Consider the following 229,725-nt stretch of genomic DNA (forward strand, 5'->3'; position numbering starts at 1 on the left):
ATTTATAAGGAGAAAATTCAGGATGGATCAGACTGGATACTAACATTCATCTATGCAAAAAATTTGTCCCTTTGTCATCTTATATGTTTCAAATGGGGAATATCTATTTTTTTGTTTTTGGATTGTTATGTTGGCTTTCCAGGGACCACTCTCACTGGTATCAAAGCTGAGAAACCATAATTAGAAATTTTCTTGGTGGGTGAGTGCCGAATCAGGTCACAGGGATTGGGCCATTTAGAGGAATGATTCCTCCATGTTTTGGTAAAGTCTAATGAACTGTCCTTGCCTCCCAACAGAGCACACTTCTCCTGGAGTAGTGATTCTAGATTCAGTATTTCTCCTTCATACATATCATGGTGAATGGCAAAGAATCATTGCCAAATTTTATATTTCTGACTTCTGTTTTTACTCTCTTCAATCTGCCTCATCATTTTTAGACAGGTGTCCTTCAAGTGTATTAATACCGTTAATGAAGTTCCATTCAAACCCTGCTATTTCTGTTTTTGAGGTTTTTATTGCAGTTTATTGAGATATCACTGATAAATAAAATTGTAATATGTTTAAAGTATACAATGTTATAATTTAATATATACACACATTTTATATGTATAATATACGTATATATTATATATATTATAATAGAAAGAAAGAATTCCCACTATCGAGTTAATTAAAGCATCCATCACCTAATATATTTACTGTTTTATTTTTTGGTGAGAACACTTAAGTTCTACTCTTTTAGCAAATTTCACTTATACAATACAGTGTTATCAATTATAGTCACTATGTTATTTATACACTAAATCCTCAGACCTTATTCCTGTTATAACTGAAAGTTTGTACTTTACTAATCTCTTCATACTGCCACACCCCTGAAATGACTATTCTACTTTACTCTGTTTCTATGCATTTGACTATTTTTGTTTTTCTAGATTGCACATATGTGATACCATGCAATATTAGTATTTTTTTCTTTGGCATATTTCACTTAGTACTACCTTCTAGGTTCATCCATGTTGTAAATGGTAAGATTTCCTTCTTTCTTAAGGCTGAATAATATTCCTCTGTGTGTGTGTCTCACAATTTTTTTTATCCATTCATCTGTTGACAGAGACTTAGGTTGTTTTTATACCTTGGCTATTGTGAATAATACTGCAGTGATTATAGGAGTCTAGAATCTCTTTGAGATAACGATTGAATTTTATTTGGATATATACCCAGAAGTGGGATTGCTAGCTCCTATGATAGTTCTATTTTTAATTTCTTGAGGAACCTCCATACTATTTTTTATAGTGGCTATGCCAGTTTACAACCCCCAAGAGTGTACAGGGGTTCCTTTTTTTCCGCATCCTTGCCAGCGTATGTTATCATTTGTCTTTTTGATAATTGACATCCTAAAAGTTGTGAGGTTATTTCTTATTGTGGTTGTAATTTACATTTCCCTAATGATTGGTAAGGTTGAGCACCTTTTCATGTATCTGTTGGCCATTTGTATGTTTTCCTTAGAAAAATGTCTATTCCTATTTTTTACCCATTTAAAAATTGTGTTATTTGGGTTTTTTTTTTGCTATTGAGTTGTACGAGTTCCTTTTGTATTTTGGATATTAAGCTCTTATCACATATGTGATTTGCAAATATTTTCTTCCATTCTGTAGGTTGCCTTTTCATTTTGTTGATGGTTTCCTTTGCTGAACAGAAGCTATTTAGTCTGATGTAGTTCCACTTGTTTATTTTAGCTTTTGTTGCCTTTGCTTTTGGTGTCAAATCATAAAAAACCTCATTGCTAAGACCAATGTCAAGAGCTTATCCCTTTCTGCTCTTGTGTTTTAATTGTTAGTTGTTTTGTTTTAACCAAGGTGTATTTTACTTTAACGTTGGCTCCTGCATATGTCTGATCTCATTCTTCATGTTCGGCTTAACTAGTTTTATTTTGGGGTTGGAAAGTTTCTACTTGAGAGAAATGGAAACATTAAATAGATTTTTAAAAATCTCACATACTGGATCTGTTTGCTAGGTTATGGGTACTGAAAACATTTGGTTGAAGAGGATTCTTTGGTCTGATCTGGGTTCAGTGGGGAAGAATAGTGAGATAGATTAGTGATGAGGCCACACATTCAAAAGGGAGTGATGACTGTACATAAGCCTCAAATTTGCCATGGTAGGCTAAAGCGGTACTGTCGACAAATCCGCAGTGTGCCGACATCATGCCTCCAGATAATGATGGTATTATTAATTACCATAAATGTCAACCCAGGAGGAGGAGAGATAGTATAATTTTAGAGCTGGAAGGGCCTATTGTCATCACTCAGAATTATTATGAAGAGTTTTATATTCATGACTATGATCAATAAAGGCCAAAAGATATACTGATTAAATATATTTTATTTTGAAAAACAAATCATATTTAACTTACTACATTTAATGATACGCTGTTGAAGAAATGTAGAATGTTCTTTCTTTTATAACTCCAGAGATGAAATCAGATCCAAAAAGGAACTCAGTACTTACAAGTCAGTATTAATTGATATGTTTCCAAAAAAGTTTTCAACATTAGTGTACAAGAACAGTGTTTCAACATTTCATTGAGCAAAAATATACAAACTGTTCTCTTGGGAGTTGATCGTCCTTGACTAGGGCAAAAAACTTCCCGGATGGAATGATCTGTACTCAGCTTTCCTGCTAGTTCTACGTCTTGCGATATGGGCTATGACGGGATATTGCCAGCGGAAATACCTTTCTTGACGCCCTGGCTGAACCACCTTATATAGGGCAAGCTTCTACTTCTGCCAGAAACATCATGGAGTAGGTGGTCAGAATGTTTGACTCACTCTCTACAAAAATCGTCAGGAGGGCGGTTATAAGAAAAGTTACTGCGTGGTAAAAACCAAAACAGTGTCAGTACTAGTTCTTATGTTTCTAAAAACATTTGCAATACCAATGTACAAGAAGGAAGCTTCACTATATCATTGAGCAAAATATATATATATTTTGCGATATATATATGTATGTTGCTTCTTTAGGGATATGACTGTCCTTGACTAGGGAAAAAATTTCTGGGGAAGAATTGTTTATTTACTCTAAGAGTCTCTTGTTTACAATAGTTCTAGAGACAACTTAATGTGAGGCTGAGCAGATACTGGATCAATTAATCATTGACTGCAGTTTCCACTTCTAGGCATTCAAGTTCATTATCCCGCCATGTGCTACGAAGTGAGCATGAACAGCAGCCTCTCCGATTTCCCTGCGATTGCTTACAGGTTAATAGCAAATCACATTTCTAGAACTGGCCTCCTGATGAGTCTGCCTACAGAGAGGAAGTCTAAAGTTTTAAACCAAATGGCAAAAGCCTCAGGTATGTTATCTTTCCAGCTCTCTTTGTTCATAATGTCTGAGTCCAGTGTAGTGTTGGGTCTGGAATTATTCTCGGATGTAGTGAGCTTCACTTTCATTAATTCTACTCTAAAACTGATACCTCCCAGATCTATCTTTGGGAATAGTCATTCAACCTGCTTTTATTTAACACATACTTTGCACCAAGCCCTGCCCGGAACATAGTGTAGACATTTTTAAAAAGAAAAAGACACAAGACTACAATGGTTTGTTGAGGGGGAGGGACAGACATATAAGGAAACAATTATAATAAAACTATTTATATAGCTAGGTTCAGAATTCCGAGGAAACCCTGAGTAAATGGGATGTTGGGCAAGTTTCCACAGGAGAGGTGATGAAATTGCTGAAACTTGAAGATGAGCAAGTGTTTGTCAGCCGGAAAAGGTAAGAAGCAAATTATATCAAAGAGCCTAGAGCACTACATGAAGAAAAAGTAGGAGAGAGGTCAGTGCCCATTGGAAGTAAGACCTGTGGGTCGGGAGGGGGCATAATTGTTGAGGAACAGGAGTAAGAAAGGGAGATTCAGATCATGTCATCAAGGCTCTGAATTCCATGGTGAGGGTTTCTCTGGTCAGCAAGGGAGCCACTGAAGTTCTAGAGCAGAAAAATGCCCAAACAGACCTCTTGTTCAGAAACAACCCTCAGATCTACACGATGCTGGACTGAAGACGAGGCGGAGCCTGAGCAAGGACGATGGGTCAAGAGGCCATTGCAGTATTTGTGCGAGAGTTGATGGAAATTTGGTAACTGGCTGCTTACAATGCTGAATTATCAGGACCAGGTGACTAAGGAAGAAGAAGATACATTCTTGCATTCATTCAATAATTATTTGTAGAGCTCTTATTCCGTGCCAGACAATGTTGTAGATGATGGGGATACTGAATGAAGTAAAAAGATCAAGTCCCTGCTCTCACAAAGTTGCATTCTAGTGAGACAGACAGAAATAAGTCCACTAATGTACATCATCACATCACATCATGTGATATTTAGTGCGATGAAGAAAACTAACACTCTTGGCAGGAATGATGTTATGTGACTTCTGAGCCTGACGCTTCTGCTGCTGGTCTATGGAACACTGTCTGAGGTGGCCATTTAAGGAAGCCAGTCTAGCAGATGGGAGGCTGTAGGGGTGTAAAGCAGGGCTGCCTGATAAAAACAGGATACCCAGTGAAATTTGAGTTTCAGAAAAACAATGAATAAGTATGCTGAGCATAATTATGTTCCATTTAAAGAAAAAATGTTGGTTGTTTATCTGAAATTCAAATTTCACTGGGTGTCTTGTATTTTTATTTGTTAAAGCTGGCAACCCTAGTGTAAAACCATTTCCTGTGTAAGACTAGGCAGGCTCTGTCTGTCCTGCAAGGTTATCTCTGAGTTCAGGGCCCCGGCCCTGCTGAGGGGTTCTGCTCCTTCCACCCAGGGTTATGTGCAGAGCAAAACCATGGAGCAGGAGGCGTCGGCCCTCAGAGCCTCCACGTTTCCTTCCTCCCTGGCTTCTTTTCTTGGACGAGCCATGCAGACACCTTACTTGCATGGCTTTTCCTTCTTGGACATACTTGGCCCCATAAAATATTACCTCTTCAGTTCATTTCTACTGAGAGATAAATGACTGACAAAGTCAAAGTGTTATTCTCATCAGGGGCACTTATACTGTAAATAAGAACCATCAAAATAATTGATACCACATTAATTTTGAATTGGAGAATTTTAGAATTTCTTTGAGTTGTTATTAGAGGTGGTCTTAGAGGTAAAAATTGTTTTGTTCTCTTTAAGTATTTGGTGTTTGATTATTATAGCCTCTCAGGCATGTACATGTAAATCTGGGGTTCAGTCTCCAGAGTCCTGGGGAATTGTTAGGGGAAAGGAGTAACTCTAAATTATTCAAGGCTCTTTATCCCATGACCAGAGAGGAAAAACAGACTGTGTCTAACTAAAAATAAACACACTTATGGAGTGCCTTCCCTTTGTTAGTGTTCCTTTTGCTAAGTGTTCTCACATGTCATTCTTGGAAAAAATCCTGTGAAGTGGATTATATTATGTCCAGGTTTTAGATGAAGCATTTGAAGTTCAGAGAGGTGGTAAATGGCAGAGCTGTGATTCAGTCTTAGGGTTTTTTGACTTTGAGGCCAGTGATCTGTCTGTTACACCATGGTAGCCACCCACCTCTACAGCCCCATCTTGGGAAGCCCCAGGATCACCCTGAAGCAGTTCAGGGTGTGGGCCTAGGGTGTGGTTGTTGGTTAGTAAATGCCCTGTAGTTACATGACTTGATTGCAAACTTTTGAGAAAAGCAGTGAGGCCAGATTACTTCAGTGTCAGAGATGGTGAAATGATTCAGAATCATATGTTGTTGGGTAACCAAATTTGGTTGCGAGTTTTTCTTTTCAAGAAGTTGGATTGTTCTTTATCTGTGAATAAAGCCATGGTATAGGGTAAATGTGACACCACCATTGAGATCCATTTGCAAAGGTATTGGGCAGTTAAAGAGGAAGTGAAGCAGAATTGTGATGTAAAGGAACTTCGTCTGTGGTGTCCTTTCACTGACCCTTTAAGGCAGCTTCTTCTTCCTTAGCCCGTAGAGCCTGGCTAGTAGTTTAGAAAGAATCTGAAAGATTGCTCTACTGTTGTGTTAACTTATGAGTGCTCAAGACGGAACCTCTTCTCAGGATATGAGAACTTTAATAGGGGGTACATTAAAAAGGAATAAAGAGTTAAATTTCTAAATGGAGGCATCCTAGTGGGTCAATGAGAGAGGTCTTTTTTCGGGTGGAAAAACACTGGAACCATGCTCACAAGGCAGTAACAGAGAAAAGTGACCATGAATTAGATACTTTATATTAAGTGTTGGTTAGTATTATTCAATTAGTAAGTCAAAGGCAAGACCCTCTGACTTAAAAGTTATGGAAATATGGTGAAAATGAACAGAAAAATTTTAAATAGGAACTTAAATGCTATAAAGAGTTGACAAATGTTAGGATCAACCTTTAGTTTGTGGGAAAGAAAAGCAAGACGTAATTTCCCATGTAAAGTAGGAATTTGGGGGTTTGGCTTGGTATCTTTCATCTTTATGAAAATAAACAACTGAGAAAATACAAAAATGAATAGGATTTGGTACAGAAAGAATTAATGTTGGGTTTTTTGATGGCAAATTGTCTAGAGATACTGGAATTTGCTACTATATACTTATCACTTAGACTAGGAAGTGGTGTGATATAGTAAAAATAGCCAAATTTTGGAGTCAGACAGTCCTGGCTTTTGTTCTGACCTTATGTCAATTACCTAATCTCTTTGAACCTCAATTTCCTTTTCTATAAAATGAGAACAGTAATATGCAATGAGTTATTCTAAGAATAGTTTAAGAACAAAATGAGATGCTATTCATAAAATACCTAGTAAATGTATATATAGGACTTCAGTGATATTTTTATATTTCTCTTTCCCTTTTATTTTAGTAAACAATTTGTAAATAATTCTGCCTAAGTATAATGAACTGATTAGTTATAGTTCCCAGATCAAAGCTATGCTGTCTAGCAGTACAATAACAGTAAAAAACCTTGGAAATAAGAACAATGTACACATAGATTTAAAAAGACAATTATGCTTCCAGTTGGAAGAGTTTTTACCTTAATTTGGTCACACTATGCTTTTACATTGAGTTAGGAAATAAGCATATCAGTAGGCATATCTCTCCTAAATACTTGGCAGGAATAAATCCCATGGATCTTAAATCAATAACCAATATACCACACTGTTTTACTCCCAAATTTGAACTCCCTACATAAAATTTAATTCCCCAAGGTCTGCAAATATATATAACATATGTACTGTATTATGTTATATATTATATATACTGTTATATATACATATATATATACACACTATTACATAACAGTATATATAGCTATATAGAAATATAGGTCTATATAGTTAGCTGATATATAAAGCAAATAAACCTCACTAAGTACGATCTTATTAGCAGCAGGGATTCATGAAATATTAATTCCAATAATGATAACCTATTTCCTGAATGGAAGAAACTCTTTAGGAATTGTAAACTTTGCCAAACTCTACAAAGGCTATTGCACTGAGATGAGGAAGTCTGTGGAGGAGTAGGCTTTTGTAGGAAGGGTTTGAGGAATAAGGAGTTTTGTTTTAGTCACGTTAAGTTTGAGATGGTTATTAAAATATCAAGTGGGAAGTCAAGAGGCAGATGGTTAAATAAATCTGAGGTTTAAGAACTAAAGGGACGAATTTAAAACTGTAAGTGACACAAGCAGTGAAACTGAATGAGATTACTCAAAGAATGAGAAACGCTGTTAGGACTGGGCTTTTGGACCCTCCAAAATTTAGAAGATGGGAAGATCAAGAGGGGCCCTCAAAGGAAATTGGGAAGAAGTGGCCAGTGAGGATGGAGAAGAATCAAGGAAGACTTTTATCCTAAAACCAAGTGAAAAAGTATCTCAGAAAGCAGTGAGAGATCAACTATGTCAGATTTTGCTGGTCAGATGAAATGAGGACTCTAAATTATTCGATCCAGCAATGTGGAAATCATTGCTTGCCTTGATGAGTTGTTGCAGTGGGAGGGATAGAGACAAATAGACTCAGCCTTAACTTTTGCAGACTCCTCAATAAGACTACAATTTGAGGTCCATTCACCATATATCTACATTTTAAAAATTACTAATCAAGGTAGCAAATAGATGTCTTATGACCAGAGGGCAATAAGCATGAGAAAAAGGCCAAGAAAATAGCAGAAACGTTGGTCCTGATGTAGTCTAGCCCCAGAACTAATGTCAGCAGCCACTCCCGCGCACTTAAGCTTGGCAAGAGAAGGACCAATTACCATCTTCCCATTTTACACTGGGAAATAGGCAGGGACCTGGCAATCTCCGGAACATGCGGTGTGAAGTCTACATGCTTCCTTTCCTTCGAGTGCAAGCACTGAGAGCTGCCTTGTCAGTGGGATAATAAACAGGGTGCTTAGCTTTGGCTGTGCCAGATGTCACAAGAGTCTTCTGGGAGCAGAGCTGCTTTGAGGTCCAGGAGATGGAGGAAACTGTAAGTCCTGTGGGAGGCCATGCTGAGATGCAGCCCCTACTGATGAGAGATAGAGGAGTTCCAGTCTCAGATACTTTATTGTCCAGAGTGAGCTCCCAGTGGCCTTTGAGCTTTCCTGATCTTACACTGTGAGATTTTCTATTACTCCCAGCTGAGTAAATTCTAGCTGATTTATAGACATTTAATAATTATTCATTAGATGGCTGAATGAATAAGAAAACGTTACTATGACAATATGCAGCCATAATAATGGTGAATCAGAGCTATAAAAGTGACATGTTTTGTGAGATTTCATTTATGTATGTGTATTTGTATATATGTGTATGTGTGTATATATATTTAGTACATGTTTAGAATATGTACATATGCACATATGTCTTTATCCCTTTTCACCCAGTACACTGCTTTGCTGTTAGCAACACTTGAATGCTTAGTGAATGATTGAATACTAAACTACTAATTCAGCTTCTTAATCTAAGAAGCAGAATAGTTTTGGGTCCTCATATCATCTACTGGGTTCACTCCAAATATCAACTTTTCCAGCCAGCCAAAGATACCTTTCCCTTTATTTAAAAGGTCCCCAATATTTATTCCAAGGCTTCTTTCCAAATTCCTACTCAAAACTCTCATCTCATTTTGCATTCTATCTACTAGTGCTTCAGGAAGTACTTGTTCCCCAAATCCACTGAGATTTGTGCTGGCCAGGGCCATTCCTGATGATGGCTCTGGACACTTTTGCTCTCTGCATCTTGCTGCCTCCTAATAGCCCTTCCGTGCTGCTGTAGCTCCCCATTCTCAGATCTGAATTCTCAATGCCTAACTGACATAGAATTGTGGTTTTTAACAAAGCTTTCATTAAGGCTAAGGACAGCCCAGGAAGTACAATGCAGATAAGAACTTAACACTTCCTGGGTAGTTACTGCCCTAGGTCAGGCTTTTTCAAAGAGCGCTGCCTACTGGCTCTTCTCCTGAGGCCCTGCAGGTTGCGGGGGCGGCAGCTTCTTTTACCCAAACCAGACAGTCTCCTTTAGATTGCCCCTTCTTTTCCTTCCTCTCTGGGCCATATCAGATCTCCAGAGTTTTCTGCCTGTAGGCAAATCGACACAAATAGCCAAACAAACAAATAAATTAGGACAAACAACCCCATAATTTTCCGGGGTCATTAGACCTCAAATGAAGGCTGCTTTTTATATCATGGCAAGATTGAGTCTGAAACATTTGTATATCGATATTTCATTGCTGCGGGTTTTCGTCTGCATTCCTTCTCCTTTGTTCATTGAGCAAATATTTATTGAGTGTATTCTATGTGCCAGACACTCTACCAGGTATTTGGGATAGTGTGGTAAATAACAGATACATCACCTGTACTCACAGAACTTAAAATCTTACAATTAAAAGGCGCAGCACAGTAATTCCTTCTAGACAAGTTAGAGAGTTGGCCTAAGAACCAGGACCAGTTTTTACTCTAAAATGCAGAAACTACTTACCATCTTAGTAGCAATTTCCCAGCTCCCTTGCTCAGGTCCAGACATCTCCAGCAAAGAAAATGGTGTCTTGCTACATTAGTAATGAAGAATGCTTGTGTAGTCATTCTCTGAATTGTGTCAGTAATAAATAATATAGTCTAAGTGAAGTATTTTTCTAGTCCGAAGTCCAAGGACATAATGCATCAGAACCACTTGGGAGCTTATGCACACACATACACACACACACACCACACATATACAACACATGCACACATACAACACCACATATACAAACCATCCCTCCCCCATACTGCTAAAGCTTCAAAAAGGAATATTAGGCATGGTGGTGGGGGGTGGAAGCATGGAATCTGTTATATTAAAAAAGTGACTGGAAATCTTAATCATCTATCAGATTTGGACACTAATCTAATAGAAAGATTGAGAATCTGGAGAACTTGGTTAGAAGGATAGTGACTGTTCTCTGTGGTAATCTGTAGGGCACGGTTAACCAATGCCCTTTGACATCCCACCTCTCCACAATTGTAATGCTGTCTCCACCCTGAACCATAATTCAGATATAATTACCACTGCTTTCCCAAGTATGGAACCTTGCTTGTCTTCCCCAGACCATATGCACATGGACCATGGGGGAGGTAAGTGTCCTTTCACAGAAGGCCCAGGAAAATCTATATATAATGTAGCATAGGAATCCCAGAAGTTGTGATTTTATGTAAGTTTCATATTCATGTATTTGCTAGAATGCAAGCTCTATAGATCTCTTCTTCAAATTTTCAGTTGGTATTTCTTACCCATCTTTGGGAAAAACCAGCTCTGGACACAAGAAGAAAAGTTTCCATCCCTTGATACTTTCTTTTCGTCAAGCAACCTCCAGGGCCTGGAGATTTGTCTGGATTCTAATAAGGCTCCCTCTGCCCAGGCTCTAGTCCTGAAAGCAGGAGAGAGAGAGAGATTGATTCTCCAACAAGAGCCTAAAAAGCAAGCACACCTTGCCAAAACTGAGCTTTATTTTTACCCCAGGGACAGCATATTAAGAAAGTGCAGTCCTGTTGGATACACATCTTGGATCAAATTCTTGGCCTAAAACTAACCCAGGCACGCCTGGGTTGTGGAACATCTGATTCCTTTCTGGGCCTGGCTTATTTCAGGAATCACCTCATTAGCTATGCATGGTTCTATCTTAGCAATTCTGATGATGGCACCAGCTGTAATAAAATTACTTTTTATTTTTCAAATTAAAAGTATTTTAATTACAAAATATTTCAACATATAGAAGATAATATATTTGATGGTTATCGTTCCATCACCCAGATCTAACAGTTCTTTGTTTGCCCTCTTTTTCTTATGAAAAAATTATAGATATAGCAAAAGAAACCTCCATCCCCAAACCTTTTCATTTCCTTAGTCGCAGCAAGAGCCACTATCCCACATGTGAATCCAGTTTATTTCACTATGTGTGCTATGTATTCATAAACAATATCTCAATTTGTTTTGTGTCTTTAAGTTTATATAAATAATAATAAACAAGGTTAGATTTCACTTGATCTCCATGAATTTTGATTAATATATTTTTAAAGCATAATGTTTAATTTTTAAAAATCTCTTATTAAAAGAAGCAGGGAGAGAATGGTCTTTTTTTCCCATCACACAGAGTACTGTACATTCAGTTTAATGGGACCAGATTATATTAAGGATGCCTATTTTATAAGATAAAAGAAATCACATACAATATCATATTTCTGTGTTTTTAAAGAAAATTCTGTCTTTAAAAAACAGTAAAGAAATGCACTTTTTCTTGCTGTCAAAGAACTGATGACATGGCTAAGACATAACGACAGCTTTAAACAGTTGGCAAAGTGCTTCACCAGAAAGTGCCTCATAGGTCAGCAAGTAGGGATTTGAGTTTGGGAAATCCAAAATGCATATTTGGAAAAACCTATTATGATGGAGCAGTTACAGATGCTTCATGATCTTATTAGATTGTGAAACATAAAGCAAAATAGATTTGTACATAAAGTCTTCTCTTTGCCACTGGGAAAATTTTATTACTGTTAGACATAAGAGCATGTTGGTAACATAAAAAGTAGATAAAATAATGCTACAATAATTTTGAAATACTTGCATGAAGAATTAGAACGACTTGACCAATGGTTTGACTTTATTCTGTTTCCTCTTCATTGTTTTTCTTTTCTGATTTCAAAATCTGTATTTCTCATACAAAATGTAGGCAATACAGAAAATTATGAAGAGGAAATAAATTGCTCACAATTCTTTATCCTGAAATAACCACCTTTAATATTTTTTTAAATTGACATATTATGAATGTTCACTTATAGAATTATTCTTCTGTAACTTCATTTTCTTCCATAGTTTTAAAATTATAAAATAAATGATTACTGTGAAAAATTCATGCAACACACATATACATGCATTAAAAATTATGTTCTTGACTAGCACTTTCCATGAAAATTTTACTTCACTGTATCAAACACTGGTAACTCTTCTTCCAGACAGAGTCTATGCAAACAGTTTTAAAACAATGGTTATCCTAGTCATCTGCTTTTTCATCTGTTCACTTAATAATTGTGGTTGATTGTTACATTGGTGACCCCAGTGAATCATGCTTCCTGGAATTCACACCCTTGTGAATTCCTTTTGCATTGTGTCTGCTTTGGCCAAAGGGACATTGTCTTGCTTTCACCAAAGGGACATTAAGAGGTTGATGAAAAGTATAGGCTTGATAAGAACTTGCACAATGGGGCTTGTCTTTTTGGGTTACTCCATCTTAGAACCCAGCTACCATGTTCTAAGGTAGCTGATCAAGACTTCTGGATGAAGAGAAGCTTCATGGAAGGGAACTAAAGTGTTCCTTCCACGTGACAGCACCAAATGACAGATGTGTGAATGAGGTATTTTTGGATGTTCCAGTCCCAGTTTACCCTTCAGCTGTATGCAGCACTCTGAGTGGCCCCAGCCAACACCAGAAGGAGGAAAAGAATACCTTCAGTCAGTGCACAGTATCCTGAGAAATAATAAATAATTGCTTTATATTTGAATGGTTTCTTATGTATCAATCAATAACTGAAACAATAATATATTAGTTCATCAGCCACCTCTTCTTTTTAATTTCCACTTAGTGTGCAAATTATGTGAATATACAGTCATTTGTTTAATTCTTACCTTATATGTTGCTTGTTTGCACTAACAATATTGCAAGTGATATCATATTTAACACTAAGGCAAATATCTTAATGTACAAATTTTTATGTATTGATATACCTCTGAATATGTCCTTAGAGTAAATTTCAGATACTCCTGAATCAAAGACTAGTCAGTTTTTAAGGCTTTTGATAGATTTTGCCAAATTGTTCTCAAGAAGAGGTGAAAGCTCTTTATTTTGCTGAATGGGCACAGTGAAGATAAGAAAGGCCACATTTAATCAGTGATAATCAGCTTGGACTTGCGCCTCATTACCTTAGCTAATTACTTGGGTTGAGGAAATGGAACATAATCATGACTAAAAACCAAAGTTTTGTTAATATCTACTGGAATGAAGATCCACCTAAAATCAAGCATTGTTGGAGTTGAAATTTATATTTGGTAATGTCTGTTAAAAAAGTTGAGAGAGAGGTTGTAAATTTGTCAAATCTCTTTCAAAACAGTTTTTTGATATCTAGTTTAATTAAAGGTGCACGTACCTTTTGATCCAGAAATTTTACTTCTAAGCATAGCCCAGGGAAACTCTCATGTAAACACAGGTATAAAAACATTTAGAACAGTGTTATTTGTAATGGCAAAGCAATCCCATTTGTCAGTAGGAAAATGGTTTTATGTTGATAAAGTAGTCATGCAGTGGAAATGTTATTACAAATCCTTCTATATCAAGATGGGTGAGTCTCACAGACATAATGATCATCAAAAAGAAAAAGGAAAGAAAAAGAAAGTTGCAGAAGTGTTCATACTGTATAAAATCATTGACATTTAGTTTTGGAAACATGAAAATATATATGTTGTTTAGGAATGCATACAGATGGAGTAAAAGTATAAAAATATATGGAAATAAGCATCATATTCAGAATAGTAGTTATGCTGTGAGGGAGTGAGCGGCATGTGATTAGGGACCAGTTCTCAGCGGCTTCCAAAGTTTTGGTAATGTGCTATTTTCTTTTTCATTAATATGATATTAATTAATATCTTGTAACAGCATGGCAAATCTAGACTTGGGATAAATGCAAATCTTTACACATCTCAGTGTCCTCAGCATATTTTATACAAATAGTTGTTAAGAATTAAAGTTCTAATCTCAAATGAAGAAAATTCATGACATGCATCTTGGGTTGCAGTTTAATCACTGTATACCCAGGAAGGTATCGACAGTTGTCCCGTGGAAGCTATTAAAGTTGCTGTCCAAGGTTAAATGAAATTGCAGTTTATCAGAGCAGCATTGAGAAAATAAGAGAATCTGTTCCTGGCTCTTGATTAATGCCAAGCGTGATCAACACAAGGGGGTTCATTAAGCTATACATCATGTGGGTAATTTAACATGTCATCGTGCCTGCTGTCTGCTTTGACTGCACAGCCCTGAGCTTCAAAGCTGTAGCTCTGACAGAGGTCTACACAGAAGCATCCCTCTTCTTTTGCTGTACATTTTCTATTATGCATACTTATTGTTTATACATGTTAAGCATCTCCCATAATTTTTAATGTGCTTCGGGACAAAAATGTATCTTGGCCTTTAAATGGGTTTTCCCCATTTTATGTAATAAAACTTATAAGGAAACCCTTCTTTTGAATTTTCATTTTTCCCTAATCATATTTGTGTCTTCAAATCTGATGTGATTAATATGCTATTTCTTAAGTTGGGAGATGAGTATCTGGCTATATATTATTTTACACACATTTCATATGTCTTAAACATTCTCTCTATATATTTTTAAAGACTGTGTTGGGGGCTGGGTAATAGGGGAGGAGGTGGATGTTTCTTCTGTGGTGTAATATTTCTTTGTGCTGAAATGGGAAAAATAAAGGTGATGGATGGGGAATCCCCTGTCATATGTACAATGAATGCTTTTGTGTCTAGTCCCTGCTGACTGGTAGAGGAATCCCCAGTATTTTGGAAATATTTAGAATATTAAGAAAGTTTTCCAGTCGATAGGGCTGTTTTTTCACTTCCTTGAAAGTACTTCCTAATGTGTCTGTAACATGACAATGCATTTTTTGCCTCAACTGGGAAAATAATCCGTGGTTCATGTCTATCTGTTGGATCATTCCTTTACCTTCTTATATAAAGAAGAGATAGAAGGTAATATGGTGTAACAGATAGAGCGTGTACCATGAAGCCAGACTATCTTAAAATCAGATCCTGGCTTCTTCCCCTGCAAGCTATATCTACTTGGGCAAGTGGTAAATTGCTCAACTTTTCTGATTTGTTCTGGGAATCAAATGAGATACCCTTTATAAAATGCCTGACACATAGCGACTCGGTCATATCCTATTTTTTTCTTGGGGAGCTTTCAATTTCTGCATCATTTTAATAATACCTGTAATGATACAGCTGAGTGATTGTATTAAAAAAAAAAAGATTGAAAGTCATACATTGAAATCAAACCAGGGATTCTTAGGGTACTTGTTTTTTCCTGGCTAAACATTAAAATAGTATGCTGAAAGAGTCAATTCGGCTTCTCTGACCTCTGTTGAGTGAGCTGTTTCTTGTCAAAGCTAAGGACTTTCCCCTCAGATGTAACTGTACATTATAGGGTTCTTTATTTGTATTAGAACCAATAAGAGCGCATGTCTTGGTATTTGAACCTTCTATTTGCAAATTGGTATTTATGATGAATATTTTCTTTTAACTAGAAAAATTAGAGCATTTAAATCCATCAGAATTTTAGATTTTTGTGGTTTGTAGAGGCCATTTTAAGCCTCTCACTGCTACTGTTTCTTGGTTCCCCTCCAGTTTGTCAGGACTTGCCACGGAGAGGGTGATCCCCGGGGCCTGCTCACAAAAAAAACTTGATCGATTCACCCCCAACCACATCTTTTGTGCTTTCCCTGTGGGGTCCGTAGAGACTTCCTTCTCTAGCCACCATACTCACTGTCTGTGTTCTTTCTCATCTTGGTATGGTTGGAAGGCTTTGCAAAAAGAAAGTTACTCTTCTTTGGGAGGCATTTAGACTCTCCTCACCTCTTCTGAGCCCTTTCAGCTTCTGGTCACTGTGTCTCTTCCTTCACAGTTGCTTTTCTGCTTTGATCCCCATTACAAACTTGTTCGATTTTAATTGCCTCTTACAGGAAGAACTAGATAAACAGAAGTTTAATAGAACCAAAGCAAGGTTAAGCTTCTTTTGTCTTAACAAATCTGAATGGCAATAAAGTTAAATTAACTGGCTTTTTGCATTAGCAGGGAACTTAGGCCAACAGAACTGTTGTAGCACTAAAGCATTAAAACAAACTTAGATAAGGCAGAAGAGAAAGTACTAAAAAAAACAAGACACCAATCAGATAAACAAAATTCCATTATTTTGATTTTCTTTCCAAAAATTCTGGAAGGCTAGCTTAATCCTATTTGGCTTATAAACAAAGAAAATATATGTTCACATCTCATAGCACACACTTTTTCCCATTTCTGTATCCTCCGGTTAGAATATCGTTTGTGATCTATGTTTTCTTTCTTCCTTGTTATTCTCTACATTTTATTTGATTAGCTAATATTATACCTTCCATTATGGTAAATTCCAGAGAAGGAAAAATCATCAGATGAAATGAAAGCAAAGTGAAAAGCAGGAATGATACAGGTGGCCCCTTCAGCAAAGTAATGATAAAGTTCTACATATTTGATACCAAAGATTAATTGGTTTTACATAAACACATTTTTTTCAAAAAATTGAAGATAACTGTTTTTAGCACATTAGTGGCAATATTTGTTAAATATATCTTGAATGAATGCATCTTTTTCATATTATAAACTTCAATGAAATTTTTTTTTCATAACTTGAGGGAATATTTATGAATCTTTTTAGGTGTTTTTTTTACTGTTCGTATAGAGCAGCCACTACACTAAATGGGCTAAGATGGTTATGTTTTTAGAACTCAGACCTCCTTTTCATAAATCTTCTCTTTCTCCTTAGTTTTCTCTCCAATACTAATACATGTTTCCCTGTTTGCAGAGTCTAAAATGAGACATGTAACATGTCTAACAAATGTGCCTGGTATGTTAAGGGATTCAATAAATGTTAATTTCTGAGATAGAAGTTGTTTACAATTAGATGTAGAGTGAAAGTTAGGTTGCTCTTGAGGGTTCTTGTATGGGTAAAATACGTCAGTTTTATGTGTGGATTTTTTTTTTTTTATATCTATTTTCCTTTTTTTAAAAATTGCTTACTTTTTCAGTTAGTAAATGGGTGAAAGATGGGATATATTTCCATAGGGAATCAACAAAATGTTGATTTTGAGTAGGTTTTCCTAAATTATGTAAGCGTCTATGACAACGCTAAATTAGTACTCTGCCCTGGCCAAAACTCACTGCCACAGTGGTCCTCTATTAATGCAAAAAGTGTAGAGTTCATATGAGGGAACTTGGGATAAATTAGATATTGTTTCATGTGGTTCAAAGAAAAAAACAACTAACTCAATGCCAATTAAGGAACTATTTACAGTTCAAAGTCCAGGAATTAGATTTATGGAACTATGTTTTAGGTTATTTTTAATTGGAATTCCACTTATAAGTAGTTAATCATTTGTGGTAGGATTTAAGCATCTAGCAGAAAATGAGAAACAGCTAAACTATCTAATAGTAAGGGAATGAGTAAATAATTTATGATACATATGATGACATATTATTAAAATTAATTAATTTTAGACTACTATTTACTAAATGGAAAATGCTCATGGTGAGATAAAAAATGGAAAATATAAAAATGGTAAATGGACTTGGATATCAATTTAGGCAAATAAAAATATGTTTATGCATAGAAAAACAAAAAATAAAATAGTGGATAAGAATTAATAGTGGTATTACTAGAGATTTTAATAATTTCTTTATTTGAATTTCTCGAATTTTCTAATATATATTATGTCTATTATATCTAATATATCTATTCTAATACATATGTACCAAATATTTAATATATGTATATTACATATATACAGAGGGTACCAAAAAAATTTATACACATTTTAAGAAAGGAAAAAAGTATTAAAATTGTAATACTCAATATAGTACACCAATAGCAAAAGATGAATACAAGTCATGTGTATACGTTTTCTTGGCACCCCTGGTATATAGAACTGAGGGCCTATTTTAAAGAAATAGGCAGCAAACATCCATGTACTACTACCACTACTAATACTGCTGCTACTGCTACTAATAATAACTAGCACTTATACAGAGTTATTCCTTTTCTTAGCACCTTGCATGTGTTGACTCACTCAACCTTTCCAACAACCTGTTAGAGACAGTCCTCCATGGGTCTCTTGTACTGCTACCTATCTTGCTGGCAATGCCAAGAACGCAAGGCCCTGGCAGCTCTTTACCCAGGTCTCTTTTCAGGGTTGTGTTTGCAATGACAACCTTGGGAGATGAGGTACTATCTCACTCTGGGACAAAGCCTAGACTATAAAGCAGCAACTTCCCCAGGCCCACCATGCCTCTTCTGTAACACAGTACACTGTGTGCAGGCATTCATCCTGGCAAACCTGCAGTGCCACTAGGAACCTGGTTTCAGGGAATAGACACAGCAGTGCTCATACTGTGGCTACTGTTTCTGGTGTGAGTAATAAAGTATTGTTGTCTCTGGTCCAGGAGTCTTCTGTCTTCTGTCAGTATACATGAAACTGTGGCAAGTTCATTTGTGAGCTTGAAAGTAAGGTGAAATCTAAGACTCTTTACAGTCTTCACGAAGTCCCATTATTATCCCCATTATATAGATGAGAAAAGAGAGACACAAAGATGTTAAGGAATTGGCTTGAGTTTATATAACTAGTAAGTGGTGGAGTCAGATATGAATCTGGTAGACGGGCTCCAGTGTCTAGACTCTTAATTAACTAAGACTGTTACTTTATAGCAGCTGAAACTAGATACCTTGAGAGGTCAGATGTCTACCAACTGCCCCACGCAGTTGACAGTCCTGCTAAATAAGGCCGAGGGGTCCTAAGAGTTGCCGTGTGATGATGCTTCCTTCATCTACAAATGTATGAATGTGGCAAAGTGTCATTATAAGAACCGGGGAAAGCAAATCATCGGTCCCTCTATACCTGTAAAATAAACAAAATGTAAAAACAAGTGGGTGGGATTAAATCAGGAACTATTTTATCACTTCATATTTTGCATTTTGTTATTGTATATTTGCTATTTTGTCATATCTCTCTGTTAATGACGTAGAAGAAACCTTCTGCAAAGAGACAGGGCATCCTTATATTTGGACATCGTCACTTTCAATTACTTTGGTTATCATGACCGATGGTGGGTCTCCTTATCACCTCCAAGCAGTTACTAGGTTCAATTTTCAGAATTTGACTCTGAGTGTATCTCTAGTTGTGGTTGAACCCAGGGCTGCTACTTTATGCAGTTCCTGATGGTGCCATTCATAGACACACAAAATGGACAGTCCCTTCTAGAGTTGTGAGATACAGGAGTGTTATTTAACCTTTGATACAGTTCACACAGAGCAACATCACAGGCAATGGACTTAGAAACACAGTGCAGGTAATATCTAATTTTTAGTTAATGTCATCTTGACTTTGAAGTGAAAGGATTTTGTTGGAAAGCACTTCTGAGCTCTCTCAGATTTCTTTCTCCTTGTCTCTGATTTTCACATTAAACATTTTCATATAATACAAACTTTTCATGTTAAAATATTATAGGAATATTATAGGAAGATCTTGATTCACTGGGTCTGGGAATGGGTTGAGATGCTCCGTTTTTAACAAGTGTCAGGTAATTTCATTGCCACTGACCCAAGGAACCACACTGAATAGTAAGATTAGCATTTCACAGACTTCTCTCTGGTACGAGTCACCTGGTCAGGTAATGTTTAAACATGCTTTAGAGATTCTAATTAGATGGCTCTAGTGGGTGGCCTACACATTTTGTTTTTTTTTAGGAAAATTTGTACATGCTGTTCTAGATCAGTGGTATGGATGTGCTTTATTATCGCAGTAGGACTTATTTAAAAAATACAACAAAAAACAGATGCCTATAAATGGGAATGAGGCCCAGCCAGCTATCTATTAGTGACCTAAGACATTGTTACCTCCATGAAGGCAGGGACCAAAGTTGCTTTGTTCATTGCAATATCTGAAGGATTTACAATAGTTTCTGACAAAGTGAATACTCATAAAATATTTTGAATTGCCTTATTCTGGGCTCCCCATGATCTATCCCTGGATTAGTCAGTGCTCTTGTGATTTCAAGTGACAAAAACTCATCTTAACCAGCTCATGCCAAAGAAGGGAATTTTTGGGTTAACAAAACAGGACAGTCTAGGGTTTTTCTGATTCAAGGCGTAGGTGGATTCAAATGTTCAAACAATATTGTCAGCTATGAAGTTTTCCTCCCTCCCTCCCTCCTTCACTATTTCCCTCCCTCTCTTCCTCCCCCCTACTCTATGTCTTAATTTATTTAAAAATATTTTTTTTTTTTTAAATTTCAACTCTGATTTCTCTATATATTTTCAGTAGAATTCTCTACGTGGGAGAAGATATCCAGGGGCATCTCCAGGTCTCCATGGTCCTTAAATCTTAAATATAAATGGAAGAGAGTCTCTTTCTCTGGTAGTGCCAATAGAATCCTAGAGAGCGATCTAAATGGCCCATTCCTATATGTGTATTGTTTCGGGGGAAGGGATACTTTGATTATTGAAACCTGGGATTAATTCTACCCGAACCATATGAATTGAGGAAGATTAAATGGAAAAGTGGGGGGGCCAAGTCATTTAAAGCTGGGAGGTGGTATTGTGCAGGCAAATATATGTCCACCATAGTCTCAGAGTTTCACTCAATGGAGTATGTCCCACCCTGAACTAGTTGCTGAGGTGTGACTATTCTGTACCTTTCCAATTCTATCTCTTTTCCTAAGGTATTCTCTTGGTTTAGGATTCCTAGAATTGTTCCCTACTCCTGTGAACTTACTGTAATCATTCATGTTATTGTTCAATTCAAATGATCTTTTCTGAAGCCTTCTGTTTTGAAAGTTGTGGTAAAAAAACATGTAACATGAAAGTTACCATTTTAATTGTTTCTAAGCATACAGTTCATTAATGATAAATGTATTCATATTTCTGTGAAACACCAATCTCCAGAAGTTTTTCATCTTGCAAAACAAACGCTGTACACATTAAACAACTGCCCATTTCTCCCTATTCCTAGCCCCTGGCAGCCACCATTCTACTTTCTATGTCTATGAATTTGATTATTTTAGATACCTCATATAAGTGGAATCATAATGTATTTGTGTTTTTGTAAATGGCTTATTTTACTTAGCATAACGATTTTGAAGTTGATCCATAATGTAGCATGTAGCAGAATTTCCTTCATTTTTAGGGCTGAATACTCTTCCATTGTGTGTGTATGCACCACATTCTCTTTATCTGTTCATCTGTCGGGCATTTGGGTTACTTCCCCCTTTGGGTTATTATGAATAGTGCTGCCATCACATGGGTGTACATGAAGATTGCGTTAATCCCTCCTCCTCTCTCCTCCGAGGAATGGATTTCACCCAGTCTTAGAAGAATGCTGGTTCTTTATGCCATCCTACCCATGCCATTCTGTACTCCATTGTACTTTGGTAACTTTTACGGTGAGGCATATAAGGGATTTGAACACCATCTGCATTGCTCTCGTCATAGTCATTGATACCTATTCTTATGAATGGCTAACTAATTGTAAATGATTCCAGAAAAGAACACTGCCCCACTATGGAAAAGCCAGTCTCTATTTTTCCCAGCTCATTGCAAATTTAGACACCAGTTTACTTTTGAAAAATAGAAATGAGCAATTGAAAATTATGAGGTAAATGTTTAAGCCAGATGGTCCTCTAAGAAAGACAAATGTTTAGGACCATTTGCCACAATTACTTCTCCATGATTCATGTTAAACTAAAACATCTGATGTGTGTGTGTGTGTGTGTGTGTGTGTGTGTGTGTGTGTGTGTGTGTGTTTAAAAGGTTTGATGAACGGATTTCACATTTTTGTTTGGATTAATTCCCATAAATGATTTTCTGAAGGAAAAAAACGTAGTTTTCCTACGTAGCTATATCATTTATAGCTAACAAACAAATTCCTAGAAATACATTGCCAGAGAACTACAAACTTCATGCAGGAAAAGGCATGGGAGTTAATGGTTATGTATAATTTTAGTCCTAATGACTCTATTGGAAAGTTTTGGCAACTATCTAAAACTGCATATGGGCGTGAACTTTTAAGATGTAGGAGTTGCCTCTCCAGTCTTTCTTGCTTTCAGAAGCTGATGTCAGTTGTGATATTTTTCGATAAATGTTTTTCAAAAAGGAGAGAAGCAAAAATAATACTGCTTAAATTAGAGGTTAGGTTAGATATTTTTAGTTTATAAAGCTTGATAAATGCAAGTATGCAACCTGCTGTTAAGTATTTCTTAATTTATAACAGGATTATGTAATTAAATGCAAAAGGATTAGTGATATGTACGAAGCTAATCCCACATCTGCTTTAATAGCTAAGGACTGAATCATGCAGTATAGAATACAAGCTTAGATAAGCTAGAAGACATTCAGTACTGTAGAAAACCTTTCATTTAGTGCAGTTTCACCCTTTTCAACCAGGTAACTACTTTCTAGTCAAAGATAATTTCTATTTGCTCTTACTCTCAAAATCTATAAGGGGAATTTCTTATTTAAAAAAGACTATGAAAGTAAACCAGTCCTACAAGGTATAAAATATTTCCACTACAATAAAAAATCTGAGAATTCTGGTATAATGTGGTACTCCTTAGTCTGAATATCAAAAGACATCTTTTAGTTTTCCTAAAACCTTCATATGCCATGTGACAATCAGAATTAAGAAGCAAGTTTGTAGCAAATTTCCATATCTCTTAGAAAGATGAAGAATTCAACTCTGGCAAATTGAGGACAATATTTGCTTAAACCGCACAATTTCCTGTTTTAACATACAGGTATACACAAATATCAAAACTGTAATTAAAATTCAAGTAGCCTGTGTCTGCAGCCGACAAAGAACACAGGGTAAGGTGTGAATCATATCTGTATCAGAAGGAAGTATCTCTCTATTTAGCACCCATCAAATGTCTGCCTGAGGAAAAGGATATTTATAGATAATTCTTGATCTAAGCGGCTCATCTTGAAAGTAAGCTCCATGAAGGCAGGGCCTTTTATGAATTGCTCAGTGCTCTATCCCCAGAAACTAGAACAGTATCTGTTCACCTAGTATCTGAACACAAAGAAATATGGAATGAATGAGGACATTCAGGTGTCCTATATTGTTCCTTGTATAGATCTCATTCCTAGGACAGTCATGATCTAGTCATCTTAGTTTTTGTTTCTAAGTGACTTTCAAATCTGTCCACAGCTCTCCATATTGACCACTACCAACTCCGATAGCCTCTCCACCTGCCTTCACTTTGGTCCCCGCAATGGCAGTTCCCAAAGATGTCTATGTTCTTGTCTCTGGGGTGACTATATTAGGTTGTAAAGCAAAGGGGAATTCAGGCTGCAGATGGAATTAAGGTTGGCCTGAGATGGGGAGATTATCCTGGATGGACGATCTGGGTGGACCCAGTATAATCAAAGGGTCCGTAAGTATAGAAAAGGGATGCTCAAGAGTCAGTAACAGAGGGATGTAATGTGACAAAGACTTGACCAGCCATTACTATCTTTGAAGATGGTAAGGAGACCTGAACCAAGGAATGTAGGTAGCCTCTAGAAGCTGAAAAAGGCAAGGAAGCAGATCCTACCCTAGAGCCTCCAGAGAGAAATTCACCCCTGTCGGAAAATTGATTTTAGCCCAATGAGACCCATTATAAACTTTGGAGCAATAGAACTTTAAGCTAATACATTTGCATGGTTTAAGTCACTAAGTTTGTGCTAATTTTTTATAGCAGCCATAGAAAACTAATACATCTTCCCAATGAATCTCATCAGCAGTACCTCCCCACGCAGTCCTTTTGTGTTAAACATTTGAGTGATTTTCCTATTCTATTTAAGATGAAGACCACATTCCTTAATGTAATCTTTAAGGCTGTGCCTGGACTGCCTTTTCCTAACTCTATGGTCTCATCTTCTTCCAAGTTCTCCCTCAGCATCTGTCTGTCCTCGAGCCATACCAGGGCAGGCAGATGGGCCTTTCTAACACCAGGTTGCTTGTCCCTTTCTGTTTCTGTTGGCTAGCTCCTACTCTCCCATCAACCTTTGGAAAAATGATCACTTCCTCAAGGAAGCATCTCTGACCTCTATAACCAGGTCATTTTCTACTATTAGAATCTTTGATACCACTGGAGAGTGAGCCTCTCTTGGTGTGCAGTTAACAAAGGTGTGATTTCACATTTGTCCATGTGATTCTTTTGATTAAAATCTGTAATCTCTGTGCTGTCTTTCGCATATCATAATATTTCTTATGCCTACCCTAATGCCTGGCACATAGTAGGCACTCAGTAAACACTTGTTGAATAAAGGAACAAATGAATGAAGCTGGACCACCAGAGAAGACTGGGTCCCAGGGTTGTTTCTGGTTAGCCCCTTACACAGTCATTTTCATGGAGAGGCATTTTAATGTTATTCTCTTATCAAAAATACAATAGAAAACAGCCCCATGAAATCTGTTAACTGTGTTTCCTGGAGGACTGTTGATGAGAATTTTTTCCATCATATTACTCAGTTTTCTATATACCAAATAATGAAAACTAACATATTTTTCATCCTGTTTTGGAATAACTTTACTTTCCCAGAGAGAGTAATCTTGTTTTCTTTCTTTTGTAAGTTAGGGGTGCAGCCCAAATCCACAGTCTTCTTCAGTATGAAACATGCACAACAAAGCTCCTGGGAGAATTGACAGCTGATGACGTGCAGCTAAGACCTTTTCCACCCACCCCTGATTTCTCTCTGCTGAAGAGAGCCACCTGGCCCAACATAAGTCTACTTTTCGGAAACAGCCTGTGTCAATGACCGCCCAATCTGGGGAGAGGGTTGGATGAGAGGTATAAAGGCTTGTGTTATCCAAGTGAAACAACTCTGCAGAGCCACCCAGCTTCAGTCCTCCCTGTAAGGGAGCCTTTGTTTGTTGACTTGATAGCCCAACTCCTCTCTCTGCCCATCGCTCCCCCACAGGAGGTAATCCCAAGAGCCCTCAATAGTAAGCTTCCTGAATGCAAATCTCTGCCTAGAAGTCTCCTTTCTAAAGAACCTGACTAATGACCTCTTTCTGCAGAAGCAGAATTGAGTGATTATATTCCCCTTTTACTTCACCTAGAAACTCAGAAAACCAACTGAAGAAGCTAGGGTGATCTACAAATTAATAAATTTGGTCTAGGTTGTCTGTTTACATTGCTGTCTGTCCAGATTCTCTCTTTTTATGCATATTATGTAATTACTATTGTTGAGCACACTCTGATTTTAAAGTGTCCCCACTTCTTTGGTGAACAAAGAAGGATTTCAATGAGCAAACAAACCAAATAGGAATATAGCCTGGGAGACACAATAAACACTAAGCACAGAGATTGAGGTTTACCTTGGGCATATTGAAATTTCTTTCACTAAAGGGAGATAAATATGCTCAAATATTTGGCCTTTTGATTGTATTTCCCTAGAGTGTCCTGCCAGTAGGATACAGTTATGACCAAAGTAAAAGTCAGCTGGGCAGAAAAAGGAGGTTTGAGTGTATTTGTATTTTCCTTAAAACTTATTGCCTGAGAAGGAAGCTGGGAGAAAAGAAAAGCTAGCCATAAAATGGGAAAGTCAGGTGGTCCACGGTTCAGTCAGCCTTCCACATTTTCCTCCTCTTAGACCGTTGTCCTTAAATAACCTTCATCATAATGTCTCAGTTATGTACTACTTCAAGTCAATTATCACCTGAGAAATGAAGCATTGTGCAATGTTAAATTGTTTTTATAAAGTGGGTATGTGTTGGCTTCTCAGTTCCTTATTTTTTAAACCCTTGTTGTTACCAAAGTTAGCAGACACAAAACTAGCATGAGAATAACAGAAACATTAACTAATACAGTCATTCAGTTCATGTACACGAATCTCATAGTTTCATCATTCTTAGCTTGTAGAAAGCGAAGCTTTCGACACTGTATTTTGGACTGGGTAAGTGAACTCTGTGCTCTGCTAACATTCCTGATAGACTGATCTTTGTGCCCATATCAAAGACATTTGCATGTTCTGATCCTATTTCCTCATTTGAAATTTCATCTCAATAAATGGAATAAGACGCATGAACTTCTTTGATAATAGTGGGGGAAATGCCAGGATCTCTTTTTTTTCTTACAATTACGGTCTTCCTTAAGAAGACTTCTCTTTAGCACTACATCCCTTGGTAAAGGAACCCTTTATGTAACTAAGGAACATTGAATCAAAGGTGCATTTCCCATCAACAGGAAATTACTTCTTGCAGCTATGAGTTCACATATGATGTTTAATGTAGACTTCAGAGACCATTATAACTTGAATACTCACCTTGGTAAAATCTGAGTGCCCTAACAGAGAAAAGAGATGGAGTAATTTTAGAGCGTCAGACTATTTGTTAACTTGATTATTACTCTATAGAATGAATACAAATTAAAATCTGTTTATAAAAATAATAGAAAATATAGTTAAAAATTTATTTTAAAAGGCAGAAGAATTTCTCCTTCAAAATAGAGCTGATCTAATAAGTAACAAAATGCTAACTCATTGAAAAAAATTTGTTTTTTTAAATAAGTGTATTCTGATAATCATCTTAAAGAATGTGGCCTCTTTTAGAAGTAAAGGTTATTAAAAAAAAATCTTTGGGAGGTTAAGTTAGTTACTTAGCAGAACTAAGATGGTGCAGAAACATGGCTTGGAGAAATTAATCCTGATGTAAGAACATCACCCTATCCCCTAAGAAGATAACAGGAAAAAAGTGACAGTAAAAGTTGTGACCTCCTTCACCCAATTATACTTTTAAAAAATTGTGCCTCAGGCTTACAGTTTGGCTGTAACATTGTAGGTGGACTCACTAATAGAGAATGGAAAGCAAAAAAGGAAAGACTTAGAAGCTCTTAGAAGAATGTCATCTGAATGTGACATGATTTCAATGAAGAAAGGCCTGCAGTGGCTTCTGACACTAACTATGTCTAACTTCCCAGATCATGAGTACCATCCTCCACAAGACTGCCCTCATTTCAGACACCAGCTGCAAGGGGACTCTGGGCCACCCTCACTTCCAACAAGCTAGCAACACTTTTGGGGTTCCTGTTATCCCCTCAGGAATGACAGTTTGCTAGAAAGACTCACAGAACTAAGGAAAGAGATATGATTATTGTTGTATCATAGCAAAAGATAAAAATCACTTCTAGCCAAAGGGAGAGATGCATGGAGGAAGACACAGGGAGGAGTGTCTTCTCCCTGTGGAGTCAGGACATGTGACCTTCCCAGCACATCAGTGTATAACAATATATGTATTGCCAACCAGGATTCACCCCAACTTTGGTGTCCAGAGTTTTCATTGGGGTTTCATCACATCCGCAGGATTGATAGAATCATTGGCCATGTGATTGAACTGTCTCCAGTCCCTCTCTCCTCCTCAGAGGTTGAGCAGATACCACTTGGCTCAAAGCCCTAACCCTCTGATCACATAGTTAGTCTTTTCTGGCATGGCCAGCCCCCATCGTGAGTCTTCTCTTTGGCATAAACTATCAAAGGGACAACCATTTGCCACCTTGTTAGCATAAACTCAAGTGTGGTTCCAAAGGTCCAACATGAATAGCAAAGACACTCCTATCAACTCCCAGGAACCAGGGACAAAGGCCAGACAAATTCATTATTAAACAAAGGGGAACCAAAATATTGTAGGAGAGTGGCCTTGTAAAGAACAGAAGATGAAAATGTGATATTGCACTTGAATTTCTAGAGTATTTGTGTAATATATAAGTTATTCTGGGGCATAAATGGTGTTTGTGTGTAATGAATCCAGCTACAAGGAGAAGGCATTGCTAGGCATCTCGTGCACTGACTGGTAGCAAAATGCATTTTTTAAGATCTCTTTTATTTCTGAGCGTTCCAAGTATCCAACATCTATTTTCATTATACAAAGAGTGACATAAATTACCAGGACAGCACAAAATACTGACAGTGTTAGATAACTTTATGTGATACAGAATATGGCAATTTTTTTGGAAAAATATTAAAAAACTTTCATTTTGATTTAAAATCCATTGTGTAAGTTAATTTGATTTTTCAAAAGCAAATCAAGATTAAAATTCTGACTTATTTTGTGTTAATCGACATTTTGCACAAGAAGTGGTCCATTAAAAGTTACTCAAAAACTAATATATTCCAACTTCAATTAAGACTTACTGATATTTATTCATTGAGATTTGTATTTAAATGCTTATAATTAAATACTTATATAATAATAATATTATTATTATTTTATAGTGACCTAACCTACATTACAGTGTATGAGATTTTAAGGGTTTGATTTTGCGAGATAAGAAAATAACAGATGGTGTTCACTTCTTAGCTCCAATTAAGAAATATGTGCTTCTAGCTTTACATTTTAGGATATTTCATTTTCTACCTAATGATTTCCAGAACATTAAACTGTGTTAATCTTATTTCATTTACCAAAAAAGATAATAATGAAAGTTATTCCCAAATGATTTTGTACAGTCTTAGCTGACTGGATCTGAAAACAAGTTTTGAACTTCAGTCTTTTCACACCCAAAGGCTTTATATTTCCTAAAGGTAATAATTTTCTCAGAATTTTCTAGTTTTCAGAAAGGTATTTCCATCTGGAGAAGCCTCACAATCATTTTTCCTCAAAGATATTCTGGCAGATAGTTTGCAGAAAGGCATACTGATTAAAGAAAAAGAAATTAAAATATAGAGTTAGATCTGAGTCTTTCATTGGAAAAATCACTTGAGTTACTAGCCATGTAAGACTTTCTTCCACTTTTATTTTCCCTCCTTCCCTTCTTTCCTTTCTTTCTTATTTTTAATCATGCAATGCTTGGTGAGAGAAAAGTTTTGAATTTATAAATAGAGACTTGCTTCCTGGTAGTTATTTACAGTTATTTAAAATGTTGCTAATATTCTACATGAGATTGTCTCTTTATCATGTTAAATTTCAGCACTTTTGGAAAAAATAATATCTTAGGGTCCTAGAATAGAGTAATGGAGCTCTTTATTTTTGTGTATGCTAACATACTTCCAGAAACTTACCAAAATGCTTCATAATCCAGCTATGCAATAATCAAGTCCAGAATATTCTACTATTCATATCCCAAGCATGCAGCCCTAGGTAATTCAGAAAATGTGTGGATATTGAGCCAAGCTTCTTGTGAAAGCATTTCTCACTCTGTTCTTTCTTGTCATCGAGTAGAATGGAAGCAGTAGCTTGATGGAGACCTGGAAAAGGGCCAGGGTGATAAGTGGAAAGGCCACTGGAGAGCAGGGCATTTCTTAATCATGACTGCAGAAGAGAGGGCAGTTTTTGGTATTTCCCCAGTCAAGATTAATAGTTTTGTTCATATATCCTACCTCCAGAGGCCTAGAAACAACCCCCAGCTATTTCTTTCTACCAGTACATTCTCTCACTTCCCTGTTAATTATCTCAATTAAATGTCCTCTTATAGAGGATCTGATTAGTGAATTCACACTGATAACTTAATAATGATTGATAAGAGCCAAATATGTTTTTAGTCTCTCAGAACGATATTGTGCCTTAGAGATGATACTTAGATTCAAAGGAATAAATGTTTAATGAAAGAATTTTATGAAGGCGGAAGAGATGATATTTTTTGCAAATGATTTGGTTATAAACTAGCTAGCACAAGAAAATAATAAATGGTTAGAATTTCAAAAGTAGATTGAATATAATTGAAATTTTTAAAAAAATCAATAACTTTCTTATATTCAATGTATATCTACTTAAACGATATAATGAAGGGAGTGGGTGGGGTATATTTTATTGAATAGCAAAAAAGAAAACCTTATAACATATACAGGAATAATCCTTCAAAACATTTGTGCGGCCTGTGACTAGAGCTACAGCAACGTATTGAGAGATATGAAAAAAAGAATTGAACTTGCAGATTTGTACAAACATTTGTTTCTAAAGAGGTCAGTTCTTACTAAATTAATTTTTGAAATTCAAATGTAATTACTAATAGGATTTCTTTCTTGGGTGGGTATGGGAATTGATGCAAAATTCTAAATTTCATTTGGAAGAATTAAATTAGCTAAAAACATTCTGAAGTAAATTATAAAATGGAGGTATTTGCCCTAAAGTGCATAACTATCTTGATTAAAATATTGCAGTAGTGCAAGAGTAGATTGACAATGTAATAGGTCAGATAATCACCGTAGACTAGATAGAGTAGATGATAGATCATCACTTCATTCATGGCAATCATAAGGAACTCATTGCTGAAGACTTCCCATTAATTCAGCAACTCATTCAAGATGAATCCTGACTTATGGCATTTCCATTTACTGAGTGAGCAGAAAATGTCAATTCCCTAGGCCTCACTATTGAAGCATATTTCCCTCAGTCCTCCGTTGAAGCCAAGTCCACCTCCAGAGTGGCTGGGAGTGCTGGAGAATTAGCAGTGAGGACAGCAACTTTCAGTGATAAACTGATGGGAGTTGCTGCATAAGATCTCCAGCTACTTTATCCCTAGGGTGGACACCTCCGAGGAAAGATGTCTGTACTTACTCAGGCTTAAACTGACTCAAGAATGTACTTCAACATACAAACAGCCATATATGACAAGCTCACAGCAAACATCATATTCAGTGCTGAAAAGCTGACAGCCTTTCCTCTGAGATCAGGAATAAGACAAGGATACCCACTCCTACCACTTCTATTCAACATAGTATTGAATGTCTTATCCAGAGCATTTAGGCAAGAAAAAGAAATAAAAGGCATCCAAATTGGAAAGGAAGATGTAAAACTGGCACTATTTGCATATGACATAATATATATAAAAAATCCTAACTGCTCCATCAAAAGTGTGTTAGAATAAACAAATTCAATAAAGTTTCAGGACATACATACAATATATAAAAATCTGTTGTGTTTCTATACACTTATATAGAACTGTCAGAAAAAGATCTAAAGAAAACAATCTCATTTACAATTGCGTCAAAAAGGATAAAATACTTAGGACTAAATTTAACCAAGGAGGTGAAAAATCTGTATATTAAAAACTATAAGACATTAATGAAGAAATTGAAGAAGACAAAAATAAGTGGAAAGATATTTCTTGCTCATGGATTGAAAGAATCAATATTGTTAAAATGCCTCTTCTACCCAAAGCAATCTACAGATTCAGTACAATCCCTATCAAAATTCTAATGGCATTCTTCAAAGAAATAGAACAGATAATCCTAAAATTTCTACGATACCAAAAAAAGCCCCTGAATAGCCAAAACAATCTTGAGAAAGATGTACAAAGCTGGAGGCATCACGCTTCCTGATTTGAAACTGTATAACAAAGTTATAGTAATTACAATAGTATGTAATTGTCCTAAAACCAAACACATAGATCAATGGAACAGAACACATAACCCAGTAATAAACCCACACATATATGGACAATAAATTTATGATAAATGAACCAAGAATGTATAAGGGGGAAAGACAGTCTCATCAACAACTGGCATTTGGGAAACTGCACAGCCACATGCAAAAGAATAAAACTCAACCACTGTCTTACAACATACACAAAAATTAACTTAAAATGGATTAAAAACTTGAATATAACATCTGAAACTATAAAACTCCTAGAAGAAAACATAGGTGGTAAGCTCCTTCCCATAAGTCTTGGTGATGATTTTTTGAATCTGACACCAAAAGTAAAAGCAACTGAACAGAAGCAAAAATAAATAAGTGGGACTACATCATACTAAAAAGCTTCTGCACAGTAAAGGAAATCATCAACAAAATGAAAGACAACCTACTGAATGGGAGAAAAATATTTGCGAATTATATATCTGATAAGGGGTTAATATCCAAAATATATAAAGAACTCATACAACTCAATAGCAAAAAGTAAACAACCTGATTAAAAAATGAGAAGAAGATCTGAATAGACATTTTTCCAGAAAAGAAATAGAGATGGACAACAAGTACATGAAAAGATGCTCAACGTCTGTAATCATCAAGGAAATGCAAATCAAAACCACAGTGAGCTAGCACCTCACACCTGTTAGAATGGCCGTCATCAAAAAGACAAAAAATAAGAAGTGGAGGTGAGCATGTGGAGAAAGGGAACCCTTGGACACGGTTTGTGGGAATGTAAATTGGTGCAGCCACTATGGAAAACAGCGTGGAGGTTTCTAAAAAAATTTGAAATAGAACTACTATATACTCCATCAGTTTAGTTTCACTTTGGGGTATTTATTTGAACAAAATGAAAACACTAACTCAAAAAGATATTCACCCCCGTGTTAGTGGATCAACACCCCATGTTCACCTTCATGTTCAGCCAAGATATGGAAACAACTTAAGTGTCTACTGATGGGTGAATGGGTAAAAGATGTGTGTGTGTGTGTGTGTGTGTGTGTGTGTGTGTGTGTGTGTCTGCAATGGAATATTAGTAAACCATAAAGAAGAATGAAATCTTGCCATTTGCAACAACATGAATGGACCTTGAGGGCATTACGCTAGAGTGAAATAAGTCAGAATAATAGAGAAAGACAAATACCCATGATCTCTCTTATATTGGAGTCTTAAAACAAGCGAAAAATACAAGCTCATAGATACAGAGAACAGATTGGTGTTTGCAAAACAAGGCTTGGGGGTGGGAGGAATGGATGAAAGGGGTCAAAGGTAAAAAGAAAAAAATGCAATTGATAAAAAAAGGCAGTTATATTCAAAATATTACTACTACTACTACACACACACACACACACACACACACTTTAAAAAAAAAGTCTCCAGCTTCCTCATCCCTAGCTTAGACATCTCCTAGGACTGAGGTCTACACCCACTCAGACTTGAAATCCAGTTGCCCACAGTGGTAGACTTCGATAGGCCACTCTTTTTTGGTCGTTTTTCCTTTGTCTTTCAATTCCCCATTCCCCTATCAGTGTTTCCGCAGATAATCTCCCAAATAAAGTACCTCCACTTAGATCTTTGGGGGTGGAGGAAGTGTCTTCTGGGGGAGCCCAAACTAACCCACCTGTCTGAGGTACCATTGCTGCTTCACAGATCAGGCTGCACAGACCAGATTCATCATTTACTAGAATACACAATGCTGTGCTACAGGTGCCACCATCAGATTATGCAACACGGGGTCACAGATGGTCTGTCATTTTTTCTACTTCTGTTTTTGGAATTAGCATATTCTCGAGAGAATTTTAATTTAGAGTGCAGACATTAAATTTCCTATACAAAGTGATGCTTTACTAACATCATAGTAGTGTATGTTTTCCAATTCCCATAATTGAAATTTGTAAGCAAGAATGCAATTTCAGTTTGTGTGATTGCAGTAAATTCTCATATTAGTAAAAGAAAGAATTATGCAATAAATCGTGCTGGAAAAATTAGCTAATTATTTGGGGCAAAAATAAAGTTATGCCTAACCTCATATTCAAAACAAAAGTGAATACTAAAATACTAAATTGATCAATGAATTAAATGCAAATAAAAGAAAAGTACTCTAAAGCAACTAGAAAATATTGCAGAATATCTTATTTTGGTCTGGGAAATGACTTTTTAACTATGAAAGTAATAAAAGAAAATTCAAAACAGTTTTAGTTATTAATATGTAAAAATGAAATGTTTCTGTGTTATAATTAACATAAACAAAGCTAAAAGGCTAATTATACAGTGGGGAAATATTTTAAGAAGTTTTGACAAAGGACACTAAAACACAATATTAACATTATGGACTTTAGAGACAAATGAATAAATTCATTAGTTTAAGATTTAACTATATTTTATAGCTGTGTGACCTAATGAATCATAATAAATCTCCACTTTCTTGTTTTTTAAAGAGCAATAATAACATATCTATTCATAAAATTGTTTTGAGTAAATGCGATTACCTAGATACAGTACTTTGCAGAATGCCTGGAACATGGCAAGAGTTCAGTAAAGTCTAATTCTAAGTATTATCTTTACAACTGGTTTACAGGTTTTATAAATAATGAATCCTTGCAACATTAAAAAAAAGATGAACGTGTCATAGAGAAATCGAAAAAGGACATGAACAATTTACAAAAGAAGTTATTAAAATGATTAAGTGCTAGGCATTTACTGTAAGCACTTTACATGCATTTGTAATTTTAATACTTATAACAGCCTTATAAGTACTAGTTTTATTTGTATTTTAATGGGATGAGGAAACTGAAGCACAGAGAGGTTAAGCAACTTGCCTATGATCACACATCTAGTATTATTATACTTATTTCTCAAGGTGTTTCAGTGATTATCAAAAATATAATTTGAAAATTCCTTTACATAATGCAAAGTACCAAAAAACTTTTAACTATTTTTATAATTATTTTCTTATTAATAATACAATTATTAAAATATTTTCTTCGTGGATATTGGTTACATTATTTCCTCTCATCCTCATGAGAATTGCAAATAGTATAAAAATTTCGAGTGACTTGTATCATTCTATTTTATCTCCTTTCTCCTATTCAAAAACTGAAAATATTTGGTGTTTATGGAGAAGGAAACGGCGACTGAGGACAGGAGTGGGAGGGATACTGACTAACTTAAAAAAATTTCCAATAATGGTCTAAAATAGAAAGATTATGATATAACTAATACAGTGGAAAACTGGCAACCTAATGGTCAGAAAAAATGGGAGGTTATGTAAGGAAAATTAACTTATATAAAAAAATCTCAAGTATAGGGAGGCACTTCACTGTTTAGACTTAGGTGCCAGCAAGAAGTTCTAACAGCATCATCTCGAGCTTTCGGTCATTCTACACCAACCAGGACTGCAAGGCTGAGAGTCAGCATTGGTGGTGGCGGGGATGGGCGTTCATGTGGGCAATTGCCTTGTTGCAATGAAACCTGCAAGTACACAGTAAGAGAAGCTTTCCCACAGGCCACAGAACAGAAAGACTCAGAAACTAAAATCATCAAAGCTTGTGGTTTATCGAATCAACGTAAAACAGAGTGAGGAGTAAGGAAAAGACATGGGGTAGCTTAACATACTTAGAAAAGGGAAGAAGGTTAGAAGGACCGCACTATGTGAATTTTACGTTACACAGTGTCATTCCTATGTCTTGTCTTTCTTTCAGCCTTATCGGCCAGCCCCACCATCAGTGAGTGTAATTACAAGGACTAGAACTGAGAGTGAGCAAGGCACTCAGCCAGTGGAAGGTGCCTGAGTCAATAAATGTTTGTGCTGTAGAAGAGACACAGGCAAGCATGTCTGGCCATAGCTGTAGGTTGCCGAGTGAGCAGTTGTAGATTTTATCTGCATGTCTCAGACCAGAACGGGTGTCACCAATGGGTGGGACAAATTAAAGTTTCATGAATATTGAGTATCATGAATATTTGACCTCTCTTTTGCCTCATAAATGTTTAGTAGAACATAAAGTTTTGGTGTCTCATGTGCTGTATGATTATTTGATGCCTTTGGTCTTTCCATCCCCACATAATGTTTATCACTTATGCTCTGTTTATTTTATCGATGTCTAACCTCAGAGGTTATAAACTTACTATCTGTGCTTAACACATATTATGAGATTCTCCTGCCTCACAAGCTACTTGAATACTTACTATCACTATTTAATGTTTTTTATGAGTTTCATTGACTCCATTTCCTTCACTTCTATAGGAGAACTGAATATTCTCAAATAATAACTGCAAACACACCTTACAAAGGGGAGGGTGTGAAGAGGGACAAAGGGATCAGGGGATATACAGAGGGAAGACTTCTGTGAGTTTGTGGAGATTAGTTCCTCAGAGTGGTATGGCTCTGCAGGAGCTGCCCAAAGGTGAACAAGGTATCATACGCCTCTTCCCTCTGGATACTTCCTACATTCCCTCTCAGCTCAAATACTCTGGATGGGCTAGACTGGTTTTCATGAGTGATTTATAGAAATCTTCTTCGAGAAGACTTCACATAGCTGTAGGCTTTATAAACATTCCTTTTATAAACTGTTTCATGATGTTTATTCTTCTACCATCACGTCTAAACTAAAAACAATAAATTATTTACTTTAAGTTGACCAGCCTTAGCTAGAAAAACATACCAAAATCAGAGTATCAGAGAATATAACAAAGGGGAATACACAGACTTTCTTAAGCAGATGGCTTCTGTTATAAATTATTCAAGGTAGAATTAAGACTTGCACACAGAATGAATGTGATGGTGGGTAACACGTAAAACTGGGATTATTCTAATCTATAATTCCTGTTGCAATTGACTATTGTTTGTAGTTCAAGTTATACATTTGATTTTGACCATTGAGTGCTATAAATTCCAGCTGAACTTTAATTAGCTGAGTTCTAATATAAGGGAGAAAAATCCCCACTATCATTTACAGTATAAGACTTTCTTCTTTGTTTTTCATCTTGGATCATGGAAATCACCAAAGTTTTACTATTGTGTTTTAAGATTATGATCGAGTGTGTATGTGTGGGGGATAGTGTGAATCCAACATTTGGCAATTTCTGTTTACCCAGACAGTTACTTTGTGCTGGTTGCCACACTAAGACAAATTTCAAAAAGGAATATTTAGCACTTTTCAGTTTCTTACCCAGGTAATTTAATAATCATCTGGAGACTGTTATTAAGGCCCAAACTAAAAATGTCCAAAAGCCTAGGTGGCAAAATACTTCCATGAAAACAAGTGCCAGTTTCATCACAGTTCATCCTGACAGTGCCAAAAGCTGCATTGTTTAGAGATCCCATACAGTTTTAATTCTAAAAGCTGGCTTTAACCAAGATGTTTTTATTTTTAATTTTTAATGAAAACCAGTTTTCTATATGTTAATGGGTTTTCTATTCAAAGATAAGGAAATATTCAAAATGATTTTTACATATTAAGGATTATATTCCGTAATTGTTTGATAATGAAACTGGTCGTGTAAAACTATGCAAAATAGTGCTAAATTGAAGTTAATTGTATGTTTATGTAATCTTGTGTTTTAGTATTTGTCTATTGAATAGCAGCTGAGTGTGTGTGTCTGGGGTAGCGGACTACAAAGAAATAGGGATTTCAACACAAGAAAGAATAATATACAGCATGTTATGGGTAATATAAATTTAGAGATGTCAAATAGGTTTTATTTTTGTATCTCCTACAAAGCTTAACAATGGGTAGCATTTATTGAATAAATAAATGTAACATTTTATCTTATTCTTTTATCCAAATTTTTACAAAGGATTTTCAGAGAAACAGGAGGTTCTCTTTATCTTTGCAGTTCTATCAGAAAGAAATGAGCACAGTCTTCCAGAATTGTTCCAAGAGCAGTAAGGGTGGGAGGAGGATTATCTATGAGCATAACATTACTGGAATCTCCCCAGAACTAGAACAAGAAATTCCCTGTGTTATTGTACTAGGAGAAAAATGCCAATTGTGATACTCAGATATTATGCTACCCTGTCTTCCCAGTATTCTCCCCCGTTGACTATTATCTCCATCCACTGACCCCAGCAATTTCTCCCTCTCCTTGACATGGCTTCTTGCTAATAAAAAATGGATTGGAAGAGTGCTCATGTCCAAATGATTGGCCTATGAAGAGGGAATTTAGATAACTCGAGAAAGGTTCATGGAGGAATTAGAATTAGACCTTGAAGGCAGACAGTGTTCCAGATAGGTGAAGGGAAAAGAGCACTGTGGGTCAAAGGATGAGCATCAGTCAAGCAAGACAACGAGGTACCACGGCTTAGGGTTTGTGATTGCACCTTGTGCAAATATGGTTGACTATATGGAGTGAGATTGTATGGTGGAGGGTCTTTAAAAGCAGCTAGGTTAGTCCAACATTAAAAAAATATCAGTGAATGTAAATCACCATATCAGTAAGCTAAAAAAGAAAACAAAATGATCATGTGAATAGATACAGTAAATACACTTCATATTCTATCATAAAATAACTCTCAGAAAATGAGGAACAGAAAGGAATTTCCTCAATTTGATAAAGGGTATAAATATAAAAGCCTACAACTAATAACTTAATGGTGAAAGACTGAATGCCTTTACCCAAGAGTCGGAGACAATGCAAAGTGTCTGCTCTTATCATTCCTATTTAACATTGTACTGGAGGCCCTAGCCAGTGTGGTCAGGCAGGATAAAGAAACAAAAGTAGATTGGAAAGGAAGAAATAATATTTTTATTTACCGGTGACATGATTGTCTAAATAGGAAATCCTCCTAAAGTCTATGAAAAAGATACTAAAACTAATAAGTGAGTTTAACAAGGTCAAAAGATATAAGGTCAAATGTACAAAAATTAATTGCATTTCTCTATACTGACAATGGAAAATTAAAAATTGAAATTAATAAAACAGTACCATTAAAATTTCATTAAAATATAAAATACATAGGGATCAAGCTAACAAAATATATATAAGATTTATATGATGAAAACTGTAAATCATTAATGGGAGAAATCAAAGAACATCTAACTAAATGGAAATATATCTTATTCATGGACCAGAGGAATCAAAATTATTCAGATGTTGATTCTCCCCAAATTGACCTATATTCAGCAGAGTCCTAATCAAAAACTCAACAAGCTTTTTTATAGAAACTGAAAAATGTATATAGAAAGCAAAGTACCCAGAATAGCCAAAAAAATTTTGACAATGTAAAACAAAGCTGGAGAATTCATACTACATGGTCTAAAGATTTATACTATAAATATGAGTAACAAAGCCAATTTAATATTGGCATAGAATCGACAAATAAGTCAATGGAGTAAAAAAAGTCTGGAAATAGAACCATACACATATAGTCAATTGTTTTTTTTTTTTTAAACAAAGGTGCCAAGTTTATTTAATGGAAAAAGAACAGTCTTTCTAAGAAATGATGCTGAAACAATTAGACTTTCAGACAATGAACTTAGAGTATAATTTTGAAAACCTCAAAAGTGTACCATATATCTAAAAGTAAAACCTGAATTTATAAAACTTCTAGAAGGAAACATAGGGAAAAAAATCCTTTGACCTTTCATTAGGCCAAGATTTTCTTAGATATGACCAAAAGCATGAACCACAACAGAAAAAAAGAGAGACAAATTGAACTTCATAAAAATATAAAATTTCTTCTCTAGAAGGATTTCTGTTTAAATGGAAAACAAACCAAAAGCTGGGAGAAAACAATTAGAAAAACACCTATCTTATAATATAAAGGACGTATACCCAAAGTATATAAAGAACTCTTTTAACTTGACAAGAAGAAAAATAACCCATTTTTAAAAAATAGACTGATGGTTTGAATAAAGAAAATATATGAATTATGTGTTAGCTATCTATTATTGCATAACAATTCACTAAACGACTTGCTGGCTTAAAATAATGATAATCACTTATCTCACAGGTTTGGTAGGTTACGAAAGCAGGAGTAGTGTGTCTGGGGTTGTTCTGGTTTTCGCTGAAGTTGTAGCCAAGATGTGGGCTGGGGTTGCAGTCATTGGAGGCCTTAACTGGGGCTTGAGTATCTGCCTTCAAAATGGCTCACTCACATGGCTGGCAAGTTGGTGCTGGTTATTGTCAGGAAGCCTGAGTTCTTTACCATGTGGCTCTCTCCATAGGGTTTTTTGAATGTCCTCATTACGTGGCAGTTGGCTTGCCTCAAAGTGAATGACACAAGAGAGGTTAAAGAGGAAGCAGCAATGGCTTTTATGACTTAGCTGTAGGAGTCACATCATCATTTCCACAATACCATCTGTTACTCAGTCCTATTAAATGTAGAAGGGAGCTACACAGAGGTGTGAATACCAGTGTCTAGGGATTATTCTGGGGACCATCGTGAATGCTGACCACTACAGATAGTGATAAAGCACGTGAATAGCTTCACCTCTGTAGTCATTAGGGAAGTGCAGATTGAAACCACAAAGACACAGCAGTACACATCTCCTAAAATTGGTCTTAAAAACCCAACACTACAAAGTCCTAATAAGGACGCGGTACAACTGGATCCCTCACACTGCAGCTGGGAATGTGAAATGGCACAGCCACTTTGCAGAGCACTTTGGTGATTTCTGATAAATTTAGTCATACACTTACCATTTAACCTAGCAATTCTACTCTTACATATTTAAACATGATGAATAAAAACATAGGTCTGCACAAAGGCCTTTATGAGAATGCTTATTACAGTTTTACTCAAAATCACCAAAAACTGGAAATAGTCTGGATGCCCTTCAACCAGTGAGTGGATCATCATATTGTGGGACATCCATACAATAGACTTACAGTTCAGTAATAAAAAAGAATTTTTATACATGCCAACATGGTTGAATTTCAAAAGCATTATGCTAAGTGAAAGAAGCCATGCACGAAAGGCTATATATGGTATAATTCCATTTTTATGACACTCTGGAGAAAGAAGACTATAGGGACAGAAATCAGATTAGTGGTTGTCGGGGCTGAGGATAGTGTGAGAGAATTGACTATAATGGCGCATTGGAAACTTGGGGGCATGAGGGAAATGTTCTATATCTTGATTGTAGTAGTGGTTATACAACTATATGTATACATTTGTCAAGATCGACTTGAAAAGAGTGTATTTTTCTATAGGGTAAATACAATAAGCCTGACTTTAAAAAAAGCAAATGTAATTTATGTAAGTACTATGCTAACTTCCATATTTTAGTATCGCTATGAGAAGATTGGATTTGGGTAAATGTCAGGTTAATGCTATTAATTCCGAGAGAAATTCCAAGTAAGAAAGCTGTTTGGTTACGATAAGAGAAGTCAGTGATTGCATTGAAGGGGAGGTGTATTAGGTTCACCAGAGGAACAGAACCCATAGGGTGTGTGTGTGTGTGTGTGTGTGTGTGTGTGTGTGTGTGTGTGTGTGTGAAGAGATTTATTTTCAGAAACTGGCTCAAGTAATCCTGGAGGTTTGGTAAGTACAAAATCTGATGGGGGAAACTAGAGAGTCAGGAAGGAGTTGCAGTTGGAGTTCAGCAGCAGTCTGCCGGAGAAGTGGGAAGAGCTGTGGTTGCAGATGAAGTCAAAAGAGCTAATGTTGCTCCAAAAGCAGTCTTCTGGAGAATTCTTTCTTGCTTGAGGGAAGTCAGCCTTTTGTTCTACTCAGTAATAGAACAAACAGACATTTGTTTGGTTCAACTTCCATTTTGACTGACTGGATAAGGCCCATTGTGGAGGGCAATCCGCTTTACTCAAAGTCCGCTTCTTTAAATGTAAACCTGACCCTAAACACCCTCACAGAAACATCAAGGATAATGTTTGACCAAATATATGGGCACTGTGTGTCAGTGAAGTTGACACATAAAATTAACCATCTCAGGAGAGGATTTTGATTAACTGGAAAGGGGCATAAAGGACCTTCTGAAGTGACAAAAATGATGTGTCTTAATTGGGGTGGTGGTAACATAGGTGTATACATTTATCAAAATTCATCAAGTTATAAACATAAGATCTGTGTATTATATTGTATGTAAATTATATGTAAGAAAAAAGTCCTAAAGGGGCCCTGGGCAGCTGTGTCATGCATGACTGATGTAATATCTCATACTGGGTATATGTATGTGAGTGTGTGTGTGTGTGTGTGTGTGTGTGTGTGTGTGTGAGAGAGAGAGAGAGAGAGAGAGAGAGAGAAAAGAGACAGACATGGTAGATAAGTGATGGAGATTTTTCCTGCTCTAACATTTTCCTCCCCATTTGTCTTTCCTTTATTCTTGAACCACCCACACCCATTATAAAGACTGGCTGACTTCTTCACTCATCATCATTTTAAAGACTGCATTATTTTCTCCCTAATTCTTTGTAAGTATATGGGTTTCTTCTATTCTGCTCTCTTTTTCAAATGATTACTGACTAATTAGGCCATTATATACCCATTGCTAGACTTGAGAGTTAAATATGCTTATTCTTACTAAATGACTAAGGATCTAGGAAGAAACTTTAATTGCATATTTATCTTTTATTAATAAAGGCACTTTAAAAGATGATGTATATGGTTACCATTCTAGTCCTCCGATTTTGACTCAAAGAGATCTACATATTTTTTATCCCGATAGACTCAATGCCATCAGAGGACAAGGTAATGAAATCTTGAAGCCTAATAACTTGTCCTTTACAATTTGTCCAAGAGCAAAGGAGAGCAGTTTTTAAATGTTAATTTGGTCATTTGAAATGTTGGATAATAGCCTGTATGTTTTTTTTTTTTTTTAAAATAAAAGTCCTTAGTCAAACAAAAGGAAGCTATGACATTGCCAAGTGAAAAGTAAATCTATGTTTGCAAAATCAATTTGTAGATTAAGGTGAATATTTTTCATGCAAAGTAGTCTTATATTCTAAATTCATTAAAATATAAACTCCAATTAATTTAAAAATATAATAAACAGTATTATTGAACATGTTTTCAATACATGCATTTAGTTCTTTTCAGAGGAGAGGGAGTTGTTATATCCAAAATCATTCTTAAGCATAGTCTGATATTATTGTTTTGATATTTGAAAGGAAAAAATGGTATTTATTTATTCTGTTTCAAATTATACTCTAACCTATAGAATAAGAATAGGCACTTAGAATTAGGAGAGACACACCTAGTCTTAGCCATTTATCCCCTCTAGGTTTCCTGGGAGGAGATAGGACCATAGCCTTATTTGTTATCAGCACTAACCTGTGATGAAGACTCTTTCTCTAGCATGAGCCAGGCATCAGACTTCTCTGTCCCCCAGATATAGGGAATATATTTCAAGGCTCCGAGTGGTGTCCTTGAAGCCCCACTAGGCTGGAGGTTAGAGGGAATATCCCCTACCCTATACACAAAGAGAAGAGGAGTAGAGACCTAAAAGCAAGACTCTCTCAAAAAATTATATTTTTCATCTCCTTTCCTTCCCATCTCTGCTTCCTCTTTATATCCTCCAAGGCCCGAGGGATCTGGAGTCCAAGAACAGGTTCTCAGTTTCTTATGTTTTTGGTCTACCTGATCCTTAAATACACATACTCATATGTATGTATTTTCTTTTTTTTCCTTTTCTAATCTCACATTAAAGCAGAAATACTACCAAAATAAACGCTAAATTTAGTGGACTAGAGGCAGATTTAGCTACATGCCTGTAGAGCTACTTTTTTTCTTTTTTTCCCCCACAAGATGAGATAAAACTGGATCGAGGGTAAGGGAGAAAGGGGTGTTTTAGACCTGAGCGAAAAGGAGTACACGAATGTGATTCCTGAAAGTGAGAGGGAGCTTTTCTACTTTTCTACCGGAAAGCTTTTCTACTCCAGTAACCAGGGAGTGGAAGTGTGGCTGTCTCCCTTGTATTCCCTGAAGACAACAAAAAGATCTGGACACCAGGTAAGTGCTCTGAACTCAGAGGCAGGAAAGAAATTGTATACTTGGGTGGAGATGAGTGTGTGAAGAGAAGCTTTAGTCCTCTGACTAAGCTGGAATTCCACAGACTGTGTTACGAATTTCCCTGGTATTCAGGATAGTGGAGAAGCTCCTCCGACTGTTTCATGCAGGCACAAATCTACACACATTTAGCTTTTGGGAAGAATAGAGAGTTTCAGTGACAGAAAAAAATGAGAATTGGCTGTGGATAATACAAGTATTTAATGTGGGCCTCCATAGGCATTGGCGATGTTAGGCTCGTTATAAAAAATAATTGAAGTTAACCTTATTTTTTTAAACAACATGCCAGACAATCGTTTTATTACTTTGATTTTAACTACAACAAAGAACAGACAGATTTTGAGCACAGTGTTTTCTCAAGGACGTGTCTGAAGGGCTCAGTAAAAGCAACATCATTGACTCACACGACACCTAATTGAGTACCTGCACTGAGTACTGAGTATTAGGTACTGGCCTAGGTGCACTGGAAGCATAGTCTTTAACTGTGGTCTTCTGATGCTAGTTTTCACTCTTCATGGAAATGGTTCTCAGACTTTGGCAGCCATCAGAATTGCTTAGCTTGTTAAAACACAGATCACTGGGCTCCATTCCCAGAGTTTCTGCTTGAGAAGATTTGTGGTGGAGACCAAAAATCTGCATTTCTAACAAGTTTTCATGTGACACTGATGCTCTGGGTCTGGAGACTCCTTTTTGAAAACTATGGATTTATAGATTATCCTGAATTTAATAGGGGAAAATGTAGAGAAAAATTGTTGTTAATGGCAAATTAAGGTTTTCTTAAGTGGATAAGTATCTCTCATGACTTTTAAGGATGATTAGAGTGTATTTGGTGGTCATAACAATGGAAAAACAACGCAGAGAATGACAAAGCCCAATAAAGAAAGTTTCCCTCTCATATAGTGTCCTAAATATAGAGGACACTATAGTCTGAGAAATTTTTTAGACCTTAAAGCAATTCATTGGAAGAAGTCTAAACAACGCTGGGCCCTAAGTACTAAATGATGCAGCAGTCCAAATAAATGCTAAAGGATTGCCAAGCTGAAAGCCAAGGTGCCATTTGTTTTTCGCCTGCAGCCCACCACTGCTTCTAATTAGGATCAAAATATTCGTATATAAAGAACGAGATAAAACTGGATACTGTGTGTGTTGAAGATAGGTTTATTTTGATAATATCGAAAGCATGATCATTGGCATGGTTTAAAAATTCACAGCTTTAGTTTTGTCTGGCCAAATCTTTTGATGCAGTTAGAATTTAGTCTAAATGTCATGGATTGGCAAGAACATGTGTGAGACCATATTGGGAGTTTTATCCAATTTTGATAAAAGTCTGTAGTGTCTTTTGGAGTTGGCATCAGAATTTTCTTTGACCTGCTTTTTTTCTTATCACCTATATCTCGGCAGTCCCTAAGTTCTCTCAAATATTCCTTGTACTAGTAGCCTATATTCCCTCCCTTTCCTTCCTCATGAAAATTTTTCAGGCTTATTTGACTGACTCCTCTTTGTCACAATTTGAAACGCTCCCCTGTTGCACCTTAGACCAATCCAAACCTTCCCAACATAAACATTTCTTTCTACATTGGCTCCTTTTCCTATGCCATTATAAAATGCAACTCTCTCTCATTCAAAAAAATTTATTTAGACAATCTCCTCTTTTTGAATACAAAAGTTGTTAACCAGTGTTTTATATTTGGAATTATATCCTGTGCATTCTTTTTCTCAATGATCTTACGAGCTATGATTATGGCACATTCATGGATGGGATGTATTCACCTATTAAAACAGTTGTTTAAATCTTGACATGGACGATGTTTAAAATGTTTTTGAAAATCTTTATACCGAACTATTGATAGCACATCTTTCCTAGTTACAAATATCTATCTTTCTATCTGTCTGTCTATCTATCTATCTATCTATCTATCTATCTATCTATCTATCTATCTATCTATCTGTCACAATGGTCAACTCTGGGTGGTTGGATTGGAGTAACATGCATTTTAGGATATTTTACAATAAATATGCATCATCAGCACAATAAAAGTTGTAAAGGGCATAATAAAATAAAATGAACATATGCTCTCATGTAAAAGTGATTGCTAGTAGGATGTGGGACTTTGAATTTTTTTTTCTGCTTGTATACTTCCATTTTTTTACACTAGTACTGAATAGTAATTAAATTTAGTATTAAGTATCATTTAATAGCATTAAATATTTAATAGTATTAGATAGTATTTACATTTAGTATCAGAGGGTATAAAATTAATCTTTAATTAAAAATTATATTTAGTTTATGTAAATATATGCTAAATCATATATAATTCTAATATCACTTTTCTGTGCAGAAACTTCAGGGGTTGCTTTTCCTAGTAACCAAAGTTCAAATCTCTTAGTCTGGAAATCAAGCTCTCCATAACCTAGGACCTGTATGTTATTGCCTTTCATTATCCAATGCTGCATCTCAACAATATGTCAGTGTTCTTGGATGGAATCCCCATTCTTTTCTGCTTCACCATTCCCCTAGCTTTCCTTGACCTCACCTTTCTGCATGTTCACACTCACCTTTCCTCCAAGGCTTAGGCCAAATGCCATCCTCCATGGACCTGATCTAGTCTAACTCTAGCATCTGAGTGCACGTACCATTTTGTTTTTCATTTTCAAGATCTATTTACTTCTTCCTGTTTAGTATTTGTACACATATATTATTAGCTCCTTAACTTTATTTATTGTATATGTTTTGTGGGAAATGGGGACATAGTTAAACTATGTAAAATCTATCTTCATATATGATCAGTCATTTATGAGGAGAAAAGCAGATCTGGGTATGAATCCTGCCTTGGCCACTTACTGGCTGCATTTATACAAGGTCCTTAACCTCTGTGCCTTGTATTCCTTATTTGAAAATTTGAGGGAAATGGTATTTAGTATTGCTAAGGATTCAGTGAGGCAATTATGTAAAGAATGCATCATTACAGATTATCTGATATAACATCAAATGTAGTGGTTTAGCTAAAAAGAGATTGTTTCCCTACCAGGGATGTCTTGAGGTGAGCATTTGATGGCTGAAAGGGAAGCTCTGACAATTCCTTTGCTAAGACAGCTGCTTCAATTGTCCCAGACAACGAAAAGAGGGAAAAAGAAAGTGAGACCTGGGGTTGCACATATCATTTCTTCTCCCATTCCACTGACCAACATTAGTCCTATAACTACATTGAGCTGCAAAGGAGTACGGGTAGTTAAGTCTCAGTTGTGTGCTCTACTGAAACTCAGGAGATGATGGGTCGTATTACTAAATGGGGAAGGGAAGAAAGGGGCCAAACAACAGTCACAACAAAATCAAGATTCTGAGTCTCAAAGACTAGCTCACACCCAGCTGGGATGAATTCTCAACATGAAAGACCTTGTGAGACCTTCTGATAGCTTTCCTCTGATCTCTCCAGCACACCCTTCTTTCTATAGATTTGCTACACATACCTTTTCCTTCAAACTCTTAAAACTCGTAAAGGTCAGGGAATCTGCCTACATGTCTTATTTAACTTTTAATGTGTTCCCTCATCTGTTTTACTCTCTTAGGTTAAATTAAGAAAAATCACAACATGGGTATTCCATAAATTTCAGTAGTTTAATTAAATAAGGCTTTGGAGAATGTGCTGTTGAGTTTATGAACACGCTATATTTGTATCAAGATGATGGTAGAAATCTCTGGCTGGTAGAAAAAAACCTGATTTATCTTTTAGCTAATTTTTCAGTTCTTTGTAATTAGGATATTCCTTCTGCTTCCATTATTGAGCAGCTATCAAAAGGGAAATAGAGCAATTAGGATGGCCCCACACTTTTATCATTGGCCCTGCAGTTTTCTAAAAGTAGTTTTTGGGATTATGTAACAACCTCTACCAGTGACAATATATCAATGTTATTACATTTCACCATGTGACAGTGTGCTGTTGTCTGGCAGCTCTGAGGGTCATTTGCACACAATGTTAAATAAAAGAGAATTCTTCGATCTTTACATTTTTATTTTAAAACAAAACTTTATATTGATTAACATCTACTTTTAAACAGAATGATGCATTAATTAAATGCCTTGTCATAACTGTTATAAGCTCTGTCAGAAAAATAGACATCTCACAACTACAGTGTCAGCTTTTTAATAAATACAGAAAACAACTTAGTAGTCAGTCAGAATTATATAGACAGCTTCATAGTATATTATGTGAAATTATCATATACCCCAATCGTCTGTGTTAAGGCAATTTAATTTTATATATAATTCAAAGCCAGAAATAATAAGAAACTTGTTTAATGAGAATTTGTTTCTTAGAGCTATTTTATAATCAAATATTTTAATGTAAAAATACACTCTACTTAATTTTTTTTAACAAAGGCAAGACTTGTTAAATGAAACAAATAAGGTTATATTACTGATAATTTAAAAACATTTCTAAATTTCTTTGCAGAGGTTTAAATAACTTTAATGAAGTAGCTGGTAAATGTAAAATAGTTTTAAAGGTATGTTAAATATACACAAAATGAATTTCTATATTAATATGTGCAAATTTGTATTTTCTTATAATTTAGAATTAAAATATTTTATTTCAATATTCTTAATAAGATTTATGTACCATACTTGTCATTGTGTGAAATTAATATCAAAATCACATTTATCTGTGGTACAGTGTAAAGTTAGTAAAAGTTCTTTATAGTATAAATCACATTTTCCATTCTTGGTGACTGCAGTGTTTTCTTTTTTCGTTTTTTTTTTTATTGTTGGTTTAAGTAATTTTAACTGAAGTAGGTTGTAGAGGTTAGAAACCTGATTAATAGAGTTAGCTTACAAAGATAAATTTTATGCAGGAAAATATTACAGGTAGATAAAAGAGTAGTGTTGTTACTCTCAGGTATTTCATTAACAGCTGCCCAGATAGCTGAACAATTGTTTAATATAAATCTAATAATTTAAATACATGGTTTCATGACAGTCATTACATGGGCCTGAAGGCAAATTTATCAGAGGCAAAGAAAACAATAAAAAGAACAAGAATGTTAAAGAAGAATAAAAAAATAGGACTCAAAGGGAAAGGTTTTTTTCCTACAGCACTGATTGGTTGTATTATATATTTCTCCTGTTGTTGACATAAGACATACAAAATTCTGCAAAATCTAATTATAATGGTTTCTTGTAATATCCTTCCAGTTAATTCTGTTTAAAAACGAGATGATATTGTAAAAGTATTATTTTCAAAGGAATAGAAAGAATAAAAATTTGTTAACAAAACTGGGAAAAACCAAATCATTCTTGTCAGCTAAGTTAGGGTTTGCAGAAATCATAGACACTAGTATAAAGTGTAAACAGGAGGCTAAAAGAGCTTTAGTAACGTACAGGTGTGCAGGATCTGAGCTCATAATCAGAGTCAGGTTCCAGGTTGAACCGTATGTGATTCAATTGTCCTGAAAACTGGCTCATATGTTATCAAATGAATTCTCAAATATTTTTAAGAAAGGAATGTGCCTATACCCATGAACATTTAATTAAAAATGAATTAGTGTAATATTTATTCAAGCACAACTTTCAACACGGCTTTTAACATGCCAATGATTTCAAGATACATCACAATTTCAGAGATGTCACATGAAAAAGTGGATGGCTCATAATCAATGAAATATAAATATGTATAACCAGTTATCCATAATAAATTTTTCATAAAGAAAGTAGAAAAGGGAAGTGATCTGAAAGAATGCTAGTAGTTCTATATTTCTTTGAAAATACATTTTGGTTTGCATTGTATGAAATGGAATTCTTAAGGTCAATATTGATAAGGGTAGTCATAAATTAAATGTTAAAAGTAAATAATACTAAATACAATATGCATATGCTTGAACTCCCACATAGCTATGTTTCACTTGAAACTTTTATTAAAATATATAGCTCTCAAATGCTTTCAAACTGAAAGAATCTCTAAGAGTTGTGAAAATTTTAAATTCTTAGTTTTTAAAGGGTCTGTCTTTGTTCTCGGTGCATAGATTCAAATGAGTTTTAAAATCATTAAGGATGTTTGGAAACGAAGAACATAATACCATTACATTTGGTTATTTTTTCACAATTAGGCTTATTGAGTTTGAAGTTTTAGGGCAGTCCCTTAAGAAAACTGAGCGGAAAAAAACAGGAGTAAGGAAAGGAAGTAAAAGCCATTAAGTCTAATTTGCTATACTAGGTACCTGGAGGAATATAATTCTATGAAGAAAAATTTTCATAGTCTGTCATAAAAATATTTCATTGTCTCATGGATACCTGTTGTCATACATAAGAATATCTTCAATGAAGATTAAGTATATATTTAAAATATTTGGAATTTATTCTTCAGTGAAGTGTTGCATCTGATGCATGCACTATTTTTAATTATGAGTTTTGAAAAATTCGCCTCTAGAGAAATCTATTCTGTTTAACTTTAGATTTCTTTAATCGTTACTAACCAACGCTACATTGAACATTTAGGACATAATCAGATTTTTGGTGAACTTTTGAGTCCTATGGAGAATATCTATGAGTTTATAAATATTCATAAATTTAAAAAAGATATCAAATGCTTATAAATCCATGTACACTGCAGTGTAAAGATATCCCCAGAGAAATAACATGCATACAGTTATATTGTAGTGTGTGTATGGCACATTTCTAAATCATTATATACTTTAGGTCACAGAAATGCTGTCGTACCAAAAGTGGTCAAGTTCTTTGTTAACCATTTAAAATTTCATTATTTGTGTTTAACGTCAGTGAATCTCAAAAGGCTCCTGTGGTCATATTAGTTGAAAATAGGCTCTATTTACAAATATTATTTACTTTAAGAATACCCTGTTTTCCCTTACCTTTTATTAATTCTAACTTGACAAATATTAATTCTCTTCTCACAAGCCATTATACAAGAAAATATCAATTATTCAAGTAAAATATAAGCTCTAAAATCCTTAAGAATTAGATTTTTAAGTAAAAAAAGAAAGCACAAGACATCACAAGCATAATGACAGTCATCATTTAGCATTGGACTGCCTATCAGGAAGTTTGTTCCTTCCTGTGATAACAGCCTCGGTCCATTATAAATTAGTGCAAACTAATGAGAGTGTAAAAATAGAAAACCCTGAATTTTTAGGGGTTTCATTTTATTATGCTTTTTCAGGTAATTCATTCCACATGAAAATTAGTTTATGAACATCGTAATGTTCTTTTTTTAAATTGTCAGCATTTGAATAAATGGATAATTTCTTCTTTTTCCTCTTGGGAGTCTGTCAAGTATCCACTTATTTTCCTGTTAAGGAAGGATGCTCTGTGACAGGCAGGCTGCGATACGATTTTTACATTATCCTTGGTGATCGAGGGCATCTTACACAAGTGAGTCACAGTACTGAATTCTATCTATGTCCCCAGTCTCATCTAGGGAAGGAAATACAGTTCAACTTAGAGTCCTAATTGCTTGGCTTTAGGGGCCGGCTAATGGAGCTGCTCTGTCTGTTGGCTCCAGAACAACCTGTTTTAAAATGCTCCTTAGGGTAGAATATGGGGTGAGGGTTTGTCTTCATTGAAATGCAAATATCTATGCTTAACTCAAGTGCTGGAAGACAGCAAATCTGGGAAGTTAATTATAAGAAGACATTGTTGTCATAGGCAAAGCTTTGTACTGCACACAGAACTGTTGGACTTCTAGCCAGTAAAACCAGACTAAGTCTGTAGGGATATGGTAACTGTGAAGAATTTTCCATTGGGGAAGGTAAAAAGCTCATGGTCTCTGTATCAATCTCTGGGGCTGAGCTCTGCACAACTCTAGGGAGTGCTGTTCACACAGGCTAAGGTGCGAATGGGTTTCCCTGTAGTTAGCTCCTCGAAGTTGATTAGCAGGAAAGATTGGAAGCCAGTCACGGCCAGTTCAGTTTGAATTACTCTTTTCTGCTTTGCTTTGAAATTTTCTCATGCCCATATACTTAAGATTTCAGTAAATCCCATTTCACAATACTTGCCAATTGGATATTTCAAAGACTCAAGAGGTAGAATGATATTATACAATGAACACTAGTCTGTCAATAAGAAGGTAGGAGTTCTCGTTGAATGCTGCCACCTAATCACTGGGAAGGTTTCTGAGAAATCATTTAAACTTGCTGAGTCTTGTTTCCCTGACTAACTAAAAGGGTGAGTTAATTAGCTTATTGCTCAGATACTGTCTGTCCTCCTTCAGTTGCAGACTTTTAGAATTCTGGCAAGTGGTGTCGAAGTGATACAGGGAAATAATATCCTTAGGATTCATGGAAGGACAAAAGTAATATAGCTTTTAATTTGAAAAATGCTAAGAGCTACTTGGAGTAAATATCTGAGAAAATGTAGTCAAAAGTGTGGCAGTTTGTTTGAGGCAGAGTTTCTAAATATCTTGTGAATTTTAACGTGACGATTAGCTAAATGAAATGGTGAAACATCCATCCAGTTTACCAGGTAAGAAGATATAAAACTCCACATCTGCAAACAAGGAAGCTGCTCAAATTTTGATGTGAAATAAAAGTGTCCCTTATTAAACATTCAGCTTTTAAAACCAGTATTCTAATAAAGTGACATTGTATTAGGTTTTTATGGCAGTAGTAACTTAGCACTTATTTAATCCAGTCATCTGTGACATAAACTTATCCTATAAGAAAGAAAACCAAAATATAAAAGCAAAGAGGAGAGAACATTGGATTTAGTATCCATCTTGTCAAAAGAAGAAAACAAACCACACGCATAAAACAACTCAGTTTCAAAAGCAATATCCCTCAAGATTTAAGGTTTCATCTCTTCACCTCTTGCATGAGTGAAACACTAACCATTTATTTATCTGGCTATTCTTGTCTATTCACTGCCAATTATTGAAGTGTTTGGCAACATTAGTATAACTGCCTTAATTATTGTTATCCTTTGCATGTTCCATGCGGGGATTACTGTACCCTTGTAGTGATACAATGCCCAAACTGTCTCAGCATTGCGTCTCTCTGGGAAGCATCGGAATGGCAGGTACCTGTAAAGTGTAATCAGTGCTCTTCAGATGATCTACATTCTATGCTGACCTAAATAAGTTATATATTACAGTAAAGTGCTACAATGACACTAGTCTCAAACAGTAGTAAGACACATTTTTTCTCTGAAAAATTCAGCAGCGATGTGAGTCACATGGTGATGAGGACGCTTGTCAGTCTTCATTCAAGTCGACAACCAGCAGCTGGCACGATCTGGAACAATCTGTCTCCTCCTGTGACTTCTAAAATTATAATTTTTAGGAGCAATTATTAAAAATCCAGTTTCCCATAAAGTACTTTTTATCTTTTTAGAAGTTGCACCTGAAAGTTTCATGAGCATTTAATTTGCTGATATCCATTTTTATTTCTTCAGGTTTCTCACGTCGGTAGGTTACTGCTCTTGTGCAAACACTTTGCAGGATCAACTTGTCCTTGATGGAGAAGAAATATTATCATTAATTAAGGACCTAAATATTGGAAGTAGACAATGACATACTGATAGTAATTCTTTTTTAGAATTCACTGACCTTTTTTGAGGCTGACACCCTGTAATCTGCTGAGGACTTTATTTTATTACTATTCCATTGTAATATCACCTGTCTAATAATAAGGACTTTAAGCAACCCAATCAAGAATGTAACTATGAAAATGATGAAAAATATCCTCAAGTAGCTTGGGCTAGAGAAACATTCTGTAATGAAGCAAAAAAAAAAAAAAAAAAAAAAAAAAAGGATTAAAAAGTAGGATGAGTAAATCAAAGGATTCCAACAAGTAAACAGTGTTCACCATCTCAATTAATAGGACCAGAGATATTTGCATATCTACATTTTTAAAACAGAGGACTGCCATTGCTGTTGATTCAAAGAGTGAGCTCTCTAATTTTTATTAAACATTTATTATTAAAACATTTTCAACATAAAACTCTCTTTTGGAGAATAGCCACATTAAGGTATTTTATAAGAGCATTTGTTTGCAGCTTGATTCTTTCATTGTACTAACAGGCCTATGTTCAAACCCCTTAACCAAATATAATTTTATCCATGACGAAGAGAGATAGTCTTTGTAGTTTGTACCCTTGATCACTAGTGGAAAATAGGATTTAAAAAATTATTTAACAGCTCTACTCATTAGTTTATATTTCTCTTGTTATGCTTGCTCTTCATTTGTTGCACACCAGTAATGGGAAATAAAGTAAACATCTGCAGAATCTAACTCAGTACTACTGTAATAGATGAATAAATATTTCCTTTGAAGTTTCAGTGTAACTTTTCATGATTATTATACATAGCTTCTCCAGGAAATGGGAGCGTCCAATTCAGGACAATAAGCAATTCTCTTCCTTCAGTTTTTATGAATTTATTTTTTGCTTGTCTGTTAATCCAACCTACCCTATTTTGCGTCTAAAAATTCCACTGTGTATTTTTTCAGGAATAAATAATTACTAGCTGGAAAAGGATATGCTGCCTTAAGAGGGGGGCATTCTAGGTCTCTGTTTTAGCACTATGCCTTTGGTAAACTCTAGCTGGAAAGTCTACAGACTCTGTGGCTGCCAGAGGTATTACCCAGATCCAAGAGGATCATGGTTGCACAATACGGAAGTATTCCACAGAACTCACCAGCTGCCCCAGACTCACAAAATTACCTCCTGGCCTAAAGAGGCACGTGTTTTCTGTGTATTCTCCCTACTTTGGCGACTTCACGTAAATGTCTGAAGGTCTCCCTGAGAGGGCCTTTCAGGAGGGGACCTGCCAACGCTGAGAAAAGCAATCACCCAGTCATGGGTGATTTGGGTGTAAATCCCAGGGATGACCAAGCATGCTCTTGAATAAGCCGAGAACTCAGTAACAGAGGCAAGAGCTCCTCCCCAAGTGGGAAGACTTAGAGTCCTGGTTTTTTTTTGGTCAATGGTAAGATTCCTTGAAAGAAAGCTTAAAGGGAGGCTGGAGGATACTGATTGGTACAGAAGCACCAAACGCAAATACAAGTTCCCCTTTGTCACAGATCTCCCACACACAGAGAATCCAAGATGCACTATCCAAAGGGGATGCCCTTGGAGCCTTCCACGGCGACCCTAACGTTGTGACATGCACACCTTTCATCCTGACAGACTGTCATTTCCTTGGCTGACTTAAAACTACTCAATCAGCTAAGCAGATCCTTATAGGGGGCACGTGGCTTGATCCCACTTACTGGCTTCTCGCCTAGTAGGAGCTTAGCCAGAAAGACCAAAGAACACACTTTAAGTGTGATTGAGTGGATAGATAATAGAGGTGGCTAACAAATGCCCTTTCCCTGTCCTTGCACAATAGTTGTGAAGGAGAAGGGAGTCCCCTAGCTACCAGTACATTTCACAAATATTTCTAATGTGTTAAGACAGAGGACATTTTCAGGGCCAAAAGGTGTGTGCATTTTTAAATGTCATTTTGGATAGCTAAACATTAAGCCCTGGCCATAACTATCTTCATAGTTTAGGTCAAACAAGGGCTTTTCCTAAGGAGCTTTAACGGAATACTTTCTGTAACCACACTTAGGTCACAGTAGGTTTGTTTACTTAACATAATAAATGACATGTTGACAGTAAGGGCTCTATTTATTAGAAAAGGCACTTGGCTTTTTGGAGTGATTGCTACAGCCCCAGCTGGCAGCACATGGGCTGTTTTCAGAGCCAAATTCATTATGGGCTAATATCACTGTAGATGTGAAGGAAGAAGGAAACAAAACTGTGGAGAAAGTTTATTTTTCTGTGCACTCTCTCTAAGAGCTGGAATTATTCTTACAGGTTGGAAGAGACACTAGAAATAATAGTAGCAGTATGAATGTTTTTGGTGAAAGCAGAATTTCAAGTTTATTTCTAATTCATGTGTAGCTTAACTCCTAACATCCGACAAAGCAGGGTGCTACCTTTCGGGTTCTGATGAACTTTTGTTTAAAAATGGTCTTTGGACACAGCTCTCACATGTTTCTGTTGTTTATGTGTCATCTTTTAATGTACGTACCTCTTCCACGTTCATTGGCTCATTTAATCTTACACAACTCTGAGGTTGTATGATGGTCATTTTATAGATAAAGAAACTGAGGCGGAGGGCCATAGTGTAAGAGGGCTGAAATTTCTTAGATACTAGTGTCAGGGACATGTCTTAAGCCAAGTTCCATGCCCTTTTTGTTGAGCCACCTTTATAATCACTCACCCTGTATTTTATTTATATTAGAATGAAAAATACCAAGAAGGAATAGCTCTTTTGAAGCTATGCATCTTGCAAAAGCAAATTCTTAATTTTTTGGCTTCACCTGAAACATGTAAGTAAATGTTGATTTGATACGAGGAAGGTTAGAGGTGGAAGCAAGTTTGGGTTATGAAGGATAATTATGGCTCCATAGATCTTGTGTCTCAGGGTGAAACGGACTTCACATAGGAACCTCCTACTCCTGGCTCAATGAGGCCTCTCTAGAAAATCTGTTTGTGTACTTCCGTGGAAAGGCACAGCATGGAAATTTAGCCCAGATGGGAGGTGTAATGATTCAGCCAAACCAGGCAAACATACTCGGCTGGTTTTGTAGGGTACCACCGCTGGGAGATGGAAAACATTGAAGCAGCCGGTCCGTTCTTTAGGAAGTTGATTCTGGGCCCTTTGGGGGAACGTGATTCACTACAGATACTTTTCCAGTGATTTGATTATTAAGCTTTGGCTCACCTGACGCCTGGTCCACATAATGCTGTTCCATGAAAGCACATGAGGTTTTACATCGATCAAGTATAACTTGAGACAGATTGTGAGGGTGAAGACATTGCACACAATTCCTGTAAGGGGCAACAAGTGAAAATACACACTATTTAATAAGGTTGTAGCCTGTCGTATTTTCAACAAGAAATAAGATAGAGTCCTGCTTTAGGACAGCAGCTTTGTAAAACTGGGAAAGAAAACTATGACACTTATTCGTAATCTTGGCTGAATTTAGTGCCATGGCAAAGTTACTTTCTAACCATTTAAAATAGTTTGATAATCAAAATAATGATTTTTCTATCTTAAGAAAATCTCAAGGAGATGAATAAGATAGTCACCACACACAACACTAGCCTATATAGATGTTTTAGAAGATAGATATTAAGACACTACTAGAAAAGTTTAGCAATGAATAAACAGTTCAAATTTATGTTGAGTTCATTAGTAATAACTACATCATTATGTTTACTGCATTTCCAAGGGAACATAAATTGCTATATATAATTTTAAAAAATCAATCCAAGAAAGTGAAGGTCTTAAAAATTTGAATAAAACAAATTGGAAGGCACAGTGAGGTTTAGAGAGTGGTCTTTGAGCAGGACTCAAACTGTTATTGGACAATTAATTCTTGGCACAAAACAATAATGCTACCTTCACTTAACATATATCACCTTTCATTTATCCATCATGTATTTCTACAGTGCTTCATAACCACCATTATTCTTTATCTTTAATAAAAATACAACTATAATAATAGCTAACATTTTTTTCTATGATTATGCACCAAGTACAAACTTTTTAAAAATTTTTTAAAAATTTTTTACATGAATCATCTAATTTAATTCTTTCACAGAACTATGGCAAGTCATTATTATTAATTTCTTCACTTTCAATATCAGGAAACTGAGGGACAGAGAAGTTCAACAACTTGCCCTAAGTCTAACAGCTAATTAATATCAAGCTGAGGAGCAGGCAGCCCCAAATCATCCCACTGTACACCTTAAACTTGCATAAGGTTATATGTCAATTATATCTCAATAAAGCTGGGGAAAAAAATCCCCAGTGAACTTTTACAAACACTGAATATTATTCTTTTTATGAAAAAAACCTAACTTAAAAAAGCTAAGGCAGTGACTGCCTACATAAATTCTGATACTTCCACAGCTATCTGGTGGCCAGACACTGGAATCTAAGTCTTCTAATCCCCAAATCCCCCATTCAGTTAGTTTTTAGCATGATGGTAACAATTTGTTATGACAAGATCCAGTAACTTCTAAGATTAAGGAAGGCAGAATAAAAAAAGGATAAGCAAAGCTACAATGAAGGACTGCGTATGTATGTTTGGATCAGAAAACACATACCAGTTTTCGTTGCAGGTTGTGTGACACGTGGGGCAGTGTTCACAGAAGCGGCCAATGCTCCTGGGATCGGTGCACTCACACCTGCCGCAGACACATGTGCCTCTTCCACTGCACACTTGGCCCTTGGGGTTGACACAGTGCTGGGCGGATGTGGATGGGCACTGGCACCGATCCCCTTCCCAGCCACTGAAGCACCGGCATCTGCCCGCTTCACACTCTCCATGCCCTGCAACAAAGACCCCCCAAACCTGTTACCGGGGCCATGGACTTTGTAAGCGTTTTCAAACGTGAATTCCCCTCCCAGCTCCATGGAAACACACTGCCAGTCAAGGGAATGGAAACAGCCTCATTGTCTATTTGTCTGAGAGAAACAATGCCAGGACGCAGGGGTGTCTGTTTTCGAAGCCGTCCTATTGTAGAGACTCTCCTGAGACTGCTGTGTGGTGCGGACAATCGTGAAGTCTGGCCTGCTGCAGTGGCTGCCCGACGACTTGAAGGTCAGCGCACATTCGGTTTTAAATGAAAAACACAAACATAAAGAAGCTACGAAGGCTGAAGTAATGGCAATTGTCTGACTTGAAATCCAAAAAAATGGGTATTGGATTAATAGCTTCTATAATTTATTCTCCTAGTCTCGTGATTGCCAAGGGCCTCGGATAACTTCAAAGGTCCATGAGACAAACCCTTCTAGTGCTTCAGTTCTGCTACTGCCATGTTTAAAGATAAAATCTCCGGGGAAGTTGAACTAATCCTTTCACATCTTCAGGACATTATTTTGAAGATTGTGGGGCATGTCAAATGTGTGCTGTGCACTATCAGGTGGTAATGAGAAAGTGCAGAGAGAAAGCGAGGCAGTAGATAAATGTGTGTTGGCATTGGGAACAAATAAGTTGAGGAAAAACTGGTTATATATAGTTAAATGGATTTCAGACTGCAGCAGTATCCAAAACTTAACATGCTAAGGTGAACTACAAATCTTCAACAGGGGGTACATTTTACAGGGTTATATAGTGTTTCTCCAGCTTAATTAGCCACATTCATTTTCCCTTCCCTGTCTTTTCTCCTCCCTCCTTTTATTGCGGAGCACCTCATAGGGTAACTGTTCCATAGAGTCTACTGTTGGATGAGCTCAATTTGCTAACTGTAAAACTAATGAGGTCCAGGCCAGACAGACGCCTGCCAGACCCTGTTCCCCGTAAGCAGGCTGCACGACTAATCCTAGCCAGCCGACCTGTGAACATGTGTTTTTATTCTCAAAGGAGACTAGTGAAGAAAATGCTTGTCAGCCTACAGTTTGCGCTTATAATTTATACACAAATAATTCAAAGCAGATTCTCAGCTACCCGTGTGTCAGTAGTATCACAGTCATATAGAAGAGCTAGTACATTGCTTTTTGATATTTTACTATAAACAGAGACTGGGATTCTCAATGTATTTCATGCTTCTTTGAGAGATTGACAGCTGTGGGAAATGATCTCAGAATTCTTTCTCTTCCCTATTCCAAGCAAGGTTAGCTCTAAAACATTAGCTGATAATTACTGATTTGTTCTAAAGTCATCTATAATCTATTCTGCCCATGATACCAGGTAGAGCTGAATAAACGTTTGAAATATAAAAATTTTGTGTATACGATAGAATAAAAAGACAATTTCTATCATGTATTCATGATATAGAGCAAATTTTTAGCTTACACAAGAACAGAAAATTTGTATAGATTTTTTTTTACTTTCCATCTGCTTATGACAATGAGATAATTTCAGTTCATCAGTAATTTAATTAATATTTGCTTACCAAAAGGCACACACTAAAATGACATTTTAACAGTAAGTGGATTTAGCACACTGTCACAGAAAAATCAATTCATTTAAAAATAATAATTTGTATTAATTTTTAAATGCTGCATAGATTTTTCTGGGTGGCAGTAACCTCTAGGTGGCAGTAGACTGAATTAGCCAAAAAGTACTTTTGATATTTTCATTTTAAATGATTTTATTTTAAAATTTGGTCTGTGTGTGGCCTCTGGGATTAATCTTCTAGATTACTTATAAAACCAGTATTTTCTTGACGAATACTCTCTCGACAATTCTGTTACTGGCATTGTTCCAAAAATAAACTGGAGAGGTTTAAATTACTATAAACTTGCTATATCATCTATAATAATGCATTAAGAATTTTCCAGTGAATGAAAAGTATATTTTTATAGCTCACTATCTTCTGAGTAAATTGGAGCGAGTGGCCACTTTTGAGAATGAATCAGATCCTTCTAGAAGAATACCCTGATTTATAAAAAACCTGTCAGACAGCATCAGTAATTTCCTTTTCTGGTATATATTTTTACAAGGTCAAGGCATACTTGATAATAAGAATTAATTTTTGGTTTGTATTATTTTTCAGTATTTACAAAATGATTTAAAATATAAGTATCAGAATCATGTGGTACAAATCTCTTGCCATGCTGTAATTTCACAGACTTTGAAACTTTGAATATTAAATTCAGATTCAGGGTTAGTAATTATAAAGCTGTGATTTAAAGATACTTTAACACATATGGTAGTTTTAGTGACTAATAAAAATTGCATTGTATAGATTTATACTCACCAGCACACAGATTTCCGTGGTGATACGGACAAGAAAAGTCATCCTTTTCACAGTATTTTCCATATACTTTCCCAAGCTTAATTCTGTGACACAAACATTTCCCACACATACAAACTCCTCGACCACTGCAAACAGGTTGATCCTCGTGTGACTTGCAACTCTCAGAAGAAAATTGATCTTCATCAAAATGACATTTATTCTCATCACACTGGAAACACTTGGAATCCAGAAAAGTTTCATCAACACACTTTCTTTTAGGTGCGCTGCTGTCCTCACACTGACAGCTGCAGTTTTTGTGTATATGAATTTTAGTGGTTTCATTGAAACCAATAGGTTTGATTACTGCATAGCTTTTTCCTCTTGTGACATCACATCTTTCCATTATAACTGTTACATTGAAAAGAACCTAAATTTGGGGCAGGGGTAAAAGAAAATATATGTCTTGATTATTTTTATTACCAATATTATATCTGTTAATGATAGTTTCAATCAATAATATTCTATCTTCCAGAAATTAATATTTATAAATTACACATGCATTCTCTTTCATATATAGATGTAATATTCCTTTTTAATTTCATTTATTTCCTAATTAATAAACTAGAAGGTTAAAGGATGCAATGACTGTTACTTGCCTGTATTGAACCATTAAATGGACAGAAAGGTTCAAGACTATTTGAAATGTCAATTCCGCTTTTGATAATTAATTTATATCCTTAATTGATTTCTTAGCAAACTTGAGAGAGACTAGACCATTTTCTCAATTCAGTCCTTAAAATGGGGAGGCAGGGTTACGGAATATTTGGCATTAGGAATAGAGCAGATAAACTAAAGGGCTTCTTCTATACTGGCTTAAAAACCCTGAGATGGGATGTTCAAATGAACAACTTTTATTTTGTTTCTATTTTCTAGGGGTCAAGTAAAGTTTCAGAATTAAATTTTAGTTTATATATGGTGTTAATGGAGGAAAACATGAAGCTTTCTTTGAGTGACTCAAGGAAAAAATATTTAGGACTCTCACTCTCAGATTTTCAGATCTCACTCAATAAAAGGTCATACATTTGTCTCAGTGGAGATGTTAGCCCAGAACTAAGAATCTGGGCTGGCAGGAATTGCTTTCCTCATGAAACTACAGAATTTCTTTCTCCTGCCAATTTTTTTTCTTTTTGCAAAACATGATTGGTTTAATGTGTCTATTTATATTTGTTAATCCATCTTATGATCTTCAGGTACTTTGGCAAATAAGGTTATATGTTTTTTATTTCCATGTTAGACTGAGATCCATTACAATTTAAAAATAATTTGTGCTAGGCTTTTTGCTTGGGATGGATATATAAATGAATAGATAATGTGGATGTATAATATATATATGGATATATATCCATCCCAACCAAAAGCCTAGCACAAATATATTTGTACACACACACACACACATACACACACATAATGATATAAAAGATCTAAATTTAGGCTTATATGTTATATATGCATTAGAAATTAGAATCATTCTCACAATATTAAAACTAGTACAGTTGGGTTGTACTTGAAATGTTTTTTGTCTTTAAAAATGTTAAGGATTAACAGATGTGTAGGATAATGTGATCACTGCCAATATTAATAATACAGCAAAACTCAGGGTTTATGTAATTAGGGGTCATATGACTCTTCCTAAGAGTTAAACTGTTTATACTATTTGTTGAATGTGAGAGGAATAAAGGGATATCGACAAAGGAATAAAAAGTAAGATATAAGGAAAAACATTCTGCCAAAACTGATTTTGAAGGAACAACTTCTAAGAAGGTAACCCTTACTCACAAAGTAACTTAGTGCTATTTTTTGTTAGTGTACAGTTTCCTCTAATGGGAATCAAATATGTATTTTGTAAACTATATTATGTCTTTTGAACAAAACCCAAGGAGTGATTATGGAGTAGCCTCAAGAACAGAAACTAGCAAAAAGTAATTTCAAATGTACAACTTGTTGGAACAACTATACTACCTGCAGATTCTAAACTTACCCATTGGTGAAAAATATACTGAAACTAAAGAGAAAGGAAGATTCTCTTGTATTCAATCTTAGAATCTTAGGACGTTTTATCTCTTTCAGTAACCCTTTTTCTTTTTATCTATAGCATGACATTAAAATAACATCATAGAACCTTAGAGATGGAAGGAAAAGGGATTAGAAATCTTGTAGTCCAAGCTATTCATTTAAAAATGAGGCAACTGATGCCTCAAGAGGTAAATGACTCACTGAAAATGTCTTCATCCAACAAGAATTCCCTTCAAAGGCATATTTCCGTGTGTTTACTCTCTATTGTGCCAGTCCTGGGAGAATCCCTATCATCCCTGGTCCTGTTTCCTGATGCCATTATAATCGAAAATGAAAGATTTTGAAATACTAAGTCTTTAACAACTGCTTCATCACTCCCATTATTTTCTGTGGCTTATTAACCTTCAGATTCCTAGTTACTCTGAGAATTTTCAGATTTGATACCAAAATGGTATTATCATCATCATAAGTATAGACATTACTTGTTTGAGGAGATGTGATTTCTTTGAGGAAATGTGATATATAATGGCTGTGACATCTAAGTTTAAAGTTATTATCTTTGAAAAAGTTTTAAATATACTATGTATTTATTTTAACTCTAGAGTTGGAGAGAACAGTCAATGTGTTAAAACAAGTAGGAACTTTGCAAAGAGACAATAAAAGTTACTTCGAAGTGTAAATAAGATCCTTTGAGTCAGTAGAAAGTAAAGTTTTTCAGAATGGTTTGATTTTTCTGTGAGAAAGCATGCCAAACAACTTAGTTTATTTTCAATGGGAAAAACGCGCACCCACATACTTCGTCATTGCTTGTCACGTTTCTGCATCCGTCTGTGCCTGGCTTTCTGGTCCCATCTGGACAGATGGCAGTAATGTTTAAATAGACGCCTTCTATCTGGTTTTCCACCTGAACTTTCACTTCTGAAATAAGTTTCTGCAGAGACATCATTTTTTAATTGTATATGATAGCAGTTTTCAAATGTAAGCAACTAAATAGAATCAAGCTTATTAAATCATTCTAGATTTAACTAAATCAAAAAGTCTCTCTATAAAAGGATGAATAAAAACAATGTTTCCACATCATGACCTAATTACATTTGAAATACAGAAGAAATACTGAAGGATTACACTATCTACATTAAATTGCTCTGTTTTTCTTCTGCATATTTCCATGCCTGTGCATTTTGATCACTTCAAAGATAAATCTTACTCAGCTCATTACAAAAATAACCATTTTCAATCCAACAATATTTATATTTTGTGATAAAATTTAAATAAAACATTGAAAACACATATATCATCACAGAGGGTAAATCATTACAGCTTAAAATCTGGAACATGCTTCTGACATTTATAGCTGTTAAAGAAACATTTCAGTTTCAAACATGTTAGACTATCATGAAAGTAAAAATCTCTTATTGAGACAGAATTGAAAGGTAAATTTTTGGGAGGCCATTTCTATACTGTAGGCATAAGAATTACCTGCCAGAGACAGTCCTGTAAATTCTTCAAGAATGGCCTAGGATTGATTGTGTCAATCAAATTTGTGCCAATTCTTAATACTAAAACCACTCATTTATGCAATCACTCAAGAAACATCTATGTAATGCCTATCATGTATCAAGCACATACTAATTTCTTCCATCACAATCTTTTAAGTTCTAAAAGTTCTAGCTGCATTAAATATATATAAAAATATGTAATACATGTAAATATATTAAATATATATAAATACATATTTCAGATCCATATGCATTTCATCTCATACAACTAAGAGTCTACGACATGCAAAAGTCCTTAACATATATTTGTAAATGAAAGGAAGGCAAAAGATGAAGTATGTACCTAAGGGAAGAGAGTGAGTAGTAGAGTATGAAGAAAAAATAATTTCCAGTGACTTCTAACTCTTTAGTTGAGCAATTTTTCTTCTTCAGCTATATAATCAATAAAGACGTATGCTGAGTAATTAGTATTTGGTCATGGAATTACGGTAGTAAATCTTTAGAGTAAGGTACTTCCTCAAATTAGTAAATTTTATTTGGATTAGGTAAGACTATGTGAGCTACATTTTTTAATCTCCTAAAGAGCTCATACATTGTAATCACCTAATTGAACAATTTTGGCAAACCAACAGAAACGTCTAATGATATACAAATGGTGTTGATATGATGATGGATTGACAGATCAGAAGGAAATTCCTAAAATAATAAAGTGTTCTCAGTTTGCCCTTCTGAAATTCTGCTTCTCTTAAAACCTTAAGCTAGTTATAACAATACAAGCTCCAGACACAATCTTAAGCTTCCTTTTTAATATCTAACAGGTACAGAGGCAGAATTTTCTTATGATGTACAATTCTCTTTTTCATTCAATGTAATTTATTTTTCATATCTTAATTTCAGCTAAATTGCTCTTGTTATTAGAGTTATAATTTTTACATAATTTTAATTCTAATGGCAGTGCTTATGTAAAGCATAAAACAAAATGTATTCACATTCGTCATGTACTACATTTATATGTACTCTTATAAAATTCTTAAAAATGAAGCGCAAAAAATGAGAAGTTAGAATGAAAATATTTTTATTCTTTTTTTCTTCAATGAATGTAAATGGTTTCTGTTGGATTATGAAGACAACATTTTGAAAATATAGACATATATAAAATATTAACAGGATCCCGACTTAAGGAGATTAGTTAGCCAGAGGAAGTTCTTGTTGGATTTACTAGTATTTTTCCACTGTTTAAGGTTAATCAGAACTGCAGTTAGCTAAGGCATCACATACCTATCCTAGACAAATAAAGAACATAAAACAAAATGTTGCCTTTTCCCTTCCCATTGGTGCAGCCTGACATACAGGAGGGTTTGTCAATTTATATTTCTTGTTTGGGATAATAAATGGGTTTCTACTATAAAAACTAGGGTGGCTTCTAACACTGTAAGCTCCTTCCTTATTTTGATTATTCCTGGGAATAAACTACAGATGGGAATGAATTGTACATACGTTTGATTTTCTACGATAAGAAGCATCCCCAGTCCTAATGTTCTTTTGTAACAGGGAGAAAAATATAATTAAAGATGCTCTTCCTTATTTCATTCAATGTTGTTTTCAGACACAGAACAATTCCTTGGCCAAAAAAAAAAAAAAAAAAAAATCTCACAAGATTTGTTTTATTAACAAAGAAAGTTGAAACAAGTCCTTCATTTTCTATTCCGTGTCTATATCCTGCCTTTACTTCTTGTACCCAAGTTGAAGGCAGACGCTGCATGGAGAAAATGAGAAGAGAAGCCTGAGCTTTCTCACAATGTTTGAGCTACTCTATTCAACTCTGCTGTGTCAGGAAGGGATTCAGAGAATTTGAGGAAGTAGGACTTCATTAATGGTCTATAAATTCAAGGTGAAATAAAGCATGTCTTTGAATACTATGTAAAAAACAACAACAAAACCAGGTGGTATCACACAGGAGGAAGCAAGCTGGGGCCTGGAGTCAAGGAAGACCTGGGTTCTCTTCCTGCTTCTTTTGCTTGCTAGCTCTTTGACCTTTGGTTAATTTGCTTCACTTCTTTGGGGTTCTACAATACACAATGGGGGTATTAACACCTGCCTTATAGGTCAGTTGTGCAGATTAAATGAGATCATGTATGGAAAGTAACTGGTTCTTGGTGGTATTAAAGTAACAGTCAGATGTTATTACAGCATCTTAACAGAGAATTCATTCCAGGAATGACCTAGGTTGAAAGAGCAGATGTTTCTTTAAACCTTTGCATTTAGATCCCACTCTTCCAGACTGGGGACAGCATACAACTGTCAACTCAAGAAAATAGTACATCTCTTAAGGTGATTCTTTTAATCAAGCTAGCTTTATAAAACTGATAAAATAACTGATTGAACAATCAAATGATTGATCTAGGAGATCCTAACAGACTCCTCTTAGGAATCTCTGTATTCCAGAGAGTTCATTTTCCATGACAGGCTGCTGCTTTAAATAACAGTGTGGACTTCTTACTTCATGACATAGGAAATTGTGAAATTTCTTGGTAATAGAATATATTCTATAGCCGTGATTTGGTGACTCACCAAATATTTGATTTGGAAGGAAACTTAGATTGCCTATAGTCTAAGTTGGTTTATTGTCAGTGAGACACAGTGAGGTACAGAAAGCTGAAGTGAAATTCCCAAGGTTCCACGGCTAGTTGGTGGTGGAGCGGGCTCAACTTAGGTTCGTAATTCCTAACATAATGTTCTTTCCACCACACCTTTCAAGATAATAGGGCACTAGTTTGTACCTTGCCACAGAAATTGGGGTTAAAAGTTCATTTTTTGAAAGTTGTGTTTAACATATACATACCTGATAGGCTTCTACTACCAAATTGTTGAGGTTTGCAGCCTTTGATTCTATTTCACCAGCAATGGTGCCAGGCAAGAGGGGTAGAAGGTCCTAGAAAATATACCAATGACATTTACTTAATGACAGTCATATGCAATGGTTTAGCAATCAACAAATATTAAAAATTCTTGTAGTTATCAGTAGAAGGTGATATTACATGAATGAAAAAATATAAGAAAAGAGAAAAATATAAGCAAGCAACCAACTAGGGCAGCCAAAACATATACACCTGAAATGGCAGTGTATGTGTGTGTCTGTGTGCAAGAGTGTGTATGCATGCACACATGACATGTTGACCTGAAAAGCTAATCAAAGTACAGATCAGAATTTTCCAAAGTATCTTCTGTGGAACATAGTCTTGAGATTTTAAACATGAAAGGGTTCTAAGGGCAGATAAGTTTGGGAAGTTCTCCATATGGTTTCTTCCACTTAGAGACTCAAAATGTGCACTTGGCAATTAAAAGTTCAGAGAAGTCCTGTGATTCAGAAATAATTTAGCATTATGTAATGCATTTCCCAACATTTCTTTAATTACAAAACACTTTTCTCATATAAACATTTTGCAGAACGACTGTTCCATGAATGGACTTTATTACATGTCGGTCCAGACTGGAGAAAACAATCATAGCTTTAGCTTAGCTTCATGGAGTGGGTGTTCTTGATGGATGGTACTGAATAATTACGGAGAAAACTCTAGGTATTCCCAGTAAGAAAAAGAATTAGCAAGGGCTTAAAGGTTTCCCTGAGTTGTAGATGAAGTAGGAACAGAGACGAAACCAGTCTGACTGGAGTGAAGGTACATATTTCTAAGGAATCAGATTATGAAAAGTATTGAAATCCATTTATACACTCACTTTATCATTGAAAAGTATCATTAAGTTCCTTCCGTATGCCAGCCATTACATAAGTAGTAACAACTTGGTATCTCAGGAGGTAAGAGGGAAAATGTATCACTTACAGATTTTAAAAATCCATTTAACCTTTGTTGAGCACCTGTTGTATACCACTTTGGGGATGCTAAATTGCTAGGCCACTTAGTTGGCATTCTTAATGATGTCACAGGTACATAAATAACAATTTCAACAAACAATGTGTCTTAGAGGATGAGTGAGAGTTAGTCAAGTAATGAGGGAGGTGGGCTTCCAGGCATGGTGGGTATGCAGCAAGAACAGTGGCACAAAGGAGAGAAAGAGCCCGGGGAATGGTGTGCACAGGAGAATTAAAAGCATGGCTGGAGGGGCAAGGGTAAGGCAGACAATAGTGGGGAATGAGGCCAGAGAGGCAAGCAGGGACCACATAGTCTCTGATGCCACATTAAAGGCTTGATCTGCTAAGTCAGAGGGAACTGTGGGAACATTTTACTCTAGGGAGTACATTGGTCACACTTGTGATTTAAATAGACCATCTTGCAGCCATTTGGATGATGGATTTGGAGATGTGTTAAGAAGCTGTTACAGCCCAGATGAAGCGACTGATAAAAATGTCTCTGGGCTGCCAAAGTAGGTGATTATAAGAGCATACACAGCAATCTTAGCAGAGCTTGTTGGGTTTTCAGAACCTGTTGATTTTTACTTTGCACACGATTCAGTTAATTAAGCCTGCCTGGTTTTATGTTTTATCAGTGGGTAGAAATTATTTTTTAACAGAGCAGGGAGAAACTGTTAGAATCAATTACACCGTTAAGAAATAATAAAGAGCAGAGAAAGAGGAAACAAAAGCAATAAAAAAGTAGCATAAGGAATATAGTCAATAATGTTGTTATACTTCAAGTAGGTATAGTGCCAGGTGCGTATTAGACTTATCGAGGTAATCACTTTGTAAAGTATATAAATGTCTAATCACTATGGTGTACACTTGAATCTAATATAATATTATGTCAACTATAATTGAAATTAACCCCTCCCCCCAAAAGAAGCACAATAATTTGAAATTCAACTATTAAGCTTAGAGGTTAAGAGCACAGGATTTAGGCTGTTAATGAAAATTTGGGCAAGTATATAACCTCCCTAAATGAGTTTCCTCACTTTTTAAAAATGGGCATACTAGTTATACTGCCCTCATTGTTATGAGTTGTTAAGAGTATTAAATAAGTTAATAAACTTTGTGCTCGACAATAGTAGATTCTCAATAAGTGGAAGATGTTACTATTGTTAATAAAGTGGTTTGGGCATTTGATTTGGGCCAGAGCCCTCCTTCTGTGGATATTAATGGTTGTTCCATTAAAAAAGGGGTTCCATGGTATATTAATTTGGGAAAACAGTGAAATAAAGTTTCACTATAGATTTCCAAGGGAAGAAGTGGTATGATGAAGTAGTGCTTTCAGACGATAAATATGGTAGTTGGATATTAGGGAAGCTGGTGGAGGGCACACCAGCTTTGTGGCAAATGCAAATGGGTTCAAGTACTTGTTGAAGACAAATGAAAATGTAGCTTCTCTGAGGTAGTAAAAAACAAGTGAAGGACATTGGGAGTAGAAGGAAGAAGCAAAGATGACAAAGATGAGGAAGACCCATGAACAGACAACTGCAGTGAAAATTAGGGTATCACGGCACCATGGAAATAAAGAAAAGAGAGTTTCCCAGAAGAAAGAACCTAAAAGACTGCAAAAAGAAAGCTAGGGCAAGGTCACAGAAGAGCAGTTCTATGTTGGAGGCAGGGGTCTTGTGGTGCTGCCAGAGTGACACAGCTAGCTGCTAAATGTCTATTTTGCTTGTGGGTCTCACCTGGTCTGAAGGATTCTGGACAAAAACTAAGATTATTCTTATGTAGGAAGGCCACGTCCATGGCTTCTCTTGTTCTGGTATTGGATGACCTTGACCAAATCTAGGTATGCTATTGAAAATTAAGCTGATGTTCCCCAACCTAATCTGTTATAAGGATATGCCATGGATGAGAATACAAGCAGGACTTCAGACATGAAAGGTATAGTTGGAGTGTGAACTACTTTTCACCTGATAAAAGTCCTTTCCATTATTATCAGTTAGTGCCCACATTTGGTTCTAGGTATTACAAACAGAGAGAGAATTTATAATTAAACGCTAACTTAAGACACTGTGTAGTATACATTAGTTAACACAGTATTAAATTTAGATTGTACAAAGTACAATAACTCCAGAATCCTTACTGTAATGTCAACCACCAAGGCAAACATTTTAATTTCTATATTTTGGGAATGAACATACCTTATACCAATGAAACTGTTTTCCTTGAACTGCAAAGATGACATTAATGTTGTTTTCTATTAACTTTTCTGAAAGTTGGCCTAGCGAGGGATGTTCCTGTTAATGGATAATGAAATAAAGAAGGGAGTGAAATTTAGTAGCTTGATCCCACACATATCCAAACATTCCTTAGGAGGGAAAACATATGACTGACATAAAAATGTACTTTGTTGGGCAGGGTTATGGTTTAACTGGAAGCACTTAAATTCTTTCAAAAAATAAGATCAACACCAATGTATTAAGGATATTTTATAGACAAAACCTCCGTGAAAATCTATAACTCAGAAAAACGAAGAGGGTTGAATTCAACATAATACAGGGTGTTCAGCGCCTCTTTACATTAATACTGGACTCAAAGTAAAAAGTGTTGAAATGAAAATATTTGCATATGCATGCATACATACGTACGTACGTATGTACGTACACATACTATATTTGATGTATAACATGACATATTATAAACTCTGTTTAGAAGCAGAAAACCCTGTACTCGAATCCCAGGTTGTCACTTTATGATAAAAATTCTATCTCAGGTCCATCCTCTGTAACATATGAATGGTTATCTGCGTTCCATGATTGCGGGCAAGATAAAAAAGATAACAATAGTATGCAAACTATTTAGTGCAGTTTCTTGCATATAGTAGGTACTCAAAACTAGCCGCAATTATCATGATTTTTATTTCCAATGGCTTGTACAAGGTTACAGATCTCTTCAACTTATTATCATTCTATTTAACCTAAATGTCATATATATTATAAATCTGTTTTACTTTGATACATAACACTTATGTAGAGCCAACTGTGACATTCTTTGTGGTAGTGAGAAAGCTTGGGATGAATGGAAGGGGAATAAAATTGAGTTTAAATATAAGAATTCTGACAACTATGGAAATTGCTATATCTAAAGTTATATAGACACTGTCCTTGATATTTTTTGCTTTTTACAGATGCTCTTCTTCAACTTCCAAATAATAACTTCTTACTAGACACCCCTCAGAAAGGTGATGCCACTTTACCTGTGGTGGTCCCCACCTGTTCACTGGTGCCTCGTTGCATTAGCCAAGGATCACGTGACTGAGCCCAATTATTATCACGTCATTCAAGTTCACATTACTCTGTAGTTTTTGTCCTCCATTCACCCCTCAAGGCCATTCGTGTTTTCTTAAGGGAAAATTTTGCTAAACCATCTTAGTTAACATTTCTGTATTTTGGCAAATATGTGACAGAGAGCTAATTTTACTAGTTTTGCTTATAGCCTAGGTTCTGTGACCTACACATTAAACTTATACACACAGACATAAGAGATAACCTTGTGCTGAAGAATACTAGCACTAGCACGAGTAACTGCTATGGTCTAAATATTTGTGTCCCCCTCTCCAAATTCATATGTTGAAATCCTAACCCCCAAGGTGATGGTGTTAGAAAGTTGGGCCTGTGGAGCCCTCAGGAATGGGATTAGTTCCGTTAAAAAGAGAGGCAGTGGGAAAAGCTCCCTTGCCCCTTCCACCATGTGAGGTTACAGCTAGAAAGTGTCATCTATGAAACAGAAAGTAGGCTCTCACCAGACCCTGAATCTGCCGGTGCTTTGTTCTTGGCCTTGCAAACCTCCAGAACTGTGAGGAATAAATTTCTGTTGTTTATAAGCCACCCAGTCTATGTTTTTTGTTTTGTTTTGTTACAATAGCCCAAATAGACTAAAATAATAACCATAACAAAAACACTTTTATTTTTTATGTAATCTGTAATTGCTGTGATAGAAGCAAATCAAATTTTCATGAACTACATTTAAATATGATACGAAACCAGTTCATGAAGAGGTTTGAAAGAGTATTACCACATGGATTTCCATAAAAAAAAATTCTGCCCAGAGCCATTCTTAAAATATAATTTTAAAATATAGAAAAACAATCCCCAAAATATAAATGCTACCAGATGAATTCCTAGTCCTTGTTGCGAAGAATATGTGTACTTTTAAAATAGATTTATGACAATTTGCATAATGTTAGTAAATCAAAGAGAACAACAAGTTAAGGAAGGGTAAATGTAGCTGTATTGGGAGTATTTTTCTAATGGCAACACTTCTTTTCAAATATTTTTGCTCTGACAAAAAATAATAAGTTTGCCAGGCATTCCTCCTTCTTAATTTTTAAAACCATTCATATCTTAAAGAAAATTTAATCCATATGCTTTTAACCAGCTTATACTTAACTTACATAAAATCAATATTTAAATAACAGTCCAAGATGTAAGCAGCTTTCGAAGCCTTCTTAATCTCTTTCCCCTTTCAACAACAGGAAGTCACATTGACCAAAACTACACGAAATTTAAATCTTGAAAGTTCTAATTTGGTCAGAAGCTCATTAAAAAGGTCAACTGGATTTTAAAGCTTAAATTTTTTTGAACCCTAGAAAGAAATCTGTTTTAAAAGAAAATTCCAAGTACCTTGACGCAGATTTGTTAAAATTACAAATGTGTAACAGATGTTTAAATAAACCACTGTTGACAGGAGAGCTGTGGATTAATGGCCATTGTAGAAGCCCCTTCCCCTTTCCTCCATGAAACATTAACTTTTAAGTATTTTTATCTTTTATGTCTTGTATTTCACTAGCAGGAACACTCCCTCTCAGCCAGCTGTTCTGGTGACGTCACTGTTCCTCATCTCTAACGCCCCCTTTGTTTAACCCATTACATATTGTTTCTCTAAACTCTGAAAATAATTAACAGATAACAGCATTTCAGGGAGAAGGGAAAGCAACATGCCAAGACAGCTGCTAAATAATTGAAGGCAAAAGGATTCCTTTCATATTTTTCTTCTTCACCAACACCTTCTCTATGACTTATGGGAAATAACATAAATGTCAGAAGGGAAAAGGAGGTAAGAAAGATTCATTGAAAGCAATTTCAGTTAAAGAGATAACTGTGAAGAGATGTATGGGACAATTTTAATAATGTGCATATGTACGGGCAAAAAAAGAAGTATTTAAGTTTCTCTTTATAAGAGTTAGACCCATAAGAAAATTTTTGTAAGATAATGTAGAGTATGTAGTATTGAATATCATAATAAGATATGAAAAGAAACCCCAATGTCGTGGTTAAATAAAGTACTAAATTACCCGGATTATTTTTTTACAGTTCACTGTTTAGAGGAAAGAGACAAATAACATGAAAGCAATCTCATAGCAGAGATTTATTTAGAGATGAAGACTTTAAATTATGTGTTGCCAGTCCCCATCTATCGCAACAGCCTATTTTCGCATAGACCGGGGTTTCTCATCAGTGGCACTACTGACACTTTGGGCGAGGTATTCTGTGTTGGGGGGGGCTGTCCTGTATCCTGTACAGTGGAGGATACTTAGCAACATTCCTGGCCTCTGTCTACTAGATGACGGTATCTCCCTCCTCCACCAGTTGTAACAACCAAAATGTCTCTGGACATTGAAATTTCCTCTGGGGGGCAAAATCCCTCCAGTTGAGAACCATACCAAGAGCAGGGGCTCTGTGAACAGACCACTTGGAGCTTCAACTCCTGGCTCTGCAATTACTAGCCAGGTAGCACTGATCGGCTGGCTGTCGACCCCTCTGCGATCTAGGTTCTGTATGTGTAAAATCGGTGTAAATTCTAGCATCTCCCTCTCATGGTTATGGTGGTGGGGATTAAATGGTCAATCTGAGTAAAGGCTTTTACTTACCATTCTGTAATTATTAAGCCCAGACTAGTGATGCGTAGGGACACGTGTCCTGATGTCACACTGCTTGGCATTGACCATGGACGATACTACATCTGGCTGTGCGACCACACACAAGTTCCTGATCCTTTTAGTGTCTCTGTTTTCTTATTTATAAAACGTAGGTAACAGCATGTCTACACCTCACCAGGACGTTGGGTAGTGTTATGTAAATGTAAGGGACAAACACGACAGGACTGCCTAGTAAAAGACAGCTTTCATTAAACAGACTACCCAATAACGGACATTCGGAGGCTCTTACGAAAGGCGAGATGTTGGGCTCTGGGATGTACTTTGTTTGACTTGCCTGATTTATTTACCCTTCCTACCTGGCCCCAAAAGTTTGTAGCTCCTGCCCAACACAGTAGCAATTATAATCATGATATGCTAGTTACTAAAGTGAGGGGCATGGACTAATAATTTGTGTAAGCTTTTCAGTGAGAGTGGAATAAAAAGTTTTGTGCTTAAATATGAATGAACGTGTAATTTAATTGGAACATCTATTTCATACATATTTTCATCACATTTTGTTTTCATTGTGTGACTTTGGCAATCCATTGTTTTTCTTGTTATCAGAGCCATTACAAAAGCAGTGCTGGGCTAGTCAGAATCTGGCCCAGGTGATTGTGGGTGCCACTGTTGCTTTCAATTTAAAAGAAAAAAATAAATATTGTTTGCAGAGATCATTTCCTGGCTATTTTACTGCTAGTATGAGAAGCACTTAAATTAGGTCTGTTCTAAAGTTGTTGAAGTCATTCTTGTTCTCATGGCATTTACAATTTAAAACAGATAGTTCAGCGAGCAGTAAGTTGCCATCAGGCATTTTGTTAGTTTTAAATGTTGTAACAATATTAAAAAAAAAAAATCCAATTGCACACGGATCTAAAACGTTTTAGGTGCATTCTGCCTGGGTGACATTTCCTATACTTTCCTAGTTGTGCATGTTCATAAAACCCATAGGTGCTGACACTCTAAACTGATCTTATCTCCTTAATTAATTTAAAAAGTTGTATTTTTTATGCAGTGTGAAGCAGAGACCAACAAAGTAAGAAACAGGAAATTAGGTTTCCTAATTGCTTTAGTTTAGTCATAATTAGAATTACTGTTGTTATTATTCTCATAATTACAAATCAGTAATTTCTATGAGACAAAACAAATATTAATACTTCTCTTTTTTCCCCTTAAAATAATAGTTTTGGTTTAAATGGCCTCTCATTTGACTTTAAACAGCTATTTTGCTGTTAACTCTTAATCTATGACAAAAGGTAGATTTGGAATTATTCTAGATCTTTTTGTTTGTTTGTTTGTTTAGCTATAGTATTTGGTATTGTGCAAAATTAGGAATACTGTTATGAACTTGGCTTAGGAAGTTAATCTTTTTCAAGTGTTTAAACATTTAGAGTAATAATTATTTTAGAAGAAGCTTCAGAGTTGAATATTCTTTAAAATATTTTTTTAAGCGACTCCTAATATAGCTCCTCTCAGTGTCTTCAAAATCGGTTGCATTCACTGGTTTTCTGGAGAGCAGCCCGTATTGAGTTTGTGTGAAGGTGGTAGCATAGAGGGCAAGCTAGCGATCTGAGAGTCAGGTCCCTGGACAAGGTACTTAGTCTCCCTCTCCACTTCATTTATTGTGGAAGGGTATGATGATGCCTACCAAGCCGAGCTGATACGGAGATTTCATGAGCTCAGGTATGCGAAGGGTCTGGAAGATCCCCTCGCTCAGGGTCAAGGGGAATAAATGGAGGGGAGGCAGCCTGCACAGCATCAGGCTGAGGCACATCATCTGGAGTCAGACAGCTTCGGTGTGGATCTTGACTCTGATATGTGGTAGTCTGTGATCTTGCAGAAATCTGACGTCTCTAAGTTTCAGTTTCCTCATAACGTGGGTTGTGGTAAAGACTGAATGAGATAATATAAGCAGTATGTTCAGCCTGGTGCCCAGCACAAAGTAAGTGCTCAGTGAATTAGCATTTTTATTAGTATGTGTCTGAGACAAAGAAGCTGAGAAGCAGAGAAAGAGACACGTTTTCTGAAGTTGAAGAGGCAATTTCTTAGTCACAGAGCAGCAGCAATAATTGTGTCTTTACTAAACGATGAAAATTGTATACTTGCATGGAATGTTGTGGGATACCAGCAGAGAGAGCAAAATGTCAGAAATAGCCCTTGCAGGAAAAATACAGAACACAGATAGATATAATATCTAGTTATTATAACTTTAAAAAAGTTTGTTAACTCAGGTTTCAAAGTTATGAATTAAATTAATGAATTATATTCTCAAGCTCCCTTTTTCATCTGCACTTCTGGAAAAATTTAATATAATTCCAAGCAGTTGCGATACATGGTAAAAAGAAAGCTTCCTAATTGGCTTACTATAAGTCAAGAACATGTTAAACGAAGTGGCGTAAGAAGTCAGAGGCAGAATCTTAACTGTTTTTACCATAGGGGAGCAAAACTCTTGAGTAATGCCTAATATGCCTTCTGCAAATCAGCTCAGTCCTCTAAGATGGTGATCAATTCAGCAGCGCGTCTATCCAAACGAGGCCATAGGAGAGGGAATGAACTATGAAGCAGCAGTAAGGGAATTCTGAGATATTACACAATAGGAGGGGTGAAGAATCACTGATCATAATATGACGAGGCACATAAAAAATTAAGGCTGAGACGAGAGAAAGGAACAGCAACCCTAAGCTACTAACGAGAATTAGAAGTCTGGTAGCGTCTTGCCTATTTGCAGCCCTCCATCCAGCACTGAGAGTCATAGCCACATTTGAAAATCCCACTAATGTGGGTTCATTGCGTGACCTGTGTGCCTCTTCCTTGGCCCCCTTTCATTGTTTCCAGAGACCTTGACGTTATTCGTGGCCTCTGCCAGGGATGGGGTGAATGGTTGTGAGGGCTCTGGGTGAGGGCAGGAATTACTCCGGAGGAGCTGGATGGGCAGACAGGTTGAACTTTCAGGCCCTTTAGTATAACCTATCTTCTACACCACTGACAGTTTTATTCTAACACCATTAACATTTTCCAAAGAATGCTGTATTTTAAACTGCTATTATTACTGGATAAATCATAAAACTATATTACTACTCAAGTTTTTCATTCCAGCACTTGGAGAAAAAGCAGGGGGAAATGTAATTTATTCAACAGTATAACGTCATTTGTCAATGGTCATATACAAGTTTGTAATAATGTGTAAACATAAATATTTTAAATTATATCTGGTTTTGTAACTTTATGTAAGCCAAATTATCTGCTTTATTCCTTACATAAGTGAGACTGCAACCAGAAAGTTAAAGCAACAGTTACACCAAGAAATTCATTACTGTATTTTCTGCTACTTTCCCCTTGAGACACTGTGGTAAAATGGTTAAGAATACAGATTTAAATATAAGATTGAACTAGACTGAGCCCCAGCTTTGTTACTTATTAACTTTTTAGCTGACTGTCCCTAGTCAACTTATTTCTTCTACTCTTAGTTTTTCTGTTTGTAAAAGAAGGATAATTATGACTACCTTATAGAGCAGTTGTAAAGATAAATTTGATTCTGTATACAATGTTTGCTGCAGTGGTTTCAGTTAGTAAATACTGAAAATATAGAGTTATTATTATCCTGGAGTTTATATTGACTCCCATGAAATAGCTATGTGTACAAGCTGTAGAACTCTGGCCCGTGTAATTTAGACATATAAAAAGTCTTTTATCAGTTATTTCTTTTTGTAAACAAAAGAACCAGAATCTTGGACCAAGAAGCTCACATAGTATTCAAGATTACTGGTATTGACTGCTGGAGATAAAGCCAGGAAGCAAAGTGTTTGATTACTTGTCTCATTTATACCTTTTATAATTCCTCCACAATGACCAAATAAGACAGGATGGAGGTCATTTTAAAATGAGCAGGTAAATATGCTTCTGGTCAAGTTCAGGGTAGCTTTAGATATAGTAGGTTTCAGAGAAGTAGCACATCTCGTATATATAAATGCATAGTCAAGGGATCAATCAAAATGCTTCAGCTTCTTTTGTTTTAGGGCCATGTTCCTAGAAATGAAGGGAATGAGAATTCTTAGGTAGAGGATCCCTTAACACACAGACCTGAGATGTGATAAAAGTATTCTTTTAAGGTATTAACAAACACACCGCTCCTTGGTTGACTCAATACAAGAGTGATATGTGGAAGGTGCCTTTTAAGGAATTGAAGAATGTTGAAGAAGGCAAATGAAGTGCATAATAGATTGTCCAAATTCCTTATGTCATAAGAGCCCAAATGCTATGTAAAATTCCACCAAGATTAGAATTCATTTCCCTAAGGGTATATGGCATGGCATATGTCTAAAATTATGAGCATCTTTGCCTTAATGAATCCTTCCTAGATGAGCAACAGCACCCTCTAAAATACAGTTTTGGAGAGATGACTTCAGCGACTTGGCAAAACTTCAAAAGTATAAAGCAATGCAATTTGAGAATAATGTGATTATTATTTTTTCTTGAAAAAAAAACACAAAAAAACTTCTTGTTTCACAACAGAGTAATTCTTCTTGTCTCCTCCTCCACTGCCCAGTAAATAAATTAGGGCTCTATTTTAGATTAAAAGAGGTTGAGGAGAAGGAAGGAAATATAAGAAATGACTAAATTGAAGTGGGCGGGTCTACCAAAGTGAGGGTAAAGACACCGCTGGAATAATGCCAAATCCTAAAATGTTCAGTGCAAACTTTAGTTTGCCTTTCAAAATCTTTAAAATTTGAGGCTGCTTTCAAGAGACTAAACCGACTAAGGGCTGAACTTGTTTTACGTGGTCATACGTTGCTCCTCTAGACTTTCAGTAAGTCTAACGTGGCGTTCCAGATTAATGAAATTTAAACGATTTAAATTTCACTCACGGAACCACACACTTTTTCAGCATAATTGGTATGCTTCAAATATTGCAGTTCCATGACATGCCTTGGAGTACGGCAGTACACTCACAGGGTGCCTTGAAATGTTTTCAATTTGCAAGGGAAATTCAGGGACACTCGGCGTCTGTCAGGTACCTCGGAACTACTACTGGAAGTAGTTCACCGTTTTAAGATTACATGTGGCTTTGTTCCTTAGAGGACATCGTATCTTTGCAAAGCTGGACAGGATAAAGATCAGTGTGAAACAGGGAGTGAGGATAGCAGTGTCTAATCTGATTCCACGGCTTGGAAGTTCCCATTAGTAACTTATTTACCGAGAATGACACAAATATAGGTATATAATATTTATGATGTATAGTATTATTTTTTAACTGACTGCTAAGTTTTTAGGACAGAAATAGTTATTTGTACCTGACTACTTAATAAACAGAACTGTCAGGTTTTGGTGCTTTGTTTGTTTGTTTTGGTCTAGGGGCACCAGGGGGGAAAATTACTGAGCCACTCGGGTACAAAGATCTGAGAAAATTTGGGAGTTTCTGTTCTAACATCTGCATAAATGTATAAATGTGTGCCCATGTCAGAAATAAATGATGCTTTGTGCGGTTGATTTTTTCACATGTAGAATAGCTAATGTTGGGAAGCTTAGCGTTCTAGGAGATTGTATGTAAATATATTATTCGGAGCATCCAGATATTCACTGATTTAAAAAATGAGCCGCTAAATATAGACAAGCTTCAGAGGGAAGGAGTGAGGTACAGAATATTGAAAGCTGTCCCTGTTTTACCCTTTTTTTTCCTTGTCTCTACTTAGATTGTACCTGTTGTGAGGATTCCTCACGCCAACTACTTTTCTTACTAATCCTTAATAGGTGTTTATATAAAGCTAAGGTGTGTGTGTGTATGTGTGTGTGTGTGTGTGTGTGTGTGTATGTATTTTTCTTTAAAAGTCCTTCAGTTGCATTGAAAGTAAGCTCTTCCATCACTTTTATTTTTGTAACTTATATAGTACTTTGCAGTCCATCAGAGAGTCAGCTACAAGATGTTGTCAGAGTATTTTAACCTTATATTTTTATTGACCAGCATTTATACACTGCATTGTCTCATCAGTTCTCTCTCAGGGCTCATACTGACTGTGTACCTTGAGGTAATTTCTTGGTACAAAAACAGCTGAATTGCCAATTTAAACTCACACTTTAACCAAAAGAGTGATAATAAGAGGCTATATATAGCTACATTACCATGCTTGTTGATCTGACGTAGACATTGTTTTTCAGATGGCAGTTTCCATCATTTGGCACCACTATGCCTGCCAATTTGCTATCAAGAGCAAGATGAGATGTCTGATCTGTCATCACCAGCAGCAATCTTTTAGCTTCTTTTCTCCATCCAATATGACTCTTAAAATAAACATGTAATTAGACCTTGTACAACATAAATCTGTACTGTGGTCTTTATCTCAAGTAAACGTTAAGTTCAAGTTCACAAACATTAAGTCAGGCTAGAACGATGTGCATAAAAACAATGCTGTTTCATAAATAAAATTAACTTTTATTTGTATATTCTCTATTTTACCACAGCCATTTGACCACACCAGCTCATGGCTACAGATTTCTAGTGTTCTCCCAGAGGAAGAACAAGCCAGGATTACAAAGTGCAGAGCAGCCAGTATGACGTGAGTAGAACAACAGGCTCCTTCTGGTTTTTCCTTGGATGGTGGTGAGTGAACACAGCAGCCATTTGGGAAAGGATTTTCCAAGTGTATCTTTTCCTATGTAAAGCCCTCTCCCCTCTGTCCTGAACACATACCAAAATGAGTTACATTCGTGACAAATGAGAGAGAGAAGAAGGTATTCTTCTATGCTCTGATTTCACTCCATAAATCAAAGAGAAAAATAAAATCCCAAATTCTTGGGGAATTTTGCATTTAAGCAAACATTCAGTAATGGGAAATGTCTTACCTCACAGACAGCTGCCTGAAGCATGGCATCAAAACCTCCTTCAGGTGTATCTATATTTCCAGAGATCTTCTGTCTGTGAACCGCTTTTTCAAACTCAGTGATATTCTCCGTCAAAGACAGCACATGGATATATCCATGGGGAGGCATACAGTCTAAATTGTAGTCACTGTTTGGTAAAGAAGAAATGCACATTCTGTTTTGCTATGCTTTCTTCAAAGATTCAAGGTATACTACTCACAGTACAATTGTGTGGGTGGTGTGAGAAGGGAACACATTGGTTTATTTTTTTGACAAGGAAATTTTTTATAAGAGAAAATCTGTACTGTATAAAATCAGAGAAAAGTTACATATTGGTGAATATTTATTTGCAAGTAGGAAATAGAAATATAACCATTTGGTGTTGTAAAATAAAGACAATTAAACATGTTTCTTTAATATAGGACACCTAAGGGCTATTATTATGCTAATCTGTAGTGTTACTTTTTAAGAGGAGATAAGAATTTGTAGTGATTTCCTATCACATTTGAGCATGGAACAGCTGAAAAATATCTTTTGGGAAATGTTTCTTTTAGGAATTTAGTTAAAATATTATACTATCGTTAGATTATTTTAAAACATGGTGCTAATTTTTTAAGTGATGCTTGGTGTGCAATTACTGATGAACAATTAAAATTCATTAAAATTGTTTAGAGAATTCCGTGATGTTCCCCAAAGTGAGAATCATTCCTCAGGTACAGCCCCATAGGCAGAAGGCATGTGACCCTCCTTGAGGAGATGTGTCAGTCCCCGTTCCACTACCAAAGACAGCAGAGTTGTTTTGGTGCGAGTGTGTACTGTAAAGTGAGCTGGGCAGTTTGTGCAAGTAGGAAAGAAGGTGTTAAAAAGGAAATGTTTTATTAAGGAAGAACTAAACACATTTATATTTCTCTCTGAAAATCCAACAGGCTAATTAGAATATTGTATGAGAAACTTGTATTTTTAAGGTCAGTTCTCGTTTCATAGTGGGTCATGTGCTATTTAGAATCGGACTTCCAAAATGATAAGAAAAAGGGCTCTTGCTAGCAGGCAAATGCTCATATTTTGACCTACCTTCCATGTGCTGAGCTTTTTTTGAATCATATCATAAACAACGTAATTACAAATATAGTCATAATGCAGTAATGGAAATACAGAGGCAACATTAAGTCAACAAATTTGAAGCAATCAAAAAGGAGAAAAACAGACTTGGCAAAGAGGTATTTATATATATGGGTAGCCTGATTATTGGAGTTTTGTCCAAAATTATTAGTATTATTTGTGTTTTTGTGATAAAAACTAACTGAATGATATTTGAAAAAATATAAGAAGTCCAAACTACAGATAATCTCAGAAGTTTTCAGATAGGAACATACTTTCTCTCCAAAATTTTCACTTATTGTTTAATAAAATAAAAATATAAAATTAGTAAGTCCTTTCTATAAAAACAAAGTGAGATTTTATAAGAAAGCAATTTCATTTGGCATTATGAAATCCACCTCAAACACTAGATACCTGCATTGATTATGAATCCTTTCTGGGTGGATGCTAATGTATGGTGAAACTGTTTTATCAACGTATGAGCCAAATCCAAGACGGAAGTCACGGGAGAAAAATGCCATTTTTCTAGATAAGTCATTTCCAACGGAATTTAATTTTTCAATATTATTGTGCATTGATGCCGAGACATCAACCAGATAATAAAGATCCACAGGATATTTCTTCAGAGGATGAATTTTCAACATAAAATTAGCTTCAGCTCCTAGTTCAAAGAAAGACAAATACCATGTAGTATTCATTTTAAACATCTCAGGATAAGCCGTCAATAAATCAGTTACATTTTAGATATAGAACAATTATCACAAATTTGGACATAATGAATGAAACTAGGAATTTCCTGGAATAATTTTAAGGCAATTTGAAAACCATACAAATTTATTAGTTTCCGCCTTCTACAGTGAATTTCTCACAATTCTATAGGGCAGATAGAGATAATACCAAATGGACCAGCCCCATATAAATATAATAGAGAATATATTTGCCACCATATGAACCTGTATTTCTGGTGTCTACAAAGCACAGCATAAAACAGCAAACAGCATTCGATATCGAGAGAGTAGGTGGCTGTGTTTGTTTGAAGGTGGCTTTCAGGCTTGAAGAAAAACAGAAAGGTTATCTTAAGAATAATTACCTCTCATTGGATGCAGGTATCAACTCATTCTTTTGAGTTAAGGCATATTTACATACGAGATGTAAAAACTCTGTTACTGAGAAGTATGTGAAGATATTCAAAATAATTAGTACCTCATCACAAATTACTTGATAAGATTCTTCCCAGCAGTTAGTTGTGAGAAGGAGTGAGACAGTGCTCTAAAGAATGGTTCCCAGCAGGGCCACATTGAGGACCGGGGCGATGTAGAGGACAGCAGCTGTCCAACCCATACTGGGTTCTCAGTGAACATATGTTGAAGAGGTTATCACAGAGGCCAAGGAACTGCATGAGAGAGGGCCACCACAAGGGGAACTGTGGGAGTGTGCCACAGACAACTGTCTGTAATAATCGTTTATTTAGTTGTCTGCCCATTAGCATTTGCTATAAGGACCTGGATCCCTGTACACAAGCATATGGCACTGTATACAGCTGATACAGAATTGGACTTCCAAAATGATAAGAAAAAGGACCCTTTCTAGCAGCCAAATCCTCCTGTTTTGACCTATCTTCCATGTGCTGAGCTTTCTGTATTTAATTTTTAACAGTAGATGGTGAAAAGTTATTAATTTAAATATGGGCAGTTTGTGAATTTTACTGTTTAAATAATAAAGCAAATGCATTGTAAGTCATTAATTATTTGTCCATGGAGATTTTAAGTGGAAAAACATTTTTAATAAACACCAATTTGATAGCCTGATCTACCTATTAAAGGAATCCTTTAATTTATCAAATCATATTTTCAGTCTTCATGGGCTTACAAGTAGCAATATTTTCTTATAAATTATTTCATAAATCAGATGTTTTTAAGTCAGATTACAGAATGTATTCAAAATAGTAAGTTTTTTTCTGGTATATAATAATTATGGGAGAAAGGAGCTACTTACTCATTCCTAATTTGCTGTTCTATGGAGGAAACCCCTTTACTGTAACAGTCCTAATTTTGGGGCCGCTAGAGTTTGGGAGGAGACATTGGGCATGCGTCAGCCAGCCCAGCCAGCTCTCTCACTCCTTCCCTGTAGGAGTGGGGCTGCCTCCTAAAGGCTCTGCTTTCCGGGTGTCTGGTGAAAAAAGCTGCCCATATGGAAGTATCCTGCAATTTGGGTAGAGAAGTTCGATTCAGGAGAATGATAGAATCTGGTAGAAAGGGCTGGATTGATGAAAAAATAGAAATAGAGCATAATTGGGGAGTGTGGTGCATGTACTTTTAATGGGTTGGGTCAGTACTTAATTGTTTATTTTGTTTGTTTTTCTTTTTTTTTTTTATAAATCGTGTACTTGTTTAATCATTGACCTGGACATATGGCTGAAGGCCTTGGCCACATGGTATTGTCATCTTGGTGGATCATTGCAGTTTATGGTGGCTCTGTCTGAAAATAAATGTCTGTCTAGTTTTATAAAGTCATTGCAAAATAAACCAGTTAAGCATATCGTGCAGGTTGTTATACTGTTGGTTGGTTTTTCAGCCAACAGGCAGAATCTGTGAAGCATCAGCAAAAACACAGTCCTTGGAGGCCTAAGCTATTCAGGGAGCCCCAGCTAACCACATAGCTAACCTCAGCACACACCAGCTGCTCATAGCCTAGCAAGCAAATCCTGGTCTCACTGGCCTCAGCAGAGAAGGGAGCTGTAAAGACGCCTTGCCAAATGATCGGGGTTGGAAGGTGTAGGCTGCTGTAGCTTGATTTTGGATTACATAGATGCTGGCATTAGCACCGTGTACTTGGGTCAGTGTAAGATCTCAGCATGGCCTGGCAGATCAGGAAGAGACATTTTCAATAAAGGAGAAAAGAGAATCTTTCCATACACAGGCCTTTTAATCATTGCTGGAGAGAACAGTAATCACACTTTCAAACTGCAAGGCACTTGAGTTTCCTGTAAGGTTCTAGCTTTAAGTAGTCGGCCCAAGCAGGCAGCCCTACGTAGGCTGACCCCAAACCCCATTCTGCTTGTTAAGGAGGACAGTGAAGGGGCCAAGCTTGGGTTACTATGCTTTGCCCATGAGCTTGAGACGCTCCCCACAATTTGCTCTCAGTTTAGCTTTGGATTGAATAATTATACATGAGGGAGAAACTTTCTCTTGGAGGCAGTAGAAATACTTTTTCATGGGAAAATGGATACTATGTCCCTAGATAATATTCCCATTCAGTTCATACTAGGGTGCCACCAACACAGGGCTCAAAGGGCAGATGACATTAAAGAGGTTTTTAATATATCGGATGAGAAAGAAACACATCTAAAAATAAGACAATGTCTGTGGCCGTCACCATTATGAGGTTATCAACGCAAGCTGTCATGTCTTACATGTTACTCTTGCGAGGTAAGAAGCTATGCGAGGGTGGAGTTTTCCTGGCTGAGAGCTACTAACTGAGGTAATTTATGTAAAATATCTACCACAGTATTTGGTACATGGTAAATATATAGATGTCAGTAACTACTGCCATTACTGTTAATAGATTCTAAGCAACATCAAGGTAAGAACTATTTCTTCATCTCTGAAGCCTGGGTTTGCTACATGCATAGTCACTCAAAAGTGTTCTTTAACGAGACTATGTTTGAAGCACATTTTTATACAGCATTTCAAAAGACCTACGTTTATCACAGTAAGAAGCTAATACCTATGACTTCTTTCTCACAGTTCAGGGGGAGCTTATCTCTTTAAGAGGAAAAAAGTTATCATCCGGCCCCAAAATGTTTATGCTACCATGTGTATTATCTGCAGGAAAGCCTCATCCTCATACCTTTGGAAATGCTAAAGAGCCTTGTTTCCTTCAATTAAATTCAAAGGGAAGAAGTGAGTCTGTGACAGAATAAGAAAGAGGACTTGGAGGAAAGTAGAGACATACTTAGAGCTATTGCTATTGAGCTATTGAAGAGCCCAAAGAATTAAAAGTTGTTAGCATGAATTTTGAATCACTCAGGTAATGGTGTGAGCATCTCTAAAGAACTGGCTGCAACGAACGGGGCTGGACATTAAGAATAGATCATTTAAAATGGTTTCTATCAGATGAAACTGAAAATGTGTAAAAGTATAGCAGGTAAAAAGAGCAGCCAATTACTATTAATTATATTTGGGCAAGGGAAGGAGAAAGCCCAAGAATGAGACTAGTTTGAAATAGCAAGGCACAGACTCCAGCAGCACGTTTCTCAATTTTTGTGGGGGATAAAATGGGAGATATGTGCCACGGGGGGGGGGGGAAATGCATGATTTTTATCTTTTATGTGTTTTTTAAAAAAATTTTGAATTTAGGAAGAATACCTGAAAAATCTTACATTTTAAATTAAGGTACACTAAATTAAATGTTTTTCTTTACAACATTAAAATGAATCAAGTTTGAAATATTTCCTTGACTTAGTGAAGTATTGCTATCGATTATACTGATCCTTATCATATACCTCGTATTATTCCAAAGCGGAATTAAAGAATTCCCTTCTCTCTCCTACCTTCCTAGAGATTTCATTTCAGTGTTCTTAGGGAACATCAACTAGGATTAGTAACCTAATTCTGTTATTATTTTTCCATAAGATTGACAGGTAAAAATAAGAAAAAAAAAGCGTAATTTAAGAAGTGAAACGTAGAAGAAAATACCATTTTCAAATCTCATTTCGAATATTTTGATTATATATTGTACATATTTTTATGTAGTCCTAACTTTCTTTTAAAAATGTAGTCAGTATATGATATAATAGAAATATCCATTAAATTAAAAAAATTCTTAATAGATTCTACATTGAAGGGCATGTATTTTTGTCAGAAAAGAATAAAGTGTTAGAACTAAATTAAATAAATGAAAATCAATTATTAGGGGATAAATACATTTTACACTTAGGTATGCATTATATTAAACCCTCAACTCTTATATGGAAAGAACTTTTACATAATGAAGAGTGATGTTTCTGTATATATCTGGAGTTGGTAAAAAACAGCTTTATATATTATGCCCCAAAGCTGGCATGTCTTTGATGCCGTAATGCATTTTTAGATGAATTTATTAAATCTAATGTAATAAATATTTTCTATATATGCAGATTACGAAATATAGTTCTGCCATAGCTATGTTGTAAAGATGACACACACATTAGACAATTATACTGATTTGCATACAGAAATTCAAATAGTAATGGGAAATTGAATAAACTCATGCCCCATAATGATTAACATAGACATTAAGCATTTCCCTTTTCACTTTCTTACTACCTCTGATCTCATCCGTACTGTCTTCACTTACCATTTCATGTTGACATCTGCCAGGTCTGTCTCCAACCTGCATCTCTCTCCTGAACTTCAGCCTCTTATAGACAAGTTACTACCTCAACTCAAGTAGTCTCACTTTGAACTCAATACCACCCCCTCCACAAAGGGCAGCCTTCCCCATCTCATTTAGTTGCTTGAGCCAGAGCCCACACGTCCATCCCCACGCTCACCAATCCCCAAACCCTGAGGTTGCCACCTCCCCACTATCGCTCAAGTCCACTTTGCTCCTGCCTCATTACCATCACTGCCATTACTGTCATTATCATTAGTATCATTACAGAAACAGCACTGAAACAGTTTTCCAACTTTTAAACTGGTACTTTATAGTCTCAGGAGGTTTCAACCACTGTTATATCTGCAAAGGGGAACAAGCTAAATTCATTTAAGTGTATAAATTTAAGTGTAACAATAGCAAAAAATGTACCTTGTCATTTTCAAATCTTCAGGTATTTGAAAAAGAGCAAGACATTTTTAAAGAGTGTAGTCATATTTATTAGAGGCAAGTCATATATGATAAGCTTGATGTGTACTTAACTTCTTATATCTTTATTAGGTTTTTTAGGGTTGTCCCTCTTCTTGAGTCAATTTTAATCATATAGTTTCCTACAAGTTATCTATATTATGAATATTTACAGATTTTTACCATAGATTTTGTGTTTGATATTTTGTTAAAGTAGTTTTTCTCCAATATTTGTTTCTCTGGTTATCGTCTATATAAGTAGGTTATTTGCCTTTTGTCCTCTTTCCTTAATTAGATTTGTCAACAGTTTATTTTATTGGGCTTTATAAAGGACCACCTCTTGGATTGATACATTCGTTTTATTTCTATTTTGCTTTTCATTAATTTTGTATTTTTCTTAACTTGTGAATTCCTTCCTGTTGTTTTCCTTATGGTAATTACATTTTTGTTTTTCCTTTATTTTTATCTGGATACTTAGTTAATTTGGGTTCATTCTTTTTCAATAATAAAAGCATTTAAAGTTTTGAATTTTCCTGAGAGCAACTTCAGTCACATCCCATGTATTTTGATGTGTGTTATTGTTATTACTGTTATTATTAAATAATGTATGACTAGAGTTGTGATTTGTCCTTGGAGATAGGATTTACTTAGGAGAAGCTTTTCTTAGTTTCTCTGTTATTTAATATTTATCCTCTTGTATTTATTTCAAATTTTATTGCACAGTGCTCAGAGATATTGGCTTACAAAAACAGTTTCACTTTTTGCAATTCAGTTTTTTGTTTTCTTTGTATAAAATATGATTAATTTCTGAAAATATTTCATCGCCTTTGAAATTATTTTATATATCAAATGCTATGGACTGAATTGTGTCTCCCCCTCCCCTAATTTATATCTTGAAGCCCTAATCCACAATGTGATGGTGTTTGGAGATGGGACCTTTGGGAGATAAGTAGGTTTAAATGAGATTCTAAGGGTGCCTTATGAGGGTGGGGCCTTCATGATGGGATTAGTGCCTTATAAGAAGAGCCAACAAAGAGAGCTCTCTCTCTCTCTCACTCTCACTCTCCTCTAGGAACTGAACTGGCTAGCACCTTGCTCTTGACTTCCTAGTCTCCAGAACTGTGAGAAAATAAATTTCAGTTAAGCCACCTAGTGTATGGCATTTTGTTATGGCAACAACAGAGGTGGCAAGCGCCATAAGCTTACCAACCTAATTACTTTAATTTTTGTGTATCCCTTTCCATCTGTTGCTCATATATGTCCATACTGTGCTTTATAATTGTTTTACATGGTGAAGAGCACAGTTTTAATTGGAAGCTTGGAATATGTCTAGGGCCAAGAAAGAAATCGTTTTTGTTTATATGGTAATCCAAGAGTGTGCAAGGAATAGTTCAGCTTTGGAATAAGGAGGTCATATGTCATAATGGTTATTTAAAAAATTAATGACAGGACAAGACCACCCAGAATGAACTAATAAAGGCTTAACGGCAACTGCATACTGCTTAAAAGTAAATGCATTGAATTAAGTGATGCATGCCTGTGCACCTGACCTTATCTTGAAATATGTAGCTTGTACACTGGGATTCTCTAGCACTGGAGGAAAATGAATAATTTCTGGTGGTTTGCTACATGTGTCAAACTGTGGAATATAATGTGATGGAAGGGCAAGTACATGGGGAATATAGGAGGAAAAGTGTGTCAATCTCAGGGGCCATACAAATGATGACAATTAAGAATTGTAGTTTTATGTCTAAAAGTTGTTATCCACAAGGACTTAGCTTAATTCACATCAGTTACTAATTAATTATTCAACTCATAAATTCAACAAATACTTATGGAACGCTTACTACATGCCAGCACTCTGCTAGGCATTGGAGAAACAGTGGAATAAAATATGTTCTCTTTCTTCCAGAGCTGGCAGTAGAGTAGGAACACAATTACATTACAATGTGATCAAGTCTGGAAACAGAGTTATAATATAGTGTGGTCAGGTTTGCAGAGTATCTGAGGCCACACAGCTAGCTAGTTTTAGGCACAATAAAGACTAGAATTCTAATTTCTTGATTCTGAGCCCACTGTTATTTTTTTCTGCAACAGTACTGCCTACCACAAAATATTAAATATGAACAAATAAAACTAAATGTAACTGCAAATTAAGAATCATTGTAGATTTATTTGGAAGTCACCAAACCTGGGCGCAGCTGGATCAACACTTCTCCTGGTGTCACCTGGGTATTAATTTCATTTTCACTTGGTATTACATGCACAGATGGGTATTCTATTGAATCAATCGAGCAGCCTTTGCTTATTAAATTGGAAACAATATCACAACGTTCACTCCTTGTTCCACCTGAAGTGAAATCCTGTTTAAAAGAAGGAAAATCACTGACGTTTTTAGTGCATATCATCTCAATTATAACCAAAGAAAACCACATAACAAATACTGCAAAGAAGCCATCTTCTAATATTGCCCAAATTATGCAACTACTCAAAATAGCTGCATATTTCCAATAAGAATGCTGGCAAATTTGTCTTAAATAAAGCTTTAATTTCTAAATCTTATTTAAAAAGAAGAAAATGAATATTAAAGAGGAAATTTGAACCAAGTACTTTAAATATTGTTAACTGATCACCGTAAAATTATACCAACTTAATTCTTTCTAAATATTTTACTTTGGGAAGACTGCTCCAAAAGAAAATTTAGCCAAAACAGACCATTCAGTGGTTCCAAGTGTAAGCCTCAGTTCTCAAAGATCTCAACTGGTATGTTTATTACATACTATTATGTTTGGAATATGAGAGCAAGTCCTCAGAAGTCACATGCCTAATTAGGTACAGAAAATTCATGAAAGAATGAATTGGAAATACACTCTTCTTAGACTCTAAAATCCACCAACATATTATACACACAACAGCTTGTAAGTAATTAAATAAACCAAGAAAGAGGCCCATCATGAGGCGGAGAGATACAAGATGGCAACTCAAATTCTCCTAATTTTGTAACTGAATCTGGAAATTTCATTACCGTTCAGCATTGGTTAGTTGATGGTTATGCAATAGCCATCCAATAAACTTGGAAATAATGGAACAACCTTAAAATTTAATTTATCTTGACGGAGAAAGAAAATTGATATTTTGATTCTTCATGGAACCATTCAGGTTTTTTCCTAAGAACAGGAAATGTATAGAAATATTTTTCATTATCTATAATGTTGGCCTGAATTATTTGGGGTGTTTGCTTAGACATTAGCTAGATATTTGCTCTGTGATCTTCCTGGCAGTGGCTATTTTGATGTGGTATTCAGTCATTCCTGCTTTAGTTCAGCTGATTCAAAGAACTGGGTGTCCAGTCAGTTAATCTTTCAGTCACATAAGTTGACTGAATACTTACTCAGAGACAGAAGTTTGGTAGGCGCTGAGGGTATAGAATGGAATAAGATCGAAAGAGTCCCTGTCGTTGAGAGAGTCAGGAGACCATCGGTGAATTCAACCACTAAGCAAGCGAATTATCGTGGGCATTACATTTAGGGGAAGCAAAGAATGTCATAGGGTTGTGAAGAAAGGAGATTATCAAGTTTGGTATCAGCTGAATATGAGATCACTAATTATGAACAGGGACATCCCTGGCAGTGGTGAGTAATCAGATGGGATGGTGGTAGGCAATATAAAAACAATCATACAAGGATTTTAATTTAATTCCTATCTCAGTTTAGAACAGGGGTTAGAAAACTAGGAACAGTGGGACAATTACAACCCTTGGCCTGTTTTTGTATGGCTTGTGTGCAAAAAATGCTCTTTACATTTTTTAAATGCTTTAAAACAATAAAAAAGGGTGTACAACAGACACAGTATGTGGCCCATAAAACTTAAAAAAAAATTTTACTATGCGACCCTTTACAGTACTGATCCCGACTTAGGTGTGGTGCACACTTGTAATATAAATATAATTAAAACACAGCAGAGATTTTTTTCCTTTTCAAGATTTCCAGGTGTCATTTGATAAATGACTTCATGGAAACAGAAAAACTCAATTTGCTGTGCCATTGACCAAACACCTAGATTTTAGCCTGAAGTTTAAAACATTCAAAGCCTTAATTTCTTGAATACAAATTTATCCTGTTGATAAAACAGAGGCACTGAATGTGATATTTGGTTTATAAACAACTTGGAGTTCCTCAGAGAAAGGTGGTATGTATTGCTATCCTATGTACAACTTTCTTTCAGAAAGCCTCAGGCTAGATGACGGGGGTGGGGTGGGGGGTTGGGGGGGGTCTCACCTGTCCCAGAGCCTGGGGAATATTGAGGGTGCATAAGGCTTGGACATGTGTGCTCATTCATGCCTCACAAGAGAGGACACAGACCCAGGGCCACATGTGTTTCACAGATGTAAAAACCCCAAGCCTTTGAATCAGGAAAGGAATAAAGTACAAATAAGTTTTCTTTTCAGCCAGGGATTTTGTTATTTGTATATACCGAATGGAAAGGGAGGGAGCATAGTAAATTCACTGCAACTATACATCAAGCTATGCAATTTGACCCTTAAATGTCACATCATTTTGCCGAAATAGGCAAAACAGTTTCAAGCATGTTGCAATGCCTGAATCATCATGGCTGTTTTCACTCCACTGTAAAAACAATGTTGTACACCTGCAACCAATATAATATTATATGCCAACTATAATTTAAAAATGAAAGAAAAAAGAATGTCAAAAGGGGATGGGATGTCGTTTGCATTTTTAAATAGGATCGTCAGATGACATTTGAACAAAAGTATCAGAGAGAACTCGAGGGACTTCTGGAGGAAAAAAAATCACACAGAGAGGGAACATGCTGTGTAAAAGCCCCCAGGCAGAAAGCAGTATGTCTGGCTTGGGCAAGGAACAATAAAGAGGCCAATGTGGAGGCCAGAAATAATAATAATAGGAATAAAGTAGCTAACTTCTGTTGAGGAAAAAAAAAAACAACTAAGTTAGAAAAGCACTGCCAATTTGACAATTAGGTTTGAAAAGAGAAGAAAAGACCGTGGCATCAAAATAAAGAACGGAATGCTGCCCCTACCCACTGTGGCCTACTTTCCACTTTGTATACAACAAAAGAATTTGAAACCACACCCTTTTAATTTTTGGTGTTTGCTGTCGTTTTAATTTCTTCTAATTCTTATTTTTTCTACAAGAAATAACTCAAGCATACTCATACTTCAGTTGTCCACATCTAAAACGTATATGAAATGAACAGCCAGGTTGATGTTACCCTGGTTGGCTCTTCTTCAGTTGTTACTTTCACCCATGTAATGTAATAATCTGGGGGAGATAAGTGTTTTCTCCTACTCATTTCTGAGTCCTTCTGACTTTGAAATTTGGCAGGCTGCACAGAAATGAAAGAATTCCATCATTCTTGCCTTTGACAGTGAATGCCCTTTGTATCCTATTTTAGTGCAATGAAGCTCCAGGGCTGCCCTCTAAACTGGCTGTGCAATCACAACCTGTGTTGGACGTATCACACAGGAGAGGAAGAGCACCTTGTCAGGTCGTTCACATATATCAAAAAGGAACATGAGGCATTAGACTAGGTAGTAATTGAATCTTTCCGATAAACTAGGTAAAATTCTATCTTGAATATTTTTCAGTTACTTTTATGTAGTGTGGAGAGAAGGAAGGCAGAATGTATAGAATGGCAGGTTAACGTGCTACCCAAAATGTAGGCAGATTCAGTTTACCCTGGGTAAACTTCCTAGCAATCTTTTACTTTTGACCAGCTTTGAAAATTACACACACCCAGACTTAATTTTTTTTTACTGTTTCTCTCTTCTAATCATGAACAGAGGAAAACTGCATCGTCCTTCCTTGTCCCTCCACCTTTGCTGCTTGAGAAATAAAAGACATCAGTTACGTACATGCTTAAGTGGTGGGCAACCTTTCAGAATTAACCGTTCCATTCTTCCTGTCGATGTCAGGTCAGCCTGCAGGGAGTGGACAGCTCTTTCTCTGTTAATGATGTGGCGAACGGCTGAGCTCTCTCACTGATTGCTTCTTCTGAGGGTGTGTTCTTATCATAGGCAATTCTCTGAGTTTCCTAAGCCCGAGTGAAGCTCCTGAGTCTCTTGTAGAAACATCTCCCATTTCTTAAGTAATGCCTACATGCCCAATGCTTCCCACATGCTGTGTCACTTAATCGTCACAACACTGTGTCATAGGTACACTTGTTATTTCCATTTTAGAGCTCAGGGAAACAGGTTTAGAGTGGGTCAGGTTAACGTGTCCACATTTATACAGTTAGAAATTGATGGAACTGGGATTTGAATCCAAGCTGATCTCATTTCAGAGCCTGCTTTTCTAGCATATAAATTAGACCACCCTGCACTACATAGAATATTTTGGGACAGCAGCAGCCAAGTCATTTCTGAATATTTTCTGAGATCCCCCTATGAAGACCTGACCAACAGCTGACACAGGTTTTCCTTCTCTGTTCTGGCAGCCCCTCCACCTTTCCCCCTTGGCTTACCTCCCATTTGACCAGCCATTCCTCGGAACACTCAAAATCCCTCCTCCCATGGCAGGACTGACATTGCAACTCCTATAACTGTGACTCTTCAGACTTTTCGTGCCAGCAGAGGTGTGAGATGGAGAAGGGGTCCCTCTGGAACCGACATTCTATATGGCTGGCAGATTGCCTTGAGCTGACACTGGGTTTCTGAACTATTTTTTGAACGTTCCTCTAAACTACACTTATTAAAGTTCTTATCAACTGATGTCAAGTTGGCACAAACTTCAGGACTCGAAGGATCTTCCTTGGTGACGTAATAAAAATCTAAAATGGAGTATGGATTAGGGTCAAGAACTATCAAGCCATGAAACATTCTTGACAGAGAAAAACTTGGCAGTAAACTCCAAACTCAAGGTTATAGAGATGAAGAAAGGGAGTCTCAGAGAACAGAGTGAATTCTGTCTGGTCATTTGGCTCATAGGAAATGGAAGCAATGAGATTGGTCCCAGTAACTCTGGTATTGTCCTCGCTATAACATTGCTTGACTCCCTGGGTTCTCACGAAGTACTGATGAGTTTTGCTGGTAAAGCCTAGTCTACATTAAGGACACCTCTGGGCGGTCAGCAGGAGGGGGGCTTACTTTCAGATATGGCTACTCTTTCATGAACCCCTCCCCTGCATCTTTCCTAACTTGTCTCATAGAAGAAAGTAATGTCCACTATCTTTTGCGGAATTTCAACTTTCTTTTGCCTCCTGGGGGACGCATAAGGGCAAGCAGTATCAGGAAAGGTTGGAAAGATGATGGTAGGTGCAGTTTTTGCGCTAAATCAGAGGAGGCAAAGCTAAGAGATTTCTCTTCATGTCAAGCAAAAGGCTATTGAAGATCTATTTGTTCCAATTCCCAGGGGCTGCATAAATAATTGTAAAAGTACCTCGGCAGTCTCATAAAAGAAACATCAAATTAGCAGATGGCTTCTTCATTGTAACGTATTATATAAGGTAGTTCTGATCGAATATTACCATGACCAAAAGTAACAACATTCACAAAACAACTTTAGCGCCAAGAAAGAAGGAATGCCCTATAATTGTTTTACTAAGAAGTTTGTTATTGGGATATATTTCTCTTGTTAGAATATAAAAACGCTAATTTTGAACACTAAACATTTTTTGAATTATTCTCCATTCCACAGAATGTAAATGTATAAAATATTGCATGAATCGGGTCATATGTCAAAGGAAAAGCACCCCACTTTCCATAATTGATGGACCGCATTATGAAATGCAGTAACGCTTATCTCCAAGTATTTCAAATAAAAAGGAATGAAATAGAGCAATAAATTAGCTTGCTTTTCTTTAATAAGCAAGTACAAGACAAGGATTCAACTTGGATATATAACCTAATGCCCCAAACTGCAGCAAGAATTTTACACACAGCCTACTGACCTAGCGAAAGTTACTATTTGTGTTTGCCAAGTTTTTCATAGAACAGATGGAAAACATAAAAATGGTTTGCACTTCATTTCAAAATTACCATAATTTTCCTAATAAAAAGCTTACACTTCATATTTAGCCAGATATGCTGTTTCTAAGCATAAAACCGAATAAAATTTCCCCGATGCTCATCCGTATCTTTTTTTTTCCTGATGCACCTTCAATGAAATGTTAGGGCAAGGAAATGATGCTAAAGAGAAGGTCAAATGTGAGAAAAAGAGAGAAGAACAAAAGAAAGAAAAGAAAAAGAAAGACAGAACAGAAAAGAAAAAAAAAAGGCACACCTCTTGAGCACACCATCCACATTCTGGACCCAGCGCAAGGCACCTGGCGCAGGACGCAGCATTGGAGGACGCACATCTATTGTTCTCTGTAACGAAGGAGAAAACGAGGCGTTACCGAGTACTGTCCTGTGGGGAAGGACATGCACTTCTAGACCAAAACGTATTCTGAAGAGTGAAATAAGCTGACTAATAGTTTTAAGTCTGTGACGTCAAAACCTATATAGTTTCTTGGGGACGAGTTAACCTGCTCACTGCAGTGAATAGATACCACATTCCCTGGACAGTTATTCTTTGGTTTTTATAAAGGTTTACGAAAACGAAGGCGGTGAAAATGTGATTTCAGTTAGGTTTTGGGGTTTGGATTGAATTCTGCTGCAACAGTAAAGGACCCTCCAAGTTTTTTAGTGTGCTGCAGTTTCACCTTATTTCCTGTTATCAAAACCAGTGAGGTGTGTTTGGATCTAGAATTTTTCCTGTAAAAATAATTATATGCAGACCTCAATCTCAACATGTAAGTCTCTGTTGAGTCAGAGTGAATGAACTTTCTGAGAAATAATCTTGATGGACGTAAAGTGTAATTAACTTGTGTTAATAGTGATTATTTTGGCTTGAAGAATATGAGAACCAGATATAATGGCATGATTCAGTAATTTAAAGGTAAAGTGGTTAAAATGAATGAGTTGTTTTAGTTAACCCAATTTAGTTTCTTTGACTGGATCTCTTTAAGATCACGACCAATTCAGTTTTCCATAGATGCCCTCACTTGGCCATGACGTTTTAATAACGTACCGGTAATTGGGCCTGGGAACTTTGCCTTTATCCCTCTAGCCACTGACTACTTATACCATTAAAAAGAGGCTCATCATTATAGACTTATGCACATAAAATATAATAAACAGTGAGTCATAAATTATTTTATTATGAGTCTTCAGTGGAATAATCTCATGCTTCCTATATTTTTCCTACATGCTTCCTACTTTCCATCCTTTAATATTTACTATGAAATGTCCCAAGGACACTGGAAACCACAGCATTCAATCCAGCTCTCTCAGACACACAGTAAATAACATAGACACCCTGCTGTATGTAGTTCACAGTCCAGGTGAGGAGAAGTATATCTGCAACCAATAAAGTACAGTGTGATAATGATAAGCAGAAGACAGATACCACCAAGGAACAATGGGAACATAGTGAGGAGTTTCTCACTCTGCTTTAGCGGGAAGGGCAGGGGTGGGGTTGAGGGCGTGTTTAAGGACGGCTCTCCAGAGGCAGTGATACCTAGTTTGTCTCTTTGCCCTTTCATTTCGTTCCTTCTAATCTGTGTTTATCTCTTTTTAAAAATGGACTAGGCATGAAAGACGACTGTGTGTTGTGACATAATCACACGTGGACGTGGTAGTCTGAAAGGGGATAGAGCCCACACAATCTCTAGCTGTCCTCATCCAATTGGTCTCTCTTTTCCTTCTCTCTCCCATCTTGGCCAACATTCTAGAACACAGGATTAAAACAGTTCTGATCTGGAGGTGGCATGGCGTGGGGATTGCAGTGGGATAAAAGAAAGAGGAACTGTAGGAGAGTAATCATAGCAGAGCGGTGCTAACTGAGGTGGTAGTGAGCACCCTTCCCTGTATTTCCCCAGATACCGGTGAAGTAAGCTGCAAGCATCCTTCCCTAACATCCCTGCTGTTCTACTATCTCTTCTGTGTCCCCTTGCGCCCTCTGTCCTTGGCTTTATATCAACTTTTAAAATACATTTTCCAAAACTTCTTCACTGAGCTAGATGCACTGGCCTAGAATTTTCTTCACTGGCTTAGAATTTCGAGAACTAAATATAGCTAACGTTTTCTGCTCTCTTTACTACCAGTGTGGCCACCTAACTATGAAGACTTCATAGCCTGGAAACCTTCCATCTGGCTTAGCCAGCAAAACTGTAAAACCTGCCTATTCCTAAAGCATTCAGAAGAGGAAGTGACCTTTTTAGTTTTGTTCCCAGAAAGAAAACCAATTCAGGTCTAGAGATCAAGCATATTTGCAGACCTAGCTTGACTTTACTGACTCTTAAACTTGACCCAATTGGAACATGGAATCAAGTTTATTACAGATCAGCCTTGACCAAGCCTTTTACTGAATAGGTAGGACTTTTGCTCTCTGGCAGTTAACATTCCATTCTCCTGGAAGTGAAGCAGCAGATTCTATGACTCTGCTCTTTGTTTCTAATGATTTTCTGACTTTGTCCTAAGTTAACCCAGATTCAAGTTCAAGTCAGGCTCCTACTTCCATTTACATGTGGTAAATAATGAATTTACAAGCAAAAATCTGTTTTCTTTGTATTCTGCTTCCTGAGTGTTTTCTTGAAAAAGTTCAATTGCCAACTTCTGTTCTCAAACTTCAGACACCTAAGGATAATGACTGAAAGGGATAGAGACTTTGGTTCTGTCAATACTTCCCAGGTTCTGAGGCTGACATTTCTGAGTCTACATACTACAGGAAAAATGTTCCTATAAATGGATATGGAGGAGGTGGGCCTTAACAGTTCTGCAGAACTGGAGGAAGGCCATAAATTGAACTCCATGGGAATAGTGTCAAACATTATTGCTGGAGATTGTCATGGTTAGACTTTACAGAAGACACGCCAGATACACTTTGGTAAGCAGAACTTCAAGGATTTCCTTTTTAATTTTAAAACATGCAAGTAAGTAAGTACCTAACACTAAAATATCACAGCAATTATAGCAATTCTTTACACTAAATGGCCATGCTACTATGGGGGTAGTCACTGTGTGTTAGGAATCTCTCTCCCTCCCTCCCTTCTTCCCTCTCTCCCTCCCTTCCTCTCTGTTAATCTTTCTCACACACACACCTCTGTGCAAATAGAAATCTTCTTTACACTGCACTTACATGGATGCATGACTGCTGTTTACAGACAATGGCCATTTGTCATCAGCCTCCAGGTCTACTCCGTCCATTTCCATCCCTGATGCAACAAGGCAGGAAAGCTGCTTTCCAGAGTGGTTTCCTATCAGCCCTCAGTGCTCACACCTCATTAGAGGGTGTGCCTGAGGGGTTCTTCTTCCCTTTAAGATAGTGGTAGCTGCTTTCCAGCTTTTTGTCTAGTGATGTGGCATTAAACACCTTGTTCTTTATGTCCTAGCACTGTGTTTTCATTAAGGATGGTTTTTTTATGGACTCTAATAGAAATTCTTAAGCCAATGGAAGCAGAATGATAATATTGTAAACCACATATCCTCAGAACCCTCTTTTGTACCACATTTTTTTAGTCCTAAGTGCCTCACAAACCCCATGTCATTAAAAAATGGGCTGCTGTGACAGAAATCAGAAGGTGATTTAACATCATCTTGTCAATAAGTGTGTACGTTATAAATAATTCTATTCCTTGATCTATGAACATGGGTGGAGAGTCTTATTTTTTTCTCATTTTGTTACAACTGGAGGTTACAGATGTGATGGGGTAGCATTGATAAATGGTTACTGGGAAAAAAGTTCCAAATTTTTAGAGCACTGCTCTGCAGTAGCTGTGTGCCCTCAGTCTAGTTACTTATCTTTTTCGAGGTTCCATTTCCTCCACAGTAACACAGAGCTAACTATACCTACTTCAAAATATTGATATGAGATGAAATGAGCAAGTATAACCATGACAAACATAGTGCTTAGGGCATAGTAGGCACTTAGTAAAGGGACTATTGTAATGTTATTATAACTAATATTATAATAACTTATATGCGCATATAAACAGATACATATGTACATATGTATGTATTTAATTCTAGCTTTAAAAAAGGGAAGGCATTACGTGTCTTTAAATTTGTTGTAAATGCACTTGGTTGTCTTTAAAATGAATGTGCCTTGGGTCATAAAGGCAAAGTTTTAAAAATATAGCTAATACATAAAAATAACTATTAAAAGTTACTTTTTAGTTGTTTAAAAATTATTCTTGAAAGTCAATTTAGTCAAGTATACATATGTCACTTCAGTCTATTACAAATACAATTTTGGCTTGACTATAAAGGGATTTCTTTTTTTTTCTTCTTTTTTTTCATAGCTTTATTGAGGTATAATTCACACAGCATTGAAATCTCTTAGAACGCCTTCATTTTAGACACATTTTGCAGTGAACATTGACTTAATCTGAATAATTTTTGAATTATTTCCCAGAATTAAATGTTTATGACGCATGAAATGACCTCTATAACTGTCTGTCATGAAGTATAATAAATATCTATCATTAACAAGATAGAGTACACAGAAATCAGGAAACTACATATTCATGACACTCACTTATCTATTCTTTGTTTTAGATGATGGGATTATTCATATTCTTTTGAGAAAGTTTAATCTATAGAAGTGAAAGGAGGAAGAGAATGGACTCCTCAAAAAATAAAAAAGGAAAAAAAAAACAAAGACAATGTAAGGCTTATTGTTTAGATTGGGATCTTTCCGTAAATCAAGTGATCAGGTCAAGTGAAAGTTTTAGGAAACATTTCTAATATTTTTCTGCTCTTAGTGTATGCCACAAAATTTCTATGCCTTTCAAAATTTAAAGGATGTCCATAGTTACCTGAAAAAAGGAGCAACTAAAAGAGATAAAGATTATAGTCCTTGATATTCAGAATCAGTCATTCCAGACTCTCCTGTTACTCCTAGACAGAATGATTTGTGAAAAATGTAGAAATGTGCTTTTTTCCCAGGAAGTATCCTTTTCCTAATTGCATTTACTGTACAAATTAAATTAAACTTGGATAATTATAAAAGCTACTTCCTTTTTAAAAAACAACAAAGTAAACACTGTTATAATGAGTACATTTTCTACTTTGATAACAGTTGGAACTAGGAAAACATAGATTAAAGTTTGGAGTATAACTCTGGGGTTTCCTTGTATAACTGGGGTTTCCTTGTTCTAGATATACATCATGGTCATCTAATGTAACAAATATCTTCAAAATACATTACCTGATTATTGAAAGTTCTCTTTTGAACACAGAAATTTAATATATGCTATCATTTGATATAAAATTCAAAACAAAAGAATAGATTAGTGAGTGTTCTAGTCACTTGCCATTACCTAGTCATTCCATGTTTTGATCGAGGAACTGTTTCCTGAAAAGCCCCTACAAAAATATAGGGAGGGAAGGGGTGTTTAGGGCTACTTCTTGGAGAAGCAGGCACGGGAAACAAAACCAAAGTCAGTTAACTTTTAATATAGACGAAGTAAAGGGGCACAGGAGAAGAGGTGGAAGCATGGGGGGCTCTTTGCAAAAGGTAGATCTGAGTAGGAAGCTCTGAAGAGCTAGAGATGGTCACGCCCCAGGCACTCGAAACAGAGGGGTCGAGCACAACTACTTGCATTTTTCTCTTTCTCCTAGTTTTTTGCCCCTTGGACTTCATATAAACATAATCCAAAACCGCATTCTTTATCTATTAGCATTTTCCTTTGCTTTTTTACTTAGTATTCCGAATATATGAAACATAATTTTACTGGTGAAATAGACAAGCAGCAGATATAGTTAAAAGAATTAAAATAATACATTTGTCTCAAAACTTCACCTTTTTTTTGCAACAAATGCATACATCAACTGTGCTCATACACAATTAGTTGAAAAATGCACTTTAATATTTGTAGTTTGCTAGTAAATTATACTTTGAGGAAATACCCTTTAGCAGCAATACCCAGCCTAGAGTAATATTTGTCTCCTCTGCCTCTACCATATTGTTTCAGACTACTAAGAGCAAATGAGCATTCAGCTTGTGAAAATGAAAATGAGTATCTTTATGGGGAAAACCATTTGGTCTAAATAATTTTGCTTCTATATGTACTTGAAAAAACATGCCCATATTTATGTTCAGTGAAAAACAGCTTGGACTTTTTTCTTGTCTTTTCTATTAGCTGTTCCAGTGATTTGGCTTGATAGTCTTGAGGTGTATTTTGAGGAAAAGGTGGTCGTATGATAATGTTCAATTTGATATATAGTGGCTCAGAAGAAAAGTTGAGGGAATGAGGACATTATAATAAAAACTAGTTGTCTTAGCTTCGCAGAGGAAGAACCTGAGGTAGAGATTATTGGCAAGTGATTTATTGAGATGGGAAGTGAGGTAAGGAGATCAGGACAGGGCAAGGTGCTAAGCAAAGAAAGACATTGTTGCAGTGAAGTCTGGCCTTAGCCTGATTCCCCCCAGAACTTGGAGCACCAATGATACTACACAGTTGTCCTATTTTGATGTGGGGTGTCTGGCTTTTATACCAACCCATCAGGCTGTCATCGGCTGAGGGCATTCTGGAGGGGGAAGGGGGTTAGGGTGGGTTAACCTCCAGACATCTCTGAGCATTGTGGCTTGTTTCGGTGGAGGCCATTTCTTTTGAGAAGGTGGCATTTATGAGCCATTAATGGCCAGAAACTGATGGGGATGGTGCACCAGCCCTATGAAAGGATATCTAGACTTGGCAGCAGCCATCTTCAGACCCGAGGGAGCCTTTCTCCTGGAAGCCAATTCTTAGCTTAGGGTGGCAAAACTTAGCTAAGGGTGGCAAAAGCAAAGGGGACCCAGGCCGCTCACATCACTGTGGAGTCACTGCCCACATTCTGGGTTTTCTCTCAGAGCTGTTTCTGATGTAAAAGGAAAGCTCAGCTAAGTTTTGAAAGATAATAGGAGAAAGAAGAGCAGGATGAATGCAAATGCTTTTTTAGAAATATTAAGCATAACACTACTTTACATGAAGCAGACCATCCACTCTGAAGAGATGTTTGTTTTTCATGTTTTGTTTTTCTTTGAAGAAGTAAGATTACTAGGCTGTCAGTTCTTAGAGGACAGGTGCTTATTCATATTTTCTTTTTATTCCCAGTATCTGAGCCTAGTGTCTGGAGCACATTCAATAAATGTGTGACAAATAAATGATATTTTAAACTGAGATCAATTTGGCAGTCTAATTTCTTAGATTTGTGTAGCTCTTGATTATTTTCATTTTCAAATAATCTTCATTTACAAACCTCTTCATCACAAATGGCAATATAATTATAAGTATTTAATGATACAGGTCTGCATGAACTCATCTTGACGTTTCCTCGTGTGAAAAAACCAAACATACCTATAGTGACAAACTTCAAACTTGTTTTTTACATTTGGTCTTCTGATAGTGTACTGCTGACTTATTTTAAAGCAAGGCTAATTTCTTTTTGAGGAACTCTAAATATGTGATGGGGTGATACTGAATTGAAATAGCATTTTTTAATGGTACCATTATCTGAGGCAAAATCACCAAACTCACTTATTTTTTCTTATTGCTCAGATCTAAATCAAATTTCAATTCAGGGCTGATAGATGATGTATTACAGAATTGTACACCTGAAACCTACGTAACTTTACTAACTATTGTCACCCCCAATCAACTTTAATTAAAAAGAAAATTTCAACTCAGCAAATGTTCTTTGCCCCTGTCCCGCCCCGCCCATAAGGTTGAGTAATTTCTTACTAAACAGAACTTCCTTGTAATGCCAATGTTAAGAAATAGAACTTTATCTTTTCTTCTCATTATCCAGATTTATTAAGCTTTTATTATATGTAATCTTTGTGTTTCAGGGACAAGTTTCAGCCTCCTTTGTTGCATAGCAAAAAGTTCATGTGAGTTCGATAGTGTTTTATGCTAGCAAAAAGATTTCTGGAGAACCAAAGAAGGGAAGAAAGCCACTTTCAATGCTGGGCAGGTGAAGAAATGTTAGGGCACTGCTATTCATTCTGTTAGTCAGCCCTGCCCTGTTTGGGGCAATCCAACATGAGTCAGAGTTTAAGGTGTGCTGGATGGCATAAATCAAAAATAGCTCATGATGGAGTTTACAGGAAGAACCATCATGAAGCCACTGATGACACTCATTTGTGTTGAAACAGACCATTACGAGGCTGATCTGGTGGAGTCATATCACAGCTGTCATTGTAACTCATTTACACACATTTTAATCAACTTTGCTTTGAAAAAGTTCTGATTGCAGCATGTGTTGGATGATTGTATAGCTTACACTCTACATCAGAACACTCTTTAACCTGAAAGAGGGCACTGTTAATTACACTGGTGCCACAGGTATAAACTGGAACTCCTCAGGTAATCTGAGGTCCTGAGTGCACAGTAGTTTGGTGGTGTAGAACAAGAAACAAAAACAATAAACCACACAATCCATGTTGAGGTGACAGGAAATGTGAAAGGACAAAGTGAATGCCATGAGTGAGTGATGAAGGACTCTTCACGTTCAGGAGGGCCTGACAGGTTTTAAAGGATAGGTCAAATGGATTACATGCCATCTACATCTTGATATCTATTCTTTGATGTGCGAAAGAGATGAAAGAGTCTAAAGAATATTTGTCATTTGCACTTGAAAATGACTTTGCAGTTCACATTATTTCCTAGACAGTGAAGTTTCTCTTGGTGGGCCAAACAGGTATTCAGCATACAAACAAGAATCATTCCTGACGAGGATCACATCTAATTTTGCCGTTGCTCCTTTACCTGAGCACATCAGTGTATCTTCTGACACTCACTCACCTGGTGGGAATCTGTGAGAAAGCTACAGAAACTCAGGAAGAAAGAAGGGGTCAAAACACACCATCTCTCAGTATAGCTTTCCTACTTCAGATGTGGAACTTCAAAAAGTATCCAAATCTCAAGATTCGGGGAGGGCTCCCGAGGCCCCTCTGAGGCAAATTCTGGTTAAAGCTGCATTTGTCTAACTTGGAAAAGCAATATTAGTCATGTGCTTTGTGTCTTGTTTTAACTGGAACTTTTCCATACATTCCAACTGTCCTGTTTATGAGGCACACTCCCTTTTTATAAAAGCCAAAATATTCACCGGTTTCCCATTCTGTTCCTCTAAATAATGTTTTTAATCTAATACACTGGAGTTCCAGGGGCTCTTCCTATTTTCCTCTCCAACTCTTGGCAGGTATGAATTTCCTTTCTCCCTCTAAAAAAGAAAAATCACACTGCAATTCATGTCAAAACCTCAAATGCCACAGTTAAGGAGGTAAAAAAAAATGCCTTAGGACAGTAGGAAAGAATTTTCAACATTATAGTTTTTAAACCTGAAGTCACATTACAGGTGTGCACGCGATTAGAGCTGTAAAGAGACACGTCATATTGTAAAGACTTTTGTTCTAAATGAAAAAATAAAACCCAAAGTGAATTTTAGTTCACTCCTAGCATTTGGTTTTCCTGTAATTACATGTCAAACACTAAAAAGATATTTATATTTGACTCTGCCATTTTACAGATGGGAAACTAAAGCTTAGGCAAAGTCTCATCCCAAAGTCAAACAGCTAGTCAGTACAGACACCAAGTTTTAACCCAGTGCTGACTAGAGAGAGTCTTTTCTCTTAAACACTGTCATATATTCAATAGAGAATACCATAAAGAAAATTATACCAAAGTATGATTTAAAACCCTTGCTAATTGTACTATTATTTGTCCTTAAGTGATGGCTCAATAATAATTCCCATGTAGGCCAAGATAATTCTATCATATAAGTATTAGGTTGGTGCAAAAGTAATTGCATTTTTTGCAATTATTTTTAACCTTTTAAACCACAATTTCTTTTACACCAACCTAATAGTATGTCATTACTTTCCCATCATTATCCCACTTTACGGATGACGATGTTAGATTCTCCCTGGTAGAATTATTTTCTATTCCCAGTGCCAAAGACCTCCCTAAATACTTCAGTACCCTTTTTAAAACTCATTTTTTTTCCATGCACGAGGAAACTCTGAGTTTGAACACCAGACACCAAAGCCCCAGCCTGAACATTGATTGCACCATGTGCCTGAATCAGATTGGTTGGCACTGTCTCACCGTGGGGGAGTGCTTCTCCTTTTATAACTGTGTTTCCCCAACCTCTTGGCAGGGAATGGCTCTAGGTTGCATGCTAATTAGGCAGAAGCACTTGAAATGGTATTTGTAGTTGCTGTTTTCATTTGTGAATGTCCAGTTCTGCACTGGAAGCCAAATCTGGACTAGGGAAGCAGGCAACTTGTTCTGTTCTCTGCCTATCCTCTGACCTTGGCTTCATAATTTAACTCTGCTGAGGTTTTGCTTCCTTGCTGATGAGGTAGGGAAAATGATCCTCCTTTTTATGTGCTGTATTCATCCACCGAGCTGTAAAAACACTTTAAAAACTAGAGTATGAGTTAAAATGACATGATGGGTGGAGAACATTTGCTTCATAGCATGCATTATTCTGTTAATATATGGGAATATTTTAAGGTGTAATTTATTATTATACGAAAGATTTCTTTTCAAGGCCATCCCAAAGGCCAAACCTATCTGCTAAATACACCAGTTGCCTAGTAATGCAGAATCATTTGCCATTTCATGTTTTAACATTGTCAGCAGAGGCACAAGCAAACTTTTGGGGGGATGGAAGTGTTCTGTATGCTGACTATAGTGGTAGTTTCACAGGTTCTACACATCTGTCAAAACCCATCTATTGACACGTTTAATAGATGCAGTTTATTGATGTAGGTTATATCAATACACTTGATTTAAATTAACATTGTAAATTTTACTTTTGGGCTCAGGCAAGGGAAATTCTATATTATAATCAAAAGACTTTCACCTAACTATCTTATGGGATAGAAATTTAATCTTCTACAATACTTTAATAACCTTGAACTGTTTCAATTAATAATTGCCCGGTTTAACTTCATTGGTTGGAATTTGACTAGGTACTTCTTTATATTAGTTTGGTGCAAAAGTAATTGTGGTTTTTGCAATTAATTTTAACCTTTTAAACTGCAATTACTTTTGCACCAACCTCATACATACATATACATAAATTACCAGGCTTCCTGCTCCTACGAGCAAGGATATTCTCTTACAAACCACCATAGAGTTGGTTAATTAGGACATTTAATATTGCTACTATGTCATGAACTAATTTATAGTCCATATTATACTATGAAATTCTTGTTCCATATTCTTCATACTTTTCAGAATGGTCCAGCTACTAATCCTCCTTCATAAAAACTGAGCTTTGTCAGAGTTCATCATTCTTTGGGTAAATCTTCAACCAACGCTCTGATCTGCTCGCTTTCACTGGCTGCTTAGAGAGTTCGGCCCCACCCCCCACCTCCAAACAGTATTGTCCTCTGTTCTTTCAAAGGTCACAGCTCTTATTTAATATGCCCCTCCCCATCTTTGTTATCATCACCAGACACTCTTCTGAATTTTACCAGGTGTTCACCACCTTGCTGATGGGTTTCTGCCTTACCAGATTATCATGGAATCACCCAAATCATCCCCACATGCCCCCACATCCACCTAGGATAGAGTCCGTGGGAATCCCTGGGGCCAGGCACTGCCGCAGGGAATTCTCATGAGCTAAAGGGGCCACTGGATCATGAAACCAGGAAAGAGTGTTTAGGCCCGAAGACCAGTGAGAAGCAGAATGAATGACAAATTCAGGAGGAGCCACAGGATGGGACAGAAGGCAGGCTCCTGAGCTAGTAATTCTAAACATGAAGTTGAAAAACAGAAGTAGGTCAGACTCAAATGGAGGGATGCCTCCTAAGCAACAGCTTACATGTTAGCATCTGAAGCTGCCTTTATGGGGCACTGTCGTGCCGTAGAAAGGATTAGGTCTCTTCCAAATTCCTTTTTTAGGTCACCTAGCCCTGGACCTTACTTTTATTCATCTCTTGTTGACTTTCCATCATTGTTTCTCACATTCACTATTCTAATTCTCTCTCTTCAAATCCCCAAACACTTCTACAAAGTCCTCATACTTAAGACGTGACCCTAACCTTACCTTTATATGACCTAGCATATCTAGGTTACCTTTTTTAACTCAAAATCGTCTTCTCTTTTTGGAGGGAGACGCGCCCTCTTTACCAGGATCATTCCCTCTATCTGTGTAGTGTCTTGCTCACTCAAAGGCAAACAATAATTTCCTAATTTTATTTAGCGACTAGTATTTAGCAGTGTTTAAATGTCCTCCATCTTTTAACAGTGAGTAAGCACCCTATCACTTCTTCCATTCTCACAACTAATTACCTTTTTACATCTTCGGCTATTTTTACATCTCTCTCAACTACATCTGGATGGCTTCATGAACTAACATGACTCTAAGTCTCACCTCCTTGCATGTGATCCCCAAATAGTATCTGCAGTTCCAAACTCTCATCCAAGTTTCTGTCTTGAGTTTTCAACAATCTGTTGGACTTCCCACTTAGACTCCTGTTAGAACTTCAAAATCTGCAAGTCTCAAGTAAAAATCATCTTCCTATCCACCAATAGCTCTTCTTGACTTGACTGATTTATTTATGTTAATTACATTTTTTTCCTGGTTATTTTGCTTTAAGTCTTTGTGGTCAACCATGACTCCTCTCTCTACCATTATCCCACCTGTCAGTCACCAAAATGTCTTTGCCTTTACCTAGGTATCTTCAGCATTCATCTCTCCCTTAATGGACTTCAACCCTAGTGTAGGCCCATTATTTATCATTTGCTTTATTGTCATAACTTTCTCATAGTCTTTTTCCTTGGGCATCTACCACTGAGATTCTTTACATACATTATTGCCAGATTCACTTCCTGATACATTGTCCTTAATGTATTACATTACTACCCTACCAAACAATCGAATAAAAAGCTTTCACTGGTTTATTTCCTGCCACCTGAGTAGTAAAGTTCAAACAAATCTACCTATACCTACTCTACGCTCTCTTTCACTTCTCCCCTGATGCCCTATGTCATGACCAATTTGTAGCTTCCTCTCTCTGCCTGAATAGTCATCCCAGGCATTTCCCTCGGTTACAATCCTTCCAGTCCTTTAGTTAATGTAGACACTTATCTGACACATTTCTGCTATCAATTCCTTCCTGTTCACTTCAGATGTGACTGATCTCTCCACTTTCGAATCCTTATAAAATTTGCACTGTGATCCTTACACTCTGCATTGAATTGTAGTTATTTGTATGTATGTTATTTAGTCATTTGTGTTGTGTTTAGTTAGCTGTATGTTTTGCAAGTGTGTATACAATTTACATATTACCCATATGGAAATATACTTAGCAAGAAGCAACTCCCCAGGGAGGAGATGATGTTACGTAGTTTGGAAAGTCTTTGTTTAACCCTTTCACTTCCAAAACATTGTTTGTACCACCTTCAGGTGTAATTCTCAGGTGCTGTACACTTCCTCAGGCAATCAGCTTCATAATCTGGGCTCGAGGGTATCCCAGGGCATACAAAGAAAGTCCGTCTCCCACTTAGCAGGAGATAGGGTAAAGTGACCCCCTCAGTTCAGGTTTCCTCAGACCTTCCATAGCAATCAGGAGCCAGCCCAGAACCTCCGCCTCCGCTCACCACTCACAGCCGCACTGCTACTACCTACCTGAGCACACAGAGGCCCATCTCACTTGTCCCTGCTTACGCCAGCCCCTTCAAGGAGTCTGACTGGCAGATGTCCTTCATCTCCCCCCCACGCTCTAATCCCTGTGAGGCTCTACACAACCTCTCTTCTTTTCCTATCCTCCAGAAACACTCTCCTTGTCTGTCCAAAATTCACAGTCCATTTCCAGAAGAATTCCCTGTATATAATAGTATATAATATTCTATTATTTTTCCCATTCCTTCTTGCTCTGAGGAAACCTGGGTCTCCCCTGACGGCGGGGCTTCCCTCGCTGAGTTCGTGAACACTGGCTGATATTTCTCCCACAGCTGTCATGATGCTGGGCCTCGAGGCAGAGAGCTGCCCTCTCAGCTCTCATTGCCACTTCCAGAGTATTCTCCCCCCTCTCCCCATCTCTAACCCCGTCCCAGCCTTCATACTCCGAACTCAGGTTATATCACACAGAACCCTGAATAACAGCAGGCATTTACTGACCCCCGGGTGATGCCTTCTCATTTCTAGAGAATTTTGACTCCTTGTGTATCACCACTCTCCCTAACAGGACTACTGCTTCAGTTCTTGGCAGTTTAGTACATATGCGGATCATCTTCACAATACCTGGAGGCCTCACTTCGTTGTTCTCTTCTCCAATTATGTTGTCCTCCACTCTGATTTACCTACTTGCTTCCACAGTCATAGCTTTAGACTTTATAATTACCAGTAACTGCAGCCCATGTCACCCTCCCTGCTCACCACCTCATGTCTTCCAGTCTCACTCACTTCTAGGATCCAGACACCAACAGTCGGCCACCTCCAGTCCTCCCATCTGTGGCACGTCTCTTACATCCCTTGATGTCCTAACTTTTCTTGATCCCTTCTCCAATTATCCACAAGGCTAACTGTCACTCCCTTCAAAACACTGCTCAAATATCCCCTTTGTTAATGAGGTCAATATAACATAATATATATAATATAACATAATATAATTAATAATATAATATAATTATATACAATATAATCATAATATAACAATATAATTAATGTAATATAATTAATATAATATAATGTAATCTAATCTATTTAAAATGGCAACTCCTGCCTATTCCCCCAATCCTGCTGTATTACTGTGTTTCCCCCAAAATAAGACCTAGCCGGACAATCAGCTCTAATGCGTCTTTTGGAGCAAAAATTAATATAAGACCCGGTCTTATTTTACTTTAAGACCTGATATAATATAATATAATATAATATAATATAATATAATATAATATAATATAATATAATATAAGTAATATAATATATGTAATATAATTAATATAATATAACATAATATAATTAATATAATAAAATGTAATACTGGGTCTTATATTAATTTTTGCTCCAAAAGACGCATTAGAGCTGATTGTCCGACTAGGTCTTATTTTTGGGGAAACACAGTACTTCCCATAGCATTTATCATTTTTTAACCTACGATATAATTACTTACAATCATTTTTACTTTTTATTTTGTCTCTCCTCCCCCAAGATATAAAATTTATGAGGACAAGTTTTTTGTTCTTTTGTTTCCTGATGTTTTTTACATAACTTGAACATTGCTTTCCACACAAGTCATTGGTGAAAAAAATCTTTGTTAAATGATTAGTACTTACTGGATTTTAGTTTAAGTTACATAATCTATTAGATTATAATATGTTTAAGTGCCACTCTCTTCCTTTAAAATGATATATCATTGAGGCAGATGCTATCCTGTTCATATTTCTCTCTAGGTTTAGGGACTTGGCTCAGATACCACATTCTAATGGGACAAGGCAGATCATAGACAATATAAATAAACTGGGTAGCAGGCTGGAGGGTTCTATATGTCTAGCACCTTCTGTAGAGAAAAACAAACCCAGCTGGGAAGTAAGGAGTGTCCACACCTCCCTGTCCAGCACTCTTTACTTACCATCTGACCCATCTCTGCATCCTCAGTGGGTCTGTGACATGGGTAGAAAGGCACTCTGTAGCCTCAGTCATGGAGAGCGAGTAGCCCATTTACCCGTTCACATAGAATCCTACTGGATTGTATATTTAAAAAGGCAGCCCGGGTGACTTTAGCAGAAGTGTAGAGGGTGAACATGAAAAGGGTAATGAAGTGTTGGTAGTCAAAAGAGATCTGAGGTCCAAGGGGAAGCTGAGTAGAAAACAGGGTTCAGGTATCAAAGATTAGACCTGGACTATTGGATGCTGGGGGATGATTTCATTTCTCTGAATGGGTTGTGGCTGTTTTCCTAGCTTTTAGTGATCCAGCTGAATGGGCTGACTCGCAATGGCAACCTAACACTACTGTGTGATTTCTAACTCATAGCATATATTTGGGAGCCAGACCCAATAGAGAGGCAGTCATGCAATAAAAGGACCTGGCAAATTCCTCAAGGAAGTAGCACTAGTAATTTTTTTTTTCCAGTATCAAATTGAAACATTTCTGGGAAGCATCATTTGTCCCCAAAGCCCTGATATCTGAATTTCATAATGCCCATAAATCAGTTTCTATCCCAACAAGTCTATACCCACATAATCTCGTTTGCAACCTTGTTCTCAGACAACAGTGACCTCTGGCATCAATGCTGTGCTGACCTTCAAGCAGCCAAGGGTCAGCCTTGTACATGAGTATCAGCACCACGTGCACCCAAACAGGGGCACTGTTTCTTATTTTCCAGCTGTTGTGCTGCCTTCGGCAGGGCACAGGGACCTGCTCAAGAACTCCCTCCGCTCTCCCACTTCATCTGAGTCCCATCAGATGCCACCAAGCATCATGTGGCCTGCGATTCCTTAAGAGGCATCAAACATGCTACAGACTCGGAATTAGGGACGGGGCTAATTTAGTCCTCATATTTCCATTACCAACCTCAGAGGTCAGGCACTGTGATTATATACACTGGCTCTCACCTTAGTGTTCTGCTTTTATGGTTATATGTGGTTGAAACACTCATCCAAAGGGACCTTTTTAACTGAAATTCAGGATGCCTGAAACTGACTCCCTCCTTGAGCGTCTTTTTCAGTGTTATCGTCTTCCAGATAAATTATCTTGGAACTTGAGCCCCATATATCATTTATAGAGGGTTTTCTTTTGCAAATTGTGGCCTACGTGTCTTCAATTCACCATAAAATCCAAACCAAATGCACACAAAGACAATAGAGCAATACCTTAGGAGGTATGCCTTGTACAAAGAAAGAAACCAGGCAGGTCATTTTTCTGCCAGTAATACAGTTCTGCTACAATGAGTTCTTTGTTTCCAACTAGAACAGCAAGTTCTACAGCATTTTCTACACACCCCAAACTTTCCTGCATTCTTTGTTCTACTGCATATAATGAATACCTTTACACACTAGGCATTGCCAGCCTCCTAGCCCCACTTGAGCAGGCAATTAGGAAAGACATTCCCTAGTTTGGCACTCCTTAAGGAATCTCCTGTTAACCTAATCATGTAGAATTTGGAATTTTTCTTTCAATTATTTTCTTCCTTTGACCTCATAATATTCAAGCTCATTTGAAACATAGTCGTAATACCTCATTTTATAAGGATGAAGATTTCCACCTAGCCTCTTTCCCTACCCAGTATCTGTAACAGTTCCTAGGGAATTATACTAAATATATGGCCCTCACTGAAATCAGAAAAAAATTCTTGTACCTGGGAAACTGTGGTTCAGTTCTAAGGACTCTAGTATCCCATGTACATGAGGAACAACAGTAGCTCTACTGTGGCTGCATTTTACCATCAGCATATGCGTATCTTGAAATACCAACTTTTTTTATTCTAAAAGGAAGTTAGGTCCAAAACCATGCAAAACATCGAAACATCTCTTGCCAAAAGCCACTGCATACCTCACGTACTTTAACACATATTTGGCACATTTCTTCAGCACTGACATATTTCTAATCTTCATCCTCCTGTCTTCATTACTAGCTTTTCCCAACACTTCCAAACTCGGTTACGTCCATGGACTTTGGCGTAAACTAGCCTTTGGCAGCTATGCTGGTTCCTTACCTGGAGACTGTGATTTTTTGGGGGGCAATTCTCTAGAATTAAAGTGCACCAATATTGATCTGGAATGGCAACAGACTCTGTCTTTGACAAATGTAATAGTATTTGTTGATTAAAACAAAACAACAAAAATACCTGGGAAAGAGAGACAATACATCTCCAAAATCACTGGAGTATGATGGTTGGCTTATTGATAAGATCACCATGAAAGGCCACTCTTTGAGACCTTGTATTCTATTAAAATATGAACGCTTAGTACTTTGAATAATAGCACTCCAAATGAAATCATCTTTTAAAATCATCTTAAGAGTATATAGCCAATAAGACCACCTAATTTAACATTGCAATTTTAATTTAATGATCTTATTCCCAAACTAATTTTAGTTGGGAAACTTTTTAAATAACTCAGGAAAGATAATTTTAATGTATGTTTAATATTAGTATTTCCTAGAAAAAAATGATAAGTAGGACAGTTTTAATTAAATTATGAAATCCCAGTGGAAACCATTTTGACTTTCATTACATTTTTCTTTGATATGCAAATTATACTAATTTACTGTGGAAACAGAAAGGAGGTCACATTAAGATTGGTTTTTAAATGGAAAAGTCCTTTTAGTCCATGAAGGCATTACGGCAGTGTTTTTTTCTACATATTCATTCACTTATAGATATTAAATATATATCAGCCACATAACTAAACCAAATTTGGCTAATTCATGTCAGTACAATATTATTTTCTGTGACTTGTTTTAAGTTAAAAAGGGGAAATAAAAAGTAAAGCTAAATTAAAAATATTTCTGTACTAGACTCTCACTATAACACCGTTTGCAAGAAAATAGAATTCAGTGTAACCTGTACACATCTTAGAGTTTACCAAAAGACATTTATTTACTAACGTATAAAAGCACCTTGACATGAGGTAGTTCTTATGCGGTGATCTCTGGTGCTTTCACTGTTGCCCACCCCCAATAGTATTTAAATTAATATGTAAGTGTATCCCTAACTTTTTCAGAGCCAAAAGCAAGAGTACATATGGTGGTAGACATAACAAGACAAAATATTTAACTGTTAGAATCCAGGCTAAGAAATTATTAAGTAAAATAAGTTCTCTTCTCCTAATTTGATACGTATACATTTATAATGCCCTAGAGGGCTAGGTCTGAATTTAGAATTTCACACTCTTTCGATTTCTGGTTGGGAAGTTGGCAGTGTGTGAAGGGTTGCCCCTCCAGCCCTTGACCTGCCCCTCTTTACTCTCACTTCTAGTTTTATTTTGCATTGCAGGTAGCCTGTCAGTTACCTGCATGGGCTTTCCAGCCTGCATGTCCAAGCTCTGTTTACTTCCCTTCTCCTAGGGTTTGGCATATAGGTGGCACAGTCATCCCAGAGGATGGCCCTGAAAGTTGTTTGGACAGAGAATTCTGGAGATGACCTAGAAGTGGATTGAAGACTCTGGGTAGGCATGCCCCATGTATTCCTTGCCTGTGGGAGGGCCAGAGCAGGGCAGAGACTCCTCTACCTTGGAAGATAATAGTGATGGAGAGTGCAGAGCCAAACCCACGCAGGTCTCACTTCTGGTTCCATTACTTATTAGCTAAGAGATCTTGAAAATGTTATTCAACGTCTCTTTAATTAAGTTACTTACCTATAAAGTGGGAATAATGACAGTGTATACCTCAGAGGGTTGCGGGCATTAAAGGATTTATTTTCATACCGTATGTCCAGCATATCGTAAATACTTCACAAATATTAACTTTTGTTATTCTTTTAACTGTAGAACCCAGAACTGTGCCTGACACAAGACTGTAGGTGCTTTTAAGAAAATCTGAATGAATAATAGTTAATTAAATGGATTAGAATAGTTTGCCTTTTTATTACCTTTTTTAGTGTTTGGTTAAAAAGGACTGCAAATTCCAGTTTGTATAGCCTAAATAGAAATCAGTTTTAAAATATAGATTGAGGTAAAGGATCAGGATTACTTTTAATATTTAATTACCAATAATGAAAATAATTATCACAGAGAATTTGAAAGCAAAACAAATTTGTAAAAAGTAGATTAAAAATCACTAAGTCTCTGTTTTGATCTTTGCTCAAGATTTGCCTATAAGGTCAAGAGACAAGGCTGCTTTCTGAGGTGGACTGAGGCGGCAGAAATAAGTGTCTTACAGTGTTCAAGCTTTTATAGTGTAGAACCCACTTTTAAAGAAAACTGTATTTCTTAAAGTTCAGCTTCTAGTGAGGAGAGAAACAGATCAAGGATGCTGCCTGAGTGTTTCCCTGAACTACGGGAAGGCTGATTTACCACTTAGGTGAGGAAGAGTATGACAGGAGTAAGCTTGAGAGAGAAAATTGGAAGTCCGTTTTTGAATATGTTAGAGTTAATTTTTCTTTTAGACTAGACGTACAGTGGAGATATTGAACAGGCAGTTTGCTGTACCTTCTGGAGATCAGACAAGGGATCAGTATTGGAGTTGCCAGCATAGAAATGGTACTTAACAGCCAACCCAGGATCGGTCCACCTGAGGACTTAGTACACAGCCGGCAAAGAAAGTCCGAGGACTGAGTCCTGAGCTACTTCTTTCAGAGTTTGGAACATGAGAAAGCACTGATATCAGAGATGGAGAAAGAGCTTAAACCAAGAGAATGTGGGTCCAGGAGCCAAGGAAAGAAGTGTTTTGAAGGAGGGTGTGGTCACCAGTGCCAACTTGCTGACAGATAATGGGTGAAGCAAGGTGAAGACTGAATTGGCCATCAGATTCAGCAATAGGGAAGTCACTGCGATTTTAACAGAGTAGTACAACTGCAGACATGCTAAAGACAGCCTGATGGCAATGCATGCAAAGAGCAGGTGAGGAGAACTGGAGACAGCAGTCTGGACAAGTCTTTCAAGGATTTTGGCTATAAAGAAGAGCAAGAAGCAGAGGAAAGAGATTACAGCATGTATGGCTATGCAAATGCTGTAAGTGATCCAGGAGAGAGGAGAAAAACTGATGATTCAAGACACAGGTAACAGTCCTTCCAACGAACTCAAACAAGGTATACTTTTGTCTAAGGAAATAGATGTATCCTTCATATACATCCATACCAAAAAACTGTCACATATGCATATTTTTAAGAAAAAATAATTTTAATGGAGCCATAATAGAACCATTGAAAAGTAAGTGGTTGAAAATGTCTTTGCTCCCCTCCCTCACTTCCGCATTCTTCCCATCAAAGATACTGAACATTCTTGTGGCCCTAAAGTTCAGCTAAAAAATTCATGCTGTGGGATTAATGACTGTGTTTCTCCTCCAGTATTATTTTAATTTACTGAAATATTTAGGATAAAATGATATGAGAGATTTGCTTCAAAATAATCTAGTTGGGGGAAAGAGATGAACTGGGTGGGGAGAGAGATGAAAGAAGCTGGCCTTGAGTTGATGGTTGATGAAGCTGGGCGATGGTTATGATCCCTTAAATCATTCTCTCTGCTTTTGTATGTATTTGAAAATAATATAAAGTTAAAACTTAAAAGAAACATAGTGTTAATGCCATGCTCATTCCAAAGAAATCCATTAAGTGGTGAAATTTCAAATAATTTGGTAACAGGTGAATATTTGGGAGCACAGGAATTTTTATGGCATTTTCCAAATCTTATCAGTTACTTTGCTTTCATATACAGCACAAACTTTTTTTTTAAATCAGAAGGTGTCTCAGTTGCTTAAAATAGAATTGATTTGGATGCTTATTGTGCAAATAATTTGTAAGACTGGATTTTTAAAAAGGAAGGCTTGGTTCTTTTAAATATCCTCTCGGTAATTATAAGGAAATCTGAGAACACTTATGTTATGGAATACACAGATAAATAATACTACAGTTAAAAAACAATTCTAATTCAGTTGGTTGTTATTTAAAAAATAAAGAATTGATTATGCACAGAAGATAAAATTTCATTGCAATAATAGTTACCATGTTTTTAAAAGAGATAGGAATTTTTGAAATTTGCCACTCTTATACTGTTGTATAAAAATTTAGTTAAAAATATTTTTAACCATTCAAAACTAGCAAATGTAAAAACATCAGTGCTGCTACATTAAATCTTTAAATATTAACCACTAGGTATTCTTAAGTGTTTTCCAGTTACTCATTAACCATTTTTTAGTGTTACTGCTCTAATTGTTGGTAATTTCCACCAGGGAAAGTTGAATAATGAACTCCAGTAACTTTTTTTCTAGATCAGAAAAATATTCAGATTTTTAATAATATCCTTCTTGCTCACTATGTATTTGGGACCTAAATTCTACTTTAAAAATTAAACCCAAAGTTATGTTGTTGTTTATGCAGTTTATAGTTTCTTTTGTATGGCTTTATTGCCCTCAACATTTCCTTGGTGTAAACTACTGAGCAAGGGAACAAGATTTCCTTTGTAACTGATAACCTCAATTTCTATTCTGCTTTAAGCGTCTAATTTGCACTGTGAAGACACATAATTTGAGACTTGTAGCTATATCACGAAAATACAACAGTTTATGCTGATCTCTAATTTTCTGAGTTGTGCTGGCTATAATTTAAATTTTTTGCATGTTTTAACTGCAGTGCAAACCAGTATACATCAGAAACCTCTGTATATTGACAGAGACTGGGAAAAGGATGCCTTGTTCTGATTTTAGATAAGCATTCCCTTTTCACTACTGCAGGTGCAAGGGAGCCCATTCATAATATTTGCTTTAAATCAGTTACAGTCACCGGATGGAAATACAATGATGTTACACGAGAACTTGACTAATCTTTACAAGCATAATGAATATTTTAAAATTATTACTATTATTAGTAAATTCTAGAGGCAACTAGGACTTTTTCCTTTGCCTATGTGATGGAGACAAAATATACTCTGTTGACAGTTTTGGTTATTTTACTATTATGTGTGTTTATGTGTTTACTCAATCTAGAAAAATATTTTGTCATTTATTAACACAGGATGGAATTATGCTCAGTGGAAAATCTGCTGCAAAATATGTGCACGTTCCACTTAAGAGATAATTGATAATGAATGTTACTTTTTCCTTTGCCTTAAGTTTTACCTACTTTGAGGTCAACTTATAAGTCAAAAAATAACCACAAGATAAAAATTTACTCTACTTGCTCTCATTTCACATAACTGTTAGGTAAATCTCCTTTTGAAATAAATATTAAACAACTATATATGCAACAAGTAAGTGAAGCTAGCTGGATGTTTCCATTATAAACCCTTATTTATAAGATTATGATTTGACCATTTTAATTAACTGCAGGCAGAAACTTGGCACATCAATTCAAAGCATAGGAGAAAATTTTAGTCTATAGAACAATCACAATTCTCCTTCAGCAGGAGAGGTCAGTGCAAGCAAGTCTCTAATAGAATTTAAGGGCTGGATGGCCAAACATTGGTAAAGTACATAAAATTAAAAAAAATAAAAACTATGGCAATAATCATTGCCTTGGCAAAAATAAGTGCTTGGCTTATATATAAAACCAATACGAACTCATCCTAAATTGATGGTTATTACTATTACTTACTATATGTTTTACTGTTTGCTAACAATCCAGCAGAGCTATCTTACATTTACATATGATTGAAAAGATCCAAAACAGTTTTGCACTTCAATTCATTCAGGCTGAACACTGGAATAGAAGAAACTTTTGTGCTATCATCCTTTTCTTCCAGCAACTCAAAAACAGAAGACTCACTCCCACTACACCAATTTATCGTCAGCCTTGAATCAAATGCAAGCCAGTGGTTAGACCCGCATGCTAGCAAGATGAGGAGCATCTTTAAGGGTGCCTTCAAGGAGGATGGCTTCAAAGATGGGCAGGACCCCTAACCTGGCGTCTGTAATTATGAGCGCCCACCCTTCTTCACTTCCAGTCCATTACTGCTTCCCCAACACCAGGGAGCAACACAGTATCTCCTCGTATAATTAGTTATTGCTGTCACTCCGGGACGGAACATGCTTTACACCTGGCCTCCCTAAGGCCACATACGATGGTAGACGCTGCCACACACCGCCCTCTGAAGTTCTCTCGAGGCAGATGGAGGGAGGCTGACACTGGGCCACTTACCTGGCCAGGATGCTCTTCATGACATCCCAAGACCTTTGGGAAGAGAAAGAAACAAAAGGAAAACACAAACATACAAAAACAAAAAACTTACCACTTTGGCTCAGTCCAAGAACAACTGAAAATACCCAGGCCGCCCGGAGAAATGGGGCAGGACCTGGCCGGCAGTTTTGCAGGCAGACAAATGCGGCAGTAAAAAAAGCCAGGGCCGAGCGGCACATAATGCAAAGCAGCCCGCACCGCGTCCTCCAACTGGCTGCTCTCCGGGTGCGCGCTTGTGCCTCCCGGGCGCACCTCGGGGCCCGCGGACCAAGCGTCGCTAGGACGTTTCCAGGAGGCCTGGCAGGCGGACCCCGCGGCTCGGAGCAAGCGGTGAAAGTACGCTGGCCCGGGCACCGCTCGGCATTTCAGGGCCCCTTGGCCCTCCAAGCTCGGCACAGAGGGTCCCGAAATCTCCGCGAGAAGCACCTCCTCCGACGGCCAATGGCCTGGGGCGGCGACGCGAGCGATGGCTACGCAGCCCGCTCTGGGACAAAGAAAAGAGCTTTTGTTTCTCCCCAGCCGATGGGAATTCTGCTGCATAAATCAGCTTAACGAAGAGCCAAACACAATCAAACCCAAACAAAGCCCGAAGCGAGGGGGAAAAACCAGCCTAGTGGTACATTCACTGAGTGATGCTGTATCTGTGGGAGGGGACGCCGGCGAGGCTGAAGGGGAAAAAAAAAGTCGATGGGACATCAATCAGCTCGAGCTTCTTCCACAGGTGGGCAGGGAGGCCAACTCCACTTAGTTGCTTTGCAGCCTCGTTAGCTGAACAGCGGGCAAAGTCAAAGTGGCAGCGTCCTGGTTGGCGAGGAAGGAAGCTCCGGGTGCCAGCAGCCGGGGGAGGCGGCTCCGTGAGCGCCCTAGAAGCCCCCTCTGGCGCCGACGGACACAGAGCTAGGCATCCCAGCTCCCTGCTTGGCTGGGAGTGGAGCGCACCGGGGCGAGCGCAGGAGGGGAGGTTCCGCGGGGGTGCAGGACCCCGGTCTCGCCGGGCGGGAGCTTCGTGCCCTCGTTCTATTGGCCCCGGTGTTCGACTCCGGCGTCCGACAGTCCAGAGCCCAGGCTGCTGGCGCGCTCTGGGGTGCACCCTGCGCCGATGCAAGGGAGGCCAGGCTGGTGGGGGTCGGGAGGAGTGGTCCTGCCCTGGCCCCGGGTAGTGGGGGAGGTGGGCTCTCGAAGTTCAGATAGCTGGGAGCGCTTCGGGCCCGGAGTTGCTAGGAAACCGCCCCACGCTACCGAGCGCTTTGCTCTGGCCGCTCGCGAGCGAGGGGGTGGCAACAGCCATTGCTCGGATCAGCGTGGGCGGGACATTAGTGAGGCATGAAGTCACCGCGGCCCACACTCGCTCTTTGTTTTGCTCACTCCAGCTCTTTTTCTCCCCCTTGACTCTGATAGTTGCCATTCCTGTCGTTCACAAGAACTCCTGAGGCGTAGCCCCGCAACAGGAATCGCACGCCCTGTCCGCCCCCCACCCCCGAATTCCTGCACCCCAACGCTCGCCTAGCGGGTGTAGAGAGTCGCTCAGCACGAGTGGCAGCTGCGCGCAAACCCCAGCCTTTCACCCAGGCGCTGTGCTCTCCTTTGTTCAGAGATACTCACTGCTCGGCAGCTGCCGCATACAAAGTGGAGTCCAGGGGCCTCTCCCCGCCCCCAACACCCTCTGTTCCGCGGGTGCGCACTGCCCACTCTACTTGCAGAGTTAGGAGTTCATCCTTTGCCCCACCCCGAGACCGTGCGGCGTCTCCCCGACCCTCGGAGAGTTGGGCCAGTCCACAGAGGCTGTACTCAGAGCTGCTGGACGAAATTTCTCGCTGCTTCCCCACTCGGAGCCTCAGCCCTGGACTGAACAGCCCTGTTCTTTCCAGGGTCTGGTGGTGGCTCTGGATTTTGCTAGTTAGTGTCTTTTGACCTTAAGCATCACCTTCCTGATAAACGGAACAAAGAAGTTACAATGCGCAGTGAAACAGGGAGAGAAGCTAGGAAAGGAGGTGGGAGGGCATTTCTGCCTGCATGTAGATCGGAAATTTAGGTGCAAGCAGGGAGCGGGTGTTTTGCTGGGCAACTGTCAGGGAAGCCGCACGCCTCCTTGGGTCCTGTCACTACCACGCTAGGCCGAGGGAGGGAAACCAGTCCCCCGGATTGAAAACGAGGCCGTTTCCAATCCTAGACACAGGGTGATGCTTCTTTTCTCCCCTCTAGGGGCAGGAGTGATCCCCGCTGGTAAAATCTGACCTCTCCTTATCCCACTAGCAGCCTGCCTGACCTTGTTCATAGAACAGCCTCGTCTTACGGGCATCAGACCAGTCCAGCCAGGTCAAGGTGAAATATGCGGGAGTTTCCCTCCTTACTTGTTCAATAGTTTCCATCTCCATATTTGGAATTAAAAAACAAGTAGGAGGCTCTCTCTCTCTTTTTTCTTTCTGTTTTCTAATTGTTAACTGAGTGAATGGAAAGTACCTGTTTAATAAACCACAACATTGAAAACCCCCCCTTTTCAGGTGTGGACTGCACATTGAAGCCCACAGAATTAGCTAAGCTAACCGGGAACCCAGTTGGAAAATTACAAGTGCCCTGGATCTACAAAGCAGGTGATTTTTTTTTTTCTTCTGAGACCAAATGAATGATCCGAATGTGAAAAGCTGGCACGTGAAAACACCTTGTAAATACCACTATAGGCAATGTACACTAGGTAGAATGAAATCCAGCTCAGCTTCATTATTTATTTTGTTTCCTTAGTTCCAAGTTTGAATAACTGTAGTTTTGCTTTCTGTGGTCTTAAAGGAAAGGCCTGAAAAGTGGCTGGGTGGGGATGAGGACTTGAAATTAAAGCACAAAATGAACATATTCAAGCTCTGATTAGTGACCCTTCAATAAAACAGCATGTATATTTTCCAGAGATTATTTCATCCAAAGGAATGCAGCCACCCTCGAGAAAGTGCAGTTCTACAATAAAGGAAAAAAGTCAATCCATAATACCAATAAGGATGTGTGGAAAGAAAGACTTCCACATTTTATTTTATGAAGCCCAGGCTGATATGTCAGGATGCCAGTTTTATGGAGTTATTGAGGAATAAGCACAGCAGCATTTATCACCACTTCCCAGTTGAAAAGATGTTATAATTCTGGTGATCAAAATAAAATAAGACAAAATATCCCAGCTGTGACATTGTGATCCTTGTTAAGTTATTTACAAATAAGTTATCTGTACATTTGGGGCTATAAAGATAAAAGTGAATTCTCTTGAGCCCTGTAAATCATCTGTAGGTTTTCTTACAGTAAATATAATTAGGAGCCTAGGAACAAAAAGTTTCCTTGTTTCCAATAAATGTCATTGGTCACCACAACTCATTCTCTTTCCTGTAAGAAGATGTACAGCATGTTGTGAAGAAATGAGGTATTATCTTCCTCATATTACCTGAAGAATTCTAACAGAAAAAAATGTTCCTGAAGATGGTGACTTGATTAATTCCTGTTTTTGTCATATTCTGCTGTCTTGCTTTGACATTTTTGACAGTTAATTTTTCATCATTTGTGGTAATAAGAGCAAATGAAATTTACAGATCGTCTAAAAATAACATGTTAGCTATTCATTCCAGCCTTTTATCATCAGAGTCTTTTAGTTGCTAACAAGACATAAAATTAGATATATTAAGTTTCTTTTCTATTCCTTTCACCTCAATTTCTCATTAACTTGGTTTATGGTGAGAAATGAATAAGCTATACACAGCAAGAATGAGAAAGACATCTGAGAGACTGCTCCTCTTATTGTGTATTCAGCTTTTTAACGATATTTTGTCCAAATTATTGACCTCATAATTACCGCTAAAATCATATTCACATTTTAATATTACAGATGCTCCTCAATTTGATAGAGTTATATCTCGATAAAACCATCGTACATTGAAAATCCCCTAAGTTGAAAATGCATTTCGCACAACTAACCTGCTGAACATCATACCTTAGCCTAGCGTATTTTAAACGTGCTCAGAACACTTATACTAGCCTATAGTTGTGCAAAATTGTCTAACACAATGAATACACTATAGAATACCAGTTGTTTACCCTTGTGATCACATGGCTGACCGGTAGCTGAGGATCTCTTCTGCTGGCCAGCATCACGAGAGAGTATCATACCACATTATCACTAGTCAAAGAAAAGATCAAAGTTCAGACTTGGAAGTGCGGTTTCTACTGAATTCATATTGCTTTCACACCCTCGTGAAGTAAAACTATTGTAAGTTGCGCCTTTGTAAGTCAGAACCGACTGCGTATCTTTCTGAAGTTGGTATTGGAGATATTCCATAGATTTTAAGTAGATGTTCACAGGTTGTCTATGAGCTCGCTTCATGTACAGCTCTTAAGAGATGATGAGTGGCCCAGCCAGTCGGATGTATTATGGTGACTATGACACCTAGCTTGTATCAATGACAAAGAACCTAAGCCATATGGATTAATACAGAGATTCCTCAAAGGCCTCGTGTGGGCTTATTGACAAACTCCAGTATCAAATGCAAAGTCAAAGAAAAATGAACTGCTGGAGCCCGTGTCTCTTTCCCAGGTATTCTATGGATGCTTAATTCTGTGAGATGTTAATGTTTTCAGAGAGAGGTCTTCCATAATGAAGTTTGGAAAATGCTGGGTTAAAATTAAGTTAAATCCTTTACTGGAGGATTTTCCAGACACTTAAATAGGTTTGCATGCAATTGGATTCTCCAAAGGAAGAACCCTTTATTCAGGGAACATCTCACAGACTTATTTTCCACAAAGCACACTGCTGAACTAATCCTGTTTTACAAACTTGGAAACTAAGAACCAGGTCCGTGAGGAGACTGACCCCAGTTCAAGAGAATCACTGAGCAAGCATGAATCAGAGCTCTTATTCTTCTCCACCACCTCATGTCCATGATGACTTTTGGTTTCAAGTAATAGAGTCACACTGTGACTGTCATAAGTGAATAGGCAATTTATTGGAAGGAAATTGAGAGTTTACAGAATCAGCAGGAGGCTGAGGGACCAGGACTGAATGGGCCAGAAACAATGGGAGGCATTAAGCGTAGCAGCGGCCAGCAAAGGAGAAGACTTTGTAATCATCCCTTCATCTTGCGACCACTGGCTCAAAATACAGAATCTGGTTAGGAATATCTAACTTTCAGAACTTTAGTCACATGTCAGTCCCCTGGCTTTCTGGGGGTGGAGGGCAGGGAGGAGGAGCCCTTGCCTTTGGCTTTGTTAGTGGAAAATCTAATATTGTTTCCCAACAAGATGACATAAAGTTGTCTTAGGTTGACGAAAGGAGTCCTGAAAAGTGTCACATGCTCATTACTCACATATCCTGACGTTCATGGGCTCCTGCTTTTCATTACCATTGGATTTTGGGTAATGATGAAGCTTTAATTTAGCTACCCTGCCCACTAATCGATGCTCCGGTTAGCAGTATATGTTAACTTCATGGGTACTTTTGAATGAGACATTTTGCCTGTGCATAGTTTCATCTTAGCTTTCTGTTATCCTCTATCGCATGCAGCAAACTAATGCTTCTTTAGCATTTAACTCATTATCAGAATGATTATAGAGATGTGGTGTTTGAATTAATGCTTTATGAAATTCTCTATTGACCAAGTGTGTAACAGATGCTTTGTTGACCTTCCTGTGTCCCTCCAGATGCACTGTTGCATTCCACACAGCCAGAGTGCTGGGGAAGGAACACTTCTAACCTAAGGACTGACCTGATGGGAGGTCAGGTATAAGTACCCCAGCTCCCTGGCTCTGTGTGTAGAACCACATTGGGCCTTGTGTTCTCATTAGTGCTTCTCAAACTATTTTTGGACAAGTTTTTTTTATTTTCAATCCATCATGGATTTGTACTTTAAAAAATAAAATGAGTTATTTTTAAAAATGGATGCAAAAATGTTAAATTGTTATAAAAATTTCTAAATACTTATTTTTACTTTTTATGCATTCTTTATCCTGAACCAGTCTCAAACAGTTCAAGGACTGGTACTGTCACACACCATCGTTTGAGTCATACTGAGCACCTTTGTCCCAGGTTCACTGTAGGAGTAAGTGCAGTTGCCCGCAATGATAACTGTATTCAAACATATTCTTCAGTGGCCACCTTTACCTCTCTCATATCTCCACTGCTTCCTGGTGTTTCCTTGTCTCAGGGTCCTCTTCTGGAGGCACCTCCCTAAGACAAGGACTGAAGAATCCCAGAAACTACTCCCTGGTGTCCTCCATGTATGAATTTGAACTTTATTCTTGTCTAACCATAAGGCAACCCACAGAATATAAAGCACTAAGGCTCTGGAGCCTGAAAAAAACTAAGTTTGGATCCGCTACTCAGTAACTGTGAAATCATGGGCAAGTTATTTAACTTCCTTGATCCTCCGATTATTTATGTATGCAATGATGAAATTAAAATAACTACCCAAATTGTAAATTAAACAAAGTACCACTACATTTCAATTAGGATGGCCAAAATTCAAAATACTGGCTACACCAAATACTGGTGAGGATTTGGACCAGCAGGACCCTCATTCATTGCTGGCGGGACTGCAGCATAGTAATGCCACTTTTTAAGTGTTTGGTGGTTTCTTATAAACATAAACACTCTCCCATGTAATAATCTAGCAGTTGCTCTCCTTGGTGTTTACCCAAAGGAATTGAAAACTTGGTCCACACAAAAATCTGCATGTGGATGTTGATGGCAGCTTTATTCACAATTGCCAAAACTTGGAAGCAACCGAGATGTCCTTCCATAGGTGAATGGATAAATAAATGTACATCCAGACGATGGAATATTATTCAGCATTAAAAAGAAATGACTTAGCAAGCCAGGAAAAGACATGGAGAAAACTCAAATGCCTATTGCTAAGGAAAAGAACCCACTATGAAATGGCTACATGCTATGTGATTCCAGTTATATGACATTCTGGAAAAGGCAAAAGTATGGAGATAGTAAAAAGATGGTTGCCAGGGTAAGCGGGGAGGGAAGGGTAAATTGATGGAGCACAGGGAATTTTTAGGGCCATGAAACTACTCTGTAATATTACAACGGTGGATATATGTCACTGTACATTTGTCAAAACCCATAGAATGTACAACCCCGAGACTGAACTGTAATGTAAACGATGGCCTTTGAGTGATACTGTGTGTCGTGTAGCTTCATCTGTTGCTACAGTGTACTGCTTGTATGGGATGTTGACTGTGGAGGAGGCGGTGTGTGGGGGAGTAGGACGCATATAGGAACACTCTACTTCCATTCAGTTTTGCTATGAACCTAAAGCTCCTCTGAAAAATAAAGTCTATAACGCAGACACACACACACACACACACACACACACACACACACACACACAACCAACTAAGATTATCGTGAGAATCCAAGGAGATCATGAATGAAACATTTTAGAAATCACCATATATCATCCCAAGGGTTTTTGCAATGGTAATTTAGATTATTTTAATTTCACAATACAAACAACATTGAATACACATAAATGCTTATTTCAAGACTTGCATATTACCATAAAAATAACATCAAATGTCTTTGGTTTTGCTGAATACATAACTTTCCTTTCCTGGTAACTATACGATTCTTTACCCACATTAATAGATGTAGCAAGCATATCTTTATGTAGAAGCCTGTGATCCTAGCATTCTTTATTACAGCCTAGTTTTATGTCTCAATCAAACAAAACTGTTCCACATCATTTTCAGCCTGCAGTCACCCTTGTACAGTTTGACATAAAACTATATGAAAGCTTCACTTACTTGTTCATGACACTGACAAATACTTAATACTGCCTTTTGTTTAAAACTGAACATGTTTAAACACATACATATTGAGGAAGGTAAATGCATGTATAATAAGTTATAAATATTGTTGCTTTATTGCTCCGTACTCTTCAGTGTATGGTGATGGTAAGGGTCCACGGCTGGTTCTCCCAAATAAAGGTACGAGCAGACATTTATAAAGACATTCCACGGTTGACATAGTTCATCTGTTGAGTCACAGTGGTGTGTGGACTGGCATGCACATCACCACACAGCTAAAGGCCTTTCTGAACTTCAGTAACTCAGAGTGAGCCCACGACTAAACATCTCCCTTTCAGCATTTTCTCATGATCACATCGCCTCTGGAGAATGAAATCACTACAAAATTTAAATTATTCTAATCAAATTCACATGGCATTTTTATGCTTGGAATGCTTCCATTCTCAGCCCCCTTCTCCCATTTCAAAATTACTTCATGTTTCACCTTGAAGAATGTGACCTTTTAACATAGCGAGGAAATTCTTGGTAAATTAGACACAGGATATTTAATTTAAACATTCATTTAATAAATAAGTAAATATTTATTGAACATTTAGTATGTGTCCTGTGGAAAATATGAGCATTAATAAAACCCAATTCTTTTCTGAGAGATATAATCTGATTTGGAAATAATATGTAATAATAAAAAAAATGACTGAGTTGGTAAATAGAATAGCTCAGAAATATATACTAATATCAGTAATTTAATATAGCACAAAATATGCTTTGAAATCAATGGAGAGGGAAGAAATAATAAATGGTGTTGGGACAATTGTTAGCTATTTGGAAAAAAACAATATTAACTTAGAAACTTACTTTGTACCAAAATACATTTCTGATGGATTAAAGGGCTTAGTGCAAAACTATATATATCACTTTTTTCTAGTATTAGTAATAAAAAGTTTTTTTCTAAATGTGAAAATAACTTATCCAGTTTCAAAAGAATAAATCAACAAATTTGATGATGATTTCTTTCAAGCTTGATGTTTATAAACATCTCAGAAATGGGTAAAAATACATACCATAGAATATGTCCATACAAATAAATCAGAAAACGTTTAGTTTATAATAGTTGAATGTGCAAAGAACATTAGCATACAATTCACGAATAGGGAGTACAAATGCTTAAAACATGAGAAAAGTTCAGCTTCATCAGTTATCAAAAAATAACAATTGAAAAAGGGAGATGCCATTTCTACCCATTAAATGCTCAAAGACTTAAAAATGACAATACCTAATGCTAACAATAGATGGTTGAAATAGGAACTCATATGTGGTAGAATGGTAAATTGGCTCAAACTTTCTTGCAATCAATTGACAACATGAAATAAAACCTTAGAATATTTGAAACACTAATCTCGTGTCTGGGAAGTGAGTCCTTTAAAGATTTGGAAATACAAGAAAATTACAGAGATGCCCGTTTCAGTATGATATACAATCATAACAAATGCAAATGATGTTTTCAGTCATTCAAATCCTTTTCAAACTGAAGTTTGAAGTAGAGAAAGATTATCAACTTTTTAAGTGTGTCCCAGGTATTATTGTTCTCAGAGATGTATACTGCCTACCCCCGTCTTTCATTAGTTAACAAATTATATTAATCGCACATTAGTGAAGTATCTGCTGTCTTTTCCTTTCTGTTTAGTGTCTTTACTGCTGCCTTAGTTCAGGCTTTTCTCTTCCTTCTCTTAAACTCTCAGCCATATCATCCCCATAGTACTATGAAAGTTTTCCTTCCGAAACACAAATATAAACTTATCCTTAAAAAAAAAAACCTTCTATGGTTTGTCTTATGCCATTTCCCAACCTTTCTCCAGGCCATGAAAGAGACTCTTAGCATGAACTATGAAACCTTGGCTATTCTGGCCCCACTTCACAGTCTCAGTACCATTTTCTATAACATCTCCCTTCCCTTTTCCCAACTTTATTCTATGCTCTACAGCACAGAGTCCTGAGTTTCTACAAGCATGTTCACTTGCCTTTTCATAGGCTTTATCCTCGGCTAAACATTTCTCCCCCTTTTCCTTCTCACTTGTCCTACTTGATTGTTAAGAATCATTTATAATGCCACTTCTGTAAAGTCTTTCCTAATTCTTTTAGGCATAATCTACAGTGTCTTTCCCTTTTAAATAATCTTTATATAAAAAATTTTCATTTTAAAAGTAATGTTTTATTATAAAAAATTTGAAACATATATTGCATTTTCATGGTGGATTTCAGTTGCTTTATTTTGATGTAGTTTTGTTCATACTGGATTTACCATTTTTGTTAATATGCATTCTTCATGAGTATCTTTCTATGTTATATATTATTCCCTAGTGAGTTTGTTGTTCAGTGTACTTAAATATGCTGCTGGATTCCACCAGATTCGTGGCAGTGAAAAAGATGGCATACTCTAACTGGATAAGTTGAGGAGAATTTGTTAATAAAGAAACTGTTTATAAACATGGGGATAGGGTATCAGCGATGGTGCTGTATCCTTGACTTAGAAACAGTGGGGAGATGCATCCCTCTCCTTAGGCTTCAAAAGGCTAAAGGAGGGTGAATTACTGAACCCCAGAGATACTGAGTGTGTGGATATCACCTGACAAGCTCTGTCACCTTGGTGCAAGAGTCACAGCCAGCCCGAGGTCATTTGCAAAGAAGGGACAGAAAGAAGAACTATCCCTACTTCGTTCTTTTCCCCTTTTCTGATTTCCTATCAAGACACACTATTGGCAAAGCCCATCTCTAAGCCAGAGGTAGTGGTGCCATAGCTGGAGTCCAGCAAATCTGGCTCCTCAGGGCAGAGAGAAAGCAAAGTGGAGTGGGAAACTGGTGGGAGAAACAAAAGATACCTGGCATACACCTAAGATGGGATGGGGGTTGTTTATAGTTTTTGATCATTTTAATAATAAACATATTTGCATAAATCTTTATTCAAGTTCTTGAATATTTAAGATTCTTTCCTTAGGAAAAATTTTCAAGGTGAAGTTACTGACTCAAAGGTTAGGTATGTTCTCAAGGCCTCTGATACTTCCTGCCAAATAGCTTTGCTTTTCCAAGGGACCCAGAAAAAGAAGAATTAAAGGACTTGATGAGAAGCTTTGCCCAGTTACCATCCCAGCCCTGGGGAAATGATTGTGTTCTTCGAAATGGCATTTTAAGGCAGACTCCCAGCAGGAAATGGAAAGCAGAGTTAAGCTGGGAAGCCCATAGGGCAGGTTTTATGGAAGGGAACAAGAAATGATGTGGTCCTCTGGGGTTTATAACGGGGTGGGGGGGTGGGGGGGGCCTTTATCACCCTGGCTTGAAGGGTCAAGAAGAGGCAGTATTACAAGGAACACAAACAAACAAAGGGGGGGGGTCAGGGGGAGTTATATAAAGAGAGCCTCCAGATAGGAAGAAGGCAGCCAAACAGTGAACCAGCAGGGAAAAAGCGGGGCCAATAAAAACCCTGACATCAGTTTCTTCCTATCCTCCAAACTCCTGCTAATGCCCCAGATGGGTGAAACCCAGTGGAAGCCAGAGATAAAGTAACCCTTTAATGCCATCTACACTGGCCAGCTTCCTGGGACATACAGAAGGCAGAGAAGGGAACTGGATGGGTAAAGGGAAAGCATCCAACATATTTGTCTTTAAAGGAGATCAGATGGCCAAGGGAAAGAAGATTGGCTTGATGAAGGTAGCCATAATCCATCTTGGCAAGATTAGCAAAAGAAACATAAAAATTGTTTCTTAGTCTAAATTTTACACCTTTGCCTAATTATTAAGTATTTGTATTGCTGCTAGCTAAGGTCCCTTTCCTCTCAAATATACTTCTAATAGTTAGCTTGGCTTTCCTGGATCTATTGCATTGACTATTAAATGTAAGTTTCAGAATCAAATATGAACACATATTTTGTTTGGTTCTCATGCGATCTGCCTGTAGAGTGGTTTAAAAAATTGTTGAAATTTTTTGCCAAATGTTTTAAAATCAGATTTCATAAAATCCTATTTTCAGCTTCTCTTGCATAATCCCAATGTTAGGCACAACTGGCACTGTATTTGTGTAGGGCACTGAGTTGGAGCTGCTGCCACCTCATAGGGGCCAGGCTCTCCAGGTTGCCACAGCCCTCACCACTTCCGGTTGTATTCCTGAGAGGCAGTTACCATTTTTCATTGTGGTCATTATGCATGAAAGTTACTGTTTTTCATATGCCTCGGTTGGGTTCGCAAATATGTTACATGCGAGAGTCCTATAGATGTTTAAGTTTGTGATCCCTGCTCTAGTGACTCACGGACAAAGGCGGGGCGGTGCCCAGCCTCTGGTTCTCTGTTTCCTTGGAATCAGCTAAACATTGAATATCAATGCGGCGGGAACTGCACTATAGCCAATGGGATGTGGAATAAGTAAAACTAGTTTTGTCACAATTCCTTTTCCCCATAGTGATTACCTGTCCTGTTTCTCACTTAGTTGTGCCTCTTCTCGGTGTTTTATTCAGCCTGCAGAAAGTCACTTAGAATTACAGCAGCTTCTCCCGCATTAAAACAGATTTACTTTTATGAAACTTGACCCTGCCCAGTTGGTTTTAGGTCCTGAAACTACACAATAATATGACTCTCCGTCCTGGATGCTGAAGACACCATTAGATGCTCAAGCGAAGATGTACGAGTAGAACAACTGGGCAGCATCATGTTTTACTATTTATGTGAAGTGTTCAGTATGACATTAACCTAGCACCTTTAAGAAACTATGAATACTCTTTAGAGTATTAGAGAGGATAACAGGTAACAAGAGTTTGAAGAAGTTAAACATTTATTTTAAATATTTTATCCTGATATCAAGCTATATGTCTCTAGAGAAAGGAGAGAAATAGCAATATGAGGCATAATTGCCATGACTTTCGTTTAAATGGAGACAAGAGCTTGAAAAATCATTCCCAAAACCTTAATCTGTATTGCTTTTTTCTTATCTATTTTAGGCCCTGAGACAGCAGATTCAAGGACATATTAGAATGCACGTACATTTATGTTTTGAGGAAGGTGAAAAACCATTTTTGCTAATCGGGAAACAGATTCTTAGGACTAAGCAGGATTCAAAGAGATAAAGTTCTTAGTAGCACATATTAGATTAACTAAGTGATTAAAGTCTTTCAAGTGTAACACAAGACGTTCTCTCAGAGCTCGGTCATCCTGAGACCTACAAGAACAGAGCAGCGGAGCGAACAGGCTCAGGAAGATTGAGGGTGGTACCAGAGTGGGGGTGAGGTGGATGCGTGTGGGGGCAGAGTCCAGGTGTGAGTGAAAAGTTTAAGCACTAAAATTCAGAGTTTTAGGGAGACGAATAAGGTCTGAGCATCTAATGTAAAACATGATGACTATAGTTGATAACACTGTTTTGTATAATTGAAATTTGCTAAGAAAGTAGAACTTAGAAGTTCTCATCAAAAAAAAAAGATACATATGTGAAGTGATAATTGTGAGGTGATAGATGTGTTAATTCGATGGGCGGGGTCTTTTCACAGTGTACGTCTATATCAGATCACCGTGATGCTCACTTTAAATATATAATATAAACGTAAGTAAACAACATCTTATAAATATATACCTCAATAAAGCTGAAATTTAAAAAATAGTTTTAACTATATGCCATATTTATCTTAGGCCTTTATACATTGTATACTTAGTTAAGTCGTTACTGAACTAATTTATATCCTTATTCTATTAATAATTTGAGAAACATATGGAGCTCTGGTGTATACCCATCTTTCTCCTTGGTGCTATGATATAATGATGAATAAGGCATAGTCTCTATGTCCTAGGACTTCATAGAATATTGAAGGAGACAGTCATTTAAAAAATAACTACAATACAGGATTATATGAGCAATAATAGCAATATTCTTGGAACACGTGCAGCAGCATAGGGGGGTAAGAAATTTACTGTATCTGGGAGTCAGGAAAGGCTTTACATGAGAGAAGCCTGGGCTTTTGAAGAATGAATAGTGAATGGATACTGGGGTAATGAAGAGAAGGGGACAGAAGTATTACATTTTATAGTGGTTTTCAGTTTGACTTTGGAAGAAAGTAGCCAATGATAAGGCTAGAGAAGTGTGTAGAAATAAACCTTGGAGGACCCTGTCTGTTGGTCAGGGACTTAGACTTTCTCCTGTAGATGAGGAAGAGTCATTGAGAAGTTCTACCCAGGCAGATGAATTGGCTAGATTGGCATTTTGGATACATCACACCAGTGTTAGAGTAAAGAACGGATGGGAGAGGATGAGATTGGAGCAGGCTTAGGTGGGAGTGAAAATGACCCGGAACAAGAAAGTGGTATTTGGTGATAGAGAGGAGGTAATACATTCAAGAGATATTTAGGAGGTAAAAAGAGCCATTTAGGATATATGTAGTGATTAGTTAAGAACTTTAAGAGGAAAACTAGTATATATTGGGGAAGATAATTTAGAAATGGCCTGCAGGAATTTCAGATGGAGGTATCCTGAACGCAGTTGGAAATACAGGTTTTAAGCTTAAAAGAGAAGTATGAACTATAATTATAAACTTGGGAGTAAAATATTCTAGGTGGTTCATAACGTCATGCGCATTCATGGGAATACGACCAAGAAGAGGAACCTGGGAAACTTCACAATTGAAGGCTGAGACAGGATGGGCAGGGAAGTAAGACCACAATGAGAGTAGAGACTCGCTGATAGAAACCAAGAGAGCGGAAACATTTCTAAAAAGAGGGAGTGACTCGAAGGTAAAATGCTACAGAAAATTTAGTTGCCACAAGAGCTTCGAATTCCCCACTGAATTGGAACGCACTAGGGAGGGCCTCCTCCACGAAGGGCGCGTTAGAAGCCAAACGGAGTGCATGAACAAGTTGCAGACATCTTTTGAGATGCTGAGATGAGAAGAGAATGAAAGAGGTCAGAGAATCACCTGAGAGAGTGAGACTTCTATATCTCTCAAAGAATCTTTACATATGCTGCCATATTTTTTAATTTATTGGGGGTGACAATGGTTAGTAAAATTAGATAGATTTCAAGTGTACATTTCCATAATACATCATCTATATATCACATTGTGTGCTTACCACGCAGAATCAGTTCTCTTTCCATCACCACATATTTGACCCCCTTTACTCTCTTCTACCACACCGTATTTTATATTTTTGTAAGATCAGTATGGAGACTTTTGGTTGGTATCGCAACATAAACCATGTCGATAAGACAGCTTCTACCTGGGGGTAGGAATTGATATTTCAAATTTCAGTCTAAGAAAATTTAACAAAAAAAGGAAAATTAGTAATGTGTATAATAACACTTGACAGGAAAATTCAAACACCACAGTGTTTCAAAAAATACTTCACTTAATGCCCTAAGAAGTGAAATCAATCTACGGAAATTGACTTTGCACTACACTAGTTAACAGATAAAATAAAACATATGTTTTGTTTGCATTGATTAGAAGCTCTGATATGGGAAAATAGGCCCAAACCTGCTTTAGAGACCAGATTCTTAGAAATTCAGAGTTAGAATGCACCTGGCACAATGGATAATCATTGAATTAAATTTTAGGAATTAAAGCTTTATTCATACAAATGAGAAATAGAATAGAGGAGTGGCAAAGTGACTTAACGTTGCTCAAGTAAAAAGTGATAGAGCCAGCATCAGTTAGATTTGACAGTTAGATTTCATTTTCATTCACTGAGTATATCTTACATGCCAGGCACTATGCTAAGCATTTTCTATTTTTTTTTAATCATCAAAAGCAATTATGAGCTGAGTACTATTATTATTAACATTTTGCAAAAGAGAAAACTGAGTCACAAGAGATGAGATAACATGCCCAAGATCACATTGGAATTTGATTTAAACCTAGGCAATCTGACTCAAGACCTCTGTGCCTTAATCATGACCATCTTCTAGCTGATCCAGACACACACACTGTACAGTTAGTACTCGAAGCCATTAGAGACATTCAGGTTTTTCTTACAGATAGAAAGTATAATTATGGCATTAAAGATTCTTTCTGTTTTTGTCTTTAGTGGTAAAGATTGAAAAGCAGAAAAGTTGCAACTCAATGATTATTGAAAAATTTAATGTACAAATTTAATATTAAATTGATGTTTTTTTCGACAAATACATTTTGAAAAGAAAAATCAAGTGTTTTTTTTTTTTAACACAAATGTAATAATAACATGTTCAGAAGAGCTTATTGTCATGATGAAATAACACATTTTTGCCAAGCTAATTATTATAATAATAGGCTATTTCACAGTTTTTCCTTCTCCACCCAAGTCATTTTTTTTTTAATGAGCAGACATTTATTTGCTTAGTATCTGAAGCAGATGGCAATGTATTTGCCTCACTGTTTTTTTTTTTTTTTTGGTGGGGGAGGGACGAGGTAAGTTTTATTTAGAAAGAGTTGAACCTCAGAAGGATAACATTGTCTCAACAACTTTTGTCAGCATGTTGGACTATGTAAATCATATAAATTATTTGATTTTGGTTGACACTCCAGTGGTAAAATTCTAGGCATATTGACTGATGTTTTTATATCCACCTTAAGCAATTAATGGAAAATCTGGTAAATAGAGCTGATTTTGTTAGTGGAGAGGTGCATAGCAGACAGAGCCCATTATACAAGAACTGGCTGTTCAGTATTTACTAAATGGTGCTGTTTATGGCTTCATAAGAATTAACTAAGCCTTAAGGTTTGCTTCCGTGCAGAAGAATGAAGTAAGAGTCTACCACAGGTCCTTTTCTTGCCAGAACATAGTAGGCTAAGTACAGGGGAGCATGTAGGCTGAAGGTTCTCAGTGGCAGAACAGGAAGAGGGCTGCCGACAGAATCATGGGTCAGGATTTGCCAGCGTTGCTCTCCAGATTCCACCAACGCTTCTTCCCAAGTTAAGAGTCACAATCTCCAGGTGAAGAGGCCTGCATCTCTGGTTCTCATGCTTAGTTAGTGACATGAGAATCACCTAGGTACCTTTAAAAACTGGCATCCAGTATTTTTTGAATCAGAATCTCTAGCGTTGGGGATTGAGCTGGTACTTAAATAGAGTTGGTATTTGAAAACTACCAAAACATTTTGGTAAAAATCAAAATTTTGGAAAAAATTAAAACTTGACAAATTATTCTAATTTTTCGCTAGGGTTAAGCACCGCAGCTTATTTGTTTAGGTTGAAAATCCTCGTAGATTAACTTCCCCCTTTCCCGCCCCCACACACACCATTTCCCTAACTTCTGGTCGAGAACTCTGAACTATACTTCGGTGAAGAAAATCAGGGGTAAGAATGGAGTTCCTCACTGCTGGACTGGATATTGGTGCAAGTTTCTCAACCTCTACACTATTTAGGCTTCATAATTCTTTGTTGTTGGGGAAAGGGACTGTGCTGCGCTTTGTAGGGTGTTTACCAGCATCCTTAGCTTCTACCTACTGGATGCCAATTACGTTTCAGTTGTGACAATCATGAAATATCTCCAGATATTGCCAAATATCCACTAGGGGTTGGGGGTGGGGTGGCAAAATCACTCCTGGTTGAGAATCACAGGCAATAAACTAAAGGAAGACCTAACAAGAGGGTCCGGTGTGGATCTGGCTGGATAGAAGTAGAAATCCTTATATGCAAAATGGAAGGTTTATCTGAGGCTTTATGTTTCATCCAAAGAAGCCACGGAAGTATATGGAATTTATTCTAGTTATCTATTGTTAGGTAAAGAAAAAACAACACTTCAAACCTAGTGGCTTAGAACAGTGACAACATTAATTTTATTCATAAATCTGAAATTTGGCCATAATTAGGTGAGAGAGCTTGGTTTTTGCTTTACTGGGGTTGCCCAAATGCTGGGGGCTAGAATTATCTAAAAGCTCACTTACATGTCTGGTGGTTGATGGCTGGCTGTCGGTGGGGGCTTCAGTGGGAGCTATAGCTGAAAGACCTACCTACATGTGGCCTTTCCTTGTGGCTGCTTGGCTCTCTCATAGCCTCGTGATTCAAAGGGCAAGTGTCCAGAGAAAACCAGGTGGGACTTGCATTGCATTTTATTCATTGGTCTTGGAAGTCACGTAACATCACTTGTACTGTAGTCAAAAGTCTGCCCAGATGCGAGGAGAGGGAACATAAACCCTACCTTTTGGTGGAGAGATGTCAATGTCCCTTTAAAGGAAGAGCATATAGGATGGTATGTACGGGTACAGTAATCTTTGGAAAATACAATCTGCCACAAAGTTGAAAAGGCAGATCATTTAGGATTGCTCACCTGGAGTCTACAACAGCGCTATCTAAAGATTTTTCTAAGGACCACCTATATCAATAAGCTGGGGAATACTTGTTTCAAATGCCAATTTCTAGACTTCTCTCTTAAAGATTGTTACTTGGCAGCTCAGCTTTAGGCATCTAGTATCTGGTTTTTCAAGAAATCCTCAAGATAATTCTTATGTGCATGGAGACTTTCTTTGTTTATACAGATTCTTTAATCATTTACACATTTTCATTACATATTTGTACATTTTCTCCCATGAAACAAGGTGGTGATACGGAGAGAGCTTTGGGGAATGTAGCTGTTTGGAAGAGCTGCTGAAAACATGCCTTTGGGTTGGTAATATGCACATGTTACTTGTCAAAAGACACTTTGAAAGTAGTGTTGCTGATTGGGGTTTTGTAGACATTTGATTTGTTTTAGTTTCCATGCATGTCAAAATGAAAAAAGGAAAGCGATAACATTATAGTACAAGTCAAGAAACTAGGGATTTTTTTTGGTGTAGTTTTATGGTCAAATTTTACATACTTTTATGTTATATTTGAAAACTATACTTTAGGCATCGAGTGAAAAATCAGCAGTTATAATGCTGTAGTTGAAGTTGTGTCATAAAAACAGATCCTTTGTAGAAACATAAAATGATAATGTATATGGTAAGGTGGATTCCATTTTCAAGGAGCATCATGGAAAATGTGTGAAATAAACTGCTAGTGTAGAACATCTCCCTGACTTCAATTTTGCTGACCAAGCAACATCAATGACCTAAAATATTCTTGAGAAAACAGCATGTAAAAAAAAAAAAATACAAAAAACTTCTGTGTAATCAAAATAAAATGCAAAAGCTGATGCTTTACTTGGAGTCTACATACTATTAACTTGCATGAATATATGATAACAGGCTTTCCAGCTTATAGCCAAGGAAAAACCTAATCGTAGCAGGGTCAGAGTGGATGGCTACAGCCTGACACAAAGAGAATTAGGAGCAACTGAAGCATCAACAAAAATTTAATTATTTCAAAGTAGAGTAGTTTTCAGTTTTGCACAATAGGGAAAACCCTTTTTTCTCACTAGTTTTAGGGGTACCACTATATTACAGAAGTACAGCGACTATTTTTCATCATGTGAGCTGGAGTTTTTGAAAAGTTTAACTTATTTTAAATATATTGTGTTTAAGAGATTGGGCAAATATTTAACAATTATAGAAAAAATCCTTCTAAGTGTTTAAAATTAAACAAGCTTTGGTACTTTTAGCAGACAAATTACCATTATCCATAACTTTTTTTGTAGATTGCTTCATTTATAGAAGATGTTAGATAAGAAGTGTTTCATTATTGATGTACAAATAGTTCATTCCATTAAGATATTTTCTTAAAATTATTTTTTACTAAATTAAAAGCTTACATGTGATGTAAAATCTAATATAGATATTTAAATCTAATATGGAAAACTATATCAGCGCTTCAGAGCTATATTCATATCAACAAATGCTAACAACCTGGGAAGAAAGGGCAGAACTAAAGAGTCAACCGCCCTGCCACTAAGTCCTATTGAGTCTAGCTCCAAAATTCATCTCAAATGTGTTTACATCTCTTTGCTTCTACTGCCACCACCATTGTCCACGTTACCCACCATCAGCTCTTCCATCTGCATTTCTATACTACACTTCTGTCTCCATCTCCTCTTGGCTGCCTCTATCCTTTCTCGATTCCATCAGATCAAATTACTAATCTGCTATGGTGGCTTTCCATTTCATTTTAAATAAAATCCAAAGTCCTTACCCTGGCTTTCAAGGTCCTGCACAGTTGCATTTCTTCCTACTTCTCCAATCCCATCTCATGAAACTCCCCTTTGCTCACTCTGCTCTAGATCCCTTAGCCCTCCTTTAGTATTTTGGCCTTTGCACATGCAATACCCTCTGCCTCTTTACATTCTTGGTAGAGCTGGGTCCTTATTCTTCAGGTCTGTTTGAATATTTCCTCCTCCAAGAGGCCTTTCTTAATTACCCTACCTAATGTATGTCTGTTTCTCCTCAACATTATTCTCCGCCAGAAGGCAGTGTGATAAGTTTCTTTGTAGTTTGTATTATATGTTGTATTTATTTCCTGTTTCCATTACAAGTCTCATGAAGGCAAAGACCAGTCTGTTTCATTGAACACTGACAATGGTGAATGCCTGGCACATAGTAGGTACCTAATAAACGTTTCTTGAATTAATGAATAAATGAATAGTTTGTTTGATTTAAACAAATCAAGGGCTAAATAAATGGAATCTAAAATGGAAAGTGTCCATGTTAATATAACATGTCTACATGCTTAAGAATAATTTGGGTGATTCATAGCTATAGATTTTGGAATGAAAAATTCGTATAGTTTCCTATTTAACTTTGCACCACGATTCATAGATTGCATTGATTTCATTCTCCAAACATGACTGTCAGAATCCAAGTAGGGGGGTGGAGATACTGGGTTTGATTTAATCAAGGGTTTCTTCAGGAGAATAAAGGGACTGTGAGTAGGACATGGAGCAGGGAATAATTAATTCTGATTTCCCATTTACCCTCAAGCATAATGAAGAGATTACACCGGTTATTAATGTTCTCTATGAAATTTGAAGAGTTTAGCATATACATTGCATTCAGCAATGCTTCAATAAACATAAGTTTGATTGACTTTACCTTGGAAAGTTGAAAATGAGAAACATTTGTCTTTGTTCAGGCTTCTAGATTTACTCCTTGGCATCCAGTTAATGATAATTCTATACATATTATGACACAGAAGAATTCAGTTTCTTACAACATTCGTACCTGTCACATGCGTCCTGAAGCCAGAGACCGTGACTTAAATATTTTTCTATTTCTAAGGTTGGCCTAGAAGTGAGGGCAGTACATAATACCTAAGGACACGCTATTTCTTGAATGAATAGAAATGTTTCACACCACTTATTGAACCTACTTTAAATTGCTTTTGTATATGGAACAGGTCGAGAAGTGGCTATAATTATATAGGCTGCTAATGTAAATATACAAAAGTGAAAAAAGCATACTGAAATAAGTCTCTTTACCCTATACTTAGAAACATGACGATACAGGCAACAATGTTATTATAAAAAGAATGTACAGTAGGTGTTACATAAAATAAAACAAGAAAGAAACCTTTAGGTGGCGGCCAAGAGCTGTGATTATGAATTCCTTAGTCTGCTTTTATGAGAATTTATGATCTTGTTTGACAGTGGTCATGCTAAATGGGCCCTTTAAGCCACAATATTTCAGTACAAAGCAAATACAAGAAACAGAATTAGGCTCAGAAAGAAATTAATTTGAATGTTAATAGCATCAAACAACCAATCAAGTCTTAATTCAGATTAAATAACAGGTATTCTTATTATGAATATTTGGAAACCAGATCTGGAAAGATAATTGTTTGGTATTGAGCCATGGGATTAATTGTGCTTGGCAGTTAAATAATTGATTTAATCTTGACAGAAACTATCTTTAAACAAAATGGTAGCATTTTAAGAACTCAGAGAGTGTAATAAAGATGTCAAAATTGTCCAGATGCTCATTGTGCAATTGGAAACTCCACTCCAAGTTGACACAGGCCCCAGAAACAAAGGTCAATGATCTAACTCATTCTTGCAACATCTGCCAGAAGCTTTCGCTTCGTGGAGTACTAATGTGTTTTTCTTCCCTTCTTTCATTGCTCTCAAATGAAAGTTTATGATCAAGTTCATCATATACTTCTTTCAGTTTTAAAAAAAGAGGGAAAGAGTTTTTGTTTTTAATTATCATGTTTTTATGATAGTAGCACTGGTTTTTCCTCCCGGCTTGTTCTTGTCATTAATATACATTAGTCTACTCGAAGAGTAGCAATTTTAAATATCACTATGAGATATTGTTTTATAATAATTTTCATTTAAAAGTTTTTTTCATTAATAATTAATTCTGTTAGCATTTAGATTCATGATGTACCCTTTTGACAACATTTTTGGCAACAAAGACTAAATTTGGATCAGGACTTCTGTGATGGTTTCTCTAGTTCAATTCTTGTCTGCTTAAATAGCACACATTTAACCTCAGCTGTATGGAGAAGAGAAAACAAATAAAAGACAAACGTGGTACTGTTGGAGTTAACAAGCTTCCTAGACGCAACAAGAGAACAGAAACAAATTAAAATACTATAGCAAAACCACACGTTATTGTTGAGTAATAAAAAGACAAGACAAGGAAAAGTGTGGGTTGATTATATTAATAAAAAAAAGTTCCATAGAGAAGATAAATATACTGGTGGTTTCCCATACATTATTGGGAAAGTAAACATCCTAATTCCTAAGAAATTCTATTTCAATTACTCAGTGTTAACATTCCCAAATTATACTGTGGTAATACAGATGACACAGCGGCATTGAACAGCTTCTTTTCTAAGTACTCTCCATTATGCTAGTCGATGGAGATGGTGACATGCTCTCTCAAGAACCATTTAGTATGCTGTGGTATTACATAGCAAGCTGCACAAGGAGAATTAGTCAGATATTACTCAGTTTTCTAGCAGTTTGGAATATAAAATTGCTAGGAGTAAAGTTAGGCTGAAAATCTAGAAAGTTGTACCTATGGGATTTATGTGGTAGGAATGTAATATTTTCTACGTCACCATGAATCTCTTCAAAATGATATTCCTGAGGTTAGAAATCAGGAGAGCTGCCTCTAACCCTGACTCTGATGATATGTATAGTGATAAAACTGTGGTCAGGATATTGGAGATATTGTGGTTTCAGTTCCAGACCACTGCCATAAAACAAATATCACAATAAAGCAAATAACATAATTTTTTTGTTTTCCTAGTGCACATGAAAATGATACTGTAGTCTATTACGTGTGCAAAGCATTATATCTAAAATGTACATACCTTAATTAAAAAAATACTTTGTTGATGAACCATCATTTGAGCCTTCAGCAAGTTATAATATTTTCGGTATTGGAAGGGCTTGCCTTGATTTTGATGTCTGGTGACTGACTGATCAGGGTGGTTGGTTGCAGAAGGTTGGTATGGCTGTGGCAATATCTTAAAATAAGACAGCAGTGACATTTGCCACATGGGTTGACTCTTCCTTTCATGAACAATCTCTCTGTAGCATGCGATGCTGTTTGATAGCATTTACCCACGGTAGAACTTCTTTCAAAATTGGAGTCAGTCCTCTCAAACTCTGCTGCTGCCTTATCAACTAAGTGTATGTAACATTCTCCATCCTTTGTTGTTGTTTTAACAATCTTCACAGCATCCTCACGAGGACTAGATTCCATCTCAAGGAACCACTTTCTTTGCTCATCCATAAGACGCAACTCCTCACCTGTTAAAGTTTTATCATGAGGTTGCAGCAAATCAGTCTCATCTTCAGACTCCACTTTGAATTCTAGTTCTCTAGCTATTTCCACCACATTTGCAGTTAGTTCCTCCACTGAAATCTTGAACCCCTCAGAAGTCATCCATGAAGGTTGGAATCAACTTCTTCCAAACTCCTGTTAATATTGACATTTTGACCTCCTCCCATGAATCATGAATGTTCTTAATGGCATCTAGAATGGTGAATCCTTTCCAAAATGTTTTCAGGTTACTTTGCTCATCAGAGAAATCACTACCTATGGCTGCTATAGCCTTATGAAATGTATTTCCTAAATAATAAGACCTGAAAGTTGAAATTACTCCTTGATCCATGAGCCGCAGAATGTTGGCAGGCATGAAAATAACATTAATCTTATTGTCCATCTTCATCAGAGCTCTTGGGTAACCAGGTGCATTGTCAATGAGCAGTAATATTTTGAAAGGATTTTTTTTTTTCCCTGAGCCTTAGGTCTCAACAGTGGGCTTAACATATTCAGTGAACCATGTTGTAAATTGATATGATATCATCCAGGCTTTTTTTGTGCTATTTATAGAGTACAGGAAGAATAGATTTAGCATAATTTAAGGGCCCTGGGATTTTTGGAGTGGTATATGAGAATTGGCTTCAACGTAAAGTCAACAGCTGTATTAGCCCTTAACAAGAGAGTCAACTTGTCCTTTGAAGCTTTGAAGCCAGACATTAACTTCTCCTCTTTAGCTATGAAAGTCCTAGATGGCATCTTCTTCTAGTATAAGACTGTTATGTCTACTTTGAAAACCTGTTGTTTAGTGTAACCTTCATGAATTTTCTTTGCTAGATCTTCTGGATAACTTGCTGCAGCTTCTACATCGTCACTTACTGCTTCATCTTGTACTCTTATGTTATGGAGGTGGCTTCATTCCTTAAACCTCATCAACCAACCTCTGCTAGCTTCAAACTTTTATTCTGCAGCTTCCTCACCTCTCTCAGTCTTCATAGAATTAAAGAGAAGTCAGGGCCTTGCTCTGGATTAGGCTTTGATTTAAGGGAATGTTGTGTTTGGTTTGATCATCTATACAGACCACTAAACCATTAACTGGCCTAATTTCAATATGGTTGTGTCTCAAGGAATAGGGAGGCCTCAGGGAATAGGAGAGGAGAGAGATGGGGGAATGGACGGTCAGTGGAGCAGTCAGAACACATGCAACATTTATGGATTAGGTTCACTGTCTTATATGGGTGTGGTTCGTGGAGCCCCAAAACAATTACAGTAGTAGCAGCAAAGGACACTGATCACAGATGACCGTAACAAATATAATAATAATGAAAATTCTGAAATATTGTGAGAATTACCAAAATGTGACACAGAGACATGAAATGAGCAAATGCTATTGGAAAAATGGCACCGATAAACTTTCTTGACACAAGTTTGCCAGGAACCTTCAATTTATATATATATGTGTGTGTGTGTATATATATATATACACACACACACATATATATACACACACATACATATTTTTAAAGCAATATCTGTGAAGCACTATAAAGCAAAGTGCAATAAGATGAGGTATATGTCTGTACATCGTTTCTCTGGAAGCATCTTTCTTGTCTGTAACATGAAAGAGGAGAACCAGATGATCTCTAAGTTTCTTCTTAACTGTGAAGTGTTAATTTTAGGATTTTTAGAGAATAAAACAAAACATAATTCAACATTATCAAAGTAAAAAAATTTGCCCATCAGATGAAAAAGATCATGACATAGTTTAGTGAGAATTGCAAAATAAATCCAACTCCATACAGGGCCCCACACGTAGATCAAGAATGGCTGCGTAGCATTGCTTATCTTGCATGACTGTGTGTGTTTGCTCTAAAATTAGATCAAAAGTAAAGAAGATATGGAAAGTTCCTCTGCACTAAAAATTTTAGTGGTTTAGTTTCCCAGTCATGGTCTTTTTTCAGAACCTGGGTCTTTAAGCAAGATAAAAACTTTAAATACAAGAGTAATAAACTGAGGAAAACAGGAAGGTGAGTGAAAATGAGTGACCAAGGCCGTGAGTGCCATAAAACCAGTAGATGTTATGGGGCATCAATATTTTCTCATGGATTTCAGACTGAAAGTTTATCGTGGGATGAATGTGACTTTTAGGTGCTTAATAAATATTATCTACATTAAAGTTTAATTTCAAGTACGCTGAAGCATAAATAAAGAATCTGCCTTATGCTAATGGATTTAGTTATATATAGTTCTCTCATATAATTTACATAATTATATGGTTACGAATGAATGAGATATTAGGATCTCGTATATCTCATAGTTCAAAGCAATGCATTTAAACCCGAATGGACCATCCACTACTGCATGCTTTTGGAAATCAGGAGAAAGTCTATGAAAGAAAGACGAGCATTCAATTCCCAAAACTAAAAGAAGAAAAAAAAAAAAAGAGAAAAAGAAAAAGAAAGCAACTCCAAATGTATGCCCATTTGATGATAGGGGACCAGTAAAAAAAGCTCTGTATTCAAGGAATTTTTGTTATTCTATCTGCTATTCTGGAATAAACAACATAAAATAATGGAAGTGCCCCACCACAAACACCATACCAAAAAACACCAAAAAACCCCCCCAAAAAAAGTAAGAGAAAAACCTTTGTGTCCTGTTTTCTTGTAACTATTACTTCAAAAACTACAATAAATCCTGGTCCACATCTTTATCCTGCTGCTTGTCACTTGACCACAAAATGTACAAAAGCCACTTTCTCTTGAGTGGTGACAGCTCAGCATGCTGGACTTTCTGATTCAGAATCCTGCTCTTCACTGCTTTGATTGATTAGGGTGAATAATGCCTGATCTAGACAAATACAGAAGAGGACAAATCTCATTGATTCTATTCTCTGTGAATCTGTAGAGGGGACAAAGAGCTGGATTTTTAAAAAGGCAGTCCACAATTTAAGATTCTGTTTTCTAAGGCTGATTTTTCAGTTACATTTATTATATTAAAGAAATACTTTAAATTGTTCCAGTCATAATCTTTTGCACAAAGTCAGTGGGACTGGGATTCAAACAATCAGGAAAAATAATACATGGAAGAATAGAAAAAAAGAATTCATCCAGAAACAATACATAAGAATTTTTTTATTAGATAGAGCAAAATGCACAAATTTCCAGGAGAAGAGGTGCAAATATAGAGGAAAAGGTGGCAAGAATGAAAATAAACTAAAGGCAGGGAAGGACACTGAAAATAAGGATAATACGAGAAAAGCTAAAGATTGAAGGAGGAAAAGAGTGTAAAATGAGAGTGAAGCCAGAAAAAAAGTGAGGGAAACGCAGAGGAGGAAGAGCAGAACAGATTGGAGGAAAGGAGGTCAAGGCTTAAGGGCAAAAAAAAGCACAAAAAAGGCTGCAGGACAGCAAACAAAGAAATGGGGTACAAAAGGAGAGGGAGCAGTGTCTAGATTACCAAGAGGGAGGAAAAGTAGGCAGGCAGAAGGGAGGGAAGTGGCAGAGCAAGGAACCCTGGAGCCAAGTGATTTTGCTTTGTTTTTTTACAAGTGAAGACTATACCTCTTGAGTGCAGCTTGCACATGGGTGGGAATTATTTTAGTGGTATCATTCAAAGTCTTGCTGTAACAGTCGTAGAAATTTGGCATTGTGGTGTGAGGCTTAACCGAGGCCACCAATTTCCCTTCATAGTCATCCAGAGCACCCCAAATGCCCTCCATCTGCAATGTGCAAGCTCTATTCAAATAACATAAATTGGCAATAGGTGGGCTTGGAAAATACTGGACATTAAAGAAAGAAAGAAAAAGACTGTTTTTGTTAAAAAATAATCCTATGCTCATTTGTTCTCAGTCTCATTACTTTAGTGTATAGGTTTCCTTTTTCGAACCAAGTTGACTTAAATGGAGGCAGTTTTATGAAAATCCCGATAATTCTTGAAACATGTAAATACAAATTGCCGCTATGAGAACCAAATTGTTAAAATAAAACTAACCATCAAATCACCATTAAAAAGGCCTTCTGCCTAGGAAGTGAGTTTTAAAAGCTGCTTTTAGGGGAAGGAACAGTCTGTTTAAAGTTGTTGTTAAAGGATACTAAGATACCAGATCAAAAGAAATCAGAAGTAGTTTCTTCGCTTTGAGCTGGAACTTGAAACCTAGATGTATTTTCTGCCTATCTGTCTTGTTATTTTGCTCTTTAATAGCCTCTGAGCAAACTACCCATTGAGTGAAGTTTTATATCTTCAAGTTTAACTTTGTTCAGGTGTTCATTTGTGTTTCTCCATGGGAACAAACATGTTGCCATGGAAACTGAGTAGCACAAAATATAGATAGTACAGAACGCTTTATAGGAAGAATCAAGCTCCTCACAACACAAAGTTAACTACTTAATGCAAGTACTAGCTGGGCTTTCTAACATATTATAACATCTCAAAAGGAACAACTTGATTCTATGGCTTATCAAATTTTGGAACAATAGAACAAAAGGATACTATACTATTTTCTCATTAGAAAAAGTGTAAAGGTTTATTTTTTGTTAAACAATAGAAACCACTAAACAGATTAATTCCAGTGATTGTTTGCATTGAGTAGAAAAAGATGGCTTCGGGATTTTTTTATGTGATGAGTGCTTTGCACCCTGACGTGGTCCTATCCCACACCACACCTACTGTGAGATGTGCTGGGCTTCATGTTAAGGAAGAGAAGTAAGCAGGAAAAAGGATGCTGGGACCAAGGTGGGTAAGTGACCAGCAGTTACAGTCACAATTTCTGAGGGAAGGTGGACTGGGCTTCTGGGCCTCGAGTGATTTATAAGGGGTTGGAATCTGGTGACGGGGGTTATGGCAACAGGAATTCCTGGCAGTGCTAGTGGTTTAGCTCCAAGCAAGGGAACGAAAGAGCTCATTCAGTTGGAAGCAGAGCTCCAGCCACTGTCTAGGTACAGGGTATGAGGTGCCAGGCCAGATTCAAATCTGACCTGTGAAACCAGTGGTGGTTTAGCTTAGGTCACCAGCTGCAGCCTAGGGAGTAACAGGCATTCAATCATGAGGACTAGGCACCAGAATTATGGGTGGGAGAGTTCACTGGGTGCATGAAGGCATGGGACCCTCCGTAGGCACTCTGGATTCTGGGCCCAGAAATGTGTGGTTAATTCCAGGCTCCATTTCATGACTTGATCTTGCCCAGGTTGCCTTAGGACTGACTCAGAGAGGGAGTGGGGCAGAGACTGAAACAACAAGGTTTTAGGCAACTGGGTGCTGCTGAAACAGGCAGCGACTGAAAACAAAAAAGAGACTTGATGTGCCAAAGATCCAACCCACAGTAAGAATCCTACATTTATTGTCTAGTGTCGGTACAGTTGTATATAGGAAGAAGCATTTGCTGTTCATTTCATTGGCAAAATGAGGGCACTCACACACGCCTCACCTTCAGTTTAACCTTTTCAGTAGTGTGCTAGCCTAACAATTTCTGTATTGTCTTTACGTAAGAAACATGTATGATGTGATACCAATCTCTTCAATAACGTAACAAAATAAACTTCAGTAAAAAAGTCAACATTATCAAAACATGTATCTAGGTGCCATCTCCTTACCTTGCGCTTTTCAGAGTCCTGCAGTTGGCTGTTTGACAGAAGCTCAAAGCTGCTGCAGGAAACCAGTTTGACCTGCACTGTGGTTCATAAAGTCGGATCAAAGGACTGGCAACTCATCAGCTTTCTGAAATAATGTGGTCATGCTGCGTATATCTCATTGCACTTTGGGGTTATGGTTCATTTAATTTTATGGAATAAAATAGGCTTCTACATAAAGTAGCGTTTTTTGCCTATAAGTTAGAAGCAAATAAAACAAAACAAATTTCGAGGTAAAAACCCAGCGTCTGCCATAACTTTCATGTAAATTCCCCATGCTATAGTTATAGAAATGCTCTTACTAATAGAAAACAAAAGATATGAAAAGAAGTAGACAATTGTTATTTTAAAAGGAAGTGGACATCCAAAAGAGGAAGATGTGAGGTTAAAGGAAACACTGAAATTAAAAAAAAAAAAATGATACTGACAAAGTTAAGAAAGAAAATACGCTGATCAAAGATTTGAAAATATTGTAAGCTGTAAAATTATTGTGATGTGTGATGTTCCTTTTATGATTTGTAAGCTGAAATAAAAGCTAAAGCAACAGGTCAGATCTTCTCCACGTGGCCCTGTTCACAGTAGTCAGATAACTTAGTTTCCCTTTCTGTTTGCAGTTATTTACTCCTCAGTGGTAGATAGGTATCTATGTGACAAAATATAGTTTAGTTATTTCACACGTAGTACACATATAGTGTAAAAATCTACCTGACAAAATACTATTTAATCACTTCACTTTACCAACCCGTGAGTAAAAAGAAGGTTATTTCAAATATGGGAGACCCTGTACAGGTACTGTACTCTTGGAGTACAAAAATGAGCACAGCTTAGTAAATACAAGGGATGAGAGTTCAGTAATTACAGTGTGGTAAATTAGGATCAGGTACGAAGTGCTGTCGAAGATAAACAAAGGCAGACACTAGTGGAAGTGGTGATGATGGATCTCAATCGTAATAACTATTGCAATAGGGAAGAGAGTCCAGTGTGAAGTGAACTCAACTTTGAGTAGTACAAAGGTGAGTGGGTGTTTTAAATGGAGAATGAGGGAGTAGGGAAGGGAGCCAGTGAGGGTTTAATACATTTTCCCAAGGAAGTTAAAAAAAAAATCACAAAAAGCAGGAAGAGGGGATTTAGTCCATGTGAAATCCATTCAGGTTTGCTAACCGGCACTTACCAAAGTTAGGCTCCTCTCTGAAGAGACTGGGAGACAAGGGTCTTATCTTCAGGTGTTGACTAGAATAAACAGTGAATTCTTTGGACAGCCTTTAGTTTTCTCAGGCTTGTACTTTAAGGGCGTTAGGATCATCCTAGGGATGGAGCTATGAGCCGTTAGAAACTATATTAAAGTTTATTGAAGGTTATTGAAGTCTTCATAGGCCGAGGTTGAAGCCTGGTCAAGAACAGGATTCAGAAGAAGCTGAGTAGAGTTTGGTCACAGAGAAATCTTTATCAGTGCTAAGGAGAAATGGACCTGGGAGGTCTCTCAGGACTTCACATCTGAAACCTCCTGAGGCAAGCATCAGTATTTTCCTAGCAGAAACAATGGGGAAATTAATGGGGCTAAATATAGTCAGGGTCTGTGGCTTATGGGGTGGCAGGAAATGAAATTGAAAGGTATTCAGGAGAAGGATTACAGCAGGCCATGGAGTTTGGATTTTGTCCCTTAGTCTAGTGCTTCCCAAAGTGTGGGACTCATCTCCAGATGACATTTTGATGGTACAAGGCTGCAGCTTTAAATCATAGTTAAGTCATACAAGGAAAAATAATTTTGGCAATTATCTTTTAATCCCTCTAATTAATTTTAGGAGAAAAAAATCTTAGGTTGATACTAATCTGTGTCTTAAATGGTATTTGCTAATCAGCCTTTTTAACAGAGGGAGTGGATTTCTGCTAAAATTTAATGATATCGCTTTATTAAAAAAAGTTTTTCTTTTATAGTAACTGAGAGTGGTTTTCCATTTTAATTATATGAGGATTTCCTTTTAAACACATTTATTTAAGTTTTTAAAATGCTGAGTCTATTTAGAAACAGATAAGTACAGTAACAGAAAGAAGAGTCAAGATGACTCCCTGGCTTTTGGGTTCCTCAAAGACGGGTACGATAGTGTCATTGAATGAGATAGGAGTTACGGGAAAATAGCCAGAGCAAAGGGAAGGAGAATAAAAGCGAAGAGTAGGGAATGTCTATTATTACCAGATGTCCAACAAAGTTTATTTAGACCTGTTGTCTTCCAAGATCCCATTACTTTAAGGTCATACACAACACACCTTCACAATCTCTACTATACAGCTGAAAAAAAAAGCAAGCCCTAAAAACAACCTTATTTACAAAACCTGACGTCTCACTGCTTTGCTTCACCTACAGCGTGCTCAGGTTACCTTCTGTTCTGCCAGGCATTAACTCTAGGTTATGTCTTTGTTTCCTAGTGTACTTTTGTCTTGACCTTAAACTTCAGGATTTTCTTTGGTCTTTATTTCGTGCTTTCACTCTGGGCACTTCTGGAAAACTATATCCATTCAAATTTTGGACCCTTGTGTCTCAGATCCTGGCACCAGCACCCTTCCACTAGAAGTTGTCTTGTACATACCCTGTCTCTCACAGGGTGATTCCTCCCTCTTGCACAGGGACTTAGTAATAGGACTTTGCCATATACAGCTTTTTGTGGGTCATTCATTAAGGTATCCAAGATCAGGAATGCCAAAGCTTTCTTCATCTTTGGATGTCAGTCAGCCATTTTCCTTTTCTGGTGTAGTTTAAAACAAAATCTCTCTTTTTGAGCAAGACCTCAAACCTTTGTTTCTTCCTTTTGATATAGATTTCTTTTCCTTTTGAGTTTCTCTTTAAGGCATGCATCTGAAGCTATTCTCTCTGTCTTCTGAGATGCTGTGCTCTATCATATCAAAAAATATATGCTGTATACTGGGTACCATCTCTGTGAAAATGGCTTTTCCCTGCTCAATGCCTGTGTCGAGGTCAGTCTGTCTTTTGATTTCAACTGAGTCTTAGAATAGCTAAGTCTTTAAGTAAAAATTAGCACAGTCACGTTTTCAATTCATCATAGATTATTTGTAATCAAATGAAGTACTTCATGGTTTCTCATTTTCAGCATTTTGGGGAAATTTGTTACATTTGGGGGTATAGTAATAGACGTGCTTTTAAAAATAAGTTTTAAAATTTCATATGAAACTTTTTGGTATAATTAAATTCAAGAATAGGTGTTCCTTTCTGCTGATAATACATTTATTTTTCAGTTATGGGTTTCCTTTTACTGAAAGTTCGACATAGGTACCCAAGAACGGAAAGCCTGCAAATGGATTAGACTTACAAAACACAATATATACTTCCTATAACATATTTAAAGCAGTATTTTTAATCTTAATTTTATCACTTCCAGTTTTTAAAAAAGATGAGTCATTTCCTCTGTCTGGGTGATGACTGAGAGTGGTAAAAGTCTGGATAAATATGTTAAGGTCACAGATTTGTTAGAGTACAGGATCCAAGTTCAGTTTCAAATTTCATCTTGACTTTAAAATAAGGTGATGGTGTTGTTAAGATAAATTAATCAAGGAATGACTGCTTTAGTAGATAAAATTTAACTATTTCCTATTACTGTTTCTAGCAGGTGATATCCCAAGCCTTAGGTTTCTGAAATTCTCTTCCATGGGTCTATAATTCTAGCCCAAAGAGCCTAAATTCTAGCTAAGGCACATCCTCCTTGTTTAATTTTTGGTCAGTTGCACATACAGGAACAAGAATTGAGGTTGAAAAGTGATGTCATAGCTATAAAAAGAGATGTTAAAGAAAACTTAACCTCTGTTCCAATCTTTAATTCAGCAGTTTAGCAGAATAAATGTGGACTTCACCTACCCTACTTAATAGTGGTTGTGACCTTGAGAAAGTTACTCAGTCTCTTTCAGCCTGAGGATTCTCATTTGAATAAAGAGGGATTATATCTCCTTTATTTATTTGTTGTGAAGACTCAACTAAAAAGCTATTGCATGTGGTGATACTTGTAAAATGCCTCAGATAACATACATCACATAGCATATAGTTTGTTTTTTCCAAGTTTCCCATCTCATCCCCCTTTCCTTCCTTGTAAGAGAAAGATTTTCTTCTCAATGTCATTCATTTCTTCATAGAATATAATGTGTTAAAATCTATGAAGATGAGTAATAAGAACTAATGACAGATGATGGCAAATACCAAATGGATTATGATCTGGATAAAATATCAGACTCCATTAGGCAAAGATTATCTTCCACATTCACATGTATTACACACGATGAGATAGAGCAATTTTCATTTGTTTAGTAGATGGAGAGCACAATTTTTATTTGGAAAATTCTAGATAAGTTCATAGATGAGGTAAGTTTTTGCAGATATGGTGTTGGACACACTAGGGGTTCAGGAATCACGTGTGTATATACGATGTACAGATAAGGTTGTTTGTATACAAAGGAGCAGAGGAGGACAGAATGAAGGGATGAGAATGGGAAGAAAGCAGAGGCAACAGGAAATGGAAGACAGCTGTTCTATGGATAGTGTTAGTTTCCTCATGACCACTGAAGTTGCTAGACTCCCAGAATGCTTGCTGTGAGTGGGTTTTTGCAGATCCCCAAAAAGTGACATGGAAATTCATGCCAGGACATCAGACTGCATGGATTTAGGAATGGAAGCAATAGAGACCTAAAAAAATTAAGCCCTTAGAAATTTTCAGATATGGTAATAATCCTCACAGGGAGGATTTAGCACATCAAATTCAAGCCTATGGTTTGAATGAGACTCATTTGGGTCTTTGGAGGTGACTGTCTCAGGTGACATTGGCTTTATGAATGGGCATGTGCCATTTCAGCCATCAATGTGTAGAGTGTGGTTCATGTTACTGCGTGTATAACACCCTATGATGTAATATCCTCACTAGAATTATTTTAAAATAGGAATGTTAAGTTCTTCATTTTTTTGTAGTAAATACATTTTCAATATATAAAAGAAAGATCCTTTAATTGAATTCTAACTCTGAGTTATGCTGTGGTCAAATTATATTCTTTTACCATGACAACAGCAGCGCTAGTAATGGAGAGTCCACCCTTATTCCTAGTTACTGACATTTTAACGGTATTTATTTTTTGCTATATTCATGGAAAATCTATTTTATACACTGAAAAAAGATTTTTCAAGACTCATATATGTATCTATAAAGACACATATACTCAAATGGCCAGCAAAGCTGTCAAATAGAAAAAAAAAAGTAGTGGAATGAGAAAAAGCTCTGGCCGACTTTTGAAGGAAAACAAAGAAATGGTTGACTTTTAATTCCATGGCTGATGGTAATTGATTTATTACATATATGCCATTAAACATGCTTGACTAACTTTTAAAGGAATGTGTATTTGCATATAATATTTAAGTACATCGAAAGAATCTGAGAAGTGTTCAATTCTTACTCTGAATCTTAACAAATCTGCATGCAAATGAATAATTTTTATACGTAAGGTTAATATAGAAAATGGCACGTGCCTTCTTTTTCACTGCCACTGATCTACCTCAGGTGAGGAACTTCTGGGTTTCTGTGACAATCTTCTAGTGGTCTCTGTCTCTAATTTTTCTTTCCTCCAATTTTTTTCTCAATGGCTTTGTGAATGACTGTAAAGTTATACACTCCATTGCTATCAGGATTAAAACAAAACTCCTTATAAGGCACATTATTTATCAGTTTCCTTTGTTTATCCATATAGACATATCTGCAGTTCATCACACATGTGCTATGGGTGCTGTCTCATCTTTGGGCTTTTATATAAGCCATCTGAACCTTTCTTTCCCATCTCCCCATCCCTTGCCCCTTCACTCTTTTCCAGTCCCAGTTTATAAGTCCCTTCCTTCATGAAATCTCTCCAACTCCTCAAGAGAGCTAAGTAATTATAGTTACCCCTTATTGAAAATTATAGAGAGATTGGAGATGCCTTCATTGGGGAGGTGACATCTGAGTTGAGTTTTGAAAGACTGAAGGGTCAGGCTGCTGAAGAACAGGAGGGAGTCTCAGGCAGGAAAAATGATCTTTGTTAATATGAAGTGGAGGTTTGAAGGGCAAAAGGGAAGTCAAAGGAGAAGACAATAGTTTGGTAGAGTGTAGGATGTAAGGACCAGGGATGGTGGAAGGTTGTTGAGAATTAGGAATGTCAGATTGCGATGTGTGTAGACAGGTTTTAATGCCTAACCAAGAAGTTTCAACTTACCATATAGGTCATACACTTCCATTGATTAGAAGGATTATTCTACAAGAAGTGGGGGGAGAGGGATGTATGTAAAAAAATAGCTGGGAGACAGGTTTTTGAGTACAAATGAATGAATTAGAATATTTGGAAAGAATGAGAGAAGTAAAATAGCAGTCTTAAAAGTAAAATATTCTTTGGCAGTTTAGAAAATAAGTATATGAAAAATACAGGTGCTTGTAGGTTTTCAAGAAACATTTTTTTTCCCCTTTAAACTTTGAGAGGAACTACTGAAGGGGATTTTAGATGATGACAGCATGTTGGTTGGGGTTGTGGCTGGAAACAAAATTCATCTCAAATGATTCAAATGAAGGGACTACATTCAGATGTGTTGGTACTGTGAAGAAGTAAAGGATGGTAAGACACCAGAGGCTAATAATGGCGGTAGACAGTACTACCCTTATGGCCAAAGAACAAAGGAGACAATGGATTGATTCAGAACTGGAACAGTGGAGAAGTGGAGGAGAGGCCATTTTACCAGAGCTGTAGTATTAAGGGGGGATGCAGCTGCTTCCAGACACTTAGTTCTGAAGCAGGGTATAATTGTCAGGATTCTCCAGAGAAAGTACATGGAGAGAGAGAGAGAAAGAGAGAGAGAGAGAGAGAGAGAGAGAGAGAGAGAGAGAGAGAGAGAGAGAGAGAGAGAGAGAGATATTAAAGAATTGGTTCATGTGATTATGGAGGTAAGCCCAAATTCTGCATGGTTGGGCTGCAGGCTGCAGGCTGGAGACCCAAGTGGAGCCCATGTTGCAATTTGAGTCTCAAGGCTATTTGCTGTCTGAATTCCTTCCAATTCAGGGGAGGTCAGCCTTTTGTTCTATTCAAACTGGTTGAAGGACAATCTGCTTTACTCAAGTCCACCATTTAAAAGTTAAATCTCATCTAAAAATCCCTCTCACAGAAACATCCAGAATAATATTTGACCACATAGCTGGGTACTGTGACCCAGCCAAACTGACACATAAAATTAACCATCACACAGGGCAGAATTGGAGAAGAAGTAGTCCAACTTCTTTCTCTTTCCTCTCGTTTTCCCTTGGCCTAATAGCCTCCCAGGATGAAACAGAGTGGAGAAGAACGGTAATGGAACTGCATGGACTAATGGGAGATGTTCTGCTTCTACCACTAACTCACTATAGACTTGACCATTATTTTAGAAACACCTTTTCTATTGTTAGGATTCCAGTTTGGTTAGATGAATCAATATTATGACATTCTTGAATTTATTTGTTTAAAAACTATACTAATGATCTTGTGGTTTCTAAAATGATTTTCTAATGACCTTCGCTGAAATGATTCCTTTAGACTAGAATAATAGAAGGAGGCTTGTGTCACAAATGTGGTTTTCATTAACCAATAAGAGCAGTACTGAAATTTGTTGTCAGTTTAAAAGGAGACAGTATCCTCTTAAATTTTATATTAGGTGGTTTTCAGATTTTTAAAAAGTTTTATCGTATATTATGTATCTTGAATATTCAGAAGGAAAAGAGGTGTGAGTATAAAACATAAAGATGTAAAGGGAGAGTATTGGCTGTATAGCCTGGATGGTGATTAGAATAATTCAAGTGAGAAATAATTAGTGTGTAAGTAAGCAGCCATACAAATGGAAAAGGGAGCTTTGAGCCCCATGATGTTTAGTCTAGCAGCCTTACCTGTTCCTTGCTTGTGTGGTAAAATGTCCTCCATAAATAACTGGAGAAAGAGTATATTGATATTCGTGTATCTATAGTTCATTGAAGTGGAGATACTTGAGGGGCAAAGGAAAATCTTGTTTTGAAACTTGGGAGCACTGCCGGTAGATGTTTATAGACTGGGCAGTCATTGTGCAGCAGTGGTGGGTGAAGTAATGACAGTGGAGAGGGGTTTTCAAAAAGAGTGCACAGAAGGAGAGTAGACACAGGCAGAGCTCCGGGAGCCACTAATATTTACGAGGTATGCTGAGAATTCAATGAGGAATACTTAGAGAAGTTATTGGAAAACTGGAACAGAGAAGAGTCAGGAAAGCCAAATGAGGAAAGAGTTTCAAAGGTGAGGTGGTACCAAGTGATTAGGAAGACAATGGCACTATAACCTTAGTGGCAATAGTCTCCATAACTGGGGCAGAAGCTGCACTGAAGCAGACTGAAGAGAGAATGTGAAGTGAAGAACTAGAAATAGTGAGGGCGACTAATTCCTTTAAGAAATGTGGCTGTGAAAGAACGGAAAGGAAATGAACAGCAGTTAGAGAGGATGAACAGAATTTCCCCTCCCTCCTCCTCTCCCTCCCTACCTCCTTCCCTCCGTCCTTTTCTTTTCTCTTTTTCTTCTCTTTTTGTTTTTTTTTTTTTAATGTGATAAAAGAGTTAAGGTAGTGGTTTGTAGTTAGCATTTAAGATTCTGAAGGTGAATTAATTCCAGAGGTTAACTAGACCTATGGTATGACTTTGGAATTACATTGTGGAAGTTGAATGGAGATATAAATCTTTGGGACAGAGGAGGTCACTTGAGTAGCTGGGATGTAGGGTAGGATGTTGCATGAAGGCTATGGGTCAGATGACAATGTTCTCATTAAATATCAGGGAATAATCCGAAGATTAGAAGATGAGAGCAGCAGGTTCAGGTAAATGGATGCACAGCCAGACAGCATCTTGAGGCTTCTTGAATGGAAATAAATGTATAATAAATAGGTAGTGTCAGTGGAGAGCTAGGAGGACGCCAGCCCTGCCTCAGGGGCTGAGATGTGCGTGGTGCTGTGTGGGAGAATGTGCAGACTCTCCTGGAAAAGTAAACAGAAGCAGAACTGACCTCCCATCAAAGTTCGGTTTCTGTTGAGAAAAGGGCATGCAGGAGGGGCCTTGGGAAAAGTTAAGGATTTAAGGATGTAGAGGATTTGGGATTGCTTGTTTGGTTTTCAGAATGGAAGGTTCCAAAGACCTGCAGCAGGGTCAGAATGAGAGCAGACGCAGAACATTCAGAGGGAAAGGAGAAGAGGGAAGATGGGACACTAGGACTGCCGAGCTCCATCTATGGTGACTAAGTGGCACAGGGAGGTAGGAAGTTGTGGCTTCACTGGAAATGACACAGATGTGTATCCATGTAATTGGTGGAACTTTTATTTTCAATGACTTTTGTAGTAGCATGGACCCAAGTTTCTGGCGATCTGATTTCAAAGGTCTCCTGCTCCCTTTCGATACTGAGCTGATCCAGCCTGCCAGGAAGTGAGAATGACCACTAAGGCCTCCTGTTGCCTCACACCCTCTAGCATGTGCCAGCCAGGTCCAAGTTTCAGGAAGAATGAATGGTTGTTACAGTTAGTGGCAGTCAATATAGTAAGGATGACTAACTGTGGTGATTCCATTTTGCCCACTTATCCGTCAGTGAGACCTATGGGAATTTGAGAGATGCTTATGAGAAACCTGTGTTCATCAGTGGGGTTGTGGAGGAATGCTTGTTTCCATCTCTGTCCCCACAGGAGTTGGCTGAAATCCCCCGGTAGCCTCATAACATGGAGTTAGCCCCTTTCAGTTCTAAGAGGGAAGAAGTAGGGATTTTCCAGGGGAAAGGAGAATCCCCTGTCTCAGTCCCACCATTGTTCATGATCATAAACAAAAGAACAAAATTCCTAAGGTCAAGGCATGTATTTTCATACTTTATATCATCACTTCAGAAATACATCTGGATATTTATATTTTATTGCAATTTTGTGCACTGATTTTATTCTTATCTAACAGATTATCGTCCTTTAAAAAAGTTATTTGGATGTATGTTTTTTAAAGATATGACTCAGATGGTATTTACTTTTTGAAAAAGATTTTTATTAAAATAATAGTCAACATACAATATTATATTAGTTTCATATGTACACTATAGTTATTCAACATTCGTATACCTAAGACGTGATCACCATAAGTCTAGTAACTTTTGTTTTTAGATGGTATTTACTTTTTGTTTTCTACTTCTTGCTCTTCCCCAATCTCTAAGTTGGGACTGTGAGAACAAACAATTTGGATACTACAGGCAATATTGCCAGGCAAGGAAAATCGTTTCTGTCAGTAGGCATTTATGGAACCCATAGGGGAAGCAAACTTCTTTTTGTATTTGAGTTAAAGAGTCTTTAAGTAGAATATTGCCTAAGAAACAATGCTGAAAATGAAAATTATTAAAAATCCTCAATAGAAATTCTTCAACACTACTAGAGTATATTTTGGAACAACTGGAAAAAACACTCAAAATTGTACAAACGTATCAATAAAGCAGTAGGACAATGATCCTAGCATCATATTTCATCTTCAATTTAGAAATTATTTTATGAAAATGATATTCTCATTCCAATGAGTCATTGTATTCATTGCAGTTATAGAAAGCTATTGATGACCCTTAAAAAGGCTATCTGGGCATGAGAAGATTCTGGGAAAATGGTGCAACAGGAAGCACCAGAAATCTGCCTTTTCACCCAGACAACAGTTACATTGGCAGAATTTGTCTGATGTAATTATTTTGGAACTCTGCAGTTTATTGAAGGCTTGCTACTTACAGGGAAAGGCTTGCACATTAAAGTGTGATAAATTTCATTCCAGTTCCGCACTTCTCAGCTACCTATTCCCCACTCCACAGCCGAACACCATGCACATGTTCCTGAGGCAGCTTATGGACAGCTTGCAGGGTCAGAGTAGAAATAAAGACCCTGCCCTCCCAATGTCAGGGATCTGTGTTTTGATCCCTGATTGCTGCTTCTCATCACTGAAGTGCAGACACAAAAGGAACTCAGAAGCAAATTAAGACATTTCACTAAAAAATGTTATCTTTTGAGTAGTAAACGCAAAAGAGAGAGTAATACAGAAAATGAGAGACAAAAAAGGCATAAAGCAGACAGAAAATGGAGCAAAATGACAGAAGTAAGTCCCTCCTTATCAGTAATTACTTTAAATGTAAATGGATTAAACTCTCCAATCAAAAGAGAGTATTGGCAGAATGGATTAAAAAAATAGAAACATGATATGATTATATGCTGTCTACAAAAGACTCACTTTAGATGCAAAGACACAAATAGGTTGAAAGTGAAAGGATACAAAAAGACATTCTATGCAAATGATAACCAAAAGAAAGCAGGGGTGGGGGGCACTATAATAATATCGGACAAAATTGACTTTATATCAAAAAAGTTTATGAGACAAGAAAGGACATTGTATGTTAATAAAAGATTCAATACAGCAAAATATATAACAGTTATAGACATGTATGGATCTAAAAGCAGACCATCAAAATGTCTGAAACAAAAATTGACAAACAGTTCTAAGTAATAGCTGGAGACTTCAATATTTCATTCTTCAGTACTGGGCAGAATAACCAGACAGATGTGAGAAAACAGAGGACTTAACAAAATAAACCAAATAATATAAAAAACATATAAAGAACACGCTACTCAACAACAGTATACAAATTCTTTTCAAGTACACATGGGACATTTTCCAAGATAGATCATGTGTTAGGTAATAAATTAAATCTCAATAGATTTAAAGAGATAGATATCATACAAAAATACCTTTTCCAACCTCAATGGGATGAAGTTAGAAATTAGTAACACAGAAAACTGAAAAATTCACACTTTTGTTGAAATTAAACAACACACTCTTAAACAACCAACGAATCAAAAAAAAAAAAAAAAATCACAGGGGAAATTAGAAAATTAGAGTTGAATGAAAATGAAACCACAACATACCAAAACTTATGGGACACAGTGAAAGCAGTGCTAAGGAGGAAATTATAGCTCTAAATGCTTACATTAAAAATGAAGAAAGATCTGAATCAACAACCTATTTTTACAACTTAAGGAACTAGAAAAGAAAAAAGAAAAAACCCAAAGCTAGAGGAAGGAAGGTAATAATAAAGATTAGAGAAGTAGAACCTTTTCCTAACACCATAGAGAAAAATTAACCCAAAATATATCAAAGATCTAAACCTAGGACCTAAAACTATAAAACTTGTAGAAGAAAGCATAGAGCAAAAGATTCATGACATTGAATTTGGCAGTGATTTTTGAATATGACACCAAAGACACAGTCAACAAATGAAAAAACAGACAAATAGGATTTAATGAAAATTAAAAATATTTGTGTATCCAAAAACACTATCAAGAGTAAAAAGGCAACCCACAGAATGGGAGAAAATATTTGCAAATCATATAGCTGACAAGAGATTAGTATCCAGAATATGTAGAACAGTTCTAAAAACAACAAGAAAAAATGTACAACCTGATTTAAAAATGAACAAAGGCCTCAAACAGACATTTCTCCGAAGAAGACCTGTCCAATGAGTATGTGGAAAGATGTTCAATATCACTAATCATTAGAGAAATGCAAATCCAAATTATAATGAGATGCCACCTTACACACATTAGGATGGGTATTATTTTTAAAAAAACAGAAAAATAATAAGTGTTGGTCAGGACTTAAAGAAATTGGAACTCTTGTACAGTGTTGGTGGGACTGTAAAATGGTGCAGAATTACTGTATGATTCACCATTTCCACTTCTGGGTATATAGCCAAATAATTAAAAGCAGGGTCTCGAAGAAATATTTGTATACCCATGTTCACAGCAGCATTATTCATAATAGCAAAAGCATGGAAGCAACCCAAAAGTTCATTGATGGATGAATGGATAAACAAAATGTGGTATACACATACAATGGAATATTATTCAGCTTCAAAAAGGAAGGAAATTCGGTCATATTCTCCAAATAGATGAAACTTGAGGACAGTATGCTGATTGAAATAAGCCAAGCACAAGAAGACAAATACTGTATAATTCCACTTATATGAGTTACTTAAAGTAGTCAAAATCATAAAGAAAAAAGTAGAAATATGGTTGCTAGGAGGGCCTAGGGTAAGAGGGGACTGGGCAATTGTTTAATAGGTATAGAATTTCAGTTTTGTAAGATGAAAATAGTTCTGGAGATGGATGGTAGTGATGATTGCACAAAAATATGAATGTGCTTAATAATACTGAACAGTATACTAAAAAATGGTGAGTTCTAGGTTAAATATATAGTGTTTCAGAGTCACTGAATAGATGATAGTTGAATCCGTAAATTTGAATTAGGTCACTTAGAGAGAGGGCAGAGTGAGAGACCAGAGCAGGACCCAAGGTTTTCACAAGCCAGTTGAGGAAGAGAAGCCCATGCAGATGTCTAAGAAAGAATTGGCAGAGAGAAAAGAAGAAAACTTCAGGACAGTAGTAGCAGGTAAGCTTGGAGGAAAAGGCATGGCCATAGTCTGGTTAGCTAAGTAAAGACATATATGTGACACAGAGAAGTCCTGGCTAAATCTTACCCTTTTAAAATATGTGCTTAGTTCGTTCCTGCAAATTAACTTTCGTAAACTTCACATTACAGATACTCCATAAGATATCCATATGTCACTACAGCTTAGGTTATTTCAATATCTGTTAATATCTCCATTTATATCTATATTTAAAATATATGTTGCATATTTACATATAAGAATCTTTATAAAATTCTAGGTGATATATTCTTTCAAAAGGAATGGATACCTTCCCCCTTTTCCAAATAAAACAAAGAAGGAGACCTTCGAGAAGGGGGTATTTTAAACATTATGAATGTTATAGAAATTGAAGAAGATGGAAACTGAAAATTGATTGCAGGTACAGTTGTCACAGATCATTAGTGAGCTAAAGATGACTTTAGAAATGATAGTGACAAAAACCAAACTCAGTGGACTGAGGAATAAAAGAATCTAAGGAAGTGGTGCATATAAATTATGTAACTTTCAAGAAAGCAACTAGTGAAGGAGGGAAGTCAGCAATAGTTTGTATAGTTTGTAGGAGGAAGGATTTTCTTTTTTTTTTTTTTAATAGAAAGACTTAAAAGTATGTTTGTAGTATGAGGAAAAGCAGACACTGGAAAGAGGAATACTGAAATTTACAGATGATTAGAATAAATTGCTAGTCTACTATCTCAAAAGAAATTAGAAGAACTAGTTTAGCTTACCAGGAATCAAGAGCATTCTTTCCTTCATGGAAGATTACAAGACCATGAGAATGCGTGTCATTACTGGAAGGTTAAGAGGTGTGGAGGGGGAAACTTGAAGGCATTCATTTGTGATGGCCTATGGTTGTCTGTGAAACAGGAAGCAGAGGTATTTGCTGAAAGGTGAGAGTGAGAGTCATGATCCTGAGACAACACTGGAGCTTTGGGACAGTCCCTTTGAGAATGTGAAAGGGACCTTACCAAGAACAAGACAGATGAAAATGAAAGGACTCATGACAAAAACCATGATGTATCCAAGTTACAATCTTCTGTCAAAAATGTGAACACTTTAGAGACACTAACGAAACCAACTGTATGGAATGTGAAAAATTCCTTTTAGTTGCAAATACAATAAGAATTTTGTTTATGTCATGTTGCTGTTTCTATCCACAACTCTGACTCACATAGTATGTGAAAAGTCAGTGGTAAAAGGGATCAAATATATGGTGATGAAAGGAGAACTGACTCTGGGTGGTGAACACATAATGGGATAGATAGATGATATATTACAGAATTGTACACCTGAAATCTATGTAACTTTACTAACAATTGTCACCCCAATAAACTTTAATTAAAAATAAAAAAGTTAGTGGTATATTTGCTCACCATGAAAAAACATGTCAGAAATGGAAAACAATGAGATTGGATGTTGTGTTGAAAAACTCCTATATTCCTAAAGAAGAAAAAGTTACTTGAAATAAATAATTTAGGAGTAAGCTTTACAGTTGGACAGACTGGATTTGAGTTGAGGCTTTACTACTTCCTAGGTAAACTGCTACTTCTTTCTTGCTCTTCCTTTTATTTCTATAAGATCAGAGTGAAAATAATACTATCTTCACTGGGGTTTTGGGAGGACTATGAAATAATGCAAAATACTAACTTTAAAAAATGATATGTGACATATTAAACATTGGGTAAATTTTAGCTATTTTTAAAAACCATTCCTAATATCAGTTCTAAGGAAAAGTGAACACAGAAGTCTTTGTCCTCTAGTGGGAGGTTCATACAAATAATGTTTCTGTTGTTCCTGCTGTGCTCTTAAGTGATGACATTTGTTAGATTATGGAAAAGCTCTTCTCCCCCAATAACACTGAGTATGACCAACAACAAAAAGCAGTATTTTCCTTTGGGCTCAATATAGGGACCAGTAAAGAAGAAAGAGGAAGAAAAGACTTCCTAGTCCACATACTTGAAGATAAATCACAGTACCTGCCAGAATTACAAAGGAAAAAGGGGCTCTTGGTGAACCCATAGTTTTACTCTGCTAGACCTCAGTAGGTCCATGAGTAAACTATGGCTACTACGAGAGTAGAACTGAGAATGAAAGTCATTTTTCTAACTTCTCAAGTCCTGAAGGAGTGTAGAATCAAACAAATAATGAATTGGAAGGCACAAAGGTGAGGTTTTGTACAGAGATGTACACGCGAGAAACAACATGACTTGGAAAATTCCTTTAAAAATCGTTTTTCTTTGGTCTGATACCCCAGAAGTTAGCCTGACTGTGCTTTTATGCCTCAAGTTCCTTAGAAGTTTTTTCCAAGTTATGAGCACTGTCATTGTGTATTGATTTTATATATACATATATATATGTGTGTGTATATAATGTATATTACAATGAGCTAGTGGTACGTTCGTGTTAATAGGGCTCTGCGGCTGGCATCTACTGAGCAATAGCAGGAGAGGTCTAATTTAAGGCCCTCTTCTTGGATCATCATAGAACTCCCTGCCCATTATAGGATGGAGCAATTGACATAATGTCAAAGTAAATATATCTCTACTTCCTCTAATTAGGAAAGCAGTGTGGTAAACCAGCAGGTCTATTAAATCTAGAGTTAGAAGACTTACTTACACTCAACTGTGTTACTTCACTTAAAAGTCATCTAGCCTCTCAAAGCTTCAGTTTTCTCACAGTGAAGACAGCAAAACAATACCTACTCCTGGGGTTGTGAGGTTCAAATAGGATAATGTGCTTAGGAAAGCACTTCATATCTGAAAGTCTATAAAATATAAAGTATTATTATGTTTATTAATATCTAGCTTTAAAATTAGTCCCCACTTTAAGAAATGACTGTAGGAAGAAAATTTTTCTCTGGTAAAAATATCGATGTCAAAATTAAACTTTCAAAAACACATAGGAAATAGTTTCAGTGATGTTTATGATAATAATAATTTAAAAAAACCCTGAAAATGATCACAAATTCCAGTTACTGGTAATTCTTTGTACGCTAAATTTTATGGATGTAAGTTTTCAAAAATAACCAACAACTTTCAGTTAAAAGAAGCAATCTAACAATATGTGCTTCCCTCTCTTCTTTCCCTAAATGCTATTGAAATGACACACACACACACAAATATAGGAAGGGAATAAATTAACAACTGATCTAGGACCTAAAAAAAGAGTCAGCAGTCAAAACTTTCTGCAAATTAGAAAGGATTTGCACTTAGTTTCAAGGAGAAACCAGAACAAACACAAAAGCAAAACCATTCTCCCGTAGACACACGAAAGTACTGGTAAAGGGAGATAACCATGAGTGATTTTTTCCCCCCAAATACATTCTACAGAAATTCTAAGCTCATAGTCAACAAGAACAAGATGGTGTTTACTCTCAAAATCCAACATTCTTAGACAACAGCTTTATAAAAATAGTGAGAATCTCCTGGGGGTGGAGAAGGAAGGAGGGTATTCTAGAAGCACATACTGAGGGGAATTAGAAAATTCTTTTCAGAATGCTGGTAAAAACTTAGGTGTAGGGGAAGAAATTGTCTTGCACAGAGTTTTTCAACTTCTGCACCATTAAAATTTCAAGTTGGACAATTTTTGTTGTGGAGGACGGCCCTGTGCTGGGAGGAATTTTGCTAACATTGTTGGCCTCTACTTAGTAGATGCCAATACGTCCCCTACCCCAACTGTGACAACTAAAGATGTCTGTAGATATTGCCTCCAGAGTTAGATGTTTATTTAATTCATCTAACATCTATTAGATGTTACTGTTATTCACTGTGATATTGTGATGTATAAGAAATACGTATTAGGTCATTCAGATATATTTCGCATATATTTCTCATATATATATTTCGCCTTCTTCCACAGTTCCTTGCTCACTGCTCCCAAAACCCTTGGGATTTCCTAAGTGTTGAGAGTGGTAAAGGTGTCTTGTACGTTAATAAGGTGACTTTTGGAAAGGGTGGGAGCTGGTTACTTTGGAGCCATCCACATGATTAGAGGGTTGGATCTTTCAGTTCTACTCCCCGATCTCTGGGAAGGGGAGAGGGGCTAGAGGTTGAATCAGTCACCAATGGCCAATGAGTTCATTACGCATGCCTATATAATGAAGCCTTCATAAAAACCCAAAAGAAGGAGGTTTGGGGAGCTTCCACATTAGGGAACCAGAATGTTCCCACATGCCACATTGTGGGGCCCCAAGTTCCAGGGGCACAGAAGCTCCTTTGTTCTGACCTCACCGGATGTATCTCTTCATATGGCTGTTGATTTGTATCCTTTAATATTCTTTGTAATACATTGGTAATCTAGTGAGTAAATAGGTTTCCTAATTTTTATGAGGCACTTTGGCAAATAAATCCTACTCAAGGAGACCTGGAAATGCAGATAGTTCTGAACCCTATACATGCTGTGTTTTTTCCTACGCATACATACCCTTGAGAAAGTTTAATTTATAGATTAGGCACACTGTGAGATCAACAATAATAATTAATAAAAATCAAACAATTATAATAATAGACTGTAATAAAAGTTATGTAAATGTGGTCTCTCTCAATGGAGTGAACAGGATGGCTAGAAATTTCATCATACTACTCAGAACACTGCGCAATTTCAAACTTATCAAGTATTTATTTGTGGAATTTTCAATTTAATATTTTTGGACCAAGGTTGACCGTGGAAAGCAAAACAATGGGTAAGGGGGATTACTGGATAGATAACAACCTGGCATCCTGAGTTGGAGGGGGTCATTGGAACCTCTAATTTGTCAGTTGGTCAGAAGCACAGGTAATAAACCTGGGTTTGCGATTGGCATGGGAAGTGGCGGGGGTCTTGTGGGACCAAGGTCTTTACATGTAGAGTGTGATTCTGTCATTGGGTAGATATTGTCTGATTTGAGTTGAATTCTTGGACAATCTGCTGGTGTCCAGGGATTGCATGTTGGTGTGGGGAAGCTTACACACACGCACGCACCCACGCACGCACGCACGCACGCACTTTGGAATTGGGTCCGGGAACCTGGTTTATTCATCTTGATTATGTTCTTGCTTTTTCTTAACTATTTGTAAGCTTTCATTATCTCTTCCTGGTTTTCATTAGATGACTAGATTGATTAGTCGTTAGCCTCATGGATTTTTCTCCACAGTCTGTAAGTGTATTTCCCCAGTGGGCCATTTGCCTGATGGCGGGGCTGTGCTGGTAGGCACTGTGTTCGCCAGGACAGGAAAGCCTCTCAGGACTGGCAGGCATAAAGTGGACAGGCAATCTTGAGGGTCTCACATTCAGTTAAAAAAAAAAAAGTTTAGTCTAAGGGGAGAGACCTTCAGTATCTATTACTCCCAAGCAAAGTTGTCTTTCCTTTTAAAAGTAATTTCCTCCGTATCCATTGTGGACTTTCCCCATTTTTTTCCGCCAGTATTTCCCTACCTATCATTTATATCCAATGCATGAGTTTTATAAGAAAAGATCCTGCATTTTATTTTTAGAGCAGATTACAAACACTATCCTAGAGGCAAACAGCTCCTACTGGTAGCCCAGTACTCGTATGAGGGGGATAGGGAGAGGGATTTCTGCACTAACTACCTTATAAAGATATCTTCAATTAAATTGTCTTCAATCAGTTAGCTAATTTATAAATATATAATTAGTCATAAATTAATGTGATTAATTGGATAACACTTCAGTTCACTCCTTCTCCCTGTGCTCATTCAGTTTGAGCTAGGAATTTTTCTGGGCCTACAGAAAGAGAGACAGGAAGAGAGAGAGTACTCACTGTAGTTTTTTTGTTTTTTGTGTGTTTTGTGTTTTTTTTCCCTGTAGACTGAGTTTCTTTTTTTGGTTTCTGTGTCAATTTTATCCTACCTACTTTCTATTTACAGAAATTGCTCAGAATTTTTGGTCTATTGCTGACACCCTTTTCTTTGTGGTTTTAACCTTATAACTTTTTTTTTTCCCTGTTATTTCAGTGTGATTTGGGGAGAAGGGGTATGTAGTGATAGAGATCCATCCAGGGTAAAATTTCCCCAAAGGGATTTCTCTCTGCTCTGGAACCAATTCTCCCACTTCAAACTGTGGAACTTGATCTCTGAGTCTTTGCCTGAGCTCTTCCCTCTGGCCAAAATGCTATATTATTTTTCCAAATATTTCCTATCTTTAAGGCCCATCTCAATTTAACTTCCTTCAAGAAATGAAATCCATAGCTACTTTTCTTGCAATCAGTTATTGTTCTCTCACCTGAACCAGTAGAACACTCATTCTTTCTTCCTCATTTGGCATTTGCCATGCTTATATTGCCTCTTAGTCTTAGTAACTTTGTCAGATCTATCTGCCAATCTCCCCCAAAGAATTTCTGTCCCAAGAAACAAAACCGGTTTTAGAATGTTTAAGTCTTTATTGTTATAAATGTTATGCTTTATTCATATAGGTGCTCAATAAATATTGTAAAAGTCTACTTTCCTTTTAAAATCATCTAATTTTTTTGTGTCATTTATCAGAAAAAGGTTTTATGGATCCTAAGCATTTCTCCTGTAGACAATATGTCAAACATTTCCACAGAAAAAAATAGAAAGGCTGAATTTCCAGTTTTGCTGATTTGGCCTTGTAGGAAAAATTTATTAAAAAAAAAATCCCAGCTAGCTCTATACTCTGTTGCAATTGGTGAAAACGATATCTCCCATAGACAATTACAACTAAATTTGGAGAATGATGATAATTTATAAATATACAATGCTAAAAAGTCAATGGATTATTATAATTAGTGAATGAAAAGATCTCCCTACTACTGACAAAGGCTTAATTGTGTCCTTGCTCATAACATCCTGGGATTGTAAGAGTATTTTGAATCTGCAGATAATACAGCATTCATTCCAAAATGAATAAGATGAAATGCGCGTAGACTTCAAGCCTCTGCCTTTCTAATGTATTTTTCAATAAAGCATCATTCGGTTTTTCAAACTGGTAAATGAATTCCATTTGCTGTCAGGGCTTGGACTTTTTATTAATTTCCTTCTTCCTTAGTCTGTTATCTTCAAGTCCTTACCACTGCTAGATTTCTAGAAAATAGAAAGTACCAAATAAATAAACCACCAGAACCAGCAGCAGCTAAAGAAAAATCAAATAGAAATAAGGAAGCAAAGAAGAGTCAAAGAAAGCACCCAAATTCCACACCTAATGAGCACACCTGCAATAATAGTAACTTTTAAACAAGATTTGAAATCAATGTATATCCCCCAAACCTTGTATATCGAGGTGAGAGAATCATCTCTTCAGTTTCTACAGAAAAAGCACTATAACTTAAATGATTAAGGAAGAAAAAAAAAATACTTGAGTTATATTAGACTCTTGATTTTATCTAGGTTATGACTGAAAATGATCTGTACAAAGTCCCCAACATCTTGAGAAGTTGCTTATTTTTTATTAAATTATAGTTGACATGTAATCAGGAGACTGTGAGTTTTATCCATTGCATGTTTCCTCATCAACAATTTGATTGATAGTAGATGTAAGTGTTATTATTGGCTGTACTCCAGTGCTGTATGCTTGTCCATATGCTTTCTTTTTTATCAACTCATTTGTTCCTATAGATAGAACTTAAGGGTAGGCAAGGCTTAAGTAAACATTTTTTTTTTTGTTTTTTTGCACATGAAGAAACGGAGATTCATATATTTTACTATTCCAAGATATATATTTAGTAAATTGCAATAGACATATTAATCATTGTCTGCCTCCCCACAGCTCCAGGTGGTCACATGATTCTATGTTAACGACAGTCACAGCTAAATGAACCCATAGGTTGACAGATGTTTATGATAATCTGAAGTGACGCAATCTGGGTAAACATTAAAGAGAGGAACGATCATACACCTTCTTTAGAAACTTGGAATCAAGGTAGAGGAACCTGGGTCATTCAGAATTCAGCCCTAGAACTCATTGGTAGTAACACAGAGTTGGATTTGTAGCCATCTTGGGCTGTGGTAAAGATGGGTAAGCAGAGGATAATAAAAAATATTACAGATTGAATACATTCATAGAGTAAAACAGAGAAGTAATCTAGGCAGTTCTTGAAAGACTGAGTAATTTTGGTTTCCAATCTTGAAGTCCCAGGTCATGAGAACCCCAACTATACTTCATTTTCTGTCTTAGTATTCTGAGATGTTTTATACCCTCTAATAAACCCCTCTTTTATTTTGTTAGTTTGACTAAGGTTTGCTTCTTGAGAATAAAGGAAACGTGTCAGGAGCAATGATTTAGATTATCCGATGTTAGTCACAGCATCACTTGCTGAGGGCTCAAGGTGACAAGACAACCCATATTACATATTACAATGAAGCAATGTAATATAAGCCTATGCCTTGATAAATACTGAAGTCAAATATTTTGTAAATTTGGTATTAGAGAAGTAGACACTGTTTTATTAAAAAAAGAAAATGATATTTAACTGGAGCCAAAAATAAAGTCAAGCCTAGCTATTATGACAATCCACAAGTGATGTCATACTTTGTATTGCTCTTTGATTGTTTTCCAGTTTGACCTATAAAAACAAAAATTGGGTCAGTTGTGGGCTGTGAGAATCATTCATGCTTCAATTACATGTTCTTTAAAATTCTGTTCTAGAAAATTGTTCATACTGAGACATATAAAAGGCAATGGGGATTTTCTAGAATCTGGAAAACAAAATTTTCCCCTCTCAAAACAAATGTAGTTAGACCGAGTAGAAAATTTTAGCACTATTTTTAGGAAACATGCCTATATCACCAATAAGCAAACCATGCACAAAACCAACAGCACTTCAAGTACACAAATAGTGAGTTTATTTACCAATTTGATTTCCTGTCCTTTTCTTGGAATAAATTAGATTCAGCCTCTGGATTTTCCCTAAGATTCCTCCACCATGTGTTTAAACATCTTTGGATAAAAAGTTGTTGGTTATTTTTAAAAGAATATGTTTATTTATGAGTGGGACTGAGTACATGCATATTAATAAGTATTGGGTAGAAACATGTATTCCTTGCTAATCTTCAAAAAGAAAGACCATATCAGTGCCTTAGCTTTACATTTACCAATTTGAGTCTTCTGAAGGCTTTTACTCTATGATAATAATGAAACTGTTTGGATTTTGAGACTCAAGGTGAGTGCCTTCCTGTGCTTCCTGCTATTTATGTTGGAAGTGATGAGAAGGCTTTTATGAGATGTGTTACTTTTCATAACTCTGGCTTCTTGATCTGAAAGATAATAACCTTATTACCCATCATTCTTGTGTTCTGTTTTTAGATATTAACATAATACTGATTATTTAAAATCTAGTTTTTATTTCCTAAAAAATTAAGTGGCTTACAGCCAAAGCAAAAAAGAAGTAGGGCAAAAAATATCCAAAAACACATTAATACAGAATAAAAGAAACAATCAAGTAATAAAGCAAAAGAATGATTTTATTTTTATATGTCTTTAGTGGTGATATAACAAAATGCTTTTTAGTAGTCAAGGCAAAGAATGAAGTATAATGGGTTACATGTACTTCTCATTATTAGAAAATAAACCGACTAGTTCACCACAACATATAATCCACACCCACTCCCTTCTGGGAGCTCTCGAAAAATTGTCAAGATGATTTTTTGGGGGGAGGAACATAAATGGAATATATATGTGATGATATTTTTGCCATTTTAACGATTTAATAATTTGGTCATTGATAAAAAGTTTAGGACTTAAAGTCAAACTTTCATTCTATAAAGAAAATTCCACAGGACACTTGCTTACTGCAATTTGCAAATATTTAAAATCTCAGAAACAATATAACTATAAAGTAGTATGGAAAAGTGTATGTGGGAGATCATTTCCACAGCAACCTTTCCATTCCATGTAATGTTTTGCAATGTGACTTTGCCCCTTAATCCATCAAGAGATGGAGTTACTTCCTCTTTCCTTGAATTTGATCTCCTGATTTGTTTTGACCAATAGAATGCAACTTCCAAGCCTACTACTTAAGAGGACTTGCAGATTCTGTTTCACTCATTTGGAAACCAACTGCCATTTAAAGAAGTTAATGCTACTCGGTTGAAAAAGGTATGTGGAAAGAAGGCCTTGAGGATAAAAGGCCACGTAGAAGAGAAAGGAGGAATCTTAGCAGACGGCTCGCGGTAGCTGCCAAAAACGTGAATGAAGCCATCTTGAATGTTCCAACCCCAGCTGAATTCCCAGCTGGATGTAGCCACATTGAGTCATCCAAGTCCACACTCAGTGGAGCAGAAAACCACCTATAGAATTGAAAGAAATAAAAGATCATTGTTTTTTAGCTAACTTTTGGGATGGTTTACTATGCCATAGTAGATAACTTATATGGGTTTTTTGCAAATAAGTTTTTCTAGCCTGTGGCTTGTTTTTTCATTCTCTTGACAGTGCCTTTTGCAGCGCAGAAAGGTTTAATTTTAATGAAGTTCTGCTTATCAATTCTTTCTTTCATGGATCATGCCTTCCTTTGGTGGTGTATCTGAAAGTCAACATCAAACCCAAAGTCACCTAGATTTTCTCTTATGTTCTTACTGAGGAATTCTATAGTTTTGTGTTTTACATTTAGCTCTGCAATCCATTTTGAGTTAGTTTCTGTTAAAGGTATAAGGTCTGTGTCTAGATTCATTTTTATGCTTGTGGATGTCCAGTTAGTTGTTCAGCACCAGTTGTTGAAAAAAACTACCTTTTATCCATTGTGTTCTGAAAGAGGCTATTTTTGAATTAAAAAAGTAGCCCAAAACATTTAAACTTTATGTGATGATGGTATATATACACATATACATATATATGTATATATATATGCTAGCTTGTTACTATGCAAATGTTTCCTTATTATAAATGTGTGTAATCAATAAAATACCAATTTGTGAAGATACATCTAAAGAGCAGATAGGAATGAATCACCACCTCATTTTACTTACGAGGTATCCAGTGGAAATTTCATGATGGTAATTCCTGGGTCTCTTCAATAGAACAAGGATTAAATCCTGTCATTCACCAGAGTTAAGCCATACCTGGAAGCCATACCAGGAAGGGTCCTTGGGATTCCTTTAGTTTATCCCATATTATGTTAAACAATGAAGATCTTTCTAGATTTCCCCAATATGGCAGGGTTCTCAATTCTGTTCTCATCCCTGAAAAAAAGCAGTTACGAAACCCATGGGGCTCCCCATGCAGGGAATGTGAACTGAGATCCCCAACAGAAATGGGGACATCCAGTGGGAATTCACCCACTTCCAAGGGAGTGTCCCTGCCCACCTGGGGAATACCTGGGGTGTTATTCTTCTAATTCTAAACCGATGGGGTGTTTGTGGATATACATGAAGTTTTCTTGAATTTGTGATGGTGACTAACTACTCCAGGTCGCCAAGTTCTGCTTATGACAAAATTCCTGATTGTAGAGTTGACTATAGCATTTTTTTCTCTGCTTCTACCATATGGTTCTGAGAAATCAACTGCCCAGCTCTGGCCTGCATGCTATTTTCCAGTTCTTCAAAGACTCAATTAAGAACAAAAGGAAAAAAAGCAAGAAGGGAGGGAGGGAGGAAGAAAGAAAGCTGAGAGATCAGTGAGTGTGGAGAGGACTGAGCAATCTGCGTTTAGATGGAGGTTTAGATTTTGTATGCTAGGCTGCTTCTGACTTGTAAAATTATTATGGTTTCTTTGCCAAATTCCCTAAATATAAATTCAAAAGAGCATGCTTCTTTAATGTGTTTTATTGCTGAGTTGTTTTGTGACCTCATCATGAAAGTCTGATTTCAGAAACTATATGAAAGGGAGGGTTCTCAGTAGGATTGTGAGGTTTCATCTAAAAACAGAAATGGCAACAAGGATGTTTAACCCACAGAAGAAAAATGAAACCACTATACATATATGACCTATCCCCCCCACAAAAAAATTGTAAATGCACTTTGTAATTTGTTGAAGTTTAAAGGACATATAGGAAGTGTATTTTTGACCTTAAATTAGCTGAATTTATTCTTGTTTCAGGTTTCAAAATATTTTCTCACAGTTCTGGTATAGAGTCCTTGAAACTGATAAATATTGTATGTTTTGTATTCATTTGGCAGATAAAGAGACACATTCACATCAACATAATTATTCTAACTAAAAATTCCCTATGCTTAACTAGTGTTCATTTCTTAAGATGTTTTTCCCTTTGAACTAAAATGTTGGGAAGAAAATGTCATTGATATAACTATCACTATAAATAACTCATTGTTGCATATTTGTAGGTTTAAACTTTCTAGCATTATGACTTCGTGTTTTATGCACATTCATTTACCAAATAATCAGTATAGCATATAAGTCTTTGTTATAACAAAACTTGATGGTGGGGGGGGCAAGATTTTGGCTTCATTTTATGACTTTTTTTGTTTGTAGTAATAACTTTTAATTTCAATAATGTTTCAAGCGTACAAAAATTTGCAGTAATAGCACAGGATTTACAAGTTGTTTGTTTATATTTTGCTCTATTTCTTTATTACTCTCTCCGCCTTTGTGTGTGTGTGTGTGTGTGTGTGTGTGTGTGTCTTTGTGTGTGTATGTACTATATTTCCCCGAAAATAAAACCAGGTCTTATATTAATTTTTTGCTCCAAAAGACGCATTAGGGCATATTTTCAGGGGATGTCTTATTTTTTCACGTACAATAATCTACATTTATTCAAATACAATCATGTCATCTTCTTCTGGAACATCGTCATAACATACTAAATGCATCCGTCTGGCAGACAATCTTAACTGGGATTTATTTTCAGGGTAGGTCTTATTTTCGGGGAAACACGGTAGATATATATATATATATATATATATATATATATTCTGTATATACATGTGTGTATACATATGTGTGTGTGTGTACATATGTATATAAGAGGTTGAAAAATTGATGTCAAGTATATATAGGATTGTTATATGAAAATAATTAAACTTTCTTTCTGTTGTTTCCAGTGATTACATAATCAACATATTGTGTATAAATTTGAGGCAAGCTTTTGTTAAATATAGGGAAGAATTTCCCAGTATCTCAGCTGCCCAAAGGTATGACAGTTACTTTGTTAACTATTACAAATTATAACAAGTATATACTTCCTCACCAAATGCTAAGGCAGAATTAATTTTTATTAAGGATGTGGTAGCGAAGAATTAGATATCTTCTAAGCTCCCATAATGGTAGATAAAAACTATTTTAATTTATAATACAAAAGAGCTTCCTAGCTTTTGACATAAGAGGTTAATTTGTAGAGAAGAAGGGCAGCCATCTTACGTGTATATTACACTCTGTATTCTACATGTATATGAAAGAGGCAAATGCAGTGCAAATAAGTGAATGTCAGTAGTATTAATATTTTATAAAACACCTTCAGATCATAATATATGGAGCTAGCATAAACTCTTACATTTTTTTACACTTCTGAAGAGAATAGATACTTGAAACCATTATCTTCAAAATTTATAAGTTCCTAAAATTTCATCAAAAAATAAGTCAATGCTTAGCAGAGAGCTAAGAAAAGAGTAAATTATTTATAAAAAGTTGTTGAAATAAAAATGAATTAATCATGTTAGTTAAGATTTAGTGTTAAATACATTTCGTTGTATTTTAAATGTTTTAAAATTGATAATCCGTGTTTGGATTTATGTGCTAACACTCTATTCATTATAGCATTTGATTACCTTATTCTTCAAACATGCCAGATAATGTTTACTTAACTCCTCTTTTTTTAATCTGCCAAAAAAAAAAATGATCAAACAGACTAACATCTGCTTTGCATTATCGTGTGACTGAGTCTCCTGGGCCCCTGCCCCCAGGATATGAAGGCAGGCTCAAGAAGTCATAGTATGTTTTACCTAGGTTGCATGTATACGAGCACATACCTGTATATAAAGTACAGCTACATATGCAAATGCTTTTATAATATGTTTGTGTATCTGTATGTAATACAGAGAGTAACAGGCACAGAGAGACAAAGAGGAAATTGTATTAGCAGGATCTTCTAAAATAATAAGACAACAGTTGCAGAGTGTTGCTCAGTGCTAAGCAATCTGCCTCGTGCTTTAGGTGCTTTCTCTCTCTAAATGATCATAACTCTTTGAAACCTTGCTGTTACCTTCACTTTAAAGGTCTCACAGCTTGTATGTGGCATAATTGAAATTTGCAGTTGGTCAGTGTGATTCCAGCTATTCTTAAGGACAGGATCACGTGGTCGATAATAACTCACACAGACACTATCTTCTCCCTTTCCACAACTTGACACAAACTCATCATGTCTCATGGATACTTATGTATTCTTATGTCTATCAAGAGCAGTGGTTCTCAACTGGGGGCAGTTTTGCCCTTGGGATATTTGGCAATGTCTGAAGACATTCTTAGTTATTACAACTGAGAGGGTATTACTGGCAGAGGCCAATTATGCTGCGAACAGCCTACCTTACAGGGGACATCTCCCCAACCCTGACACACACGCTACAAAGAAGTGACTGGCCCAATACGCTAATAGTGACAAGGTTGAGAAACCCTGATTTGAAGAGACATATATTTGAAGAGAAATGTAAATATTTATGTGTATATACTTACATACTTATCTCTCTTTAGGGGCCTCTTTTAGGTTGTTAGAAGACAACAGCTCTTAGAATGTTTTAGGATTCTCTAGTAGGTTATTTTGACTCAGAAAACACATAAGTTTATTTCTACTTCAGAGATCAGTATTGCCCTGTTGTTCTTGATATCCAACTGTGTTATATGTCCAAAATGTCTTGACTTGGTGGTGTTGTTGTTGACCATATATGTGTGAGTGTGTGTATATATATGTATATATAAAATATGTATATATTTTAAACCCACAAGTTTGGACAAGAACCTATTATGAAGTCATCTTTTTCTTGGTCCAAATGGTATTGTTTCATCTACATTGTGTTGGGAATGAGACAAAAATAGCCAACAGTAAATGAACACGTCTTCTCTACACAATCATCTACTGCTTTGAAACTGCTTGAGGCCATCTCCTTTCCTTCCTTGGCTACAGCAGACCACATTTCACATATTCAAAAGGACCGACAAGTCATCATGAAATTACAGTTCCCTCTGGCCTACCCAGCTTTCTAGTAATGTGAATCTTCGGAAATGGGGTTTAATTCTCAGCTTTGTAATTTGGGTTGTCAACCACCATAAACAATTCGGGGAGGAAGAGTTATTGTTAATGAAAAAAAAGAGCTAAGAATTATGGAATAGATATGTACGAGTATAGGTTGATACATATGAAATTGCTAAAAATTTCATATTTTTCATCTGTAAAAATGGCAGTTTCATGTAGTTTAACCTATGTTGGTTTTGATCCTCGAACATATAATGGTCAGTGGCTCTGCAATTAACCTATGTTAATTGTTCAGATCCTGTCTCTGCACCATACTGCTCACGAACTTGAGACACTGTTTAATCCGTCTAGATCTCAGTTGCCTAAAGCCTTCAGTTCCCATATTTACTGAATATGTGTCTTTTGTTTTTCTTCACAAGAGCTGGGGCCATACCTGTCTCTTCATAGTTCCATTCCTATTCCTTAGGCAGTGCTGGACAGTGACCATGATCAGTGTGTTATAAACATTTGTTGAATAAATAAATACATGAAGAATAACATTTATTAGGTTGATGCAAAAGTAATTGTCGTTTTTGCAGTCATGTTTAACCTTTTAAGCCACAATCACTTTTGCACCAACCTAATACTTCATAGAATTGTCGTAAAGCTTCAATCAGATCATGTATGTTAAAGTAAGTGTTAAAGGTTAACTGCGATTATTATTAACTCAAAAAGAGCAAGAGATTCCAGATAAGTTTTAAAGGTTATTTTTCTTTCTGTTTTCATGTATTTTTATCTTCATTTTGAAACCACATTTATGGTTCAGTGTCATTACTGTAAATTTTTATCTGATCCTGATGAACTTGTATCAGATACTCTTACCACACTTTGAGAAATGTGACCCTAAAGTTTTCGTACCTGTAGCACTCTGTAAATTGTTTAGTGAATGAATAAATGAATAAATAAATAAATTCACTTCCCCGGCTTTTCTCCTCTAGACTGTGAGAGAATGCATTCTTTTCGAAAATGTCTGTAATTAGATTTCCATTGCAAATAGATAAAGTTCCAAGAAGCCATCCAGTGTTTTAAGGATGTTTTAGCCACCATCTCTCCTACCAAGAGTCCCATTGTTCTTTGGCCACATGACCATATCTTATTCTCCGTCTTCTTTTTTTTTTTTAATTTGTAGTTATATTTTTTATTTATTTTTAATAATTTTTAAACATGTTTTCAATTACCACTGACATACAATGTATTAGTTTTAGGAATACAACATAGTGGTTAGACATTTATGTGACTTATGAAGTGATCACCCTGATAAGTCTAGTAGTCATCCAACACTACACGTAGTTATTACAGTATTGTTGACTGTATTCGCTTTGCTGTGTCCTTTTTAGTCTTGGGCAGGATCACTCCCCTTCGTGCATGATGTGTGGATGAAGATGGCTCGTGCTATTTACTGATTCACAACTTGTTTGAAACCTGACCCTTCCTGTGGGGGACTAAGAAGTATTTTCCTAGCCATTGACAAAACAAAGCAGTATTAACAAATCAACTCCTAAAATTGTATGCATACCTTTTCTATAGCTTTATCTTGTTTTATTGAGGTTGTTTTTATACAAAATTTCACACCCTGCAGCCACCTCTGGACCAGATTCTCTAAAACAGTGGTTAATACTCAGAGATGTCTAGTTTCACAATCACTTATAGGATTTCTAAAAATAATACTCGTCTGGGCTCTGCCTAATGGAAATTCTGACTCAGTAGTTATAGGAAAGAGTCCAGGTATATATATATATAAATGACATTTACAGAGGATGCCAAAGAAATGTATACACATTTTAAGAAAGGAAATAACTATTAAAATTGTAATACTCAATATATACCAAAAGATAACAAAAGATGAATACAAGTCACATTTGACTTCTGCAATTACAAGAGGTGCTCAAAGTGGTTACCATCAGCGTCCAGACACTTCTGATTACAGCGAAATACTGCTTGAGCAAAGTTGACCCAAGTGTCCACTTTCATACATTATTTTGGCACCCCTGGTATATGTAGACCGTCACTCTTGGAATCTTTGTCCTAGAACAAGGCTTCTCAACAAACTGAATATGAATCACCAGTAGAACTAAGAATCATGTGGCAATGCAGGCCTTGTCCTCAATGAACCTGATGCACCAAATCAAATTTTAAGTAAATGTCCTGGTCAACCTGTTTCACATTCTCTTACCACCTTTTGAGAAATGTGACCCTAAATTTTTTGCATATGCAGCATTTTGCAAATTGTTTAGGGAATGAATGAATATAGTGACTGTATCTACTTCATGGAATTATTGTGAGGCTTAAATGAGATGTGTGTAAATGTGCAAAGTACGTTGTCAATGTTTGGTGTTAACTCTATGATTAATGTGAAAAGACCACAGATCTAGATGTTGTAAAAAGAGCTTCTTATTTATTTTTTCCTTTTCATTATTGTTCTCATCAGTTTTCATCCTTAGAGTCAAGTGAGAGGGTCAAAGTTAAACAAACAATTATATAAATTATTATTTGACTCATTATGATAATACAATAAATAAAAAACTTTAGGTGCTATGATAATGAACCTAGTTTGACGATTTGGAGAGGTTTTCTGGAGAAAGAATATTCTTTTTGAACTAGAACTTGAAGAATAAGTAGGAGTAAGCCAGGTCAAAAGTAAAGGAAACAAATCCAAAGTAGCAGGAACAGCCTGGGCAAAGTCCATTTGTTAGTAGAGTGCTAGGAGGTGGACAAGAGAGGATGATGGCCCTGAGGACACTTGCATTTATCCACGGGAGGGATGATGATGACCTGGATTAGGGTGGTGGCAGTAGTGGGGAGAAAATGTGGAGAGACTGAACTAGAAGCAACGGTTTGCAGTGATATATTGGATGAGGCCAGAGGATGAAATGTTTTGGGGGATTTCTAGTTTTCTGGCATAAACTGATGAGTAGTGGGTCTCCAATTTAACAACATATAATTTCCTGGGAGCTTTTAAAAAGAACCCATGCTTGGACCCTACTTCTAAAGATTCTAACTTAATTTGTTTGGCTAGGGTTTAGAACTTGCTAGTTTATGAAACTCCCAGATGATTCTAGAATGTAACACTCAAAGTTGAGAGTTACTGGATTAGGTGGCTGTATCACTCAGTGAGGTGTGGAAAAGGATCAGGGTGTTGGAGAAATACAGGGAATACCATTTGGTCATATTGAGTTGGAGGTATCTGTGAAATACTTGTGCTATCAAGCAGGGAGTTGGATACCAGGTCTCAGCTCAGAAGTGTCTTGGATGATGATGTGACTTTAGGATGGTATTTGAAGCCATGGGAATTTCCTTGGCTTTGGCTAGAAAGAGCGTCTAATTATAATAAACCACTGGCTTTTGTTTTCCTGTGAATAATGCAGAAATACCACCAACCCATAAACTTCATCTAATCATTTGTGGTAGTTCCCAGGTACGGCACATGCAAATTCATAAGCTATTGCCACATTTTCTTGTATTTTGTTGTTGAGGTTTGTCCCCTCACAAGATGCTTGAAGATAGTACCACTGGTGGAACCCAGTGTGGCAAGGGGCTGGTTGTCTCTTGCTGATCTCTAGCTCAAAAACAGATATTAACTGGAATTACATCATTAACTGGAGTTACATCTTTCATAACTTCACCACTCCAAAGTCACATGAGGGTCCTAAAGGCCCTCTCCCCCACTCTATGAACCTAGCAGTGCCACACTGTCACTGTGTCCATAGTAGCTCCTTCAGCCTTTTTCTCTACCCCTTTTCTCAATGAGGTTCAAATGGGCCCCCAAAGTGCCAAACTTAGGAGAGAGGATCCATAAATGATGGAGAGATCCTGCTGTTATCTCCATGCTAGTCCCCCAATCCTCCATCAGTGGGATCCAAGCGCTCTTACTCTTTTTAGGCAAAAACTATCAGGAGGCCCCTATTCATCAAAAGTGCTCAAGGCCTGACTCAGCAGCACTGGCTGTGGTTTTAAATAGTGTCATTGTCTCTGTCCTCACTGGAAAATGGGGGAAAGGAGACTTGAAATTTGATTTCATGAAATCAGAGGTGACTTTGCTCTATATCTGCTCTAGAGAACTTGAAACAAGGTTGCATTGTATTCTTTATTCACTGTTCATTAACAAAAAGAATCTAGAACAACGATTGCTTAGGGTAATTTGTGGAGGAGTCCTCGGTCCTATCAGATGTGAGGCTATCTTCTAATAATATCCTGCAACATCCTCTTTAGGAAACCTGAAAATAAATTTGTAAATAATATAATGTACTTGCACACATAAGTTCCAAAACATTAATGTATTGCTTTAATAGTTAAAGCAGAAATAAGGAAAAAGTTATTTCTTACAAAATTGGATGTATTTGAAAGCAAATACAAGGATAAAACTATACCAAAAAACAAAATGTGATAGTCAGATGTATCCACTTATAGAAACACGGTGGATATGACTGACGACTAATCCAAGTGCATTATATTTATGACTAAAATGCCATAAGAGGCATTGATATCAATCATGAGCTTTTATTTTTTTCTTTTTTTTCAATCACAGTTGACATACAATATTATATTAGCTTCAGGTGTATACAATATAGTGGATACACATTTATATAACTGAAGTCATCACCCAAATAGATTTAGTACCCATCTGACACCATACATAGGTATCATAATATTATTGACTGTATTCCCCATGCTGTACTGTGCATTCCCATGACTATTTTGTAACTACCAATTTGTACTTATTAATCCCTTCCCCTTTTTCACCCATCCCTTTGCCCCCTCCCATCTGGCAACCATCAAAATGTTCTCTGTATCTATAAGTTTATTTCTGTTTTGTTCATTTATTTTGTTCTTTAGATCCCACATATACATGAAATGATATGGCATTTTTCTTTCTCTGTCTGACTTATTCCACTTAGCACAATACACTCTAGGTCCATCCATATTGTTGCAGATAGCAAGATTTCAATCTTTTTTATGGCTGAGTAATATTCCATTGTATATACCGTGTTTCCCCGAAAATAAGACCTAGCTGGACAATCAGCTCTAATGAGTCTTTTGGAGCAAAAATTAATATAATATAAAACCAGGTCTTATTTTACTATAATATAAGACCAGGTCTATAATATAATATAATATAATATAATATAATATAATATAATATGATACTGGGTCTTATATTAATTTTTGCTCCAAAAGACTCATTAGACCTGATTGTCTGGCTTGGTCTTATTTTCGGGGAAACATGGTATGTACCACCTCTTTATCCATTCATCCACTGATGGACACCCAGGTTGCCTCCATCTCTTGGCTATTGTAAACAATGCTGCAGTGAACAAGTGGATGCATATGTCCCTTCAAAGTAGTGTTTTGGGTTTCTTTGGATAAATACCCAGAAGTGGGATTTTTGGGTCTTTCTTTGTCTTTTGTTATATTCTTTGTTTTAAAGTCTATTTTGTCTGGTGTAAGTATTGCTATCGCAGTTTTTTTGTTTTTGTTGTTTGTTTGTTTGTTTCCATTTTCATGAACTATCTTATTACTTCCCTTTGCTTTCAGTCTGTCTGTGTCTTTTGGTCTGAGGTGAGTCTCTTGTAGGCAACATATGTAAGAGTCCTGTTTTCTTATCTATTCAGCCACCCTATGTCTTTCGATTAGAGCATTTAATCCATTTATACTGAAAGTAAGTTGATCAATATATAGTTATTGCCATTTTATTATTCATATTTTTTATCTGTTTTGTTTCTTTTCCTTCTTAAAGAAGTCCCTTTAACATTTCCTATAATACTGGTTTGGTGTTGGTGAACTCCTTTAGCTTTTTCTTGTCTGGGAACCTCTTTATCTGACCTTAGATTCTAAATGATAGCTTTGCTGGGTAGAGGAATCTTGGTTGTAAGTCATAGTTTTTCATCACTTTGAATATTTCATGCCAATTCTCAAATAGGTTTTAATTCCTGGGTCTCTCTCTTTTTCTCTGGTAATCCTATGATGCAAATGTTGGTATGCTCGATGTTGTCCCAGAGGCCCCTTAAAGTCTCCTCATTTTGGGGGGATAGGGGAATTCTTTTTCTTTTCTGTTTGCGTGTTTTCTGCTACCTTATCTTCCAAATTGCTGATTCAGTCCTCTGTTTCATCTAATCTACTGTTGTTTCTCTCTAATGGATTCTTGAATTCGTTTATTGTATTCTTTATTTCTGACTGGTTCTTTTTATGATTTCTATCTCGATTTTTATGTTTTGTATCTCTTTGTTGAAGTTCTCACTGAGCTCACTGAGCATCCTTATAACTAGTGTTTTGAATGCTGCATCTGGTGGATTAATTTTCTCCATTTTGTTTAGTTCTTTTTCTGGAGCTTTGTTCTGTTCTTTCATTTGAGGCATACTTCTTTGTCTCCCCCATTTTGGCTGCCTTCCTGTGTGTTTTCTATGTATTAGGTAGAGCTGCTATGTCTCCCAGTCTTAGTAGAGTGACCTTATGTAGTAGGTGTCTGTGGGGCCCAGTGGCAGTTTCCCTGATTACCTGAGTTGGGTGTACCAGGTGTGACCCTTGTGTGAATTATGTGTGCTTACCTGTTGTAGATGAACCTTGGTTGCTGTTTGCACATCAATGGGAGAGATCGACCCTAATGCTAATTGGTTGGGAGGACAGGCTGTGACTACATTGGAGGAGCTGTTTTATAAGGGCCAACCCTATGTAGTAGGATTCACTTTAGCAGGGCTATGGTGCCTACCGAGTCTGCCCTTTGGGTGTGTCATTTATGGAGGTGGTTGCATGGTGCTCTGGTGTGGTCTGAAGCTGGCCCCTGGGTGTGTTCATTCTGGAGCTTCTTAGGAGGAGCTGCTTGTGCTCTGCCCAGGGCCACTTGGTAGGAGCTACAAAGTGATCTGCAGATAGTTGCCACTTGTCCTGGCTTGGAGAAGCCTGGGACAGGCTAAGTTGCAAATTGAGGCCGGCTGTTGCTAGTGCTGGGCTTGGGGCTGGTCATCAAGAGGTACGGGTCAGGCTGAGGCAAGTTGCTGCTTGTTTGGGGTTTGTAAACCTTTGAGAGATTTTTAGGAAAATCTGCAGCATGACAAAGCTACTGGAAGCAACTTGGGTGGGCCTACAAGTTTGGTGGGGCAGGGTCTCAGGGAATCACCAGGACAGAACTAGTGGTGTTAGCTAGGTTGATGGAGACTCAGATATGGTGCCTACTTGTGTCTTAATGCTCTAGAAAGGAACAATGACTTTTGCCAGCACTTCTGTCTGTGAGAAAGCTGCTCCTCCAGCCCTTGCCTTGAATCCAGACAATTCAGTTCCTCCTTGTATGTCCCTGGCACCTTTTGAGCTTTTTTCCCTGCATTGGCGCTCAGAGCAAATGAATCCATCATGAGTAAGTTTGTGTGCAGACCCTTTAAGAGGAATGCCTGGGACTTGAGCAGCTCTCCATCTCACTCAGTCACAATCTCTGCTGGTTTTTACAGCCAGAAGTTGTGGGGACTTCTCTTCCTGGTACTGGAACCCTGGGCTGGGGAACCTCGTGTGAGACTGGGACTCCTCGCTCCTCAGGGGGGATATCTGCATCCGAGATATCCGTCCCTACTTTTAACCACTACACATGAGTATGGGACCAGCCTGTTCCACGTCTACACCCCTCTTAATGTGCCTTATTCTATCTATCTATTCTATTCTATCTTTGTTATAAGATCTGTTCAGCTAGATTTCAGGTGGTTCTCAATGATGGTTGTTCTGTAGGTTAGTTGTAATTTTGATACAGTCATGAGAGGAGGCAAACACAACATTTATGTACTCTGCCACCTTGATTGGAATCCCCAAGAATTTTCGTCTGCTTTTCTTGACATTTTTTTCCTGTTATTCTTGATAAAGTACTGAGGGAAACAAAGTATAATATTCCAACAATTTACATGATATTTACCTTTTTAGAAAAGTCAGTGTATATTAAAACAGTTCAAAAATGCCTTGCATTTAACATGTAAAATGGAATAGATTCTCAACTCAGAAAATTACAAACAAATTTTGAATTCACATGAATGTCCATGGGAAAATATGTCTATATGGAACACAGAATGAATATTTATTGTGTGTGACTGTCTCATGCCTTCCAGGAAGTCTAACATCCCTGGTTCCTTCCCACTAAATTCCAGTAGGTTGCCCAAAGTTAGGGACACACAAAAATCATACTCTCGGGAATAATAACCCCTGTTGCCTTCTCTCCCTATGGAGAACCACTGTTTAGACAGTTCAGTAGAAGGGCTTGGAAATTTCCCTATGTTATTCTTTTGTACTGGACAAAAGCAAAGTTTTCATGAAGCTGTGATGGTGGACCACAAAGGCCCTCCCTGAAAGGTTAAATTATGACACACATCCCATGCTGGACAGTCAAAAACTCTGATGTTTAGTATATTGACTTGTCTATTGAAAAGGATCTTATAACTCAATTAATGCAAGCCCCTCAATAAAAGATAAGGAAATTGAGACCCATGGAGTATAATAAGCTATTGAGCTCATGTAATGTAGCTTTATATTATTTGTTTCTCACAAAAACTAGGCGATTTTTTTTATTATTTCTCTATTTTTCAAATGAGAAAACTGAGGCTTAGCTCATTGGCAGCAGTGTTGGTATAACTCCATACTCTATGCTTTCTCTGCTACATCTCCCTTAGACAAAGTTTCAAAACTGATTAGGGGGACAAGACTTATGATTTCTATAGCCTTCTTATTTATAGATGTCAAGGGCTATCACACTGCTTATTTTTCCCTTCTACAGGGAACAATTCTGCCTCTTAACCCAATTATTTTCCTGCTCCTCTGCATCAGGGGTAGGCAAACCACTTAGGCCAAATCCTGCCTACTGCCTATTCTCCTAAATAAGATTTCACTGAAATATTACTGATGGCTGCTTTCCTGCTGTAAGGGGAGAGTTGAATAGTTGCAAGCAAGGCCATGCAGCCCACAAAGGGAAAAGCTTTCTGACCTCTGCTGTACATTAAAAAAAAAAAAAAAAATCTTTCCTGTGTTTCCATCAATATATACCATTTCCTTATTTGCCTGTTAGTGCATTAATAACTATTAATTACTTAGTGTGCTATTCTTTTTAGAATAATATATGCATTTCTTTAAAAGTGCCTTCTAGAAGCAGTTAATTAATTAAAAAAGATGACCCTAAAGATGGAAAGTTATCATAAAAGGAGGAGAAAGAATGGGTTTGTGACAGAGTGCCCTATTGTTGTTCACCAAATGCCACACACAGCTGCCATCTGTTGGTGGGATGAGCCTTCCAAGCCTCCCATTCTCAAAATTACGATTAAAAAGAGTATGTAAGATTTTTTTTCAATCATTTCCAGTTCACTTTTAATTAATTAAGACTTTTGCAGCAATGTCAGTTGGTCACTAAAAGGAACTGTTTTCTAATAGTACAAATATTAATAACTGAGACAATTTGACAAATAAACAGGAGAAAGTACAAAAATTGTCCTTTGCTGATTCAGATAACATTTTAACATTTTCTTTACTTCATTCTGAAGAAAATGATATTATCCCATATATTGACTATATACAGTAGAATATGTATTTGGAAAATGTCTCTTAGAAAAGAAAAACTTTTATTTAGTTAGTATACAGATGTATCAGTTATCGATGTATTGCCTCTCAGCTTCAAATTCACCTTTACACTGCTCTGTGATAACAAAGGTGGGCCTTGTTAAACACTGTTAGTACAGGGTATTGGAGCGACACTGGAGGAAAGAGTTTTTTCTTCCCGGTTCAGGTGTGCTCATTTAGTTGAGCTCCTGCAGAGTGAATGGCTTTTTGCAGCAGTGTCCTGGCATCAAGCAGCTAGTAGCTCTCTCCAGCTTCCTCCAGCACAAACGCCCCCTGGGGTGGTTTCTAGCTGCAAGTTCAACGGCACTTCTGAGGGCAGCTAAATTCTGTGGATTTACCAGTTTATTTTCTAGTGAATCAACAGCAATCCCTTCTCACACCCCTGCCATTCCAGGTGGCTTTTCACGAGTCCAGGTCATGCCCAAACTGGCTTTCTAGCAAGTCAATAACCACCTAACCAGATAGCTTCCCAGCGAATTTCATCAGTGCAGTAGTAGACAGTTCTCAGCTGGCCTGACAACTGGGGATCCTCTCTAGCCTGGAACAACCCAGTGATCTTTTCTAACATCCAGTGGGCTTCACCTATACCTTCTCTCCAATGATATCTGAGTCCCAGCTTTAAGAAGGATTCTTTCTCCAAGTTTGTTCCTTTCTTGAGTACTCTCCCTCAATAGCCCTTTTGTGTCCCTTAGAGTAACCCCGGGCCGTCCTTAGCCAATTCCCTGTTACTCCAATCCTCTTTTGGTATCTCTTTATACTAAATTTTCCTTGTTTAAATTACTATGTGGTTTCTATCTTCTGGTTGGAACGTAACTAATACAGCAGAGAAGAACAAACATTTTATTTGGTAGACACATTAAGTTTTTTGCAAGTACAAAGAGTCCAGGGGTTGAACAGACTTTTGGGTAAGTCTTAAAATGAAATTACTGATTCATTTTCTACTTCGGAACATGATCCCTTTGGGACTACCTTTGGGAATTATTGTTAACAATAAAAATGGGGCAGAGAAAACATTCATAATTCTTTCAGCCTCCTAGAGAAAGCAAGTAAGGGCAGAAAGGGAAGCTTCCTAATTTGGGTCTTTTATGTTGAGTTCTGTTCACATATTAGCCAGATTTATTCTTATCATTCCATGGGAATATTCTGACTTCCTCCCTCCTTTCCTGGCTTATCTCTCTATGTAGGAAAGCAGTTAGGAAAGAAGAATGTTTCCGAAAGCTCCATCTCTGTGCCAGCCCCAACCCAGGGACAAAGTCAGTCCTGAGCAACTTGGTTACATAGATTAAGGTTTTCTTGATTCCCTTTCTTTTCCTTTTCTCTTTTGAGCTGCCATCTTCCCAATCCGTCACTTTATCCCCTATACACTCCCCAGTTAAGTACCTTTTCAGAAACCTAATATTTAGAGGACTACTTTCACACTTTCTCCTGTTTATTTGTCAAAGTGTCAGGTGCTATTTAAAATGTAACATATCTGTTCTAGGTTAGAAGCTAATTTATCTGCATTTAAACCTTTAGGTTAAAATTTCTTTGAATATGGTTGGTGTACAATGCGTTAAAATATAGATTCCTGGGTCCTATTCTAGATTTAGTGAATCAGAATCTTTTGAAAGCCAGGATCCAGAAATCTTCATTTCTAATCATTTTTCTTCCATACTAACCTGGTGGCGTAGTTATACAATTTGTAGTGTTGTCCCTCAATAGATATTTTAATAATAGTAATTTCTTGCCCTAGAAGCTATTCCCTATTGGTGCTAGCACAGACTAGAGCGAGGTGTGAACCTGGACATTTAAACCTTCGTGATTAGAGATCTTGGAGCCCTTGCATGAGAGTTTATTACAGACTCCTTTAACCTTGGAGGCTAAAGTCCTAAAGCTCATATGCTGTGGAATCAGGCTTCCCACTGGACTGCTGAAAGCAGCATTTGGGATGCCCATGTCCATTCACAGCAACACAGATCTACACAGACCAGTGGAATAATGATGGAGGTTGCTGCTATGGAGCAGATCCAGAAGCTGTGAGGCCAAGGGGTTGCTGGCTTCTCTATGAAAACTGACTCCAGCCAGGATAGAGATAGGACATGGAGGTGAGAAGAAGATTGGGAGACGGGGGTAATTGTATTAGTCATGCCTGGGTAGGAAGTGGGTGTGGGGTAGGGGATGGGCAGATAATTAGTGTTCCCCGGACTCTCACCACACCCAGAACTGTCACAGTAATTGACTGATACTTTATCAAAAAGAAATTATTTGAATACTTCATCTGACTTCTATAAAAGTATTGTATTAGGTTGGTACAAAAGTAATTGTGGTTTAAAAGGTTAAAAATAATTGCAAAAACCGCAATTTCTTTTGCACCAACCTAATATTATGGAATCCAGTGTCTGCCAAACACAGTAGCGCACCAGAATCATCCAAAATGCTGATTAAAAAGGATGGATTATTGGGTCCCACTCCAAATTTACTGAATAAGACTCTTTGAGGGTGAAGCCTTGGAATATCTATCTATCTATCTATCTATCTATCTATCTATCTATCACCTATCATCTATCTATCTTTCTTTAATCACCATTTTTTAAACTTTTTATTTTGAAATTGTTATAGATAATAATAAGGAAGTTGCAAAAAAAAATGTTAAGGCAGGTTCCATGTATCCTTTAGCCAGTTTCTTCCAGTGGTAACATCTTGCATAACCATAGTACAATATAAAAACTTAGAATATTTATTATTATTAGCTTTCTAGATAGTGATTATTCAAGTAACTAGAAATTGATTGAATAATGAATAATTATTCAAGGAAATGGGTTGACTCAGCTATTTGTAATCCTGGAATATTTAGCAACTTTTAAAATAATCCTTTATTCACCCATAGAATAGACAGTTCATTCATTGTTCTGATTAGAGGAATAATTCAGAATGATTCATTGAAATTCTTTAATTAGTAATCTCTTCTCCCTTTCCCCCCGTTTTTTAGTCTTTTTAACCCCTCACTCAATGAACCAGCCTATACTGAATACTTTTTCTTCAAGTTTCTCTAATCCTCCTACCACTACTTTGCAGACAAAATGGAAGTAAGAGATATTGGAAAAGTAGATTTGTTTTGACCAGCACTGTACAGATAACTGCTGAAATATTTTCCTCTTTTCCTTGAAGTTCTCTTTTCAGAAAATGATCTCATTTTACCCTGATTTTTATTCCCTTTATGTTGAAATTACTTTTTAATAGTGGAACAATTTAAATTAAAAGGTTTTCCCCCCTTAGTAAGTCACTGAACTATTCACTTGTTCATTAAATAACTGACACATTTGAAAAAAATAAACAAACACCCACTAGAGTATAGCAGTATTCAACAGATTCATTCTTCTTTCTATGCTAGGATAAGAAAGGAGCCCCAGAAAAGGCAGTTAGATGGAATGCCCTTGTGGCTCAAGAACATGATAGCTTAGGATAACATGTGAGAAATCTTCCAATGAACAGAACACTTTGTGGTTGCCATTTGTGGAAAAGGTGGTGCGTCCTGCCTGTTTCCTTAAATGGATGCCCTGCTTTTCCACTTGCATGGAAGGTTCCAGGCAGGCTGAGTCCGTAAATGCCTTTCTGGTAGATGTTCTCCAGAACATGGAAGAACATGGAAATAGCTAAGACCGAGTGAAGAAGAGCATAAATGGTGTGAAATGTGGGTAAGCAGCTGTGTACCCTGTTGGGTGTTTCTTCTGTGTCTCTCAATTCTGCATTTTGCATAAAAACTCAGAAAATGTTTAAGTAGAAATTCACAATGCTAGCCCATTTCTTAGTTGAAATAAACAAGCAAATAAAAGCAAGCTGAGCAGGGAGGGCATCTCTCGTTCAGTGTCTCAGAAGACTGCAACCAATGTCCTCTGCAGTTATCTCAGGGTTCTCCTGGCATGGGATTGGCAGCTTCCAAGTTGCCTCGTGGCTCTTGTGGATATTAGCAGGACTCAGGGGCCGCTGGCTCAAGATATTACTTCCTGCCCCCTGGGCCTCGCCCTAAGGTAGCTCACAACATGGCAGATGACTTCCCTCAAAGACAGCAAGAGAGGGAAAGATAGAGGCCAGAGTCCCTTTGTAACTTGTTCTCAGAGGCAACACCTTGTCATGTTTACCATATTCTATTTTTCAGAGGTGAGTCACTAGGTCCAGCCCAGGCTCAAGGGAAGAGGCTTATACAAGGGAACAAACAGCAGGAGGTGGGAATCACTGGGAACCACCATGGGGTTCCCAGGACACGTGGCACAGTTCCTTGCTTTTGAGGTGTTTGCCATATGCATCTGGAGAAAGCACACAGATTTATAGAAGAGTAACTTACAAGGCAGTACATGAGTCATACAGTCAATGAATAGCAGAAAACTTCACAAGAGGAACAAGTCTTGAGGCAGTCAGGGAAGCTGTGGCGTAAATATTTTGGCCTGGGTGTATGGACTTTGGACGTGTCCAGTGAGAGAGAGGATATTCAAGGCTTGAGAACAAGCAGTTGCACAAGGTAGAAGAATCTTTAGAGATTTAAAGGGGCTTAGAATGGCTAAAAGTAATATATGATCAGTAAGTGTGTTCTCTTCAGGGTAAAGTTCAAACTCCTTACCACGTTACATCTCTGTCTACATCTATCATTTTTATATCTATCGCCGTGGGGCTTCAGCTGATACCCCCATATATGTGTTCGAAGGTCTGCTCGTGCCACATTCCAAGTGAGCTGGGCTTTCCTCACTTACGTGCACTGGTACATAGACATCATTCCCTTTAGGCTCTCTTATCCTCCGCAGTTTGCTTTGCTGATGTCTATTTATCACCCGTATCAGCAAGCACTGTTTTCTAGAATGTTACCACTGAAGAAGCAAGGGAAAGCTTGTCTGCAGCGAGATCTCCCCTCCTCCCTGTGGTGCTCCACCTCTGGGCTTGTCTCGTCAGCCTGTACTGTTTTGTTCTTGCCTGCCTCCTCTCGTAGTATAGGTAGAGAGCTCCTCTAGGACAGAACTATACTTTCATTTCTGTCTCTCTGTGACCAACACAGTGTCTGGTCATTTAACAGGTGCTCTTTTTGTTTGTTAAATGGAGGATCATAATCCAATTAATGAGACTTGGGGACAGTGAGTGGATCAAACCAACTGGAACAGATGGGCTGGGCTGGGGAGAAATTATATAGTTGAATGTAACCATTGACTTTCTGTCTAAGTCAAGTAAGATCCCTATCTATCTGTCTGTCTGTCTATCTATCTATCTATCTATCTATCTATCTATCTATCTATCTATCTATCTATCTCTCTCTCTCTCTCTCGTCTTCCTTCTTTTCCTCCCTCTCTCACCTTCTCTTTCTCTCACTCTCTCACTTTCTTCTTGGTGATAATAACTTAGATGTGCCTTTGTCTGAGACAGTGTTTTTGTGGTCTTATATTATAATATAAAGTAAAAGAAAGATGGTATGGTTTAATGGAGCATTTCCAAAAACGTATTTTATTAATATAAACAAACAGTTACTAAACAAACAAAGAAAAAAGTACTGTAGGAAATGACGCTGAGTTAAATAAACAAAGTTTGCATTGTTGCTTTTAATTGCAGGAATTCACAGAACCTTTAACGTGTGCGTTATTTATCTCTGGAGGCACATTTAGTATGGGAAATCACCCAAATATATTTGACTAAGAAACTTTTTACAAAACTATCTCCTGTAAACCATGGATAATTCTTTGAAAAATGCTGGACAGAGAGCTAACTCATATATTCTTGTATTTTCTACTTGCTTCTGGTATAACATTCAACACCTAACTGAGCTTTACTCTACCTCCGGCCTGTAAATGAAAATAATGAAACCTCACCTTCACCAACCTGTGGTGAGATTCAATAAAATAGACACAGCAAAACATAAAAAGCAGATATTATCCTTATTCCCTATTGGATTGGCTGCTCAACAATAACATGGCATAGAGAAACATTTCCTAGTGCTACCTTTTAAGTCACTTAAAAACATAAAAACCAAACTGATTCCAAAAGCTACTACAGTGTGTTTGAAATGAACTTTAGAGAAGTAGGAGACAGACATATACAATTATATGTAACTGAGAGGGAAGGACCAATGCTGAGTATCACTGTTTTTGCCAGTTTTTTCTGCTGCTCGGTTTGCTTTCAACTTTAGTTCCTTTCAAAGATTGCCTGAGGAGAGGGGTCACCTTGAGTAACTTTATTCTGCTGAAAGGAGAGTGCTCCTCCCCAGCACCCATTCAAATCCCGCTGAGGCACTTTTTCTAAAGGGACTGCTTTTTTATTATAAGCCTGTCTATTCACTAATGAACTGACTGAAGGATCAGTTGACTTGAATAGGAGTCAACCAATAATAAGTCTCAAGTAACGAGACCCGAAAGCTGAATTTAAAGAGTAAGTTTAGAGGTGAAAGTATAGTTCTTTTGGGGACTATATTTGGAGGTGGTGGAACACATTCTAATTCCTCACCCCCCACAGACAGATTTTGGAGCAAGTCCATGAACTTGCTTCAGTCCCACTTTGAAGGCTTTGTCCTCTGTCAGGAATGAGTCCAATTGTAGCTCTGCTGGTGATTGGGGCCTTCATCTCTCCATCTCTAAAAAGGAAGTTTTGCTCACTTTGCAGCCTTGTTGTGAGACCTAAATGAGATAACATAGGTCAACCAAGGGCACTTAGCAGGCATTTAATAAACGCTAGTCTTGGGTCTTCCTTCAGATTCACAGGGTTCATCTGATAAAATACTTCAGGCCTGACCGAAGGAACTTCTGAAATCTAATTGCTCTTTGACAATGGAAAGGTGGAATTCTGTTCCTTGCAAGTTTGCCCAGTAATTTAGGTGGTCATGATTTCTCGACTAGTGCATTTTTCTTTTTCTATAAAGAGTTTAGGTTATCATTTTATATTGTTTTTATGCAAGTATGAGTTTTAATTTTAAACTCCTGATGTAACAGAATAATCCTCTGTATGTGTGCTTTTTATGAATATGTGTGTGCTGTATGTTAATTATTTGTTGTGGTTATTTCCCAATATAGTAAAGTATTACCAAACTGTCCTCTTATAACAAACAAGATTACATGCTTTAGGTGAGATGTAGGCTCCCATCTGCGCCAGTCCTTTACTGAGAGGGAGGGTCTGAGGAGACTAGAGTCTGAGTTTTTGTCCTTGCTCTGAGGGCCAAGTATGTCCAGGGATTGTGCTTAAGTGGTAGGACATACATTGCTATAGAGAGATAGATGGGGCGAATTACAGATATACTTATTCTGAGACATCAAATCGATATGTTTTAGCCTCCAGCCACCCCAGTTTCTAGGTGTCTGGTTGTCCAAATCACTGAAGTAATGAATTAACCAGTGTCCAAGCACTGGTTAATGAAGAAGGCATAGCCCTTTTACAAGCAGGGATGCATCGGCTTTTGATTTAAAACTAGGATAATTTTTTTAGTCTGAAAGCAAGCACTTTTGATTATTGAAAATGCCTGGCTTGCTTGAGAAGAGCATGATTTTTCTCAGAACTCCCAAAGCCGACATTTCAGCTTGAACAGCATCCGGAAATCTATATGATGGAACTGAAATAGGAATAAAAGGATCCACTGCAAGGAAGTTTTGTGGTGCAAAGGGAGAGGAAAGCCCTTCTGGTCAAAGAGAAGAACCAAAGATCAGGCCTTAGTGCTCTTATTTTCCCCTTCAGGGTGAATCCCAAAGAAGGAATTAACAACATCTAAGTAAGTCTGAGGATTCCAAAGACCATTGGAGCTGATACCCTGCTTTCCCTTGCATAGCCTGGAAAATGGAAAGTTCCACGAAGAAGTTCCATGCATCTGAAATGCCAGGAACATTGACATAACAGTAGTTGAAGGAGATATCAAAGAGGGTGAGCCTTAGTGAAGTGTCACTTTGGTGTGATTAGAGAAAGCAAATACAAAATCATAGGCCTCCAAGGCTGTTCGTGCATGCTATGTGCCTCGTGGTCAGCAGGAGGACTACTGTACCATATAGACTGTAGAGTATGGGATCCTTGTGCTGGATGCTAGGGCACGTCCCTGGACATCAGCAAGGATGACATGATGCACTCTATAAAGACCACGTAGGACAACTTCAGCTCAGAAGGACTCAGTGGCCACATGGTGACACCACTGAAGAGGCAGCCAACTCAGAGGCCAGGCAGGGTGTGATATGTCACCCAGACTTGGATGCTCCACCCCTGTGTCCGAGGACATGCCATCTCCATCTTCATTCTGCACCCAGATACTCTATTTGGGAAGAATTTAAACCATCAAAGAATCTTAAATACAAGATATAAATGTGTATTCTGACTTTTGTGGTAAGAAGCCACCTACGTAGAGTAGATAGAACAAGAGAGCTATGAAGTGAAATTTGCATTTTTGAAATCTGAATGTATTGCTTGTGAAATTCATATCTGTCCTATAGGCAAGAGAGGTGTGAAGTTGAGTCAGCCCTTTTAGGATAGAATTCACTTGTCTTGGATCAAGAAATATGGAAAACTAACCAGAAGTTTTTAGAATATTCTATAACCAATTTCTTTTGTTTTTTCCTTGGAATTTTAAAATTATCTTGTGTGCCAGGGTAGCGTAGGCCTGAGTTTTAAAAGACATATTCCCATCTTCTTACAGGCTGCATCTGAGCTTGTGGGAATCAAAGCGAGAAAATGCCGATGCCAACATTGTAGTCTGTGGAAATACTTTAGGAACTTCTCCACTCATGGAATCTTCTAGAGCTCATGTCTGCTCAATCTTGAAAGGACTTGCATGTTGCTTATTCATGGAGCCCATTCCTTAATAATCTTCATAGCCATCCTGCCAAGTCTCCTGAGCGCTGGAGAGGAGAAGCCAGGGGTGATTGTAAGTACAATACGTGGATGGCCATGGGACTGGATCGAGCCAGGAAGAGGTAGGAATTGAGGTCTCGTCAGACGTAGAGGTCTGGAATATAACAGGCCCTAGGCAGAAAGGCAAGGTGCAGTCCAGAAAGCTACTAAGACAAAGAGAAGTAGCCTAGTATCAGGGAAGCCTAGCCCTCAGTAAACCCAACTCTAGGTGAGGGGGTTGGATGGTGAGCATTGAGTTAAATTTAACGCTAAGCGAAAGGCTGAGGAAGTCAGTGAACCCCAATTTGCTTCTTGTTCAGCTATGGAGATGTATCGAGTATGGATGGGCCTGAAAGAAAAAATACCAGAAATAGGTATAAAAAATGGAGAAACCTGTAAACACGGTGAATGGCTTCCCCTTGTTTTATCCCCTACAGTGCATGTCTGCAGGCATGAATTCATCTGCCTCCTGGTTGAAGGCAGACCTCCTCACCAACCTTCAGAACCAATGTGATCCACTTAGATAAACTTCTGCAAATGATCCCCTCCCATACTCTGGCTGTTGGCTGTTTCCTGCCCTGTATCCATACTCAATGCTGAATAAGGAACTTCTGCCTGTTTGCTGTGCCTGAAGCCCTACTAAGTTGTCTCCTAGTGCCAGGATTCTCTTCTGTTCTTACTGTAATTCTCCCCAGTAACTTCAGCCCGGCCCTCAAAGTGGTTTATTTTTGGTATCCATAGTGTTGGCATGCCCTGTTACCAAATGTTTTCAAACTCACAGTGCTTATGACATTCAAATGAGGTCTCATGTGAGAGGACTGGAAAGCAAAGTCACTGTATACATTTCTTAATTGCTACATGATACAAACAGTTAAAAATAGTTTTTTTTTTGGTTTTGTTGTTTTAATTCTGTGACAATAAGCCCATGAAAAAATGAGTATTCTAGTGGTAAACATACTAGGGTTATCAATGAGTCAATGACTAAATTGCGTTTTGTTCAAACTCTTTAACTTTTCGGAGTTCTAAGGCATCTCTTTGTTTTTCTCAGAAGGGCACTTTTCTTGCGTAATGAATATCTATTGGCTACTCCTAACCCTCTTTCCTAATTATGAAAGAAAACCGAACAGTAAGTCACATCACTCACTGCTTCTCTCTGTGCCAACTCTCTCAGACCACACAGAAGCGAAAGCTGAATGATTTGGCAGTTATCAGACTTGAGGAGAGATTCAGCACTGGGAAAAGCAGAAGGGAAGTTGAATATAGTGTCATTAGGCCAGGACAGAGGGGTGGTTAGAGGCAGTGATGGTGAACCCCCTACACCCTGGGTAGGAGCAGCCCGTGAGGAACTTGACCCTGTGAGGAGAGAGAGAACATTTTGGTGCCAGATAAAACACAAGTTGGAATTTTAGGGAGTTATTGAGACCACAAAGATTGCTTGTGGTTGGAGAAGGAATAGTGCAGGTATGATGTTTATGATCTATTGTAGGTTGCCTTAAATACTTGATAGTGCCATTTTCTAGGATTAAGACCGTATAAAATAATGCTATCTGCATACTTTCTTGAGATCAATTCCCAACTCAAAACAAAACAAAACAAAAAAACCCTTAAAACTAAAGAACTTTATACAATGATGCCTTTGTATATAAAATATGTCTTTATATTATGTTTGACTTTGAAGAAGTCAATCTATTTAAAAAAATACTTTAAAGCATTTTCATGTTAGTTAAGATAGAACCTGTAAGGTATATCATTATTGGGGTGGTCATTAGAAGAAAACTTAATGTAAGTTTATAACCCTATACATTTTTTTGAAATAAAAATTGTAATATCAGTTAAATTTTATTGAACACTTACAATGATCCAGGAGCTATGTTTAATGTTTGCATTTATTTTCTCTTCAAAACAAAATCTGAAGAGGGTATTTTTATTGTCACTTAAAAAGGGAGAAAATTGAAGCATAGAGAAGCTAAGACAACTCGTTCATTGTCACACATATGGTAGATACCAGATCTGGGATTCAGATTCATGTTTGATTCTTTTGTTAACCCTTTTAACTAGGATTCTCAGTTGCTAATTTAATCTGCTTTAAAAATAAACCATTTCATAAATTTTTGATATTAACCCCTTATCAGATGTATTATTGACAAATATTTTCTCCCATTTGGTAGGCTGCCATTTTGTTTTATTGATGGTTTCCTTTGCTGTGAAAAAACTTTTTAGTTTGATGTAATCCCATATGTTTATTTTTTTCTTTTACTTCCCTTGCCCAAGGGAATATATCAGTAGAAAACACTCATTCAATTCAAACCAAAGAAATAAACAACCCAATTAAAAAATCGGCAGAGAACATGAAGAGACATTTCTCTAAAGAGGATATACAGATGGCCAACAGACATATGAAAAAATGCTCAACCTCATTAATCATTAGAGAAATGCAAATAAAAACCACAATGAAACATCAGCTCACTCCGGTAAGAAAGGCTGTCATCATCAATAAATCAAAAAACAACAAGTGCTGGTGAGGTTGTGGGGAAAAGAGAACCCTTGTGCACTGTTGTTGGGATTGCAGATTGGTGCAGCCACTATGGAAATCAGTATGGAGGTATCTCAAAAAACTGGAAATGGAACTACCTTATGACCCAGCAATTCCACTCTCAGGTATCTTTCCAGAGAAACCCAAGATGCTAATTCGCAAAATATATTCACCCTTATGTTTATTGTAGTGCTAGTCACAATAGCCAAGAGTTGGAAACAACCGAAATGCCCATCAGTAGATGACTGGATTAAGGGATTAAGAAATTGTGGTACATTTATACAATGGAGTATTAGTCATAAAGAAGAATGAAATCTTACCATTTGCAATGATATGGATGGAACTAGAGAACATTATGCTAAGTGAAATAAGTCAGTCGGAGAAAGACAAATACCATATCATCTCACTTGTAAGTGGAATTTAAAGAACTGAATAAATGAGCAAAGTAATCAGAAATAGCCTCGAAGATATAGAGAAAAAACTGATGGTTGCTAGATGGGAGGGGTGCTATCACATTGTGAGGGGTGAAATGTCTAACTATTACATTGTTTTGTACACCTGAAACTAATAAAAAAAAGTTAAAAAAATAAAATAAACCGTTTTCCGGATGCAAATTAGAACTAGAACGATAACCCACTACATACTCACTGAAATGACTAAAATTTAACAGGACTACCAATACTAAATGTGACTAGGATATGGGGCGGCCGCAGCTCCACACACGGCGAGAATTGCACGAAAGGGTGCCATCTACTTGGAGAACAGGTTGACAGTTTCATGTACAATTAGCATACATTTATGCAAACCTACAATTCCATTCCTAGGTATTTACCAAGAGAAATGAAAACGTACCTGTACACAAATGTTCATAGCAGCTTTATTTATAACATTTGAGAACTGGAAACAATTCAAATGCCCATCAATTGGTGAGTGGATAAACCATTTGTGGTAGATATATACAAGGGACTATTACTCAGCCATAACAAGGAATGAACTACAGATGCTTACAACAACGTGGATAAGTCTCAAAAGTATTATGGTAAGCAAAAGAAGACAGAGTTCAGATACTATATGATTTCATTTATGTGAAGTTCTAGAATTGTGAAAGAAACCCAAAACTAATCTATAGTGATATAAAGTAGATCTGTGATTGATTAACTTTATAGGGACACAAGTGAAATATTAGATGATGGAAATATCTAGGTCTTCATTGTGGTGGTGATTATACATTGTACACCACTTTGATTAGATATTGTCAAAACTCACTGAACTGTACACTTAAAATCGGGGCATTATATTCTATATAAATTCTCCCTGAATAAAGTTGATTTAAAAATATTGTGCTTCTTATGCTTAAGTCCCTACCACCTAGAGATTCTCAGCCTTTATTTTTTTGAACTTCCTGCCTGTTCCATTACATATATGTAAGTGTGTATGTATGTTTGTAGTATGTATGAATTTATTTATGAGATTGTTTATAGACTACATCACTTTACAGAATTGAACTATGTATTTTTTTCTGTTTAGTCTTTTCTTTTGCTTGTTTAGTCTTCTTTTGCTGACTGAATCACAGTTATAACAGGTTTTATTGATCTGATTGTGTGAAAAACTATGCATCCTGCCAGAGTTTTTAAAATACAGTGCATAATGCCAAATATTCAGATACAAGCAAAAAAATTTTAATCAACAATTCATATTTATTGACTCTATTAACCAAAAAAACCCCAAAACCCCAAAACCTCTTAAAGCAGCACCTCACATATATGAAACAGTAGAAAAGAAGTCCTTAATGGTGACCTTGAAGTGTTAACTCCTGAGTTATCTTCTAATCATCTCATGTATTTTGAATTGCAGTTTTACAAGTTTCAGTTACAATTGGAAGTCAGCATGCTATCATAGGAATAATTTGAGTGTTGAAGTCAGTTTGCCTGGCTTGAATTTGAATTTCAGTTTCACTACTTACCTGCTGGGTAATTATGAGCAACTGCTTAAACTTTTTGATCATCAATTTAATTATCTGAAAAATAGAGATAATTTCATTGGATTGTGATCAATAGGAAAAGTGCATGACATATAATGGATGCTAATATCAAATATCCATGATTGTTGTTATTTATTCTATTAAATGAAATATGGTAATAAGAATGCTAATTTTAAAGTTAGTCCTAGGTTTAAGTCCCTATACTTCACTCACCAGCTTGGTGTCTGGGGCAAACTACTGAAATTCTTTGATTTTTTTTATTGGCCATTTTGTAAAATAAGGTTATAGTAATAACACTGGTTTATTTTGAGGTTTAAATGAGACTATAAGTTGAAATATATAGACTACCTGGTACACAATAGGACCCCCATAAATGTTAGTCGATGTTAAATTCAATATTTATTGATACTCACATACAGTGTATGACAACTCTATTATAAATTAGAATATTAATAATAGAATACCATCCACTAATTGTGCCCAAAGATAGATAAGTGTTTGCATAAACTTAGCTTAAGGAAAAAAGAAACACTGGGATCATAGACTAAACTTTTCTCATTTTATCCAAATCCTCGACATTTAAAAAGTACAGCTAAATAACTGGCCAAATAATGCAGAAGGCATTTTATGATCCTGTACTCCAAATGCTTGGTTATGTTTTTTGTTAGTTAGATTTCTATGAAAGTCTAGAAGGTGGGAAACAGAAGGCCATGGAATTCAGAAGAGTTCATCACACTGATCACTTCTTTTGACAGCACAACTATTTCATCATAGTTGGTTATTAAGCAGATGAATTGAGCAGATGTCAAAATAGATTTGAAGCTCCAGGGACTCCAGCTCTATAAAATTATTCAAAATGCAAATTAAAATGATATTTTGCATGATGGGAATAATGTTATGAATTATTACCCCGCTGGGAATGCCTTTCTCAGTTGGATATTTATTATCACAGATAATAAAGAGATGTAATAAATAACAGATAAAATAAATGAACACATATAATAAATAAACATAATAAATCTTGTTTGAAAACAAGAAAGTAAAGGCTAAGGAAATAAAGCGCAATAATAAAGCCATATATTCTTTAAAAAGTGAACATAGAAATGTTAACACAGTGTCCTGTAAAAATTTTAGGTAGCAGCACATCTTCCAAACCTTTGAGTGAGAGAATAATATATATTTTTAGCTTATTTATTTGTACCTGACAGGTCACGGCACTAGGCCAAGCAGACTCAACAAAAGGTCTACATTTCTGCATAATACTGTATCTGCATACCTGCAGGAATAATTATTCTGATTTGGGAATCAGTCTGTGGTTAGATGTCAAAATGTGTTGGCACCATAGTGATTTTTAGTTAAATATGCATGTGCATCTGAGACCTATTAATTTCCAAGAACTTACTTTTTTTTGCATTTAATTAAGGAAATATTTTGTGTCCTTTCTTAGTTTTGTTTGGAGAATTCAGTTTATTTCATATAAAATGATAGAAGTAGAACCACTGGTATTTAAAATAATATAGGTATCAAATGTAGTTTAAATAATAAGTTAAACCTCACATGTAGTTATTTTTTAAATAAGTTACCAATATAACAGCTTTCATCATGATTCATATTATTGCCATCTTTTGGGTTTTTTTTGAGAATTGTTAAAGAAATCAAATGCAACACAATATATTAGAGAATACAGAGCATCCTAGTTTGGTCATGACAAGTTACACAATAAGATAGCCATAAAGAGTTAATCAGTCATACAGAGAAATTCATCAGAACAAAATAACTGAATAATAACAAAAGAACACGAACTAGATAAGAATTCCCAGGAGCAGAATTAGATATACATTATATGGAGAAGAACCTTTGTTTTATGAATCTATGTTTTATAACTACTTTCCAGGTAATATCCTTTGGAATATCGTGCAACGTTTGAGAATAGTTACTTGCCCAAGGTTTCACAGCTATAATATGGTGAAATTTTTACTGAAACCAAAAGATTCTGACTTTGTGTTTACTGGCTTTTTGTGTTTTATTTTTTTTTTCTATCTTGGATAAAGTCAAAATCATGCAGAACTGGAATTGCTTATTTAACCAATAGATTATTCATCTTTTTTAAAAATAGAAAATTTATGTTTGTCAGGTAACTTGGGGGGATTCATATTTACTATCTAGCCAATAGTTTATTGCTTATGCTCATAAACACTTATACTCAGCAAATCTACCTCCTCCTATAGTTGCGCCTTAAATGAGGATCTCTGATTTGAGTCACTGTTAATACTTGAATGATGGAGTTCTATCAGTTAATCAAGTTGCCACAATGCGGTATCACACAAAGGCTTAAATTCCTGTTTCTCAGTTCACTTTAATGGTACATTTGTATGAACTAAAATCACCCAACTATGTTTTAGGTTAGAAAATGACTTTTGATGGTATTTAAAACAAAAATTTAATTAATTGCCTGTGTACAATTCAAATATAATTCAATAACTCTGACTTCTGACTAATTCCAAAAGAACTTGGAATATGGGCATAGCAGACAGCCTTTGCATTTTTGCTTGTCCAGCATCCATTTTCCTTTCTTCTGGTGTAAGAGTATGACTTTCCCTTTGGGAGCCACCTCTCCCTACTTTTAGTCTAGACTCTGGAGTGGGCACTCCAGGCCTGATCAATCAAAATCCTTTAGGTTTATGAGAAAAGAAGTGCTCTTTCTCAGATGGAAGAAACTAAGATGGAAGAAACTAAGCCTGAAGTTGTTGGGCCCATCTTGCTACCAGATGAAGAGAGCTTAATGGCAAATGAAGTCAACATAGAGAAAAGGAAAGCTAGATAATGGAGCGATATAGATTCCTGATAGTATTTATTCACATCAATTGTAGCCAGGTTGACTTTAGGACGTTAGTGAAATGAGCCTAACTAATTAATTAACTGCAGAAGCCTGTCTGATTTGAGTTTCTGCTACTTGTAACTGAAAATGTACTAATTGATAAAATGTGTGGGTGGCTGATCATAATCTTAGTACTTCAACATGACTGAGTTCAAAGTTAACAACCCTGAAACTGTCATGAAGATATGTTGAACCTTAAGCATGTTATCAGGGCCTCATATATGTTGCTGTGCAATAACAGTGATTCATTCTTTCAGCTATAGCTTCTGGTAACCAGATATGTGAATATCTATGGTAATATGTCAATTTAGTGTTACACAAAGAAACATAGGAGGATTTCCTTTGAGAATAGCAGGTGAGGTCGAGAATGCTCAAATTATATGAATGCAAGATTCATCAAGACAAATGAATGTTATTTATAATTAAAATTACATGACATTTTCTCTAAAAGTAGATCCAGACCTACTCTTTATATCAAATAATACAAAAGCAATGTGATCCCATAAAGAACTTTTTTTAGAACATTTATTTAATTTCTTCTCTAAGACAGCTTCAGCAATTTGCTCCTTTAAAAATGACAGTCTTCATGTTTGATTACTAAGCCTCTCCTCCCTTCCTTTCCACTCTTCCTTAGTAAATACTTATGTTAGGCCAGTCTGTGCCAGACATTGTGCTAAGTTCAAGGAATGCAGGAATGAACACATTTAACATGAATCCCCTTCTTATAAATACTTCTAAATTCTGTTCTAAAGTTATACAGAAAAGACAGAAAGGTATTCTAAGGTCTTCCAAAATTATGGATGCTTCCATTCTCTGGGCAAGACTATCTTGTCATTATTTTGTTCTAGACAATGAGGTAGAAACTGCATAACACCATTTGCATTATGGTCACGTTAGGAAATGGATCTTTAGGAAGCTTCTTTTTAAAAAATAAGATGGGAGTGTCATTCATGTTTATCTCCTATCAAATTTAGTACCAAGTAACACCTCTATCACTGGCACTGCTCCTGGCCTTTTCCTAAGAAGTCCCTTTTCAAATATTAAAAAGGTCCTGGACCCTGAGAGGTAGTATGGCTCACTTGGCCATGGGGATTGATGACAGTGGGTTGCCAAGATGTCCTGAAAGCACATACAGGCAAGTTTTCCAAGAAAGGAGAGGCATTCTGACCACTTTCATTACTCTTCTCGGGAATTTTGGTCTTGGTGACAAAAAAGTCACAAGCTACTACTAAAGAATTTTGGAGACCTGATAAGCAAGTTTCTCCCTGTTACGCTATGTTCTTCTTTCTCATTAGATATGTAGGCTGTTTTTAAAAAGGGTCAGAGTCCTTGCCATACATTGTTTAAGGGTAAGATGTAGCAGTCATGATGGTCAATCTCATTAGTTTCCTTTGGTAGAAAAATTATCTTTATATGATTTTGCAAGAGGGTTAGGTCCTTTGTAAGGATTATTCTCAAGATTTTGGTTTGAAAGTGACAACTTCATGGGTAGAGAGCCCCTGGCCAGAGAATGGTTACTCTAGTGCCTTGGCTGAATCCATGCTAATTAACATTCATCGAATCCTGGGTTAAAGTGTTTGTTGATTCCTCTATTTACTTTGGGCTGTCTCAGAATATCAAAGATGCGAATACAAATAATCAGTGTCCAATAGGTATAGTATATCACATTCTCCCAACTTATTTGATCACTGACTGTGTTTTGTTTTCTTATCATGGTATTTCCTAATAGTAGTTAGTGTTCTGCAGACCAATTATTGTGAAGTTAGTTGCTGATCTAAAAATGAGCAATTTCATTAAAATCAGTCAACTTTTCCCAATTCAAATAGTGTCAGAAGTAGTGCCATATTTAATGTGAAAATTAGACTGTATGAAAACAATGACTATAGTTCCTTTCTTTTTTCTTCTCCAGCTTTATTGAGATATAGTTGGCATATAACACTGTGTAAGTTTAATGTGTACAATGTCATGATTTGATACGTATATTTTATGAACTGATGAACAAGGTGAGATTATTTAACACCTCCATCACCTCACATAATTACTGTTTGTGGTGTTCTTTTTTCTTTTTTGTTGGTGGTGAGAACATTAAAGACGTACTCTCTATGCAACTTCGAAATATATAATACAGTATTGTTAATTTTAGTCTTCATGCTGTAAATTAGATCCCCAGCATTTACTCGTAACTAGAAGTTTATACACTTTAGCCAACAGCTCCCCATTTTCCCCAAAATGTAGCCCCTGGCAACCACCATACTATTCTCTATTTCTATGAGTTTGACTTTTTTTTAGACTCCACATATAAGCGAAATCCTTCAGTATTTGTTCTTCTCTGTCTGACTTATTTCACTTAGCATATTGCCCTCAGGGACATCCATGTTGTCGAAAAGGCAGGATTGCCTTCTTTTTAAAGTTTGAATAATATTCCATTGTCTATACCTATATGTCTATATATCTATATCTATCTACCTGTCTATCTGTCTAATCACATTTTCTTTCTCCATTCATCTGTACATGAACACTTAGGTTATTGACATGTCTTGGTATTTGTGAATAATGCTACAATGAACATGCAAATATCTCTTTGAGAAAGTGATTTTATTTCATATATATATGAAATAATATATATATATATACACACACACATATATATCTCCAGAAGTGGAATTGCTGGATCACATGGTAGTTCTATTTTTAATTTTTTTGAGGAAACTCGATACTGTTTTTCATAGTGGCTGCACCATCTTACATTCCTAACAAGAGTGCACAAGGGTTCCCTTTTCTCTACATCCTCACTCACACTTGTGATCTCTTGTCTTTTTTATTATAACCGTTCTCATAGGTATCAGGTGGTATCTCATTGTGGTATTGATTTGCATTTCCCTGATGATTAGTGACATTGAAGATCTTTTCATGTATTTGTTGGCCATTCATGTATTCTTTGGAAAAATGTCCATTCAGGTCCTTTGCCCATTTTAAAATCAGATTTCTTTTTTTTTTTTTGCTATTGAGTTATATGAATTTATCATATAACTGATCTTAACTGCTTATCAGATACATGATTTACAAATATTTCCCTCCATTATGTAGGTTGCCTTTCATTCTGTTGATTGTTTCTATTGCTGTGTAGAAGCATTTTAGTATGATGTAGTCTTATTTATTTTTCCTTTTGCTGCTTGTGCTTTTGGTGTCATATCCAAAAAAATCATTATCAAAGCCAATGTCAAGGAGATTTTTCCCTATTTTCTTCTAGGAATTTTATGGTTTCAGGTGTTACATGTAAGTCCTTAACCCATTTTGAGTTAGTTTTTTATGAGTGATGTAAATAGGGGTCCAGTTCCATTCTTTTGCATGTAGATATCCAGTCTTTCCAACACCATTTATTGAAGAGACTATCTTTTCTATATTGAGCATTTTTGACTACCTTGTAAAATATTAGTTGACCATATATGCATGGGTTTATTACTGGGCTCTCAATTCTTTTCTATTATGGGTCTGTTTTTATGTCAGCACCATATTGTTTTTATTACTATAGCTTTGTAGTATAATTTGAAATCAGTTAAGTGTGATGTCTCCAGCTTTGTTGTTTTTTTCTCAAGATTGCTTTGGCTATTCAGATTCTTTACTGGTTCAAAATGAATTTTAGGATGGTTTTCTCTATATTTGTAAAATTTGTAAAAAGTGTTGGAACTTTTATAGGGAACACATTAAATGGCTTTGGGTATTACGGGTATTTTAACAATATTCTTCTAATCCATGAACATAGGATGTTTTTCCATGTATTTGTGTCTTCACTTTCTTTCATTAATACGATGTAGTTTTCAGTGTGCAGATCTTTCACCTCTTTAATTTTATTCCAAATATTTTATTGTTTTTGGTGGTATTGCAAGTGGAATTGTTTTCTTCATTTCTTTTTCAGATAGTGCATTGTTAGTACATGTAAGTACAAGTCATTTTTTTGCCTGTAGATTTTGTATCTTGTAGCTTTACTGAATTCATTTAAGAGTTTTAACAGTTGAGAATTTTTGCATCTATATTCATCAGGTATATTGGCCTGTACTTTTCTTCTCTTGTAGTGTACTTATCTGGCTTTGGTATCAGGGTAATGCTGGCCTCTTAAAATGAATTTAGAAGTGTTTCCTCCTCTTCAATATTTTGGAAGAATTTGAGAAGTGTTGGGATTAATTATTCTTTAAATATTTGATGGGACTCTTCAGGGATACTGTTTCTATTAATGGTATCCCATAATTCACTCTTTTATTGAATGATTTCAAATTATTTCTCTACTAGTTCATTAATCGTTTCTTATGCATGGTGGAGTCTGTTGTTGATGCTTCCTGTTGAATTCTTCAGTGAAGTCATTGTATTCTTCAACTCTAGTATTTCTGCTTCTTTTGTTAGTGGTTTCTATTTCTTTGTTTAACTCTAATTTTGTTCATGCATTTTTCCCCCCTAATTTCATTTAGTTGTCTGTGTTTTCTTGTACTTCACTGAAATTCTTTTTTTTTTTTAATTTATTGGGGTGACAATTGTTAGTAAAATTACATAGATTTCAGGTGTACAATTCTGTATTACATCATCTATAAATCCCATTGTGTGTTCACCACCCAGAGTCAATTCTTCTTCCATCACCATATATTTGATCCCCCTTACTCTTATCTCCCACCCCTCTCCCCCCTTACCCTCTGGTAACCACTAAACTATTGTCTGTGTCTATGAGTTTTTGTTTCTTATGTGTTTGGTTTGTTCTTTTGTTCTTTTTGGTTTATATACCACATATCAGTGAAATCATATGGTTCTCTGCTTTTTCTGTCTGACTTATTTTGCTTAGCTTTATACTCTCAAGATCCATCCATGTTGTCACAAATGTTCCTATATCATCTTTTATTACCACCAAATAGTATTCCATTGTGTATATATACCACAACTTCTTTATCCATTCATCTATCGAAGGACATTTTGGTTGTTTCCATGTCTTGGCCACTGTAAACAAAGCTGCAATGAACATTGGAGCACACGTGTCTTTATGGATAAATGTTTTCAGATGTTTTTGGGTTGATACCCAGGAGAGGGATTGCTGGGTCATATGGTAATTCTATTCGTAATTTTTTCAGGAACCTCCACTCTGCCTTCCATAAGGGCTGCACCAATCTGCATTCCCACCAACAGTGTATGAGGGTTCCTTTTTCTCCACAGCCTTTCCAATGCTTGTTACTATTTGTCTTGTTGATGATAGCCATTCTGACTAGGGTGAGGTGATATCTCGCTGTGGTTTTTATTTGCATTTCTCTGATGATTAGTGATGTTGAGCATTTTTTCATATGTCTATTTGCCATTTGTATGTCCTCTTTGGAGAAATGTCTCTTCAGGTCATCTGCCCATTTTTCAATTGGGTTGTTTGTTTTTTTGTTGTTGAGTTGCATGAGTTCCTTGTATATTTTGGATATTAGCCCCTTATCGGAGGCACTGTTTGCAAAAGTCTTCTCCCATTCAGTTGGTTGCCTCTTTATTTTGTCAATGGTTTCTTTTGCTGTGCAGAAGCTTTTAAATTTCATAGTCCCATTCGTTTATTTTAGCTTTTACTTCCCTTGTCTTTGGAGTCAAATTCATAAAATGCTCTTTGAACCCAAAGTCCATAAGTTTAGTACCTATGTTTTCTTCTATGCAGTTTATTGCTTCAGGTCTTGTGCTTAAGTCTTTGATCCATTTTGAATTAATTTTGGTACATGGTGACAGATAGCAGTCCAGTTTCATTCTTTTGCATGTGGCTATCCATTTCTCCCAGCACCATTTATTGAAGAGGCTGTCTTTTCTCCATTGTATGTTTTTTGCTTCTTTGTCAAAAATTATCTGTCAATATTTATGTGGTTTTATTTCTGGGTTCTCAATTCTATTCCATTGGTCTATGTGTCTGTTTTTCTGCCAATACCATGCTGTTTTGATTATTGTAGCCCTGTAGTATAAGCTAAAGTCAGGGAGTGTGATACCTCCAGTATTGTTCTGTTTTCTTAAGATTGCTTTAAGATTGGCTATTCGGGGTCTTTTGTGTTTCCAAACAAATCTGATGATTTTTTGTTCTATTTCTTTAAAAAATGCCATTGGGATTTTGATGGGAATTGCATTAAATCTGTATATTGCTTTGGGTAATATGGCCATTTTAACTATGTTGATCTTCCAATCCATGAGCAAGGAATGTCTTTCCATTTCTTTGTGGCTTCAATTTCTTTTAAAAATGTCTTATAGTTTTCAGCATATAGGTCTTTCACATTCTTGGTTAAGTTTATTCCTAGGTATTTTACTCTTTTTGCTGCAATTGCAAAAGGAATTTTTTTTGTATTTCTTTTTCTGAGATTTCATTGTTAGTATATAGGAATGCAATGGACTTTTGTACGTTGATTTTGTAGCCGGCAACTTAACTGTATTCCTTGATTGTTTCTAATAGCTTTTTGGTGGAGTCTTTAGGGTTTTCTATATATAGCATCATGTCATCTGCAAAGAGTGATAATTTAACTTCTTCATTCCCAATTTGGATGCCTTCTATTTCTTTCTCTTGCCTAATTGCTCTGGCAAGGACTTCCAACACTATGTTGAAAAGCAGAGGTGATAGGGGACAGCCTGTCGTGTTCCTGAACGTAGAGCAAAGGGCTTCATTGTTTCACAATTAATTATAAGATTAGCTGAGGGCTTGTCATATATGGCCTTTATTATGTTAAGGTATTTTCCTTCTATACCTATTTTATTAAGTGTTTTAATCATAAAAGGATGTTGTATCTTGTCAAATGCTTTTTTTGCATCAATTGATATAATCATATGATTTTTGTCCTTTATTTTGTTTATGTGATGTATCACATTGATGGATTTGCGAATGTTGAACCATCCTTGTGCCCCAGGGATGAACCCCACTTGGTCGTGATGAATAATCTTTTTAATGCATTGTTGTATTCGATTTGCTAGAATTTTGTTTAGGATTTTGTGTCTGTATTCATCAGAGATATTGGTCTGTATTTTTGTGTGTGTGTGTTGTCCTTACCAGGTTTTGGTATCAGGGTAATGTTGACCTCATAAAATGAGTTAGGGAGTACTGTCTCTTCTTCAATTTTTTGAAAGAGTTTGAGCAGGGTTGGTATTAGATCCTCTTTGAAGGTTTGGTAGAATTCACTAGTGAAGCCATCTGGTCCAGGACTTTTGCTTTTGTGAAGGTTTTGGATGACTGATTCAATTTTGTTACCGGTGATTTGTCTGTTTAGATTTTCCAATTCTTCATGGTTCAGCCTAGGAAGGCTATATGTTTCTAAGAACTTGTCCATTTCTTCTAGGTTATTGAATTTGGTGGCATATAGTCCTTCATAGTATTCTTGGATGATCCTTTGTATTTCTGTGGTGTCCGTGATAACTTCCCCTTTTTCATTTCTGATTTTAATTAGTGTCTTCTCTCTTTTTATCTTAGTGAGTCTAGCCAAGAGTTTGTCAATTTTGTTAATCTTTTCAAAGAACCAGCTCTTTGTCACATTAATTTTCTCTATTGTCTTTTTTGTTCTCTATTTCATTTAGTTCTGCTCTGATTTTTGTTGTTTCCTTTTTTCTGCTGACCTTGGGTTTCATTTGTTCCTCTTTTTTTAGTTCTTTAAGGTGTAACATGAGGTTATTTATTTGGGATTTTTCTTGTTTCTTGAGATAGGCCTGTAGTGATATAAATTTCGCTCTTAAAACTTCTTTCGCTGCATCCTAAAAATTTTGGTAGGATGTATTTTCATTGTCATTTGTTTCTATGTATCTTTTGATCTCTCCTCTAATTTCTTCTTTGACCCGGTCGTTCTTAAAAGTATGCTGTTTAATCTTCATGTATTTGTGTTTTTTTCTGTTTTCTTTTTGCAGTTGATATCCAATTTCAAAGCCTTGTGATCAGAGAATGTGCTTGGTATGATTTCGATCTTTTTAAATTTGCTGAGGCTGATTTTATGTCCCAATATATGGTGTATCCTTGAGAATGTTCCATGTACACTAGAAAAAAATGTATCATCTGATGTTTTAGGATGAAGTGCTCTATATATGTCAGTTATGTCCATTTCATCTAATGTGTCATTTAGGGCTGTTATTTCGTTATTTATTTTCTGTTTGGATGATCTATCCATAGCTGTCAATGATGTATTTAAGTCCTCTAGTATAATTGTGTTTTGGTCAATTTCTACTTTAGTTCTGTTAGTAGTTGCTTGGTATATTTCGGTGCTCCCTGGTTGGGAGCATAAATACTGATGACTGTTATGTCTTCTTGTTGTATAGTCCCCTTTACCATTATGAAATGTCCATCTTTGTCTCTTGTTACCTTTTTCACCCTGAAGTCTGCTTCATCTAATATCAGTATGGCTACACCTGATTTTCTCTGGATACCATTTGCTTGGAGTGTCAATTTCCACCCTTTCACTTTGAGTCTATGCTTGTCCTTGTAGCTGAGATGTGTCTCTTGGAGACAGGATTTGGTTGGGTTTAGTTTTTTGATCCAATCTGCTACTCTGTGCCTTTTTATTGGTGAGTTCAGTCTATTTACATTTAGGGTGATTATTGATATGTGAGGATTTCCTGTCATTCTATCTTTAGTTTTCTGGTAAGACTGTGTCTCCATTGTGTCTTTGCCTTTTTTTGTTGTCTATTATTTCTGTGTGGTGGTATTCTATGATGTTTCCCTCTGTTTCTTCTTTTATTACAGTATATATTTCAGTTCTGGATTTTTTTTGAGTGGTTACCCTTAAGTTTATGTAAAAGAAAGTTTGAGATTTAGAGTATTCTATTTTCTTCAGCACGCTTAGTTTCTCCATTCCCATTTTCTGGTTCAGGCCGTTACTCTCCCCCTTTTTATGTTTTGGTTGCCACAAATTGTCCCTGTTGATGGTGGTCGAATAGCCTCCTTTAGTATTTCTTGTAGTGCAGGTCATGTATTAGAAAATTCCCTCAGCTTCTGTATGTCTGGAAAGGTCTTTATTCCTCCTTCATATCTAAAGGATATCTTTGCTGGCTATATTATTCTTGGCTCATAATTTCTCTCTTTCAATAGTTTGAATATTTGGTTCCACTCCCTCCTGGCTTGTAGAGTTTCTGCTGAAAAATCTGACGATAATCTAATGGGCTTTCCTTTGTAGGTTACCGTCTTCTTTTCCCTGGCTGCCTTGTGGATTCTTTCTTTGTCGTTGATTTTAGACAGCTTTAATACAATGTGCCTTGGAGAAGGCCTGTTGGGATTGAGGTAATTAGGTGTTCTATTTGCTTCTTGGATTAGAAGATACAGTTCTGTCCACAAGTTTGGGAAATTCTCATCGACAGTTTGTTTGAATATATTCTCTGTTCCCTTCTCTCTTTCTTCTCCTTCTGGTATGCCCATTATTCTTATATTGCTCTTTCTAATGGAGTCAGAAAGTTCTTGTAGAGTTCTTTCATTTCTTTTAAGTCTCAAGTCTCTTTCTTCTTCCATCCGTGTAATTTCCAGGTTTCTATCTTCGATGTCACTGATTCTTTCCTCCATCTGGTCAACATTACTACCTAAGCTGGCTATTTCATTCTTAATTTGTTCTATTGAGTTCTTAATCTTTAGAAATTCTATTTGGTTCTTTTTTAAAATTTCAATCTCTTTCATAAAATGCTCATGTTGTTCTTTGATTGTGTTTCTGAGTTCATTAAACTGCCTTTCTGTGTTTTCTTGCATCTCGTTGAGTTTTTTCAGAACTGCAGTCTTGAATTCTCTGTCATTTAAGTCACATATTTCCATATCTTTAAGTTCCTTTTCTGGAGACTTTTCACTTTCTTTCTGAGCTGTCTTGTTGCCTTGATTATTCATGGCAATTACTGATTTATTATTTCTCTTCCTAGACATTTACAAGAGTGGCTTCTGGAACAGGTTGATAGAAAGAGGTCTTTCTTTTGTTTTCCAGTACTTGTTGCTAGAATGCTTTATTTTCTCTCCGACTGCAGCCTTTTTTTCTCTCTCACATGGTAGTGCTATGTTTTCTCCGCACTATTCCAGCTTCTCACACAATGGGGGGATTCCCTGGGAGACGGGCTTCTCCTCTGTTAATAGATCAACTGGGTCACAGGGTGCAGTGTCTTTATGGGTGCGCGGAGAGCTTTTGAATTTCCAAAGCTCTTCCTGCACCAGATTCAGAGCCCGTATGTTTCAGCAGTTCTGTTTACTCCTGCAGGAATCCGCCCAGATAGGTGGGGCCAGGGGCGGGGTGAGTTGTGAGAGGTGGCCCAGAGCAATGGTGGTGGCCACTACCACAGCTGGTCCTGCTTCCACAGTTGGGCTGCGAATCTGTGTCTGCGGTCCATAGTTCTCAGACAGCAAATATTCTGTTCTTTTGATCTGACACTGCTACTGTTCTGCTTCTAGCACTGGGCAGGTGGGGGCGGGTTGAGATCTGGGAGGGTTGAGAGGGGACGGCTAGTCTCAGTGCCTAAGGCTTCCATTTTCTGCTTGGCAGTGAGGGCTTAAAACACCATTTTCCGCCTTCTTCCCTCAGTCCCTTCTCTGAGGTCTCTGCCATCAGCGTTGGGCCCAGCCGTGTTAATGCTGCCCCCTCAGCCCTGTGGGCCATAAGTGGAGCCCTAGCAGTCCGAGTTCTTCCCTCTCCCGCAGCTGCGGTAGTTCCGGGATGCAGCGAGCTCGGAGCACTGAGCTAGGTCTGCTTCCTGCGCCCGCGCGGCTCCATCTCTGCATTTCTCCCTTCCCTCCTCCCCCCACTCGCGGGATTCAATTCACCCACGTTTAGGTGAATTCAGTAGTGGGCCTCTTTGTCTTGCCTGTCTGCTGTGCAGGGAGTCCTTTGTGGAGTTATTGTTCGATTACTTGTAAATTCCAGGGGAGATTTACAGAGGCTCACCTCATGCTGCCATTTTGATGATGTTCGGTCCCACTGAAATTCTTTAAGAGGGTTATTCTGAATTCTTTTTCAGTTCATAGATCTCCATTTAACTTAGGGTCAATCACTGGAACTTTGTTCATTTCCTTCGATGATACAATGGTTCCTTGATTAATCATAATCCTTGTGGTCTTGCATTGGTGTCTGGACATTTGAGGAAATAGGCATTTCTTTCAGTTTTTACAGACTGGCTTAGGCAGGGAAATTCCTTTACGAGTCAGAGATTCCACCCAGAGATTCTGAGTGGGATGTCTGGTGCCTTCTCTGGGCAAACTTGCTGCTGGAGTCTTTGGGCAGGCTGTTCTGAACCTGAGTCAGCAGGTGAGCAGGCCTGGTGATGAGGTCCATGGGGCCTGGTACACGTCTTGGGTCCACAGGGGCATACCTGGGGCCTTGTTTCACTGTGGTGTGCCTGGCTCTTGAGTTTGTGATGATGGGCCTGGGACCCAAGTTCACATATATAGGCCTAGATCCCGAGTCCTCAGGAGTCAACTAGGTGCAGGGGCTGACTAGAGGTAGGCCTGGTGTCTGTGCCTGCAACATCTGCTGGGACAAGTCTGGAGCCGGAGACCACAGGAATTGGCCTGTAGCCTGAGACCTCAGAGGCCAGCCGGGAGACTTGGGCTAGAGGAGACAATCTGGCACTTGATATGCCAGGATCCTGGGGACAGAGATGTCGGTCTGGCACTGGGATCATCAAAGAGCCTAGGTTTGTAGAAACCTGCCAGGGGCTGCAGGAGTAAGCCTGGCACTGGCCTAAGTGGGTGCTGTGGTTCATGGTCAACTCAGGTGCTCATTTCACTCTCCTTCCCACACAGGGAGGGTGTGTCTCTTTGCACTGGGCTGCCTGGTCTTGGGAGAGGGTGACAGGGGTAATGTGAAACTGTCTTTCCTACTCTCTTCAATGCATCTTATACCTTTGCTCCATCCAGGTGCTGTAACCCCTCACCTGGAATCCTTAGCTCTTGTGGAGGTATCGTCATGCTTAGATAGTTGTTTTGGGAAGGGGATAAGCGCTGGAAGTTTCTACTCGTATACGGCCATTTTACTGACATCACTCTCCATTTCTAAGCCTCCTGAAATACTCAATCCTAAGATGGTTTCCAGCCTGGAGCACTAGGACCTCAGAAGAAAGAGTTTGGAAGTATATTATCAAAATCAAGTGTTGGTGGGAGAGAGAGGGAGCGCTTTCATGGCCCATCTACAAGAAACTTTAACTTTTTTAAGGAACTCCTTTCTTTGGGCTGCTGCTAAATAGCAAATCCACTTTGAAAAGATAAACATTTAATTTCCACTTCTGGTCAGGATGGAAGTATAGGGACTGGATTATCTTCTCACCTCCCTGAGTTTATTCCTTCAGGTACTTACTGCACCTGCATCCTCTCTCCTCTTCTATTCCAGGTTGGTCTCTTTTTTTCCACATTTAAAGACCAGTTTTTCTTGAAGCATAAGAAGAGCAGTCTTAGAAACCTCCATCCTGAAGCATTTCACATGCTAGCTCTATCTCATCCTGCCTGACTACCTCACTGGAATGGAAGTAGGTAAGAGGAGGTCAAAGCTGGGGCCACCTACAGTTTCTTATACTTACTAGTAGATTGAAATAACCATTTGTTAAGAGCAGGAATAAATGAGTGAAGAGTAATAAGGTAGTATTTTTGACTCTTCCTTCAAACTTTTTTTGGTGGTGACAAACATTGGAGATTTTCAGGTGATATTCCACTGTGTACAGTTGCACAGCCATACAAAGCAGGTCCTGAGAAGTACAGGCTCTCTTTCAGTTTCTGGCCTTTGCATATGTTATTCCTCCTTATAAAATACTCTTTGCCTCACTTTTCACTTACCCATCTCCTGTCATTCCTCCAGTTATCAACTCAGATATCACTTCCTCCAGGAAACCTTAGATGTTACTTCTATATACTCGCCAAATACTCTCTGCTTACATTCACTTATGATTCTGCATTGAAGTTGCCTATTCTTTTCTGATTCTTCTATGAAATTTTAAGCTCCTTTGGACAAGGATTGTATCTTGTTCATTCTGGCATACCCATGCTTAGCTTAGTGCCTAGCATATTTCAGCGGCTCAGTAAAGTTCTGATGATTAGTCCAAGGTTCCATAGCTCATAAGTGACAGATCTGGGATTCAGATCCAACTCTATCTGCCTGTGGGGCATTTGCTTTGTGCTGTGCTGAGAAACACTACCTCTCCCTCCCACATATACTCACTTAAACATATAGTTATTAAAGTGTAATCTTGAAAGTATTGTGTGGTACAGACTGATGGTCATTGTTAGGGAAATAGCCACAACTAAAGTAAATTCTAAATCCCTCCACTGAAGTGTGACAAAAGTTGGCATCACGTGTGGTGTTTCTACTGCTGGCTGCTGTGGCCGAGGAATGGGCCCTGATTCGTTTCTCATGTGATGGAACAATAATAATTCCTACAATCCAGCCATGTGGAATGAATAGGTCACGAGTGAAATGCACAAATATGTCCTTCCTCAATCAAATGATGTTATGCCATAAAATGTGTCAAAACATAGTGACTTGTTTATGTATGTTAGCAGGAATTAACTGTTTCATGGGCATTTCTAATGAAAGGAATTACATTTTAAATCTTTTCACTTAAGTGTTTTTAACTGAATTTCATTATGTGTTGTAGTGTATAATGCGTTTGTACTACAAGAAAATGTGTCTTTCAGTCTCAGCCATAATGTGTATTATGCAAGAGTTTCTAAGTGTTTTTTCTTCTTAATCATTCTGATGTTCAACTGTCAGATTGTGGTAGCATTACAGACTGCTGCAGCTTGAAGGAGAAAAGAGAATTTGACAATTTCTACAGCTTAGAGTGTCTTTTATACTCTCATTAATGAGAAAGTGCTTGTAATTCAGATGGCATGGGCTGCACACATAATCTGTAATTGTTCATCCCTTTTAATGTGTTTAATGTCTCAAGACCTTAATTGGCAAATATCTACCTAGAACAGAGGTAGTCAATCACATGGTATTTTAAAAAGCAATTGCGATAAAATTTGTCAATTAGGAGATTTAGCGTCAGGATAAATATTTTTGAGATCTTCTAAAAACTCAGGTGATCTGGAACCAGGTGTTCATGCAACATACTATCCTGGATAAGCAGGTGTAGCACCTGCCTGTCCCCTTTCAGGTACACGTGTCTCTAGTCCCTTTCACCCACACATTTCCTCCTGTTATGTGATCTCCTTGGTCCTCTTGGAATTGATTTCTTGATATCTGGACTAAAGTATTTCTGTTTGTTTAAATAATAACTTTTCAACAAATCAAATGGATCCAGACAAAATCTATTTTCAAGGTTAATAGCAATTGCGTTCTTTAAGTGCTGGGGAGTATTTTTTTTAAAAAATAGCATCACATCCCAATGGGAATAAGTGAACTTTTGGCCTATATTATTTTGCAGAGAACATAGTTTAGTTAAGAGTTTATTGAACATCTGTGGAGCCCTGGGGATGCAGCCATCTTCTTTCAAGTATCTTACGGACATTCTCTGCTTTCAGTCAACTGTCAACAAGCCAGGAATAGGACTGTGGGTTTGGGGGAGGGCAGGCCAACCTGTTAAATAAAACAGAGTTATAAGAATTCAACTTTTTAAAAGTTACCTGTTTAGAAATGTTAGCTCATAAATAAAGATCATAGAGTTATCATCAAAATTGAAGGAATCATAAATCCTTAAGATTACATTTATTTTTGAAAAAAAAAAACTAAGTGTTTTATGAGTAAGCATTTTTCTTCTTGGAATAAAAGAGAGTCCTTGAAAAGTAAGGTTCACTTATTCTCTTGCTGAGCATAGTTACAGAAAGTAGGTCATTGCTTTCCTCACCAAATTAATTAAATATGTTAGCCTTTGAACTGAAAGAAAAAAAAAATCACATTGTTAATGCTAGAATGTCCATGGTATTCTTCATCTATTCCCTAGTTGGGAAAGAGCTATTTACATGTTTTTGTCCTGCTTTATTGCCTTCAGAAAGCTTTAGTGTTTCTTCTACTTTCAAGACAGAAGAACAGAGATTTGCCGAATCCTGGCACCAACTCTCCTGGCTACGGCCATTATGTCATATTTTGAGTTTGGAATTCCTCATTAGTTTGATCTGATTTTCTAAAATCATGGCAACATAATTAAATGAATCCAGAATGAATAGACACAGTTATAAATCAGTTATCAAACTTGAAGTCTATCAGTTTATTTTTTACTCCAAAACTATTTCTTAATTTCCTTTAAAAACTCTGTGGTCCTTATAACCAATACTTCTGCCCTTATAAGATGGTCTTATAGGTAAGAAATTTTATACTTACTGGCGTCTCCCTATAGCCACGTTGACTTTCTTGAAGCCTCTAACAAACTCTGCACACATAAATTAGTATTTTTGCTCCTGCAGTTCCCTCTGAATGGAATCCCAGTACCTTCTATACATTCAGTGAATGCCAAACTTTCTTACCACTTCTACTTTTACCATTCCACCAATGGATCTGCTTTAGCCGAAGTCTCTAAGGAGACAAACATTACCAAATTCAATGGATCTTTCTCAGTCTTTCTCTTGACCTTTCTGCAGTTGACCATCTTGAAACGTCTGTTACTTTGTGTGACACTACGGTCTCCTACTTTCTGTTTCCCTTCTTACTCAGTTTCACAGATATCTCTTCCTCTGCTAGCCCGTAAACAAAGTAAAACACATTTTTAGATCTTTCATGGACTTAGTTCTTCCCTAAGTGATCTACACCATACTTATTGCTAAAGACGCACTCCTACGCCATTAGCCCTCAAAGCTGTATCTTCAGTCTAGATCTTTCTTTTTTGCCCCACACTTTTATGCCCAACCCTTGAATACACATATTTATTTATGTGGACTACAGTACTTCAAATTCAACCCAGATTTTTGCACCCAAGCCTCATCTTTCTTTTTTATTCCAAATCTTAGTGAAGAGCATCTTTATATATGCAAAAAACCCAAGCTAAAACCTAGGACTGATCAAGATCTGCTTCTTCTTAATCTTGAATCCAATCATTTACTCTGGGAGGTGGAGAAGAATTCCAGAGAGCACTCACATTCTGTTCCAGTGGCCTGCTGTCTTGAAATGGGCTCCTCAGATCTCTAACCCTGGCAATCGAATTTTTCTTAGGAGTTTCTTCCACCTCTACTGAAGGTCCAGTCAATGACTTCTTAAAATGTAAATCTCTTCTCACTACTCTCAAAAATAAACAAAGAAACAAACAAACGAAAATCAAAACCCTTTCACAGCCTCATTACCTATAACGGAGGTTTTGAAACTTTTTTCACAAAGGAAATCTAAAGCAGATAAAAGCTAAGAAGGTTTATTTCCCAGCAGGCCCTGAGGAGACACTATACTTTGAAAACAACTGGTCTACAGTGTAAACTACAGATTCTTTCATGAGGCAAACAAGGAGGCTCTCCTTAGCGTCCCTTCCCTGCCCTCAGGTCCACGTTCAACCCCCTGTCCACCACATTGAGCTCCTTTCCTTTCTCTAAACCTGCCACTTTTCTTTGGGGCCTCTCTGCTGTTCCACACCCTCTACTGGCTGCCTGGATGTTCGTCCCACCTTTTATGACTGATAACATCTGGTTTGTATCTGAGACCCAATTAAACTGTCCCCTCAGAGACACATCCCAATGCTCCCCCTCCCTGCCCACACCCTGTCCCCTAGCTTCAGTGATTATTCCTGTTTCTATTTACCATCGTATTTTCACATGCACTTATATATGTATGTTTATATATCCCTCTATTTTATATATACATTTATTTTAAGTTGTTTATTTGTTAAGTTCTCCCACCATATTGTGAACTTCTGAATAAAGCAAGTGCTATATTCATCTTTGTATACCCAGCCTGCAGCAGAATGCTTGGATCAGATTCAACAACTTGTACCTTTTACAACGATTTTAGGTAATTTTTCTTTTTCTGGATATCTTACTTATAGCATCTAATCCTTTTCCTCAAAAGTACAAATGCACTTACTCCTTTCTGCTCAGTTCCGCAGTGTCCTACTGTGGTTCCTTTAATTATGATACCAATAAGTACCAACCAAGTGATTCACCTTCATAGATTTTTATTTAAATTTTTGGAAGCTTTTTTAGATCATCCATTCATTTGTTAATTGATGCAGCAAGCCCTTATTGAGAAACTAGAGTGCACTAGGCATAGAAAAGTGGAGAGAGAGAGAGAAGCTGGGATATCCATTTCCTTATGTTAAGTCTTTCCATGGTGACAACTTTCAACCTAACACTTTGGATCTTTTGAAGAGAAACTAAATTTGGCTTTTAATACACTAATCCTTAGAATGGATGTTGAAATTTAAGGAAGAGAAAATAAAGCCTTCACTATTCTGCCTTTACTTTTAAACGTGCATACCATATTGAAGTCAGTACCATTTCAGAGGAGTATACTCGCATGATGCAAAACTAAAGCTAGAATTCATTTCTGTGTAAAAACTCTATTATGTCTTCCTTATTGTAAGGTAATTATGAGGGTTCCTTCGGATTTTAGTATTTCATATATATTACTTACATATATGGACAAAATGGTATGATCCATTTGGGTGTGGTGATTTAGTGACTGTAGGTGATTAAATGGGGAATTAAAAAATAATTATTGTTATTTCCAGAAAAAGTCCTGAACTGATTATTAAAAAAAAACAAAAAAACTCTCTGATTAAAGATTTCTCATGGTTGCCAAACTCAAGCTGTTTATTGCTTGACATGTTCAATTTTTTATGCAATAAGCATAGAAAACACTTGACTTTCCTTGGAGTACTTTGTAGTTTTAGGAAAAGCAAAGGAGAAACTGCTATTTATTGAATGTCTGTTATGCAGTAGGTGCCAAATGCTTTTCCTTAAATTCTCCCAACGAACCTTGTGACAAAAGACATCACCTTTGTTTTCGCCAGTGCAGAAAATGGGTCTCAAGGGAAGTGAAGAACTGTGCCCCAGATTCCTCACTAGAAATTGGCATAGTCTGATTTACAAGTCAGCGCTCTAATGTCTAACCATACATACTCTTTCTCTGTGGAGTGTTTCCTCAGACACACATGCTCAAGACCAGCGATGAATAACGTTACCCAAGAAAATGGACTAATTTATGACATTTTAAAAATGATGACACTTCAGGCCTGACCTTGTTGCTATTTGTCTCAGTGCCATATTCTATCTATTTGTGATTGTAGTTCACTTTTCACTATCCATAGCTCATTTCTACTTCTTTCCTAAGGCTTGTTAGAGTTGTTTTCAGGATGTACTGTATAGGACCGAAAGGCCTGCTAACTAGAAATCACAATGTAAAAAATTGTTTTGGCCACCAGTATAACAAACATGTGCTTTTTTTTTAATTAGATAAAAGGCAGCATGGAGTGAATAATCCCTTTGCCTGCTTTATTCGACCCTTATGCACAATTATCCGTCTAATTTCCGTTCTTTTAAATTATTATATCTTTTATGGTCACTAAGGCTTTCAGAAATATCACATTATTTTGTGCTGATATAGTACACTGTAGTCCAGTTTTTATATATCATGGAAAGATATTTATTGTCCAGATATGAGATTGCTATAAGGAAAGTTAGTTCTAGAACAGAATATACTCAGGCGTGGAACTATTGTGAAGTTTGAAACTTTTCTTATGAAATTGGAAATTTTATATTATAATTTTATTTCAAAGCATTAAAATTCATTGCAGTTGGCATTTCAACAGTGGAGTACTGTATACAAATTTTGAAAGATGCATCTGTTACCGTGATTTTCATTCTTTCTCTCCAGTTCATATTAAATAATGTTGGATCTCCAAATACTCAGACGACAATTAAATATGCTTCACTACCACTTATTCACAAACTTTCTATAATTCCACTCATCTATTATGAGAGTAAGATGGAAGATAACTAAAAGCTTTTATTAAGCAAGGAAAAATAAGAAAATTGCAGTTTGTTCTTTTCATTGAGCTTCTGAGTGATGGAAGCCTGTTATTGAAACACATTGTGCTCTGAAACAACAAATTGGAGGGATTAGGTCTATACTTTTATATGATTACTTTTTTTTAATGTTTCCTTAAACTTTAATTTAAATGCCTAATTTAGCAATAGTTCAAATTATAAATTAATAACCGAGTATTTGAAATATACTTTATTATTGTTTAATAATAATAAAGTTGTTTATTAATCAACTTTATTAAACAACTTCATTGTTTTCTACAATTTGAATTAGATTCCGCTTTGAAAACTTATCAGTTTTATTTTGCAGAACAGAAAATGAAAACAGGAAACTCATTTTTTATAGATAGTAATAGAATAACAAAATTACATCAATGCTTATCCTGTCTCTCTGCTAGTCACCACTAACTTCCGGGCTGTAAAGATCTGTTTAAAGACACTGACTCTCTTCCCATGCTCTCCCCACATGACCCTAGCCCCCAAAACAAACAATCTGAGTTGATAGCATAGGCAGTTAACAAGGTATAAATTTTAGTGAACTGAATCGAGCAGAGCAAAGTCTTACCTAATCATCCATGCCATTTGGCATATATGAAAGCCATACCCTTTTTGCCTAAATTCTCACAATTGGTGGCAGAACCAAGTCTAAAATCTAGATCTTCAGGCTAATGTTTACACCACATCACACTGACTAAGTTCAACCAGTGATTTGTCTGATGTCTGTTCTTTGTGTAAAAGTATAGTACCTCAATATTTCACAGATTTTAAGGGACATTTATTAATTCCACAGATATTTATTGAACACTTACTATATGCTAGATATATAACTATGAATGAGATAGACAGATTCATTGCTTCACAGGGCTTAAATTGTAATAAAGAAGATAGACAATAAATAAACTGACAAATCTATAATATAATAATACATATTCAAAGCAGGGTAAGGCAATGTAGTATTTTGGGTAGTAATTTTGTGAATGAATTGTTTGGCTGTATTTCTTTTTCAAGTGAAAATGGACTTAAGACATTTTGGGGGAAGTATTAACAGAAAGTATGCTTTTATCCATCTTGGCCTTTGGACTTAATTCAGTGTATTCACAAACTCATGAACACACACACACACAATGTGTTAGTGAGATTAGCATAACAATGGTTTTTCTGATGAGTTCTTAAAATGCTATTTTAAATACAGATTTATCTCTTCATTGTTAGTGTTGCCATTCTCTCTTGCTCCAATTTATTTCAATGACATTTTCATCTAACAGTGTTCATTCATCTAACTGTTGATGCGAAATTTGAAAGGCTAAGAGATACAGAAAAATCACAGTAGAATGACTTTGTAAAACAGAAAATGTGGGACACTCAGTACAACTGTGAAGAAGCTTTTACTATTCCTGGGGAATTCCAGTGTATTGTGGAGAAGAAACTTCCCTCATATCTGTCTCTCATCCTGTTTTATCAGGAAAGAGTAATGATGGTACAAATAGCTCCAGAATGGCCATGAGGCGAGTGGAAAATTTCATTTTTTTAACTCCCTACTTTTTCAAATACCTGGGCGTTTACCTCTGATATTGAAAAATATCAAATTGTTAATGATGATAACAGTATCAAACCCTTACTATGTCCCAGGCATTAGCGAGATAGGGAGGGGACAGGGACTCCAAGAAAAACCACTAACAACAGCCGAAGACAAAGAACCAGTAAATCAAGAACAGACAAGGAAACCAGCCAGCTAACCCCAAGGTGGCAACGAAATTCACCTCCATGTAACCTCCATTCACATTATAAGATCATTGGAATACATCTCCACACTAAATGACATACCCACCAGTGTCATGACACCTCTGGAGAGGACCATATAAGGACAAAAAAAGGGTATATCCCAAATTCCAGGAAACACCCACCCCATCCAAGTACTAATAAGCTAATAAGAACATTCCTCTGCTTTATTCCCATATTAAAAAGTTTAATAAAAACCACAGCCGTAAGCAGGGTCGGTGCTGTCTTGTGCCTAAGGGCAGCCTCTACTCTGTCTGTGGAGTGGACTGCCCCACAACAAACTACTCTGCTTTTTTGTCTGGTTCACACCTGAAGTCCTTCCTACGTGAAGCCAAGAACCCTCTTGCCTGTAACACTAGGAAGTACTAATCGCTAATCACTTCCTTGTACAGCACATATACAAAGTACTTTACATGAGCTATTTTATTTAATGAAAACAAAAACCCCATGAGTTAAACATTGTTATGTTCATGCCATGGGTAGGAGTCCCAAAGAGGTTAAACATCTTGCTCAAGGTCACACATGTAATCACGGGAGTCAGACATGGACCCTAGCAATTGGATTTAGGGCCTCAACTTTTCAGCACAGCCATCTGAGTGAATCTTTTATTCTGAAACAATCATCTTGTGGATCAGGTTCTCGGTGAAAAGTGAAAAAAAAAGAAAAAAGAAAAAAGAAAGAAATGAACTGCATGGCATGAAGCACAAAAGATCTGGGAGTAGTCATTTGTCATGGTCAGTAGGAAAGCAGTCTAGTGTGGTGAAAGATCGTGGTTTTTCTAAGTATCTGTCTACTCTTCCTGAGGGTGATCCCCATGAACACAAGAGAAAAGTTGTAGAACTTAATAGCACAGGATGACACACATAGAAACCTTGGAGAAAATTAGATAATTTTTTCATTGCAGGAGTTTTTTAGACAAGTACTCTCAGTAAAGTATTTGTAGGTTGTGTTTGGAAAGACCGGGGAAAAGCCTTACAAATATCAACCAAAATCAAAAGGGTACTTGTGGTTGGTGGATACATAGACTTTATAACATGACTTTCTGGTCCCCCTTCTTCTTCTTTCTCCTGTGGCTGCTAAAAGTGAAATTGGTCACATTTGCAGACATTTCTCTGATTGTGCATTCATTGAATTAACCAGGGTATGCTGTACCCTGGGGGAGGGCTATTCATATTTATTGAATTCTCTGCGTCAAGCATGGATCTACAAGGTTGACATATATAAAAATTAAAGGACGAATTCCTGCATTAAAAGAGCTTATGGAATGTTCCTTGTCTCCTTCCTAGAATCATTTAACACATATTATGAAAGTAAATTGTATGCGATATAATGCTTGCTTCAGGCTTACAACCAAGAACAAGGGAGACTATCTTCCTGAACTTATGCACTAGGTGTTCTAAAGAGGAGACAGGAAATAAGTAAACAAATACAGACTAATTATGATTACTACTATGATGGGATTAAGTAGGGTGCTGTGAGAGAGAATAATGGAGTCCCACTTTATGGAGGGGAGAGTAGGAAAACCTCTCTGAAGAAATGACATACAAATTGAGACGGAAACATGAAGTGGAAACCGTCATTGAAACATTCAGTCAGAAAGAAGTCCAGACAAAGGAAATGAAAGACTTAACATGGGAAGTAAGAGGAATAGGAGGAGGGGGATTTAGTGACTTAATACAGATTCTAAAAAAACTTGTTATTTGCAGAGGCAAAAAATAGGTTTTTAAGAGACTTATTCCTATGATTTCTGTTCTACTTTCCTGTTTCCAAGACAATGAGATGAGCATTAAACCGACTGAAGAGCCATGAAGAGGCAAGAGAAAAAAAATCTACTCAGATTTTACCAGGTCTTCAAGATACTAGAGGACAAGTTGTATTTCCAGAAAATGAATAACTCGCAGAATAATTTATCATAAAGTCTTAGGATACACATTTTTAACTTGCAAGAATGTGTTATTTTCCAACAGTAAATTGAGACACTGGGGATGACAGATTTCTTATAAAGAAGCATTCTGAAACTTCAGTTAAAGGCTTTATTGAAAATATTTTTCATGCCAATATCCTATTTAATGTTTCAGAAAAGTCATTGCTGAGGTCAATATCTATGGAAAAAAATGACATAATTTTTGTTTCAGTTCAAACATTACAGAAATACATTTTAACTAATGATTACTTCCTCATATTTAACGAGGTACTTTTTAGTATTGTCATCATAAGGTGCTGACACCTCATTACTTGGCAAATTTATATGGTTTTCAGAACTCTGAGTTATAGAAAGAAGACATCATGAAGCCCTAATTCACTCAGTTTTATTATTTATATGGTTGATTAAAAATTAAGTCATGTAGGAACCACTAACAATGTGATTGAAACTCTGTGGTCAGCTTCTAGGTTGTCAAAAGAATCCAATGTATATGAGGTCTGACAATTTAGTTCGTGAACTTGTTGCAATGATGTTGCTAAACTTTTTTTTGCTGTCAGAGGGATTATTCATTATGAACTTGTACCAACTGTTTGTAACAGTTAACCAAGTTTACTATTTGGAAGTGCTGAAAAGGCTGTGTGAAAAAGTTGGATGACCTGAACTTTTTGTCAACAATTCATGGCTCTTGCATCACGACAATGAACCAGCTCACAAGACACTGTCTGTGAGGGAGTTTTTAAGCAATAAACAAGTAACTGTATTGGAACACCCTCCCTCTTCACCTGATCTGGCCCCCAGTGACTTCTTTCTTTATCCAAAGATAAAGGAAACATTGAAATGAAGACATTTTGATGACATTCAGGACATCAAGGGTAATATGATGACAGCTCTGATGGCCATTCCAGAAAAAGAGTTCCAAAATTGCTTTGTAGGGTGGACTAGGCGCTGACGTCAGTACATAGCTTCCCAAGGGGAGTACTTCAAAGGTGACCGTAGTGATATTCAGCAATGAGGTATGTAGCACTTTTTCTAGGATGAGTTTGCGAACTTAATTGCCTGACCTTGGACACACACATACATGTGCACACATGACCACACACACACACACACACACACACAGCCACGTTTTCATTGAGCATGTACGTAGGAAGGGTAACAGGTTCAGCATTTCTGCTTCATGCGGGCACTAGGTAAGACTAATCAGAAGGTTCTTCTAGTGTTCTCCAAAGAGCATTGGAATGTCCCCAAATTACTCCACAATGCTGCCTAATGCGGCTCTGCTGGGGAAATGACTCAGTATAGGGGGACAGAGAGGAGCACTGTCAGAGAATCTCTGGTTTTCATCTCTCCTTTCTTTGACACATCTTCAATCTCGTTTTCTGATACCTAATTCTCTGCATCTTTGCTTCTCAAGGTGAGGGCCGTGAACCAGCAGTATCACCTGGGAGCTTGTGTGAATGCAGAATTTCAAGCCCCACCCCCACACGTGCTGAATCAAAATCTGCATTTTAACCATGTGTTATATATAGTTTAAAGTTTGAAGCTCTCCTTTACATTCAAACATGCACAGATTTTCTCTATCTTGTAAGACTATCAGACCGTGCCCGTCTTGTTTTTTTTTTTTTTTTTTGCTATAATTATGTGTTTTCCTTTCTTTTCATGCCAGACTTCCGTGCTGCTCCATGTATTCCAATTCCTTTTTGCTTTCTGCTCCATAACACCCTGGAATCTGGTTTCATGTCCCTCTGTGGTGCACACATACAAGTCTTTGCCACATAGCATCCTTTTACCTTATCTCACCCAGCATCCTTCACGCCGCCCTTCTCAGCCCACGGGTTTCACACCCTGCCCCCAGGGAACAGCATACCCTGGTTAAGTCATACAGTTGACCACATTCCTCCTGGTCAAGGTGATTGATGCCTACAGTTGGATGGAGTTGTGGACACTTTGAATGAATGACGAACAACCAGATTGGATGAGGACTTCTGGGGAAGGAGCTTTTTGCTTTGTTTCTGTGGGGTTTCAGGATGACAGGATGTATGTTCTGGAGTTTCTCCTGCAATCCATCCTGCCTTAGAGCCAGATGCAAGTGACCTCTGCCCTGGACCCCATGCTCTGGTCCTCCTCCAACTGTATTTCTTCTCATTGGTCAATGAATCTCCAAGGCCATGGGGATGGACCAGGCAGAGCCCCTGACACCCCCTTATCCAGAAACCAAGGACTCTGGACTTCTCTGTCCAGTTGACCCCCAGCCTCCTTGTAAGGCTTGTGCCCATCTTGGCCTGTCTCCTGAAATGCTTTCTGCTGCTACTGTTGCTGCTACTGTGTGTACTTCTCACCTGAGGGGTGACCGCAGGAAGCTTTTTGTGAGGGGTGTGGACAAAGCTTGCTCCAGTGGGCTGTGTGTTCACACATGCTGTGAGATTTCCCTCACAGGGATGGAGCCGGAGATGAAAAGAGAGGCGGCCATCAACAGCCGTCACCATTCATTTACTGTCGGTAGCACATGAGAACTATTCCGCCCATCTCTGCTCTGGAATGTCACCGATGATTCTAAATTGCCACACCTTTCCCTCTGTTTTTATTTGCTTTGGGCTCTCCTTCATTCAGCACTAGTAACTCCCTTAAAACCTAGGAAACTCTATTATCAGTACTTGTATGGTGTACATGTCCTAAACCTGAGCATCAACTTGGACTCTTCCCTCGGCCTCAGGTGTCCTCCGCACCCTATGTCCTTCCCATTAAAAATAGTTTTTAATCAGTAACATCTTTGCCTTTGCTGTAGATATCCTGGATTCCAAACTAGTCTCATTCCTCTGAAATGAATCTTCTACATAATTATAAGAGTGACCTTCTAACAGGAAATCAATTACATATATTTTTCCTACTTATTCATCATCAGTGCTTCCTCTCCACCTATTGAATACACACAATCTTGATGATAGCTTACAAATCCTTTCATGCTCTGTCCCATGCTTACATGTCCAGCCTTCCTCATTAATTAACCAATATTTATTGTCTACATTGTGGTAGGCAGTGGGGAAACTGTGGTGAGCAAGATAGGACCCCTGCTTTCAAGGAACTACGGGGGACAAATAAATAGTCTGTAAGCAAATCAACAGATATGACAACAAGGGAAATTTAAAACTATTAGTAAAATCTGTTCACTGAATGACAATAGGTCATTTGCTGGAGAGTGACAGGGTGGCTAAATTAAGCTGTTGGTCTGAGAAACTTTTCTAGAGATGTGACATTTAAGGTGAGAGTTGACAAGGACACAGAGCTGAAGTACAGCCTCGTGATCCATCTGAACAGAGCTCACAGAGCATGCAAAGCCCCTGAAGGAAGAACTACTGACCACTCTTTGATTCACATCGTGTGCCTCAACTCAAACGTGCAATTCTTCAGGCGTGCCAGGCTGTTACAGCTTCTGTGGCTTTGAGCACACAGGTCTGTCTGCTTGGGATGTTCTGTCCTTCATTCTGCCCCCCCCCCCCCGAATACTACTCATCTTTCCAGTTCAATCCACCTGTTACCTCGTTTGTTAAGGCTGCTTCCACTGCCATCTGTAGCCAAGCAATGGATGTGCTCCCTCTACTGTGCTCCCATTTCTTTGCATGAATTTCCACTATAACAACCCTGTTATAGTATTGCAGTTCTCTTAAAGACAGAATATTTGTATCACCTTGTTTTTCTAGAGTTTTGCATTTATCACACAGTCAATGAATATGTATGTAAATGGATGAAAGAAACGTTCTTTTGAAAAATCTCTCATCTATTCAAATCTCCATGCCTCTCTGTTGTAATTCTTTTCAAAAATCTCCCAACTTCCTTATTTTTCTTTTTAGTAGGGTCTTCTTTCTCTTTTGCCTCCCCATCTATCTGTAGGACTCTCTAGGGCTGAAGACTCATAGCTTTCTAGTTCAGGGATCCCTTGAATTTTCAGAACTTCAACAACCATTTCTGTGTTGATTTAAATTTTTTTAATTTTTAATAAGATGCTAGTGTTTTCTTCAAAAATTTCTTTATTCATACTAATTTAGTTGACTTTCAGTTCTTTGTTTTATTCCTTGTCCTTAAGATCTTAAACATTATTGAAAGAGATAGTAGGCAAAAGAAAATCAAAGTCAGTGTATATTTTCGAGGAATCCCCGGTATTTACATGTGTGATAATCGTCAAGTAGCTTTGAATCAGACATGCTAAGTGCTTTATAAGTATTAGTCATTTAACCTTCAGAAGGGTTTTATAAAGTAGGTACTTTTATTACTTCCATTTTACAGTTGGGACATATGAGACTTAGAGAGATTGGGAATTTGCGCTGAGCTACCAGTCAGTGCTGCAGCCTGGATTCTAACTAATTCTCATCTGTTTGATTTGACATTCAACCAGTAAGTCAAAAGGGCATGTAAAGATGTAGCTTAA

General features: G+C 37.0%; 1 protein-coding gene, 1 long non-coding RNA gene and 1 pseudogene across 3 annotated transcripts; 1 reads left to right on the forward strand and 2 right to left on the reverse strand.

Moving 5' to 3' along the window:
- Positions 1-48,078: 48,078 nt before the first annotated feature.
- Positions 48,079-120,129, reverse strand: ITGB8 (integrin subunit beta 8). Of its 2 annotated transcripts, XM_033088568.1 has the most exons (14): positions 119,329-120,129; positions 95,753-95,838; positions 89,686-89,857; positions 82,086-82,332; positions 80,556-80,721; positions 79,836-79,994; positions 69,946-70,041; positions 66,725-66,814; positions 63,180-63,314; positions 60,332-60,737; positions 57,734-57,959; positions 56,343-56,449; positions 53,178-53,341; positions 48,079-53,081 (listed from the first exon to the last, which is right to left on the reverse strand). In XM_033088568.1, the coding sequence occupies exons 1-14, from the start codon at positions 119,453-119,455 to the stop codon at positions 52,959-52,961; spliced, it is 2,304 nt and encodes a 767-aa protein (XP_032944459.1). In that variant the 5' UTR covers positions 119,456-120,129; the 3' UTR covers positions 48,079-52,958. The 2 variants fall into 2 exon arrangements, with proteins under 2 accessions (XP_032944459.1, XP_032944460.1); XM_033088569.1 differs by lacking the exon at positions 63,180-63,314 and having other exon boundaries at positions 119,329-119,477.
- A 1,369-nt stretch (positions 120,130-121,498) lies between these two features.
- LOC117012362 (uncharacterized) lies at positions 121,499-122,262 on the forward strand. The gene is made up of 3 exons (XR_004421161.1): positions 121,499-121,598; positions 121,778-121,867; positions 122,175-122,262. It is a non-coding gene; the product is annotated as an uncharacterized LOC117012362 (long non-coding RNA).
- An 11,528-nt stretch (positions 122,263-133,790) lies between these two features.
- On the reverse strand, positions 133,791-213,980 carry LOC117012201 (tigger transposable element-derived protein 1-like; annotated as a pseudogene).
- Positions 213,981-229,725: the final 15,745 nt, after the last annotated feature.

Source organism: Rhinolophus ferrumequinum, chromosome 20 (genome assembly GCF_004115265.2).
Source record: "Rhinolophus ferrumequinum isolate MPI-CBG mRhiFer1 chromosome 20, mRhiFer1_v1.p, whole genome shotgun sequence".
Taxonomy (NCBI): Eukaryota; Metazoa; Chordata; class Mammalia; order Chiroptera; family Rhinolophidae; genus Rhinolophus; species Rhinolophus ferrumequinum.

Bases quoted from the DNA above. Each gene is read 5' to 3' on its own strand.
- ITGB8 (XM_033088568.1), bottom strand. From the start codon at position 119,455: ATGTGCCGCTCGGCCCTGGCTTTTTTTACTGCCGCATTTGTCTGCCTG. The intron at 95,839-119,328 runs GTAAGTTTTTTG...CCTTCGTTACAG, and splicing joins TCTTGGACTGAGCCAAAGTG to AGAACAATAGATGTGCGTCC. The intron at 63,315-66,724 runs GTATGTATATGT...ATGTCTCTGCAG, and splicing joins TGGTAGTAGAAGCCTATCAG to AAACTTATTTCAGAAGTGAA.